The sequence below is a fragment of the Eubalaena glacialis genome, chromosome 14 (assembly GCF_028564815.1).
Source record: "Eubalaena glacialis isolate mEubGla1 chromosome 14, mEubGla1.1.hap2.+ XY, whole genome shotgun sequence".
NCBI classification, from domain to species: Eukaryota; Metazoa; Chordata; class Mammalia; order Artiodactyla; family Balaenidae; genus Eubalaena; species Eubalaena glacialis.
This window is the reverse complement of record NC_083729.1, coordinates 93,803,675-94,030,182: the sequence shown is the minus strand read 5'-3', so window position 1 is coordinate 94,030,182 and position 226,508 is coordinate 93,803,675. Positions and strand designations below refer to the sequence as shown.

General features: G+C 47.8%; 3 protein-coding genes across 10 annotated transcripts; 1 reads left to right on the top strand and 2 right to left on the bottom strand.

The window, feature by feature from the left end:
• The first annotated feature begins 57,929 nt into the window (after positions 1 to 57,929).
• Positions 57,930 to 93,612, top strand: EDAR (ectodysplasin A receptor). The gene is made up of 12 exons (XM_061211050.1): positions 57,930 to 57,947; positions 76,745 to 76,813; positions 77,311 to 77,433; positions 77,811 to 77,992; positions 82,966 to 83,051; positions 88,263 to 88,349; positions 89,589 to 89,714; positions 89,804 to 89,878; positions 89,997 to 90,069; positions 90,738 to 90,882; positions 91,709 to 91,769; positions 93,212 to 93,612. The coding sequence occupies exons 2-12, from the start codon at positions 76,763 to 76,765 to the stop codon at positions 93,532 to 93,534; spliced, it is 1,332 nt and encodes a 443-aa protein (XP_061067033.1). The 5' UTR covers positions 57,930 to 57,947; positions 76,745 to 76,762; the 3' UTR covers positions 93,535 to 93,612.
• A 7,005-nt stretch (positions 93,613 to 100,617) lies between these two features.
• On the bottom strand, positions 100,618 to 158,810 carry CCDC138 (coiled-coil domain containing 138). Of its 7 annotated transcripts, none has more exons than XM_061210594.1 (15): positions 158,718 to 158,810; positions 158,228 to 158,285; positions 157,617 to 157,742; positions 155,168 to 155,290; positions 153,293 to 153,480; positions 147,805 to 147,963; positions 144,611 to 144,730; positions 141,816 to 141,893; positions 141,596 to 141,703; positions 138,977 to 139,141; positions 128,145 to 128,261; positions 117,885 to 118,077; positions 110,716 to 110,892; positions 102,721 to 102,859; positions 100,618 to 101,070 (listed from the first exon to the last, which is right to left on the bottom strand). In XM_061210594.1, exons 1-15 carry the CDS (start codon positions 158,808 to 158,810, stop codon positions 100,905 to 100,907), a joined length of 2,010 nt encoding a protein of 669 aa, XP_061066577.1. In that variant the 3' UTR covers positions 100,618 to 100,904. The 7 variants fall into 7 exon arrangements, with proteins under 7 accessions (XP_061066577.1, XP_061066578.1, XP_061066579.1 ...); XM_061210595.1 differs by having other exon boundaries at positions 153,293 to 153,477; XM_061210596.1 differs by lacking the exon at positions 158,718 to 158,810 and adding an exon at positions 158,450 to 158,533.
• Positions 158,811 to 160,605: 1,795 nt separating this feature from the next.
• LOC133105179 (ranBP2-like and GRIP domain-containing protein 3) lies at positions 160,606 to 213,454 on the bottom strand. Of its 2 annotated transcripts, XM_061211126.1 has the most exons (29): positions 213,293 to 213,454; positions 208,464 to 208,531; positions 207,053 to 207,164; positions 206,386 to 206,538; positions 202,246 to 202,476; positions 201,764 to 201,909; positions 199,689 to 199,881; positions 195,715 to 195,802; positions 193,422 to 193,631; positions 192,217 to 192,398; positions 191,954 to 192,129; positions 191,672 to 191,795; positions 190,818 to 190,979; positions 190,412 to 190,549; positions 190,189 to 190,335; positions 189,145 to 189,324; positions 188,974 to 189,057; positions 186,180 to 186,315; positions 182,793 to 182,887; positions 177,152 to 181,940; positions 174,115 to 174,285; positions 173,409 to 173,501; positions 172,931 to 173,109; positions 166,953 to 167,157; positions 166,266 to 166,367; positions 162,827 to 162,972; positions 161,878 to 162,151; positions 161,426 to 161,751; positions 160,606 to 161,066 (listed from the first exon to the last, which is right to left on the bottom strand). In XM_061211126.1, exons 1-29 carry the CDS (start codon positions 213,362 to 213,364, stop codon positions 160,761 to 160,763), a joined length of 9,288 nt encoding a protein of 3,095 aa, XP_061067109.1. In that variant the 5' UTR covers positions 213,365 to 213,454; the 3' UTR covers positions 160,606 to 160,760. The 2 variants fall into 2 exon arrangements, with proteins under 2 accessions (XP_061067109.1, XP_061067110.1); XM_061211127.1 differs by lacking the exons at positions 160,606 to 161,066; positions 161,426 to 161,751; positions 161,878 to 162,151; ... (5 more) ...; positions 174,115 to 174,285; positions 182,793 to 182,887 and having other exon boundaries at positions 181,827 to 181,940.
• Positions 213,455 to 226,508: the final 13,054 nt, after the last annotated feature.

Here is a 226,508-nt window from a genome sequence, read left to right as displayed (position 1 = left end):
TTACAAGCACAGGTTTCTATCACTCAGTTAAACTTGCACGTGTTCAGTAAGCCGGTTATATCCGTCCATGATGGAGAAGCCTGGCTTAACAGCCGTTCATATGAGGAGACCTTGGGAACTCAGGCACCCACAGCACAATGAGCCAACATGAGTGTCAGCGTGGCCGCCTGGGGGGGGGGGTGATGGAATCTTAGGATGCGTGAGGGGATATGAGGGGGCAGGAATCATCTCACTGCACCTCGGGTTGTCGGACCCCATCGGCAGGATTGTTTCCAATTCTGGGGACTAGGTATTAATGACAGGATGGAAAAGGATCCAGAGGCCTTGTCCGTGAATTTAGGATGAAGGAATAGAGAGCATCTGTCCAAAGAGCAGACAGCTCGGAGGACACAGGACCCGGCTGCTCAAACTGATGGAGCCCGGGGACCATGGTCCAAGTGTGAGGGTGATTCCAGGAGGTGCCCCTTGGGCAGCCCCACTGGCTGAAGGTGGCCTGCAGGCGGTGACTGGCCCTGGAATGTCTGACAGCCGTCGCTGCTGCCCCAGGTATAAAAGAGGGTGAGCCCAGACCCCTGGCAGACTGGGTCCTCCCAGGGCAACTGCCTCTGTGGGATGCGGGGCCTTGGAAACAGAGCCTGCCCCTTGGGGTGGGGATTCGTGGGCGACACGGAGTGGAGTCCAAGACCAGTCTCCGGGCTTCCCTCAGTCCGATCAGGTGGGAGCTTGAGTGATTACCTGAATGTGAATTTGCTCAAACTGATGGAGCGGGCCATCCAGTTAAAGAAATAAGTCAGCGTTGCCTCAGCTCTGCAGGAAGGACCCTTGCACTAGGGCGAGGCGTTTCCTTGTTGCCCACTGCAGTTTCCATAGCGCTGTGACAGAAATATTGCAAATGCTTCCAGGTATTAAAAACAATCCTACCATTGTCTATGTTTTTGTTCACAGTCTTCAAAAGAATTATAATAGGGGCTTCCCTGGTGGCGCAGTGGTTGAGAATCTGCCTGCCAATGCAGGGGATGCGGGTTCGAGCCCTGGTCTGGGAAGATCCCACATGCCGCGGAGCAACTAGGCCCGTGAGCCACAACTACTGAGCCTGCACGTCTGGAGCCTGTGCCCCGCAACAAGAGAGGCCGCGACAGTGAGAGGCCCGCGCACCGCAATGAAGAGTGGCCCCCGCTTGCCACAACTACAGAAAGCCCTCGCACAGAAACAAAGACCCAACACAGCCAAAAATAAATAAACAAATAAATAAATTTATTAAAAAAAAAAAAAGAATTATAATAGATTCTCCTCCAGTCTGGAGACACAACACACTTTATTTTAGTTTGGCCCCAGATCTCAGAAGATGCTCAAAGCTGTGTGCTCTGCATAGCTATCGGCTAAAGCACTGGGACACGTTTAACCCAATAAAGAAAATCCCTTATTTAAATTACAGTCATGAGAAAAATGAATGAAAATTGAATGTAAAGAAAAGCTTCCAGAATAATCACAGCGTAATTGACATTGAATAATATTTAATATCTGGACTCATGTCTTTGGTAGGAGTACATCTTAAATCATCCAAGGAGAGGTTGTCAATTATAAATAATACTGATGCATTTTCTAGAAAAATGTGAAATACTTGTGAAAGATATAGAGCTAATGAAGAATCATCAATCTCGTGAAGAAGAATAACAGAGCCTTTTCTCAGATAAGATAACGTTCACCTCCTTCCGAGGAAAGGTTGGAATTTTGAATCTGCCAAGCGTTTCCACTCTGAGCTGTGGTGAAACACACAGACCTTCTGGGTAAAATGCGTGTTGAAAGCCTGCGTGCGCCTCAGCGGACAGGACACACTGCTCGCTCTTGGGGCCCCAGAAGAGGGACTGGGGACCCTCCTTGGAAAGCCGGGTCACAGCCTCCGTGTGCCTGGGATGAGGCTTCCCCGAAAAGCCCCATGAAGGCAGCAGAGGGGACTCAGATGGACTCACAGACTCCATATCGGGATGTGCACACCCCCCAGCCTCACACCCGGCCTCCTGCAGCCCGGAGGCTGCGGGCCCTGTGTGGACTGCGCTGGGTCGGGCCTCCGTTGGCTTTATCATCAGCCCCTCCCACTTCCCATAAATGGTACCTATTTCCTCTTCCCCAGGCGCCGGGGATGAATGTGGACCCTGCCCGCAGGACTACAAATACTTTAAACCCCGGTTTTTCTGGTTTATTTTCTGCTAGGAAACCACCTGGTGGGCCTGGTGTGGACTCACCAGGCCGTAGGCTGTCCTGGGTGTCACAGCGAGTGGTCCAGTGTCTTCTGCCACGTGAAAAACCGCCCGCAAACTTAGTGGCTTGAAACCAGGGCACTATTTATCTTGCTCACACATCTGTGTCTTGGGCTCAGTGGGGACAGCTGCTCTCCCCCGCCGCCCCCCGCTCGGCCGCGGAGCCCAGGTGCCTGGCCTGCAGTGAGGCCCATGGTGGCCGGAGCTGGTGGCCTCTCCCTGTGGCCGGGTCCCCGGGAGCGAGTGGTGGGAGGTGTCGCCCCTCAGAAGTCATGCAGGCACCTCTGCTCCCGCTCACCCAGCAGTGGGCACAGCAGCTTGTCGGGGCGAAGAGCTGCGGAAATGCAGGCCCCCTCTTGACGCGGGGGGACAGTTTCAGAACTTGTGATTGAAAATATCCATTTTCCTGGGAGAACACCATCTCCCAATACAGTGGGTTTTCAGCCTCCTTCTAGAGACGGGCTCTGAGCTGCTGGAGAAGGTGAAGGGCCCAGGGTGAACGTGGCGGGGTCAGAGCCAGCCCTGAGCCCTGCATTTCCTGTCCTGACGGTGAGGTTTCCCTTTGGGTCAGTCAGAGCCTGCTCTAGTCACATCCTCATATTCAAATATTCAGCGGTGTAATGGGTGTGTCATATCATTCCCAGCTGTTAAACTCCCACAACAAAGCTGCATTTCAGCTATCAGTAAACATAAACCTTTGAAAGTACAGATCAGTGTGTAGAAAATGGGACTTGGATCCGTGTATGCAGCAGAGCTGGGTCACCACGTGGCAGGTAGAGGGAGGGGAGATTTCGGTCACGATGAGCAACGGTGGTCTATTAACTCACAAACAGAGTGGACCGCCCGCAAAGCAGGAAGTTTCTCAGCATGAAAATATTCAAGCAGCAACGGAGTCACTGCCTGTGCATTTGTTAGGGTAACCGTGGCTCCGTAATAAACAAACGCCACAGTCTGTGCGTGGACACAGTGAAGGTCCACTTCTGACTCGTGTCTAGTGTGGCATCCCAGGTGATGGGGGTCATGATGTGGGACCACACCCTCCGTGGTGATGCCCGGCCTGCTCAGCGTCAGGGAGCCCCTTCCAGCTAGAGGACGGTGCCTGAGTGACACAGGTCACCTCTGCCCCCATCCTCCCGTGTGAACTGTACATGATCTCACCTGATGCCGGAAGGCATGGACAGCCGCCTCCCAGGACTGTCCCAGGCCTGACCTTCCAGTGACCGGCCATCTGGCGCTGACCGTCAGGTCACAGGTGGAGGGAACTCTGCACTGGCCGCTACGAGCCAGTTATCTTGAAGGTGCCCATGGCTCTGAGTCCATGATTCTCAAAATGTAAGTTTTAAGCGTTGCCAACACAGGGGTGGGAAGGGTATCTCTCAGTCCCAAGAGTGATTTTGTGGGTCGTGGCTCTGAGCACGGCTTGGGAGGGGGCCCTCGAGTACCCAAGCATCCCTAGGTGCCACGAGCGAGTGACTACAAGGCTAGGATGTGGACACCCAGGGACTCTACCACGTTCCAGCCATGGCAGATGCCACCTGCCCATGGCAGTGGTTCAGGGTCAGTCGGGCCTGTTGTAATTTCCAGCGTCCTGGGTCCACTGCCCCGGGAGTCACCCACTCGGAGCCGGTGCTACTTCCAGGAGGAAGCAGTGGGTCCTGCTTCCAGGCACCCCAGGAGGACAGACACTTATAACCCACCTTATGCCTGCTGTGCAGAAGTGCCCGTGTGTACCAGATTCCTTCATCCCTCTCCACCCTCCCACCCGTAGTCACATGCGAGACTGAGACATAGAAGAGGGAGCTAGTGAAAGGACCCCCTGGGACCCTCGGTCACTGAGAAGAGAGATTCTCTTTTCTAAGGAATATTTGTCACAGTGCCGGGAAAGGAGGGCTGTGGGACTCCTGTACTCAATTCCCCATATATGGGGTGGCAGAATTTAAGATCAGAAGTTCTTTTTATGATGATGAGAACAGAAAGACCACTGAAAAAATCTAAGAGTCATTCCAAGACTACTGTCTTCAGGAAAAGAAAATGGATTCGACATCCTTTTTTTTTTTTTTAAACATCTTTATTGGGGTATAATTGCTTTACAATGGTGTGTTAGTTTCTGCTTTATAACAAAGTGAATCAGCTATACATATACATATATCCCCATATCCCTTCCCTCTTGCGTCTCCCTCCCACCCTTCCTATCCCACCCTCTAGGTGGTCACAAGGCAGCGAGCTGATCTCCCTGTGCTATGTGGCTGCTTCCCAGTAGCTATCGATTTTACATTTGGTAGTGTATATATGTCCATGCCTCTCTCTCACTTCATCCCAGCTTACCCTTCCCCCTACCTGTGTCCTCAAGTCCATTCTCTACGTCTGCATCTTTATTCCTGTCCTGGCCCTAGGTTTTTCTCAACATCCTTTTAAATTCACCTACTTGCATCAGGATTAGCCAAGCTGAATCTCTAATCTATTGATACAAGTTAAACATAATTTGCACCCACATTTATGAAGTCTTATTTTGCCTGTGAAGTATAACGGGATGGTAAGTATCCACATCTCGTAAATAGAAAACATATTTTTATTAATCAGCCGTGAGCTGTGTTTGAAGGAACCAATGTAATTAAACTTGCAAAGCAATCCATAACAGGTCATGGGAAGCCCATCAGCGCTCCTGGGTTTCCTGTCTGCCTGTGTGTAGCGATTGCTTACCTGTACTTACTTGGTTCACCTGAAATTAAACCCAAAAGCCGTTTTAAGAAGCCACAAGGTGCTGAATTAAATCACATCCTCAGAGTTGGAGCCCCACATGGTGGCCCCTCCTCAGGCCTCTCTGCGTCTGAGTTTCGGGTGAGGGTCGTGAGGCACATGCCCTGCAGGGAACGTCCCACAGCCGTGTTCCCCAGAAAGCGCTCTGCTTCCCACTGTGTCCGTTCATTCATCCACTGTCCATCCGTCCAGCAGATACACTGCCCGCTGGGCACTTGCTAAGGACTCACTGCCAATGAGACAGGACCCTCCCCTCTGGCACAGAGTAGGCGCTGGATAAACATATATTGCACGTGCGTGACAGTGTGTGGTGAGAACAGGGCGGCAAGGGCCCCAGTATGAGGGCCAGGACCTGCCCCTGCCCCTCCCCAGCCTGGCCCTCTTCCCCCGCAGAGAAGCCTGGCTCTGCCTTCTGTACCCTCGCAGACAAGATTTTTGGGGCCAGTTCTTTGGGCTCCGTGATGCAGAGGAGATAGGAAGGAGGGGGGAAGGACCAGAGGCAGGTGGGCACAGGCTCAGACAAGGGCCGGGAGCTGTGATGGGCCCTTCGGGCCCCCACACCTCAGGTTTGCCAGACTCTGGACTTGTGTGTCGGCTTGGCCAACGGGGCCTCCGCTTCCAGAGTCCCTTTTCCAGCATGTGTCCAGGGGAAGGTGGGCACGAAACGAACATGTGCAAGGTTTAGGGCAGAGGCTTTCTCTCCGATGCTGTGAAGCCGGCGAGAGAGGAACCACGGCACAGCCGCGATTGTGGGACAGCAGCCTGGCACCGGGTCCCGGCCGGGGCAGACAGGGCTCAGCGGAGGACACGGCTTCCCCTGCGGGTGGCCCTGAGCTGAGCCTGCAGGTGACAGACAGGTGCCCCACAGTCCTTGCTCTCACTCATGTGACCTTCAACCTTCCTCCTGATGGCTGGTCCCGCCGACCTCAGGCCACAGCCTTGCCCTACAGTTACGGGTGCCTGGTTCCCTCTGTGTCACTCCTGGTGGCTCTGCATCCCCAGTGGAGCCCCAACCAACACAAGGGTTGTGACCTGTGCTCCCTCCTGGCTTAAGTGACAAACCATGTGTTCCGCTAAGTATAAACTGATGGGAGGGGAGGGGATTGTTAAAGAACCACTGTGTTTGCTGCGGATTAAATACCCTGTTGACAGAACTAAAGGCACAGTGACATTTCTTTTTTTTGGTTGTAATTCTTTTTTTTTAGTTAATTCATTTTTTTAAATTGAAGTATAGTTGATTTACAATGTTGTGTTAGTTTCAGGTGTACAGCAAAGTGATTCAGTTATACGTATATATATATTTATTCCTTTTCAGATTCTTCTCCCATATAGGTTATTACAAACTATTGAGTAGAGTTCCCTGTGCTATGCAGTAGGTCCTTGTTGTTTATCTATTTTATATATAGTAGTGTGTATATGTTAATCCCAAACTCCTAATTTCTCCCCCCACTTCCCCTTTGGTAACCATAAGTTTGTTTCCTATGTCTGTGGGTCGATTTCTTTTTTTTTTTTTTTTTTGTGGGTCTATTTCTGTCTGTAAACAGACTCACAGTGAAATTTCTTTTTGCTGCTGGGCTGTTTCTTCCATCATCTTCCTGAGACAGGCCCCTGGGTCACGGCTTTATAAGCCTAATGCATGCAGAGGTCCGAGCCTTATAGGTGGTCTGTGAGCAGAGGTGAGGACAGAGGTAACATTGACCGCTCCAGCAGAACACGACCTCGTGGCAGAGACGTGATGCGTCCAGGGACTGCGGACGTCACAGCTGGAGATGCCCCATGAGACGCCCGCAGCGCCCGGTGGGAAGGCCGGGGCTCCGCTGCGCCCGCCTGCATCAGGCACAGGGGCTGGGTCTGGTTTGACCCCTGGGGATGTGGGTCTGCCAGCCGTCCTTCCTTCGCCCTCTTCCCTGAGGGGTCACTGTGTCCTTCTGCCTCTATGAGCCTCTGCGGCCCCAGAAAACATGACTGTGAACAGAAGTCGTGCAGAGAGAAAACAAGAGGTTGGGATGATTTCTCCTGAAAAAGCGGGTAATTGTGGCAGTTGAGCTGACACATCGGGGAGCTGCTCCCCAAGGAGGTGGCTGTGAATTCCCAGGGCCGCTGTGTGAGTTCCTTTCATGGTAGCGGTGCACGAGAGGAGACCAGAGACAAAGGCAGGTGCGTGTCTGGACCCATGCTCAGTGGCCCCCTGACATGCAGCGCTGGTCCCTCACAGGTGAACCGGGATAATGAGTGCGCCCGCTCACCTCTGAGCGGGACGTGGCAGATGGTACGCCTGCAGTGCCCATCATGGAGGTTGTCACTTTGGGGCGGCACCGAGCCATTCAGCCCTCCAGCGGGAACGGGCAGGGTGCTCGGTAAAGGTCAGCCTCCTTCTCTCTTTAGCCGGGCGACGCCCTGCAGGGCTCTTTCCAGGACCGTTTCCTGCACCACGACTGCTCCTTCTGTGGATTTTACGGGACCTTCATTGCTTTGCGGTCGGCCCCCTGGCCAGTCAGCCTCCTTCCCGGGCTCCTTTTCTCAGACACAGCAGTTCACCAAGTACCTTGCTGGAACACGTGATCTCTCGCAGAGCTTAGCAGCCTGCATCACTTACTTACCAGGCCTCCCGAAACTAAGGCTCCTACGCAGCTCGGGGGCCCTCGGTCCTGCTGGCCCTTCCACCAGCCTCCACCGGGTACATTCTGACAGGTGAGGGGCTTTTAAGATAACAGCTCCAGATCTTAAAGATTATTATTCCTAACGACCCAAGAGTTGTCAGGGGAGAACAGTTTTCAAGAGCTGTTCTCTCCTCATTAAATTATCAGAGTATTTTGGGATTAAAAGTTTAGGGGAGGGCTTCCCTGGTGGCGCAGTGGTTGAGAATCTGCCTGCCAATGCAGGGGACACGGGTTCGAGCCCTGGTCTGGGAAGATCCCACATGCCGCGGAGCAACTGGGCCCGTGAGCCACAATTACTGAGCCTGCGCGTCTGGAGCCTGTGCTCCACAACAAGAGAGGCCACGATAGTGAGAGGCCCGCGCACCGCGATGAAGAGTGGCCCCCACTTGCCGCAACAAGAGAAAGCCCTCGCACAGAAACAAAGACCCAATGCAGTCATAAATAAATAAATAATTAAAAATTAAAAAAAAAAAAAAGTTTAGGGGAACTTGGCAGGGTTTAGCTTTTTAAGACACATTCTGAGATGCCTTTGTATTATATTAGTATGATGTTTTTCTTGTTTTTTCTTGTTTTTTTTTAAGGGGGATTCTTTTAGAAATATACACACTTGTACGTTGTGTACAAATACATTTTTTGCTGCTCTACACACACCGTAGACTTTGCAATCCTTAGAAGCTGAGCAGGCTTCTCCCTGGTCAGCCTGAGGGTCCAGGTGGAGGCTGCAGGGCCCCTAGGTGGGCGGCTCAGGCACCCAGTCTCTGAAGCCACCCCGTCAGTCACCTTTTGGGTACAGAACCCTGCATCTGCCGCCACCTCATTACCAGGCCCTGCCCCTCCCCGCTCCCCCCCCGCTCCCCGAGTCTTCAGGACCAGCCTCTACCCCTGCGGAGCCGTCCTTTCTCCTGTCATCTGGGCCCTGTTTTAGCAACAAATCTCTCCTCCCTCCTCCTTTGCTCACCATTTCTGCTTCTATGTCTTCATTCTTATCCTTTTAACATTGCCTTACGCATAGTAACTACATAAACACAATCACCCAGCGTGGGGTTGGTTCTTTTACCTTTTCATCAGTGATATTGTCCAGGTAATCGGCCGAGCTTGGGATGGGGAGCAGCCGCCTCCCCACCGCCCCCTTCATGCCTCTGCCCGTCTCCCCCCTCCCAGAGTCCACTCACACCTCACCCTTACTTCTCAGCTGCAAACCCTGGGCGGTCATCCCAAATGACAGCGAGGGTTTAGTCCTCATGCGTCTCAGCTGGAAAACGTCACTGATTGACTCCAGCCCTGCCCCCTGGGCCCCCAGCCCCGGGGCTTGTAAGCCGAAGCCACAGCCTTAGCCTTTTCTTGCGTTTTCTTTGAACTGTAAGTTTCTGTTTCAGCTCTTTTTGTGTTTCTTTTTTTCCCCTGAAATTCCTTATTGTCTCCCTTTTCCTTGCATTATTTGCCTTTATTATAACTTCAATTCTTTTTCAAACACTGTATCATAAAACTCACTCTTTTGAGTCTGTGCTTTTCCCTGGAGGCCTCCCCATCTAAGGCTGTGTCCACTGCCGTCACCCTTGGCTTGGCTTCTTAGCGCCTCCTGGGGTAGAGCCCCGCTTTGCTTGGTCATCCTTGGTCTATTCTCTCATTTGGTGAGAGCCCATCCTCAGGAATTCCTGAGAACGAATGCACCGGATGTAAACCTTCTAAACTCAAACTTTATAGACTGAACACCATTTTCTAGGATTTCCAGGCTCTGCAGTACAATCATCAATTTTTCTTAAAATTTTCCTCCTATAAATTCCTGGAAAATCTGCATACAGTATAATAAACACTCTCAGAGTCAAGAAATAAAACTGAAAACCAAAGTGGTTAGTACCTGCCCTGCCTGATAGCTACTGCAGGGAAGGACCTGGTATCTCGGAAACCCTGTGTGATCCCAGGAAGACAGTAGGTTATAGCCCGGGACGCTCTAGATACTAGAATGACAAACCGGAAGAGACACGAAGTAAGCGCGACTAAGGACAGAAACGCGGGAATTCAAACCCAAAGAGGGGGAAAAGTCCGTGCGAGAAGGACAGACTCCTGCTCCCAGTGGATTTGAGAGCCGGGACCAGCAGAGCTCCCGCTTCTACAGCAGCAGCGACAGAAATCGCCCGGCACCCGACAGCTTCACCCTTTTCCCGAGCCCGCCAGGGATCTGCGGATGAAGGCGGCCGGCTCCCCAGGGTCTCAGGAGACGCAGACTTAGGGCTTGCTTAGGCGCCCCGACACTGGTGAGGACACTCGGCTACCCTCTCACTGCATCTCTGAAGGCTGGGGGGCTGCCCGGGCCTCAGACGTGGAGGATTCAGACCCGCCTGTGGGCTCTTCTCCACCAGCATGGCAGGGAAGTCACAGGGCTGCAGGAGGCCTCGGGGGACCCCTGTGATGCCCGTGCGGCGCTCACAGAAATACCCCCACCCCGCCCCCTCCCCCTCCCCACGCCCCAGCCCCTGCAGAACAAAGCTTGGACGTGGAGGGGATCAGTGCTGGGAACCCCAAAGCATCTGCGACAAGGGCGCAGAAAAAAGCCCCCTCTCCTAGCGGAGGGCAGGAGTACGTGCTGGGCCCAGATCTATAGCCGAGACAGACCATGGAGAAGACCACGCCACTGCCCCAGTGATGCAGCGCGTGCCCACAGCTGAGTCCTAATCAGGACTGCAGAGCTGCTGCGAGGCCAGCGGGCAGGAGTGAGCACGGGGCCCGCAGAACGGTCGAGTGAGGAGAGAGGGAAGCAGAAGGAGGACGCTGGCTGCGGGGGGAGGGGAGTTAGTGTCTGATGGGGACAGAGTTTCAGCTGGGATAACGACCAAGTTCTGGGGATGACAGTGGGCATGTACTTACTGACCCCGGACTGTACACTGAAGGACGGTTTTTAATAAATATTATGTTATGCGTGTTTTACCGCAATAAAAATAAAATCAATCTGACGGCTGACGTGCCTCCCCCCCGGGGGGCGTGAAGCCTGAAGCACAGCAGCTCAGCCCTGGACCCGGACAGTGGCTCAGCTCCTGTCGGCTGGACCGGGACCACCTGAGCCAGCAAGGTTCCCCCGGCTGCAGATGCCCCGTCTCCCCAGCACACACTCTGCCCAGTTCCCTGAGGCTCAGGTGCTCCCGCGGGACCATCTCAGCAAGGAAGATGCTACCACGGTTTTGAGGAAGAGACAGAGCTTCTATCTGGTGGGAAACATGGGGAGATTCCCTGAACCTACCATTTCCCCTTGTTAATATTTGGGACATTTCCTTGCCTCAGCTTTGCAGATTCTCTTATTCTATGTCTTTACCTGACTGGCCATTTAACGAGACCCCAGGTGATTGTTTATGCCCCCAGGTGAGCACAGGGACGTCCAGCTCTGTTCCAGGTGTCACCACCACGAGCTCCCTCACGATGCTAGGCTGGGATTGCCACGGCCCGGAGGGGTACCCGGCCCTCAGCCACCGTCTCTGCTGCCCTGGGCCCCGATTCCCTCTTATCCGGGTCCCTTCCTCCTTCATCATTTGGAGACCTCGCTCCTGGATGGAGAAACCAAGCAAAATATGAGCAGAGCCCTTCTGGGTCGCACTGTCCTCTTCTGAGGACAAGCCATGGGCCCTTCTGCTGTCCTCGGGTCTTAGGAAAGCCCTCTTGGGTTTGTTTCACAGTTCTACAGCCTTCAGCTCATTCTAATCTTAAGCCTCCCTGGCAAGATTCTGACAAAATCTGGGTCACCCCACTACCTCTCCCCCCCGTGCAGGAGGCAGAGATGAGAGGCCACACGCCTTTTAGGATCCTCCAGGGACAGCAGTGTCACGGCCAGCCTCAGCTTGGTCTCTGGCCAACTTGTAGAAACGTCAGGAATTTGAGGGATGCGGAAGTCTGCTCCATCTGGCTTTTCGGACTGACGGCATCCTTGCCCACAGCGGGAACACGTGCCTCTTATTTTCCTGAAAAATTCACACAGCTTTCAGCAAACGCAATAAGCAGCCTTGTCCTTGCAGGTGCCTTTCTCCTTTGAAAATCTTAGTTCTTCAGTCTCCAAATTTCCCCTTCTCACCAAAGCAGAGACTTGCTGGATGTTTTTAATGTATGAGTTTGGTTGACATCAACCTAAAGGTAGAACTCCCGAGAAATAAAGACATGCTGGCACCTGGCTGGTTCATTTTCTCTTTGTGATCCTTTTGCTGTAGGTTTTTCCTCAGAAGGGAGAGAAGGAGGATCTTTGAGAGGCAACAGAAGAAGCCACCGTTGGAGCTTACCTGGGGAGCAAAGTGCCTTCCTGGGAGCTGTACCAGGAACCTGCCCCCAGAAGGTCCACAGAGATCTGCTTTGCAATCAGTTTGCGCTGGTTCTAAGACAGCCCAGAGCATAAGATCAGCACAAAAAAGGTAAACCTCAACATTGCTCAAAATCATGAGTGTGCCAGTGTTTTCACTGTGAGGCTGAACTATCTACTGCACCAGGGCCCTGACTTATTTCTCTTAGCATAACATCCTCTAGGGCCATCCAAGTTGTCACAAATGGCAAGACTTCCTTCTTTTCAGGGCTGAATAACACTCCATTTTATGTATATCTACCACAGTTTCTTTATCCATTCATCCCTTGATGGACACTTAGGTTGCTTCCACATCTTGGCTATTGTAAATAGTGCTGCAATGAACATGGGGGTACAAATATCTTTTTGAGTTAGTATTTTTTGGTTTTCTTCAGATAAATACCCAGAAGTAGAAATGCTGGATCATACAGTAGTTCTATTTTTAATTTTTTGAGGAGCTTGCATACTGCTCTCCTTCACGGCTGAACTAATTTACATTCCCACCAACAGTGCATGAGGATTCCCTTTTCTCCACATCCTCACCAACACTTGTTATTTCTTGTCTTTTTGATTACAGCTATACTGACGGGTGTGAGGTGATACGTCATCATGGTTTGGATTCGCACTTCCCTGATGATTAGGCCCTGTGATGTTGAACATCGTTTCAAGTGCCTGTTGGCTGCATGTCTTCTTTGGAAAAATGCCTGTCCAGATCCTCTGCCCTTTTATATATATTTTTTCTCCAATTAGGTAGGTTGCCTTTTCATTCTATTGGTAGTTTCCTTTGTTGTGCAGAAGCTTTTTAGGTGGATGTGTAGTTTTGTTTTTGTTGCCTGGTCGTTTGATGTCAAATCCGAAAAATCATCACCAAGACTGATGTCAAGGAGCTTACTGCCTGTGTTTTCTTCTAGGTGTCTTATGGTTTCATGTCTTATGTTCAAATCTTCAATCAGTTTTGAGTTAATTTTGTGTATGATAGTGGTCCAGTTTCATTCCTTTGCATGTAGCTATCTAGTTTTCCAACACCATTTATTGATGAGGCTGTCCTTTCCCCATTGTATATTCTTGCCTCCTTTGTCATAGATTATGTGACCATATATGTATGGGTTTATTTCCAGGCTCTCTATTCTGTTCCATTAATCTATGTGTCTGTTTTTATTGCAATACCATACTGTTTTGATTACAATAGCTTTGTAGTATAGTTTGAAATCATGGCATGTGATGCCTCCAGATTTGTTTTTCTTTCTCAAGATTGCTTTGGCTATGTGGGGTCTTTTGTGATTCCATACAAATTTTAGGGTTGCTTGTTCTATTTCTGTGAAATACGCCATTGGAATTTTGATAGGGATTGCGTTGAATCTGTAGACTGCTTTAGGCAGTAGGGACATTTAACAATATCAACACTATGACATTCTGAAGTTACACTGTTTACTCACTTGTTTATCAGTCCCTTGTCTGGTTTTCCACAAGATTCTGGGGACTTAGAACAGTGCCCGGCAGCAGTAAGGATCTAATAAATAATTGTTGGATGAATGAATGAAACGATGACTCAAGGAAAGAACAGCACCCCCAGAAGCAGAAGTAAAGGTGTGAACAGTGTTGCCAGGTGGATACTATTTACATTCACCAAGTTTCCAAGGCTCTTTCAGGTTTAATCCCCACTGAGCAGAGGGTGAGGCTGTGACCCCGGCTCTGGCACAAGCATGTTGCCCTCGCTTTGATGTTGCAGGTTCCATCACAGCCCTCGGGCCGCTGTCACGAGCATGGCGAGGGGGGAGCCACTCTCCTGGGCACGTGTTGGCAGATCATTGTGTGCTGGCACCTCAGCCACGTCCTTTGATGTTTCGTTCAGAAGAAATGCGATTTCTCCAAAAGACGCACGTCCAAATCAAATGCCCAGGGTCCTCGGCTCCAGGCAGCCTTAAGAACAGCTGGAGGTCCAGGTCCTGGACTCACAATCCCCACCTTGTATTTTTATAATCTGTTTTATTGTGTTTTTCTTTGATTGTTTTCCCTTGGTGTCTGTCTGAGAAAAATCACTTAAGACAAAATTTATTAGTACTATCTTGAGTGTATTGCCTGACTTTTAAACGCAAAAGCTGATGAGTGAGATACGTGAACTGTATGATGTGTCTTAAGGGCCGCCAGCTCCACCTCTCAAGCACCTGTGTGTGGGGGGCTGTGGGGTGGCTTGTGGGCAGAAAGGAAACCCTCTGAGTTGCAGTAAGTGGCCCCCACCACTGTGCAGTGTCGGCCGTGGTAACATCAGCAAGCTTTTCTATTTTGCGGAAGGCACCATGTAAAGGCAATAATTTAAAGGTATTCGATGCTGAAAGCACTTTGACACATGATCGTACCTGCTCATTCCATCAGTATGACAGATAAAAAGAAAAACAAATTTTATTCCACCCAGTGGACGAGGAAATGAAATCCCAGAGAGGTGAAGGGACTTGCCCAGAGACACACAGCTCCTATGGCTGAGCTGGGCCCAGATGGGCTCCTGGGCTCCAGGTCCACCACCTGCCCACTCGGCCGCACTGCCCAGGAGACAGGCAGCGGTCATTCGGAAAGCCTTAGGTTCAGAAGCTACACAAATCTGTCAGAAAGAATAATAATACCAAATATTTACCAAGTGCTGAGTATGTACAAGACTCTGCTCGTTCAACATTCACGGGGCGCCTCTTGTGTGGAATCCTGTTCTGGGCTCTGGAGACACAACAGTGACCACAGAGGGGAGCAACCTGCCCTCGTGGTGCTTCTGTGCTCCACGAGCGCACCTGTCTCTGCAGGTGACCCAGGGGCCCCTCCTGCGCACTTCTGCCCCCACCCGCCAGGTGCCAGCATCACCCACTCCCAGTTAGAATGACCCAGTGTCCCCAGACGTGGCCCAGGTCCTGAGGTCAACACTGGGTTCCAGACGGAAGAGCCGGGCTCCCCTTGTCATCTGCTGACCCTCCTTCCTTCAAGGCTCAGCCCCAAAGTCACCTCCTTATGCATCTTGGGGTCCTGGCCACAGCACCCAGCCCAGGCTCCCACCATGGCATCACGGGTGGTGGGGAGGGGGACAGGGGTAGGACACGCAGGACCCGGGCCTCCTCCCTGAGGAGCTGGGATGGATCTGTGGGCAGGAGGAACCAAGTGCATTTTTTCAGCAGGAAAGAGACACGATCAGATTTAGTTTTAGCGACTCAGCCGCCTCCACGCTGGGTGCAGAGGAGGGGCCTTTATAAAGAAGGATCCAAGGCAGTGGTGACAGAAGCCTAGACTGGAGGACGAGAATGATGGCGTCTCAGGATGGGCACCCTTGGCTGCCTCACCTTTGCTCTGCCTGCAGGATCCCTGGGCAACCTTTCCGACAGACGTCAGGCAGCTGCTCAGACACCTCCCCAGAGGCGAGTAGACCCTTCCCTTCTGCACAATGTCCCGGGTCTCTGCCACTTCCCAGCGGTTCCTTGTGCTTCTCTTTGGAACCACTCGGTGTCGGACCACCACAGTTTTTAGACAGCCACCACATCCCCACCAGACCGCCCCTTTCCAGGTCAAGGACCACCAGTGTCTGACCTTCACCAGCTCGCTCACGTCCAGCCGGTCCCCGACACTTGGGGCTGCAGTGACACAGCGCTGTGGGTTGGCCGGGGAGGGACGCGGGCTCACACCATCCCTCCAGCAACATGAAAAAAATGAGCAAAAACTCAGGATCAACCTTGTTGGAACTCTGGGAAATAGTCAAAGGTCTGCAGCAAGCAAGTGAATGTTCAATCCACAAAGGGTGACTTGGTGTGTGAGGAGCCCGTCGGACCAGGAGCCGGGGGACCAGACACATCCCAGAGCTCTCGGGACAGAGGACAGGCTCCGACCAGGACGCCGCCCAACTTTGCGACAGTGTCGTGTCGGACATCAGGGCATCAAAGGACATCAGCCTTTGCTCCCGTGGTCTGTGGTCGACTCCGCCCTCTGCATTTGGCCTCGCAATGAACCAGGACCCCCGAGCCCACGCATCTCAGCTCAGTCTTTGATCTAAGTTATAGGTGTTACATGAATCCTATCAGGTTCCGTTTTATTTATTTAAGCCCCCAGACACCTGTCTTTCAAGTGTTTTGAAATTTTACTTTGTATCCAGCTCATAAACTATCCCTCCTAGATTTGCGTTCTCTGTCATTTCTAAGGCACCCTGTCTACGTCTTCCCTGAAATTATTGATTAAAAAGTGTTACACAGAACTGGACAGTACGGAGCTTCCATGGGAGTACCCCTGGTTCCGTGGGTACATTCATCCATCAAACACACCCCCGTGGACGTCTTACACCCCAGACGGCTGTGCTCAGGAAAGAAAATTGGTTTATTTTGTCTCAGCTTAAATCTGTTTAAAAGTCTACTCCAGAATTTTGCTGAAAACTGACTCACTCCAGAGATCATAGCTTCCAAGATTTCTCTTTCCACATTTAGAAAACTGAGCCAGTGCTGACTCGCCAGCCCCGGCCGTCCCTCCCTCCGCCCGTGGTGTAAAGAGCTCCCGTCTCCAGGCTGCGGTGGGATGGACTCTGGGCTGTGAGGTTAATTGGCGGGCTCTTCCCCAGCAGCGAGGGATCACCGGGGCGGGGAGATGCCTTCCGGCTGGAGCCTCAAGGGCCGCTCAGTCACCGTCCTGGGCAGAAGAAGGAGGAGGAGGTGCAGGTGGAACAGCCGTCCTCCCTCCCCCGGGGGCCCCGGTCATGCCCGACCCTCGCTCACCAGCTCCCCGCTCCTTGCTCCAGCCAGAAGGGGCTTCCACTCTTTAAAGAGCTTCTGAAACACTTGCTCTGTGTTTCCATTGGAGCAAACTTAGCTCTACCGTGTGCTGAAGGAAAAGGCTGCATCGAGAGGACTGGGCCCCTGTCCACACTCTGCCACTTACCAGCCCTTATTCTCTTTCAGCTTCTGTTTCTTCATGTCTAAAATGGGAATAACAGTGACACCTACCTTATAGAATTACCATAGGATTAAATGAGATAATGCTTGTAAGCACAGTGCTTGGCACTTAGAACACTTTTCTCTTCTCTTAAGGAGCCCAGAGGGGCACAGCCAGAAACCAACACAACCACCTTGAATGGATGTGACAGCTGGAGCTGGGGCAGCTGTTCTGTAGCCATGCAGCAACAGGCATGAGTATGAGACCAAAAGAATCGCCCTTAACGGTTATCACTGAACCCCAGAAACAAAGCCTTAGCTTAGTATTTGGTGAGAAAAAAAAATTCCATTTGTTAAATGCACTAACAATTTTCCGGTTTCTCAGTTACTTGCAGTTACCCCTTTCAGCCAGCCTGCCTAAGTCAAGCCACTAATTAGATGTGATTTGTCATAAGTCAAGAAAGAAAATCATCTTCATTTAAGACAGCAAACCAGAGGTTTGTAGGGCATGTGTGGGGCAAACGTGCCCAGTGTGTGTACTCAGGTGCCGGCAGGAACACTCGAGCCCTTTGTTCCCCAGCCAGGTCTCCGCCTCCTTGCTGGGCAAGATGGCCAGGAAGCTCGCCCTGCACACGAGGAGGGGCAGGCGGCAGGTGCTCCTGGAGGGGAAGCTGTGCGGTCCCGCGTTCTGGCGTCACAAGGGCGCCTGGGCAGGGAAAGGAGGCCCAGCCTGTGATTGGAGGCAGGGTCAAAGCCGGCAAGTGGGTGGCTCGCTCTCCCCCCCGCCCTCCACCCCTGGCCCCCGGGGATGTACAAGTGCAGCTGGAAAACCTACAGGTCCCACAGGCGTGGCGAGGGGGTCTGTGGCAGCCCCGGGGCGCGGCAGGCCCTCTTGGGTCGGCGTGGGGGGCGCTGCACACCCGGCAGGTGGACGGAGCAGCGTGGGCGTGCGCTGGGGGGCTCTGCCCGCACAGGTGGTCGCCCTGAGGCCCCCGAGCACGAGAGGCTGCCAGCACTTGCCCGCAGCCCCCCAGCCCCATCGAGACGTGGCTGCGGGCCGCGGAGCCGCTCGTTCGAGCTGGTCACCCGAGAGAGGGCCGTGCCTCTAAGGGCGGGGGGCTGCCCAGGGCCAGGGCCTCCCTCCTCCAGCCGCGGTGGGCCCTCCGTACGTGGGCCGGAGCCGCCAGCTGAGCCGGGATGAGGGGCAGCGGTCGGGGTGCTCTGTGTTGACCGGGGGGCCATTACCTGGGCGCAAACACTCAGGAAGACTCACCAGCTGTGCGTCAAGACGGCGCCCCGCTCTGGGTGCCGACGAGGGCTGCCCGAGGCCCTGGCAGGGCAGCCGCCCCCGGTGGGTCTGGTTTAAGGGCCCGGACACGTCTTTGGTGCTGTTACCGAGGAGGAGTGGGGCTCAGGGCCGCGGAGGAAGGACTGGGACCCATCTTCCCGCATCACCTCTTTGCCCAAAGGGCCTGCGTGAGGGGCTTTGCTCTGTCCTCTGAGGCGGGGGGAGCAGGCCCAGCGTCAGGCCCCTGCCGGCCCTTCGTCCTGTGGGGTGACCATGGGCTGGGCTCCTGGGGCCCTGACGAGGGAGGGGCCGGCTCAGGGCAGCGGGCAAGGCCCCTGGGATGTGACTGCTCCCATCTCCCCTCCCCCGCCTCACTTGAATCAACCAGAGGGAGGCGGGCCAACTTCCCGGAACTTCAACCTGTGGGGTGCGGTGCAGGGGCGTTGGTCGCCCACATGTTGAGAATATGGATTAACCACTTTTCAGTGCCCCCCGTTGTATCCCCACACACACATAACAGGACTTGTATCCTTAGCAGAACGTTCATGATTTCCGAAGTCACTGTGAATTAAGGGATTTAAAAAATTACTTTGCATTTGTCAGCCATGACGATGTGCACCTGTGTTTGAAAGATCATTTGACAGGTGTCCAAGCCGAAGAGTTTCAGCCCACACCCAAGGCCGGTGCCTTCCCGCCGAGTCCAGGGGGCCGAGGCTGCGTGTGGACTCCCACCCAGGACAAACGCCAACCTGACAGAGGTGAGAACACGACCAGCAGTGACACGGGAGGTGAACCAGGCACGCAGCCTCCCTTCGCACATGACTCACCAGCATCCCTGGAATCCCAGCAATGCTGCTGCAAGGGGGACCTGGCCTCAGCTTGCGCACGTTCGTGTGTGTATGAGTACACACTCACACAGTCATTCACACGCTCACCCCCATCATTACACACTCACACGCACTCACACCCCAGCCCACGTGGCACCTCTCAGGATCCCCGCTGGGGAGGACAGAGTCTCCCACCTGAGTGATTTCCATCCTGCGTGGCTGGAATCAGGGAAATCACATGGGAATTCTGAGCCAAGGCTGCAGAAAAAGACAGGGGGACGGTTAGGAAAAGTCATAAAACGGAGGAAAGTATCAGCAACACACAGAACTGCCAGAGAACTGGCCTCACCTCAGGAACGAGAAAGTGAGCAACTGCACAGATAGTAACTGGACACTGGTTATCTTTCCCGAGTTCACAAATAGTGAATCATCGTGTGTGCACCCGAAACTAACCTAACATTATACATCAGTTACACCTCAATAAAACATGAAGCTCATCCTCTGAAAAATAAAATAATGTACAGTAAGCAACCCAGTTCTTAAAAATAGGCAAAAGACTCGAACAGACACTTCACAAAAGAAAATAAGCACGTGAAAACATGCTCAGTCTCACCCGTCATCATGGAAACGCAAATTAAAACCATCAGGAGACAAGGCTTCACACTCACTGCCATGGCTAATGTTAGGAAGACGGACACAGGGAGTGTTACACATTCCCAGGGAAAAAGGGAAATAATGACGCAGCACCTGGGAAAACAGCCCAGCACTGTCTTATTCAATCAATCATGCACCTGATCTATGAACCAGCCATTCTTCTCCCATTTGTCCAGTAGAAATGAAGACCTCTGTCCTCTCAAATCCTAATAAAGAAAGTTCATAGCAGCTCTATGCATAATTAGCAAAAAGCTGGAAATAACTCAGAGGTTATTTATAGACAAATTGAGGTACGTCCGTACAACAGAACACTACTTTGTGATAAAAAGAACTATTGAAACTCAAAACACCTACAGTGTACCCCACGAGTGTTACATTGCAGAATAAGTAAAACTGGGCCCTGGTGATAGAAACGGGAGGGGTAGGGGGCCTGCAAGGGCCGGGGGGTTCTGGGAGAGGGAGGGGGTCTTGACTGGAGCGGAGGCTACACAGGTGTATGTATTTGTCCAAATTCATTCAGCTGAACTCTTCAGATCTGTGTGTTTTACTTTATGCAAATTATACTTCAATCAAGGAAACAAAGGTATGAGGCAGGGACCGGGGAGTCTGCCCTGGTCCCCCGGGAGGGAGGGACTTCCCTGCCCTTTGAAGTTTGGTAACAGATCAGCTCAATTAAGAGCAGAGGCAGAAAAAGAGGCCAGGACCTCCAGGAGGTTTGGTGCTGAGGGGAGAGGGACCTGCCCTGGCGGTCCAGGCAGGACGCCAGACTTGGTGGCCGAGGAGCCCCCTCGGGACCGCCCGCACGCTTGACCCCGGGCACAAGAATAAAGGGGTCTGCCAGGCAGGGGTGCTGAGACCCCTGCTGGGTGGGACCCGGAACCCAGAGGAGAAGTGGTGTGCCTGGCCCACCTCACGGGCAGAGACTCCCAGACGCCCGTCTGAGGGCGGACCTGAAGTAGAACGGCGGGTTTGTGCAATCCAAGAGCCAAAAACAGCCCTGACCAATACGCCCGTGCTTTCCAAGTGGATTCTCCCATCAACACTTATTTAGTATTTATGTCACCGTGATTGAAGGGATTTAGCGTCTATCATGTGTCGCGCGCCAGGCTGGATGCGGAGCCCCAGCAGTAACCGGAACTGATCCATCCTCGTGCTCATGACGGGAGAGAAACACGCGGCTCAACTGTCAGGTGGAGAAAACAAAGCAAGAAGAGAAGACGATGCATTCCGGGGCTGGGAGGGTCCTCTGCATGAGGGAGGGGAGGGTCTGGACAGTGGGACAGGCACATCCTGGCCCGTTGAGGGGGCGGGAAAGGAGCGCAGCGGGCAGAGGGCGGCGGGCGAGGTGCAGATTGAAGATGGAGCTTCTGAGCTGAGGACTGACCAAGGCCGAGGCCAGGGCAGGTCTGTAAGGCCTGCCTGCCTGGCAGCCCAGCCCTTCCCCAGAGCCGAGACCCGGGAGGGCTGCTGTGTCCTCTTCGTGCGTGGGCCAGTCAGCGAGCCCGGCCGCGCTCAGTGTGACCACGACGGAGAAGAGCAGGAACCTGCCCCCCAGCATGGCCGGGGCCGGTCCTCACGGCCTCCTCGGAGGGCCAGCTCTCCGACCTGGCCTCCTGCAGACGGGCTCTGCCCCGGCGTTTCCACCGGCTCGTTGGAAGCTTGGATCGGCTCTGAACAGACAGCAGCTCCCGAGGGACTGGGACTTGGGATGGGCGTGAAGTGAGACGTGTCACCCTCTGCTTCTCGGTGAGAGCAATCTTGGCCGGACCAGGAGCTCCAGGGCCACCGGGGGCAGCACAGGGCGAGCCAGGGGTGGCTTTCCAGGGAGCCAGTCCCCTGGGCCAGGTGGCAGCCAGACCCCCACCTCCCCCTCCTGTTAGTGCAGCCAGAGGTCACACCTGGGAGAGGGGCTCAGCCCAGGGCACAAACCACGAGGCAGCTGGGTGAGCACGTTGAGATGCTGTTCCAATAAATTTGAGGAATTTTTGTGTTTTACCATTTTTGCCCCAGAGAACATTCAGAATTAAGAACTGGTTCATTTGCTGCTTCAGAAAATTAGACTATGTTCAGTCAAATCTTACTCCAAAAAAGAAAAATTGTGACCTCCCCAAAGTAAAAATAGTTTAATATGTTGAGCCCATGCTTAAAGCACTAATATAACCCCTCTCTCCATAAATTACGCCATCTGGGCTTATTTTTATTAAAAGGAATTAAACTTAAGTTTGAAGGACTTTCTGACATTTCTTAGGAAACTGGAGGATTCCTGGAGCATCAGAAAACCAATGTTAGTGATTCTGGTTCAATATTATGATTACTGTTAGTGATTAAATTTCACAGCTGAACCAACACGAGCGAATAAACACATCGCCTTTCCTTCAATTATTCACACAGTCAATCACCATTCGTTAAGCACTCATTGTTTGACGAGCACCGCAAACCTCTTTAAAAGATGGTCAGGACCCCACAACCAGCAGTGGGGTCCTGATCCGAGGACACACGCCTTGCACCCTCCAATGTGGGGAGTAACCATGAGTCAGCCCCGTCCGCTTCTCCCTGGAGTTTGTCTCCATTTGTCTCTCGAGCTGTCCAGAAGCAATCCAGAAATTTCAGTTGCCCCCGCCCCCTCCCCCAAAGAAAAAGAATTTAAAATATCACAAGCATGAAGTCTTCTTGAGCAATCGTAATGAGAGGAGACGGACCCTGGTGACCCAGCCACCTGCTTTTTTTCTTGTATTTGAAAAGCACATTCTTTCCTATAACTTACCCCTCTTCCTCTTGGGTTATTATTTCTGAGGGTCATATACCAAATATTGATTTGAGCCAAGAAATATTCAGAAAATATTCTAAAACAAACATTCCGCATACTTTCCTGCGCACTGTGGAGACTGGAGTGGGTCGGCGTAAGGAAGTGGAGAAATCCCCCTCTAGGGAGAGAACTGGGTTAGGGATAAACGTTTCGATCAACTGTTTGTGACCTCGATGGAGGAGGGGGAGATTTAACAGCGAAGCAGAAAAGCACGGCAGAGCCTGGTCTTTCTGGGGAAGCGGCCAGGATGGGGCCCGAGGCTCCTTGTGCGACAGCAGCTCAGGGCGGATGAGAGATGCAAACGGGGAGGAGAGCGGCTTCCTCTACGTCGTCCGGGTTGGGAGTGGAGGGGGTCCACCTCCACCGGCGTGGAGAAGCCCCCTGGGCTCAGAGAGCGGGGTGGGGCAGACTGAGCTGGGGAACTGCAGAACTGGGAAACTGAGGCGGCTGCAGACCCTTCTGTGTAAGGCGCCCACCAACGACACAGACGGAGGCTCCCTCTGCAGCCAGCGTCCGGACGTGGCGAGGGGAAACCAGGGTCCCAGACGGAAGGCGCAGGGCACAGAGACACACAGCAGAAACCCAGGGCGGGGAGAGCGCAGGGGGCCCTTCCCTGCTGCGGCCACGTGGCCTTCAGGGGGCGGGGGGCCTTTGTGGTCATCCTACGTCTGTGCAGGTCCTAAGTATGCAGCAAACTTATAGAGTCTCCTTCCACACTCTTTATAGTTAACACTTTGTTGTTTCTTAAAAAACAGTTAAGAACATCTAGCTAACACGTAATACGTAATATGTAAAAAAGACATATTGAGTCCGAAAGACTCATTGAACCCAAAATGATCACTGCAGTCAAGCATTAGTTGCCTGCAGAGGGAATGTCAGATACACAGCCCCTCAAAATCCTGGCTTTTAGGCCATGGGTTTACTACCCACACCAGTGCTGTCCAAGGGAAATAGAATGTGAGCCACAGATGTATGGTAGAAAGAAACAGGTAAATTAATTTTAATACTGTGTTTCATTTAACCCAATGTATCCAAAATATCAATATTATTATTGCAACATGTAATCAATTGTAAACAATTGAGATATTTTGCAATTTTTTCGTGCTTAGTCTTTGAAATCCAGCGGGTGATCTATGCCTACAGCACATCTCAACTTAGACCAGCCGTTTTCAAGAGCCAGAGAGCCACAGGGGCCAGTGGCTGAACAGACACCCAGGCCTATAGCGCACACTTACACACACACACACACCCTCCTAATTTTGTTGTTTATTCTGAGCAAATGAAGAATAGCTCCAAAGAGGGAAAAGCTGAAGTTCTGATGAGGTTTTCCTGGCAACATTTTTGCGCTAGCATGATCCACAGATTTTATGTAAAAGCTCCATAAATCTCCGTGTTCCATAAAAGCTCGGCAGAGAAGAGAGGCACTTTCTCAGAATCGAGGGCCCCCTTGAGTGCCTGCATAATGACAGTCCCATGGCATTGAGAGAAATAAACATGAAAACCAACTTAATCGGATCACATAGAGCTTCTTAAATCAAAGGAAGAGGGGCTCGGTTGCATCTCTGTTCTCAGATTCTAAGAGAAATGCCCCTAAAAGAAGCCTGGCCCGAGTGTCCCTCGGGTTTTCTCCAGGGGGCCAGGAGAGCGGCTCCAAACAGGACAAGCAGAGAAAAGCTTGCTGTTCCGTGAACCCGACTGAGACAGTCGGACAGTTGGCTGCTCTGAGGAAAGCACACCCTAAAAATACACCTAAGCGCCCCTCCCAGAGGCATGCTTGGCAGACCTCGGGGGGAAGGGGGCGGCGAGGAGAGGAAGACAGGCTGCCGAGGACGGCTGGACTCTGCCCTTGGCCTCCCTGCACTGCCCCAGCTCCCTGGTTCCAAACAGCCCATAATGAACCCATAGTCTCCTAGGATACCTTTACTTCAAAACACCTTTGTTTGAAATTCTTGCCTTCTGGGTCCTTCAGGAAAAACGGTTTTCTTTCTTCTCCATCTTATTCACAAAGGGCACATTTCACACTGTAAACAAAACGGTTCTTTTAAAAGGAGACAGAGGGGAAACGGTGGATGGTCCAAAAATGAGGAACATGACACTACCTGGTAATGAAATCTCTTCTAAAACATAGGAACTGCTCAGGTTCGTTAACTCCCTTCACTGTTCTCATGGTCCAGACACAGGACTATAGTGTGTGTGAGGTGGACCTCTCTCCTACTCTCCATCCACCCAGAGGTGAACCCACAGGAAAAGCTAAGGTGTGGGCACTTGCAGGACGCGGCTGTCAGGGGCCTCAGAGACACCCAGAGACTGGAGAACAGCAGCCTGTAGAGGTTCCTACTCCCCAAAAGATCGGTTCGCTTTTTACAAAAATTAAGAGAAAAATGGAAAAGGAATACGACCAGTCTCAAAAGAGCAGACCCTGGAGGCTGCCCATGAATGCCCTGCAGTTCCCTGGCCCTGAGGGCAGGACATGTGGTCCTGGGGCCGGAGGGTCAGTGGGCGGCATGGCAGGGCCTCAGCTGCAGCTTCACCGCAAATTAACGCAGAGGAAGACCTGACTCTGAGAGTTCACAGCTGCTCTGAGCTGATGCTCCAGAACAGCATCGGATAATTGCCCAAGGTGGTTAAATTTAATCTCCCCACCATGTTATGTTACCTCTTTGGGGAGAGAGTCTGAGCTTAATTTTTAACGCCAAAGATACGATTAAACCCTGAAAAGTTAATAAATTAATCATGCCTAGCAAGAGAGAGCAAAAATATTCTGCCGCAGCTATTATATTTATGGACAAAATTAATGGCCTGAATGCTTAGAAAAATTGGATTACACAGAATTTCTAAGTGTTTATCAAATTACTTTTTCTTCAGCTTATGCAGATATACTCAGAGACCTATAAAATCCTGTTGCACTTCAGTGGATAGAAACAGCTGGTTGGGACGGTAGCGTGTCCTCAGAAACAACGACAAGAGAGGGGCCATCACCCTCCCACCACCCAGGACCAGGGTCCAGCTGGGCTGAGGAGCTATTTGTTCATTGGTTGCTGTAACTGGAACACTGAGCTGTCCGGAGAGAGAACAGAGACCGTGGCAGGGCCCCCTCGGGGATGGGGGGCAGAGCAGGGCATCAGGTGCTCAAAGTGAGACTTTCCTTTTCCTCTCGGGTAGTCAGGAGCCCCGAAGACAGTGGGAAAAGGCCCCTCTGGCTCCGAGGAAAGTCGTGGAGGGGTTTGGGGTCACAGAGGGTGGCCGGCAGGGGAACCAGGGATAGCCGGAGGAGGGGCACCGGGTGGTGCCCAGCTGCTCCAGTGCCCGGCTCGGTCCAGGCAGGTCCCCGGCAGGTGCAGAGGGCCGGCGGGGAGGTGGGAGAGGTTGCCATGCCTCCGGCTCCCCTTGCCCTTCAACCTTGCAGACTCTGGCTGCTGCCCCCAGACCCCAGCTCATAGAAGCCTCTGGTCAAGACGGGTCTGGAGCGCAGCCAGAGCCCCTCCCACAGGGAGGACCAGGACAGGACAGGTGAAGCGGTGATGCTGTCTCTCTCCCATTTGTTTAAGTGGAAATAGCCTATGAGTTTGCTTTGCTTTGTTTTGTCTTGTTTTGGAAAATAAAAAGCTTTACATGCTCATAAAATGTTCACCTAATTCAAACACAAATTTTAAAAAAAGTAAAAACAAACACACAAAAATCACCCATGATCTCACCACCAAAACCAAAAACCAGTTTGGATATTTTGTATAAATGACTGTGCACAGACTCACAGACTGAGGCCTGAAGACGCTTAGACTTTTACTTCCTGTAACTGGGCTCCTCTTGTCTGGACCCCCAGTCCCGCTGATGTGGGGAGGTTTGGTGGGAGGAAGATGCTTAGATTTCCAATTCCAAACAACAGACTCGTTTTGGGTCGAAAACAGTGTCTTTCAGGTTAACGCAATCTCCTCGGAAGTAACTGTTTGGTCAGAGCTTCAGGGTTTCCAGGCCAAGAAAACTGGAAGTTAAAAGTAAACACAAACACACCTGCACGTGCTGTTTTCAGGCAGCCGGCCTGACCCCATCAAGGGTCACGCGTCAGGGAGGGCGTTCCCCCCCAGCGTCCTCCTGCTTCTGCCCCGTTGTCGAGAGGGACGTCCTACCCACCCTGACCTCGGCCCTCTCATCCACGTCCCACATCCTGGCCCACGTCCAGTCACCTCTGCTGGTGGGACAACTCTCTGTTCAGCCCCCAAACTTGGACGTGAAGGCCCTTCCTCCTGGGGGTGGCCGTCCTCCTGGCTCAGCCCTCACGGTGAAGGGGAACAACGAAAAGAAATTGATTCCGTGCTTTTGAAACACCGTTCCTGTTGGACATGAAGCGCAGTGCTGGTACCCTTTCTGTTTTAACTGCGTACTTTGAATATCACCGGCCCCCTGCCCCCTGCCCCTGGGGCCTGCCCCGCCGTCTCCGCCCCGTTAACCTCTCACACTTCCAGGCTGTTTATCAACACCCGCTCCCGGCCCCCCGCCTCTCAGGCATCCCTGCTCGAGACCCCCACGCACATCAGAGGTTCCCTCAGGGGGTCTTCCCGCTCCTGTCCTCACAGCTCACAGAGCCAGACATTTGGGATAAAACTCAGAGAGAGCGGCCCCCTGTTCACTCATTCCTAACACACTGGGTCCTGCTCAGATGAAGACTTCGGTAGAGTTACTGGTTTGCACAAAAGAAACCACCCTTTCATGTGACAGAAATACTCTGGGGTGCTTCCCATCAAAACATTACAGGCTTGCTTCCCAGACACAGACTGTGCCTTAATTGCACTCAGAATGCCCAAACGTGAGCTGAACAGACAGGAGTCAAATCCCCTTCTTTCCTCCAGCCCCCGAGCTCCCCCCTCCCCCCGACCTCACCCCACACAGACACTTCAAAGCAGGACTTCAGAGGGAAAAGAACTGAACAATCTAACCCTCATTTGTTTAGGTTCCACCACCTTATAGTTTAGTGATGCTGTAAAATTTTATTTTAACAGAATGAGTCAGATAAAGACAATTCCATGAATACTGTTTTTTCAATTAAAATTGGCAATTCATCTTATTAATTTTATTTTTTTAATTCTGTTCTAATTAAACTATAATGAGAGATAACCCCATGGTTTCTCTCCCCTTAATAACTTATTTGGGGATGAAATAATTCTGTTTTTCTGTTATATAAAGTTCCTTTAAGCACCGTCGCAAGTTTCCTTACTGGAGCGAGGCTGAAGGAAGGGCCTCTTCTGATTCCTCCTCTTCATCACCCTCCTGCTCATCAGGCAACAAGCTGTGTGGAGATTCTGCCCCTGAAGCCTGCCCCACCTCCACCCCAGCCTGCCCCCAACCCTGGTTGGGCCACACCACCACGGGACCCCAGGGCCACGTGGCCTCCTGGCAGCGGGAGCCCAGCTCCGGGCTGCCCCCATCCTTCCAATTACTCTAAAATAGCCCCAGCGTAAACCCAGGGAAGCAGTAACCATGTGATGAAACCCAACTACTTCAGTGTGTGGCTCAGTCTCCACCCTGAGCCTTCCACCTGGATCAAGGGCTCATTCATTTCGTCTTCTAATGTCTGTCTTCCAACACCTGGCCAGGTGACATTTGGATAACTGTGCCATGGGTGCTTATGAAATCCGTTCATGTCAGGAAATCATTGTTTCTACTAACATGCTCTTATGCAAACATGGGATTTTGCTGCAATTCAAAGGTAAACTGTAGTGAAGTTTACTCTTGTATTAACTATTCTTAAAAAATAAAAGTTAGGCACATGAACAATGTAAATAAAATTTCAAGAAATAGCCTCTTAAGTGAATAGATTTCATAAAGTAATTTGGAAAATGAAAGTGGCATACAAATGACTAATTAGAAGTCATTCTTGGCTATTTGTTAATTCAGGAAGCCTGTTACTCTACCTGCCTCTGGGTAGGCAACGTGTTTCCAGGCCTCCTGCAGATTCCGGGGACAAACTTCACCTTATTTACCTCTGCAGTGGCAGTTCCTAGCTAGGGCCACGGTTAGTCCTCACACATGTTGCACAAAGGTGCCTCGTCTGGGTGGAGAAAACCCCACTCATGAGGGTGGCCAGCTGTGCATGGACTGGACTGAAGTCCCCACCTACCCCCTCACCCAGGAGCCCGTGCGGTTGAACATCGGACATAGCTGGATGTAGGGGCTGTCTTCCTATCACGGGGCCTGGCCAAGCAGAAGTGCTTCATAAGTGTTGGCTGAATTATATAATAAAGTGAATTCCTTTACTCAGTAATATTTATTTAGTATGTGGACCAAAGAATTTAGGGCAGCTATTATGAGTAGTTCCTGATTCAAAAGGAATCATTACCAGGAAAAATTACCTCCTGGTCACGTGTGGGGCAACTGTTGGCTCCCCACGGGGGGCTCCCCTTCAAGCCCACGGAATCAGCAAGCTCGGCTGTGGCCCCCTGCAACCGGGGGAATTGATTTTCCATCCTGACCTGTGAGTCCCAATCAATGTTCATTTTAATCAAGGGCTTGGTGATCACAATCTAAGTTTCATGTGAAGCACCTGCCTGAGCGAGCGGTGACAGAGGCGCCTGAGTGTGGCCGCGCGGAGGCCTCTGGTCTCAGCTGGAGGGAAGGGCATCGCCTGGGGCAGGGCCTCGTTAGTGGGAAGCGATGGGGAAAGGCAAGTGCACTCGGTGTACACGTCACCGCAGGTAAGTTTCACAAGACTGAGCCTCGGGCCGAGGACTGGGTGGGGGGCCTGAGCTCTGACCCTTTCCTTCGCCCTGTTACACCTTCCTCGGACGGGGAAGCAGAACAATCGCTGTGCAGAAGCTCGCTCTGGAAAATACCTTGAAACAGAATCCAGGAGGTTGATGTGAAGGCCGACAGGTCGTAACTTTCGAAGTGAAAGAAATCTCGGAAGATCTGTGGCATGTTTAACACAAGGGTGGGAGGTGGGCAGCCCTCAGAAGGGAGCGGTGGTAATTACACCAGAGGAAGCCCTGAGGAGCCTGCAACAAAGCCCCAGAGAGAGAAGGGAGACAGTCCAGGCACTGTTTGCGTGACCCTGGGGGTTTGAACACGGAGGCCTCACCGTGCCCGACGCACTTCAGTCCGGGCACTGGCGGGCGGCCGCGCCTGGAGAAAGAGAGTTTTTGGCAGAAGGTCAAAGAGAGTGAATGGATGTGAGGAGAGGGGTGGCGAGGAAATGGGGGCGGGCACAGCTCTCAGGTGAAAGGAATCTAGAAAAGTAAAAGCTTGTTTGCTGAAGAAAACGCGCACCTAATCTGCTGACTGGGGGCCAAGATGGGTGTGACCCCCCCAGGGCGTCAGGGGCCACCAGTGGGGCTGAGTCTCCGGTGGGAAAGAGCAGAAACCCAGCGCGACCTGGGGCTGTGCACCCACCTCCGTGTTCGCTGAGTGGCAGTCGGGCCAGGCCGACGGGGGAGAGGCCAGGTGTGGCGGGGAGGACTGGACCCACGGCGACCGAGTGACCACAGGGGGGCCTGGGCGTGAGCGTCTTTGCAAAGGCCTTCCCCACGTCAGCTCTGGGCCCTCACGGTGACCCGGGAGACAAAAGGCACAGAGGCTGCTGATTCCAGGACCATCCCCACCATGTCAGTGGTCCCCCTCCCCAGGGCCCTCCCCGTCGGCAGGTGGAGCTGTTTCTCCATTCATTCATTCACTCATTCATTCATTCAGCAATCATTTACTGCTCACCTGCCTGCACCAGGCACTGTTACGTGCTGTGATGTCCATCACACGGTGGACGGGCTATGGCACCTCTTAACTTTAAACTAACCCTCCCGAGGATGTTAAAAGTCCTGCTTCGTTTATGTGAAATCCACTTAAAAGAGAAATTTAAGGGATTTTAAGTAGCATACCACGATTTGGTCCGAGAGGGGGTGGAGCTTTCTAGGGAAAGCGCTAAAACACAGGGTGAGCAGAGGACAGAGCCTGGTCCCCTGGCTGCGAGGCTGGGGGTTTAAGCCGAGGTCACCTTCAGGAGCCCTTGAATCCAGGCCGGTTGGAAACTGTTCGCACAGGCTGGGCATTGCAAGGTAGCAAGGGGCAGTTAGAGGTGGGCCCATTCTCTGTGGAGAAGCACATCGGGCAGTAAATCTGAGACCGTGGCACAGGCTCAAGTGGACACTGGATGGAGGTTCCCCAAGGGCGTGAAGGAAGGAACCGCGGTGACCGGGTACAGAGTCGGCACAGGGATCCCTGACCCGAGATGGCTAGTGTCACATTCATAGGGGCCTCCAGCCTGGGAGCAAACCACCAGGCCGCCCCGATGGCTGTGGGGTCACCCCCCGGGCGTCCCAGCTCCCACTGGGCGGTCACAGCCTCAGTGTAACCCTCAGCCCAGGCCATCAGGGATGGTGGCAGACACGCTGTGTGGGCCTCCTTGGCCACAGCTCCAGTGAGCACAGGAGAGACGCACAGAGAAGGGAGCCCGGAACACCCCCCCCCCGGGGGGTCTGAGGGGGGCGGGGGATTCGGCGGGCCTGCTTCCTGTCCCTGCAGGTCGCCCCCCCCTCAGCTTCTGGTCCCGTAAGTGAGATCCACAGGACAGACCCCCGTCCCCGTGGACTGGAAGGGCCGTTTTCCTTTGGAAACTGCTCTTTCCACGCATGTGGGAGGGTCCACTCTAATAACTTGCAGGCCAGGAGCGGCCTCACGTTGCCAAAGTATGTTACAGGGATGCTGTGGACTGAACTGTGCGTCCCCGGATTCCTATGCCGAAACCCTAATCCCCAGTGCGGGGGTGTTGGGGCCTTAGGGGCTGATGAGCTCACGGGGGTGGAGCCCTCCCGATGGCACTGGCGCCCTGATGAGAAGGGCTTGCTTCCTCTCTCTCTGCCATGTGAGGGCACACAGGAAGGTGGACGTCTGCACACCAGGAGGAGGGTCCTGAATCTGCAGCCCCCTGACCTCAGACGTCCAGCCTCCAGAGCTGTGAGAAATAAATTTTGTGGTTTAAGCCCCGCAGTCTATGGCATTCTTGTCATGGTGGCCCAAACAGACTGAGACACCTCAGCACCTTCTATTTTAGAATCTACCTTGAAGGTTTTGAGAGTCATTGTGAAAAGATTCAAAGAGATTAAGGACTATTTCCAATTTCACCAGCTTCTTATAGACACACCGGCAATATTATGTGTAAGATGCAGTTTATAAATTGCCCCAATTTCATATCTCTATTGAATACAGCCATAGAGAAATGCTTTCGTACATTCACGATGACATTGATCTCATCTTCTTGAAACCCCAGTGCCATTTTAACCAGAAATAGAAACAGCAGTCGCAAGGCACGTCACCTCGAAGTGACGATGAGGAGCCCAGGGTAGACACCGAGAGGGATTTCTAACAGGCGCAGCCGCAGGTGTCAGCCAAATGTGACAGGAATGGCCAGCAGCAAAGCACCATTTTACATCTCATTTCAGTGTTTTATTTTTCCTTCTGTTATTTTGTACATAACATTTTTCTGCAATGAACATGCATTACTGTTGTCATTAGGAGAAGAGCGATATTTTAAAACCGCCCAGTTGTCCTGTTTTCTAGACTTTTTTGAGGTTTGGGGTCGCTCGCTGTAGGGACAGCAGTTCCATGAGCCCGCAAGTCCTCGGGGCCCTGCCACCGGCTTAGGGTCACCAGCAGTCAGCGTTCACGATGCTGCTCCTGTGTCATCCCCAAAAGGCGAGTCCCGTGATGTTTCTGTTCAGAAAAGCACAGAAGCATCTGCACGGATTATGTGAGTTTTCCATCAAACAGCGTGACTCTCTCAGTTCTCACGCGGCGGAAGCCTGAGCCGTCGGTGAAGGACAAGCGCCTTTGTGAGGCCCGTCCGGGGCGCTGCCAGGCAGAGGGGCCACGCACACGTCTGCTCTGAACGGTCCACTCCGCGAAGACAGGCAAACAAGAGGCCGCTCAGGGAAGCAGCGTCGGGGAGGGCCTGCAGCTTACTAAGGTATTTAGTATTTGGCCGGAAGCTCACTTCCTGACCTTCGTGTTGTTTCCCCAGGGCAGCCGGTACCTGCAGACCTCCCCTCGGACTGGGGCCCTGCCCCCTGGAGGCTGGAGCTGGCGGGATGGCCGTGGTGGGGTCATCGTGTCAGGGTGGCCGGGGCAGGGTCGCCGTACGGTTCCTGGGTGCTGTCGCCCCAGGAGCACCCCAGAGCCCTGTCGGTGGGGATATAGACGATGTCTGTGCTGACTTCGATGGTCTCGGAGTTACATTAACTACAAAGACCCACTTGAATAACTTGAAGAGTTTGAATAGGGGCCAAACTCAGTAACAAAGCACAGAACCCCAGACTGGACTAATCCGTAAGGTTAGCTTCCTTTACTACAATGTGGGCAGGATAAGCCAGAGGCGTTTAGTTGACTTGCCAGATAATTAAGAGTGAGATGGTTGGATAGATAAATGAGTAGAGAGACTGATTATCTTTTTAAGGCTGTATGAAGCTGAACAGGGGTTGCATTTTGGCAAGAAACAGTGAGTGAAAAGATCAAGCCAGCACGTCTAAACCCAGTGGTATTTGAGTCTGACCACAAGACGTCTCCTCCAAGATGACCTGGATGTTATGTTCTTTCCTGAGGAAGGAGGCAGAGCAGCCCCCCCAAAAAAAGATTCCCCCCGGCAGCTGGGAGAATGGGGCAGCCAGGCCGAGCACCTGTCTAAGACCAATAATGCCGGAATGTTCCCAGACACTTTACTTATTTCAAGGTGTGAGCATAGGCCCTGGACAAACATGTCTCCCCAGACGTTTTCTCCAGCTGACCTAGTGCATTTGAAACCCAGTCCTGCCCCGGCAACAGCTCCCACCCTGGACACACACCGTGGACACAGGAGCAGACATGCCATAGACACAGGAGCAGGCAAGCCGTGGACACAGGAGCAGACATGCCGTGGACACAGCCGCAGGCGCGCAGGAGCTCAGCTTGGCCTGTTGTGATCACACACCCTGACTGGCACCATCTCCCTGCCCTCAGATAGAAGCCAAGGCCAGGAGCAGTTGTGTGATTTGCTGAGTGGCACAGAGGTTCGCCTTGACCCACGCTCCTTGCCAGGGCATTGCCAAGAGGTCTTCGACACAGCTCAGGGTCTTACATTGTTCCCTTCGGAATCCTTGCATCTCTCAGCCTACCTTTTCCTAAAGCAGTGGCTACTCGGGCAGCCAAAAGGAAAAGAAAGGCTGTGTTCTCATGGATAGGAGACGTTTCCTGTCTGGAAGGAGAGAATCTGGTTGATTCCATTGGCTTAATAAAAAAATAAATGTAGAGCTGAAGGGCTTACTGGTCCGTAAACAATGCACATCAAATTTTGTCTTCAAAACACTAGCTGGCCTGTCAAATTGTCTAGTAAACTCAACTGGAATATTTCCCCGTTGTTCAAAAGTGGGGAAAGAAATAACTGAAACTTACTTCTGAACTTCAAACTTTATCTAGTAACAAGCCAGGATGGGAGTAGGCAGAGCCATTAAGAATGATTGGAGAGAGATTAGCCTGCACTTTGCAATACAAACAGGTTTGAATAGACACCTGTGTGTGTCACAGGGCTGCTCGAGGGCACACATTCCTCCAGTTTTCAAATGACGTGTTTGTATATTATTAAATCGTCTGTAACCCTAGTGCACTGAGGCCTCTCATGAACTTCTCAAGGTGGGCAGGTGTGCCTCTAAAGTGAACTATCCATTTACTTATAAGAAAAGCACTTCCTTCAGAGAAGCAAATCAGTACACTGAGGGTGATGCGGACAACCTCAAGCTGTTACAATTACCCCTGTATCAAGAGTCCATTAAAGTTCTCTAAAAGGAAGCAAACAAAACTCTAAACCCCTTGATTTTTGAGAGAAATCAGTTGTAAAGTTTAAAACGAATCAGGCTATCACAGTGACAGCTGTTGGATGAAAAAAAAAATCCTAAAATACAAAGTAAATCACATGGAAAAAATTGCTTTTTGTGCTGATGATAAAAATGTATTTTTATAAAAATCTGCTGTGAATTTGGGCTCACTTTTCACCTATGAGCTGTATGACTCAGAAGATTCATCTCTGCAGAGGTTAATCCCTCGCTGGTTTCAAGTGGAGAAGGACCTGGGTGTGCATACTGAGTTGCTCCCCCAAGGAAGGGACCAGACATGAATGGAATTAGAGGTACAGGAATTCTGAGAACCAGTCTGTTCCGTCACTGGTGGGCCCCTGGCCGGAATCAGGCAAACTGGCCCAATGGGCTTCGGGCGGACACAGCAGCTCTTTTCACCCCAGCAGCTAGAGCTGCATCCTGAGTGGTTCCAGAGTAACCTTGGCCACAGGGACGTTTTGTGTGGGGTTTGGAGGGTGAACGTGGAGTAGCAGGTGTGTTCTCGGAGCTTAGAAGGTGGGTGCCGGGCGCCAGGAGCTGCCGCAGCCCACACGTCGTCACCCGTGTGCGGCTCCCCTGGGGCAGCCGGGCTGCTGCTTGGTCTCCTCCTCTGGCTTCTCTGAATCCCAGGGAAACAAAAAGACGTGCAGGGAGGGAGAAGGAATCGTAGCCTGCCACGTGCCTCAGCAGTGAACAGAGTGTACACGCACAGCATAACGTAATGTAGATGCTGAAGGTAATCTCGCCCAAGTTAGGAGCAGCTGCGCTGGGGAGGCCGCAGGGAAGGGAAGCACGTGTGTTGCGGGATGAGGTGTGTCGGAGAGCCCGTGGAGGTGGTAAATAAACGTTCGGCTTCCCAGGAGGAAGCCGGCGCTTGCGCCCAAAACTGGAAGTCCAAGACGGAGTGATGTAAGTGACTCGTTGGAAGATATGCAGGTGAATTCCAAAATAATCAGAAAAGAAAGTGTTTGCCTCAAAGGATCTAAAGGAAGAGGGCAGGGGATTGCTACCTTCATAGGAGCCACTCTTCTCTGTAACCATGTAAATGCACACATTAAAATTTTTGAGTGGAAGTATCCATTGCCAATGTCCAAACTTAGAAGAATTGTTAAATGTTCTATCCAGTGATAGAACATTAAGTAGCCGTTAAAATTATGTTTCCAGAGGATTAGGTAAAGTGAAATACTCAAAATGCAGATAAAGAGGACAGGACACGAAGTTGCACTTACAGCGTGATTGCAGTTATGGAACCAAAAAATGCTGAGAACAAGGTCGAAATAATTAACATCCAGATGTTAACTGGTGATCTTCGGTGGTGAGATTATGAACGTTTTAGGTTATTCTCTGTTGCCCAAATCACTTTCGACATGCCCAGACTGTTCTTACAGGAAAAAATAAGTGTAATTATTTTTAAGCTCTCATGTAACAAAAATCCCCCACTGAAATTTACCAGCCTGTCTTTTTACCTAAGTGTATAAAATGTAAATAGTATCAGATATAAGAGAGGTCATTGTACGTGGAGTTTTTCTCTTGTTCGCTTCCCAGCAGCTGCTCAGCCATTCACTGGCATCACAGTTAGACGTGGGTGGGAGCACTGAGCACCCAGGCCCCCCCCAGCGCCCAGTGCCCGGCAAGCATTACAGCAAAGGGCCGCAGTACTTCTGTTAAAATATTGCATTTGTTTTGGCAGGTCAGCGTTTGGTAGGTGCAATTTGGAGGTTGATTAGACTGTGGTCTCCTTCATCTGTGTGACTTCCTCACGCCCACCTTATTCACTCACTCGTTCATTCATTCACTCCACAGATGTGAGCTCACACACGCGTGACGCTCCGTGTGGGACGCCAGGATGCATCCTTCCTCACGGGCTTCCTCTTCAGCAGGACACGCACGAGCACACAGAGGACGGGGACACAGGACCCCACGTGGGAAGGGCCCTGAGGAAGGGTCTCCGAGGGAGTGGAGAGTGTGGGAAATATTAATTCTCAACTCTTGGCACTTCTGTATGGGGCCAGGCCTGTGAAATATTCTCCTGTTACCCATTCCCTGCATGATTCACCATTTCACAGAAGTGGGCTCTTTATAAAATCAGTGTTTAAACAAAGAAACAGTCAGCCCGGTGCAGTGGGAGCGGCGCACCCTGTGATGCTGGCTGGAGGGGGGCGGGGAGAAGGAAAGGAGGGAGGGGGAAGGAGAGAGGAGCCCCTGCCCCCAACCCCGCCCTTGGTCACCCAGGCTGCCCACCGGTGGGCGTTTCTCTCTTAGTCTCCTGATTTTCTGAGCCTGCGGGGCTTCTAACCTTTTGCAGTAGATAAGAGAGCTTATCTCCGTTTCCTAAGACAGCACATTTCTCCCCATTCCCACCCCAGGGAAATGTCAGTTACTAGTGGGGGCTGTCTTTCCACCACCAGTAAGTCTTACACTCACTCAGGATGCTGAGTCTAGTTTTAGATGTTTCAGATCCAAAGCTGTGGATCTGTGGAAATAACTGGGGGGAACAAAGGAGCTCAAGGAAGAAGTGAGGACAGAAATCAGAGGTGAGAGATGCTCTCCAAGGAGGTGAGAGGTGGAACCGAGTGTGGATTAACCCCAGGAGAGCGGAGAGAGAAGGGCCGGGAGAGACACTCCATCCCACCCTCTCCGCTCGGCCCCCTGCATCTTCCCCCAGGCGGAAGCCACCCCCTGGCCTCCAACTCTGTCCCAAAGAGGATGCCCTAAGGTTGGACCATGACAGAGCTTTCCAAGCTTGAGCGAGCAGGGAAGTCACTTGGAACGGGAAGGTCACCTGGAGTAGGGAGGTCAGTGGGATCCAGGGAATAGATTAGAAAAGCGTCCAGGAGGTCAAACTGAAGGTGGGACCACACGGAGCTGCGAGGGCGCCTCACCTGGAGGAGAGCTGAGACAGAGACTGGGCGCAGCTTGGCCAGCCAGGTGGGATCCCCATCAAAATTAACCCATTCGGGGTTTGCTGCCCACAGTTTCTGAGGAGTATGAGGGCATATCCCTGACAGGTGAAGAGGGAGGGCTGTAGAATCAAACGCCCCCAAGAACACATAAGCCTCGTAAACTGATGGTTCTTCTGCTTTCAGGTAAACTTCAAAACGTTCTCATAGGGACTTCCCTGGCAGTCCGGCGGTTAAGACTCCGTGCTTCCACTGCAGGGGGCACGGGTTCGATCCCTGGTCGGGGGAACTAAGATCCTGCATGGCGCATGGCCGAAAAAAAGAAAATGTTCTCATAAATAAAATCCCATTAATAAACTTTGTTAAATATGACACAATGAACTGACAATTTTACGTGTTTATACTATGGGCTCATATTCCCCATATGCTGAGAGTTTCCACTGATTACAGAGTGATTATTTCTTGGACCACTAACCCCATTTCCCCAAAGCCATGAATAATGGTAGAAATATGAATCTGTCTAATGGAAGAATGAATTTGTTGATTTTTAAATGAAGACATCAATATTCCACATTTCCGAGTTCAGTGTTTCTCCCCTCTGTTAATTTTTCTGATGCAGTGCAAATAGGTTTTATAAGACTCCTGTGGTTTCCTTTATTAAAAAAGCACACTGATCTGTGCTACAGAGCTGAATGACAATATTACAGGTCATGAAAAACATTTAGCATTTTGAACATTTGTGCTATTTAAGCTCCCAAGGTCATTCACAGGAGGATCAATTTCAATTACATTTCAATTTACCGCTGACATCATGGGGAGAGGGCGTCACATCGTGAGAAGGGGAACACAGGGAGCTAAGAGCACGGATGGACGCTCACCTTTGCCCCCTCCCAGCCCTGATCGGAGCCTCCTCTCCACCCAGGTCTGCGTCCCCCTCCCTGGAGAGGGTTCCTTTGTAAGAAGCAGCGTCCAGGGTACAAATCCTGGGCAAACAGGGAGTAAAGAGAAGCCAGACGTTTATTTCTTTATTAGCAGCACGTGTTGGCATGGCCAAGTTCAGTCAAATAAACGCAGAACCTCATTGTTGGGGATAAAATCAGGTGAAGCCCACCTCGTTCACTCTGCCTTTGACCTGGAGCAGCCCCTCCCGTTCTGCGCTGGGGTGGGGAGGGGGTGGGAGGAGGGGTCACACCACAGGCAGGCTTGCTGCTCACTTAGCATCTCCCCTCCTGCCTCCAGCTGGCGGGAGCCCCGGGCCCAGCACGGGCAGGTGCCCCTCGGACTCGGTCTCTCTGCTTCTCACCCTGCCAGAACAGAGGATGCTCCCGTCCTGAAATAAGCCCATCGTCTTTAATCAGGATAAACTCGGCATAAAATCCAACCCCTCCCCTGGCGCACGGTGCCCGCTCCCTCCGAGCCCGGCTCAGCCCTCTCGGGTTGGCTCCCCGCTTCTCCCCACGTCCCAGGCACGCCAGGGTCCTCTCCCCGTGGGGCTGTGGCACAGCCCTGCTCCACCCGAACACCTCTCTGCCTTGCCCTGCAAGACTCTGTCCTTCCCTCTCAGAACCATCCAACCCCCTGTATCGGCCAGAGGCCACCTCCTGGGCTCTCTTCCCCGTCTCGGCGGCCTGCCTGTCCCCTTCGTATCACCTAACTCCACTCTGATATTTCAGGCATCTGTTTGTAAGCCGGGGCCCTCGTCAGGATCTGCACTTTTAGGAAGACATGGTGAACGCTTAAATCATGAATATTTGTTTTCCTGCCTTTTCTGTCCATGGAGCCATGACAAGCGTGGGCGGCCGGGCTCTCAGGAGGACAGGTCTGGCACCCTGACCACTAACAGCTCCAGGTCAGAGCATCTCCAGGGAACGGGGAGGGGCTGGGCCAGGACGGGCCTGAGAAGCCAGCTGTCCGGTCCGCTCCATTTCTGCACAGACTCCGAGCTGCCAATTCCACACCACAGACGTAGCTTTGGTCATTTTACTCTGAATAACTTATCACTGCGCACCCACGTGGGCATAAAAACATTTTATCCAATACTCATAATTTGAGTAGTAACTCTAATTTATGCAGCATCATTTACTGGAAGGAACTTGGGGATAAACTCTGTTTGTAGGTAACCAGAAGGACACTTGCTGGGGAGTCGTTACAATAGATAAAGGCAGGTAATGTCGGGGGTCAGCTCCAGGAAAGGAGCTTCCTGGTTTGGCGTGTTTGGTCCGATGCCACCTTTTCAGACAGTAATTAGACAGCAGGAAACTGTCACCAGCAAACGATAACAATCCCACCCACACAGCCCAGGTGTCCGTCACCCCAGCCTGTTTATCACCTTCAGAAAGTATATTTCGGTTCCTTGGTACCTCGATGGCCCTGCCTCTCCCGAGTGTAGACACCTCCAGGTCGATTCCTCCTGGTGGTACCCAGCGCCTCTCATTGTGCCCGCTTCCTGGCGGTTCTCCGTAGGCATTCACTGAATGAGTGCGTGATACGTGAACACATCAACACAGAGGATGCCGTTTTGATGGAATGAGTGTGTATGCAGAGTCTCTCCCTGCTCACCCAGCAGGAGCTTGGTGTTGGGACACAGAGGCTGAGCACCAATGACCAGGATGTGGGCAGTTGCACTCACTGGAAAGTATCCAATCTGCTGGGAGAGGAGAGCATCCCTTCCAACCTGGGCATGTTTCCTACGGGCACGGGAGTCCCACCGAATCTCTACGATCATGTGCAGAGGTGGGGTTGCCCTCAGCCCCTCCGCTGGGTCCCAGCCGGGCATCTGTGAACACTCGACGGTCGGGTGGGCGGGGGGGGACAGGCAGGTCGGGGCTCAGGTGCGAGTGTCCAGCACATCTCCGTTCTGCACAGACCCCGAGACCCATTCCCCCAACCGTGCTCTGCAATCTTGATTTACGTTCTTTTTTTCTTTTTTTAATGCTATTTTTAACCTTTTGCTGTTGCTGCCTCAGTCTTTCAGGAAAGACAGAGAAACAGAAATCACGTATCTTCAGATCTCCAAAGCCTTAAACGATGAAGATAAGCAATAATCTCACTTGTTTCTTTCCTTCTCTTAATCAATGAAATTACTTTGTACCTTCATTTTCATTGGACATGGTGGCATAATGTTTTAGATTTTTCAAAGAGAGGAAAAAACCTCTTTGGCTTCTACTGCAGCATCCATATTCTGTGCCCATTCTAATATTTCTCCTTTTTACCTCTCTTGCAGTATCAGTGTCGTCTCCTTTTGGTAAATTTTAAGTCACCATTTAATTTCCAGTAGAAAAAAAAAGTTACACCGAAGATAATCTTCATCCTCAAACACACGTAACAAAACGAGCATGCCAAAAAGTCAAAATTATATGCAATAGAAATTCTAGATTAGCCCAGAATATGTAGTTCCCGTTCGTTTTCCTAGGTTCCTACATTAAAATTTTTAGTAATTGTAATTTATCACAAACCTTCAGTTTGGGCTCAGCATGGGATGTGTAAAAGGAGCAAATTTCAACATTCAGGGTAAATTCTCATTTAAACCTTGTCTGTCTGGATAATCGTTATGTTGGCAAATAAGTCGGATGAACTGGATTCTGTTCATCCTCAGAAAGGAGTAGATGCTGCACTCAGGACCCTCACCCAGTCCACACATTCCCTCTAAGCTGTTTCCTTTCTCACGTATGAAGTAAGATGCATGTATCTGGGCTGAGGAGACCAGGGGCTGGGCTGGAAGCTGAGCCGGGAGGGGTCACCCCCGTGTGCGAGTGGGCTGGGCGTGGGAGGACAGGAGGCACTGCCTCCTTCTTAAGGATCACAGAACTTTGGAAAGCATTGACCAACCCTGAAAGGCAGGTCTTTTCAAAATGTTTGTTTCAAATGTCTTCCTCATCCCTCCTTCCATGGGGTGTATATTTGTCTGGAGTTTCACGGGGTGTGTATGGTTATCTGGAGTTATATGGGGTGTGTGTTATTTGGAGTGCTTTGGCGTGTGTATGATGATCTGCAGTTGCATGGGGGTGTGTGTGGGGGAGTGGGCGACAGGAGTGCAGTCCTGGTGACTCTGCCTGCAGCGGCTGTGGGGAGAGGAGGGCAGGACCCGGCAGGACCAGTGAACGGGATTCAGAGCCGGATGGAGGCGGCCATCTCGGTGGGGGCCCTTGGGTGCACACACTTTGATGAATGTGGTTTTAATGCTAATTTAGCTTTCTGGTGTTCCCATGCCCAAAGGCTCCGGTTGTCCTGAGAGAAGCAAGAACCCCCCCTCCAAAGAAGGGAGTCAATGATTTTACAGATTCCACGGGTGTCTTTGGGCAGGAAGTCAGAGCCAGGCGCGAGGGGAGGTGGGGAGGCCCCTCCGCCCGCCGCCCCCTTCCCGGGCCCTGCGTCCAGTGCAGGGAGACGCCTCTAGATGGTGCAGGTGAGTCTGCGTGCGGAAGGCTCCAGGAGGTGCGTGAACAGTCAGGGAGGAGGCCCGGGAGCCCGAGAGCAGAGGGGAGTGGGCTGACAGCATGCAGGGCAGAGCCCGGGCAGCTCTGCCAGCCACCAGCCACTCCACACCTGCTCCCGGGACACGGCCGGCGGCCACCGGGGAACCCGGTGGCCCCGACAGGACGGAGCCTGGCTTTCTTCCCGGACCATCTTCTGCTGGGATTGGAAACGGATCCCCCAGTGGGGTCCAGGTAAGCCTTGTCCTTCCCTCTTGGTTTCCTGAGCTCTTGGGCTGTGGATGAGACAGAGATGTCACTGCCGGGAGACAGCCCGGGTGCATTTTTGAAATGCGTGTCATTTTTGGGTTGCGTTTGAACAAGCTTTCCCGGTTACTGTACGTCTGCGCTACTGGTTCTAAGACCTGAGATTGTTCTTTGTTTTCAGGAAAACAGCAGAAACCCCATTTTGCTCTTGGCTGTGCATCTGGTGAAGGAGCCATACTCTGTGTGCTCAGCGGGCTTGGGATCTCGGCTACTGAGATGCCAGGGTCTCCAGGAGCCTGAAAGTTTGCTTCCTGGGGAGGCAAGCAGCGGCTGGGGTCCCACCCCGGGTCCCCTGAGCCACCTTCCCTTCAAGACTGAGGCCGAGGTTATGGCCGCCGTGTTTTTGGGGTGCGGGGGACAGAGAGTGAGCGGGTGAGGATGCACGTCTGGTGGCTTCAGCTCTCACTTCAGTCAGGAGTTTCCACTTGATGCCCTGACAGATCAGGGGCGGCTTGGGTTCCGGCACCAGAGCGGCTGAGTCCCCATCTTCCCGCCGTAAATGCACCTGCTCCGTGGAGGCTGGAGGTGTTAGGGGAGCGGGGACAGCGGTGAGGGCCCAAGAGGGACGTTAAAGCCATAAGGGGTGGAGTGAGTTGATACAGCAGCAGAGAGGAAGCCCCGTCCGTCCATCAGGGGAGCTTGATGGAGTTGGAGGGACTTGGGATAGGAGGTGATGGCTGACAAACGGGGTGGGGAGGGGCTGAGGAAGCCCGGCCTCTCCTGCCCTGAGGTTCTGAAGTCTGAAGTCGCATAGTGAGACATTCTCTAACCGAGAGTGAAACTGCAGCTAATTCAAAGTATTTAAGAGGTAAAAATCCATCATGAGCTAAAGGAGAAAAGGGATCAATTCAAATAACAGAAATATTTCCCACCCAATTTAATGCGCTGAGATTTCTAAGCCTTAAAACCTTCCAAGTTACGTCTCAACAGGGTCCACCATAAAGAGAGCAACTCAGCAAAGCTGGGGAATGAGCATTAGTCCCGACGGCTGCCCCGTGTCCTTTGTCACTGGAGGAGAGGATGGGGGCCCTGACTGGGCTTGGTCAGCTGGGGTCTCTCTGTGCCTAACCCCCCCCCAACCCCGCCAAGTGAGCCAGGCTATGACAAGGGACAATTCTCTGACAGCACATTTGGAGGGTAATCCTGGAAGCACATGTCTTTGGGAGGAAAAAGTCAATAAAATTTCCCTGAAATGTTTGATTTTCACTCTCTGGCTACTATCCAGTTTCTGAAAGTAAACAGGGTTTTCATGTTGCGGCATGTTCGTATTTGTGAAGCTCAGACGTGGGGGGCTCGCCCTCCTCCTTGGGTGTCACTGTGTCCCGCGCCTCGTGCAGCCCCACCATGCTCAGACCTGGCCTGTCCCCCACGTCACAGGGTGCAAAGCCCACTGACTCTTTTAACTGGGGCGCATCCTCCCATCAAAGTTGCTGAGGTCCCAAAGGACCACAGATGAAAGCCAGGTCACCCGAGTCTTCTTTCTGACTTTTGTGGCTTCCAAAAAATGAAGTTCATTCTCAAGGAAATGCCCAGGAACCCAACTTCAAAGACTCCGGTAAACCTGAAATTCAAACACAGAAGCTGTAAACAGGATGGCGCTTTGGAAGCCAGCCCGGTGATGAAATGTTCACCCCGCGGTCTCCCTCCTGGCCCCCCGGGTGCTGCCTGCACACCTCCCTGCAGCTCTCCCCCTGGCCCTGGTTTCCTCAGTTATCCCCGCGGACACCTGCCTGCTCGTTGCTGTTCTCGGCTCTGCCTAGGTAATTCCGCCCACCAAGAGCATCGTTAATTAACTTGCATTAAGCTCACTTAGCACATTAGATCCACTAGGAAACGAAGGCCGAGCCTCCACCCTCTGAGAGCCTCCTCGTCATGGCCGAGGTTGCTGCCCACAGTGAGCTCACATGCACGGGTGGGACTTGTATTCAATCTCAGATTATTTCTCCCGGAATAAAGCAAGCGACGATGAGCTGACACCCGGGCCCTTAGCCTCTGCCCTTCGTTTCTCTGGCATTTTACATGTTCATGCTTGTCTTCCCTGCTTTTCAAATAAGGGGATCGGGCCCTAGAAAGGGGAAGGGACTTGCCCGTGGCCACAGCACAGGCGGTGATGCGACACCAGCCGTGGCTGACGAGCGTGGAGCACCGGGCGACCAGACTCAGGCTGTGTCCCTCGAGGGCAGGAAGGGGAGCTGACACCAGACGCTCAGTTGCTGCCTCTGTGGGGATGAGCAGAGAAAGTGCCAGGACCACCCCCCCAGGTACGACAGGTAGAGCCCAGGTCCGGGGGCGTGTCAGCCTAGATGCCACACATGTCTCTGGGAGCCTCCCCGACAAAGGTTTGGTGGCAGAGGAAAGCGAGGTGGAAAGGCGGCACTGCTGTTCGTCTACAGAGCAAATGGGTGACTGTGGGTGATTTCAGGCGGTTCAGTCTGATGCACTCGAGCAATGAAGAGAGATTTTCGCGGGGCCTTGGGGGTCAGGCCCGGCCTCTGTCAGCACAGACAGTGAGACTGCACTGCATTTCTCTCCACTGTCTGTCCCAAGGGCACCAGGCGTTGTCCAGGGTGGGCGCCCCACATGGTCGGAGCTCAGGAGAAGCGCGGCCAGGGTCTCGGGAGCAGGGTGGGCCTCACGCAACAGCGCTCGAGGGGTCCCACCCTCCAAGGCGGCTTTGGTGCCCCCCTCGAGCACGGAGGGCGCTCGGTGCACTTATGTCCGGGTGGTAGGTGGGATCCATCATGTCAGAGAAAGGTCGCCAGCCATTCTAATCACACCATGGGGTCAAGGGGCCCAGGAACGGCCAATAGGCAGCAGATCCAATTGGAGCCAGCCCTCCGGGTGCAGAGATGCGGTACTCCAAGCCTGGCGCTCAGGTCGCCCCAGGTGGCACAGGCACACGCCAGGACCCGCGGAAATGCCCAGAGCTCTGGCACATGGTTCTCGCAGAACTAACTACCGGGAGGTCTTCCTCCGTCTCCGGCAGACGGGTCACTGGGCGTGTCCAGTGGGGCGGTGGAGACCAGCCTTCCCCGGGGAGACGCACTTGCAGGGCGGCCGTGCCCCCCGGCCAGCTTGGTCCCTCAGACGCTCTCGGGCGGTGAGTCAGGCCGGGCCCCTCACTTGGCAGGGAGGCGCCCTGCTGGCGAGTCCCTCTCCCCACGGACTCAGCAGCCCCCGCCCTGCTGCCTTCACCGTGGCCGTGAGGGCCCCATACTTGGAAGCCCAGCTCAGCTGCGGTGTTTCCAGATCCCTCAGGGTCGACACCTTTCAGAGGCTGGATACAGCAGCTAAAAGGTGAGCCCAAACACTGAAATAAGATATTAGTCTCCCGAAAATAATAGGCAGAGAATTCTGCCAACAACACCTTAATCCTGGCATAAAGCACTTTCTCAGGATGTGAAGACAGACACGCGAATCCAGATTACAAATGCAAACCGAGAGGCCACCGTTTGACAGCTATCGGGCTAAATCTTTTCTACTAAAATGTCCATGTTGCCCTATTTCCAGTTCCATATTTCTTAAACTTTGTGCCCAGGAGAGAGAAGAAGGTAGGATTTCATGGTGGGTTTAATGTATGTTTAATGTTCACTCATTCATCCAAGCCTTTTCTGAGCATCTGCTCCATGGTAGGCACTGCCCTGGGACCCGCAGGCGGTGGGGAAATGCCCCTACTTTGGGGCACTTGCCTTCTAGTGAGGACAGAGGAGCCACAGTCCAGAGACATGAATGACACTCCCGTAAACCCAGTGCCAGGAAGAAATAAGCGGGTGAGCGGAGAAGTGCCTGGGTGAGAGTGAGGGGCCTCCTGAGAAGTGGAATCTGAGGGGTGGCCAAGGAAAGCCCAGGTGGGGTGGACCCGAGACGCCCCGCCCCAGCTGGAGGGCAGTGTGGCTACAGCAGAAGGAAGGTGGGGTGAACAGGAGGAGGTGAGAGAGGAGACCAGGGATGGAGTGAGCAGGGCTGGAGGCCATGGTGAGGAGTCTGGGTGTCATCGAGGACAGTGGGAAGGCAAACAAAACAGTGACTCAGGGCTGCCCGTGTTATTCTGGGACCGTCAGTGCCCACAGCAAGACCAGGTGGTATATTTTGAAATCCACCCGCCCCCCCCCCCCACCTCCCCACCGCCTTGAGTCAGTCTGTAGGAGCTTCTTTCTGAGAGCACTGTTGGGGCTGGAGGGGCAGGATGGCCGCTGGGGCTGGAGGGTGGGAGTCGGGCAGTAAGGGCAGTTGGGTTTTCAACTAGACGTCCGCTCTCTTTGCAATGAACAATGACAGAGGGACCCTTTCTGAGAAAACTTTTAAAGACTCCAACTTGAAACATGCTCACATTTTTTTTTTTTTCACGTAAACTGCTTGTTTATTAGCACTGGTAGCTTACATTTTTAAAAGGCTCAAACTGGAAAGGAAACACTTAAGGTTCTTGTAGAGTCAAACATGGCCCTCCACCCCTTTGCAGCCCTGCTAGATACTCCCACAGTCAGCCCAGAGGCCCTTGTCAGCTCCACTCCCCAGGTCTCACCTGGAGAGATGGAGACGTGCTTCCCAGCACTGGGAGAGAGATGGAGTTGGATGGACAGAACACTGCCCTGATGGTTCAATTCAGAAACCTCTTCTTCCAGGTGAGCTGTTAGGGAACTGAGTTAGGGATCGGTTTAGCACCCAGTTGGCAAGTCAGAGCTGCCAACCGCAGATAGGGTTTTACGGTTTAATGGTTTGATTGAGGCCTGTGTTCTTGCCTAACGAACAACACATCTGGCCCAGAAAAACCCTAAGTTTTAAAACTATGGAGACACGCTTTCTTAAATGCACTTCAGGACTCTCAAAGTCCATTTTCTTTAAGATTCAGTTCTTAATAATGACTCAAAATGGCTGTTCATAAAACTTCCTGCCCGTAATGAAGAAAATCAATCAGAATGTACACTTTGGGGCTACTTAGATGCTGCATCCTCTGCAGAAAGCCAGCATCTCCAAGAAGTGCAGCCCAGAGTGGGCAGCGGCTGCCGGGTGCAGGGCGGCATCTGTAAACGGCACATTTGCACAGGGTGGTTTTCTCAGATGGGTTCCTTTATGGGAGATAAAATGTCCAATAAGTGTCACTTAAGTTCAGCAGAACCTCTTTTAAAGTTTAGCTCATTCTTAGAGGGATTTGGAGAGAGAGACCTGTGTGAACACACAGCAGGCATCTGATCTACCCGGTGGCCTCCAGCAGGGCCAGCCCTGTCCCCACGACCCCTGAGGTCCGAGCAAATGCCTTGGTGCCCTGTTAGCTCTCATTTAAGTTATTTTGCTCCCCGTTTTACGGCCGGAGGAAACCAAGGCAGGGATGTCCCAGTGACTGGGGACACTCAGTTTTGAGTCAACTCTCAACACTAAGAAACCAAACTTTCCCCCAAATTGCTGCCTGTTGGTTTCCAGCCTGAGCTTTCCACGTGAAAATCATCGTCCAAAGAGACCACACGCAGCTCTCGGCCCTGACTTCTTCGACTGGCTGGGGCGTGGGGCGACAGTGCTTGAGACCATTACCCTGATGGCTTTCCCAGTTGTTGTTTTGAAGGCAAATATTTATTCTGTGAAGATTGCAAAAGTCAGAACAGTAGAATGTTGGCCTCTCCTTATGTTTACAGAATCAACAGAATCGAGACAACCACAAATGTGCGTCCTTGTTCCCTAAGGAACCGCCTGTTTGCCTCCTGTGGCATCAATTAAATAAAAGTGAGGCCTCTGGAGATGCAGGCCTCCGTCAGGCCAAGCATCCTTCTGCCTGCCTTCTGGTTCTCAACGGTGGCCTGGTCGGTGCATCTGGGGCTGTCCTTCCTGTTTACCTGAAGAACACTCCTCAGGGCTTCTCTGGAGGCTTTCTTTATGCTCTGAATCTTGCTCAAGGTTTTGTGAGAGGATCTAAAAGAAATAGAAGGCCTGACCTCTGCTCTCATGGCCCACAGAATGGAAAGGAAGAAGCAGGACAAACGGCCTCACAGTCACACAAACAAGAGGACAGAGTCCTCTGGGGACTGGACAGCAGTGCCCACCACCCGCCCTGCACTGTGTCTGTGCCCTCTCTGAGGACGGGGGACTCCCTCTGGTCTGTAGCAGGTGCCTGGCACACAGCAGGTGCCCAATAAATGTTTACATAAACGAGCCTTTGTGGACACTGATTGCCTTCCAATGTTTTCCTTTCATTTACTCTGCTTAACAATCCGTGAAATGGGTCACCATCACTCCTTGCAGACACGCAGGGGAGGCTCAGGGGTGAGTGAGGCCCAGGAGCTTGTCCTGCTAAGTGGAGGCACTCCCACGTGGGCCACTTGACCCTGGTGTCCTCTCTGGGCTCCTCCAGAGGTCAGGTCTGGGATGGGGGGGGGTGGCTGCTGCAGATTAGATCGAAGTTTAACTTTATATCATAACCATTTCAGGGGCGGGGAGATTTGGAGGGATTTCTAAAGCCCCAGCTGATGCTGAGTTCCAGGTCCCTTGGCAGCCGCTCCTGCCGGCCGGGCCCCAGAGCCCGAGCGCGTGTGGTTTGGGGTGGGAGGACACGGGGAGCTTGAGCAGAGGGCAGAACCTTCTCTTCCCAGAGCCAGGCAGCCTCCCCGTTCCCAGCGGCAGCGCCGGGACAGCAGGAGACCCAAGACCAGCCAGATCTACTCAACTCCAGAAGCCTCTCCTGTCCTCGGGGGTTGGGCTGGACGTGTCCCGCTGGGGTTGGATCAGAGTGGGCACGGCCGTGGGAGGCAGCAGGGCTTGGGAAATGATGCCGGCGGAGTGGAGAGGGAGGTGGGTGGGAGCACAGCCTGAGTGTCCGCTGGACGGGAGCCCACGTCCTGTTCCACATGCTGGGGCTGGTACCCTGGATGGTCGTCACTGTAACGACTCCCAGTTCCCTGAGAAAGGACAGTAGTGCTAACTCCTGGGATTATTGAGCGGATTCCAGTGCGACGAGGTCAGCAAAGGACCGAGAACGGGGCGGGGGCTCCGTTAGCCCTGTCCGTACTCGGCGTGCCCTCGTGGGCTGAAGTTACTACAGCAGCCGGACCTCTGTTTCTCAATCATAACTTTGGTTTCATTTACCCATGTCCATTTGAGATGTCTGTCTTTCCCCGGAAGAGCCTGTCAATCTGTCCCGGCTCCAGAAAGCCACTGGGACCCTGCAGTGACAGGGCCGGGTCTGCGAGCCCCATGGAGCACGGCGCCTGGCAGGCTAACCCCCGTCCACCCAGTGACACCCTGACCACACTCCAGCCATGCCGCCTCCGCTGCCCCTCCTCCCCCGCCCAACACACACAAGCCGCAGGCGCTGCATCCGCTCTTCCTCCTGCCCTGGGCTCTCACCCAGGACGTCTGTGCCGCCTTCACCCCTCAGGTCACCTTGTCACAGAAACCCTCCCTGGCCGCACTCTGTATAAACAGCAGCTCCGACCCCAAAACTCCTGCGTAAGGCCTTGCTCACACCATGTCGTGTAAATGTGCCCGTCTGTGTGTGAGCCCAGACTGGGCAGGCGATCAGTGAGTCTGTGTGGAGATGCGGATCGCAGCAGGGACCGGGGTGGGCACCCTGCCACCGCCAGAGAGGGGGCTTCCTCCTGGGTCCTCAGGGCCACCCGGGGAGGTTTCAGACGTTACTCTCCTGAGCCCCCAGGTCTGTCTGGAATCAGTGAAGCACGTCGGGGAGGGGACGGAACGAGCTGAAGTTAAAGAACAACCAGGAGACGGACCGGCTGGGTTTCAGGCGGAGGACAAGGGGCAGCGGGTGGCCTCCCAGGCCCGCGCCTCGGAGCCCCCAGCACCGGGCCCCATGTCGCAGGCGCCCGGGGCACACGCACTGGACACCGGGCCAGGGAGGAGGGTCGCCGCAGCCCCGTGCCCACGCCCGCCACCTGTCCGCCGTCGGGAAACGGGGTCAGAGTGAGGAAATGCCACTCAGGGACCAGTCGTTCTCAGGGCAAGAGCTGCACTTCTCCCCAAACAGTCCTCGCGCTGACCGTCACTGCCCGAGACCCTCGGGTCCTCTGGTTGTCCGCTCTCGCCTCGTAATTAATCTCACCCCGGTGGGAGGCAGGAGGGCTCTCCCTCCCCGCAGCCCTGCCGCTGGCTGACATCTCCCCGCCGCTGACATCTCCCCGCCCAGGCTCTCTCCCTCCGTCCCTCCCCTTGCTCCTCTCCTCACTCACGGCGTTTTGGACAAACAGCTTGTCTGAACTGTGCAACCCTGGCCTCAGAATTCTGGTGGGAGGGGTGTCTTACAGTCTCTGCTCCTGGGGTGCCATAGGTAGGGTGCATGTGTGTGAAATGCAAAAACAAACAGCTTGGGATGAGGCTGGGACCAGTCTGGGGAGGTGGGGGGGAATGAGGGCCCAGGGCAGCCTCCTGTGGCCCTAGCAAAGAGGGCAGAGGTTTGCCAAACTCAGGCAGCAAGTCTGGCTCTCAGCACCCCAAGCTGGATGGCACCTTAACCAAGAGCCAGAGATGTCTGTCCTGGGCATGAGTTTGATACTCAGGGAGGAGGATGAAGAAATGCTTTGGGGGTGGGGACAGGAGCCTTCGTATCCCTGGATGGCTCAGCATCTAGGAGTTTCAGGTGAATCTTGTTTTCTTCATCACTGAGCATTTTGGAGTGGGCACTTCTTAGCTGTGGAAAGCAGCAGACACCTGAACCCCCTGGAGATGTAATGTCTGCTCCTGGCACACCCCTGCGCCTGCAAGAACTCCTGAGGGTTAATGGTTTCCTCTTGGAAAGCTTTCAAATTGTATTCATTTGCGTTTACATGATCTGCTTCCTTCAGCTCTGTGTGTGGATTATTCTCCTGTTGGGTTTAATTTAACCAAGTTTGCAGCTGTGCTAACAAATTCACCGATGCCCCCCTGCTTTCAAATGGCTTTTTCTTCCTTTTTTCTGGCTTTACTTCAAGACCAACTCCACACTGAAACGCACCAGCATCGGGACTGTCTGCTTGGAGTACCTACTTCTTCAAAACCCATTTCCTGTGACTGAGCTTCACTGTGTCTCTGATTCTAACAAGTTAGTTTAATATTTTAATGGTCAAAATTAATGATTTCTAAAAATCACTGTTAAAAGCAAACCAAAAATGCACCTTCTCTAAAGCTGTCAGCTTCAGCCTCTAGCAGGAGGGTCTGCGTGTTTCCTAAACGTGAGGGTCCCTTGCAGGCCTGCTCGTCACAAACATACTGTGAAACTCTGAATCTTTAAGAAAATATCACAAACATGCAGATGTGCACAGACACCAGAACCTGCCAAGTTTAATCTTTTTGTGATTTTTTAAATGAGCTCGTTGTATTTAATTAGACTTAGGAGAGACCTGGCCACCTGGTAAGAAGGTGATTATTAGGAACCACAGAGATTTAAGGGGCATTTTGGGCCTGAGTGTCACGTGAGCCCTTAAAACACTCCTCCTAAACTCTGCCTGGATCCGTTTGTACTTCAAAGACCAGTAACCTGTTTTTAGAAGACACTCGGCTCTTCTCAGAGCAGACAGAGCCCAGCAGTCTTCCCCTGGAGGTGAGGTCAGGACCCACACAGCCGCCCTCCTGCCCGGGCAGACCCTACGAAGAGAGAGATGCCCGTCCCCGGGAGAGGGGACTGTGCACTGCAGCCCAAGCTACAACACGACGCTTGTTGGAGCTTGTCTGTTAAAAACAGGCTCCTTGAGACTGTGGGTCCAAATATGCCATAAACCCTGTTGGTATAAGAATTCACTCCTGGGTTCATCGACAGTGTGATGTCTTGCTGTCTTGCATCTAATAAGGGCTAAGAAAGTGATGAGTTTGTGTGAGTGAGAGACTGAGCAAGAGAAGATGGTTTCCCTCTCGGCGGGAGCTCGCTCGGCCCAGGACAGCCCTCCTGGCCTTTCACAAACACCGAAGGCCCCGCCGCTCTCGGCTCGGACGCCTCATGTTAACGAGGTGGTCTTCCCATGAAAAGGTAGTGTGTGTCTCAAAGTGGAGAAAGCACCAAGCCCGTCATAACACCTGGACTCATTTTCCTATTGAAAGAAGGATCAGAAAGGGCAAGTTCTTCAAGAGCCAGAGGTGAAAGGCCACCGGGCCTCTCAGGGAGGCTCCGGGCAGAGCTATGGGCCAGAGTCCAGGCCGCGTCTGTCCACCTTGGCTCGTCCACCTGGCAAACGCCAGGGCAGCCCCGCGAGCGACGGCGTCCACTTCCCGTCGAGGCACAGCTGCCCCCGCAGCGCGAGCTCCGTCCCCGGGGCAGCGACGGGCACGCCGGCCCCTTGGGCAGCCCCTCCCTGACCAGGTCCAGGTCCAGGTCCAGGTCCTGATGCCATCCTCGGATAAAGGAACAGGAACTCCCGGAGAAATGGCTCATCCCGGGGCGGAGCAGGGACCGCTCGGTGTAGTGAGATGTGCATGCATCCTGGGTGGGGTCCTGGGACAGAAAGGGGACATTAGGGAAAAGCCAAGGAAATCTGATCAAGTATAGACGTTAGTAATAACCACGATGCACCCGTATAGGCTCAGCGGTTGAGAAAACATATCCTACTCATGTAAGATCTTAACAAAAGGGGAATCTAGCTGTGAGGCACATCCCAACTCTGCGCTGTATTTGCAACTTTCCCAGAGATCTAAAACTGTTCTACGGTAAGAAGTTTGTTTTAGTAAAAACCCCTTGTTTAGACTCAGTTCCGTCCTCTGCTCCTGAGCCATCTTCCAGCATCGGGTCCTGGGCCGTGTCCAGCGGGAGGGCCTGGAAATTGGAACAGACCTGGAACCAGACCTCCTGCGTCCGGCCCTGCTCCTCGCTCTCAGTCCCTCGGTTTCCTCCTCTGTAAACGGGGGTAACAGCTGCCGGCGTGGGCGCCGCATGACACACGCGTGGCGAGTGTTGTGTGCGCCATGCGTGTCGCTGTAACCCCTCCTTATTACCTGCTGGCCCCCAGTCGTTGCTTGTCACCTTGTAGCTCAGGAAGAGGGTGGCTGTCCTGTCGCTTTGCACGCCTGCCCCCTGGCGTCACCTAAAACTCTGGGGCCGCTGGCCTCTGTGGGAGCAGATTGGGTGGGATGGAGGAGCCGGGGTCCTTCCCTGCAGGACAGTCAGACGGCCGCTGTCTCACCACAAACATTAAGGGCAGTCAAGCTTGTGGCTCCAAGGAGGACAGTTCCCAGTGTTGGGGGTCGGTGCGGGGCTGTGAACAGCGATACTTACGTGTGCAGCCGGGACTCCCGACAGGCCCTCCAGAAATGCACCCTCACTTTCCTCCCTGGGCAGGTGGGTTCAGGAGCCACTGGTTGAAGGCTGGACCGGCCAGCACCTACTCACTGCTGGGGCTCAGGCCCCGAAAACCCTGGAAGCTGAGCCCCGGCCAGCCTGGAGGACCATCCGGCATCTAGCAGCCTATTTGCACTAAAGGCAGGGAGGTGCATTATAAACACCTGGTGAAGCACCCTCGTGGGAAATACTTTAGATTTGGGGTGCAGGTTGCTGTGTTCTGGGCACGTCTCTGCAGAAAGATCTAGAAGAAAATTCAAGCAGGCCAAGGGGAGAATAGCCAGGTGGGGCGGGTAGAGCACAGATGCAGGAAGAGGCACAGAGATGGAGGAGCCCGCCATGCCCGAGGCCGCCCTCTGGGTCTCTGCGTCTCCGTTCTGGGCCAACGCCTGCTGATCATTAGCAAGTCAGCTGGGCGGCGCTATTTGTTTGTTTTCAATTTAGCCAAGTTCTCACTCTGGTGCCGCCACAGCCATAGCTACGAGGGCAGAGCAGGGAAAATCCACCCACCTCGTTCAGACTCTGGTTTGGCAACACTCGGCCTGTGGGCCAGACGCCCTGTTTCTGAACCAAGCCCACATCCTCTTTGGCTGGGCTGCTCCCGGGCCCGGCGGGCTGGGAAGGGCAGTGGCTGCAAGGCTGGCGCGCACACCAGCCAGGAGGGCTGGGCGGCCGCCTCTTCAGCCATCACACCCGTGAGCCGTACAAATAAATACAGCAAAAATAGGATGGGGGGAAATGGGTCATTTCAAATGAGGTCTTGGAGAAACAGAACCTGACTGTGTATCTAAAAAGGTGGGGTGGGGTTGGGACCGCAGCAGAGGCGCAAAGCAGAGGAGGGGAAACTTCACACTGACGTTGTCTTTGACTCAGCAACGCCAAGGGAGGGGGCTGAGTCCCGCGGGCTCATTTCTCCGAGGTGGTGCCTGGTCACCGGGATGAAGCAGATGCTGCCCTTCACTGGGCACGTGGGGTCCAGCTGTTGGGGTCTGAAACCACGGCTCCTGTAAACTGAGCGTAAACAGTGATTTCTTCAGCTCATGGATGAGGACCTGCAAGGCAGCAAAGCTGCTTCCAGGAGCATCTAAGGAACTGGAGACTTAGAGGCAGTTTTTCAAGAATGTTAGGATAATAAAACAGCTAAGGTCCTGCAGAGCCATGAACTTATCATCTTTGGGGTTATCTTTTCTACGAGGCCAAAATCCGCCCTTCAGATGCCTGGGCTTCCCTTTGGTGCAGCAAAGCCTGGGCCCCCTTCCCTCGGGCCCCCGGGGGGCTGTGCTGTCCTTCCAGGGCCCTCATTTCCCAGGTTGGGTAGTTTTCTGAGTCCGGGTCAAGCTTCAGCCCCGGGTGACAAGGGTGTGCACAGTAGCCAGAGGACAAGCCGGCCTTGGACCAGGAGGTGGAGGCTAGACCAGCGCCCACAGGGCTGCCGAGATGCCTACTCCCAGAATCCCGCCTGGGGGCAGCAAGGCTCAGGCGGGAATGGGAGGGGTCTTACTGGCCCTTCTGCTTCAACCCCCAACAAGCACAGGGGCTCCATGGGGCCCTGTCCCCTCACTGATCCTCCAGGCCATGGCCGAGGAGAAGAAACCTCCCCACTGCAAACACGAGATGCTACAACCTCGGTTTTCAAGGTTTAAACAACCGAAATGATTTTTGCACCATTAGGAAATAAATACTGCTTTTCCATCTTTGACATCCTGCTTTTTCCTCTCCACGTGTGTGAATGTGTGTAATGTACGTAATAGCATGATAGGTATAGCGGGACGTCACATATATATTAGTCTTTTTTTTTTTTTTTTTTTAAACCAAAGGCACATTTTGGCCAACACAATTTTTTTAAAAATTTAATTAATTAATTAATTTTTAAATTTATGGCTGTGTTGGGTCTTCGTTTCTGTGCGAGGGCTTTCTCTAGTTGTGGCAAGTGGGGGCCACTCTTCATCGCGGTGCGCGGGCCTCTCACTATCACGGCCTCTCTTGTTGTGGAGCACAGGCTCCAGACGCGCAGGCTCAGTAGTTGTGGCTCACAGACCCAGTTGCTCCGCGGCATGTGGGATCTTCCCAGACCAGGGCTCGAACCCGCGTCCCCTGCATTGGCAGGCAGATTCTCAACCACTGCGCCACCAGGGAAGCCCCATATTAGTCTTTTTACTGTCGGGGACATGCCCCCGAGCAGAGCTTGGAGCCCTGGGTGAGAATCCACCCGCCCCAGGTGTCTGTGTGTATCTGAGTCACCTGGAGACCTAATCAAACGGCAGATTCTGGTTCAGCGGTGAAGCCAGGGTCAGGGGTGAGGGAGCTCCGCCCTGCTGACAGGGGATGCTGGGGTGCTGGTCTGCGGACACGCGCCGAGCAGAGCACAGGCTCAGGCCCTAACCCGTAGGAAGCTGCTGGCCCAGAGGCCCACCTGGAGGCGGTGTGGCCCAAACACCGGCCGAGGAGGAGGCCAACCCCACTCCCCCACGGCTGGCGTAGGAACTGTTCGGGCACTTCAGGCTCTCCTGCATCTCGGGTTCAGTGCTCTTTAAAAAGCGGGTATTTAGATAATCACCCAGAACATCACGCTGCAGGGTCACCCACACCTGAGGAACCCAGATGGGGTCAAGTCCCCGACCCACCGCAGTTTAGTTACTACGACCTGGCTCCCCACGTGTGACTGAGACCGACTGCAGCTCCGCCCCTACGCTGGTCCCCGAGAACCAGGTGAGACGGTCCCTGGGGGGGGGGGGTGCTCGGCACGTTGCCCGGGGCCAGGCGGGGGCCTCTCCACCCGGACCCGGGACGGCCCCCCGCGCTGGGCTCAAGCCCGCATCCTCACACCCCGCCCTGCGTCCATCCCCACGTGGGCGCGAGCACGGCCCTGCTCTGTGTCCAGATGTCCTGCACGTGCCGTGCACTGGGCTGGGGCGGGGGCCCTGAGGGGTCTCCTTCTCGCTCATCCGCAGGGTTTCCGTCCTTTGTCTCTGGGAAGTTGCTGCTCTGCTCACATTGTTCCTTGGGGAGAATTTTATCCCGAGAGCTCTTACTTTCCTTCTAAAAAATCCGCATATGAAACCTTTAAACAAACAGAGATACACAGAGAATCCCCTGGTGGTCCAGTGGTTAGGACTCAGCGCTTTCGCTGCTGTGGCCTGGGTTCAGTCCCTGGTCGAGGAACTAAGATCCCGCAAGCCTCGCAGTGTGGAAGGAAAAGAGAAAGAGAAATCCACAGTCTAGTTTTACCCAGTGATTGTGTCCTCGGAAGCTTTGAGGGGAAGGGGGAAAGAAATTGGTCTGAAGTAAAATTGAGGCAATTAAAGGATCAAACTCACAACTTCTTCTGCAGATACTTTCACCTGTAGCCTCAGCACCTAATCCTTTTCAACTTTTATAACCACCTTGTTTGGCAGAAAGATCAGGAAGTCACTTGTTGCACACAGGATGGTTATAAGCCTCTTGGATAATAAAAAAGGATGAAAAGACAAGCAAGAAACCTGTAAACGCTAACTGTGAAGGCCAGAGAGGAGCAGGCACCCCCTCCTGCCCTCCCATCCTGCAGACCCTTGAGCCCTTGTCCCCAGCACATTCATCGCAGCCTCGGGCAGCACAAAGCACCGAGCAAAAGGAAATTCTACCTTTGATATTCTTAATTTGTTTTCCTGGTTTTCTCTGTGAAATATGAAGCCGCAACTGACTTGATCGCAGATGTACAGGATTGGCTGGTGTCCGCTCAGCCCCAGTGAAGGGGTTCTGCTTGGCGTCCCTCTGTGGCCCGATCCCGTTGGGGAGCTGCTGTCCTGCGTGGGATCGGGGCCCCTTTCCAGGGGCCCGGCCTCCCCCGGGCTCCTGCTTGCAACCCCACATGCAGCTCGGGGGGAGGATGGACCACCCAGCACCTGCCCACAGGCAGAGCCCACCGAGCTGAGGCCTTACGACAAAGCTCTGTGGCCAGGCCTCCTGGAGAGATGGGGTCCCTCTGTGGGACTGAACCAGAGACGGCAGAGCTGAACTCCACTGTCCCGAGGTCAAGGCTCTGGCCCCGCGGGGACCTGGTGAGATGCCAGGCAGTGGACTCCCTGCGCCCCACAGGGTGTCACCCCAGGGGCCCAGCGGGGACAGGCCTCCAATGCCCTGCTCGTCCTGACGTCTGGAAGCTTGTTGTACAGCTCAGCCAACAAAACATGTTGACAACAGAGATAACAAAGGCAGCCCTTGAGCAGCTAATAGAATGCGACGTGGAAACATCTTTGAGTTCTTGAAATTTAATACATGAGATGGAAGTGGGTGCAGAACAGACCAGGAGGAGAGGATTCTTCAAAGTCAGCCCGATCAGAACCCCTAGGCGTGCTAATGGCCCGACCGCCGTCCATCCAGGGCTTGGGTGATGATACATTTATTGTGCATGTTGGGTCCCAGTTGCAAATGGGGAGGTGTCCCTCACAGATAAGGGACCTGGGCCTGAATTTTATAGCCTAATTTCATTAGCACTGATCTGAGGCTGGTAGTACCTGGTTTTTCCAGTTTTCAGGAAATATACCTTTGCCTGGGGGTGGGTGGTGAGCGGGTACAGAAAACACGGGCTGGGGGAGGGCCAGTGCGGGGAGGGGCCAGGGAGGTGGGCTGTGAGACATGAAAGGCCCAATATTGAATTTCAGCTGTGATGTGATAAAACCCCAGGCCGGGCTCTCTTCACGTGCCAGCAAGCACCGGGAGCCGAAAGCCCGGGAAGGGCAGAGACTGCCCTCTGCAGCAGTGCCTGAGCGGAGGATGAAAGGGAGCACAGACAGCCCAAGGTAAGAGGGAAACCCAAGTCCCTCTGAGGCCTGCGGAGGTCGGGGAGACGGTCCGCAGGGCTGAAGCCCCCTAGGGTCGTCCTTGTTTGCAGTCTCTCTGGGACGTTTGTGGTCACTGAAGGACGTAACCATGACCTTGGGGACTCAGGGAAAACCACACCCCCAGACACAAATTTTAACTCTCTGGGGGAATATGAAATAAAGAGCAAGGTTTTAGGAAGTTAGTGTAAGATAAGCAGGTTGCGTAACTGAGGACAAAAAGCCTCAGATTGTTAAAAGATACATTTTAAAGTCTAAGCTGAACTTCGTAGGATTTAATTAGAATGAATGAAGTACCCCTACTCTAAGTGTGTTTTTGCGAGGCTGCGTGGTGTGTAGAGTTGACTGCAGTTTGGGGGCCTTGATGGAGAAGGACTGGGTCTCCCGGGAGAAGCCTCCCCCCACCAGGGCGGGGACGCTCCTGCATGGGCAGTGGGTTTACCTAACAAATGGCGTCGAAGCCAGCGTTTTGTGAGCTCTCGTCTGAATTTACTTCAGTGCTTTTGGCTTCCTAGAATTGGTTTGCTATTTGCTGTTCCTTTTGCTCATAGAAACTTGGTTCTTTAAATAGGGGTCTCTTAGTTGTCAAAAAACGATCCTCGTTTCCATCACCGGTTACCATGGGGTATTTTTCCCAAAAGTGTCTGCCTTGCTGTTTAGAATATGAACTTTTATTTCCCATATTTTGGGTTTCACACTCCATTTAGGGGAAGGATGAGAGAAATGTTGGTGGGTTGGTCATGTGACCCGGGCATGGAGGTCACGTGACCTGGGCGTGCAGCCAGCTGGGGCACAGACTCACTGAAGGCCCGCAGAAAAGTCCTGGACCACTCGGATCCTCAGTTTCCTCGGGACTGAGCCTCACTGCCCATCCCACAGGGAGGTAGATGGCCACCTAGACAAGCCTAGATACTTAGAACATCTGAGAGGTGAGAGATTGAAGGGCTGTCTCTGTCCTGCCCGGTGGGGTCTCCACTAGCCACAAAGGACTGTACATTTAAAGTGATTAAAACTAGTTAACATTCAAGACACAGTTCCCCAGTCACACCAGCCGTACTCAAGGGCTTAGCGGCTGTGTGGACAGTGGCCATCGTCCTGGATGAGGCCGGGCTCAGAAAGCAGTGGGGAGGTGAGTGTAGGACCGGCCGGGGCGGGAGCCGGGGCTGGGCTCTGCTGGAGCCCGGCCCACAGATAGTCCAGAGAGCGCGGGCATCCTTGCTTCCGCCTTCTGTCCACGTCTTTTCAGGTAGAACTGACAGAATGAAGGGCCCCCCGTTTGCAGGTGGCAGGTCGGGGCTAGGCACCCCCGTGAGACCCTCGGCCTGGGAATTGCCCTGCACTGGTCACAACACCCGAAGAGCCCAGGTTCATTCTTCTGCTGAAATGGCAGCTCACTCTTGCAGTTGACGGAGTGTTATAAAGAGTCTCTAGAAAGTTCTCTCGTAGCTGTTCTGTACCACAACTCTGGGAGACACCCGACTACAAAGTTGTGAGATGAGACCATTGGGGTCAAGGGGACATGGGTCTCTCCATTATTTCTCACAACTGCATGTGAATCTACAGTTACCTCAGAACGAAAGGGTTAATTGTTTTGAATGTTTCCCCCTTGTAGTTCCTACAATGCAAGTCTTTTTAAAGTTAAGAACGTCTGCTCTGGGCACCCGAGGAGCAGATTGTGAATGACCTTTAAAAGCACACTGAATTTTTTCTCACAGCTCCTACAAACGTCCCCTTGACTAAACCTGGACTTCGTGAAGATCTTTTTGCACTTTACATTTGCCCAAATTTCAAACAAGGACTCAGCGTAAAACTACTTGATGGCGTTTCCCAAACTCTGAAGCGTCTCTGTGTGTGGGCCCCCGCGATCTGAGTCAGGGCTGCAAGGGCCTGGAGCCCCTTCCGGGTTGGATGTGGGCCTGTGAGTGACCGGCGACCTTGACCGCCAGCAGAGCCACAGCATTTGGTTCCCTTTGATGGTTTGTTGCTGACGAAATCACTGCAGGAGCTAGGACACGGCGGTCCCTCCCCTTGGCGTCCCCATGAGGCGCCTTCCTTATCCTAGATCAATGCCAGGGGTGTTGGTAGGTCTTCATCATAACCATTACAGGCCGAGGGTCTTGGAATTTGAATTCAGTGTTTCTGCTCCGTCTCTTGGACGAGGTGGTGGCACGTGGCCTTGACGTGTGTGTGTGTGTGTGTGTGTGTGTGTGTGTGTGTGTGTGTGAGACATCATGCCGGCCGGGGGGGTGGGGCAGGGTGCTGGCCTTGGGCCGGGCGTCGGCCTTGGGTGGGAAGCCCTGGTTTGACTTCCTTCATCCCTTCCTGGTTGTGTGAATGTAGACAGTGACCTGACCTCTTTAATCCCCAGTTTATCAGTAAGATGCACACAATGAACCCACCTGTTTCATAAGATTTTCACGGGCAATAACTTGGGTTAGGATTGGGGAGTTAGTGGCTCGCAGCGGGCAGGGCGCTGGTGGCCTCAGGAAGCCCGGAGGAGAGGCAGGGGTGGTCTGAACGCGGCCCACGCGGCCCCTGGCAAGTTCACGTTCCCACCTGGTGTCTCCGTGGATTTCCCCTCTGCGCTTTGCGGATAGAGTCTGCACAGGGAGACCATCTCTCCAGGGGTTTACCAAACTGCAGGACGCGGGGAGAGCCAGGGGTGGGAGGAAGGACCCAGCTTCTGGCCGCATTGCCCCCACCCCGCCCCCAGTTTCCCGGAACACAGCAGGGGTCCTCCTTACAAACAGCAACTTGGAAACGTAAGCCACGGCCCGGACACACGACACGGGGCTCCTGCCTCTGTCCTTTGGCAGCACGAGGACGCCTCGCGCAAGGCAGTGGCCTCACGCTCAGGCCAGAGCGGTTAAGAGCCACCCTTGCCGTGAACCTCCCTGCAACCCACACCCACCTAAGCCTGAGCGGCCCAGGGCCCCTGCATGAGAACCGAGTCCATTCTGACCACAGGGCTTCGGGAAAGGAACAGTTATAACCCCTCTGCCAGTAACAGTCACTTGGTGCGTCTGTACTTCTCAGAATCGCTGTAATCAGAAAGGCAGTCCCACCTTGGACGTGCAAATCTGATGTTCGTCCCCAAGACCTTGGCTCGTCCCCCTCTGGGTCCCCCTGCTCCTTGCAGAGATTCCAGGTGAGGGCGGCCTGGGTGTAAGCTTGCACTCTGAGCGGGCCGGGTGGCTCCTTCCCCTGAGGTGAGGAGGGAAGGGCTGGGCGGAGCCTTTGCTTTTGCATCCTCTTCACTCTGTGTCTCCAGAGTCGAGTCGGGGCGGGCTGGGCCTGGCAGTGGTGGCTGCTCTGCAGACTTCGCCCCACTCCCCGCCCCCACCCCCCTGCATCTCTTGGTCTCGGACCCAACAGTCCTGGCGCCAGGAGTGTTTTCTAAGGAAGAATCAGAGTCCCTCACACTGTGTGATTTCTATACGTTGTCGTCAGTCACATTGATGACAACAGTGGAAGACACTGGGATAAACACGAATGTCCAGCCAGGGGTTGGGTTACCTGCTCCTGGACCTGTGAGGTGGGATCCACGTCCTCAGCCGTGCTCCTGCTGACCGTGTCGTGACAGACGGAGATGCTGGTTAAATTATTAGGCAAAAAGGATACAACGCGCTGTATACAACATGACTCTCAATTCTATATGTATATAAAATGGAAGGAAATATATCAAAATCTCAATAATGTTTCGAAGAGTAGGCCTCTAAGTGACTTTTAAGTTTCTTCTTCATACTTTTACATATTTGAAAACTTTGTACGAAGTTTTTACAGTCAGGAAATTATGAAAAAAACGGAACAAATGTCGGAGACCGAGGCCGGGTGATGAAGTCCCCATCCACCTTTCCTGAGGGGCCAATGGAGGCGGAAGTGAGTCCCCCATCTGGCACCTCAGGCCCCACGTCCCCAAAAGCTCCGGAAAATATCTGTCCTTGATGGTCTTGTCTTGAGAACTTCTGTTCTGCACCGTTTGGGAGGATAACGTTTGACCACCATCCCCAGCGCCTATGACCTCAACCCACCCTCATTAAACATTCTGAGGTTCCGATTGCCTGCTTTTGTTCAGTCTCAGGAAAGTGTCACATCAGGTCCGAAAACCACAGTTAGAACGTGGCGACCGTCAAACACAGGGCTGTCAGTTACCGCCGGAGAAACCGCCGCGGGAGACGTGGTGCGCGTGTGGGCGGGGCTGAGCCAGGACTGCCCCTCGGAGCCCGGCCTGCTCGCGTGTGGTCAGGAGCCCCTCCCCGGAGCTGCCGTCCTCCCCGGTTGCTGGTGGGAGTTCCGTGCCCGTCCCCCCTGGGGCAGTGTGTCCTCAGCTGCCAGCCCCTCCCTGAGGGCCTCGTGGAATCAGTTCGCTCGTGGGTCACGACTCGCACCCTGCCCAGGACCGGGATGCAGTGCGTGCGGTTCCACGTGGCGGAGAGAAGTGCAGGCCGCAGGTGCCGACCGTGGCTAAGTCTCTTATTTCACTTAGACGCGCGCGTGCCGGTGTTTTACGAGGGGCCCGAGCCCCGGGGTGAAGGCCTGCGGGAAAGCCCGCATCTCAGAGGGTGCGTCGTCCCCGTTTCCCTGCACCGTCTGTGCCAGGCTCTGCGTGACCACGCAGGACATGGTGGGGGAGAGCCTGGCCCAGGCATCAAGACAGCCCGGTGGCCCGGCCACTCCCTCCGCTTCCAGGGCCACGTTCGCAGGGGCCCCTCGGCCCGGCGACTTCCTTGGAACCAGGGTCCCTGGAAAGCTTACAACTTGAGTCGTTTCATCCCAGAAAAGCGAAGTGCGGAGGGACGCAGCGTCAGGTTGTGACAATCGGGAGGCCCCCTCACGGGCCACAGGGTGACCCCTCGTCCGGCTCCTCTTGTCCGGGCCGGACCCCTCCTCTGCACCTCCTCCGCGCCTCCTCCCTGGACTCCTTCCCCTACGCCACGGGCGGTCTGGTGTCCACTTTCCAGACTTGCCTCCAGGGGCCGCTGCTGTAGCCCCTGCGTCACCAAACTCGGAAAGTCCCTCTCCTCCCCAGCCCCTTCCTCTCTGGGAGAGCACGGCGCCCACCCCAGGGCGCAGCCCCAGGCCACCTCTGCTCCCGCCAGCCCCGTGGGTGCCCTGACCCCGGAGCAGACTCGGCCCCCAGAGGCCCTCGCTGGCCTCGCGGCAGCTGCTGCTCTGCCCCCATCACCTGCGACCAGCACACACTCCCGCCAGGCCTGATTGCAGCACGTTCTCAGCCGGGAACCCCTGGCAGCCACGGGGCTGGCCGCCGACTCCACTGCTTCCCTCCCTGGTCCCTGAGCTCCGTGTCTGCTCTCCAGCCATGGAGGCCGCTTCCTGGGGACGTGCCAGCGGGGAAGGCTCTATTTCATTAGCACTGCAGCTCCCAGATGCTCACGACCTGCGCCTTCGTCCTGCCCCAAACCCACCGCCTTCTCTCGTCCGGGAGCCTGCGGGACCCGCTCCCCCTGCCGGTCTTTCTGATGCACCTTAAGCTCACAGCATCCCGGTCCAAAGCCTTGCTCTGGGGCTTTACCCCGGGGGTGGGGGGTCCAGCAGAGGGCAGCCCGCAGGCCCGGGGTGGACTCCAGGAGCCCCTTAACTGGAGGGTGACGGGCGGAGAGGCAAGTGCCCGGCTTAGCTCCGCCACCGCCCAGCCGTGGTCCTGGAGCCACAGAGTGGCTGTGAGATGCCCGCCAGCTGCCCCTCTGCCCTCGGCCCCCTGCCGCCACAAGCCTCGGCCCATGGAGTGCATTCGCCTGTTTGGGTTTTGTACCTGCTGAAGGAAGGGATATTTCACGGTTATTAATGAAAGTGATAGCGATCCCGGGTGTTTATCTTGGATTATGCGATCGTTATAAGATGAAGCACCCAGCCCGTCGGCCTGTGGCTGATGCGAGAGCAGGCGAGTCTGGACGATGAGCGTGAGGGGAGGTGTTGGGTGTAAACCTGGTCTTCAAACAGCCAGGCTGCATTCCAGACTTCGGAGGCGCTGCTGTGTGCAGGGGCCTTCTCCCCCCTTCTTGTCCTCAGCCCCGGCCTGGAGGAGGATGAAAGTGCGGGCGGGCGTGCGTTTAGGCTGATAATGAGGGTGAGGCTCGCGGGCATGCTAATGTGGCAGCTCCAGTGCTTCCTGTAACAGTTTTAATTTTTTTTTTTTTTATCCAAAGCCTGCTTAAAGACAAACATTTTTTGTTAAACTGCTGGTAGTTCATTTTCTGCAGGAACCGTGCAATTAATCTTGTTTACATTAAAGAGACAGGTTGCCTTTGTCAGCTTTCCTGAGCTATAATTAATGAAGATCAAAAATGTTACAAAGACATAATACTTAGCTCAGTGCAGATGCGGCCGAGCTACAGCTGCACCCATTAAAGGAGCACAAGGAAAACCAGCATCCTTCCCTTCGGAATAACTCGGATCCATCAGAAAGCGAGGGTCCTGAGGTGTCTTCCCTCCACAGGCTCCCTGGTGGGCCTGGTGAGAGAGGCGGCTTGGGCGTCAAACGGTTTTTTATGCCCCGTCAATTATGCTTTAAATGCAGCTGGAGGCAAGAGCATCTTTCCTCACTCAGCTGAAGTGCATCCAGGTGTGGGGCTGTGGATCCGAGGCTCGGAGTCTGGGCACTTCGAGCAGAAGGTGGTGAGGCCACGGACCCTGGTAGAGTCATCGAGCCCATGGCGGGGGTTTGATTTAGAGCCCTCGTTTGACGACTATTGTTAGGAAACGAGAGATTAAATATGTAATTATCTTCCCAGTGACCCTTGGCTAAATAAAGTCACTGAGGGACAGTGTACAGGTAAGCAGGTAGAGAATTCTGAGGCTGGTAAAACACCAGATGAGATGCAGGTCTGCGCAGAAGAGGCGTTGAGTACGATGGAAGGGCAGGCATGCGTTTCACAATTTTTCCAAGAGGAGTGGGTGCGGAGTGTTTTTCCAAGCATAGTTTCAGGGCTGGTGGCCGCATGGATGCAGCAGGGGCCGCACCGGCCCAAAGGTAGCAGGGTCTCCCAACCTGGAAGAGGGCAAGTCGGCTTCAGAACATCTGGGAAATTCTGTTAATTAATGAACCATTCAAATGATAAAACATTAAGATGGGGAAATTGCAGCGCATATATCGCAGGTCTCATCAGAACCATCTGCCGAGGGCACCCCCATCCTCCTACTGGATCTGGAACAGGGTCCTTGTTCTGAAGAGCAAATGGTCCAGGACAAGAATTTATGCCATAGAAACGCCTCCTGTGCTACCCGGGCTGCCATAAGTGAAGGATTTTATAAAGTAGATTCTCTAAAGCACATCATTATAGTGTGCAGCATGCAATAAAACATTCCCAGACATATGAAGAAGACGGAAAATGTGACCCAATAATCCAGGAAAAAGCAGGACCCGGAGACAACCCAGATGTTGGAATTAACAGACAAGACTTAGGACGTCCAATATTAATAGTGTTGCCAAGAGCTTTCGCTGTGTAGCGTGCATGTAACCATGGGCTAGTAGAGGTGGAAGGACACAGAAATCGTCTAGCCTGAGACCCTCGTTTCCCAGGTGAAGGAACAAGCCTCTTAGTGGGGTTCTTACCCAAGGCCCCACCCTGGTCCAGCGCTCTTTCCTCTACAGCACATTACCTCCATCTCTATAGGGTTATACGAAGGATGTGACACAAAGGCCTCAGACATGCATGTAAATTCTGGTAAGACTAACCCCCTTCCATCAAGACTGCTTTATATCGAATTCCTTTCAATTTCCCTGAAGTTCACTACCTGTTGGAACGATCATCACAGAAGCCTCTGGTTGAATTCTTGTCTGACCTTGGACACAGCGTTGCCCAGAAAAGAGGAATAACAGGAAGCTCAGCTCTTTGCGATCATCCGCCAAGTTTAGAGGTTCTCTAGGACCAGCCCTGTGGTGTGGCCACTGGAATTGGGGCCCACTAGTCTGGATGTGCACGTGGGACAGATGCTGAGACAATTCAACGCCAGCTCCTGTTGGGGGACTGAACCAGCATAACCAGGAGGAAGGGAAAGAGGGCACCCCCAAGACAAGAGTCCCAAGCTGCACAGAATCCTCTCAGGATGCTGGGAACCCCCAGGATAGGTAGTTATCAGCCTGGGGAAGAAGCACAAGAAATGGGGGTGTAGTAGAGCCTGGGGTGTGCCTCCCAGATGCTGGGAGGATGGATGGCGGGTGGCTCGCAGCTGAGTCCCCCAACCTGGCCACTGCCCTTGGGTGGAGAAAGCCGCCTCGCCCGAGTCACAGCCCGTCCTGGTACCCTTGCTCCCATCCAGGGCAACTCTGTGGGCCCACCCCAGCCAATCTGAGGTCTCTGCTGGGACTGCATCACACCCCCACTTCTCAAGCCCACCTCCCGGTAAGCATCTTGCACGCAGATCTCCAGTTCAGGGAGTCTCTTGGGGAAGAAGAAAAGCAGATGACAGAGGAACTCAGAGCCGAGGGGGAACTCAGGCAGAGCTAAGGGGAGAGCATCCGGCAGGCGTCAGGCAGGGAGCCAGAGCCCAGGGGAGGTGAGGTCTCCCTGTCCCACCTGCAGGCACCTTATGTTGGAACGTGAAAGAATGAAGGTCCCTCGCACCCCCTGACTGACCAGCCCTGGCTGCCCACCTGCCGGTGACCGGCTTCAGCCCTTGTCAAGAAACTCGGTCTTAGAGGCTGTTGTCACCTCTGCTGCACCTGTGGCAGCAGCTCCCCAGCCAGGAGGCACCGTCCTGTGGTTGGAAGTCGCCAGGGCACCGTGGCCACTGCGGAGCCCGTGACCGTGAGCATCGATGATGGATTTGTCCCGCTCGCTGCACCCACAGTTCCAGAGGCAGGAGTTCCAGCTGCTCCCAGACACACCAGAGTCTTCAGAAACTTCAGGACGTGAGGGCACTGGCCTCAGTCAGCTCACAGGCCTTTAATGTGGAAGGGGCGTGTTATCCTGAGGTCATTTCCAGCCCCATCTGCCTCTAAGGCAGCATGAAGACCCAGCCCGTGAGAAATCACAGGCTGTGTCCGGCACTGTTTCAGCTGAGTCACTCCGGAGTTCGGGAAGAAATGAGAACATCTGTTTCCCGTGTGGCATTCAGGGCTGGCGGGAGTGGACGTCACTTATGTGGGCTCCCCAGCTGGCAAGATTATTTCCCGCAGCCCCGAACCAGTCCTCCAACCTCAAATGATTCTTGTTTATGGGCAAGAGTAGGGATCTCATCACAATTGTTAGGAAAAAAAGTTTTTATGGTCAAGTAAATCACAAGTCATGCACTGGTTCTGAGGCTGGTCCTGAGGAGCAACGGCAGGAGGATGGTGGTCACGGGGGCAACTGGATGCACCAGGCGACGTTCTGACGGATGGGACACAGGCCTCTACCAACACAACACTTCGTAGGCTGGGAAGACTGGCCTCACGGTAGCCCTGTTCTCCCATTAACTGAAAAGCAAAATCATCAAATATTTCATGTGTGTGTGAGTACCAATGCCATTGCTTTAGAGTATGCTTTAGAATAATTATTTTTTCAAGATAGCCTATGTCCGTAGGAAAAAAAAATATCAAGCAATATAAAAGTATGAAGAAGAAAGCAACAAAAAAAATTCTACTTTTGCCACCCAGAAACAGTCATTACTAACATTAAGTTGATGTTCGAAGCGCGTGCATATACGTGTGAATGTGTGAGTGTGCCTGTGCAAGTGTGTGCACATGTGTGTGTGTGTGTGCATGCACTTGTGTGTGCACGTGTGTGTACCTGTATGTGTGCACGTGTGTGTGTGCGTGCATGTGTGAAGTCCTTGGCACACCTCCAGTGATGAGTTTCTGTCGGCCTTTCTTGCATTGTTTCCACCATGCGGCCTGGGCCCCGTGGCACCCATGGCGGGGCCCCTCCCTCAGGCTGTGATGGCAGTTGTGGTCTGAGACCCTGGACATATGACAACCCTCCCTTGATATCTTCCATACATACATATTCACATCTTATTCCTCCCAGCCTTGGGTGCAAGTCAACTCAGGTTTAAGGAATAGAATGACTACTTACCAAAAAAGTTAAATTAGCCTATGTTCCTATGGAATCGATGGCACTTTTTATTGTGATAAAAAGTACATAAAAATATTTACCATTTTAACCCTTTTTAAGTGTACAGTTCAGTGACCTTAAGTGCATTTACATTAGTGCCAGGGCTGGCAGCTAACATCAATTCAATGGCAAAAAAACTGAAAACTTTTCCCGTAAGATCAGGAACAAGTCAAGGATGCTCACTCTCACCACTTTTGTTCAGCATAGTATTGGAAGTCCTAGCCACAGCAAACAGAGAAGATAAAAGGAATCCAAATTGGAAAATAAGTAAAACTGTCGCTATTTGTGGATGACATAATTTTATATATAGAAAACCCTAAGACCCCAAGTCAAAACTGTTAGAACTAATAAATGAATTCAGTAAAGTTGCAGCATAGAAGATCAATAGAGGGCTTCCCTGGTGGCTCAGTGGTTGGGAGTCTGCCTGCCAATGCAGGGGACGCGGGTTTGAGCCCTGGTCTGGGAAGATCACACATGCCACGGAGCAACTAGGCCCGTGCGCCACAACTGCTGAGCCTGCGCTCTAGAGCCTGCGAGCCACAACTACTGAGCCCGTGTGCCGCAACTACTGAAGCCTGGGCGCCTAGAGCCCGTGCTCCGCAACAAGAGAAGCCACCGCAATGAGAAGCCCGCGCACCGCAACAAAGAGTAGACCCCGCTTGCCGCAACTAGAGAAAGTCTGCGTGCAGCAACAAAGACCCAATGCAGCCAAAAATAAATTAAAAATAAATTAAAAAAAAAAAGATCAATAGACAAAAATCTCTTTTATTTTTATACACGAAGAGTGAACTACCAGAAAGAGAAATTAAGAAAACAATACTATTTACAAGTGTATCAAAAAGAATAAAATACCTAGGAATAAATTTAACCAAGAAAGTGAGAGACCTGTAAACAGAAAACTGTACGACATTGAAAGAAATTGAAGATGACACAAAGAAGTAGAATGATATACTGTGCTCATGGATTGGAAGAATTAATATTGTAAAAATGTTCATACTACCCAAAGCAATCTGTGGATTCAGTGCAATCCCTATCAAAATTCCAATGGCATTTTTCACAGAAATAGAACAAAAAATCTTAAAATGTGTATGGAACCATGAAAGATTCTGAACTGTGAAAGCGATCTTAAGAAAGAAGAACAAAGCTGGAGGCATCACACTTCCTGACCTCAGACTATACTACAAAGCTACAGTCATCAAAACAGTGTGGTACTGGCATGAAAACAGACACATAGATCGATAGAACAGAACAGAGAGCCCAGAAATAATCCCACACATATAGTCGGCCCTCCAAATACACAGGTTCTGCATATGAGATTTAACCAACCACAGATCAAAAATATCCACCACGACCACGCTCCCCCCCAAATTCCAGCAAGTTCCAAAAAGCAAAACTTGAATTTTCCTTGTGCTGGCAACTATTTGCATAGCTTTTATGTTGTATTAGGTATTATAAGTATTCTAGAGATGATTTAAAGTATACAGGAGGATGTACATAGGTTCTATGAAAATATTATGTCATTGTATATAAGGGACTTGAGCCTCTGTGGATTTTGGTACCTTCAGGGGGTCCTGGAACCAATCCTCGTGGATACCAAAGGACAACCATATGGCCAATTAATTTACGATAAAGAAGGCAAGAATATACAGTGAGGAAAGGACAGTCTCTTCAATAGATGGTGCTGGGAAAACTGGACAGACACATGAAAAAGAATGAAACCGGACCACTGTCTTACCACACACAAAAAACTAACTCAAAATGGACTGAAGACTTGAATGTAAGGCCTGAAACCATAAAACTCCTAGAGGAAAACATGGATCGTGAGCACCTTGACATTGTAATTGGTGATTATTTTTCTGAGTCTGATGCAAAGGCAACGGCAACTACAGCAGAAATAAACAAGTGGGACAATATCAAACTGAAAATCTTCAGCACAGCGAAGGGAACCACCAACAAAATGAGAAGGCAGCCTACTGAATGGGAGGAAGTGTTTGTTTGCAGATCACTTTCCAACAGGGGCTGGTGCTGGGAGCCACCGTTTCCGCGTGTGCGCGGGGGACCAGCAGGACCTCCCTTCCGGTGCAGCGTCTGGCCCAGCACCTGCAGTGGGTACAGCACCTCTTCACTGAGGGCCCCAGTCCTTCCCCGACAGGGAGAGTTTGCTTTGAAAGAGCCGCCACCTCACCCACAGCAGGAATAACAGCCACTTCAGGTTAAAGACAGCAGTGTGGGGACTTCCCTGGCGGTCCAGTGGTTAGGACTCCGTGCTTCCATTGCAGGGGGCGCGGGTTCGATCCCTGGTTGGGGAACTAAAATCCTGCATGCCGTGTGGCACGGCCAAAAAAAAAAAGGCAGCAGTGTGAGCCCCGTGGCCGTGATTCTTGTGGTCACGGTTAGACTGTTCAAACTTTTCGCAAAGAAAATACGCTCCTTCAGAGCAGAGGTGCGTTTGCTCCGTGTGGCTGGACAGTTACTGCCCGTGTGCCCCCGAGTAAGCTCAGCCCACACTGAGCCCCACGTGCAAAACCCTCCCACATAAATCCGTCTCGTGCAACATCCTGGGGAGTGGGCAGGCAGGGACCCCCCTGTGCCCCCAACTTAGAGGTAAGGGGATGATGCTCAGGCCAGGCCGCAGGTCTCGGCCGGGCTGCTCCGTGTGCAGCTGCAGAGGACACAGCGTCCACCCCGTCCCGCTCGCCCTGGACATGCTGGGAGCGCGGACTGTGCAGCCTCCAAGGAAGGCGGCCAGCTCTCGCGGGGCCGCAGAACGTAGATGAGACCGAGTCCACGTTGGGCCGACGTGGCCCTCCGACCCTCCCTGCTCCAGCCCCACCCAGCCCCTCCTGTGCCCCCAGGACGCTTGGCAGAAACAGGAGCAGGTCTGGGCCGGGGCCCCAGCTCTGCCACCTCGTATGCTGGGGCCTCAGGCAAGCTGCGCAACCTCTCTGAGCCTCCACGGGCTCAGCCAATCAGCAGGGGCCCCGTGAGTGCCCACCTCCTAGTCTCGCGGGAGTACCTGAAGCGTGTGCACGCGCGAGGCCGTGGCCGGGGCTGGGTCGCCCCGCACTCGCCCTCCACAAAGTCGGAGAGACGGGTGTCTGCCCGCAGCACTGCCTGAGGGCTCCGCTCCCGACAGACACTCGGGCGCCTGAGGAAACCCGCTGAGGTTCCTCTTGGGCCCCGTGGTTTCCGCCAGCGGAGGGCAGGCAGGGGCTGCGGCTTCCCCACCAACGGAACCTCTGAGGGCAGAGACCTCCCCGCAGCCCCCTCGCCAGCTGGGATCCCACGGTCCGGCCCGCTTCCCTGCCGGCCACGCGGTCATCCCCAGGCCGGGTGAGGGCCCGGGCCGCACTGGGAGCGCCTCCTCGGCGCCGAGTCTGCGTGAGCCCAGGACGTCTCAGGATGGAGGATGCTTTGCGCGGACGAGCGGGCTGCCGCTCTCAATACGCGCACGGTGTGTCCCAGGTGAGCTCTGGGGAGGCAGCCCCTGGACGGCGCTCCGGCAGACGCTGTCATCGTCTTCCCTTCCGCGTGCTCACGGCAGGTGCGGGGAGGCGCTGCGGGTTTCCTCGTGGAGCTGCAACCGGCAGACGTGTCCGCGGCGACCAACACGTCCGCGGGGCAGGGTGGCGAAGGGGCACAGGAAGGCTTCCTGTAGGCGGCAGGCGCCGGTCTGGTTGGGGGTGGCCACCTGGTGCAGACCGTCCATCCCACCACCTGCATGATGGAAATGAGTGGGTTTTATTGTGCGTTAACTGCACCCCAATGAAGCTGGTTGCTTTTTAAAGTACAGTCTCAGCAATAAGAACACAAGAGTCTGTGCCATGAACCAGAACGACAAGCTGTCGGTTCTGAGGGGATTCGAGACTCTGAGAGTTTCTAGCCCGTCTGCACGCAGGGCCGCCACGTGGTGCATGGTGGCCCCGACCCGTCCCCTCCAGCCTTTGGGAGGCCGGGGTCGGCCGAGAGCCCGAGGGCACAGCCCCGCCCGTCCCCGCACCGAGAGCCCCTCTTCCCCCTCTGGGCTCCAGGCCTCAAAGGGGGGCTCCAGGGCAGGAGCAGACTTGGGGGCAGGGGGCTGTCTCAGCCCCCCCTCGCCTCCCCCTCCCTTTCAGGCCACCATCTGGAGGCCCCCATGGCCTCTGCCACCCATGCGGGAGCCGTCTAATTACCCGCAGTCACGTCCCGGAGCGGGAGCCAGCTGAGGGCCTCTCGGGCAAATAATAATAGCAGTGGTTTCCAGGTCCTTCTTGCTTCATCGCTGCTTGGTACCGATTTAGAACCTATGGATCCCACTGCCAATGGAGTATTTCCTTCAACTTCCTTTACTTAAAGGGTATCTTCACTGTCAAGTTAGTGTCTCTTGTTTGCCTGAGGTGGTTGGGATTCCAGGGTGCGTCTTACCGAATCGCCTGTCACGTCCTTGTTTTGGTTGTGCTGTTGAGCAGAACCACTGTGGCCAAGCTCCACCCAGGCTCCAAGCCTCACGGCCCTGCCAGCTCCGACCTCCAGGGGTCCAGGTACAGGAAGAGCTGGACTGGGGGTGGCAGGGTGGGCTGGGAGGGTTGGCTTCCCAACATCTCTGAGCAAAGAAAGGAGATTGATGAGCTGGGGGAGACGTGCACAGCGGTCCCTGGGCAGAAAACGAGAGCGATGCTTGACTTCATGGAACGCGGAGTAGGCGATGACTCACTGTCTGCTGCTAAGACAAGAGGACAGAGCAGTGACCTGGAGCGAGTGTGCCCTCCCGGGTCCCAGCCTGCAGGCCCTCCTCCTGGCCCTCTGCCTTTCCAGGGCGATTCCTGGCTGACTCCCGGCCGTGCTTCCTTCTCTGGGCCTGGGGCAGCCTTCCTGACCTCCCCACACGTGACACCCCACGTGCTCCCATGGCACCCACGGCTCATTCCCCTTCTCAGTGTTTATCTCACGGTCCCACCAAACTGTGGGACATCACCTGGCAGGGATTGTGTCAATTTGTGGTTCAGCCTGGTCTGGAGTAGGTGTTCAATAAATATTGCATGGATGGATGGATGGACAGATGGTTGGATCATGGATGGGCAGATGGATGGATATGGTGTGGATGGATGGCCTGCATATTTAAGTGCTGGAGAGCCGCTGCTATTATGTTTCAACAAAATTTCATGTTTATGTTTATATAAGAGTCCTAGAAAAACTTCCCTTTTGTAATTTAAAGCAATGCATTTTAGTTAAAACAACCTTCCTGATTTCACCCTGGAAATGCTTTCCCTCGATTTTGATAAGGCAATAAAATAGGGACTTTTTTTTGAAGTTTCACCAGGCCCATCACTTCTACAAGGTCCTTTCAGCTGTGAGGCATTAAATGAAGTAGAAATGAATCTGTGAGCACAGATCTTATGGCAGGAGGTTTGGACACGGATAACTGCCCTCCCTCTGAACTTTCTGGATGAATAAATCTTGGCCACATTATTTTCACAAGCCCCCTCCTCGGGGTCCAGCCCCACTTCCATCGCTGAGCAAATGCACAAGCTCCTGCTGAATATGAAGTAGCTTCTGAGAAGCCCAAACGGGGGCTGACAGACAATAATAATACTGCTGGTGTTTAGGGAATCTTCTGAGGCCACGGCTGTGCACAGCACCTCAGAAAAAATTGCCATCGTCACTGGTCTATATGTAGGAAAATAAAAGCAAACAGGAAAGGCTGAGTGACATAGAAGATGTGAACAGAAATGTCCAAGATACCAGTTTCCTCGCTCTTTCCTGCCTTCCTGGATTCTGCTGCAGAAGAACAAATGCCCCAGATAAGATTCAAAATAGCTCGGCATGCTTATCTGTGTTAGCAGTGATCCTTCAAAAGAAAAGTCAGAAGTGGTCAAAGATTAATGCATGTTGCATGCATTATATTTATTCTATGTGTGCAAGAATATCTATTTTCTGAGTATTATTTCAATTGAAACTAACAAATGAAAATAGGGGATTCTCATTTTAAACTTTCAACTCAAATCACCAGATTCTTTGTCAACTTCTCCTGGGAAGGCCCCAACCAAGGGTTCAGGCCTGATGCGTTTGACCTTCTGTGGCCTCTTGGAGCCGGACAGCGTGGCGGCTGGGTTCACGGGGCAGTTTGCTGACCCTGAACTGGACCATCCCCACGGCCGAGTCCACCGGCTGACGGGAGGAGGTGTTTCCGTGCCCCCGACCGTTTCCCCACCACTGCCATGGTTACCGGGCTCAGAGTCGGTAACAGGTGGGGGGCAGGGCGCTGCCCTGCACAGGGTTGGGGACCCCCAAAGTGAAAACAACCGGGGGTCACGACGGGGAGCCACTCGGCTCCACCAGCTCCCAGGCGCCGCTGGAGCAGGGCCACCCTCTGTGACGGCTCAGACCTCGGGGCTGCACTCCTGACCGGGCACTGCCCTCGCCTCCCTTCCTGACCCCCTTCCTTCTTGGGCAGTTGGGGTTGATGATGGAAATGCAGCCAAAGCCACAGGCTCTGCTTCGCTTTCTGCGTCCGTCCGAGGGTTTGCTCATCCAGGAGCCTGGACGGCCCTGAGCTGCGGCCCGGCCCTTCTCGGGTTTACAGGGAAGCCCTCCCAGGTGCAGCTATATTTAGAAGTCAGTTAAGTTAGAAACCTTTGGCCTTGTCCTTGGAAGGGCCCCAGGGACAAGGGAAACCCACCGTCCCGACCCAGGCCGGCTGACCCAGGGGCCGGTTCCTAAGTTCCGGCCTTTGTTTGCACCTTCCCTCCCCACCTGGCGGGAGCAGACCCGGTCCCCTCGCCTCCCTACCGGCCCCAGCTTGCTCTTTGCTGGAAGGAAAACATCCAGGAGTTCACCACCAGGTGGCTGGTGCTTTAATCTAGCCTCGTCCACTTGGTGTTTTCAACCGTAAACGTAGTTCTGAGGGCAGGACTGTGTGTGGGAACGTGGGGAAGGCACTTTTTGTGTCTCTTCAATAGATTTCGGAAAACCAACCCCTCCCCAGAGCCACCTGATGTTACTGGGGTGAGAGGCCAACAGGGGAGCGATCCGGAAAGATCTCAGCCCCAGGCCCCTGCCGGCGTCCCTGTGTCTCTCCCTGGGGTCGGCAGGGCATCCTCCCCAAACCGTCCTGCCTCTCCTCCTGGTCACACAGCTCACAGGTCTGCCCCTAATTCGTGGAAAGGGGTCGCTCCCCATAACCTCCCTCAATCCGCGGTCACCCCTCCCTCCTCCCTCCCTGCCAAGAAGTCTTTGTTGAAAAGCCAGAGGCTGTTGCTGCAGAACTGCTTCCACCTGTGTGTGGGGAGCTTTACAAACCAGCCGGAGCCGCCTCTGGGGAGCCGAGCCTGCCCTGCACCCCCTGGGCCGGTGGCCCACGGGACGGCGTTTGTGAGAGTGATGAACAAGCACCGACACCCACGGCCCCGCCTGGACCTCACCGACCCCCTTCGCGTGGGGAGCATGGGGTCAGGAGGCCGACGGGGCCGCTCAGACGGCCCGCCAGGGTGAGAGGCGGGTGGACTCAGAGTTCCCGGGACAGGCCCCGCACCGGCCGCCGGCCACGTGTGTGTGTGTGGGGTGCTTCTCCCGAAAGTGTGTGTTCCCCAAAAGTCTCACTGAGCAGAGTCCTGGCGGTTTAGAGAAGAAGGCCCGTCTCGCATCGCCGGCTGCCCCCGCCCTTCCCCGACCCCCAACTTTCTCCAACAGTGATCTCGTGGCAGCTTTTCTCCCGGGGCCGTGAGGAACCTGATCTGTAGACACGAGGTCCTCGGAGCAGGAGTGGGTCCCTGCGTCAGGGCTATGGCTCGAGCCACCTGCTCCGTCTCTGCGTGGGTTTCCGTGACCAACGGTGGTCGCCAAGGGGACTAGGGGTGGGGGTGACCTTGGGGGCTTCCCTAGACAAGCTGACCGGAGTCTGAGTCGGTGGTTGATTCTGGAAGCTCCTCCCATAGGCCAGCGTCAGAACGGGGTGTGTTCTTTTGTCACGAATTCAAACCCCGTGTCCAGGTGAGACAGCAGTGGCCCGAATGTGGCTGCTGGGGAACGAGGAGCCCGGGTGAGCCCACCATCGCTCCGTGCACCAGGCTCCCAGGTAAAATCGCTGTGCTTCGGAAACACAGGCCTCTGATCCTGAAAAAGGAGAAGTGACAGTAACGGCAGGGCATTGGTTTGGTTGGTGAAGCGGGCTGCGGTCGCCCTGTCCGTGTGGCAGCTGTGTGGCCTTGGGCCAGCCCCTGACCTCTCTGGGCCTCAGCTGGCTCAACAGTAAAACTACAGGGTTGGACCCAAGTGTGCTCTGAATGGCTCCAACGGGTGCCAGGGAGGAAGCTCACATCGGGCAGGGGCGGCAGGAAGCGGGGGCGATGGGGGGTCTGGGTTCTGACCTCTCTCTCAGGGCTCCCCTGCGGCTGGAAGATCAGGACCTGCTTCTTCAGACCCTCCGAGCAGGAGGACAGTGGCCGTCACCCTGGGCTTTTGCATCGGCCCTCAGTGGGCTCTGGCCCTTCCTCTCTGGAGCCCTTTCCCCGGGAGGGCACGATGCTACGGGGGCCATGGGTGGAGGCCGTCCAAGGGGCCTGGGGCTCAGCTTAAAACCTGCCTTTTCTTTTAGGGCATATTCATTTCTGCTGCGCCTGCCGGGAAGCCCTCAGACCCGGGGACAGTGAAGGTGGGGCTGGGCGGGCCGGGGTCCCGGAGCAGCCCTCGCCTGCAGCCCCCGCATGGATGAAGTGTATCTTTCAGGTGACCCCTCGGGAGAGAATGGCCCACAGGGGAGGCGGCACACGGATGGCCTGGCTGCCCATCCTGGTGGTAAGTGGCCAGGGCACCTGGGTAGGTTCCAGTGGGAGCTCCCACCCGGCCGTGGCCTTCACCAGCCGTGTCCTTCTCGGCCTGTTTGTGTGGCAGCGACACGGGCGATCACACACCCCCTTCACTGCGCTCTCCAAGGCGCCAGCAAAGCCCGGACTGGCCCCGGGCCCGAGGTGGCCGCTGCTCGGAGCTCCCCTCGCCGGCTGCGTGCTCTGCGCTCCTGCAGCCACGGAGCTGGGGAAGCCAAGCCCCCGGGCTCCCCAGGAGTAGGGGGCCGTGGGGAGGGGAGTGGTGGGAGCTCCTGGGGTGGAGCGTTTGGGATGGAGCCTCCGACAGCAGGGCGGGGGCTGCCTGGTCATTACCGAAGGCGCCCAATCAGCGCCGGGGGCCGCAGGGCCCCGCCAGGTCCTTCCGCCACAACTTCCGGACGTAGAACCCGAGTCGGGGGGCGTCTCCCAGGGCGCGTGGAGGCCAAAGGAGCCCCTTACTCGAGGCAGGCGTCCCTGGCATGCTGGGCCGGAGCGGAGGACGCCACCTGCGGCGAGAACGAGTTCTACAACCAGACCGCGGGTCTGTGCCACGAGTGTCCCCCGTGCGGCCCGGGGGAGGAGCCCTACCTGGTAAGACCCCGCGCCGCGCCCGCCGGGGAGTGTAAGGAGCGCAGGCCTGGGGGCGGGGTGGTGGCCGGAGGCCGCGGCGTCCTGCCCCGCGTGGCTGGCGGCCTGGACGCGGCCTCTCCTCCTCCGGACGAGCTCCGCGCCGATGATCTCAGCTCCGGGAGCCCCAACGCGGCTGCGGTATTTGGGGTCCTCGCGCAGCCCCGAGAGTCGGGCGCCCAGGCCTGCAGCTCCACCGGCTTGGCCGGTTGAGTTTATCCGGGACCGGCGGGAGCGGCAGCGTGGGGCCGGGCGCCGCGGGGCAGGAGGGCTCAGAGGGATCGCCATCGGGTCGTGGCGGGCACGGCCGCTGACTCATCTGTGTCCCCGTCCCCGGCCAGTCCTGCGGCTACGGCACTAGAGACGAGGACTACGGCTGCGTCCCCTGCCCCGCGGAGAAGTTCTCCAAGGGCGGCTACCAGATCTGCCGGCGCCACAAGGACTGCGAGGGCTTCTTCCGGGCCACGGTGCTGACGCCGGGGGACACGGAGCACGACGCCGAGTGTGGGCCCTGCCTGCCCGGGTGAGCTCAGGGCCGCCCCACCCCACCTCCTCTGCCGCCCCGGGCCCCACGGCAGGCAGCCAGGCCTGCGGATCAGTGGGGCGCACATGTCCAGGGTCGGGGTCCCTCCCTCCACCTTCCCCGGGATGGGCTGCCCACCCAGGCTCCGCGTGTGTGTCCCTAAGTGGACACAGTCATCATAGCACCTCTGAGTACTCAAATCAAGGAGATCTGTTGAATACTTTCAATGAGACAACACATGTGGAATGCTCTGGAGGAAAGAAAACCAAGATTCCATACCAATGTATTATTTTTGGTATTTTTAGTATTCTGGGAAAAACTTAGCGTAAAAAGCTACTAATAGAAATATTTGAGACATATGGTGCCTGTAATTCCACCACAATTCTGTTATGTGTCAAAAGTCTTCCCAAAAAACCAAAGTGAAAGTACAATTAGCCTAAAAGACAGAAAGAGTCTTCCTTCTTACAGACAAGACAGTAGCAAGTTCCCCTTGGGAGAAGGAAAGTACAGCCCTGACACCCAGTGACTACCTCCCTCTGGTGGCCACCCAACCTGTGCTCACAAGGGCTGCAGATAGAGACTGAGAGCAGTGGTGAAGGCCACTGGTGGTGGTGACAATGGTAGAGGTGATGGAGGCGGTGGAGCTGGTGGTGACGGAGGTGATGATGCAGGTGGTAGTGATGCAGGTGATGATGCAGGTGGTGGTGATGCAGGTGATGAAGGAGGTGATAGAAGTGATGGAGGTCATGGTGGTGATGCAGGTGATGACGGAGGTGGTGGTGATGGAGGTGGAGTTGACGGACACAGTGATGATGGCGGTGGTCATGGTAATGACGAAGGTGATAGAAGTGATGATGGAGGTGATGGCAGTGGTCATGGTGGTGATGCAGGTGGTTGTGGTGGGGATGCAGGTGATGTTGATGGACATGGTGTTGATGGCAGTGGTCATGGTGATGATGGAGGTGATGATGGCGGTGGTCATAGCAGCAGTAGTGTGAACAATGCACCATATTTCGCAGCCGGCTTGTCGCTTGTTATCTGCCCGCCCCTCCCACCTGGAATCACTGTATTGAATTAAGAGGAGATAGAAAATAAGAAGACTACATGCAAACAAGAGCAGTGGACGTTAGTCTATAAAAAAAGGGAAGTGCACAAAGACCCTCCAAGTTAGAGAAAGATTGAAAGTGAAAGACTCTTTAAGATGAGGGAGATATTTTAAGCTTGCAGAAATTAACCTTAGTTCAAATTTATGCTGGGAAGCATCCATTTCCTCCGCCATCCCCCTGCTGGTGACCATTCCCACCCCGAGTCTCTGCAGCTTTCGGCCTTCGGTTCAGACCCGCCTCCTGAGCTGCAGACCTGCATGGCCATGAATCTGCCTGATAAGCCCACATCCCCATCCCTGACACAGAGTACGATCCAAACATACTTGTCAAACGGGTAAAGAAAGCAGGGGAACATTATTTCTCAGTATGCAAAAAAACAGGTAGCTACACCCAGGGAGGATATTAGGCTGTTCTTTTAGAAAGTTTGATAAGAATAAAAGTTCTATAACTGCCAGCCTTTAATTTAGTTGTGGAGGTTATTGTGTCGCCGTGTGCCCACCAAAACGAACATATTGGAAGAAGCAGAATTGAGGTTTTCCCACCAGTGACACAAGCATTGCTGAGGACTTTGTGCAGACACTGCCTGAACAAGAGAACTTCAGTAGGACCTTGACCTTAGGTGGCTGGAATCAGTCTCTCGTAACATACACTTCCTAGGTCTTTGCCTTGACTGGTTTTTATTGGTGCAGATACATAATTCACGAGAGAAATGCAGTTTCGAGGATTAACTACAGCTGTGTCGAGGAAAAGCTTGCACACCTGGCCTTGCTCACCTTGGGAAGAAAATAATGCTCTTTGCAAAACCTCAACTTACTTTGAGAGCTTCCGGGTGTGAGAATCGGATCTGACAGTCACAACCTAGCGTAGCAGCTCCCGCACTTACTTTCGTAAACCTCTGACTTGAGAGCCCACCAGGTGGGTAGTAGTGAGGCAAAGAGGAGAACTTCTTTCCTCTCTTTGCAGTGGAAAATCGGTGACTGCAGCCCAGTGGGGCAGGCATGCCCAGTCGTCTAGGGGTCCAGGAAGGACCCTCCTTGGTGGCTGGGGACGGGGGCCAGGAAGAGGACAGGGCTGTCTGAGGCAGATGCTCAAGACAAAGTACAAGGGGCCGTGGGGCTGTGGTCCCTGTGGCCAAGCGGAAGGTGCACGCAAGGCTGTGGGGATGGGCAGGGGGCAGGGATGGAGGGAAGACGGTGCTGATGAGGCAAGTCTCCACTTGGTGCCGCTGCAGGTCCCGTGCAGACTTCGCGGCCGCGTAGGGCGCTGTCAGGCTGCGTCCAGAACAAGGAACCGGGCCGCTTGGGGAAGAGACAGAGCCGGGACCAGGGCAGGGAAGTTGTGGGAGCGGGGGGAGCAGAGGCAGAGGAAGCCTTTAGAGCGGCTGGAAGATTCTGGTGACGGAGCTGCAGACCGGGTCGTGTGGGATGCCTGCCCAGCCAGCCGTGAGGGTGGTGACGCCTCTTGCTGGGACGTGGGTGCAGGAGGTGGAGGGGAGATGGAGGAGGGGTGTGTGGAATTCGAGGCGGTCGTAGTGTCCAGACCAGGACACCTAACACATGGATGGAGGCAGGTGTGGAGCTCAGGTCCGACCTGGGAGTCACCTGCACATTCGTGGTCTGGATGGGCTCCTCCCATGATTCCACGTCGTAGGGCAGGAAGCGGGTGGGTGAGGCTCGCCCGGGCCGCTCCGACCCAGCTCAGCCCTGCGAGTGCATCCTGGGATCTGCGTGGCCGTGTCCCTGCCTGTGGTTTGGCAGGCGCTGTGTGTCGGCGGGCGGCCGGGCCCCGGCTGCACAAGGAGCCGTCCACGGGCTTTCCTGTGAGAAAGGCTGTGCAGGAGGCTGGGGAACAAAGCACGCAGAGAGGCTGGATTTCACTGCCTCCCCACGACAAACTCCCGCTGGCTGCGGCCACTCCCTGCCGGGCCTCCTAGGACAGAGGGAGGACGGGGTGAAGTTCATGGTGGCTTCTGCCGGCCAGCACGGGGGGAGGGCAAGGGAGCGTCTGCTAGCCTAGGAGCCCCGAGGGGAGGAAGTCCTTGGGGAGAAGCTACACCCCGTCGACTCGGAGGAAGATTCCAGAGGCCCCGTATGAACCGAGTCTTGTCTTGGGCCCCTCACCTTAATCAACCCTTGAAGAACAGGAGCAAAAAGAAAAAAGAACTAGGGGAAAGTCACAGTGTAGACCAAAGTGTAGGCAATCTGACCTTTGCATAAAGGCAAAGGGCCACAGGGCCCGAAGGGAGCAGCCAGCTTCGGGTGGAGGGGAATGAAGCAGCTGAGCCGCAGCCTCACCCCCGTCCCGCCCAGGACAGGCCGAATGACCCCAAGGAGAAAAACCTAACATTTCTGAACATTTCTGTGCGCAGCAGGTGCTAGAGACCAGCGAGGGGTTGAATGCAGGCCCAGTTAGGAGGAGGCCCCTGACAGCTCCTGGAGGAACATGCCAGAAACCCTGAGAACCTGCTTCTCGCCGGGCCTTCAGCTCATCGCACCGCTTGGCCCAGGAGCCTCGTCAGGCAGGGGCAGAGCTCAGAGAGCCTCCCCGGGAGGGGCCTGTGTGCCAGGAAGACGGAGGAGGGCCAGGGTGGGGGAGGGTCTCACCTAGGCAGAGCCCACGCCCAGGGCCAGTGGCCGGGCCCGGAGGGGAGGAAGGCCCATGAGACACCCTGGGGCCCCATCAGCTTCTGTGCCGGAGCTCCGGCCCCACCCATCCCTGCCCGCGCCTCCCCCGCAGCACCCAGCACAGGGCACCGGGGACCAGGACGACTGGGCTGGAGGGGAGGGGTCACCCCGGGGCCCTGGCCCGGCCGGCCCGGAGCAGATGCGCCGGCAGGTGGCCCTGGAGACGGCAGACGTGCATCTGAGAGCTTAACTGTGAGCCTGCCTGATGCGGCTTCTCTGGCGGGTGTGTTGCGATCGGTTAATTCACGTTTACAGGATGCACGGGGACCTGGGGATGAAGGGCCCTAAGGAAGGGCAGGCGGTTACGATCATCACGGTGCTGGTAACCGTCCAGCTCTCGGAGGCTGGAGTCCAGACCCCTCTGGCCTCACCGCTGCCGTCACGGGCCGGGGTGGGCACGGCTAATAAAAAAGAGATTGAAAAACAACCGCAGGCAGGTCCAGTGGTGGGGAGGAGTTTTCATCGCTTGAACTGAACTAGGGAAGACATTGGCAGCAGCTCACTTGTTCAGTGACTTCTCACCATGTGGCAAATGGCTCCGCGTGTGTTTACGGGAAACGGGCCCAGAGAGGGGCTGAAGCCTGCGGTGGGGGGGTGAGGTGAGGGGGCCTGGGCGGGCCCGGGGTGCGGCCTGCAGGGAACTCGGCCCTCGTGGAGGGCCCCGCGGGCTGCAGGGTCCTGGCTGGCACGCCGACATCAGTGGGGCATCGCTGGGCGTGAAGGCCTGCGGACAGCCGTACCTGAAGGCCTTGACGTTTTCCTTAAGTGGGTGCAGCCGCAGCGTGGGCTCACCAGGCGTCCTTATCTGAGGAGAAAGCGGGGGACTCTAGGTCGCGACCTGGCTGCGTTTCAGGCCGTCTGCCCTGACCGCTCTAGACGTGGCCACGGTCTCTGCTGCTGCCACGCCCTCCGGCCAGCCCCGCTCGGTCTCGGTCAGCAAGCGTCCGTGTGGTCCAGGAGGTCCCAGAGTCCCAGGGGCTCCTGGACACCCCTGCCCGTAATGCCGCCAGGCTGCAGGCTGTGCCCGTGCTGCAGGGGCACTCCTCCTCCGAGGGGCCTGCCCGCCCTCCCCCGTGTCCGGCTTTGGGGGCGGGCATGCCGAGTGGTCAGCACGCGCCGTGCTCACGCCTGCTCACCTGTCTGCTTTGTCTTCTCTCCGCCCCTCCCCCCCCCCCCCCCGCAGCTACTACATGTTGGAGAACAGGCCTCGGAACATCTACGGCATGGTCTGCTACTCCTGCCTGCTGGCGCCCCCCAACACCAAGCAATGTGAGTGTGTACGCTCTGGCAGCGGTCCTGGCTCAGCTCCGATACCTGGCGTTACGCGGGAGCCGCCCACCCTGGCTCATGACCGTGAGGGCACAGAGGTGATGTGCGCGCTGGCCGGCGGGCGGCAGGTCCGTGGGGCGGGGCAGGGTTGCAGCGGCAGAACCACGAGTCAGCTGCTGGTCAGCAGCCGTCGCGGGGCCTCGTGAGCCTCAGTTTCCTCATCCGTAACGTGGACCATCCATCTCTCGCCATCTTTGCAAATACCCACAATGCCAAGGTGTTGTGTTGAGTGCTGCAAAGGGCTCAGCAATTGTGAGTTCTCACATGTGTTTTATAAGCCAGACGAGGCCCAGGGTATATGAGGAGTGATCACAAAGCACGTGCGGTAACCGTGAGTCTCTCAAGTTTAGAATCTCACCTCGGGCTGCTTCTTTCCTGCTCTAATTTTGGTTTGACGTTCTTGGGCGTCCATTTATGAGGAAGGGCCAGGAATCTCTGCTTCAGAGAAGGCGGTGTGTGGCCTCTCAGGTCTGTGGTAGGGAGACACGAACGAGGTGGGACAGGTGGACGGATGGACGACGGGACGGCTGGGAGGGAGGTGGGAGTCTGGTCCTGGGCTGCGGCCCCGCTCCCATTCCAGAGAGCTTGAGGGTCTGCACTGGGGCCCTGCCCTCCTGCTTCTCCATAAGGCCCTGCCCACCTCGCTTTCTCACAATATCTTGTCAGGGAGACTAGAACAAGGGCCTGCCTCCTGAAAGCACCAGGAGGAAGGGGAGGAGGGCAAGAGGAGAGAGTGGCACCGCTCCTGCCCTTGGGATCGGCTGGAGGAGATGCCTTGGGCAGTGGGAGGGCGTTCCCTCCCTTCCAAAGTCCTTAAGTAGATGAACCTGGCAAGGACAGTTTGCATGTCTTTAAAGCTGAGCTTTCCCACCCGGCCAGATGCTAATTAATTCACAAATTAGAGGAGGTCCAGAGGCCTGGGCTGCCACTTCTGTGGCTTCTGCTGGGGAATCTAAACAGTTCAATCCCAGGGGGCTTTGGGATGAAGTCCTATCTGGGAAGACGGCAGACACTCCCCCACCTACTGAGAAAAAGCTCTTTGCTGTGGAACCTGGGATTCATGCAGCTCTTCCCCATGGGCCTTCATCTGAAAGCTCACGGGGCCTGTGTCCTCGTCCGGGGGGACCCCACTAGCCACCCCGAAGCCGGAGAGCTCTCAGCCCGGGAAGCAGCCCCTCCTCTCCTCCAACACGTGGCCCATCACATGGGGAAAGACAGCAGAGTCCCCGAATCCAGCAGACTTCGACAATGAGCGCGTAACCCCCGGCCCCCAGCCCGTAATTAACTGCTTATCTCAAGAGCAGCCCCCAGCCGGGCCCCCAGTGGGTTCGCAGGATCCAGCCCTGAAGGAGGCCAGCAAGGAAGGGAAGCTGAGAGTCAGGGGACCCGGAGTCCTGCTGTGCGACCTTGAAAGTCACCTGACCTCTGTTTGTCCCTGTGGGAAATGGGGAGATGCAGCCAAGAGAGGCTTTGTGGGCTTACGTGGGGAGTGGAGCCTGCTGGCTAGGGGGTCTCCAGGGTGGGCTCCACCTCTGGGGTCGGCACCTTCCTCTGCACTGACCTTTTATCTGGGGCTCCTGCTCAGGGGTCAACAGACAGGGCCAGAAAGGCTGATTGTGACCAACTCACAGGGCTGCCAGCAGCCCCATCCCGGGAAAGCCAGGAGTTGGTCAGGTCCCCGGAGTCGCCGGCTGGATGCCTGGGTCCCACCGGTCAGGGGCCCAGAGCCCCTTTGCTTCCAGCCTTTGGTTGGATGTGATCGCCTGGGCTGGACCCCCGTGAAGCCAGCCCCTTGACACCCCAGGTTGCTGGACAGTGGATCCTACAGACCACATCAAAGAGAGCATGGCACGGACCCCAGGGCGGCATGTGACACAGACCCCACGTCTCAGTGCTGGAGCAGCCCAGCCAGGCCAGGCCGCGGGAAGCCGTCCTGCAGGCCGAGCCCTGGGTGTGCCCCCTCCCTGCGCGCAGTGCCCGCCCTTGAAGAAGGAGGCCTCTCTGCACGGAGGAGCAGTGCAGGGCGGGGCCTCGCGATGAGTTTCCACTCCTGGGAAGGTCATTGACTTTGTGCCCAGTTTCCTCGTCCGTCAGGGGGACACCCCGACCCCCGTCCAGCATTGTGGGGACAAAGGTGCCCGAGGCACCTGGTCCAGGGCCAGCTCTCTGCCCAGCAGGGGTGCCGCTCGAAGGTGAAGCCTTGGCCCCAGCGGCGGGATTCCAGCTGTTTCTTAAGGCAGAGCTTCTCAGCCGGGAGGGTGCACACCCGTTGCCTGCTCCTGCCGTAGCTCCCGTGGCCTCCAAGCTGCGTCCCCCGAGAGCAGCCAGGCCCTGATGCTCCGCCGCTGCCCCAGCCTCTGCACCGGGGCCACCCCGTGAAGCCGTACGAATCCATAAATCGTCCCTAAAAATCCAAACTGTGCCCTACATGGAGGATCCCAGCCGGACGCTGATAAAAACCGGCGTATCCACAGCTTGTGGATTAACAGACCAAGGGCTCCAGAAACTCCGGTCGCCCGCGCCCCCAACCCCGGCGTGGAGGTGCGGCCGCATTAAGCCACGCGCTTGGGGCTCAGAGTCCCCAGAGGACGACCCCCACTCAGCGGAGGGCCGAGCAGACCCGGACCCAGATGCAGACCCACCTGCTCTCCTCTGGGGTCTCCTGCCTCGCCTCACCCCGGTTACAGACGCCTCCTCTTCGCTCCCTTGTGGATGGAGGGACGGAGCGCCGACCACCCAACCCCGAGGAACATTCTTATCTCAGGAGCCAACCCGGGAGGCACGCGCTGGATGGACAGAAGCCTCTCGACACCAAATACTGGTGCTGGTGCCGAGTCGGTCCTCGTGGGACCAGAGTGGAGCCTGGGACGGGAACTCGGAGACTCGGCTGTGCAGGGTCCCGGTGGCGCTGTCCCGAGGGCGCCCGCCCACAGAGATGCCCACCCCTCGATGTGCCCAGAACAGTCTGATCCACTGGAGATCAGCCAGGAGCCCAGGGCTGTGCAGGCGACACCAGCTGGAGGCCCAGCTGCCACCCGGCGGGGGCAGGGCACCTGCGGGGCAGGGGATGTGGTCACTGTGTGCCAGCCCCTCCCGTCGGGGGGCAGAGGCATTTCCTAAGTCCAGCCGCTGGCAGCTCTGGCTGTCTGTCTCTAGACCACAGGCCTGGGCGCGTCTGTGTCCCCAAGCCTGTCACCAGCCGCACGGGCAAGCCCAGCGGAGAGGGACAGGAACAGACAGAGACGACAAACACCCACACGCAGAGCCCACGGGGATTTGTCTTCCTGAGACGCGGCTTCAGCTGCCTCAAGCCCCTTAGATGGCCTGGTTCCCAGCACCCTATTTGCTTTTGAAAGGAAATCGGGTGGTGCTTCAAGCTGCCCCCCGCCCCAGGAGAGATGGCAAAATCAATGCCGTTTAAATCTCGCTTCAGTCACGAGATGTGTCGGACATTGGTGGGTGGGGGAAAGGCCGAGGGACGTCCCTCTAGGCCCTGGACGCACTCAGGAGCCCACCCGGGAGAGGATGCGAAGACCCACCGCGGCCGCCCGCGCCCCTCGGCCCCGCCCTCTCAGCGGGAGAGCTAGGACTCACCTGAGGGCCAGTAGTCGGCAGTGGTGGGGACTGCAGGCGCGAGCCTGGCGTGGGGAAGGGGCTGCCCCGCCGTGTGCAGAGGGTAAAGGGCAAAGGCTGGGAGCTCAAAGGGGTGAAGGCCCTGGGCTGCAGAAACCAAAATCTCCAGCGGAGGTGCCTCTGGTACTGGGACATCTGAGCAGCTGGCGGTGTTTTACGGACGAGGGAGGCCGCCCAGGGGGACAGCGGCCCGGCCAGGCTGCGGGTCCTCCTCCTTCCCCCACCGCGGGGGTCTCCAGGCACAGTTCAGTTTCTAACAAACAGAAGTGCGGTCACTCGGGGCCAGTCCCCCACTGCCTGTCCCTTCCAGCCTCCACCCTCTCCACCCGCCCGCCTCCAGAGCTCACCAGGTCCTGCAGGGGCGGGACAGCCGGCTGTGGACATGGGGGCCCCGCGCACCTGTCCTCACTCAGGAAAACCCGAGGCGCGAATGACCCCGGAGAGACAGAAGCCAGACAGGAGGAAACTTTTTTTTTTTTTTAATTTATTAATTATTTTTTTTGGCTGTGTTGGGTCTTCGTTTCTGTGCGAGGGCTTTCTCTAGTTGCGGCAAGCGGGGGCCGCTCTTCATCGCGGTGCGCGGGCCTCTCACCATCGCGGCCTCTCTTGTTGCGGAGCACAGGCTCCAAACGCGCAGGCTCAGTAGTTGTGGCTCACGGGCTTAGTTGCTCCGCGTCATGTGGGATCTTCCCAGACCAGGGCCCGAACCCATGTCCCCTGCATTGGCAGGCAGACTTTCAACCACTGCGCCACCAGGGAAGCCCAGGAGGAAACGTACTAAAACATGATCCTCTTTACGAATCACAAAGCTCAAGTCTGACCTAAGGAAGGTCTACCATCCGGGCGATTTAACAGGACAAACCCCTGCTGACTGAACCGACCCCAGAATCAGACTCTGCGACACCGTTTACGAAGGAACCAAGTTTGTGAATCACCGTTTTGAGGGAAGGAAACCTCATCTCTGTTCTTAAACCGTTTGGTCACAACTATTTTCAAAACGTATCAGAGGAAAATTCTAGAGGAAAATACATCAAAATGTCAACTTTAGACCGTGAGGCTATGGGTGATCCTTTCCCTTCTTTCTTGGGTTCTGATATTTTCCAGATGTTTAATCACGAGCATGTATTCGTTTTATAGCTAGAAAAAGTATTACAAGTACGTCCCTGTTCGATGCAATGGAAGGAATCCCTCAGGTGTTTCCCCCCAAACACACGCGCGCACACACCTGCTCCCCTCCTCCCCACGGGTGCTCGTGGAGACCGAGTCTGAATCCCTCGGATTGAGCAGCTGTGAACCCGTGTAGCCCATGTAAGGAGCAACAACGCCGGCGAGGTCAGGGCACTCTGTAGGGTCGTCATGAGCTCTAAGAGGTGAAGGGGCCCCCCGGCCCAGCCCCTTCCCCACGAGAATTCTGGATCCCTGGGGCCGGGGGCGCTCAGCCCGCGGCCTGTGCTCCGTCTCCAAGGCTGGGGCGTCCGGGTCCTTTCGAGGGACCCATGGTCACTGCCGTCCCCACAGGTGTGGGAGCCGTCTCGGGAGTCTCTGCCAGCTTCCTGCGCACGCCCGGCAGTAGCACCCTGTCCCCGTCCCAGCTCGCCCACAAAGGTAAGGCGGCGAGGGTGCCGGCCCCAAGGGGTGGCCGAGAGTGAGGGGGGGGCAGGAGGGTCATCAGGACAGGACCTTCCCCACCTGGGATCACTCCCCTCGCGTGACAGCCGCGCTCGGGCCCCGGCTGCTGGAAGTTAGCAACTTTCTCTGCAAGGAGGGGAGCCGATCCCTCCACGGGTGCTGGGGCCCCTTGGACCACGCTGGTGATCCGGGCGTGCGCGGCAGGGAGCCGGAGGGGAGGCCAGCCCCCTGGGCTTTGGGCCTGACTCGGGGAGCCTTGCTGGCTTTCAAATGAACCTGCCCACCTGACACTTTAATACTTGTTTCCAGTAACTGTGCTTCACCCCCAAGCCCTCAAGGCTGGGGGGGGTGGGCTGCAGGGCCCTGGCCTTGGTGTCTCTTGGAGCAAGACTGGGCACTGTTCCCGTGCTGCCGGTTGGGAAGCACGTTCAGGGCCCAGGTCTCAGAATCCCAGGGCGCGCGGCCCACCAGCCTGACCCCTGCGTTCACACAGAGCACCAAGGCAGGAACTTAGCTGAAGTTCTGGACCTCACTTCCTCCAGGACGGAGGTGGCACCAGCACAGAGGAAAGGAAAACACGAGGACCACCCAGACGCACCCCACCCGGAGGGGCAGCGCCTGGCTACCGGCTGTAGTGCCTTTTAACAAAGAGGGGCCGGCCTCCCTCCGGGGTCCGGGGGCCTGGGTACCCGGATCCTGCTTCGGGAGAGCGGGCCCTGCTTGGTTCCCTCAGAGAATTAGGACGGGTCTCCCCTTTTTGGGAAGACGTGCAGAGGAGGTGTGTGCCAGCCCGGGCACACCTCTGCCTGGGCCCTGGGCACACGGAGCCCGAGGCTGCAGGAGAGGCTGGAGCCACACCGGGGATCAAGGCTCGGCCCTCGGAGGCGACGCTTCCACCCTGGCTCTTGCTGGGAAATATCTTGGGTTGAACTGTTTTCAGGACAGTTTAGCGCGTGGGCCCCCTTCTCTCCACACCCACCTGCCGGGTCCCCAAAGAAGTAGAACCGAGAGCAAACACCCGGGAGCAACCTGGGCATCTGCCGCCGCTGGCCGGCAAGGGGGCCGGACGGGCGGTCCCGACGTGACGGCCGGAGTGGACTTTTAGGACTCGGTTCTCAGACGAAGCCAGCGTTTTGGATCCCGAGGGTCCCCTGGAGGGTCAGCGGCAGGGGCGCCCGAGCCCGGAGTCACGGCCTTCTCTCCCGACCGCAGCAGAGCTCTCGGGCCAAGGACACCTGGCCACGGCCCTGGTCATCGCTATGTCTACCATCTTCACCATGGCCGTCGCCCTCGTCCTCATCATCATGTTCTACATCCTGAAGGCCAGGCCTCCCGCCCCAGGTGCCGCCCCCGCGCCCCTGCGCCCGCCCCCCATCGCTCCCCCCACCCCCCGACGCGAGCCGGCCGCCCACGCCCTCTGTCCCCCGCAGCCTGCTGCCCCAGCGCCCCCGTGAAGAGCCCGGAAGCCCCCGTGAGCGAGGAGGAGGAGAAGAAAGAGGCCCCAGGTGGGGGGCAGCCCCTGGGCCGGGCGTCCGGGAGGGCGTGGGCTGAGGGCCGGGCGCGCGCGGCCCCTCCGGGGAGGCCGGACGCTGACGCCTCCCCGACCCTCTCCCGTCCCCACAGACAGCGTGGTGATGTTCTCCGAGCAGGACGAATTTGAGAAGCTGACGGCAGCTCCGGCGAAGTCGGCCAAGAGGTGAGTCGGGTGCGGCGGGCAGCCCCCAGCGCGGGCTAAGGCGGGCCCTCGGGGGTGCGAGCGGGAAGGGGCGCCAGGCCGCACGCGCCGCCCCCGCCTGCTGTCCGCGTCGGGCTCTGTGTCCTGCACCTCCAGGTGGCGCTGCGGCGGGGCTTCGCTTCTGTGACCCACTTGCCAGGACACAGGGCTCTGTGTTTTTAAATCCATCTTCAGCCAAACCACAGGAGGCGAGCAGGGTGCCCATACGGAAGAATGTTGTTCTTCGTCCGCGTGGAGTGATTTTGAGAGCGTGACTAGGGCCGCGGGCTGGGTGGGGGCAGGGGGGTGACGTGAGCCCCTCCGCCCCCCGTGGGGGGTCCCGAAGGGCCCCGCCCCGCCCCCGTCGGAGGGGGTCCCCGGGCGCAGGCTGTGTTCAGCTTTGTTTCCAGTAACTCCAGGCGTCTGCGGGGTGCGGCGCCGGCCCGGGACCCTGTCTGCTCGGTGGAGACTCGGGTGTGGACGGCCGGGAGGTGGGGAGGCCCCAGAGCTGTGTCTCTCCGTCTCGAGTCCCGTGCCCAGAGCCGCTCGGTAAAGCGGGGACAGCTGTCGGCGCCCACAGTCCCCACTGCTGCGGCAGCGGGTGAGGCCAGCCAGCCCGGGCGCCCTTAACCCTAACCCTGTCTCCGTAGTGAGAACGACGCCTCGTCGGAGAAGGAGCAGCTGCTGAACCGGAGCCTGGACAGCGACGACGGGCAGGGCCCCCCGGAGCTGTGCCTGCTGTCGCTGGTGCACCTGGCCAGGGAGAAGGCGGCCACCGCCACCAAGGCGGCCGGGGTGAGGCCCCCGCCCGGCCCCCAGACACACCGCCCTCCGCTGAACGGGCGCTGCTGAGTCCGGGGTTCCTCCCACGAGCCCCGCCAGGAGACAGGTTCAGAAGGAGGCATTAAGGACAGAAAAGTTAGTTCCCTTATTATGCAGCTTTACAGAAGAAAAGGAGAAATAACAAAGCAAGAGGAGAAAGTTTAAATGGCTTGGAAAGCACAGGACAGCAACATCCTTTGTAAACATACTGGAATATACCCACCCAGACAAGACGCACGCGCACACATGCGCCCACACGCGCACGCGCGGCTGCCGCCCAGAGAACGGCCGGGCGCCGCGGGGGCCGAGGTGCAGCCTCGGGGTCACTCCCGACAAGGATGCGCCCTGGCTGCCCAGCTCAGCGACCCCTGGAGGGGGCCTGTGGGGTCATCCCAAGAGATGGTGGCTCCGAGGGCCACGTGTGCATCCCGAGCCGCCCGCTCTGGAGAGGAGAGAGCCACACGGCTCCGCGCCTGCAGGAACCCGCCCGCAGGCTGAGGCCCCCAGGTCCGTCCTGCCACACAGACCGAGGCCAGACGTGGCCTCTGGTCGTCTTTGAGTCTGAATGTCCAGTGGAGCCCAAGAAGTCCCTGTGAGCAATGAGGGCGCCGGAGCCGGGTGACCCAGGGGAGAGGCTTCCTTCTGCGAATCTGACAGCCGTTCCTGCCAGGACGCGCGGTTCAGCGTTTCTGATGGGAAATCGGGGAAGGCGGCTGCCCGGGAACACTGAGGTGGAGGATTAGGTCCTTTGCTGCCGTTTTCCCGCTTTCTGAAACTTAATACTCACCTTTTTCCGTAGATTCAGAGTCGAAGGAAGAAAATACTGGACGTGTATGCCAACGTGTGTGGCGTCGTGGAAGGTAAGCGGAGGGCCAGGGGGGCACTTACTTTCCGGGGACCCTCTCCAGCCGTCTGGCTGGGTTTGGCTCTTGTGACTTTAAGTTTCTCTCTCTTGTTCAGGTAGGTAATTTCTGTTCTGCTATTCAGTTCGCTAATTCTTTCCTCTTTATTCTGCTATATCTACTAAGTTTTTAATCTTGATTATTTAATCTTGATTATTATTATTGTAATAATAATCTTTCAGTTCTAACATTTCCATTTGGTTCTTTATACTTTCTTTTGTTAACCTTTCTATTTTTTCTTATCTGTTTCAAGTGTCAATATGTTTGTAATTACTTGTTGAAGCACTTTTATCGCGGCTTCTCTAACATCTTTGTCAGATATCCCAACATCTCTTGTTATCTCAGTGTCGGCATTTACTGATTGTCTTTTTTCACTCATTGAGATCTTCCTGGTTCTAGGTCATGATGAGTTGAGTTTCTATGGAAACCTGAACAATTTTACGTGATGTTCTGAGACTCAGGGTCTTACTTGAAGCTTCTGTGCAGCTGGCTTCCTCTGACACACCTGGGCGGGGGAGGGGCACCCCTTGTCACCGCCAGGTGGCCGTGGATGCGCGGGTTCCCACTTGGCCTTCGCTGACACCCATGGGGGTGTGGGTGGGCATCTGCTCCTCTGAGTGGCCTCCACCAACACCATGGGGGTGGGGAGGCTTGTTACCAGCTGATGAGGAGGAAGCCCATGTTCCCACCTGGCCCTCCCGACACACCTGGTGCTACGGCCTCCTGGGGGTGGACGCCCAGGCTCCCGCTCAGCTTTGCTGGCCTCGGAGGGAGTGGGAGCAGGGCTGTTCTGGGTGTCTGGCTGTAAGAAGGCAATTACCGTCCGAGTGTTTTCTTCTTGCTGAGAGAGCAGACTTCTGATGGGCGTTTTGTCTGTGCTTGTGGGTGTGTCCTGGGTCTTCAGCTGTGCTACCAGGAGGAAGAGGGAAGAGCATGTCTACTGCATCTTCCAGAAATGGAAACACGTTCTTTTCTAAGTGCCCCTGGCCGAGTCTAACGTACAGCGGGGTCTGAGGAACGCTAGGCCCCTGACTTGGCAGTGACTTCGCTCAGATGACACCCACGCCAGGCTGTCCTTGGAGCACCTTTCGTGAAGGTGACCGTGGTCCCCATAAAGGGACCTGATACCAGCAGGGGCACCTAAGGGTGGCCCGTATCAAAGGCGTTGGTGATGGCTCACCGCGTCCTAGAGGGCGTCCGACAGGGCTGCTTGGATCAGGGGAATGGAAGGGCTTCGCGTGTGGCTGGCAGTGTCCCGGGAGTTGTTCGCCTTCAGCATATATTCTGTGTGGTTTTCTGCATTTGTGTTTTATTTTACAGTTTTAAAAAGAGAGTCTAGAAAGCCTTTTCGAAGGTGTCGCGCTTCTGCCGATCTCTGACCGTGGCCCTTTGTCGCACAGGCCTCAGCCCCACGGAGCTGCCGTTCGACTGCCTGGAGAAGACCAGCCGGATGCTCAGCGCCACGTACAACTCGGAGAAGGCCGTGGTGAAGACGTGGCGCCACCTGGCCGAGAGCTTCGGGCTCAAGCGGGACGAGATCGGGGGCATGACGGACGGCCTGCAGCTCTTCGACCGCATCAGCACGGCCGGCTACAGCATCCCGGAGCTGCTCACCAAGCTGGTGCAGATCGAGCGGCTGGACGCCGTGGAGTCCCTGTGCGCAGACATCCTGGAGTGGGCGGGCATCCCGCCCCCCGCTGCCCCGCCGCCCCCCGCGTCCTGAGCGGGGCCCGCGGACCCCGTGGCTGGGCTGTCTCCTGCGCACCAGGGACGCCTCGCTGGTCTGAGGAACGGGAGGAAACAGGCCCGTCTCCCGGTCTAACCAAAGACAGAAATCCACGTGGACACGCCGGCCCGCCGGCCCGCCGGCCTCGCCAGCCCCAGCGAGTCTGCGCATCCGTGCGGCCTGCCCGCCACTCCCTCCTCCGCGGACACGGTCAGCGCCACCCATGTGCACCAGCAGTGCCGGGAGGACAGACGTGAAGCCTCTGGTCCCTGGCTGCGGGGAGTTCACAGCCCGGGAGAGACAGACGTTCGCCTGGAAGACGGCATACAACCCGAGGGGGGAGCGCTTCCTCTGGGAGATGAAGCAGGTGGGAGGGTGTCCCCACGAGGAACACAGCTCCAAGGCTGGGAAAGCTGCAAGAGGCAGGCCCCGCGCCATGCCCTCCTGCTCCAGGCTCAGCGTGGGTCTGAATCACCCACGTGGCCCTGGGGTCACCGTCTCCCTGCGGCCCTTCCAGTCACACGGAAGCCCCTGCCACCTGCCCCACACGCTGGTCCGCAGGGCGTCTGGTCAAGGGCCACCACAGCCGACCTCGCCGCTGCGCGAGTCCAGCCTGGGGGCCAGGGGTCCCTGCACCGCTTCCCGCTCTCATCTGCACTCGGATGGCACCCTCTGCGGGCCGCAGTGCTCAGGGACACAGGCCACTGGCTTCACACAGAAACAAGTGGTCGGCTCTGCTTGGAAAAGGAAATCATGACTTCCTGAGAGGCCAGCCGCGTAACCCCAGGTTTCCTCGTGGCGCCTTCCAAGCCCATCACGGAACGTGGGCCTGCAGCCACGGAGCGCCTGGGCTCGGGGTCCGGGGACCTGGTCTGCTCGTGCCAATGTGGGCCATTTTCTTCCCCTCCCAAGCCTCAGTTTCTGTTCTGCAAATAAGAGGTTAGTCTGTGATTCTGCATCAGGGAAAATAAAGTTCGTGAGCAAAAATGAAATGGAGCTGGAGGAGATGCCAGGCCTTCCATGGATGTGAGCACAGCGTGAATCACCGAGTGAAATGCGGATACAAACTCTCAGAACAAGTGTTCTCCCAGTAACTACAGTGTTTGGCAGACGCTGGGAGAGCAAGTTAGTAGACAGGCCTTCTTGGCAGATTCTCTCACTACACCTGCTGTCGCCAGGAACCGGGCAGAGACCACACCAGGGGGTTAATTTTGAGTTCACTGCTCAGCCCCCAGGGACAGGTCTGATCGTGGTGGTTCCTAAATTAAAACCAGTCTCGGGTTTATGTTTATAAAATTACAAGTCACATGACTGAGCAAATGCTTTTGGGGAGGAAGTCAGTCGTATGCTTAAAGCAACCAGCGAGTTCCCACCAGTGAACGTAGAACACACTGTGACAGGATCAGTTAGGTCCTGAATGTTTAGTACCGTCACGTGCTGCGTCTGTTTGCTGCTGTTCTGCAGAACCTACTTGGTGTATCCTGCAGGCTGCGTTCTCCACAGCACAACCTAAGTATCCTTCTCATTCCTCCGTGGACCCTTGGTGCCCCTTTCCCTGCTCTGTGATGACGGTGATGAGGCCTCCCCTCGGCGAGGCTGCAAACGTCAGGGGAGGAGCAGGGGCGGCCTTGGTTCACTTGGTTCTCGGTTCTCGCTGGGCCAGAGGTCCAGCGGCACCGGGCCTGTTTCGTTGGCTCAACCTGCCATTTCTAGGGCGTTCATCCTCTCAGAGTGACACGATCCCCCGTCATTTGCTTATCTGGAAACAAATCCAAGAACAGGTTACTCTGGTGAGCTTTAGCCTACGTGGTGGGATTCAGATCAATGAGACCCCAAGAATGATCACTGAGCAAGGCTGGGGCTCCACTGCCAGTCTGTACGGAGATGGCCACCACTTCTACTGGAATAAAAACACTTAGAGCACACCCAGGCCGAAGCAGTGGCCCTTGGCCAGTGAAGTCTTAGTCATCAGTATTTGCGTCTAACTCTGTACATGTCGCTTATTTTACAAGTTCAGTAAACAAACCAATACAAAGGAGGCTCTGGACTGCTCCAGGGAGCCCTCTCGGGGGTGGAGTCGGGTCTGGCCCCTCTGCTCCTGGCTGGCGCCTGTGAGATGAGCAGCCCCGTCAGAGGCCGCGCGGGGGTCCCAGCCGGCCCTGTCCCCTCCAGGGGCACGCACCCTCCTCCCTCCTCGGCAAGGGCCACCTCCCTGTCAGCGGGAGCTGAGGGGCTGGAGCAGAAGCCCGGGCGGCGGGGGAGTGTCGGGGAGGCAGGCAGGACGGGAAGAGGAGGCCCAAGGAGGAGAACAGTGAAGGGGCCCGTGGACACCAGACGGCCGGGGGACCACATGAGGAGGAAAGGGGCTCGGGGACTTGGCGACGACACAGCGGAAGGTCCACGGCGGGTCGGCAGTTAGAACAGGTAAAGACCAGAGAGAGAAACACAGCTCCTGGAGAACTCCCAACCCTGAAAACCTCCGCTGGCACGAGACATAACCCGCACCTCGGTGCCGCCACGGGAAGGCGGCCAGCCCTGTCCTGGCCGGCACCCTGGTGTCCTGCAGTCGCGGGGCACCTGAGCACAGCAATCACAGGTGACAGGGACAGCCACCTGCGTGGCCTTGTTTTCTACCGCCCAGGGCTCTCCTGCCCGTAATCTCCACAACAGTCCCGTGCAGGATCATCCTGCCTCCAGTCTCCTCATTCCAACAAAACCTTTTGTGAGAGGGCCACACACAGGCACGGTGCCTGACACACCCCTCCCTCCGTGTCCAGCCCAGCTTCCAGATGCATAACCTGCGACTCAGAAATGCCGCTGCTCAGGGTCACACCACCTGGGCCGGCACTTCCCAGCCCACCTGCCGAATCTACAGCCAAGAACCTGGGCGGGGCTTCCACACACACCAGCTTCACACCTGGACGAGCCCCTCGCCCAGAGCCCTGGTGGGGACGATGTCACACTTAGAAGGACCTCAGGCGCTTCCACACCCTCCAGGACACCCCAGGATGGTGAACTCAGACGTCAGGGGTGGGGCAGGACACTTTAAAGCCCACCCAGGCGACTGTAATGTGCATCCAAGATTGACAGTCACTGTGTGAGACAAATGACTGCTAATTGCTGGAAAATAGGACTAAAAGGGTCAGCTGTGGAGTCATGGAGAATGAGACCAGCGGCTGGAACATACGTCCACTATGTGCAGCTGTGTGCTTACATATATGTAAACTTTTAAACTGCACACATGTACAAAAACACCTTCAAACAGCAGCAAAGCATTAAAAATGGGAATAGGAGTTCTGTTTTCTTTCTGCATCCCAGACTGTGCTCCCTGTACCTGGAGACCCCTTAGACCTGCACCCTCACAGGTTTTAGTTCTTTTTAGCCATATTAAATATGGCTGTTCACAGAGTTTAGTTTTACTCGCATATTTACCACTTTCTTCGCTATTTCATCTTGCCTCTTCAACCTTCTGAAACCATTCTGCTTTTTCCTAAAGTACACCCTTTAGAGGTTTAAGTGGAATTTATTGGTAGTGAATATTTGGTTTCTCTGAAATGTCCTCCTCTTGCCCGTCTTGGGAAGGGTGTTGATGAGAAACCCCAGGCTGACGGCAGGCCCTTTGAATCAACCCGTCTTCTCTCTTGGGCCACGTGTAAGCATCTGCTGGTCTTCGGTGTTCTTTCATTTCTTCCTATACGATGTTTCTAGGTAGCGATTTCTTTGTACCTCTCTCGCTTCTAATTCATTTGGCTTCTTGAACTGGAGATTCATATTTTCCATCCTTCTCAGTAATTTATCCTTAGCCATTACTTTTTCAGATCTCTCTGCTGCAGTTCTTCTTTCTGGAGCTCGTTTATACGTATGTTAGCTCTTTTTATGCTTTATCGTTTATGTAAGAGAGTCTTTTAGGTTTTTCTTGTTTCCCTATGGGCATTCTGCATAATCGCTATGACCAATTTTCCTTTTAATCTTATCCGTTGAGTGTCTAATTTCATTGGTTATATTTTCACTTCTAGAAGTTATTTTTCAAAACTTCGCAGTCAATGTTGTTAGTCCCTTGTTTCTTCATTGTATCTGTAATCACCTCGTTTCTTTAAACCTAGGCGACAGGACTCATACCGTACTTCAGCATCTCCACTGCTCAGGCAGGCACCCCCCACTCACCCTCCACAGACCAGGGTTTCCCCAATTTCATCACACGTGTTGCCTTCAGGGGTCCCAACTCTGCAGGGTTCACGGTTCAACCCACCCCACTGATGGCCCCTCGTCTCTGCCTTCCTGGCTCAGGGCCCCTGGGCCCCAAGCCTCCATTACCCACCTGATTCTTCTGCGTCGCCCTCAGTTCTGGTTCCCAGGGATCCTCTACTTTGCCACCAGCTCGGGGCGGGGGGGCAGTGTCCCCGACATTCTTAGCTGCACCACAACCTGGGGGATGGAGTCCACCACCTGCTGGAATCAGGCTCTCTACTTGACTGCTTCTCACTCCAGCAGGCACGGGGGCTGGAGGAGAGGTCGTGAGCCCCACCCAGAGCCGGGTGAAACCCAGCACCGCGAGCGCTCGCCTTCCCCTTCCCCCTCGCGGCAGGTCTCCCCAGCCCCTGTCTCTTCCAACCTGTGTGAGGGCGACAATGACAAGACCCAGTGCAAGGCTCTGACGAGGATTAAACAACAAAGGTAAGAACTCAGCTCAGTGTTGACAAGTACCAAAAACTTCTTTCTCTAATCCTGCCTGTTAATTTTTCCAGATGAGTTACGATGATTTTCCCAAGTTCTAAAAAGAATTCTTTTGGAATTCTGATTGGGATTAGTTTTAGTTGAAATGTAGAGCAACTCGGAGAGACGTGGCCTCCCACCCAGAACACGGAGTCCGTCCCCATCAAAACCTCCCCGATGTCTGGCAGCCAAGCTTGGACAGTTGCTCATTAGGTTCTGAACCTTCCTTGTTAACGTTTGATTCCTGTTTTATAAAAGTTTATTATGTAAACTATTCACTACTAACACTGAAGTGAAACAGTAATTTCTAATTAGTGATTGCTGGAGTATTTTAAAGCTCTGCAATTGTACGTTTATCTTGTAACCGGACATCCTGCTGAGGTTCCGTAAGCTCCCCAGGTGGGCACCTCACCTGCACCTCCTTCCCCAAAGTTACGCTTCCTTAAACATCCACCATGTGTCACAGGACTTTAACAGGCATGTGTCCAGTGTTTCACAGTAACTTTGCTGATTTCATGGTCCTTTAAACATACTGTAGTGAGTTTTATCAGGAATCTAAGTTGAATTATAATATTTTTAGGCATTTATTGAGTGTATGGCTTTCTACCTTTGCTCAGCAAATACAGGAAACTATATATTTTTTTATTACCAGAAAGCCAACCTGGTATTTCTAGAATGCATGCTACCCTAGTTGGTCGTGGATTAATGTTCCTGTAACATACGGTTGGTGTTGATTTGTTCATATTTCTTTGAAACTTTTGAACCTTTTATTCTTTCTTACTTTCTTTGACAATTTTTGGTACTGGGTTCATGCTATCTGTATAAAATGAATGTTTTTTCCTACATTCTGGGCCAGTTTAAATAGCTTTAAATATTTCCTCTTTGAAACGTTAAAACAATTCACCTGCAAAACATCTGGAATTAATGTCATTTTAAAAATTAATTTTCACGCTTTTATAAGACTTTAATGATTTTCCATTTGCAGATTTCTTGAGGCAATTCTGATAGTTTGTCTTTTTCTAGAAAACAGTCCATTCCATCCAGATTTTCAAATTTATCAACATAGGGCAATACAGAATTTATTCATAATTTTAAAAACCTCCCTTACTTATCCTAAATATATATTTTTATTCTTCCCATGTTCCTGGCTTTCTATGGTTTGCCATGTCTGTATACGTATTTTAGTTTTCAGTTAAAAGCAATCTCTTCTGCTTTTAATAGTGGTTACTCTGACATTTTCCAAAAGCATTCCTTATCCTTCACTTTTCTGTCAAAGTCAGTACTGAAATGGAACGGTGAAAATGTAGAAAACTGCTCCTAACTAGCTCCCCCTCTCCACCTAGATCCCAGGGCCCCCGTTAATTCTGTTTTTGACATCGATTAATAGAGTCTCATCCAAATACTCTTAACTACTGCTTTCCCCATTATTTACCCTTTTGAGGAATTTAACATTTCATTCCATTTTATGCACAAATTACAACAAATCTTTAAACCTATTTATGTTTCAGTGGTTTCAGAGCCCACTACAGTCTTTTGGTACGAGGTTGAGTTAATAAACTCAATTTTAAGTTGGTTAGAATAATCTGTGCAGTTTCTTTCCTCAGGAATAGTACGTAAGCGGATAACTTCTGAACACCTGCAAATCTGAAAACACCGACGACAGGCATGCTCACTAGGTATAAGTCCTCCCGATCGACCTCTGGCATCGCAGGAGCTGGCTTGCTTTTCTTCTCCTGCAGGTAGCGGCCCATCATCCCTGGCATGTGCTCACAGGCCTTCAGTCCCCACTCGACTCCGGCTCTCAGCTCGGCTCCTGCTCGGCCTGCGCCCTGTGGCCCCTTCGGAAGGAAGCGCCAGCCCCGACGCTGTGCACCCGCCGCCCTCTCCCGGCACCTCCCCTGCTCCCCAGCACTGGCTCCACCTCCTGAAGCACTGATGGTGGGTTTGTTTCTCACGTTCACTGTCGCTTCTGCATTTTTAAGTGCCTGTAAGCCTCACCATCACATTAGCCAGCTCTTTCTTTATGGATTTCTGTTTCTGCTTCACAAACAGCACAGTTTCTTACCTTCTTTTGAAGAGGCCCAAATTTCCTGAGACTTTCTTCCAGATTCTGAAAATGAGATTAAATGCTGATAGAGAATAATCTCTGTGAGTCTTCAGGATGATTTCTTCTGTGTATCAGTTTTCTGTCCTACGCCCCGAGCTCTACCCAGACCTCTGGCTACGTCACTCACCTCTGATGGCAAGAGAACTCTCCAGGTGCGGGAACTATGGCAGCTAAAGTGTGTGTACATACGCTTCTAGAAGGGGGACTTTTAACATATTAAGAAAACAGAACGATGACATGCTCTAACCTTGTTCCCACATGAATGCCAATTTATTCCAAAGAATTTTCCTAAAACATTTTTACAAAACGTAACCCCAGGGTCATTAACCCTGAAAATTCCATCGTGTACATTAGTACCACCTTAGCTGAATGGAAAAAATCCACATTCCACAGCTTCTACAGGTTTCATTTTAAAGGTTAAAAAAATTTTCCATTTTTCATGATAAATGATGCTACTCATAACTTTACTTGGTAGTTACTTTGGTGATTTTTACAATCTTACAAGTAGCAACACATAGGTAATACCTATAAATAATAATGAGCCAGCCTAAGGGTTTGCAATGGCGGCCAGGGAGTTGCATTTTGTTAAACCCAAATTGAACAGAGTTGAATTCAGGTTAATACAGAGAAATGCATGCTCTGGATGTGTCGTCCTTTGTATTTCTTGAAGCATCAGATGAACTGTAAAGAGTTCAAAGAGCTTCTTATTACTCCTGTAAGAGAATGAGCACATTAATTGAATTACACGCACTTAGGGACAGTGAGAGACACGTTATGTGTAAATGTGGGCAAATGGGTAACTAAAGGATTAACATGCCAGACAAACAAAACAGCTTGTATGAAATAGGCCTAAAGTGGAAAAGTATTCAAGGAGAAAAGAGAATGCTTTATCATCCTGAAACCTGCACCCTATTCACTACTAGAGCGGACTTTTCCCTCACAGCCGGAAAGAGTGAAATACTTGACCACCTTATTTTAAGTAGGCTGGGCTTCCTAATGTAGCAGAATACCACTTGGCCTCTTGACTTGGCTCCAAAATACCTTTGCAACCATCCTCTGTATAGTAACCAGTCAGTAACTTCACTTTCGATCAGTGAGAATGACAGCTGGTAGCATATTTCCTATTTCCTTGTGTACATCTATCTGTTTGCCTCTCCAGTAACCCACGTGACCACCACCCGATACAGAAGGGTTTACAGATTTACGCTCAGACTTGCTTGGGCGTCAACTACTCCCAACTCCTCATTCAAGCTTCGTTCTAGTTCTTTATCTACGTCTGAAATGAACACAAACTACAAAACGCATCGCCAGCCGTACAGCACTCTGGCCGAGGACACAGCTGCACTGGGCACTACTCCAACAGAGCCCAGGGATTAAGAGCTGAGAAGGAATTAAACCTAAGTGACGCCACTGCAGCCTTGTGCCACCACAGAGGGTAAATGGCAACAGGCCTCCTCGAGAATTCACTGATTACAAATCAAGACAATCACAGCCAGTCACCCTGCAGGAAAAGGAAGACAATGAACTGACAAGTTTAGCTGATACCAGAGCTAAACTAATAATTTGGTGAGTTGCGTATGAGGTTACAATTTGACAATTAATAATTCCCTACAGTGTGGTACAGTGTGCGACACCAAACAGAACAGACAGACCTGCGGTCACGCAACCACAAGTAATTTCAGGATGCGTTGTATTCACGATCCCTGCACGCTGAGGCCTGGCAAGATAGCCCGTTTCACTGCCATGGAGGTCACAGGCGAGGGGACGGGGGCGGGGTGGGCAGAGGAGCTGAACCGGCCCAACAATGCACTGTCATAAAAACGCAATGGACAGAAGGTGCTCAGAGGTGCCTCAAGAGAAACACTAGCGTATACAAGATTCCAGGAAAACACAGCTTAAAGTCTGTGTCCGTTTTTTATAATTTAAAAACTGGTTATACCAACGTGTGCATTGGGGAAAGAAGAAATATGAAAAGAAAGCCCTCAGTTCTTGCAATAAAACCAAACTAGTGGCAGTGGCATGCCCATGACAGTTTGTTACCAGCATCGTTTAAAATCTTTTCTGCCTGATTCATTCTCTTCCCTAAACTCACTGCAGCCAATAATAATGATCTACAAAATATATTTTTTTATCCTCTCCCTGATTTTCACCTGTTGCATCACAGAACACCAGTGTGCAGGAAGCTGTTCGAGGGTTCACTCTGTCACTAAGCGCGTGGTCTTGGATCAGTGTTAATATTCTACACATTTCTTGGAAACTTTGATTTAGTCATCACAGTTGAGCCACTACAGGATTCGGAAACATCTAAATGATCACAGTAAGATACGTTCTAATAAAAAATGTTAGAAATACGAAATTCTTACTTGATTTTGGACAGTTTCTGTAGGATGATGCTGAGCTTCTCTAGGATGTGGAGATCAAGCTTCGGGCCCCGGAGCAGCACCGAGCAGGTTCGGAAGAAGAGGGAGCAGCTACACACCTCCAGGAAGGGCTGCAGGAACCCTGCAAGACAGGCAGGTCCGTGGTGAGGGGCCAGCGCACCTGGGGACGGGGCTTACCAACACTGAATTGGGTTTTCATTCTTTCCCCTCTTAAACTATGGGGAAAAGTGCCATCATTTGAAGAATTAAAATACTACTGGCTCTTGCTGAACGATGCAAACCGAAGGTAAGACCATTTCCCCTGGTGTCAAACTTCCATTAAGCGGAATCTAGAAGAAAGTCCGTAAGAGGACGCTGTTTAAATACTTAGCGGTAAGAAATCCTGTTGGGGTAGTAATTTTTTAAAAACCCTAAATTTAAGAATTGCATTTACGTGCTAATGACAACTTACATAATCGCTGAATAGGAAAAAAACTTTTTAAAGCATAAAAGCAAAAGTGGGAAAGATTCATAAAAGAAAAGATTGAAAAATTTTATAAAGTAAAAAACTTAAATGTCTATGTAAAAGAAATTAGAACAAATTAAAAGGCGAATGCTCTAAAAAACAAAACAAAAGGGAAATGCCAAACTTGGTGGGGCGGGAATGGGGGGCAGAAATCTCCTCGTAATATATTTGCCAGAAGAATTGATACTTTACTATAAAAAGAGCTCTTATAAATCATTAAGAAAAAGATGGACCTAATATTTTTAGAAATGAGCAAAGGGTACAAGCAAGCAACTCACAACAGAACAAAAGCAGTAAAAATATTCAGCTCAGTATTGATGTAATGAAGTATCTGGAATTTGCCAAATTCGTATGAAAAGACTTAAGTGTGTATATCCTTTGACTCTGACAGAGACGTATACAAAGGTGTATGAAAAAGAGTCCCTGTAAAGTCTGTAACCGTGAAAACTGAAAGCTCCACTGAACAAAAAACAATGTGTAAAAATGCTTTCCAAGGTGTAAATCACTTATATTTGTAATTAGGGAAGCTTGGACAGAAACAAAAATCATACAATAACATTAAACTGTGGCCTTTAAAATAGTTAAATTCCCCTGTAAAACTCAGGGGCTCCCACAATGGAGACAGAACTTTATTTCAAGCACAAACCAGTGACTAAAGGACATAAGAATAAGAGAAATTTGCACTCATCATTCTTTTTGAGCACATAAGCACAGCCGGAAAGACTCTATGTCAGTATTTTGATGGTGTACTGAGTAAAATAAACTATTAAGTAGTGAAATTGGCAAAAGCCAAAATAACAGTCGGAGGAATGTTTTGGTAACAGGAAGTGAAAGCTGGTGCATGGAGACAAGGTCGGTGTGCCCTTTGCACGGGACCCCGAGGTGAGAAGCAGGAGGGGAAATGCACACCTCCCCACAGGAGTCCACCAAGTGTCTACATGTGTTTCGATCTCAGACACACAGACTCTTTCTGAAGAATGAACTTCAGGTTACGAGTATGGGGCACATAATCTGCAAATAGATTAAAAATACACCGAGAGTTGAAGCAGCTTCGTTAAGCAACGGTACACCTTCCTCGGTTCAGATCCTGAGACCCGTGGTGCAAGTCACTCTCAACCGGAAGGCTGACCACTGCACGGCTGACGAGTGAGGTCTGGGGAGAGGGACCAGTCCCCAGTCACTGCCGGAGCCACCTCTGGGGGTTCTCAACACTGCTACAGGCCACAGTATCAATGCTTTCCATTTAAAAGCCCCCAAAACACCTAAGAAAGTTATGATAGTTGTTTGTAAATTGCAAAAGTGTAAGAGAGTGCATCTCCCTTTATTTTGCTTTACTTTATGTGTAAATCAGGTCCTGGCATGAATAAAACACAGACATTTACAAGTAAGCACTTCCAAATAAAAGTGAACTTCCTTGTATGACCTCTGTAATGGAAAAAGGCCAAGACCATCCAAAGAGTTTAATATACCCGCATATTTTAAAAGTAAAGCTTATAGAGGTCTTTTAGAAGCAAAAGAGGTTCACTGGCTTGATTTCCAATCTCTCTTCTGACCTGTGAGGCAGACATTAAATAAGAGAAAGGAAATTCTAAGATTCATATATGCCTTAGGTTAGGTTTACCTATAAGGGTGAAACATTGTAGTCTTAACATTTTTTTCAGTACTACAGTGTTTAAATTAATTATATATTTTTTAAGCTTAGAAGAATTTCAATTTGAATACACGTGGCCAGTACGAGAGAGGAAAAGAAGAACCGAAGGCCCAAAAGGCCGGGTGATTCCTCTTCTAAACTTCACTGATGTCTTCACTGATTAAAATGGGAAGATAAAAGTGCTTGAGAGAATTTCTCTCCCCAACACCTAGTCATATGGATCAAAAATTGTAAAACAAATGAAACAAAAAACAAAAAACCTCATTTACAAAAACCAAACCCACACACAGACACAGGAAGGGGAGAAGTCCTCGTCACGACCTTAAAACTGGCAGCAGGCGGCCCAGGACAGAAGCACGAAGTTCCAGAGCAGGGCCTGAGCCCACCTCGACGCCCCTCTTCCGCAAGACACGGGGGAGGGGACACAACCTCGGGAATTCTCACCAACCCCCCCCCCCCAAAAACCCTCAGGGGAGCCACTGCCTCCTCTTCACTCTTCTGACAGGGAATCAACTGAAAACAAAGTCCCAGAGCGAACTGTACTGGGAACCAGCTGAAGCCAAGAGAATTTCTCTATGGGAACAGGACAACCATGCCTCCCACTAACTAGGTTAAATGAACCCAAACGAGATATTTTAGCAAAATCTGAGAAGTGAGAACACAGCCCTGAGAATCTGGCAAAGAGCATGTCACCACCAGAGCCACCGGCTACAGGAAAGAATGGATACATTAGGGAAAAGGGCCTTCAAACTGTGACACGGAAGGGAGAGAAAACCTGGGCTGGGACGAATGGTAGGCAGAGCGTAGAAGGCCCGTCCCGTCCACGAGGACAGGGAACCAGTCATCAGAGACAGATGAACCGGTTTGCAAGACAGAAATAGAGACACAGATGTAGAGAACAAACGTATGGACACCAAGCAGGAGGCAGGGTGGGGGGATGAACTGGGAGACTGGGATTGACAATATATACACTAATATGTGTAAAATAGATTTAAAAAAGAGAGAGAGAGACAGCACGTCAACTCGGTGAGCATGTTATAGCAATCAATCAACCAATCAATCAATCAATCGGAAAGGGATATAGCACACACAAGGCAGAGTCAAACCTAAAAGAAAACACAAAGAACAGAACAGTTTTCCACAAGAGTTCTGAAGTCTCAGTTAACCTAATAAGAACAAGGCTAGTCAATAAAATAAGAAAGAAAAGATGATAAACAACAGGATTTAAGAGATAGAGAATCAAAACACCACCATTAAAGAAGTAATAAATTAAAACATCAAGAAACCGAAAGGACAGAGCTGAAAATTAGATTACTATCATAACAATCCGATCATCACAAAGAGTGAAAACCAAAATGAAAGGACCAGAAAGAAGCCAAGATATGGAAAACCATCAAAAAAGATCCATGAGGACAACTAGTGTTCCTAACAATATAAAGTTAATAAAAGAAAAATATTACATGTTATGTTATATGTGAAATGCTAAGTGGACACAGAACTGAACCTGCAGATCCAACGAGCACAACAGCAACCCAGACAACATCCAAGGGCTACACCCTGGGCTTGAGGGAGGAAGCAGCCATCAACCACCCACGAGAGCAGCAGGGCACCACTGCTGGGAAGGCCGGGCTGCCCTCTGGCCTCTCGAGACAGCCGCGAAGCACCAAGTGCGACCCAGCATGAGCACTCAGATGGGACCTCCTTGAGTGTAGGCGCCCCAGCAGCGCTTCCCACACAACACGAAGCAGCCTCCACAGCACCTCCTAAACTGGGGAGTGCACACAGGCGAGGCAGCAAGACTAAGAGATCGTTCGGGGGCTTCCCTGGTGGCGCAGTGGCTAAGAATCCGCCTGCTAGTGCAGGGGACACGGGTTCGAGCCCCGGTCCGGGAAGATCACACATGCTGCGGAGCAACTAAGCCCGTGCGCCACAACTACTGAGCCCGTGTGCCACAACTACAGAAGCCTGCGCACCTAGAGCCTGTGCTCCGCAACAAGAAGCCACCGCAGTGAGAAGCCCGCGCACCACAACAAAGAGTAGCCCTGCTCGCCGCAACTAGAGAAAGCCCACGCTCAGCAATGAAGACCCAATGCAGCCAAAAATAAATAAATAAAACAAATTAATTAATTTAAAAAAAAGAGATCATTGAGAATTAAGAACAGAAATGCAGAGGCTGAAGTCAAAGGATTAATCCTGAGCCCTGAATGTGATTAAATGTAAAACTAACAAAAAGCAAAGAAGAAACTAGCATGAAGCAAATGTGCAGATTCTGCGGTCACAGGAAAGATACAAACTAAAGGGCCGGGAAGTGGAGGTGGGGAGAAGGAGAGAGCGGTGGTGCCAGTGCCCCTCCCTCCATGGCTGGGTGTCAGCACTGCCTAAACTGAGTGGTGCAACCAACAGGGCACACTTAAAAATGGTTAAAATGGGAGATTTTATGTTGTATATATTTTACAATAAAAAAGGTAAAATAGAGAGACTCGATGTCTTTCACCTTATTTCTTAACAGAAGGAACTTGTGATTATTTTTGACTCAACTCCGCTTCATTTTTCCTGTTAGATTAAGCACGTCTCATTAAATAACGTGTGTAACAAGCCCCCTGTGTTACAGTGTCTCCACCTGCCACCCACCCACCCGCCCCCCTCCTCCAAGGACACACGCACAGGACGGTGTCCGCAATCACATCCACCGAACGCTGATGATGGGTATTTCCAAATGACAAGGTTTCTGGGGATTTTTTTGGAAAAAACACTGAATGCTCTCTACAGTTCTTCCTTGCTTGAATTTTTTTTTTTTTTTGAGTACTGAAAGTTCATTTATATTTAATTTTCAAATTGTGGTTAAACATGCATAACATAAAATTTACCATTTTAACCATTTATAAAAGTGTAGTCTTTGTTAGTGTGAAGTGCATTCACGCCGTTGGGCAAACATCCCCCCGATCCCCGCCCCCCCCCCGAGCTGTTCATCTTCCCCAGCTGACTCTGTCCCCGTGAAACACTAGCCACCCCTCCAGCCTCTGCCCCCACCATCCTACTTCCTGTCTCTATACATCTGATGATTCTAGGGCTCTCACATGAGTGGAATCATACAGGATTTAGCCTTCTGTATCTGCTTTATTGCACTGAGCATAATGTCCTCAAGGCTCATCCAAGGTGTAGCAGGTGCCAGAATTTCCTTCCTTTTTAAGGCTGAATAATATTCCATTGTGTGCAGACCACACTTTCTCTTGCTGCCTTCAAGATTCTCTGTCTTTGACTTTTGACAGTTTAATATCATGTGTCTCCGTGTGGGTCTCTTTGGGTTTATCCTGAACTTCACTGAGCTTTGGAATTTGGTTAGCTTCTTAGATTTGTAAAACCATGTCTTTCCTCAAATTGGTAAGCTTTCAGCCATATTGTTTCATAGCGCCTGCATGAATTCTCTTAGCTGGATCTTCTGGGTAACTTGCTGCAGCTTCTCCATCGCACTTGCTGCTTCCTCGCGTACTTTTATGTTATGGAGGCGGCTTCTTTCCTGAAACCTCATGAACCAACCTCGGCTGGCTTCAGACTTTTCTCCTGCAGCTTCCTCACCTCTCAGCCTTCACAGAATTGAAGAGAGTCAGGGCCTTGCTCTGGATTAGGCTTTGCCTTAAGGGAATGTGGTGGCTGGTTTGATCTTCTATGCAGACACCGAGACTTTCTGCAATCAGCAAGAAGGCTATTTTGCTTTCTTATCATCTGTGTGTTCGCTGGAGGAGCACTTTTAATTTCCTTCGAGAACTTTTCCTTTGCACTCACAGCTCGGCTAAGTGTTTGTTGCAAGAAGCCTGCCTTGAGGCCTATCTTGGCTTTCGACATGCCTTCCTCACTAAGCTTCATCATTTCTAGCTTTTGATTTAAAGTGAGAGACGTTTGAGTCTTCCTTTCACTTGAACACTTAGAGGCCATTGTAGGGTATCAATTGGCCTAACTTCAATACTGTCGTGTGGCAGGGAAGCGTGGCCGGCAGAGCAGTCAGAACACACACATTAGTAAGTTCACCATCTTCTAAGGGTGCAGTTCATGGCCCCCCCAAACCATTACAAGAGTAACATCAAAGACCACTGATCACAGATCACCGTAACAAATATAATAATAATGAAAAAGTTTGAAACACTGTGAGAATTACCAAAATGTGACACAGAGACAGGAAGTGAGCAAATGCTGGGGGAAAAATGGTGCCAACAGACCTGCTCAAGGCAGGGTTGCCACAAACCTTCAGTATGTTTAAAAATAAATAAATAAATAAAAGAGTGCTTGCAAAAAGCACAATAGAGAAGGGTGTGCTTGCAAATGTACGTATTTTTGGATACTAAGACTTCCTGGCTTTTTGCCAGTTTCCGAATTTCTATTACTTTTATAATAAAAGTAAATTATACTTAAAAAAAACAAGGTGTGCAAAACGTACTCAAATACATCGCTGCCATTCAGGTGTGTCACCTTGGACAAGGTGGATTCTGGGGCACGCAAGAGAATAAACTAACAATACAAACACAAACTTAAATGTTCTATTTAAACTACGTCTGACAAGAACAGGAAAGTGTTCTTTAAAATAAAGTAAGACTCATGTTCTTACACAGCTAAACCCAGAGAAGTAACAGCTTTCACCACTGACAGGAAGGAAAAAAAGAAACCGCAGAGTAGTTTTCTAAAAGCACATTGCTCAGTTATTGTATGATTTACATTCACGCCCCAAACAGATGATCAGAAGCCCTCAATCTAAAAGTGACAGTGTGCTCACAATACGTATGTTCAGGTAAATCAACGCAGACCTCAACTTACACTCACGGAAACGCGCCACAGCAGCTTCCAAAGAACTCTGCCTGCACAGCGAAGGGCACCCCTCATGCTCGGGGAGCAGCGGGGGTGGGCGGAGAAGGGACCCTGCAGCAGCAGGGGCCCAGGACGGGCGGAGCTCCTACCGCTTCTCCACCTCCGCACCAAGGAACAGTCTTCTTGAGCTTCCCACCCAGCGCCGGGAACCCAGCACACTTTCCCCAAACACTGTCACGACAGTCAGTAAACAAGGCGGCCACCCGACTAGGTGGCTCCAGTCCCCCCAGGTCACAGCCCACCAGACAGAGCAGAACCCAACCAGAATCTGAGAAACCGAACTCAAGAACGATCCTAACAGCCAAATGAGGCAAACGTTATATTAGAGACAAATACACAGCTGCTTCGCTTTCCTTCTGTGTCTTGCCTACAAACCCTCTGCCCGAGGCCGGCCACCGGGCACCCGCCCTCGCGCGCTCACTCCCTGGCGGAGCTCGGGCTTCCCGTCTGCGGTCTCTGCTTCCTGAAAGGCATAATCAGAAATGCAACACAGGGAAGAGGAGCAGCTCCACGTGAAAAAGAATGGCCGAAGCTAAATGGCTGCTTCGTACAAGTCAAGAGCTTACCTGGGGTCCAAACAACAAGGCAGCCAAAGCGAATCAGAGCACCCGGGCTGGGTGAGGAGCCACCACCCGCAAGTCGGAAGAGCGCGTTACACCAGCACTACCACCGGAGGGAACCGGGTCCCCACCCCCCTGCCGGTGGGGGCGTGTCTGAGGGCCCCGCTCCCCCCCAGCCTCAGGGACGACACGGGACACAGAGCGCAGAGAGAGGCTCGAGGACGGGGGTGACGCTGCAGAGCGAATCCGCGCAGCCGGGGCCCCTGGAAACCGTGCCGAGTTAGTGGCGATGTGGACGAAGGGTCGGGGTGGGACTAAAGACTCTACCGCACAGCATGTAGGGTGTAAGAGGCCCCAGGGCCTGACCCGCAGAGCCACACTTTCAGGACGGATGTGACACTCACTGGATTCCACTGTCATCTGCAGCAGGCTGTCGATGGCGCTGGACAGGAGCCCTTTGCTGGAGACCTTCAGGTGGCTCAGTACCACCGGGACAGCCTGGCACTCCAAGAACAGGTTCTTCCCTTCATCCGCCTTCAAGTCCAGACACAGGGAGTCAAACGCCTGCGCCAGGTGGTCGGCTGAAAGACAGGGCGCCAAACAGCGCTGCGTCAGTGGTCCAGCTGGTAACAGACGCGGACGGCAGGAAGGGAACACCGCCACTCCACGGATCCAAGAGGAAAGGAAAAACTGCACGACCAGAGGCGACAGGCTGAAGGCAAACGGGGAGAGGCATTCCATTATGACAGGGCAAATGTCGTTCAGAATTTCCCTACTGTAACGCTGAAGTCACAATAAACACCATTCCTTTTTTATATCAAGAAAGAAAACAATGGATGTGTAATAGTAAATACCACAAGTAATGTTCGTTCCCATATCTGATTGTAACTACCACATGCTTCCACAAATCTCAACAGCATTAGTACCGTGATCTTGACAAGGCTCCTGAGATGACGTTTTCTTGCTACTGCTGCCACACGGTCACCTGTTTCAAAATGTAAGTTTATACAAACGTGCTCAATGGGTTTTAAACGAGGGTTTCTGCCTTCTGATCCAGACCAAACAGGAGCCCCTCAAAGAGCCTCAGGAGACTGACCTGCCCGGGGTCTCTTGTGATGCCTCCACCGTGACGAATGGCTGGAGGTCCGACCATGGCCGACGCAGGGATGGCACCTGCGGTCAGGAGCCCTGGAACGTTCTCCAAGATGTTCCACGGGTGACCGGGAAGCACTGATGTGGCCGGGATCAACGCAGGTGAGTTAAGATGCTTCGATGGCTACAACAATTCACACCGCGCTTTCAAGTGTGCAAGAACATTCCAGTTTTCTAAAACTCCTTCAACACACTATTCGGAGCAACAGAAACTGTTCATGCTGTTCACGCACTAGTGAGTTAATTTTTCTGCTGAAAGTTCTGTTTAAAGAAGGCTCAGAAGTGTTCTGAAACACACTGAAAATATGATAGGATCACCACTAAAATTCCTGTCCTCTGGCCTCAGGTTTTGTCTCTTCTTTGCTGTCCATGCTACGTAAACTAAAGAAATAATTAGAACCCTAATTACTAAGAATGAGAAGCTGCTGGGACTTCCCTGGTGGCGCAGCGGTTAGGAATCCGCCTGCCAATGCAGGGGACACGGGTTCGAGCCCTGATCCGGGATGATCCCACATGCTGCGGAGCAGCTAAGCCCGTGTGCCACAACTACTGAGCCCGCGTGCCACAACTACTGAAGCCTGTGCACCTAGAGCCCGTGCTCCGCAACAAGAGAAGCCACCGCAATGAGAAGCCCGCGCACCGCAACGAAAAGTGGTCCCCGCTCACCGCAGCTAGAGAAAGCCTGCGCGCAGCAACGAAGACCCAACACAGCCAAAAATAAATAAATAAATAAATTTATTTAAAAAAAGAATGAGAAGCTGGGAATAACCTGTGTGAAATTAAAACACATGTGAAAGAATTTTTAGAACTTAAGATCTGTGCCTCTGCGTCAATTTATAACACACTTCATCTTTACTTCTAGTAGCATCTAGCCCAAGGCACACTACTGCACTTAACTTCTGAGCTTCACAGAGCACTGCAAAGCGACCGTGTATCTAGGTCGGCAAAGCTGCAGCTGCTCTCCGGAGCTGCCTTGCTGAGGCAGGAGAGCGCAGACGGCCCCTCCCGGGGACAAGCACCTCTATCGGTGCCGCCCCGCTGCATCTGACACTAAGTCCTCTCCCTTCTCATTCGGCATTGCCTCAGATTAAACAGGCCGACGGCTGCACGATACAGCAGGTTTGCAAACTTAAAAAGTAGTAGTCCTTTATTAATTTGGAGGGGGTAGAAAGAGGGTATTCGGTTATTTTTTTAAAGTGGTCTAATCTTTCGGGGGAAATTAAAAGTTACCTCCTTACTTTAATTTCCCTAATAATGAAGATTTCCTAAAAACCAATTTAACCTCTAAGAGTGTTCTAAAAAAGTTTAGTTACCACCTGTGCCAAACCTGGTTTCTTTCTATACACATGCCGTACTACGGAATGTCTAAGAAACGTCCCGACGTTCAACGAGACCACCTTTTAGTCCTGATCAGAGGCCATCGGTGGGCGACGGCTGGCTCGAGAGGATCGCATCGAGTCTGGGCAGCGACTCCGCCTCTGCGGCCGGGCCCACCTGGGACTGGGACCGCAGAAGGCGGCAGAGACGGCCTGGGGCTCCCTCGCTCCAGCCGGGCAGCCCCTGGTGCGGTGTAGACAGGAGCAGGCGAGGGGCCGCGTGGGGGAGGAGCCCAGCCCAGCCCCGCCCAGCCTCCCAGCGGAGCTGAGCCCAAAGAACCAAGGGTTTGCATGGTCCGTATGAGCAGCGACAGAAACCCAACGGCATCCAACAGATCGAGTCTGTCTCAGGTGAAACCAGCCCTGAGCGGTTTAGTAACAGCAGATAGTAATGACGGCCACGACGAGAGTGGCGAGCGTACTGCTTGGGGGCCTGCTGGACGCCAGACTCTTTGCTAAACCTTCTCATTCCATCTTCAGAACACAACGTCGTCGCGGTGGAAACACAGAAAAGGGAGGGGCCGATGCTGCACACCACTGACGGGGCTGAGCCTGCGGCTGCAGAGCTGGGCTCTCACCTGCCGGTCACGCTGCCGCCTCCCCAGGCCAAGCCTTCCTGCCCCTGAGCAGGGCAGTCACCCCGCACCCCTCTAAGCCTGAGGGGTGAGGGCATAATCACAGGCACACAAACCCACGCAGGTCGAGGGCCGAGATGGGTAGGGCAGGACCACAGAACAAGCCCTGACGCACGCGTTAAGTCAGACAGGAGAGGCTGTCCCCAAGACAGGTAATCCCAGCAGGTAAGATTCTTATCACTTCTTCTAATCCTCGTATCCTTACACGGATCAAGCGAGTGTGCATGCAAGGAGAGTTGTATTAAAATGTTTCACGCTGATTCCCACACCTATGCATTATCATTGTTGATGACACAGGACATTTCTCTGTCCTCGAGAAAGATCTGGCTCCCTTACAGTTTGTTCTTCTGTAAAAATGACAACCCCACGTCCCTCCTCAGATACCCGTGGGGAGTAACCCTGAAACCACCGTGTGTGGCTAGAAAAAGACCGGCAACAGCGTGAGAACCCACCCACTTTCTCCACCATCGCAGACAGCACACCAGCAACCTGGGACTTCCTTCCCTTTTGAACTGTTTCCTGACAATAAGTCTTATTAAAGGTGATGATACATCTTGGTGGCTCCTGAAACCAGAATGCACTTCAAAAGTGATCATAAATTACAGTGCAATCAAAGCTGTACATGTCCCCTCCGGTGGCACATCCCCCGATCACTTAGCTTTGTGTGACGGGTCTGAGGTCGCAGCTCACAGTGAATGTCGGAGAGCCGCACAGCAGTGACGGAGGGCACAGGCTTAGCCTCCACGTATCACCTGCAGGACGGAGGTGAGAGAACGCTGACCCCTCGCCACCCTGCTGGAAGGGTCAGAGCAGCCAGTATGCAGCGCTTAGCCCAGGACAGCAGGCGCTGTGGAGGCGTTTGCTATTATTACCTCTTTGATGGTCTCGGGAAGTCACACTGGAGGGTCACGAGGTGGGCTTTAGAAACGGACAGAGCTGAGCTGAACCACGCTGTCAAACACTGCTGTGTGGCCCTGGCACAAAGGTCTAGGCTCTGTGGCCTAATAACCACTCAAATGGGGATAACCATATTCAGACAACATACAAGGGGCTTGACATGACAGTGTCAAATCCACACCAAGGATCACTACCTGCGTCGATTCTCAGGAACAATCTACCCACACTGTCCAGTCAATGGAACAGGAAATCACCTTACAGACCCACATATGTTTGGGTTATTAAGCATTTAATATTATGTGTATTATCCAACACATCTATGCTCCACTGTTTCTACTAAATTTACCGATCTTGTAACAGACACTTCTATTTTATAAGTAGGAAATGTCCTCTCACCAAGTCTACTGTTTAATTTAAGAGCTTTTCTTACGTTTACTTCTTTCCTCCTCCCGGAACTTGCTGCAGTGCGCGGCAAGACAGCGTGCCTCAATCCCCTTTCCCCACACTTGCACCACCGCCCCTAACGGCGCTTCCCAGATGCCCTCCTGCTCTCCTGGCTCTTCCTCGGCTTTCTGGCTGAGACCCAACAGCCCCCTTCTAGCCCTCAGGACCTCTCTGGGGCACCTGACAAATGAAGGCTGACAGGGAACCAGGGGACCAGCTCCACAGGGACTGGCTTATGATTCTATGTTCTTGAAAAACTGACTTGGGGGCTTCCCTGGTGGCGCAGCGGTTGAGAATCTGCCTGCTAATGCAGGGGACACGGGTTCGAGCCCTGGTCCGGGAAGATCCCACATGCCGCGGAGCAACTGGGCCCGTGAGCCACAACTACTGAGCCTGTGCATCTGGAGCTTGTGCTCCGCAACAAGAGAGGCCGTGATAGTGAGAGGCCCGCGCACCGCGATGAAGAGTGGCCCCCGCTTGCCGCAACTACAGAAAGCCCTCGCACAGAAACGAAGACCCAGCACAGCCAAAAATAAATATAAATAAATAAAAATTTAAAAAAAAAGAATGGTAGCAAAACAAATTATTAATATAGATTCCAGATTTAAAAAAAAAAAAAACTGACTTGGACCAGGAAGCAATCAAATTCATTAATTCAGTAAGTCCACATGAAGTGCCAGTTGTGTGTCAATTCTGAACTATTTTCCTATTATCATGTTTTATATCAATATTACTCATTTTTTATTACACATCACAATTGTTTTAAAATCTGCTAAGGCAAGCCTCTGCCCCAGTGCTGCTATTTCACTTGTTTCCTTTAAATTATCACACTCACTGCAAATATTTTTTCAAATAAACTTTTCTACTACTCTCTCAACTTACACAAACCATATTGGAATTTTAATTGGTATCATTAGATGCAGCCACCTGGGGTGTCTTACAGATTTTAATACTCTTGGTCTTCCCGGGTAAGAAGAATAAAAGTCCTTTATTTCTGCCCTTTAACTTCGGCGATAATCTTTATCAACCTGTTCATTCACCCATTATTTACCAAATCTTTACTTATGTCCTGTTATATTTCACAACTTATGTCCTGTTATATTTCACAACAGATGAGATTTTACAGACACCATGTTAGATTAATATCCACATTTTTTACATTATTTTGTTTCGCTTACATGAACAAGATCTTTTTTCACACATTACAGCTGCTTGTTACTGATGGTCACGGTAGTTACGCTCTGGTCACGATAGTAGTCAAAATCAACAGATTTTTGTGAATTTCCTCTGGAGCCCATTTTCTGAAACCCAGATTAGGCCTTAGTCCACTCGGGCTGCTGTAACAAAATGCCAGAGACTGGACGGCTGGGAAAGGACAGAAGCGTCCTGCTCGCGGCTCTGGGAGTCTGAGGTCGAGGTGCTGGCCGGTTTGGTGTTTGGCGAGGGCCCTCCTCCCCCTTCACGGTCTTCTTGCTGTGTCCTCGCGTGGTGGAGGCCCGAGGGAGCTCTGTGGGGTCTTGTTCATCAGGGCACCACCCTCACAACCTGAGCGCCTCCCAAAGGCCCATCTCCTGACACCACCTCCCTGGGGATTAGGGTCTCCTCATGTGAACTTTGAGGGCGACACACATTCAGACCACAGCACACTGATCTCTCAGCCAGTTTCTCTGTCTGACTTACACAGAGTACCCATGAGTTACCAGTTTTCTCTATTCCTTTCCAATGTTCATCCCCGTTTAAGGTCACCGCAGGTGGTCAGCACGTCCAATACTGTGCTGCACAGAAGGGGGACAGGAGGCACCGAGTCCCTTCCTGCTTATTTCTCCTTTCCATTCGTTTCATCGGTAATGAGTATCACCTTGTATCAAATGACGCTATCATGTATGTTGACACGTGGTGAACTCTGGCTTGGGCTAATACCCCTTCTCACAAGCAACCTTTCAGACCGTCACCACCCGATCTGTTAGAACTCTGGGAACCGTAACCACAAGGAAGAAAATAACTAACACAGACGCACAGTTTGGTTCTTCCCTTAAATTCCTTACAATCAGGAGAATACACTTCAGAGGAAGTAGTCAAAATAATTTACCACCACTGCGCACTTAAAAAAACAACCCCCTAGACTGAGTTATATAATTTAATAGGGACGATAGAAAGATGGTCTATTTATTGTTTGACTACATTGGTATCACTCACCTTAACACAAATTCTCACATTTAATAATCCAAAAAAGATAACTACTTAGAGCTGTATTTCAAAACTGTACTAAAAATGGCCAACTTTGATGGAAACATTTTTTTTTTTGGCCGTGCGGCATGCAGGACCTTAGTTCCTCAACCAGGGATTGAACCCGCGCCCCCTTGCAGTGGAAGCGCGGGGCCTTAACCACTGGACCGCCAGGGAAGTCCCTGAAGGAAACATTTTTAATGCATTCATTTCCTCGTTCCCTCGTATACATCAAGCACCAGGCTGGGTGCGGGGTGTGCAGTGGGCAACAAGGCGGTAAACTTACACACGAGTGTGGGGGCTGAGAAACTTTTTCTGTGAAGGGCCACATAATAACTTTATAGGCTCTGGAGGGCAGGCTGTCTCTGTTGCCAACTACTCAGCTCTGTTGTTATACGGCAAAAACAGAGACAACAGGAAACAAATGAATATATAACTGTGTTCAAATAAAACTTTATTGACAAAACAGGTGGTGGGCCACATTTGGCCCATGGGCTCTAGTCTGCCAAGCGCTGCTCTAGTGGGAATCAGTAAACTATTAATCGCAATCTCAATACCATGTGGGAAACGCAAGGGCGGTGGCAGCAAAGGTTGCTATGGGCACGTGATCTAAGAGCATCAACAAGGGCCTCTGGGAGGGGCAACAAAGCCAACCCGCCACTCATTTTTCTCAAATTCAGCAATTAAAGTAGTTTTTCACAATGGGTCACCAGTATAAAACAACTTCAAAGCTCATTCTGAAAATGTAAAATATATTTAACTACGTAAGAACTGCTCCACTCCAGAGGGTTCTCTTCTGGTTACTGACAAGAAATTATAACACAAGCACATCCGAAAGCTTACCTTGTGTGACTGTTTTGAGAACAATTAAAGTTGATAAAAATCTCAGTGGTAAACTGGAGCTCTTAAAGAAAGCAGCTGTCTTCGGTTTACTCTCCACAGAATGCTCGAAAGAATTATCCTGAAGGCCCTTAGTCACTACTCCTTTGAATATGTCTTCACCCAATCTCCTCAATGTTGACGTCATAGTCGAATGCTGTTAAAAACATGTACTATCTTAGTACACTTACTCATGTTCAGAAAATATGTATTTTAAATACTACAATCCAATATATGAACTAAAAATAAGCCAATCTTTTGCTAACTAAAAACAGATTAAATGGAGATGAAAATATGCAAGACTGGAAAGCAGTAATTTTATAATCAACTTTAAAAAATTATTTATACTACATATTTCTCTAAAAGAAATGGGTACAACTAAGAAATTAGAAACAGTAATTTCCAAAGAATTAAATTAGGAGAAGCACTATGACAAGATTCCATTTCAAAACATTTTAGAGCAGATCATGAGAGATCTCTGGCACAGAGCAGCCAAAGGAACAGGGGGAGGTCCGTGGTCTGTGCTGCCCACCTTCACCACTGCTGGTGAAGAGCCCAGCATCCCACAGTGCTGGCTCACACGCGATCATCTAGCGCCTCGCTGCTTTATAGCCCAGTCAGACTGTAAATGTCACCATGATTGCGATACATTTTATCAATTTCAGAAGAATAAAATGCTGGGTTAGAATCATGGACAATTCTCTGGGCGAATCAACTCAAACAAGAAAATGAGCAAAACAGAAATGATGGCATATTAACTACCTCTAAAACAACACAGGCTCTGACGGTTTTCCACAAATACGGTAAGAAGCCAACACAGGAAAAGCATTCAAACTGCTGCAGATGGGAGTGCTGAAGCCACACTCAGAAATAACTTAAAATTCCCTTTGTTATAAACCCATTCTCCAAACCCATATCACTGACTTTTGTAACAGCTTCCCCCATCTTCTGGGGATTTCTGACCCATCTGTGCCCAAATCAGCACTGATCTTGCAATGTGGATAAAAAGTATCAGCTCTAGAATTTCTGCACATAAAATCAGAGACAGATATACTGAGATTTTATGAGTGTCAGAGGCCAAATGATTTGGTGGTGAGTCGCACAAGCAGTGCCATCTAATTCTCATATATTATCAATAAGCTTTTGATATCATTAGGAAGAGATAATACATTTGTGCTTTAAAGCCTCAGTGTAAAAAGGTAATAGAAGAAAATATTTCAAAATCCTACTCAGAATAATGCATTAGAAAGACAGGATTAAGGGAATTTTGCTTATGTTTAAAAATAAGCTTTTTGTTTTCTTAAACGTATGTTGATACTACTTCCCTCTAAGTGGAAACAGAAGAGAAACCAAAGTCTTTGCTGAAGAACAACATGAGGTCTCATGCATCTGTGCTCAGTGTGGCCCAGGACCTGCCTCTGGGGCTCGCTTGTCCCAGGACTTCAACCATATTTTGTAGGACAGGTTGCCTTCTCTACTATAAGGCAAAAAACATGTCAAAAACAACTTTGACCCCCCCAGGTTCACAAATTTTTTAAAATAGAAAATAAGATTTCTGGCCACAAGACTGAGTAGGTATTACCTCCCCCTAGTCTTCCTGCTCTGAGGACAACTAAACCTCCTGGACACTGTACAGAAAACCACCACCAGATGACTAAAAGGCGGACAGAAGAAAGCAGGCTGGCTGGGGCCCCAAACACCCAATACGGCTTCAGACTTCCCAGATCTGGAGCCGAAAAAGCGGCCACCAAAGGACAGAGTATGCCCACCCTAACGCCAAGCGCTGCTCTCTGGCCACAGGGGGGAAAGGGCAGGCCTGCGAGACAAAAAACGTGCAGACAAAACTGCGCTCCAGCCAAACACCACAGAACAGCCTGTGGCCCAGGCCCCCAAAGCCAGCAAGGTCGTCAGGAAGGCGGGGACTCCCACCCCCGCCAGGCGGAACGGCAGCGTCAGCGGAGGCCACGCGGGAGCAGTGAGGCGCCCCCAGCCCCGCCCCGGGTAGGGAGGGGCCCAGACCCCCCCCCACAGCCTCCCATGGCCACACAGGCTGGCGGGGAACCGGGGCTTTGACTGAGGAGGCCCCTCGTCTGCAGAGCAGTGCCAGCCAGGCGAGACAAAATGTTTACTAACATCCGGAGTCTCATGACACAATGCCGGAATGTCCAGTTTCCAACAGAGAATCACTAATCACACCAGGAGGACCTCAAACTGAATGAAAAAGGAAGACCAATACCTGCCGACACCAACATGACAAACACGCTAGAGGAGCTGTGACGAAATGAGAAATTACAGACATTTTTGAAACAAATGAAGAAAAAAACAGAAAATCTCATCAAAGAAAAAGAAAGTCGTACCAAAGAAAACGTAAAGAAGAACCAAATAGAAATTTCATAACTGAAAACACAACAACCAAAACAAAACACTCATTGAACAGCCTGAACAGCAGAACAGAGAGAACAGAGGGAAGAATCAGTTAAGTGGACAATACAATAACAGAAACTGCCCAATCTGAACAGAAAGAAGAAAAAAAAACTGAGGGAAAAAAATAGAGACTCAAGAAACTGAGGGACTGTCACAAAAGCTGTGACAGCGACGACAATCAGAACCCTGAAAGCAGCAGAAAGCCAAGCGGGGCCAAAGGAACAGCTGAAGGACGGCGGCTGGAAACTCGGCAGATTCAGCAGAAAACCATCTACAGAGGTTGAGGGAGCTGAGCAAGCCCCAAAGAGGACAGACCCAGAGATCAATGAGACACAGCACAGCCAAACTCATGAAAACTGAAGAAAGAGAACAAAACTGAAGAAAGAGAACAAAACTGAAAGCGGTGTCAGAGAAATGAACATATATGGGAAAGCAATTCAAATGGCAGCAGACTTATTAACAGAAACCACAGAAACTGACTAAAAGGAATTGGCACATTTTTCAAATGCTGCAAGAAAAGAAATGTCATCCCCAAATCTGATATCCAGTGAAAATATGCTTTAGAAATAAATGATGGGGAAATCAGAGCATTCTAAGATGAAGGAAAAGCTTCTGCACAGCAAAGGAAACCGTAAACAAGATGAAAAGACAACCCTCAGAATGTGAGAAAATATTTGCAAACGAAGCAACCGACAAGACATTAACCTCCAAAATATACAAACAGCTCAGCAACTCAATAGCAAAAAAACAAACAACCCAATCAAAAAATGGACAGAAGATCTAAATAGACATTTCACCAAGGAAGACAGACAGATGGCCAAAAGGCACATGAAAAGATGGTCAACATCACTAATTATTGGAGAAATGCAAATCAAAACTACAATGAAGTATCATGTCACACCGGTCAGAATGGCCATCATCAAAAAATCTACAAACAATAAATGCTGGAGAGGGTGTGGAGAAAAGGGAACCCTCTTACACTGTTGGTGGGAATGTAAATTGGTACAGTCACTATGGAGAACAGTATGGAGGTTCCTTAAAAAACTAAAAATAGAGCTACCATATGACCCAACAATCCCACTACTGGGCATATATCCCGAGAAAACCACAATTCAAAAAGACACATGCGCCCCAGTGTTCACTGCAGCACTATTTACAATAGCCAGGACATGGAAACAACCTAAATGTCCACTGACAGAAGAATGGATAAAGAAGATGTGGTATATATATATATACAGTGGAATACTGCTCAGCCATAAAAAGGGATGAAATAATGCCATTTGTAGCAACACGGGTGGACCTGGAGATTATCACACTAAGTGAAGTTAAGTCAGACAAAGAAAAACAAATATATGATATTGCTTATATGTGGAATCTAAAAAGAAAAAAAAAATGATACAAATGAACTTATTTACAAAACAGAAACAGACTCACTGACTTAGAAAACAAACTTATGGTTACCAAAGGGGAAAGGTTGGGGCAATAAATTGGGAGTTTGGGATTAGCATATACCTACTACTACATATAAAATAAATAAACAATAAGGACCTACTGTATAGCATAGGGAACTCTGCTCAATATTCTGTAATAACCTAAATGGGAAAAGAATTTTAAAAGGAATAGATACATGTATATGTAGAACTGAATCACTATGCTGTAGATGTGACAATAACACAACACTGTTAATCAACTATACTCCAACATAAAATAAAAATTAAATTAAAGAAAAAAAAAAAGAAAAGCAAGACAGCTTGTCACCAGACTGCCTAAGGGAAGTTATCCAAACAGGAGAGATGGAAGAAGGAGCCTCGGAACATCGGCAAGGAAGAGCACGGTGGGCTCAAACACGGGTGAGCAGACAGACTTCCCTGCTCATCTTGAAGTCGTGTGTGACAGCTGAAGCAAAAATGGTAACACTGTCCAGTGTTAGATTTGTCCTCAAGAAAACCTACTTTACCAGAGCCTAACCTACTGGAGTTTTATCGGAGTCTAATCAGACTAGGGGAAGGGAAATGACACCCAACTCCAGTGAACTCTACGCTCCTGCCCCACCTCAGGGGCAGAAGACCCGAGAGGCACCTGTGAAATTCACAGGCCAGGGACACGCGCGCCCTGGAAGACTGAGACTTGATCACACAGCCACAGAGCACTCCCCTCCACACACCTGCCACCACAGCACTAAAGGCCTGTTTGCAGCAGCTCCGGTGCACAGTACGGCATGTCCAGGTAGCAAGAAAGAATGACAAGGCACACCAAAAGGCAAAACACAGTTTGAAAAGCCAGAGCAAGCAACAGAATCAGACCCAAATACAGTAGGAATGTTGGAATAATCAGACTGGGAATTTAAAACAACTATGATTAACATGCCAAGAGCTCTAATAGAGAAAGGAGACAACATAAAAGAATAGATGGGGGGCTTCCCTGGTAGCGCAGTGGTTGAGGATCTGCCTGCCAATGCAGGGGACACGGGTTCGAGCCCTGGTCTGGGAGGATCCCACATGCCGCGGAGCAACTGGGCCTGTGAGCCACAACTACTGAGCTCGCGCGTCTGGAGCCTGTGCTCCGCAACAAGAGAGGCCGCGATAGTGAGAGGCCCGCGCACCGCGATGAAGAGTGGCCCCCGCTCGCCGCAGCTGGGGGAAGCCCTCGCACAGAAACGAGGACCCAACACAGCCAAAAATAAATAAATAAATAAAATAGGTTGCAGTTTCTTTAAAAAAAAAAAAAAGAAAAGAAAAAAAGAATAGATGGATAAAATAGGCAGAGAGATGAAATTCTGAGAAAGAACCAAAAGGAACACTAGAGATGAAAACCACTGCGAATGGAGAACAGCTTTGCTGGGCTCATTAGTGGAATCTACGTGGCTCCAGAAACAACCTCTGAGCTTGATGATACCTTCTACAGAAACTTCAGAAACTAAAAAGCAAAGAGAGGGACTTCCCTGGTGGCGCAGTGGTTAAGAATCCGCCTGCCAATGCAGGTGACACAGGTTCGAGCCCTGGTCCAGCAAGATCCCACGTGCCACAGAGCAACTAAGCCCGTGCGCCACGACTACTGAGCCTGCGCTCTAGAGCCCGCGAGCCACAACTACTGAGCCCGTGTGCCACAACTACAGAAGCCCACGCGCCCAGAGCCTGTGCTCCGCAATGAGAGAAGCCATGGCAATGAGAAGCACTCACACCGCAACGAAGAGTAGACACCGCTCGCTGCAATTAGAGAAAGCCCGCACACAGCAATGAAGACCACCTGCCAAAAAAAAAAAAAAAAAAAAGCCACCAGCCACCCCTGCCAAAAAAAAAAAAAAAAAAAGCAAAGAGAAAAAAAAAAAAACACTGAAAAAATGGAACAGAATATACAAAACTTATGGGACAACTACAAAAGGTGTGACATATGGGTAATGGGAATACCAGAAGGAAAAGAGAAAAACAAACAGAAGAAATACGTGAAGCAATAATGACTGAGAATCTCCCTCAAATTAATGTCAGAAACAAAAACACAGAACAGGAAGCTCAGAGAACACCAAGTCGGATAAGTACCAAAAGAAAAAAGAAAACAAAACACTACACCAAAGTGTATCATAAACTACAGAAAATAAAAGCTAGGGACTTCCCTGATGGTGCAGTGGTTAAGACTCTGCACTTCCACCACAGGGGGCACAGGTTCAATCCCTGGTGGGGGAAGTAAGATCCCACATGTCGCACAGCTGGAAAAAAGAAAGAAAAGAAAAGCTAACGAAAAGAATCCTAATAGAAGCCAGAGGAAAAAACAGCTCACCTATAGCAGAGCAAAGATAAGAATTACATCCAGGTTCTCTTCAAAACCCACATAGGGCTTCCCTGGTGGCGCAGTGGTTGAGAATCTGCCTGCCAATGCAGGGGACGCGGGTTCGAGCCCTGGTCTGGGAAGATCCCACATGCCACGGAGCAACTGGGCCCGTGAGCCACAACTACTGAGCCTGCGCGTCTGGAGCCTGTGCTCCGCAACAAGAGAGGCCGCGATGGTGAGAGGCCCGCGCACCGCGATGAAGAGTGGCGCCCACTCGCCGCAACTGGAGAAAGCCCTCGCACAGAAACGAAGACCCAACACAGCCAAAAATAAATAAATAAATAAATAGAGTAGCTATTAACTTAAAAAAAAAAAAAAACACATACGTACAAAGAGAGCAGAAGGAAATATTTGAAGTGTTGAGGGGAAAACCCGCCAGCTTGGAACTCTAGACACTGCACAATTGTCCACCAGAAATGAAGTGGAAATAAAGATTTTCTCAGGTCAACAAAAAGTGAAGGAATCTGTTACCAGTAGACCCGTCTTGCAAGAGAGAAGGAAATTATATATCTTGGGAAACTTGGATGTACACAAAGTAAGAGCATTAGGGAAGGAAGAAGTGCAAGTAAAATAAAAACACTTATTTTTCTTATTCTTAATTGGTCTAACAGATAACAGTTTGCTGAAAATAATAGCAACAATGTATTCGATTATGTATGCATGTGTGTTTATATGTGCATGTGTGTATAACATATATACACACGTGTGTGTGCTTATGTATAGGGGTAATGAATGACAGCAATGATACAAAGGAATAAAACACAGAAGAAAAGAATTAGGAATATTTTGTTCTAATAAGGTACTCAACCACTAAAAAAAGTTAAAAAAGTAGTACAATTGACATGCTAAGAAAGGATGGAGAGTAGACTATCATATGTCCAGTTAAAGCCACAAAAGAAAGGAAAAGAGTAGAAGAACAAAACAAAGAACAATGTCAACAAATAGAAAACTGACAACTAGGGTAAATATTAACCAAACAGTATCAATAATCACTCTAAATAACAACAGTCAAAACACACCAATTACAAGAGACTGTAATAGAAGACCCCTATACACTGTCTACAAGAAACCCACTTTAAATCTAAAGACACATACAGATTAAAAGTATTCAATAAATGGACAAAGAAAGATATACCATGCTGACAGTAATCACAAGAAAGCTGGAACAGCTTTGAAATCTTAATTTCAGACAAAACAGGCTTCAGAGCAGGGAAAGTTACCAGGGAAAGGAGGGGCACCACATAGTGATGAATGGGTCAATTCTCCAAGAGGGTATAACAACACCTTGGGTACAGTGATCACTTTTTAGATACACCACCAAAGGGCACGATCTGTGAAAAATAATTGATAAGCTGGACTTCATTAAAGTTAAAAACTCTTGCTCTGTGAAAGGCACTGTCAAGAGAATGCGAAGACAAGCCACAGAGAAACACCTAGGCTAGGAGGTATACCCTAGGAGAAAATACCTGCAAAAGACACATCTGATACAAGACTGTTATCCAAATATACAAAGAATTCTAAAAACTCAGCAATAAGAGAACACACAACCCAATTAAAAAGTGCACAAAGGACCTGGACACCTCACCAAAGAAGACATACAGACGTCAGGCAAACAGAAGACGCTCCACATCATACGTCATCAGGGAGACGCAAATTAAAACCACCGTGAGATACTGCTACACACTATTAGAAGGGCCCAAACCCACAACACAAACAACACTGAATGCTGGCGAGATGTGGAGCAACAGGAACCCTCATCACTGCTGGTGAGAACGCAGAATGGCACAGCCACTTTGGAGGACAGTTTGTAGTTTCTTAAAAAAAAAAAAAAAAAAAAAAAAGCACATTCTTACCATACTATCCAATAATCATGCTCCTTGATATTTACCCAAAGGAGGTGAAAACTTATATCCACACAAAAACCTGCACATGGATGTGATAGCAACTTTATTCATAATTGCCAAAACTTGGAAGCAACCAACATATCTGTCAGTAGGTGATGGATAGACAAACTGTGGTCTATCCAGGCGATGGAATATTATTCAGGGCTAAAAAGAAAAGGGTTATCAAACCATGAAAAGACAGGGAGGAACCTTAAATACATATGACTAGGTGAAAGAAGCCAATGTGAAAAGGGTACATACTGTATGATTCCAGCTCTATGACATTCTGGAAAAGGCAAAACTCTGCAGACAGTAAATGGACCGGTGGTTTCCAGGAGTCAGGGGTTGGGGGAGGGCAAGAATAGGCACAACACAGAGGATTTTTAGGGCAAACGATTTTTTGTATCTAATTATTCTGTATGATACTACAATGACGGTTACATGCCCTTATACACCTGTCAAAACCCACAGAACGTACAACACCGAGAGTGACCCTGATGTGAACCTCACACTGTGGGTGATGATGACGTGCACGTGCAGGTCCATCGACTGTGACAAAGGTCCCATCTGGTGGGACGCTGGTAGTGGGGAGGCTGTGCACGTGTGGGGCAGGGGTTTACGGGAACTCTCTGTGCTCCATTTCGCTGTGAACCTACATTCGCTCTAAAAAATAAAGTCTATATATTAAAAAAGTAACATAAGAAACCTTCATGGTGATGAAACTGTTCCGTTACCTTGACTACAGCCATGTCGGTATCATGGTTGTGGCACTGCACTAGTTTTGGAGTATGTCACCTTTGGGGGAATGGAAACAAGTGATCGCTCTATTATTTCTTATGACTACAAGTGAATCTACAACTATCTCAAAATAAAAAGCTTAATTTTAAAAAAAGTACTTGCAATTAGACAATTGTTAAAACTAAAATGTTAAAAACCCATCAGTAAATGCTGAGCAAACGAATGGGAGAGTGGCAAGAATGGAGAGTGGCTACTTTTCACTAGAAAGTGGGTGCGTGCTGGCAGTGCACACAGAGTGGTGCTGAGTGGAGATCTGAAGACAAGAACAGGGTACAAATTATCTGAAGAAAAATGAGAAGACTCTTCTGGAGGGAAGATAAAACAAAGTTTCACTCAATTCTGTGAGTCTAGCCTTTTGCCGCTGAAAGCAAGCATTCGGCCAACCTTTCTCAGAAACCATCACACGAACAGCAAAGTCAACAGTGACATTAACAGACCAGATAATTTATATAGCTTTGGTGAGACACACAGTTAAGGTCAACTGTGTGTATGTGCGTGCACGTGTACGCACACACACATGCTCACGTACTCGCTCGTGTGCGCCATGAAGGCAAAATATTTAGGATATCCTCAGGAAAGACATTTTCCCTAAACCTCAACCACCCCACTACTTAACCACCAGCCCTGCACTTAGCAGTTGAGCCGTGCGCTTCCTGAGCTCCACAGGACCAAGAGTAAGCTACGCGAGCACTAATTTGTTTTTCTCCATGTTTAACCAAATGAAAGCTGTAACAGCATTTATCAATACTAACTGGGGAAGTAACATTTTACAAACCTACTACAACTCATAGCACAACTGGTTATATACGCACGTCATATTTGGATTAAATAACCCTTACATGAGCTGGTAACACCTACCCTTCATTTTATAAGATGCTGGAATAATTTTCCCTCTTTGATTAGGTTATCCTAATCATCACTGTTCCATTTAGCTAGTGTGTGTTTACTGGCATAAACACAAAAAACCAATTTCTGTTACCTTCAGAACAATATGAAAAACTATAAAATAAATAATGAGGCGGGGGGGGCAGCTGGTTTCAACAATAACCTAACACAGTGAAACTCCTTATTACACAATTCTGAAACTCAAAAACAATGTTACACCCTGAATCCGATCTACAGCATTGAGAAATAGGACAGTAAAAGGGGAAAGAAGAGAAAGTGGTGAACAAAGAAAGCAAGGGAGGCGAGGAAAAGTCCCGAAACAGAACAGGACATGTGGGGAAAGTTGTGAAAGAGTAAGATCAAGAGCAACAGGGTTTTACTTGCAGATAGACTCCCATTCACCAATTACCTGTGTTCCAGCATCGAGCTGCCTTAGAGACCAATATATAAACTTTACAAAAGGCTCATGAAGCTTGGCATTCACAAAAGGCATCCACTGTAGCTGCTCTGTCATCACAGGCAAAAGCTAAAGATAAAATGATGGAAAATACAAACACACACTATTTTTAGATGTCTGAAATCAATTATCACAATTTTCCAAAAATTATCTTTTTCCAAAAGAAAAAAAAGAGTTCTCTAACAAAAAATCTTCACTTTAAAACCATATGTAATACAATAAGGAAGTATGTATTTGAAACATTACATACGTAGTCCCTTGACCTAGCAATGGCACATCTAGGATTTTAAGATTAACCTATAAAAACACACTCTGAATCTTAAATGGTTAAATAAACTTATGGTGCATATATAACCATTAAAAATGATAATGGCATCTATATTTATTGCCATGGCATATCCTGAGGTTATAAAAGCAGGTTACAAAAAGTGTAATAAGATTCCACTTACATAAAATATGTCTGTATGAATTTATATTGAAAAAGAGATAAGATGTTTTTAAAAAATACTAACAGTGAGATTTCAGTAACTGGAGTGATATTTACTTTCCTCTTTAATATGTCTGTCTTTCATAAATATCTTAATTAATGTCAACTTATAAAGATAATGCAAATTTTTTAAAAAGGTATTTATGAATGCTACTTCAACAGTATGTCATTTTGCTGAAAGATTAAGACCATAGTGATACACTCTAAACCTTTGATAAAATAATCCCACTTCTGTTATACTAGCCTAAGAAAATCACCTAAAATAAACCCTTTCAAAAGCACATGCACAAAGACATTTATTATTACATTGTTTCTAAAACATGGAAGTAACTTAATTGCCTAGCAAAGGCTAGGTCAAGTAGATAGCTAGCTACTCAGTAGACTAAAGATTATGAACAGAAAAATATTAATGATAAAAATTAAGTAAAAATAATAAAAGCTAGGATATAAAACCATATGCAATTGGACCCCAGATGTGATAAATAAGGTATAAAGATAAACCTCTGAGTCTGGAAGGACATATATGACCTACGCTCTCCTCTGGAAACAGCCGCCCTGACTTCTCTGTCACCAACTTCTCCCGCGACACCCAGCTCTCCTCTACTTCTTGGGCCACTACCATTCTCTCCTGCTGGTTGGTCCTCATTCACCTAACCATTAAATACCGGAGTTCCTCGACTCGGCGCTAGCCAGTCCGGACTCACAACTCCCACATCCACACGCCAGCTCTGGCCTCTCCGCAGAGCCCCAGCCCCCGGAGCCACACCTACACCCACACCCACACACGCACACGCACTCCGGTGTCTGCAACTCAACTCGTCTAAAACTAACTCACCAACAGTGGAGGCTCGAACCCAGATCTCGTGTAGTATTTCCTACTCGCAGTGAACGCGACCAGCGTTCATCCCGGTGCAAAGTCAGGAGCCTGGGCGCCAACCCTGCGAGCCCACCTTTTGTACGGGATCCATCACCAAGTCTCGTCCATCTTCCCCCCTAAACATTCTCTAGACGGCCCATTTCCAGCTCACAGCCACACTGTCCTTCCCCTGAACCACCTGCGTTTCCTAACTGTCCTCCAGACCTGCTCTTGCATCTCTTCGACCCTCTTGCTGCGTCACAGCAGACACGACCCTTTCAAAGCATAAACCTGACGCTATTTTCTCCTGAAAGCTCTTCATTAATTTCCTCCTAGTCTTAGTTATTTTCTAGAATGAAATTTCAAGCAAAACTGAAAACTTACAGACACCCAAAACTGAGTACTTTTGTGGATGAACAGAATTTGATAACCACCTACTCTGTTAAGGTCATAATCACAGGAACATTTTGTATTCTTAATCCCCCCACCCTTAAATTACAGTATTTAAAACTGGTAAGGAAGGAAAGTGTTTCGTTGCAGAGAGAAATCTTTCAGCTGGGACCACACACAGGCATACAAGATAAGGTACACAGAACTACGTATAAAGTGCTTCTGTCACAAACAAGGTACATAACACAAGGAAGCACGCAGGAAAACTACAAGTGTGAGATATTCAGTAAGTTCACTACGTTACCAGCATGAAGCTGGGGAGGGGAGGCGAGGGGAGCGGGGAGGAAGCCGAATGTCCCAGGCCTAAGGACCCAGGGAACGCCAAGACCAAGAGCACCTCCTGTCGGCCTGGTGTCTTTCCTGTCTTTCACGGTGGTGGTGGTGAATTTTCTGGTAATCGTTTTAGTGAGATATAATTCACACACCATACGAGTCACCCATGTAAAGTGTACAATTCAGTGATTTTTAGTATATTCAGCGAGTTGTGAAACCATCGTGAGAATCCGTTTGAGAACATTTCCATCACCCTCCCCCCCAAGACCCTAACCATTAGCAGGCACCTCAGCATCTAGTCCTCACAACCACTCGGCTACTTTCTCTACACTGATTTACACGGTTCCAGGATTTTCCTATAAATGGAATCACACAATATGTGGTCTTTTGTGACTTCTTTCACTTATAGTATTTTCAAAATTCACTCATGTTGTAGTATGCATGGATACAGCATCCCCTTTTACCACCAAATAATATTCCACAGTCTACATACACCATTTTATTGAGCCATCTGTCAGCTGATGGGCATCTGGGTTGTCTCCACGTGTTGGCTATCGTGTGTCATGTTGCCATGAACATTCACATATGAATCTATGTGCACACACGCCTGCATTTCTCTTGAGTACACACCTCAGAGTGGAACTGCTGACTCGTTTGGTAAATCCACGTTTAATCTTCTCAGGAACTGCCAGGCTATTTTCCAAAGTTCCTACTACACCTTTCTACATTTTCACCAGCAGCGCATGAGAGTTCCGATTTCTTCACATCTTGGTCAATGCTTAAGATTATCTGGCTTTTTGATTTTAGCCATCCCAGGGGGTATGAAGTGACAAAACAAAGTGACTCTGATTTGCATTCCCCAAATTACTAACGTTGCTGAGCATCGTTTGACGTGCTTATCGACCATTTGGGTGAGTGTTAGAGAACCGTCTATTCAGATGCACTGAGCATTTTCAATTAGGCTGTCTTTAATTACTAAGTTGTAAGGTCTTTTTGTTTAAATACTCGAGATGGAAGTCCCTTATCAGACCTGATTTGAAAAATATTTTTTCCATTCACTGGGTTGCCTTTGACTCTCACGATAGTATACTTTGAAGCACAAAAGTTTAAAAAAATGTTTTGACTCAAACTTCACTTTTTAATTAGTTAGAATTTTCTCTATAGTGAAGGTCTGTCTGTCTTCTGTTTTGGTCTCAATATCTGCTTTTATCAAGGCACTGCCAGGTGAGCAAAGGATGGAAAGTAGGCATTTTGAGTAGGCAGAGCACTCTATTCTCCCTAACAAAGGAAAGTGTTTAACCAAGCAGGATACAAGCCAAAAAACCCTACACCTAGGAATATCACATTCAAATTTCAGAAAATCAAAGAGAAAGAAAAATCTTGGGAAAATACCAGATCATACAGAGGTGCAAGAATAAGCATTACACTGGACGACTCCTCAGAAACCACATGAGGAAGAGAAGGGAGTGAGACATTCCAAGTGATGAGAGAAAAACCACCAACACAGAATTCTGTATTCAGTAAAGTCATCCTTCAAAAGGAGAAATAAAGACTTTTTCACCAAACGATAATTCAGGGAATTTCTCACCATTAAACCCACCATTCAAGAATGTTGAGAAGTTTCCTGGTGGCCTATGGGTTAGGATTCCAGGCTCCCACTGCCGTGGCCCGGGTTCAACCCCTGGTTGGGGAACTAAGATCCCGCAAGCCGTACAGCGCCACCAAAAAATATACACACACACACAAAATCAAAAAAAAAAAAAAAAAAAAAAGAATGTTGAAACAAGTTCTTCAGAGCAAAGTAAAACGATACAGGTCAGAAACTGGGATTTACATAAAGAGCATTAGAGAAGAAATAAATGAAAGTAAAATCAAATCTTTTATTTTTCTTAGTCTTAACTGATCTAACAGACAACAGTTTGTTCAAAATAATAAGGGCAATGAGGTGTTCAGTGATTATATACCTTATGGCTCAGTGACGTGAATGACAACAAAGTGCAGGAATTGGGAATGCAGCTGACCCTTGACCTGTGCAGGGCCACTTAACACATGGACTTTTATCAACGAATATACAGTTGGCCCTCTGTATTCGTGGGTTTCACATCCATGGGTTCAAGTTTCCATCTGTGGCTGGTTGAATCCAAGGATTAGAAACCTGAAGATACACAGGGCCATTTTATAGAAGGAGCCTGAGCACCTGCAGATTCTGGCGTACCCGGGCTCCCAGACCCAACTCCCCCGACACGGGTGCTACAAGGTGTCACAAGGTGTCTGCACTGCCCTTGAAGTTACAGTCAAGGGTTATTTGATAGTGGACTTGGATTAGTTGTAAACACATATCGCAAACTCAAGAGCAATTGCTAAAAAAAAGGAAAAAAAAGAAGTATAATTGATGTGCTAAAAGGGGAGAAAAAAATGGTGAACAAAATTAAAACCAGAAAAGGCAGAAAGAGTGGAAAACAAAGAGAAACAAGGACAATGACTAGAAAACAGTAACACACAGGGTACATACTAATCCAACTGTATCAATAATCACTTTAATGTCAAATGTTCTAAATATACCAGTTAAAAGACAGGGACTGCCAGAATGAATACTAAAATGATACTACTTCCCCTTATTCTTTCTAGTTCTATTTCTTCTATATTCATTTCTTTATCCTGTATTTCTACGTCCCCTATTCCTGGTTTGTTGAGTGTTTTTATCATGAGAAGGAGCTGAATCTTGTCAAACGCTGAACGTGTGGTTTTTGTTCTTCATCCTGTTAATGTGGTGAATTACAATGACTTTTTCCATATGTTGAAACATCCTTGTATTCCAGGAATAAATCCCACTTGATCATGATGTATAACCTTTTCAATGTGCTGTTGAATTTGGTTTGATAGTGCTTCATTGAGGATTTTTACATAAATCTTCATGAGAAATACTGGCCTGCAATTCTATTTTCTTGTATCTGTGTCTGGCTGTGGTATCAGGGTAATGATGGCCATACAGAATGAGTTTGGAAGTGTTCTTCAACTTTCTGCAAGAGTCTGAGGACGACAGGGGTGAGAACTTCTTTAAATGTTTGGTAGAATACTCCAGTGAAGCCATTTGGTAGAATACTCCAGTGAAGCCATTTGGTCCCAGGCTTTTGTTTGTTGGCAAGCTTTTCGACTACTGATTCAATCTCCTTACTACTTGTAAGTCTGTTGAAATTTTCTATTTCTTCATGATTCAGCCTTGGTAGGTTGTGTGTTTCTAAGAATTTATCCTTTTCTTCTAGGTTATCTAACTTGTTGGCATACAATTTTTCATAATATTCTCTTATAATCCTTTTCATTTCTGTGGCACCTGTTGTAATGTTTCTTTCATTTCTTTCTCTTTTTTTTTTTGGCCACGCTGCGCAGATTTCGGGATCTTAGTTCCCCAACTAGGGATCGAACCCAGGCCCCCTGCAGTGGAAGTGCAGAGTCCTAAACCCTGGACCACCAGGGAAGTCCTACCTCCTTCATTTCTGATTTTAGTTGTGTCTCTGAGTCTTCTCTCTTTTTTTCCTTAATTTAGCTAGAGGTTTGTACATTTTTAAAAACTTCAAAGAACCAACTCTTAGTTTCATTAATTTTTTTCTATTGTTTTTCTATGGTCTGTTTTATTTACCTTTAATCTTTATTATTTCCTTCCCCCTGCTAACGCTGGGTTTAGTTTATTCTTTTTCTAGTTCTTGGGGTATGATATTAGGTTGCTTTCTTCTTTCTAATGTAAGCAATAGATAACAAATTTCCCTCTTAGCATTCATTGCTTTGGCTGCATCCCTTAAGTTTTGGTACATGTTCTTATTTTCATGTCTCAGGCATTTTCTAATTTCCCTTTTTAATTTATTCTTTGACCTCCTGGTTCTTCAAGAGTATGTGGTTTATCTTTCATATATTTGTAGATTTTCCCATTTTCCTTCTGCTACTGATTTCTAGCTTCATCCCACTGGGATCAGAAAAGATATATAAGGTCAGTCTTTTTAAATTTGCTAAGAGTTGTTTTGTGGCCTAATGTATAGTCTATCCCAAAGAATATTCCATGTGCCCTTGAGAAAAACGTATATTCTGCCCCTGCTGGGTGAAATGTTCTGTATATGTCTGTTAGGTCTAACTAGTCTACAATGTTATTCAAGTCCTCTGCTTCATTTATGATCTTCTGTCAGATGTTCTATCCATTATGGGGTACTGAAGTCTCCTAATACCAACCCCATGTGTTGCTATTTATTTCTCCCTCTAAGTCTGTCAATGTTTGCTTTATATATTCAGGAACACTAATGTTTTAGGCATAAATATCATTGTTATACTTTCTTGGTGAATTGATTCTTTTATCATACTGAAATGTCCTTGTCTCTTGTAAGTTTTTGATTTAAGGTTTGTCTATTTTGTCTGAACCACTCTGCTCTCTTTTGGTTACTGTTTGCATTGATTATCTTTTTCTACACTTTTCACTTTCAGCCTATGTGTGTCCTTAGATCTACACTGAGCCTCTTATAGACGGCAAATAGTTCAATGCTGGGTTTTTCCCATCTATTCAGCCAGTCTTATGCCTTTTGACCTGGAAGTTTAATCTGTTTACATTTAAAGTGATTACTAGTAGGGAACGACTTGCTATTGCCGTTTTGTTAACCCTGTTCTGTTTGCCTTATGGCTTTTTGTTCCTTTCTTCTTGTACTGCCTTCCTTCCTTTGTTTCACTGATTTTTTTGTAGTGATATGCTCTCATTTGCTTCTCATTTCCTTTTGTGTAAAGTTAAAACAATTTTTTAAAGTGATAAAAACTAAACTTCAGTTATATACCAAAACACTACTTTTCTACAGCTCCTCCACCCCACTTATATTATTGATGTGACAAATTACATCTTTATATGATGCATAACCCATTAACATAGATTTACAGGGTTTTTTTTATACTTTTGTCTTTTAAACTCCATGCAAGAATTAAAAGTGGATTTATGCACCAAACTTACAAGTTACTATATGTGTCCATGTATTTCCCTTTACTGTAAACTCTATAATATAGCTTCATGTGGCTGTTTAGTGTGCTTTCATTTCAAATGGAAGGACTCCCTTTAGCATTTCTTACAGGGCAGGTCTATTACTAATGAACTCCCTGAACTTTTGTTTATCTGAAAAGTCTTAATTTCTCCATCATATCTGAAGGACAATTTTGCCAGATAATTGTATTCTTGGTTGATGGGTTTTTTCTTTCAGTACCTTGTATATACCACCCACTGCCTTCAGGCCTGCAAAGTTTCTCCTAAGAAATCTGCTGACAGAGCCATATCTCATTTTATTGTGCTTCGCTATATTGCACTTTGCAGATATTGCAGTTTTTACAAATTGAAGGTTTGTGACAACCCTGCATTGAGCACGTCTATTGGCACCATTTTTCCAGCAGCATTTGTTCACTTCCTCTGTGTCACATTTTGGAATTTTCACAATATTTCAAACCCTCCACCAGCAAAAAGATTACAACTTGCAAGCATTTTGAAAGGTATGTACAATTTTTTTCTAGACATAAAGCTACTTACTGCACACTTAACAGACTACATTACAGTGTAAACATAACTTTTATATGCACTGGGAAACCAAAAAATTCATCTGACTTGCTTTATTGCAATGGTCTGGAACCAAACCCACAGTTATCTCCCAGGTGTGCTGTATTTTTACAAAAGCTCACTTGAATATGAAAAGTCACTTTTCTCTTGCTGATTACAAGAGTCTGTCTTTGACTTTCAACAGTTTAATTATAATGTGTCCTAGAGTGGGTTTTTCGGAGTTTATCCTAGTTGGAGTTTGTTAAGCTTCTGGAATTGTATATCCATTTATTTCCTCAGACTTGGGAAGTTTTGGGCCATGTTTTATTCAAATAATCTTCAAAACAAATCTCTGCCCCTTCCTCTCTCTTCTCTTTCTGCGTCTCCCACGGTGTACATGTTGATCCACTTCGTCCACCTGCTGGGCTTCTGCAAGTCCGTCAGGTTTTCTTCAGTTTTCCCCATTCTCTCTCTCTTTTTTTGCTCCTCTGACTTAATGACTTCAAATAACCTGTCTTCATCTTTGCTGATTCTTTCTTCTGCCTGATCAAGTCTGCTGTTGAGCCTCTCTAATGAATTTTTTCAGTTCAAATTATTATATTCTTCAGCTCCCAAATTCATTTGGTTCCTTCTTATAATTTCTACTTTTTGATATTTTCAGTTTGCTCACACTTCATTTTCCTAATTTTGCTTAGTCGTCTATTTGTGTTCTCTTTTAGCTCACAGAACATCTTTAAGAGAATTTTAAAGGTTTTTTTTGTCTGGAAGTTCAGAGAGCTGTGTTTCCTTATAGTCGGTTTCTGGAGCTCTGTTTCATTCCTTTGATAGAGCCATACGTCCCTTTTTCCTTGAATGCCTTGTGACTTTTTTTTGTTTTAATTTTGGCATCTGGAAAAAACCACAACCCCTCCCAGTCTTAACGAGTGGCTTCATGGAGGGGAAGACCTTCACCAACCAGCCCACCAATCAGCTTGTGGTTCTGGGACCTCTCAAAACTTTTCTAGGGATGTGTCTTCTCTGGGCTTGTGTGTGTGCTTTAACTACAACTTGAAGCTGCGGATTACACTCCAGGTTGTACTGAATTACTCCTTTTGCAATTTCTTTGAAAATATTCCACCTACCTATTTCTGAGTCCCACAAGAAAAGCAGTCTTATTAAGGCATACCATACTCAGTTTGATCATCTACTTAAATGTACCATACTTAGTCCCCAATGGCTTTTTGTGTTTTAAAATATTAAATCGATCTTCAAATGATAATGGGTCATGACTGTGATAAAATATACAACAAAGTATGTCAGAAGTTCCCAGAGGCAACTGGTAGAGCCATTATTCTGCAGAAGTATTTTCACAGCTATACTAGTATTCTTAAAATAAATATAGGGATCATCAAAGTTTTTCAATACATGCTGTCAGAAAAAAGGCTTCATTATTTTAAAATCACAAATTGTACATACTCTTAAAAAGATCTGAATAGTTGCTTCTCTGTTGGCCACAAGTATATTCAGTTAAGTAATTCATTAGTTTGGTACTATTTATCCTTCTCTTATTCTATTAAGAAGGCTATTAATAAGTTTTAACATTATTCTACCTTTACTAATATACCAGAGACCATATATTAAAAATATTTTAGTTAAAGATCTAGGCTCAACAAAAACTGTAAACCCAGAATAAGTTAATAAATAACGATCCTCACTTAAGGATGATGACAAGAATCCCATGCCAAATATGTGCTCAACATTCTCCTCTTATGCCATTAACCTGATGTAAAAACAGAATATTACATGACCCATATTCCATTTGCTAAAATTATCGATTGTTAGCCTTAATATCCTACGACTGCCCTATTGCCTCTAGCTCTAACAAATGATATTTCTATACAGAACTTTAATACTGGAAGCCTTCCTCATTAGCAGCTACTTCTAAAACGTGGTTAGATATAGACAGAATAGTTGATGCAGATGCTAAAAGAGACAAATTCTAAACGAAGATGTATTTGTTTCCCATTCCTGCCATAACAAATTACCACAATCTTACTGGTTTAAAGAACACAAATCTATTATCTCACAATTCTGTAGGTCAGAAGTCTGACTGAGTCTCAACCAGGTAAAATCAAGGTGTGAGCAGAGCTGAGTTCCTCCCTGGAGGCTGGGAAGGATCCCTGTTTTGCTCCCTTGGGTTGTGGTTGTAGGATGGAGGGCCTCGTTTCCTTGCTGGCTGTCGGCAGAAGGTAACTCCTAGCTTCTAGAAGCAGCTTGCATTCCTTGGTTAATGACCCTCTTCCTCATCTTCAAAGCCAGCGAGGATGCGAGGATGCGCTGAGTGTCTCACCTACTCTTCTGCCTCTTTTGTCTGGGCTGAAGTGCTCACGTGATTACTAGACCCACCCAGATCATCCTGATTAATCTCTACTTGAGGGTCAGCTGATTAGTAACCTTAATTTACTTTTGCCATGTAAATGTGACACATTGACAGGTTCCAGGGATTAGGTTATGAACATCTCTGGGGCCATTATCCTGCCTAGCACAAAAAGCACTTAGAAGAAACTTTTTAGGTAAGGATGAAAACTGGAAATAATTTCCTCAAATGAAACCCTGGCCTGTATTTAATAATTCGTTAAACCAAACAAACAACTTCAGATATCCACTCTTCACAGTTTTAATGTATTTCTTGTAGAATGCAACCGTCAATCTCTAATGACAATTTATACTCACTGGAAATCCTGAGTATCAATATCCAAATTAATGTCTGTAATTTAAGAAAATGGTCATTTCTCTTTGTTAACGAGAAGTCCCTTGAAAATACTATTTAACCCTTCATGACAAAAGGCAAAATAAAATTATTTTAGTGGGATCTGAATCCTAAAACGATGTGTATCAGGAATTGTTCCTATCACTGATTATCTGCCTAACTCTAATACACAATTATTTTACCATTTTTGGAGTAGGTTTTCAATTTCTGGTCTGCCTTTAAAAAGAAACTCCCATCATGTTACAAAAAATATAAGTATGAATTAATTTGAATTAAGTCTGAAATGAATCTTTTTAGAACTGACTATTGGTATAATCAACTTTCTATCAAAAATACTTTCAATATTTTTTCTCTTGTAAAATGTACCACTTTTTCAATCTTCGTGTCTACTGAGTCATATATTTCAAATTAAAAAACAAACCTTCACACACTTCTGCTGAATATCATTTCTCTGAGAAGCAAATGTGGGCAGTGCCTTTTCACCATCCATTCCAGATTCTTCATGTTTCAATTTGCTAAGGTGATGATCCGAAATCCAGTCCATGAAGACAGTTAGAAGTTCATAAACTTGTCCATTAAGTGGTACCTATAAGGCAAAAAACTAAATCAAGCACTTCTTTCAATTCACAGCCTCCTAAAACTTCAAAGGCAAGTTTTAAATTTGGTAAGTGATTATGGAATAATTTATCTAAAACACTAAAACATGTATTGGATGACAAAGCTTCTCCAAATGAAAGAAATTCCAAATCAAGTATCTCTAATTAATATTAGAAACATGTTAAATGCTGGCTGACAGAAGGGGAGAAACCCACCATAACAAGGAAATTGAAAGAACTGCACCTTATAACCAAAAGAGAGAATTTTCATTAAAATTCTTTACCCAAGTTTGATAACGGAGAAGAGTAAAATTGGCCTTAACTCAAGAGCATGAACCACCATAACTAATACATTTTAGCAAATTTAAAGGTCTCAAAAGCTAAACGATTTCCACCATGAAACTTCAAATCTTCTTTTTCCCAAAAAAGTTGTCTTCCTTTACACCATAACATTCTATAAATAGGGTATGAAAAATTTTTCCTGGAAATCCTGTTCTCTGAGAGTCTACCAAAATGGGAGGAAAATAAGAACAAAGTGCCATAAAAAAATTATAAATTCAACTAAACTGATTTCCGTGTTCCTTCAAATCACTTTTAGTCAGTTTAATTCAACATTTATCACACATGTTCCTTAAACAGGAACTATACTAGATTTAATTTTAGACAGAGAAATACAAAAGCAAATTAATAAAAAGGCAAAATTAAGCAGACAGCAATCCACAAAAACAGAATCAGATGAATGAAAACAAAGTTATACTACTCTGACCAAGAGTCACTTTTAACTTTCTCAATTTTCTTCACATAGGCACTTTTGATGAAAACTGCAATCATCTTGACTAACCTGAGTATAAATCTCCACTTTTTCCAATTTACTTTATTTTTTTTTTTAATTAAAAAAATTTTTTCACGGGACTTCCCTGGTGGCGTAGTGGTTGGGAATCTGCCTGCCAGTGCAGGGGACACAGGTTCGAGCCCTGGTCCGGGAAGATCCCACATGCCGCGGAGCAACTAAGTCCGTGCGCCACAACTACTGAGCCTGCGCTCTAGAGCTCGTGAGCCACAGCTACTGAGCCCGAGTGCTGCAACTACTGAAGCCTGGGTGCCGAAAGCCCGTGCTCTGCAACAAGAGAAGCCACCGCAATGAGAAGCCTGCGCTCCGCAACGAAGAATAGCCCCCGCTCACTGCAACTAGAGAAAGCCCACGCGCAGCAACGAAGACCCAATGCAGCCAAAAATAAAATTAATTTTAAAAAAATTATTTTTTTTCACAGCCAGCATCCATGACAGGAAAAAGGGGGGGGTGAGTTAAATACGACCTTTTCCAACCACTAAACCGTCTGCACACAGCCGGGGCCTGATAGAGGCGAGGGCAGGCGGAGCGGCCACAGGCTGGGGCAGCCCCGTTGGGAGTGCAACGTGGGGCCCAGGAGGGGTCCTTGCAGGTCAGAAGGGGGCCCTAGGCCTGGAGCCCCCGGGAGGGCCATGCGGCCGGTGCTGCCGCCCTTGCTGTGGCCGCCGTGCTCCTCCTGGACGAGACGCGGAGGCCGGGCCAGCGATGCTGTGGGCTTGGCTCCCTCCCCGCCCCACGTCAACAGCCCGCCCCGGGCTGACCTCCCACTGCAGGTGCCGGAGGGGACGCAGGCCGGGTCCTCTGTGCTCTCGGCAGCACGGCCCAGAGCCGCGGCACCTCCCTGCTGACACCCCGCAGCACCGCCAAGCGGGGGGCCCGAGAGCTCGGCACAAGCAGCTCCCCCAGGCCTGGCCCTGCGGATGGACGAGGTCCCCGGCCTTCCGTCGAGGAGGTGCTGTGCGTGGACCCGTGCGCAGGACTGGGAGCGCAGCGGCTCCTGCTGGATCCAGCCCTGCCGCACCGCGCCGGCCCGTCACAGGCCAGACGGTGCCCGTCCCGCCTCTGCTGCTGGGGCTCCCCAACGTTGCCTTCCTCAAACAGGGCCATCCCCCCAGTTCACTCTATGAAAAACTAGAGCATTTATCAAAATCACTGAAGCCCAGCGAGGTATCACTACCCACCCACTGCAAAGGTCAAAATGAAAAAGACTGCAAACACCAAATGTTGGCAAAGTTGTCATACACACGTTGCTAGCAGGAGTATGAATGGTACAACCACTTTGGAAAACTGGCAGTTGCCCCAAAAGTTAAACATACCTCTACTTTATGACCCAGAAATTCCAGTCTTGGCTATATTTCCAAGAGGAATGAAAACACATGTCCCCAAAAAGCCTTATACACGAATATTCTTAGCAGCTGAATGTTTTGTTTTGTTTTTGCAAACAAAAGCATATTTGAAATACTATAGCGATACTTTTCTACAAAGAAATTATCACAGTGAATCTTTTCACACCAAGAAGAATGTTTGCTAAAGGGAAAAAAAAATAAGGAAGAGAAAAATGTCCTGGCTTTCCAATGGAGAAATCATATCATACCTTATAAGGTTTTGAAACTGGTACTTTTTCCTGTTTTAAACTTTTTGCTTCATGAGCGGCGTGGGGATTTCCTTTCAATCTCTGTATTGTCATAAACTCATACTTCCTCTGTGACAGTACATATCCATGAATTAAAAAAAAATTATATTAAAAGTGAGAAAGTTCAAAGGCAGTCATTTTAAATTTCACTTGTGTCTCAAGAGAAGAGCAGGTACCTTACCTGTAAATTATCTAAACGAGCTTGAACTCTTTTAGCCTGAACCTCCAACTTCCTGTTTTCTTCACTTACTTCATTTAACTAAAGTAGGAAAACATTAGATATTTCAATAGAAACCTCAAGCCGATTTCCTACTAAAGTTTTCCCAGTGTACTATCTTATCTAGTCTGTGTTACCAAGCAACATAACATAACAGACAGAGGTAGCATCCATGATTAAATATCACAGCTAAAACCACCATTTGGTCCTAAAACATTAAGAGTTTCTAAGAAAGTTTACTTCATTCTATGAAAAATGTGCAAGTCTCCTAACATCTTACACATATACATTTTAATAGGAAACGTCTTTTAGTAGAACTTTTTATTTAATTATAATGTATGTACAGAAAAGTATACAAATCATTAAATATCACCATAATAAATTACTGGGATTGGAGTAAATGTATCTGTTAATTTAGGAAAACTGACATCTTTACCATATTGAGTCTTCTCATCCCTGAACATAACATAGCCTTCAACTTATTTCGGTCCTCTTTAGCTGCTTTTAATAACATTTTGCACTCTTCACTATGCATGTTCTATACATGTATAATCTTTCTTTAGATTTATTCCTGGATAGCCACTGCTTTTTGATGCTACTACCCATAGTATCTTTCAATAAACATTCACTACTTGATTATTGTTGATATACAGAAATACACTTGATATTTTATATACTGAACTTATACCCAAAGATTCTCCTAAATTTGTTTAATTCTAATAACTTGTCTGTATGCTCACTTGGATACTTACTACATCTGTGCATAATCATGTCATCGGAGGATAATTCTTATTTCTTCCTTCCCGACCCTGACTTTCCTCTCCTCACTGCACTGACCGGGACTTCAGCACAAAGTTCAACAAAACAGTAACAGTGAACACCTTTATCTTGTTCTGATCTCAAGGGAGAAGATTTCAATAACTTACACTAAGTGTGATTCAGAAGTTGGTTTTTGTTTTTTTTTTTGTAGATACTCTATGAGAATTAAGTTCTCTTCTATTACTAGTTATCATCTTTGAGTTGGTGCTGAATTTTAAATCAAGGAATTATATGATTTTTCTCCTTTTATTAGATGATGTGTTAATTTTCAAATGATAAACGACCCTTGTATTCCTGGACTAAGTCCACTGAGTTGTATTATACTTTTTGTGTACCTCTGGATTCAATTTGCTGATATTAAAAATTTTTGCATCTGTACTCATGGGAGACTGGCTTGCATTTTTTTTTTTCTTGTAATGTTCTTGACAGGTTTAGTTTCAAGGTTATGCTGGCCCCATACAACAAGAAAGGGAGCATTTCTCTTTTCCTGTTTATGTAAATAAGGTACATGATATTTCCTCCTTAAAAGTTAGCCATTAGTCTTACTGCTCCTTCTTTGAAGGTAAGGTGTCTTATTTTTCTCTGATTTTATCTTTACCTAAAGTCTTCGTGTCTTAAAATAGCGTGCTTATGTGGTTTTCCTCAGTATTTACCCTGCTTAGGGTTAACAGAATTTCTTAGAATCTACAGGTTGGCATCTTTCACCAGCTTTGGATATCACCTCTTCACATATTACATTTTTGCCGTATTAACTACTTTTGGAACTCCCATGTTAAACTTCTTCATTATGTCCCACATGCCTCTCTTGTGAATTTTCCAACCTTTCCCCACTCCTATCAATAGGTTCAAACTCGTAATAATGCACACTTCCTGTCACCACACACTCATCAAACACACGCAAGATTATCAAGGATCATATCCACCTAAGAGACAGGTATGGGCAACAATGCACCTATACTAGCAGTTAAAGAAACCCTTCTCAAAAAAGAGTGCTCGCCTGAGACTGTGATGGGAAAAAGCAGTCTCTCCAGGATAAGGAGGCTTCCAGACAACAGTGAGTCAAGGTCACACTCTAATTGCGGGAGGTTAGACCTGACTCAGAGAAGCCAGAGCGTCAGATCAAGTGAGAAATGGGGGACCTAGTTATCACTGCCAAGGGGAAAGGTTGTAACAAGTAGTGAAGAACACACAGCTAGCCAAGGGATTCCAGGAGCCCAGTTCTCTCTCAGAGTATGAGCTCACCAACAATGGAATCCACGAAGCTCCCCAGCCCAAGGCCTTAACCACTGAAGTGACGAGCTTTACCCGCTTCTGCTCATCTACGCTTCCCTCCCCACGAACACACACGATCACGCTCCTGTCCCTCTTCCACAGAGCCCTTCACTTTCACATCTTTCAGGCAAAAACTGGCAAAGGGAAGTGAAAGAAAAAAATACAACTCATAAGAATTTGGTGCAACTTGAGTATTATTAAGCACTGAGCTAAACCACAGCACTTAATACATAAGGGCAGTGCAAGGTGACACGGTGGGCATGAGCTCACGCTCCCCAGCACAGGATCAACACATCACAGACACTCCAAACATAAAGGGTGGTGTGTAACAGCAGGTGCAAGAACAGCGCAAAGCTACAAATCAGCGCCTAAAGTACCCAGGTTAGCAGGTTTTCTTCTGCTTGTTTTTAATCTAGTCATTGCTATTAATAGTTGAAAAAATTTCAAGTTGTCAAACATCTCAGCTGGTTGTCAGAACAGACGATGAGAAACCAAGAGCTTAAGAATACTTTATTTCTATTTGGAAGTATTTTATAATAAAGGTAACAAATAAAGATAATCAAGGTTTTCTCTAGCCAGAATATGTTCTAAGATTTTGACTTACAATTTGTTCATCTATATAGTTCTAAGAATGTCTTATAATCTAATATAGATAAAATAGGTCTTACCTGTTTTTTTAAGCTATCATTCAATTCTTTCAGTGCATCAAAAGAGGACCTTAGCCTCCTGCTTTCTTTATTTCTTTCCTTAAGAACTTCAGTTAAGTGCTCCACTTCTGCATCATGTTGCTAGGAGGGGAAAAATACAGATTCTATGTCACTAATGCCACTGAACATAAATTAATTAAAAATTAAAACTCCTTGAATCACACGGACTTTAATCAGCGTATTTAAGCATAACGACTAATACTGCAAATGATTTATAAAAACTGTATAATCAACCAAACTAATAACAAAGCATTAAAAGCATATGTTAAACACCTATGAAAACATAGGACACAAATTAATTAGCAATAAGGCTACTTTCTGCTTCTGCTCAGAAAAATCCACAACAGAAACACGCTGAAATAATTTCTATCTGACATCATGGAATGATAACACAATGAAGGATTTCTGATCCTTTTCAAGAGACTAGATAATTATTCATAGCTTTGTGAATTAAAATTTAAGGTTTAAATTACCTTTGTGGAGTAGAAGAAATATTCCATAGACAGAACAAACTAATTTCTTGTTCTCATAAATGAGCTAAAATTGTACATCTCAGAAAACTTAAATACATAATAAAATTTCCTGAGCCCCAAACTATTCGACTTTCCTTAACCAGTTTTATAAATGATTAAAATCAATTTCCCCTCTAATTCCATTTAAATGAGAGCACTTTTAGATTTAAATTGTGAATACTTATATAGTTTCTTTCACCTTTTACTCTCAAATTTATGCGTAATGTATTAAAACAAGCAAGTTTCCACAGGAAATCAAGAAACTGAGTTAATTTCCTTCTTTCAAGTAATCATCTAGGTTCCATTAAAATAAAGCAGTTAGCTTTATACTTATTACAAGTAGCAAACAGACAAATCCAAAGAGAAAAAAATCAAGGCTAAAACTGGGATGGAGAGCGCTGAGAATCCAAGCATTCATCCTTTTGCCCTGTTTAAAAATCCAAGCTTGTGATGGGGGAAGGGGAAGCTGGGACAAAGTGAGAGAGTGGCATGGACATATATACACTACCAAAGGTAAAACAGATAGCTAGTGGGAAGCAGCCGCATAGCACAGGGAGATCAGCTCGGTGCTTTGTGACCACCTAGATGGGTGGGATAGGGAGGGTGGGAGGGAGGGAAATGCAAGAGGGAAGAGATATGGGAACATATGTATATGTATAACTGATTCACTTTGTTATAAAGCAGAAACTAACACACCACTGTAAAGCAATTATACTCCAATAAAGATGTTTAAAAAAAAAAATTAGCTTTATGCAACTTTATTATTACATTAAATGGCTCCTGAAATAACTTAGGATATGGTCACAAATACTATACGTATTTTAAAAATTAGATGAACATTCTCACTGTACAAATCTTCCACCTCCAGAAGAGATTAAACATGTATGACATGGGTTCCGTTTCCAGAGGGATACGCCCACTGCTCTCTGCCTCTCTTACGATTACAACTAATTACAACTAAAAACCGTACGCAAAACACAAAAAGCAACTACCTAAGGAATGTCAAAGGGAAACAAAACCAGGGAACAGTAGAAAGGAGGGAAAACCTGGAGAAGAAACCATCAAGGGGCTGAAGTTTCCTGGGTTTCGTTTTCCCTTGCAGTCTTGCCCCAGGGCAGGCCCCAGACACTGCCAATCGGAGAGAAACTGCTTTTCAGGGCTGGGAAACCAGGAAGAGGGGACCCCACGAGCCAAGGAATGTGCTCAAATCTGGATCAGCCCTGAGCCGGCGAAAGCAGCAGAGCAAAGGGGCAGAGACAGGAATTCAGTTTAAAAACAGCCCCACTGCGCGTAGGCACCTTAAAGACCCAGAGCATCACAGCAAAGGCTGAGAACCCCCAGCGGTGCCTGCGTGACAGGCTCCAGAGCAACAGCACAGGCTTTGGAAACCGAGCGAGGGGGGCACAGCCCACACAGTGAGAAAACACTCAGCCTCAACCCACTGGGCTCACTGCTTAAGAAATGAATACATACAACCAACATTCTCCAGAGTGTTATGAAAGGATCCAGAATCTATACAAAATTAATAATATCCAAAAGGTCCCGAAGACAATCCCAAACTCACTGCACGTACAAAGAACCAAAAAATGTGACTAGGTTTCAAGAAAAATGCCAACCCTTAGGTGATCTACAGTGGGATTTTTAACTGAATTCCAAATGCCAATGAATGCAAATGGAAAGACAGAAATTCTCATGAGAAAAATTGAAAATAATTGGAAAATTTAGAACTTTAAAATGCCAGAAATAAAAAAGTTCTCTAGACGAGCTCAATTGCAACATGGAAATGAAAGAAGAAACTGTGATCCCGTGATCAAATCTGAAGGACGCACAAGAAAAGGACTGGAGAGAGGAACAGCCTCAGAAACCTGCGGGGTGACAGCAAAGTGGGAGGGGTGGGAGGGTGCTTGCTGGGGGGTGCAGGGAGGTGGGGGAGACGGGCAACTACGAGGAGCGCGTGGGAACTCTGGGGGCCGGGATACTCTTCTTCTTGATCACGGCGCCCATCACGAGACTGCACGCGCTTTCAAAACAAATAGTAAATTCTCCTCTATGTAAGTTACAGGTATAGTAACCCATCTCTTGATATGAAACAAAGAACAATACCGTACCAACTACCTGACAGTCTCGATAAAAATATTTAATCTGAATATAAACATTAGGAAACAATCAGGCAAATACAGAATAAGACACACTCTTTAAGACTACAGGCCAAAAGTCTTCAAAGAAAAGCCTCAGAAAAAGCAAAACTGGTGACGTGGATTGCTCTAGATCCAGAGAAACCAATGAGATTTGCCTGCATTTTGTCTAGTTCCTTGATCAGAGAACAAAACAAAAAGCAACAAAAGACAATTTGGGGACCCACTGGGAAAGTGAACGTGGACTGTGTACGTATTTTAAGTTAAATTATACAAGTAGCATGCATTTCCTGTTCAATAGTGGCGCGGAGAACACCCTCATTCTGAGGCGATTCATAGCACAGAAGAAGGACTTAGGGTGCTGGGTCTTGATTTTTGCAACCCACCTTCAACTGGTCCAGGAGAAAATGTGAGGGCGGGGAGGCTGAGCAAACGTGCAAATGCGAACGAGCAGCGAGCCCAAACCGGAGAAGGGCCCTGCGCGCTGAAGTCAGCGCCATGCGCTTACCTCCTTCAAGATCTGGAACCTTGTAAGAACCTCTTCTCTGACACCTTTAATTTTATTCAAGGCACTTTCATGTCTGAAAAGCAGCTCTTCTCTCTCAGCCAGAAAATGTTCTCGCTTTTGAAGCTCTTCAGCAAATTCCTGTTGTGCTGCAGTTTCACACTGTATGGAAAGGGCAGAGTTTAGTGTTTTTCAGAAGCACACGCACCAGCGGTACAAGTGAGAGCCTCATTCACTGAGATGGCAGCTCAATCGAACGGCGTTTCGGACGCACGGGAACCAAGTGAGCACAGACGCAGCAACAGCCAGACCGGCATGCAGGTGACCCTGTACTTTGCAGGATCCACCAGTGAGATTCCACCGTGAGGACTCGAGAGAATTTGGGATGCAAGCGAGGTGAGCATCGCGGAGCTCCCCGCGCCCGCCGGGATGCCCTCCACCCCTCCCCTTCCCATCGCCTGGGCTGCCCTCCACCCCTCCCCTCCCCTTCCCATCGCCTGGGCTGCCCTCCAGCCACCTTCCCTGCCAGACGCCACCAGCTGAGCTCGCCTGGCGAAGAAAGCCTCACACCTGAAGAGGCGCTCCTGTGCGGCCCAGAAATCCTCTCCCACCTCCCCGCATTCCCCACGGCGCCTATGCAAACCTTCTCCACCCTCCACCCTGAATCCATCACCTCCTCCAGCCTCTGTGCAGGCAGCCTGGTCTCTGCCTTCACGGGGGCACAGAAGACAGCGCGAGGACGCAGCCTTACAAAGGGAGGCCGGCCTCCCACTGCCTCTGCCTCCTGGGGAGACTGCTGCCACGCAGTGCTCTATTATTTCCAACACTCCCGTCGCATCAGAAATGAAATCTCTCTGGACCCCGCCCACTGGCCTCCCCTGCTCACAAACTTCTTTAAAATGTTGTCTACGTTTGCTGAGCCCTCTTGACATCCCAGTCACTCCTCGACGTACTGATACTTTCATCTGGCCTCACCCACGTCCCCTACTGAACCAGCTGCCCAATCACTGAACCCGCAGGTCCCGCTGCAGCCCTGGTTTCACGCATCGCACACTCTGGTCCCCTCCTTCCTCGCCTCCCTGACACCACCTCCTCCGGGTCTCCTTTCCCCTCCGCAGGCTCTACTCCCTCCCCTGCCCTTCAATTACTGTGCTCCTCAAGATTGGGGATTAAGATGCTTTCTTTCTCCATACTTCCTCTGCTTGGTTCCATCCACCCAGGGGCTAAAAGCACTACGCACGCAACTCACTGTTTCCAAACTGCAGTGCTCAGCTCTTTCCCCCAAGCTCCAGACTCAAGTCCAAGCTGCCTATTAACATCTCCACCTGTGTGCTTTCAGGTAGCACAAAATACTCATGTCCAAAATTGAAATCAATTCGCCATCAGGGGAATGCAAATCAAAACCCCGAGACAGCACTTCACATCCACTAGGATGGCTAGAATCACAAAGACAGCGAGAAACTGGAACCCTTGCGCAGCACTGGTGGCACGTGGGACAGTGCAGTTGTTTTGGGAAACAGTTTGACGGGTCCTCAAAAAGAGAAACACACAGGGCTGCCGTACGACCCAGCAACTACACACCCAGGTACACACCCAGGAGAGGTGAAAGCACATGCCCACACAAACCTTAAACACGAGTGTTCACAGCCGCGTTAGTCGTAATAGCCAAAAGAGTGGAAACAACCCGAATGTCCACCAGTTGATGAATGGATAAAGAAAATATGGAACATCCTTATAATGGAATACTATTCAACAATAAAAAGGAACAAAGTACTGATACATGCTGCCACATGGATAAACCTTGAAAATACCATGCTAAGTGAAAGAAGCCAGTTACCTCGTGCTTATGTGAAACATACTTACTACATATTTATATGAAAAATCCAAAACAGGCAAATCCATTGAGACAGAAAGTAGATTAGTGGTTACCTAAGGCTGAGGCGAGTATGCGGAGACATGAGGAGAGATATGCAATGGGTAAGGGAGTTTCATTACTGGGATAATGAAAATATTCTAAAATTGGCTGGGATGATGGCCAGTGTAACTCTTTTTGAGTATACTAAAAATAAATGAATTGCACACTTTAAAAAAAAATAAAGAGGCCCTTCCACCATGTGACAACACAGCAAGAAGATGCTGTCTATGAACCCGGAAGCGGGCTCTCATCAGACCCTGACCTGCTGCTTCCTGCAGTGCCTGGCAAGCCCTGTGAAGGTACACCTCCCTCCTCCCTTTCCTGGGATGGCTCACGGTCAGGCTCTCCTCTGACCACCAGTTCTGGACGCGGAAGCTTTCTGCACAGGACCCAGCCTCCCCTCTGAACACCCGGCAAGGCCTCAGTCCCAGCAGTTCCTGAGGCAGATGGATGAAGCCCTCAGAGGGATGGGTTCTACTACAATCACTGGAAGATTCCCCATCATCAGTCAACCACTGGCAGAAACGTGCTGGAACCTTTTCATCTTAGCAGATGATGAAAGCCAAAAAATTCTGATATGGTGCTTATGTTGTCTGATTAACAAAGAACCACAGAATTCTGGAGAACTGAAACTGAACTCCTGGACACAGTCTTGTTACCTCGTGTACTCTCAAGGTCTTTAGGTTTGCACCGTAGGTTACTATCCTGGTTGGCTTAAAAATATGGTTTTATCGTTAGTGTCTGAACTCAGAGAGAATCACGTTAATGGACTCAACACTCAAAGGCAGAAAATACAAACTACAACATCACTGAGACACCCATCAGATCACGGGGAAAAGAGAACACCAGGATGCTGCCGACAGGAACGTAAGTGAACGGGCACTACCCCCCCCGGAGGACCACGTGGTGCTCCCGCTGCCTTTCCTCACGCGTTAGGGAGCAAACAGAGCTGCCTGCTGGGCGCACTCCATCTTGCTGTGCATCTACACAGAAATCAAGTCCTGCTGGTTTATTTACAGGCCGGAATACAAAATGGCAGTTAAAACGAACGAACTACATCTACATTTTCCACCTATGTAAATCTCAAAAATGTAATAATAATGAAGCAAGGGAAGTTGTGAAAACATATCCACAATGTGTCATCACATAAAATTTTAAAACACTCAAAAACAACGCATACATACGAATACATAAAGGGTTTAGTTAAAACATAACAGAAATGATCCACACTAGCTTTAGGCGAGAGCTTTATCCTGGGAAGAGAGGAAATGGGATGGGAGACGGGTGCTTCATCTGTAATTGAAACGCTTGACTTCTTTAAAAATATCAAATAGAAATATTAATAAAATGTTAATATACTAAAATACTGGCAACAGGCACACTGCTGATGTTTTTCTACATGTCGTATTTTTTTAAAAACTAAAATACAGGGAATTCCATGGTGGTCCAGTGGTTAAGACTCTGTGCTTCCACTGCAGGGGGCACGGGTTCGATCCCTGGTCAGGGATAATAGGATCCTGCATGCCACATGGTGCAGCCAAAAAATACAACATTAAAACTTAAGAAAACAAATAAAAAAATGAAAATACAGTGTTACCTAGTAAAATAAAGAAAATAAAGAAATTATTTCCTGCACAAAAAGTTAGAATATTTTAAAAAATGGAATTAATCCTCTCCTTCTCTAGTTTTGTTCCCTATCTCAGCAAAAAGCAGCCCATTTCCAATACCCAAAAAACTGACCTGCATTTCCCCCTGAACTACAAGCCTATTGCACATCTCCCAAATTGAAACAACCTCCAAGACCTTCTGATCACACCTCTTAATGATGCTTAGAGTGCCCCTGGCTCCCCTCCACCCCCAGGGCCCTCACCCTAGCCCAGGGCACTGCTCCTACCTCTTCACACTGCACCCGCTCCAGACCTCACCTACTGACCGCTTGAGACCTATATCTGCATTTAACTCTCGAAACCTGATCCATTCCAGATGAAAATCTCGATCTTTCTCCCTAAATCCATTCTTCCTCCAAGCGGTACAAACCAGAAACGCGGGAATCATCCTCAACACCTGATTCTCTCTGCACCATATCCAACACATCACCCCAAGTCCAAAACAAATCTCCAATCTCCTCACTTCTGTTTCTCTGCCGCCATCCCAGTCCAAGTGACCAGTATCCCTCACCGGGACCACTGCAGTAGAATACCCTATCTAGGCTATCAAGTTCCACACCCGTCCCCTCCAATCCATTTATTTAAGCAACTCTGCAGAGTCACCTGCTACATTTCCCTTGAATGAGTATTACCAGGACTCAGGGGCTTCTCATACCAGAACGTCTGTCTACAACGGACCTCTTTCACTGGGCTAAACGCTACCCAACCTTCAGCGTCTGACTTCAATGTTATTTTCTTAGAAATACCTTGCCTAGTCTCTCAGTCCACTCCAATCAGATGTTCATATTATAACTATATCATTCACTAAAATTTGTACAACTGTAACTACATGGGTACTTACGCATCACTTCTAATAAGCTATGCATGGCAAGGACCATATACTCTATTTACTTCTATATACTCAGCACCTAGCATCAAAAAGCATATTAAGAGGTGTTCAAATATTTGTTGAATGAATGATATCACACAGCATACCAAAAATGTATGTTTAATGACAACACAATAAAAGACCACTAAGTAGTTTTTTAAATCAGATTAAACTACAGATTAATTAAACCAGATTAACCCACTGTACTTCATTTTTTAAATTAAATATTTATATCTTTATTGTGTTTGCTATACATGATAGCTATGTCCTTAGAATCCTTACTCTTTTTTACCCTGTAAAGTACGGTCGAAGGCATCTTCCTAACACACTGGCTTCACCCTGGCACTCCTCGGCCTGAGCTGTCAGCATCTTCTCTCCCGACAGGCTGGTGACCTCACAACCTGATAAAGCCCTCCTTCCAAAGTGTCTCACCTCCAACTCCTTGTACCAAGAATGTCCTCCCCGCTCCTCTCCTCTTGAACTTCTGCCTCTCTGTCAAGTTACCACACTAAGCCTCTCCCTGAGCTTTCCCCCAGCGATTTTAGGCCAAAATAATCTTCTGAAATGCTACAGTAATTATAATCTGAATTATTTAGACAAACTGATACTGGCTTTTAAAAAACGTTTATTTCATGTGTATAAAAATATAACGTATTTCCAACTAGAAGAATTTCAAACAGAAATTGTTATTACATATACTTCTGCTTCCTTCTGTACTCCCACTTAGTGGATGCTTGAGAAAGACATGAATTACATCCTTTAGAGACAAAGAAGATAAAGGCCACTGTTCTGAACTGCATCCTGGTGAGAGCTGACAGGAGAACTTTTTACATATAGGTATTTAAAACAATGAATCTAGAACACCTACTTCAAAAAGCATACTTTACCAGCAAATTATGTTTTATTTCTTCAGTAAGGATGGGATGGAAATAAACACTTAACTAACACAATTAAAACGAAACACCTGTGTTCGTGTTTCCTCAATGTTCGGCGCTGACAACATCAACATTTCCGGACCCTCGGTTCAGCCTGCGGGCTCACCTGCAGTTTCTGGTATATCTGGAGTAACTCATCGTAGATCTGGATGACCTGACGTGGAAGCACACCCTGCTTGTTTGAGGCTCTGGACGCTGGGGAGCTGACACGTTTCGAAGGAGAGTCACTGGCGTCACTGCAACAGTCAGTCCAGTTCCTTGAATCTGAGGCCAAATTAGTCGGCCCGGCAACTGCTAAGAAAATTAAACTTAAATTAAAAACTTAATTTATAGTTTTAAATATAGCCTCATAGTATTGTTAAAAAGTTTCAAGGACTATATGCAGAGAGAAAGAATGATATAGCAAACGGTTAACATTTAGAAAATTTGGATGAAGGCCACACGGGAATTCTTTGTGGTCTTTTTGCAACTTCTCTGTAAATCTGAGATTACTTCAAAAATGAGTGCGCGAAAGCACTTACGGATTAACTGCCTAGGCCAAGAAATGGAAAGTTACCTCAGAAACCCTGGAGCACATTCCCTTCTCTCCCTTACACCAAATTAACCACTAACCCAAATACAGTGTTCATCACTCTTTCACTTGTTCTTAATTTTTACTACTTATGTTTAAAAAATTATTTGTTTTGCCTGTCTTTAAACTTTATATAACGTCTGTAGTTAAATAATCACATGACATAACCTCTATAACCTCCCCCGTTAAATAACACGTTCCTGTATTAACAACGGCGGCAGGTTCACCACCCTCCACTGCTTCACCTGTGCTGTGTTTTTCGCGCACGGACACCTGAGCGGGGCGGCCTCGCACCTGGCTCCTGGCGCCCACGGGGAGCGCTCCCCTAGGGCACACGATTAGCAGCAACGCTGCAGGGGGGCAGGGTACGCGTGCAGAGTCCACTGCCCGGGGCCCAGAGCTAACCAACTCCCCTGACAGCAGCGGAGGGCGAGGCCCTCCTGCTTCGCTTCTCGCCAGCACTGAGCGATCAGAACTCACGCTCTGCGAATACCGAGCACAGTGGTCTTCCCTTGCGTTGGCCTCCAGCTGGGGCAGCGGCCCCGGCTTTGAGAAGGGCTCTCCCACAGTACTCCCCGTCTTGGACAGACTGGGGAGCCAAGACAAAAAGTAGGAATGTTTAAAAAGGAAAATGTCTCCCTTCCCTCACTCAGCAGACGCCCTTCAAGGGGAGACACCCTCTCCAGGCTCCCGTCCCCCCAGCACCGGCCTGAAGACTCCTTAGTTCTGTCAGCCTTTACACACACTCAGCATTTGTTCAATGGTCATACGTGGGAAAATCCACCGCACGGCAGGAAACACAAGCCGGCAGAAGTATTCCTCATGGTCCTCGTACACTGAGCTGAATGGCGAAGAGGACGGAGCCGCGAGTGTCCTGTGTGTGTGGGAGATGCAGAGGCTCCCGGGGGCAGCCGGGTCCTGCAGCCAAGAGGGGAGGGCACCACCCCGGCTGCCTCTTTTCCCGAAATCCTGGCAAAACTAGGATAGGCAGCCAGGTACACAGAGAGCAACTACTGGCTCAGGGCCAAAGGAAGCCAGACCTCAAGTGATCTGGACTATTTTCCTAAAATGTTTAAGGAAGAGCCACCTACTACCATAATTTTACTCACTTCCTAACAAACACTGACATGAAAAAGAACTGAAGAAATTATAAAAATATTCAGTTGATTATTAAGCACTTTTGATAAACTTTGAGAGTGTAGAAATTCTACTGGAAAATCATGACATTTATTTTTTCTTCTCCTTTAGCTTCATGACAAGCACAGTAGCCAGCTCATGGCTTACAAAGCTCCAGGACACAGAAATACACACCCCTGAGAACCAGCGTTATTACTATGGGGTAAGCTTTACGTGCCCTACTGGACAGAGTTACTGTTTAAATGACTGTTCTAAAATGAGTATTTCTCTTACCTTTGTTTATCTCTTTAAAAGACTGCTTGTTTATTTCAGAGGTACTAACTCTATGATCATTCCCAATGAACTCTTCTTCTGTTTCCCGTTGTTTTAAATCTTGAAAAGAATCCAGTTCATCATCTAGGCTTTAAAAGAAATTCTATCACAGCATTCTGGAAGATTTCTATAGCACTTAAAGCAGGTGAGACTGCTTTTCAAATATTAACAGTGTAACAACTGAGAAAAATGTAACAAGTAAACATGTTTAAAAAAGCAAAAGGAAAAATTATAAAGTACCAGTCACTGGTGCTGAAAACTCACTACAAAGATCCTTCTACACATTCAAACAGGCTCAACTGCAAACTGCACACCCTGCAGACGCTCCACACTCCTCCTTCTGACCCCGGATACTGCTGTGAGGCAGATCTGACAGGCACTGCTTTCTCTAATTGTAACTAAGAGAACTAGTGTTTAAGGTGAGAAAACGGAACCCTAAAGTTCAATTAACTGACAGGTGACATAACCAGCAAAAGGTGAAGCAGAACTAGAATCCCAGGTGTTCTCTCCAAAAAGATCATCTGAACGTCGACATTTCCAGACCAGTGCTCTTCAAAAGGAATATACTGCAAGTCACAAAAGATAATTTAAAATTTCTGGGAACTCCCTGGCAGTCCAGTGGTTAAGACTCTGTGCTCTCACTGCCGACGGCCCGGGGTTCAATCCCCAGTCGGGGAACTAAGATCCCGCAAGCCTCTCGGTGCCGCAAGAAGAAAAAACAAAATTCTAACAGCCATACTGAAAACATAAAAAGACATGAAATTTTAACAATATACTATATTTAACCCAGTATATCTAAAAGACTGTTATTTTAACATACAATCAATATTTTAAAATAAGACATTTTACAGTCTTTTATCCATCTTTAAAATCAGCTGTGTATTTTATACTCACAGCACATCTCAACTCAGACCAGCCCCATCTCAAGAACTCAACAGACACCTGTGGCCTGTGCTGGGCAGCTCTACGACTCCACACTAGATCACAACTAGGGACTGTGGAAAAACTGTCCAACGTTAGAAACTTTCACACTCCACAAGCTTCGACTTGTAACTTGAAATTACACCCAGACCGCTTACCTTAAAGATGATAAAACTATCAGTTAAATATATGAAAATAATTTCCATGAATTCATAATTAACTTCCAGCAATTTTCTCTTTCCTTCCTCTATATTCGATCAACCCCATGTCCAAATCTTGACTCCAGATCAACTAGGTGACTTTGTGAGCGCCAAAGGAAACGGCAGTAACAGTAATGATGATAAACAGAGGTGCATCTGAGTGCTTCTCTACGTACTGAACACTGTTCTAAGTCCTCTACATGGATTAATTCGTTTAATCAGAGAATGAAGCAATTCAAGCTCCAAAATATCAATCACGTTAACAACAGATACCTTAGGCACAATTTTCTGTTTTTCTCTCCACAATTACCCCGTTTCATTTTGTATACGTACACATTTTTATGGTTTAACGTTATTTCAAAATGTCTGCTCCCTCTCGATACCTAAGCACTTCCTTCTGCCACATATTTTTAGCATTAATAATATTCAACTTAGAACTTTATTTCACCTCAGCTTCCATTGTTTTTACAGTGGTTTTACCCAGAGTAAAATCTCTTCTACAAACCTGCTGACCCCTCACAGCCCAGCACCACATCATACGTATGCTGTAGGCATTGATACCAACCCCCTGGGCTGACTTCTTCCATCTCTCTGCTACCTGGCACACAGTGCTCACCACACCAGGAGACACACGACACAGACTGAGTTAATACCGCCGCCTAACAAACTTGTACTCGTTTTTACCCTAATTCCTTAATTAAAAAAAAAGGGGGGGGGGGAGCTTCCCTGGTGGCACAGTGGTTGAGAATCTGCCTGCCAATGCAGGGGACACGGGTTCGAGCCCTGGTCTGGGACGATCCCACGTGCCGCGGAGCAGCTGGGCCCGTGAGCCACAACTACTGAACCTGCGTGTCTGGAGCCTGTGCTCCGCAACAAGAGAGGCCGCGATAGTGAGAGGCCCGCGCACCGCGATGAAGAGTGGCCCCCGCTTGCCACAACTGGAGAAAGCCCTCGCACAGAAACGAAGACCCAACACAGCCATAAATAAATAAATAAACAAATACTTTAAAATTAGAATTAAAATATCACCATTAAAAAAAAAAGGGGGGGGGAGCAAGGTCTTCATTTGGGTCCTGGATGAAGAGCCATCTATCACACAGTGTAAGTAACTTTGCATTATGCCAGCAAACACGATGCTAGGTTCGTGCTTTTATCAAATTCTCAGTAGCACTCAGTTTCTCCAACCACTCAGCAGGCTCCTCTCAGAGAAAAGCAAACACACAGGCAGCCCCTGACCCTCCTTAGTTTCCCGAGATGCCCAGGGGAGGCCCGAGCAGGACTCGGGGTACCTTGCCAACTGACGGTCCCGCGCTTGAGGGCACCACGGGGGGATGCGGGGCCGCGCCTCCTTTCATCAGAGTAACATCTCAGCGACGGACCAGCTTCATCTCCACGTGAGTAGAAACCGAAGTCCTCTGTGAACAGGAAAGAAGACGGCAGAGGCTGCTCACTAAGGTCAGATATCAACGACCTCATTCTCGACCCCGAAACGTAGGAGAACAAAGCTACGTATCGATTTCCTGTCTGTGTGTCTCCCTAATGCAGACTTCCAGAAAACAGGCATCAAGTCTGCTCTTCAAACAGCAGTAACGTTCATCCCCGCCCCCCCGCACGTGACGCCGGCAACGACGCGGGGAAGCAAGCAGAGCAGGTGCCTCTAACGCTGTTCTATGGGTCGGAACCTAAGGACCGCAGGCGGTAGGCGAACTCCCCGAACGTTCAGAATCCGCCCTCCTTCCACCTCGTCACGACATTCCGCCTGTGCCCAAACGTTCAACACTTTATTTCTCCCCTTTATGCACTTCAAGCATTAAACGCTGCGCAATAAACTACATCTGCTGCGGTGAAAAAAAGAGCGAGCGCCTCCCCAGCCGCGCGGACACCCGGCCCGCCGCCCTACCTGGGGTGGGGGGAGGCCGCCGCCGCCGCTCCGCCACGTCCGGCCGCCGGCGCCCGGGCTGAAAGAGAACGACGGAGCGGTGACCGGGGCGGGCCGGGCCGCCCGGCGCCCCCGCCCCGCACAACCGGCCTCATCCCGGTCCCCTCCCTGCCGCCCCGACACGCGCGCCGGGTCTGCGCACAGAGGCGGCCACCGCGGATCCACCGGGCCGCGCGCCCGCACCTTTAGGCGTGAAACCGGCTCGGACTCGCCGCTCTGGGGCGGGACCGAGGCGGTTCCGACCCGCATGCAAGTCACAGCCGGGAACGCCTGCCACGCATCTGCGCGCTAACGCGCACGGCCCCTCCCGCTCCCGATGCCCGCCGAGAGCACCCTCCCCGCAAGCGCACGCACGCCGCCGCCAGGGGCCCTGCCTCGCGCCCACGCTCCGACCCACAGATCCGGCGACCCGCGGACTTGGCATGGGCCGACAGGCAGGGCGGGACCTCACCTCGGCGGGGCAGCCGACCCCCACGCCATAGCGGCTTTTGAGGCGCTCCACCATCAGGTCCTGCCCGGGCGGCTTCACCACTCTCCGCTCCATGGCCGCGGCCGCCGTCGTCTCCCTGGTAACGGCGCGCGGCCGGGCGGGGCGGGCGCAGCGGGTTTGCGCCGTGACGCACGGCGCGCCGCGGCCGCCTACGTCTCCCCGGCAAAAGCGCTCTGATCTGCGGTTGGGCGGGCGCCTCGGACGTGCGTCACGACGCGCGCACGCCCCGCCCCCGGCGTTTCGTCGGCGCGGACGTGGCTGGACCCGGCCGTGGCGCAGGTCCGTGCTCGCGGGCCGGCGCGCGGGGCTCTCCTGTTTTCCTTTCCTTCCCGAGGGTCGCGCCGAGGCGCAGTCCGCGCGGGTCCGTCTCATAAGCGCTCGAACCCATCGGAAGCAGCTGTGAGACACTAATCCTGGAGAAGTCGGTTTCGGCCAAAGCATTCGTTACCAAGCTTGTGAGTCCACAGTTGGGATGCTTTAGGGCGCCTCCGAGTGCCTCCCGCAGCCTGGAATCCCTCGGGAGGCACCCCGAAACGTGACAGGCACCCGTGTCCCCGCCGGGCAGCCGCGCGCGGGGACCCGCATCCACCCACCCAACCCGCATCCACCCACCCAACCCGCATCCACACACACACACACCCACACCCGCATCCACACACCCCCACTCGGAGGGTCAGGGCCGTCCACCGCGCCCGGCACACGCACCCCACGTGACCCCCGCACTACGGGCGGTCAGCAGGTGTTGTCCCAGGACAGCCTGTTTCCAAACCCCAAACGGCGCGACAGCCCCACTGCCTCACTACCCAAAATGAGGCGGCTCCGCTGGAAAGAACCCCGGAGGGCGGAAGGCACCGCCGGCAGTGGTTGGAATACGCAAAATGTGCTCTCCCGGGGTGCTCTGTGGTGCCACACGAGTAGGCTGATGAGAACGTCCCTCTTTTTCTGTCGAACTTCTGACACTAGCCATTTCCAAGTAAGTTTTCAGTGTATACCCAACTGGAAAACAGTCCTCTCCTTGGGAGCTCTGGAAATTAGGTGGCAGTTTCAGTTTACAGATCTTTAATTATCTCCTTACTTTGGTTCCAGAATGAAAAAACAACTAGATGCACAAGTAATGAATATTTTAAATGTCATGGCTGTTAACAATTGTCACTTTATTTTTGCTACAAAATTCACCAGAAAAAGGTACTGCAACAATCTAGTATAAACCAAATCTTTAACCAAAGAACATGGTATAGACCTTTTTAAAATACTCATACTTTATCACAATAACTGCAAGAAAAATTCAAGTTCTATCAGAACCAAATGCAGTTTGAGGTAGTAGAAACAGATGACAGGTTTTTTAAAAAGTCTAAATACTCAACTTACTTAAAATGTAAAAATTAATTTAATACCTTGGGAAGAGCACAGGAAGCTACATAACATTTTAAGGAAAGAAGGTACTCTGTTAGCTATACAGGAGGTGCAAGAATTGATAGAAGAGCACTTTGGTTAAGTCTCTACCCTCTGGCTCTACCCACTCACAAGTGAATCTTTATTCATAAATGAGCACACCAATAGTGAAAATTACCAAATATATTCCAAATCTGAAATAAAAACTCCAAGTCATGGTCCCTTTATCCAAACAGTAAGTATATCCATGCAGGAAGTCTAATATCTCAGAAGAAACTAAAATTAAATTGCATATATCATATTCCTTCAATAGTTTGAGAAGGTCTATTGCTTTTAACAAGATTAGTATTACTCCATTTTAAATACAAATATGTCAGGAGTACATAAACACAAGTACACCTGAAATACACCAGTGTTTAAACTTTTATTTCACACCATGCAAGGTCAATTATAACACATTAAAAAGTGACAACAGCTATAAGCTGCAATTGTACATTTATACATTGGAAATGTCCATTTTCAAAAGCTGAACATAATTACCATGTTGTCATAACAGCTAGGCTTCAATTCAACTGTTTATACAGGTAAAATCTACTATGAAAAACAATGATTTTATATCTGTCCACATTCTGTGATAATAATTCTTCGACTAACAGACCCTTTAGGAGAACCAAATGATTCAATCTTTTTCACAGTATCCATGCCATCTTTAACAAACCCAAATACTACATGCTTAAAGTCCAAATGCTCTGCTTTTTTCAGTGTTATGAAAAATTGAGAATTATTGGTATCCTTGCCTCGATTGGCCATGGATAGTAAGCCAGGACTGCTATGTTTCACATCAAAATTTTCATCTTCAAATTTATCTCCATAAATGGACCGTCCTCCTGTTCCATCGTGTTTGGTGATATCTCCCCCCTGAAAAAAGATTTCAATTAACAGGAATCTCAAATAAAATGTTAAAATACATACAGAACTAACCACTAAAGGGTAGGTCCTAAACACCCAGCTTCTTTGAGAATGTAGTCTGAAAACTAAGAAATACCCAGTTGTGAAAGAAGACAAAAAATGAAACGATCTTTTTCCCACCCTTGATTTCTAGCAGGTTCAAGGCATTAAAAATATGAACCGTTTTAGGCTGAAAGTTCTTGTGGGGACAGAAGCTGGGGGTGTGGAAATGCTAAAGAAAATTATAAGCAAGGAGAAACACCCAAATTTCCCAAGTTGGTGTGCTGCACATTTCTAGACACCCATTGTGATGTACAGTTAAGACTTACTTGGCAAACAAAATCTGGAATCACTCTGTGAAAAATGGAGTTCTTGAAACCAAAGCCCTTCTCTCCAGTGCACAGTGCTCTGAAGTTCTCAGCAGTTTGAGGAACAATGTTTGAAAATAATTCCATGGTTATACGTCCCAGAGGCTCATCATCTGCGCAAACATCAAAAAACACCACAGGATTTGTCTCCTTTGCTCTCGGTGATACGTGTTCTTCCTGGAGTTTCAATAAATTCTGTTGACATTCTTCAAATTTTTTCTTAAAACAATCAGCCATTTCTTTAGTTTTAAATCTCACTGCAAGCTGTTCCACTTTGGCTTCTCCATCTATTAAACAACAAACAACACAGTGACCTTTGTGTTATAATAACTGTTATAAATTGTTTTATGTATTTGTTATCAATTTTAGAAAAATCCCCAAACCGGAAAGAAGCATTTGCGTGTAGAGCTCACCAGCATAATCTGAGGCAGTCCAAACTAAAGCATTGTTGGAAACATTCAAGGGTTTCAGTTCCATTGTTCTGGTGATGACGTGGTTTGCACACACTTTGAGCACCTGGTCTCTTCTCATGAGGACCCGGTAGTAATTCTTCATCGTGTGCCAGAGGATCTTCATGTCTCCAACCCCACGCTCCTTCCACTGACTGGCCTCTCGATCCCACCTGTAAAGTTTGGCTCTCTCTTTAAATAAAATTTCTTCATCTTCTTCTCCAGATTTTACTTCTACCTGTGACAAGAGATGAAATTATCTATAAGCTGCTGCTTATAAAATATTCCATAACAAATTCCAAGATCCAAATTCCTTAAGACACTGGCATGAACAGAATTTGAAACCTGTTAACATCATAGGGTTACAAATACATCTGATTTGGATGAGGCAGGAAAAATTTGTCATTACACATTTTCCTCTTATGTAACATTCTTCCTCATTTTGGAAGCTAAATACATTCTTTTACAGGAGAGGTTTCAAAAAAATGCTTGTTCTTAAATATTATCTGCTGATTGAGGTTGAAACTGATAAGAGTAATTTGCCTAAAACAACATTCTCGTCCAGAAAAAGTACAATTTACTTTTTATTGAAAGGACTGTGGCAAATATGAGATTAGATGTTGGTTGGGGTTTTTTTTTTGCCCCTAGAATTATGTTACTGAAAACAAACATGAAAAAATTAAGTTCTTCCCAAGGATTTCATACAGAATTTACCAAATAACATTTGTATATAAATTTTTTTTAAAAGACTATTTGAACTTAAAGGCTGAACTTCTAATAAAGAGCTTCCATTTGAAATGGTCAATGTTCTGAAAGAAATGCAAATAAGGCCAGCCCTACAAATCAAGCCAATGTCAAGTTTTAAACTTAAAATGTGAAGTTATTAGTAAGGTTTTCATTCTTTAATATTTACCTCTGGTAATGACACTATTGGTTCAAAATGGATATCTTCATTATGAACTACCTCTTCATCACTACCATCTTCATCTTCGCCAACTTTACTGGTTGACTGTGCTCCGAACACAGCTGCTCCAGTATTTGCCCACTGGAAATTTTTATCTGATGAATAAATTAGGATACTTAAACAGTGGTATCTATTTTAATAAGCTCTTAATCCCAGTTAGATTACTTTATGAATGAATCTAATTTCCAATGATGTAACATACTTCTAATAAAAATGTTTAAACTTGTACTCTTCTGGCATGTTAAACTCATGTGGTGAGTACACAGGACTTTTAGTAATGTTTATGCCCGGATATACAGATAGGGTCTAGGATCGTCTGAGCCTTAGGTCTTCATGATACTAAACTACACAAGAACTTTCAGTAATGAAGCAGGTTCTTAATTAAAAGTACATACTTTGAAACTCTGAAAACCCAGCTCAGCTCCAAAGGTAGTTCATTTCATAAAACATTCTATCACATGAAAAATATAACTTTTGAACCTAAAAATGTTCTCAAAGAAGCCAAATCTGCTACTTCCATATTAGCCAAAGCAGACTAAACACATGTTTATAACTTCTCTACCTCAAGTTCCTCCTAAGGTAACTAGAGCTGGAGCTAAAACTTCTTGGCCAGGTGGCACTGGCAGCCTTGGAGAAGCTGACCCCCACTGTCCTCAAGCAATACTAGGCTTAACTTAGTTAAGGGGTAAAAAGGCTCCCCACTCCCATGCAGAGGAACAAAGACTTTTACTCTCCCTCACAGGGAGAAGGTGAAAACTAAAAGCTGCTTCATCCACATCTCAAATTAAGGACCTAGCCTGCTAATACATTCCCCGCTATCTTAGAGGAAAGAAACCTCTCAACTCTTCATCTCTTGCTGACAAATCACTGCTCTCTAATCCTACATCTGATGCAAAAACTCAGGAGAAGGCAAAAATGTCACAGATCAGTTAAAAACTCAGCACCCTGAAGAAAGAACAAAATGAGTGTCTAAAGCAGTAACTCCTAAGCCAGGTTTAATGCGGAGAAAAAAACAAGAAAAAAATTCTTAAGATACAGCAAAAGAATGCTCTGAAACAAGAAGAGCACAATCTCAGGTTGTGTGGGGGGCTTCCTGAGAACAGTAACCACAGATCTACATGATACACAGGCGTAGGGCTCAAAAACAACTGGCTCAGGAACTCCCAAGCAGAAAAAATTTTTAAATTACCCCAATACCCTGAGAGGTATGGCAGAAAGTCTCAAAATTCCTCTGAAGCAATGGTTCTTAACACTGGGTGCATATTAAAATCACACCAACAGCTTCTGTAAAATACCAATGCCTGGGCCGCACACCCAGAGAGCCCAACATATCAGGTGTTTTTTTCTTTAAAAAGCTCCCAAGAAATTCTAATATGAAGCCAAGAGTTGAAAACCACTGTTCTAAAGGGACAGGAGAAAGAACTTACACAGTAAGAGTATAAAGATGTGCACGTCAATAATACCAAGTTAACAACAACTGTGTTCTAGATAATAGTACCTAGGGAGCTTCTACTCTGTGTCCGGGTTTAATGAAAACATTACAGAATCTCAAGGAAATACGATAAAATGTCAAATCACGGACAAAGGGGAGCAGCAGATAAACAGGTGTTCCTTGTGTTCTCTTAGTTTCCATATGAAATATTACACAAAAGACAGGGAGTGACCGACAGACCTGCCTGTGAAGAGGACTTTCAGGAGAAGACAGGAAAAAAAAGGAACAAAAGAAAACGTGAAACAAAAATAAAATGAACATAACAGAAGACGAGGAAAGGATTTAAAAAAAAAAAAAAGACTCCTGGTAGCTTAAAACCAACCAAAACAAAAAGTTTAAGATCAAAAAGGTCCACACAATGCCAGAAATAAGTTTAAAAAACAAAAAACCATTCTGGTGAAATTGATTACCTTAAAAAGAAAAAAAAAAATTAAATCCCACAAGCTCTTAATCAAAGAAGGCAAGATGAAATTCTAAAATATTAAAAAAACTTACAGTAGTGTGAAAATTCCCCATGAAAAGCTATGAAATTGATTCCAAGGGAATTTAGTTTCAAAATGCTATTCTGTGCTTATTAGCACAACCTAAATTAAATAAAGCAGGCATTCAACACGCAAGAAAACTAATGATAATTTAAAGGAAAGTAATGACCAAATCTGAAGATAAATAAAAAACATAAACAAAAGAACTGATAAAACCAAAAGCTACTTCTTTGAAAAGACAAAGCACAAATTCCTGTCAGATCTAAGAACAAAACAAGAAATGTAGTTTAAAAAAGAGCTTGGTAAATAATCTCACGGAAAAAGGAGTGAACATCAGCAAATAATACTCAGGGCGAGCCTCCCACATGGCATTTGAGTCTTGCCTACCTCACACTTTATTGTACAGTACTGATGGAGTACTTTGAAAAAGGTATACCAAGTATCAAGCAACCTAACACATCAATTTTTATTTGGCTTTTTATTTGTGGATAATTACACCCACTATATACTGTTGTATCTGTTGACCTATGACCCTGTGACTTCAGGCTACTTATTAATAAATTAAAAATAAAGCAACCTGACATCAGTGAAGCTATGAATTCCAACATAACGTAGCATCTGAAGGTAATTTCTAAAAGTTTTATATGTGTTTCCATAATGACAGGAACTTTGTTTTGTTTTGTTTTTGCTGATTGGCTAAACCCAGTGTTAGTGAAACAAGTAAAAATATGTGAGAGGGAAGAACACTATTCTGAATTAGATTAATCATGTAAGTATGTATCTTCAATAAAATTTATTCGACAAATCAAGCATCTTGTTCAATTTAGGTGGTGCTATAATCAGATACATGAAAGCTATCTTAAGAATGAGAAAATATGCTAATTGTTTCCAGCTTTTGAAACAATCAAGGAAAAGGATTATTTCCTACAAATGATACCCAAATGGACCAAAAATAGAAAAAATCACTGGAAAAGATGGGAAAGCTCACCAGTTATAAATGATCACAACCCTTTTATTAAAAAGCACAATCAAGGATACTGCAAAAATAAAAAACTGCAAAATCTCCTTAAAAATTACTGATGCACAAATCTTGAAATATTAGTAAATCAGAAGTGTTAACTAAAAGAACAATGTGCCAATCCCAAGGTTATTCCAAAACTGGAGTGATGGTTCTGCATTTCAGGATGGGGAAGACTAGCACCATGAGTTACAATGAATTAAGAGAAAATTCTTATGGTTATATTAATAATAGTAAAAATAACAATAAAACAGAAGCCCTTCCTTTATTACAACACTAGACAGCTGGAGGGTAGGGCTGGGGAAACAAATGGCCAGGTGAGTAACAAAGGGCTTGCTCCTCCAGGTGTGCATATTTCTGTAATACAATCATTAAAACCGCTCCTCCTGATCTTACCTTTGGACCCAAAAGCAAAATCCCCAGAATTACTGGAAGCCAAGTCTGCAAATGACAGCCCTGTGCTACTTCCAAATCCAAATGAAACTGTTTTGCTTTCCACTGGCAAAAGGAAAAGAGCAATTTAATATTTCATTTAATACACGTTGAACATCAAAGCTTTACTCAGGACCCAAAGAGAATGGGGGTAGGACCTGCTGTACTACTGAGAGGGATGGGGTGGGATGGGGTGTGGAACGTTTATAATCTGGTTATCTCTCTGAAGAAAACTTATAAAAGACATCCAAGTTCTGAGCTTCTTCATTGTTATTAAGTTTTCAGGTACTGTTCTCAATGAATAATATACCAAAAGCATACCCAAAATCATTTTTTAAAAATGAGATGTAGATCTATACTAAGTCAGATAGAGAGCTATACAGTTTCTGCTTTACACAATCTAATATAATCTAAAACATTCATTCAAAGGCAGGATTTCAGGAAATATCTAAAGATTTTTTGTATTCTCAATTGTAAAAAATAAGCTCATAAAAGCGAAATATTTCATGCCCCTTTATACATCTCAAATTTTGTTTTAAGAAAGGGAGTTTCTGGATCTGCATTTAAAAGTCTATCGTCTCAAAATCACAGGTGTACCTTATGTAGTAATGCATGCCTAGAAGGTTTTTATAAACATATATCAAATTGTACCTTGACTTGTAGAATCTGCATCATTTTCCTTTCTAGTAGATAAATCCACAGGTTTATCGACAGTTTCAGAAGAAATAGGTGGTGAACTAATAGATTTGGTAGTAAACTCTGGTTCTTCAGATTTACACAAAAATGCTACAGTCACTTTACTGCCATCTGTACACACACGGTCAGCCATGCTAGTTATGTCCTCATTCTGGGATTTCTGCAAAGAGGAAGTAACAAATAACTATGCTATTAAGTACTGATTGACAAAAAGAATCATATACCCTATTTTAAAACAAATTGAGGACTTGGAGTTCTGGACAAAATGGAGTAAGCACACTTTTCTCTCTCCCATTCCACCCTCCATCCTACCTCTCCCAGCACCTACAGCTGAATTGGACTGAAACAGATAAAGCAACTAGAAGAAGCCTCTGAAAAGTGAATGAAAGCAGAAGGATTAAAAATCTCAAGACATGGGACTTCCCTGGTGGCGCAGTGGTTAAGAATCCGCCTGCCAATGCAGGGGACACGGGTTTGAGCCCTGGTCCTGGAAGATCCCACATGCCACGGAGCAACTAAGCCCGCGCACCACAACTACTGAGCCTGTGCTCTGGAGCCCGTGAGCCACAACTGCTGAGCCCACATGCCACAACTACTGAAGCCCTAGCGCCTAGAGCCTGTGCTCCACAACGGGAGAGGCCACCGCAATGAGAAGCCCGCGCACCACAACGAAGAGTAGCCCTTGCTCGCTGCAACTAGAGAAAGCCTGCGCACAGCAACAAAGACCCAACACAGCCAAAAAAGAAAAAAAAAAAAAAAAAAATATATATATATATATGGCCCACTGGTGAGGAGCACTGGCTGAGATGCAGGTGGCAGCTAGGCCTAGTGATGAGACCACGGATAACTTGGCCTCCACAGGCCAGCCCGTCGGGGTCCCCGCACCACAGCCGGAACCCGAGGAGGTACTGGCCTGAGCCACGTGCCCCCATGCACACTGCTGGGGCGTGAGGGCACCTCCAGGCCACGTGGCCCATCATCCACAGGTGCCTGCCCCCAGCCAATGAGGCCAGTCCCTGCCTCCCGGACACAACCTCCTCCCAAACCCCCGCAGCAACCATGGGTTCTGGAAATGGACTGGGCTGAGCCGAGGAGGAGAAAAGCGAGGTCATGCCTGAGCCCCTTTGCTGACCCGCTTCCTACCTGCCTACAGCGGGTGTCACAACAAGAAAGTACTGAACCTGGAGGAAGAGGGTTTCTGGCCAGAGCTGCTGGATGGTGGCAAGAGATTTGAGATTTTCTCTGCCTGTCCCCCAGTTTTACAGAAAAAAGAAAGCCCCTCACTATGGTGGATGGTCCCCAGGTGTAAAGACTACTGGAGAGACAGGCAAAGTGACCATCTGAAATTCTGGCCTTACCAAATTCACTTTCAATCAAGACACCACAAACTTCCCCCCTCCTAAGAGCCATCTCATTAGAAGATGTATTTATAGTAAACTTCTGTTTTTAACTTAGGAAAAAGAGAAAGAAGAAAAAAAAAAAAGACTCTCAAGACCTGAGGGATAATCTTGGTGAGAACCCTGTGGGAAATTTTTCCTGCCCCCACCCACTAACCCACATCCCAGGCAGGGTACCAGAGCTGTCCAAAACTGCAGCTGCCGACGGCACAGACGGAAAAGGGTCCAAGAAAAGTCAACTCTCCTTGGCCGAGGGTGGGGAATGTCATGAAATGATCTGTGTGCTGAATGATCAGAAAAACTCTGAAAAGCTGTTCTAACAATGTTCCAAGTAAGGACAAATACTCTTAAGACAAATAAAAAGATAGGTGTCAGGCAAAAAAATATAAAGCACAAAAGAAAATCAAATGGGACTTCACGGGCTTCCCTGGTGGCGCAGTGGTTAAGAATCCGCCTGCCAATGCAGGGGGACACGGGTTCAAGCCCTGGTCCAGGAAGATCCCACATGCCGCGGAGCAGCTAAGCCCGTGCGCCACTACTACTGAAGCTGACACGCCTAGAGCCCATGCTCCGCAACAAGAGAAGCCACGGCAATGAGAAGCCCGCACACCGCAACGAAGAGTAGCCCCCGCTTGCAAAAGCCCGCCCGCAGCAACGAAGATCCAGCGCAGCCAAGAATAAATAAATTAATTAATTAAATTAAAAAAAAAAATTTTAAAAAAAAAAATGGGACTTCACAATTGAAAAATACAATAACAGAAATAAAAAAATTTACAGAATGCTCCATCCGACTGCAGCAGTATACACGTTCCTCTCAAGCACGCATGGAACATTTATGAAGAAAGACCACGTTCTAGACCATAAAACAAACTTTAGCAAGTTCAAGAGAACAGAAACCATACAAAGTATACTCTCAGTCCATAACGGAATTAAACTAGAAATCACTAACAGAAATATAGCTGAAAAAAAATCTCCAAATATCTGGAGATTAAACAACACATTTTTAATACACATGTCAAAGTCTCTGGACAAATTAAAAATACTTTGAACTAAATAGAAATGAAACTACAGCTTACCAAAATTTGTGGTATGCCAACAAAAGCAAGGAGGGGAACTCTGTACCATTAAATGCATATATTAAAAAGAAGATCTAAAATCGGTAAACTTTCACCTTAAAAAACTAGAGAAAGAAGAGCAGTATAAACGGAAAGCACAAAGAACTAAAGAAATAATGAAAAGCAGAGCAGAAATCAATAAAACAGGAAACAGAAAAATTAACAAAATAAAAAACGGATTCTTTGAAAAGGTCAATAAAATTTGATAAACCTCTAGTCAAGCTCACCAAGGAAACAAAATAGATGCCATAAATTACTAATATCAGAAATGAAACAAGAGCTATCAACACTGATCCATGGACATTAAACAGGTAATAAATTTCAATGAACTTCATACACTTCACAAACACTGTTATGCCCCCAAATTTGATAATGTAGAGGAAAAGGACCAACCAATTCCTCAAAAGACACAACTTACCAAAACTGACATAAGAAATAGATAATATGAATAGGCCTATATTTATTAAAGAAAATGTTACCATCAATTAATATCCTTCCAAAAAAAAATAATCATAATAAGTACCAGGGGGCTTCCCTGGTGGCGCAGTGGTTGAGAATCTGCCTGCTAATGCAGGGGACGCGGGTTCGAGCCCTGGTCTGGGAAGATCCCACATGCCGCGGAGCAGCAGGGCCCATGAGCCACAATTACTGAGCCTGCGCGTCTGGAGCCTGTGCTCCGCAACAAGAGAGGCCGCGATGGTGAGAGGCCCGCGCACCGCGATGAAGAGTGGCCCCCGCTTGCCACAACTAGAGAAAGCCCTTGCACAGAAACGAAGACCCAACACAGCCGTAAAGCAGTATTATTCATAATAGCCAAAAAGAAGAAACAACCCAAATGACCATTAACAGATGAACAGGTAAACAAAATGTGGTATGTTCATACACTGGAATATTATTCGGCCATAAAAAGGAACAAAATACAGATAAATGCTACAATGTGGATATACCTCAAAAACTTACTAAGTAAAAGAAGACACACACAAAGGACCACACATTATTATTTGTTTATATGAAATGTCAGAATAGGCAAATCTACAGAGACAAAGTACATCATCAGTGGTTATTCAGGCCAAGAGAAGATGGGTGGAAATGGGGAAGGGTGGCGACTGCTAGAGGTTAACAGGGCTTCTTTTTGGGATGATGAAAATGTTCTAAAACTGACTGTGGTAAATATACGAAAAACCACTGAGTTGTACATGTTAAAATGGGTGAATTATATCACAATTAATGTTACCCCAAAAACGCAGGGTAGATTACTTGGGGGAGGGGAGTGCGTAATCCAGCTCCTAATACATTCGCCACTTAAGAGTCCATGAATGAACAACTCTAGTAGACAAAGCAAATACTGTATCTCCAATCCTCAGCACAGTGCCAGCTCATAGCAAGCACTTACAAATACAGTACACTGAGGTGTTTTATGCAAGGGATGCCTATCTGAAGATCTCGCATAGTCCAAGATGAATCAGACTGAGTGTAAAATAGGAAGGGTGCATCCTAAGAGGATGTATATCTACACCTATTACACAGCACGTCTCAGCTTTAATGGTTGTTAGTTCTCTGTTTTGTCTCTGTGTATCAAAGGGTGCTCTCCTCCAAAATTACAATTCATCTTGGCAATTTCTTTTCAACCCTTACAGTGACTTATCACGTTTAATTTCTGTACCAAAGGTATTTCTGAACAGCCCCTAGGACCGCTATTTAATGAACATTATGAGAGTGTTACAGGATATTTTACAAAAAAGATTTTAAGTTATAACAATGATAACACAATAGTCACTCAAATAAGCCATTTCAACGCCTATAAACAGCACAGTTCACAAAACACTGACAAAAGATACCAAGTCCTGTGTGCACCACAGCTGGGAAAAGAATAAACAATGTACAATTCAGTCGGTGCATCAGCAAAGAGATTATTTGTCAGTGTTGTAAGTTTTGAAAAACATAAACTTTAAATAAATAATTATTTTTAAGTTTTGCACACAAAAGAGTGAGGCCAAATTTAAAATGCATTGTTTCAATCTGCATAACCCAACTTTATATTATGACTGTACTGTATCTGCTGAATGAAAACCTGGATGCTAAAGCCTCCAGCAGGGAATTCCCTGGTGGCACAGTGGTTAAGAATCCGCCTGCCAATGCAGGGGACAAGGGTTCGAGCCCTGGTCCGGGAAGATCCCACATGCCGTGGAGCAACTAAGCCCGTGCGCCACAACTACGGAGCCTGCGCGCCCAGAGCCCAGGCTCCACAACGAGAAGCCACCACAATGAGAAGCCTGCGCAGCGCAATGAAGAGTAGACCCCGCTCGCCGCAACTAGAGAAAGCCCGTGCACAGCAACGAAGACCCAATGCAGCCAAAAAAAATTTTTTTAATAAATAAATGTTTAAATAAATAAATAAAGCCTCCAGCAGCAGCAATTAGAGAAGATGATTAACAGAAATCGCATATTGTGTACTTCCACCGAGTCCAGGGAAACTGCTGAGGGATTTAAAATATACTTCAGATTTAGCATAGCAAGGCCGCTGATGGAAAAACTTCAGATAGGGCTTCCACAAATCTATTTGGTTATAAACAAGGAAGTAATGTCTTTACATCAGCTGATGGCCATTAGCTATACGTGCACTGATGAATAAGCTGAAGCCTATGGAACAGGCGGCATATCCTAGGTGGATAGCTAAAAAAGCAGGCCAGCTAGACTCCTCAGAGTCAGACAGACGGTGAAGGGTAGGAAGTCTCCTACAGACTCAGGCCATGTGTTGGGCCACGTCTCTCTCTACCCACATATCCTTTAAATGAAACACTGCATTCATAACTAACTCCAGGACTCTATTTCATTTTAACCATCTTTCCAACAATTTTTTAAAAAGTATTTCTTGAGAGGCAAGGAACCTTTCTGAATATGTCAAAATTAGATTGTAAACAACTACAAGACAGGGACCTTGTCTTCTAGTTTCTGTGGAATACAAATTAAGACACCAAGGTGTTGACAGCTACTAAAATGGCTACACCTAAGCTAAGAAAGTAACCAAATCACGAAGTTACTGGCCAAGCAAGGTATACAGGTCAGGGGAGCTAGGTTTCAGATGCTGCTATTTCCTATCCACTCTGCCCACTCCACCATCAATTAACTTGCACAGAAAATGAACTACTGAACACCGTTCTTTGCAGGGCGTAGACCTTCTTAGGGACATCTGCACCGCCATGCTGCCGCCCTGACTCCCCAAGCCCAGCACACACACCGGTCGCAGGGGGGCCTCTGGTCCTCCGGGCAGAACACGAGTCCTCCTCCTCTGGCCAGAGCTGCCCGAGGTGTCCGACCGTTTACCAGACGCACCCCATTATTACCACGCGGTGAGGACCCTCTAGCTTATCGCGTCAACAGAGGCAACTGGGCCAGAAGGAACACACAGAGACGGTCTTACTTGAGCTTCCTGAACTTTGTGAAGCTCCGACTGAAAGTCTTCCCCACTTCCATTGTCCTCGTCAGTGTCACTGCAGACTCCGCAAAAAAATGTAGGTGGAAGCTTTAACGTATCTGCTTTTGCCTTTTCTTCAACTGTTGGTTTCTTTTCCCAAACAATAATACATTCTTTCTCGTTATCTGAAAATCGCATACAACACAAGAAAAGAAAGTTAAGATGAAAGTAGATGAAGTCCAACTACTCCACCATGGCCCTCAGTGTCATCGACAGATTCCAGACCCAAATAACAAGACCCTGGATGCTGATGGAGAACAAGCACTGCCAGGAGCACCATGTTTTTCACTTCACGTTATTTTTAAATATTTTAAATCACCAAAAAGGCAAAACCAGTAATTACAGAGGTGACCAGATTGCGAGATTCCTTTTAAACAGAAGATTTTTAAAAAACATTGTAACTAGTAATTTTAATGTTACATACCTGTTAGATTTTCTTCTAACGGTCTACATTCTTCTGAGTCATCCAAATATAGCTTTCCATTAAGCTTCTTGACAGCTGTGTCGAAATCTTCATCTTAAAGTATAATTTGGTTTATTAAATAAAAGAACTTGCAGTAAATTTCAGGAGATTTTCCAGCCAGGAATCTAGGAAAATTATCTCCAACTTCACACTTTCCCTTACTCCCCACATCCAAATAGCAACCAACTTTGCCTATTCTACACCCCGAATGCCTCGTCTGAGCTGCTCTGGCATTTTAGCTCCCCTTCCCATCTCCACTTCCCACAACCCAGTCCTCCACACCACTGCCCAACTGCCCTGCTGAAATTATTCTGAGCACATAACTCCCCTGCTTGAAAGCTTGGACAGGGCCCACAGAGCTTTCCCCAATCAGACCCTGTCTCTGCCTCACAGTTCGCCCACCCCTCTGAGACGCCAGGGCAATGAGAATTGCTTTCAGTCCCCTCAACATGCCTGCCCTGTTCACGGCAGCCACCCAGGGAATGCTAATAAGTGAATGCAGCTCTTTCAGTCATGACATCCACTGACTGTCCACACACACGTTTAGGATCAGCATCGACCTGCAGGGCGGCAGGGGTGGGCTCCAGGAAGCAGGCTGAAAACAGTCCCATCACCCATTCGCTACGATGAGCACGAGCAGAGTGCTTTAAAGCAACAGGAGACCTACCGTCCGCCTCCTCTTCGCTGACGTAGTCTGGCCTGTTCTTGTAACAGAAGAAAGTGGGAGGAAGCTGAAGTTCGCTTGCAAGAGCTTTTTGCTCAGGGGTCGGGGTTAGCTCATACACAATGAGAACATCGTCATCTGAGGGAAGATCTTCAGGCTTTTTCTTCTCCTCCACTGTAAGACAAGTCAAAAAAATTGATGAAGACACGGTGTTAAGTAATTAATTAATGTCAATATTCTAACTGAAAATAAAAATCATGGAATTTAATCTTTAGGTTAAAACAGCATGCTGATAAAAACACACATACTTTGATTTGGACACAGCTCATAATAACCATGAATTAGAATTAGAAACCCGAGGTAATGTTCTATCAAAAACCCTTAGTGGACACAGAATCTACTTAATAACCAAAAAAAAAAAAAAATCCTGCTTTTACTTACTGATCATTGAAAACAATACTATTAATGGCTATAAATTAAAAAGGTATTTAAAAAGTGCAGCCACAACCATACTTGGAATACTAAATGGTTTAGCAAAATATCCATACATTTGCGACAGCTGAAACATTAAAGAAATCATAAGCGAAGATTAGTATACATACAAAACTAAAGCAAAGCCAACCTCGATGAGACCCTACAAGGAAAGTTAACAATCGCCAAGGATGGCGGGTGATTAGAATTACATCCAATTTTCTGTATTTCCAAGCATGATAATAGATAAAATTAAATTAAACCTGTTATCCTCTGGGTAAATAATCCTGTAGGAACCTAAGACAATTTCTATTAGCTGAAAAACCAAAAACAACAAAAAGGCAAAAGATGGAGAGAAAAGGAACTCTTCGTACAAGATGCTCTGGTCTATAAAGAAGGACTTCTGGCTAAAGGAACTGGCAAGAGTAAGCAAACCATGAAGCATGCTCTGTACCGACTGGCGCTGTCCAACATGGCCGCCTGGCCACACTTGGCTATGAAGCACCCGCAGTGCAACCAGTCCAAACTGAGATGTGCTGCAAGTGTAAAAATACACACTGGGTTTTGAAGATTGGTAACAACAAAAAACAAAACAAAAAACCCACCAAAAACAAGGGGGAAAACATCTCATTATTAATTTTTTATACTGATTAGAAGTTGAAATGGTATTTTGGACATAATGGGTTAAGCTGAATAGACTAATAAAATTAATTTCATCTGTTTCTCTTTTTAGTTTTAAATGTGACTACTAGAAGCTTTTTAGTTACACACACAGGTCATATTTTATTTCTATTGGATGATGCTGATCCAGAGGACAGCCCTTTTGCAATGTTGAACTTGCCTTTCACCCTCCTTTGTTATAAAAACGTAGCATTAATTCCTAGCCAAGGACCACAAAAAGACACGGTGAGATAGAGATTCTTGTTTATCAGACAGCCTCAAGTCTTCTTCATCTCTACGGTCCTTTGAAACCATGACATTCTCAGACTTGAAACAGAACAGGACTCTTTGTCCTGCAGCAGTATTTTGGTACATTTGCTCTCAGACCAGGGACTTTTCACCTAGGGCCCACAGAGCCTGTGTACAAGTATGTACCCTTTACAGAAAAAAGTCCACACTATTCACATAATTTTTTAAAGAATGCATCCTTAAGAATAAAGGCTAAGAGCTGCTGTCGCAAGTAGTACGACTGGTGCACTTTAAAACTGAGGGTCCCAGAACTCACAGGTTGTCATGTGATCACTGTAGTTGTTTGACAACTTGTAACACAGCTGTGTTGCTCAAGATATATTATTGAACCGTAACAGTGAGTTTTCATCTCCACAACCTGCTCCTGACCGTCTCTAACAGAGCCAGCTGCCAAGTACTCCATTCCAGCACCACCGCTCTCTCCCAGAAGTGGTCTGTACTACACGGGGAACGCACCAGGATATAATGGTAGCTCTTATACATGGGGCCTACTTTCAGACACAGCATCTTCCATGTCCAAAAAGAAAGCGCTAAAAGAAACACTCGGTTCCCTGTGGTACACACGCTGCTGCCATCACGTTTGGACACTGGCAGACCATCAAGGTTAGGTAACATACAGGTCTTCATTAAACACAGTGGAAACAGCATCTGATGTGCAAAACAGAGAAAGGGACAGACCACACGGATCTACCTCAAAACAACGCTGTACAACATGTGAGAAAACATGACATCCAAGTACACGAGAGCAGCGTTAAGGGGTCGCGCCGGCATTCTGTCACGTGCATGCTGCAGTGTTAAGCCCTCAGCTGCGCACAGCCAGTTACGCTGCTGAGGACGAGCAGCTGCTGGAAATCGGATGTCCTCTCACACTGCCAGTGCCAGCTCTGTACCTTTGTTCTCAGGCTGGGAGGAAGGAGGAGTGCTGCTCCAAAATGCCATTGGATTAGATTTAAAAAGGCTAAAATTAAACCCTAGAAAATAAAGAGTATTTCATTTTTGAACATTTGGAGAATCAAAATGAGTATAATTTTAAAATATAAAAGCCAGCGTCCATCCATTTACACCAATGTGGCCGTCTCACGTACCCACTTACCCCGAGGGCTTCGTTCTTTGCTCATTTAACACGCGGTGGCAAGACTGCCTTACATAAAACGTGAACGCCTCAGTACCATGCTCTGAGTGACAAGAGTAACCTGAAGAGCGCCCCTGCTCGTGAGTTGCGCTCAAGGCCCTAAGCTGGACCCAGCGCTGAGCCAAGTGCTCGTGCTCTGCTCGGACAGACGCGTCTCCCAGGAACCGACATCTGAACAACTTACACACAAGCTCTCTGCTGCTGTTTGAACATCTGAACACTCACCAGTAAACTGCTTTAGGGAGGAAAAAAATCCGCACAAATATTTTTTGGCTGTTCACAGAGCACTGTGTTTATGAGCCGACTTTTACTAAAACATTAGCCTGCTACAAAGAGTCCACACCAAGATAAACGTTAAAAAAAAAAAAAGAGGGCGGGAGAGAGGGCGAGAAAGAAAGAAAGAAAAAGGAAGGAAGGAAGGAAGGAAAGAAAGACAAATTCTGCTTAATCTAAAGGCTAAGTGCTTACCCTTTTCTGGTGTTTTAAACATGTGACTGGTTGAGGACTGCTCCTTTGGAAAAGCAGGAGAGGAGTTTTTGACTTTGCTGTCGGAAGACGGTGTGAGATCAGAGCTCTGCGGCTCTTGGTGACCACCAGGCTCCGCTCTTTTTTCAGATCCACTCTGGGCTGCTGAACTGGCCTCACTACTGTTATTTTTCAAAGGTGCATTAAAACTAAATCCAAACAAAGACCCGGTAGCTGAACTGTTGCCAAATGCAAATGGTTTTGACTTTTCACTGCTAAAAATGCTTTTAACAGACTCAGAACCAAATACAAACTTTGGAGGTGAAACCACTGCTTTTGTTGTTGTTGCTTCAGGTGTGCCAGACACCCCGCCAACTTCTGAGGTTGCACCTGCCGCGTCATCACCCTGTGCCGAATCCGTCCGTTCTCTGGTGGTTTCCTCTAGCACAGCTACGGCGACTTTGCCGCATGGTGACTCTCTGGGAGTGGTCGAACGAGAAACATGAGGTGTTATCAAAAAATCTTTTTCTTGGGCTATTTTTGCTTCATCAAATATTTTCTTAAACGAGTCTGCAACATCCTGTAGTTTAAAACGCACAGCTAAATGCTCTACTTTTCTTTCTCCGTCTGCAAAATCACATGCGGTCCACACCCACACTCTTTCTGTCCCTTTCATATTTTGCAAGGTCATGTCTGGAGTTATTCTGTGGTTGGCACAAAGCTTTAATACCTGGTCCCTTCTCATCACTATGCGAACTTGCTTATTATCATAATTCTGTAAAATCTTTATGTCGCCAATGCCTCTTTCTTTCCACTGCCCAGCATCTTTATCATACCTATAGAGTTTGGCTCTGTGACTAAAAACAACTTGTTCATTTTCCTCACCACTGGACACCTCGACTAGATCAGGCAACGGTACGACGGGTTCAAAGTGCTGTCCATCTCTCTCCTCCTCCTGAGTGACATCAGAGTCTTCATCTGTGCCCACTGAGGCCCCACTCTGATTCAACTTGGCAGGAGACTTAGACGGGCTCAAAGCAGATTTAAAACTGAAGTTAAACCCGGTGGTTGACTCACCGAAGCGGAAGAGATTTTTCCTCACGGGGCTGCTGGCCAGCGGGGAGGCGTGCACTGAGCTGCTACTCACACTGTCGTCCAGAGCATCTTCCCTTAGGTCGTAGCTGTCCCACTCTAGGGTGGGCCCAGTGGTCTCAGGATTTGGCATGCCGCACGCGTCTGCAGCACTGGCAGCTCCCGCTCCTGAACTCTTACTCTCTTCGTCAGTGACTTTTGTTTGATCGTTCGTCAAAAACGTCTTGAAATCTTTTAGTCCACTCTTCATCTCTTCCGCCCTCTGGATTAACTTGGCAGCTCTGCCAGTATCCACAAGCTTATGGGGAGTCTGCAGTGGAATATCTAACAGAAGTCGCTGGCATTCCTCAAATTTCTGTTTGAATTCTTCAGCCAGCTCGGGTGTTTTGAATTTTGCTGCCAGCTGCTCTAGTTTGGCATCGCCATCAGAAAAATCACTAGCCAACCACATCCAGGCCCTGTCCGACCCGGAGAGGGGCTTCAGGTGCATGGTGGTGGTGATCCAGTGGTTGGCACACACCTTCAGCACCTGCTCTCTCCGCATCAGCATTCTCAGTTTGCCATTAACTTCATTTTTGAGAATTTTTAAGTTCCCCAAACCCCTTTCTTTCCACTGACTTATCTCAGCATCAAACCTAAACAATTTTACCCGCTGTGAGTAAAGAACTTTCTCATCTTCTTCTCCTGTGACAAGCTCCACTTTCTCAGGCATCTGGACGACTGGTTCAAAATGGATATCGTCACTGTCCTCAGTCTTATAGGCGTCATCATCTTTCTCAAGGTCAGCACAAGTGTCGGCTTTATCAGCCATTTTACTACTTTGTGATGAGAATAACTTCTCTCCAGCACCCGAAAAGCCCTTGAAATTGGGGTCTTTTTTGCCAAACTGAAACCCTTCTCCTGAATTTGATTTTGCAAGATCTGCAAACGTAAAAGTGCTGCCAGTTTGACCAAGAACCACAGCACTCCCGTCTTTCTGACCACCAGCATCCTGAGCCTGACAACCAGCGTCATTTCCAAAGGGCTTTTCACTCTTCCTCCCCTGACTTCCCGGCTCCTGAATGCCAAATTTAAACCCGTCAGCAGACACAGGGACAGAAAAACTAAATCCTTCTTTTGTTGACTTAGAGTCTGTATCAGAAGAACTCTGAAATGTAAATGAAGGTGTATTTTCTTGATCCACACGCCCAAATTTAAATCCTTGTTCTGCATTGCCAAACTTAAAGGCTTTTTCTGAAAAGTTACTTTTAAATCCTGTTCCCACCTGACTTCCAGAAGAGTCATTTGCCTTAGTTGTTGAGCCCAAAGTGAAAGCTGAAGGTTCTTCTGCAACAGGTTTATGGGCTGGTTTAGAACCATCACAAGCCACACATTTTAAGGAAGAACTCTCATTTCGCACAAAGCAAACGCTGCAATCCCACTGTCCTTCCTTCTTGGTGAACATCCCTTCAAGTCCACTGTTTGGAGCCTTGCTTGTCTCTGAAGCGCCAAACTTGAAAGAGGCAGGTGCTGGGACAGCAGAAGCAGGTAAACTCTGTTTTCTTGGATTCTGACAAGCCACACATTTTGTAGAACTTCCTTCATTTCGTACCAAACAAACGCTGCAATCCCACTGTCCTTCCTTCTTGGTGAACATCCCTTCAAGTCCACTGTTTGGAGCCTTGCTTGTCTCTGAAGACGCAGGTGCTGGGACAGCAGAAGCAGGTGGAGTCTGACAAGCCACACACACGGCCGCACTTGCCTCATTCTGCACTAAGCACAAACTGCAATCCCACTGTCCTTCCTTCTTGGTGAAAACTCCTTCAAATCCACTCTTTGGAGCCTTGCTTGTCTCTGAAGCACCAAACTTAAAAGAGGCAGGTGCTGGGACAGCAGAAGCAGGAAAACTCTGTTTTCTTGGATTCTGACAAGCCATACATTTTGCAGAACCTCCTTCATTTTGTACCGAGCAAACGCTGCAATCCCACTGTCCTTCCTTTATTGAAAAAACAGATCTGAAATCACTGCTGGCAGACTTAGGAAGATCTCCCTGGCCAAATTTAAAGGAAGGCTGCTGAACAAATGAAGATCCACTTTTGTTAGCAGACCTTGTATTCTGACATGCAATGCATCTAGATACAGTGGGTTCATTTCTTACTAAACAAATACTACAATCCCAGTGACCTTCTTTCTTTGGAGTCATCAATGCAAATCTATCTGGAGTATTTTCTGAGCCAGGTTTAGGAGTGGAAACAGTTTCAACTAATGGTGAGCCAAGGAGCTCTTTACTGCTTGGGTTTAGATTTTGGCAGGATACACACTTCTCAGCAGTTGCGGCGTTCTTTAATGAGCAGCTGTTACAATGCCACCAAGACCCTTCTTTCTTTGCAACCTGAAATTCAAAGTTCATGTTTCCGGCAGCAGATTTGCCAATATCCTTATTGTCAGGACCTGTGGGTTCTTTTACAGTTCTCGTAGCCTGACTGGAGGTTGTGGCTCTGTTTGCTCCTGAGGCTTTTAACATGCTCTGGGCCTCTTCAAACTTGCACTTAAAAAGTGCTGCCTCCTCCGGTGTCTTGAATCTAATAGCAAGCTGTTCTGGTTTGGGCGACTCGTCTGCATAGTCCAGAGCGTACCACACAAAGGACCTGTCTGAGCCGGCGTTGGGCGCCAGGGCCATGTCTGGGCTGATGTAGTGATTTGCACAGATTTTCAACACTTGCTCGCGTCTCATCAGTAGGCGGATTTTACCGGAGGTTTTGTGCCTTAGTATCTTTACGTTGCCAATTCCACGCTCCTTCCATTCTCTTGATCCCGCATCAAAACGATACAACTTGGCACGATTGCAGAAGAACTCTTCCTCATCCTCCTCACCAGTTCTCACTTCAATCTTATCGGGAAGAGGCACCACCGGCTCAAAGTGAGGGCCGTCGTCGTCCTCGTCCCCATGCGCACTACCCCCATCAGTGTCATGACTCTTGTTGGCCGGCTCTGCGGCAGGCGTTCCAAACACTGACTTCCCTGGACCGTAGAAAGTAAACATATCATCACTGCGTCGAAAACCAGAATTCTTTTGCTGATTTGGGCCCATGTTTTCAGTAAGTGAAATTCCAGGCACATTTTTGCTTCCAAAATTGAATGTATTTCGAGGTCCAATGGTCTGAGCAGCTTTTGGTCCACTGTAGCTATCTCCTTGCAAAGGTCTGTCTGAAGTCAGGAGACCTAAAAGGCTTTCACTATTAGTGTAAGTCGTAGAAGGGGGCTGTGCCACAACCTGCGGTGAGGAAAACGTGAAGTCGCCATCATTTGATTTGAAATTTGAATTAAATTTAAAAGGAGTTGGCTGTGATGTACGCACAGGTGCTGCCAAAGATGGCCCCATGCCTTCACCTGGCACGGGCTGGACAAAATTGGTTTTTCCAAATTCCATAACCTTAGATTCTGCAGATCTTGAAGCATGAGCTGCAACTGGAGGTTTTGTAAAATAACCTGGTTCTGGCAAAGGTGGATTTGTGCTTGTCTGAACATTGTAATTAAAGTAATCATCACCCCTAGGTGATAGAATTCCTGTTGCAGGAGACTCAAAACGCAATGGGGGACCATACATCTCTTGAGAGAACATACAAGCAGACGAACTCTGCACTGGTGGTGTGTGCATCTGCTGTGGGTAGGTGTAGATCTGCTGCTGAGGTGGAAGCCTATTCATGCCATAAACTGGTCCCTAGAAAAAAAAAAAAATAAAGCGCACATTTTTGTAGGTTGTCTATAAAACTACAGCTTAACTAGATACCACCCAATTCTCATAAACCTCAAGCCTGAGTACAGGGTAAATACATCACTAGGGCATATAGTGCATCCGTAAGAGAAGAGACTTCTACATTACTACAAAGATACTTACAGCTCTAGTCCCTGCTTGGCATATAATGAAAATTGCCTTAACTAATGACAGCACCTTAAAGACCTAATTCTCCTACAATAGATCCATAGAATAAGTACCTTCCTCACTCCTGAACAAGGTATCCAATGATGTTAACAATGATGATGATGACAATGAGGACTAACATTTGTTAACGTGCCAACTGGGCACAGTTCTAAGCACTGTACATATATTATCTCATTTCAATATCCTCGAACACTCTATGAATTAAGGCATTATTATCCTCATTTTACATATGAGGCAACTAATGCATAGAGAAGTTAAGAACTGAAGAGCCAGGGTCTTTGCCCGGCTCTGCTGGATGCCGGTCTCCGTGGACACTTGGTCACAGCGCCCCAGGCCTGCAAGTTACACACAGCGCTCCAGTGAGGACATCACAGTCCTGCTTCTGTCACGACCGAATGACGAAGGACCCACCACCACCCCAATTTAAAAATATTCTAGATGTTCACACTTATTGTAACACAGAAATTAACTAACTGAGAAACATACTTCCATATCTGGAGAGAAATTTAAAATATCTGTTATCTGGTGGGACATTTAAGTTTTAATGCTGAACTACTTGAATTTCTCTGTAGGAAGCCTGGACAATTAAAAAGGAGATACTTATAAATGTATAAATTATTCCTTTGTTACCTTTGTGGGAGTAACATTAGCTGCTGGTCTGAGTAGAGACTGGGAATTATATGCTGGTGACTGACTATAATACATTGAATGGCCAGTAGTTGCAACTAAAAAAAAAAAAAAAAAGAAAAGAAAAAAAAAGAAAGAAAACACTGTTAAAAAAAGTCTATGCTGCAGTTAGGACTATCTAGGCAAGAACTATAAATACAAAAGCAGTAGAAATCAAAGAGAGATTTAACTACATAGATTTTTTTTTTTTTAATTTCTAAACATCAAAACACATCATCATAAAGATTATCAAATGACAAACTAGGAGTAACTGCTAGGAGTGACACAGGAGGAGCGAGAGCAGCAGCAGGGCGGTCACCAAGAGCAGTCCCCACAAGCAGCACCACAGGAGCCAAGAGGAGCGGCGGGGCCGCTCCCTGAGAAAGAGGGGCACGACGCGAAGGCACAGTCGTGCCGTGCCAGAAACACGGGGGGTACACTAGCCACAGGAAGGACTTAAGGAACCAAAACGCACGTGAGGGTCTCAGGGCCACATTTTTGAAGTGAGCCTTGAAAATGTGCAGAATGACAAGGCTGCACTTTTTAAACTCAAGCTGAGAACGTTCAGGTCAAAAATCACCTAACAAATTCATGCAAAGGATGTCACAAGTAACACAAAATGTGTTCCCTGGCTTAATAAAAAGGGCACAGCATGACTGACACTCATGCTGGTGTCCAAACTACCTGCTCCATCTGTTCTGTGTGTGTGCTATCAGGAAACCAGCAACCAGAAGACACTCATGTTGATGGTGAAAACAACCAACAATCATTTGCTTGATCTGTTTTAAGAAAGTTTTACCAGAAAACAAAACAACTTGAAGATCATTTATACCTTTACACAGAAGAGGAAGCAGAAATTGTGCCCCAAGAGGTAGTGGGCAGCTGATTGTGGAAAGCCCTGAAAAAGACCCAATAAAGGCGAGCCAGGCTGTCTGTCCTCTCTGCAGTTACCAGAGACACAGAGCCACTGCAGAGGCCCAAGCCTGAGCGTGGAAAACTAATGGGCTGCCTGAGGATGGCTACCATGACCTATTCTGGGGAGAAAACAGGCAAAGAACACAGAACAAGATGATGGATATAAGCCAAGAATCATAAAGTCTGAAACTTAACTGGTGACTTTATCAGGGATAGTGAAAACAAGTACTAAAAACATCCTATAGAAAAAAGGCACCCAATGAACAGATAACTCATGAAATATAAAGGATTATAAAGTGTTGAGCATGCCTAGTACTAAAAAAACAAAAACTTAAAAGCTGGTATTATTTTTGTTTTTAAAAATAGGCAAGGTTTTTATAAACTGGTAATAGCAAACACTTGGCAAGAGTGCAAAGAGATAGGCACTACCAGATACTGGTGGTAAGAGTGTAAAACCGGCACAGCTTCTCAGGAAAGCAATTTCCCAACACAAGAAATTTTACAAAACCCTAAAATCCTAGGACTGTGTTCACAGCATTATTTACAATAGCAACAACTGGAAATTTAAAAATAAGGGAATAAAGTCTGCAGAGCTTCCACATGATGGATACCTTGTATTCATTAACAGTACTGTCAAAAAAAAACGTTGAGTAGAAAACTGCTCAGAACTTAAGTATTTAAAAACAGGCTACTCGTCTCCATACAACGTGATAAAGTTCTCTAATATACAAAGAGAGAGGACCAGAAAGAAATGCTCCAAAATGTTAGCAGAACTCAGTGTGATATGGTTACTGTTTAGTTTTCTTTACACTGGTCAGTACTTCTGATTATTTCTTTATTATAAGCTTATTAATTGTTTTTTAATCATCTTCTTTTAAAAAGACAAGGACCATCTTGGCACATCTGCACTTTCATTAAGAAAAACAGTCTGTGAACACAGGAATGGGAATCTGGAGACCTGAGCTCTCCTCTCAGGGCCACAAAGCTGCCTGTGACTTTGCCACTTGGGGTCTCCATTTTTCTCACTTGTAAAATGAGGATGTGCTGCTTCTACCCATTTCATAGAGTAACTGCAAGAATAAAATGAGACAATGTGAATGTTATGCTTATATGTGTGTTTAACAACCAGAAGACCTGTTATGCCTGTACAAAGAAGAAGAAAACAGAACTTGTGACCCACAGGTGCCAAATGATGACTCCACACAGCACTCGGAGAGCCCAGGAGAAAGCCAGCCAGCTTGCCTATCTTCTGTAGTCAAGGCTCTACGCAGTGCACAGGGTTTAGGTAAACAATACTTAAACCCTGACTTCTCATATATTTATCTATGACTTACATATGACATTCAGTGAGTCTGACTTCACAAAGCGTTTTCTATTACTTTGCGTGCACTTGGAGGACACTGTTACGAGAGGACCGTGAGTCTGCCTTAAGTCTGGCCCTATGGACCATCACACAAATGTATGAAACTAGGCCACACCATTCTGAATCTGTTTTTGAATTTAAACCAATTAATCTAATTACCAACATTTCAGGAATCTGTCTCATGTGAAAGAAACCTATTTTCCCCATCACTCTGGCTGCCTGGGGACAAGTGGCTTTAAAGTTATAGCACCAGAGTTTGAACCCCGGCTCTACCAATAACTATCTGTACAATAATGGGTAAGTTACCTAACCCTTCCAAACCCATTTCCTCATCTAAAAAATGTGGATTCATAATGGTACCCACCACTCTGGGTCACTGTCATTAAATAAAATTACATACACAAGCACCTTGGCACACAGACAACCACAGGAGACACAGTCCGTACCCTTTGGTTCATCAGGTGTTTAATGCGTATTCTAAGTAAATGCCTAACGCACACCACCCACACACAAATGCTCACAATAATCATGTGATGCAAAGTATTAGCTCCAGGTTTCAAACAAACTGGCTCAGAGGTAAGTTAAGAGAGCACAACCTAAAAATCCAGTATGCTCTAGCTCCACACTCTTTCCTTCTATATATGACCACAGTATTTCAAAATAAAAGGTTTCCCATGACTGTCATACCTCTCAGTATGTCATCAAAATAATTCCCAAGACGTTTAAAGTTCTTAATTAGGCATCTCTTAATGAATAACGCTGTCAGTTAACATTTTTTCAATCATAAGGCATGGTTCCAACTCAGTCTCAGCTCCTCTGAGATGTGCATTAAAAGGTTCTTTAAGCCTTTAGCCTTTATATAACCAGGATCAGATAAAGCTTGTTTTGTTTCTGCTTAGAGTTATAGAAATCTTGGTAATACCAAATACAGCTGAAGTAACATACAGGCAGACATAGACAGACATGTATATAGATAAATGTATACAGACAAGGTGATTTCACAAGTTACCTATTCAAAGGAGGAGAAAGTACAGACTTCACTAATACCTGGGAGTATCCAGTTAACAACTCACCTGTTAGTGGGGCCCCATGAAAATTCTGTGACCCCTGATATCCATCAGGCACTGAATCTGGTCCATAATTCTCTGTAGGCCAACGATGAGGGGACCCTGAGTTACTGCTATTTAGTTTCAACTCCTGCATTTCTTTCTGTTGGAAGAGGAAACAATTTTAAGCAATTACATCACGGCAGATACAGTGCTAGAGCAAACTTAACACTTGATGATGCCTTTTAAGAGATTCTATACTCCAGTAGGATCTGAGTACCAGGTGCTGATTTAAAACATGATCCTTAATTTGTCAAAGCTTGTTATTTGCTCCCATTCTTTCACTCCTTAGTACCATTACCTAATTCATTCATTCTAGAGTCAGCTCTAACCTAAACAATGCCCTCATCTCCCTTTCCATTCTTCATTGGCTTAAATTAATCTTTCTAAAGTTCAGCTCTAGCCAAGACACTTACCTGCTCAAAAAAACAAGTACCCACGAAATGGACTTCTTTCTCTGACACTGCCGGTGCTCAGCAGCATCGCCCCAAAGGCCCTTCCAGCGCCTCACTGCACCTGCTCTGCTCTTCAGTCCACCTGGACTGCTCTATACCCCACATTCCCTCCCAGACTAGCTTCCCACTCAGCCGCATACGCGGTGCCAAACACTGCCAACCTCTCAAGGTAAAGCTCAAATGCTCTACTGGGAAAGGGAAAACCGCTAACATTTGTTCGGAATATATTACCTATAGTATACTGTATATATTATGTATATACGTTGTATACAGTGATATATTCCAGACAATTTACTTACGCTCTTAGCTCTTAATTCTTACAAAGTTCCAAACCGGCAGACATAATGCCTTCCAATGACAGCTAGTGGTCAGCAATCAGATCCATCACTTTGTAGACAACCAAATGACAACGCCCTCCCCAACCCCAGAACCTACAAAGCAGGCACTTTTCAGGAATAGTAAAATTAACAAATGAGGTCAGAGACAAATCCAGAATGTCTGCTCTCTTCTTCTAGAAGTGTTCTAGAGGGAATTCCCTGGCAGTCCAGTGGTTAAGACTCAGTGCCTTCACTGCTGTGGCCCCGGGGTTCAATCCCTGGTCGGAGAACTAAGATCCCACAAGCCCCACAGTGCGGCCAAAAAAAAAAAAAAAAAAAAGTGTTTTAGGCAAAGAAATTTCCTGAAAACCGTAACTCTTGAGGTGAAAAATATCTTGAATTTTCAAAATAAAATCTTCCCCGTTCATCCATCTACTGTGTCTAGTCCAGATGCTACATCCAAAAATAAGAAACTGATGGAATCAACTGGAAAACTTTACTGGTCACTACTGGTATTTGGACCATAGATTTAAATATGCAATTAAAGCTATAAACACAATTTTAAAAATTCAAAAAACTAGAACACATGATGAAAACCGGTTTCAACAATTCTCACTCACTTTACAGATGAGAAGCCAAACAGACAGAAAGATAAGGAACTCCCTGACCCGAGATCATTCATCAATGGCAGTTAGTACCGGAACTCAGCTTTCTAGGCACACGGACTACTCCTCCACTACTAGTGCTGCCAAGAATACAACGTTGGGTGCCAGAAACCTACATGGTAAGTATGTAATATCATAACAGGCCACGATTATAGAAAATTAACATACAACATCTTTGTGCAGGGACTTCCCTGGTGGCACAGTGGTTAAAAATCCGCCTGCCGATGCAGGGGACATGGGTTCGATCCCTGGTCCGGGGAGATCCCACATGCCGTGGAGCAGCTAGGCCCATGTGCCACAACTACTGAGTCTGTGCTCTAGAGCCCTTGAGCCACAATTATTGAAGCCCATGCGCCCTAGAGCCCGCGCGCTGCAACTACTGAGCCCATGAGCCGCAACTACTGAAGCCCGCGCGCTCCGGGGCCTGCGTGCTGCAACTACTGAGACCGAGTGCTGCAACTACTGAAGCTGACACACCTAGAGTCCGTGCTCCGCAACAAAAGAAGCCACTGCAATCAGAAGCCCGCGCACCACAACGAAGACTAGCCCCTGCTCGCCACAACTAGAGAAAGCCCGTGCGCAACAACGAAGACCCAACACAGCCAAAAATAAGTTTAAAAATTAAAACAAAAAAACTGCAAATTCACAAGTGCAAAAAATACAAATAGTATTAAGTCTCACAAATTGCTGACAGCATTGCAATAGTCATACACGTACCAATACTTCCTTGCTGTAATTTTAGAAGTAGGAATGATTTAGTTCTTGTCAATGAGCGTGAAACAACTTACCTGTACTTCCAATTTCAAAGAAGTAAAGCTCCTTTGAGTGTTATAGTTAAGGTCACTTCCATAAAGTTAAAATAAAATCATGTTCACATAACTATTTCTTTACATAATTAAGTTCATATGAAATATTAAAAAGATAAAGAGACCTTTTGAAGTTTAGACCACTTGTGAAGTCCTAGCTATAAATTTAACATACACAACCACAGTCAGTCTGAGACAAACTCACAGACCAAGGTATGAGTAGTATATTTCACTAGTTCAATTCAATCACCTGGGAACCTCCTCTATGCCAGAAACAAGGCTATGTTTTGGATATAGGAGTCTCTACCTTGGAAAGATTCATATCTAGTGGAGGACGCAGACACTTAAGTAATTTCAAAAATATGCTAAGTGTCAAGACAAAAGCACGTAAAACACAGTATGATTCTACAGTCACATGGCAAAGGAACATTTTGAAGTTTTAGAAATAAGTGAGAAAGTGGGCAAGGAAGGAATCTAGGAATAAGAGAGGCACAGTTTAGAGAAATCAAGTGATTTACCTTAATGGCCTCTACTTGTTGGCAGATCATTTTCAATAAAGAATTTTGATCTTCTGCCCATGGAGGTGGTGTTTTGGGAGAATACTGAAAAAATAACAACAAAAAAGTACTTAAAACATTTAGAACAGAAACATATTCCACAGTGGAGTGACTCATTTCTTCCCCACTTACCTTGTAACTTTTATTTGGTGATAGAGAGTATTTGGTGGGAGACGGTGTAGAATGTTTTATTTCTGCATCTGCATTTCGCAAAGAACCATTTCTATAAAGAGGCCCTCCTTCACTGAAGTCATCGAGCTCCTGCATGACTAAATTAAGCATCTCTTTTACAGATTCCAGGGGCACGGGCAACTAAAAACAAAAGGCATGAATCAATGGCTTTAGCCTGCAAAATTACCAAAGTAAGAACTCTCTCTAAAATAAACAGATTTTTTTTTCTTACTAATTTACATTTTTCACTTTTGTGTAACAAGCATATTATACTTTATGTAACAACAAACATGAAACTGCTGTGTAATCAAAGGCTTCCAACCCTCAAGTCCATGTTGTTTCTATCCCTCCTGTTAGCCACAGTAATGGCAGAGCAATGTTAACTGGGGAAGCTTTTCCAAGTGAACAAAATAAGTCACTGACGTTTACCAACTGATTTTGAATATGAGGAGAAACACAGATGTTGGAATGCATCAAACATAAATCCTAATCCAAGAGCAGCAACACAAACTAATCAACAAAACAGGTGGAAGGCTGAATGTGGTTGAGGTTAATACCATCACTACAGCCTCAAACTGCTGACAGCTGGGAAAAGGTAGTCACATCAGATGGTCATGATGAGAGAAACGCTCTCAAGTAGTCAGCAACCACCTTTGATTTCAGTGACATGTTTAACTGCGAAGTCCATGCAGAACTAGTCCTTAGGTGGCAATATTTGTTGATTTCATTGCCAAGATAACAAAAATAAATGCGTGCCTTGGAAACCTTTTCTAATTCCCTAACAAGCATTTTTTTAAGAGTATAAACTTAAATGCCCAAGTTTAAAAAAAACACACACCCCCCACCCCCCCAAACCTAAGGCAAAGCAATGCTAATTAAATATTTAAACACCCTCCCTTTTGCGCATTAAGGCATCACTAAGCATTTTTGAAATTACCAAAATAGAAAACCAAGGCAAAAGTACGTATCAAAATAATAAGAAAGTACAAACAACCTGCAACTTACCTTCTTAACCACTGAGAGATCTGAATCACTGTCATCTAAAATCTTTATCAGGTAGTCTCTGGTCTTTCTCAGGTAATTTTTGCATTCTTCCTGTTCTTCAGAAGAAAGTGCATCATTTTCAATATCTTCTGCTTTTCTGTGAAAAATCTATACACAGAGTGCTTTTATGAAACAATTATGTTTTAAAACAAAAACCATTTAATTCAAGTACCACACTACTTACCAGTGCAAGATTCCAATAAGAAACGACATTATGAATAGATTCAAAAGCAGCCACAGCATCGTCTATATTCCCATTAACTGCATCCAATATAGCACATGTTACGTGTGCTTCCTCTTCATAGTCACCCATTTCAGATGCCTAAACATATTGGATAACTTTCAGTCAAATTGCCTCTACCCAGAATATCAAACCCAAATGATTTCCCAAAGATTTTATACCATCTAGTGAGATTAGCATCTCAGTACTCTTTTCTGTCATACTGTATTTGTGACAGCTAGTGGACTTAGAAAACAAGACTTCCATGAAATAGCCAAGCAACAAATTTAAGCAGTTTATACTTCCATTTCTTTGTTTATAAACTGGAAATCCACATTTCCAGTTAGTTCACAAAGGGATCCTCCATTACCTGAATGTCTGCACTATGAAAATGTTTAAACAGAGGGTCAACAGGTTCAGGGATACTGCTCTTCTTTTTGAGTATCTTCAACAATGGCAAAACCTTCTTCCAGTAATGAACACTTCTGCCTATGTATTCTCGTTGATCATAAAAAGAATTAAGACCACTGCCCTAAAAAAATACAAAGTTAGAAGAGACACAAACGATCAGATCCAAAAATTCATTTATAGATGGTCTGAACAACTGGTTAAAATTTCAAATCAAGGCAAAATAGAATCTCAAAAGTCATATGCTCACCTTTCCAAATACTGGAATAACTAACCACTTTAATACTGGTATACTTTAATACCAGTGATTATTCTAGAACCAACTTTTACACACTTTCAATGACACTAACTAATCAGGCAGCCCACTTTTCAGAAGTTGCTATTTTTAGATAGCCGAAATCTGCCACTCTTATAGGTGCCACAGTTTGGTCAAAGGGCTAAACTAATCTAATCTTGCCACAGAACAGACCTCAACTACTTAGCAAGAGATCTATAATGCCCTTACCTACAGAGCCTTGTGCCACCAAACACATAAAAAATCTTCAGGCTGGACAATATTTATCGTAAGGTAATTATAAGTAATAATAACAATGGCTAATACTTATGTAACATTTACTGTGCCAGGCACTGTTCTAAGCACTTATATATTAACTAGACTAACTACTTTGTGGCAAGATTAAGAAAATACATTTCACCCGACATAATATGAATAAGCTGCTACTGTTTTTAAAACTGAAAGGCTTTCAATGTAAAGTCTGTGATTTTAAAACATGACGGTAATGTTCTTAAAAACTGCTTCCACTTCAGTGAACTCACCGTTTTCTGAAGGCACTTTGCCCAGTGCACAAGTAGAGCAGGCTGAAGGCCATGTTTTTCCTGGCCCCTTAGAGTGTTTATGTCATGCTGAACTAGAAGTCGCAATTTTGCTGAGGTTCCAGGTCTAAAAAAAGTTTTATTTAATAAAATTGATTTATAAACATGCAGTTCAACACTTACACGTATGTTAATCATCACATGATAATTAAAAATTAAAACTTCACATGAGAATTAAAGTCCCTAGGCAATAAGTCAAAGGAGTATCTTTATTTGACTACTTACATTGCTCTTCTGTGGATTAGATTACAAACTGCATCCCACCAAGATTTCTGTCTTTCTGTGCAAAGCTGTTTACACACAGGAAGTGGCAAGCACAGAGGCTGATAGAAGCTGTAGTGAGAATTACATTTCTCCTTTAATTGTAAGTGGCTGGTATATACTACTCCAAGTAGAAATACCTGTTTTATTTAAAGAAAAATCAATTTAAGTAGAAAAAAAAATCAAACAATACTCATAATATTTAAGTTGTTAAAATCTCTGCTTACTTCAAGATCTAAAATACATATTGATTCAGGTGCATTTGTTTCAAGTCTTGAGGTTTCCTGGGGCAAATGATGAAAAAGCTGTTTTAGCCATTTTCGAATTGCAGGTAAGGCAGGCAATGAATTCCATTGTAAGCCAAGCCAGGTGAGGTGCTGAAGACTACCATTATGTGCTCGAATGGCACCTGAAATACAAAAAAAAAAAAAAAAAATTGGCTTGAGGTTTTGGAAATCTTTGTGTCCCATCAGCTTTGCCAACATAAACAACTGACTCATATTAAATGTACCTTAATTTTATAACTGCTTTTCTATATCAGAGCACAGGGGAAATCTATGATAAGCAAAGTCTTATGTTCTTATTAAAAGTATTCAAACTCCATCTAGGAACTTTAATAAAGACAGTTATGATGGAAAACGTTCTTTTGAAGTCCATCTAAGAAGAAAAAAGAGCCTCACTAGAACTCAATAAAACCAAATCTACTGACAGAGGTAAAATAAAGAATAGCCACCCAGTAAGAAATCTTCAAACAATAGACTTTCCTTTCAGTAAAGAAATATTAAAACAATGGGATACCACTACATTAGTCCATTAGGATAATAAATAGATCTTTTCCTCTACAAGAAATTCAATACTAAAAAAGTTATGGGCAAAAAAAAAAAAAAGTTATGGGCTTCAGAAAGCATAAAGAGGTACAAGTTTTCTTGTAATATGGCAATTTGCAAGAGACTTAAACATGTTCATCAACTTTATCCCAGTAATTCTGTTTTTAGGAATCTCTACGGAAAAAATTGAAATGGAGGCACTTCAAAGTTTTCATCAGTATTTTAATATAAGTGAAAAAACTGGAAACATCTTCGATACCCAACAATAAAAAGTGGCAAACAAATTATGGCTACTTCACTAAAAAGATCATATTGCCGCTAAAAGTGATATTTAGAGAGACAGGATGAGAAAGAATTCATGAGACTAATCATGTGTACAGTATAAACAACTATTTACAAGAAAAACATATGCCACCACTACGGCTACACCAACCCCTCATACTACCCCAACCCTTCAAAAAACCTGCAAGGAATACGGGAAAATATTAAGTCATTATTTCTGGGTAATGAGATTATGGGCAATTTATTCCCCTTGTTGCTATTATTTGTCTCCTAGTATAAAAGGATTAAAATGCAAAATGTTTCCTTAGAAAGACACAACTTACCAACATCATATCGAGCCAAATCCTCAGGATCTGGTGCTTGTACATCAAGGTTTCCAATATCATCGCTACCAAGGAAAGATCTATCCTTAGGTGACTGACTAGAAAACAGAGCATCATACAAAGCAGACTGCCCACTTTCATTGGCAAAGGATTCTACAACCTCTTTTAAAAAGTCTTGCTTGTCACGACTTAAGTTTAGCAGCATATGCCCTGAAAAACAAATTATTTCCATCATTTAAAAAATACAGATTGTTTTTATTCATCTCTCTCAATAGTTTCATTCACATACCCTAAGGGGAAATAACATGACTATCTCAGACCCAGCCCTCCAGCCCAACAACCACAGCTGGATCCAAAAGGGTGCTGATGCGAAAAATGAATAGACTACAGGTGTAACAGTATCTGTATCTACATGCTAGAATAAAAGGAAAGAAAAAAATGTGTGCGAAAAATACCAAAAGGATTTCCATTTTAGATGGAAAAGTGTGGGATTCAAGTGGCCACAGGAGAACAGGACCAAGCTCAAATGTTCTGACCTGATAAACCTAACTTCTAAACCTGGCTGGTCAGAATCATCCTTTAAAAAGCTTAAAAATTTTCTTTTTTTATTTCTAGGCCCCACTCCCAGAGATTCTGATTCCACAGATTTGGGGTGAAGAATCTATTTTAAAAACGCTCCTTGGATAAAGTTCTAGGTCACATTACAATATGGATGCACGATGAAAACACTACGCTAAGTGAAAGAAGACAGTCACCCAAAGACCACATTTTGTATGATTCAATTTATATGAACTGTCCAGAACAGAGAGATATAAAGACACAGAAAATTAGTGGTTGCCTAGGACGAGGGGGTCTGGAGGGAAATGGGGAGTGGCTGCTAATGGGTACGAGGTTTCTTTATGAGGTGATGAAAATATCCTAAAATTGTGGTGATGACTGCACAACTCAACATACCAAAAAACCACTAAACTGTACACTTAAAATGGATGAATAATATCATATGTGAATTTTACACAATCAAGCTGTTTTTAAAAAAAAAAACGTGGAGTAATTCTGCTGGTCAGTCAGGTTTGGTTACCACCAGACCATTATCTCCCTGAAAATTTGCAAAGACAAGCCCAGTAAGGCCCAGATCAAAGATAGTAAAACAAGTTCATTTTACAAACTGTGCAAACGTAGAAGGGACACCTAAGAAAAAAACAGAAGGTCACTTCTTCAAGGACTCAAAGTCTGTCTCTCACAAAAAAGTAAGCTGTGGGACAGAGGGGCCTTGATCAACAGTCTACCCATAGACAACAGCTTATAGCTACTCTGACTTAAGACCACTTCTTAACTCTTAACAAAGTCCTTTCAACTTTATATGAAAACTGCTTCTTATAGAAACATTTTCCAATAGAGTCTTCAGTTCACTGCTTGATTCACTGCCTACATGAACACCTGCAAGTTTCTGCCTTAGCAAAGCCAGATGGTCTGTAACAGACCTTTAGAATCCATCCCAAATAGTCAAAACTGGGAATAAATCTAAAAATTCCAGGAGCCTAACAGAATGTGAATATATGCCTTCTATCTCTGTTACTATGATGTCAGTTCCTTAAGAAAGAGATCCATAACTTTTTCATCTTTATATCCCCCATAGTAATGTCTTATAAGCAACCGATGAGTAACTTATTCTTAGTTCAGGAAGTGCTTTAAAATATTCTAGATGGAGGGACTTCCCTGGTGGCGCAGCGGTTGAGAATCCGCCTGCCAACGCAGGGGACAAGGGTTCGATCCCAGGTCTGGGAAGATCCCACATGCCGCGGAGCAACTAAGCCTGTGCGCCACAACTACTAAGCCCTCACGCCACAACTACTGAAGCCCACGCGCCTAGAGCCTGTGCTCCGCAACAAGAGAAGCCACCGCAATGAGAAGCCCACGCACCACAACGAAGAGTAGCCCCCGCTCGCCGCAACTAGAGAAAGCAAAAAATAAAATAAACATTAAAAAAAATTTTTTTTTTTAAAAAGGAAAAAAAATATTCTGGATGGAAGCTCTAGCAGCTAGATTAAGGGCGGGGGGGCGGGTGCAGTAAGGAGTTTCTCTACCCGGGAGCAAACAATATTTGTTCCTTTTAAAGAATATACAATTTCTTATCATTCTTTCTATATCTCTCTCCCTAATCCAATATGGCAAAGAGAAACAAATGATTATGACAAATTATCTCCTGGACAGAGAGAAGATACTATCATAAGATGTGCTCAAACAGAAATTTTCTTTTCTTTTTAAAATAAAATCAGTTAAACATTACTATTACCTGATTGGCTCAGACGATCACAGGCCATCATTTCCAGTAGATTTTGTCCAGCTTCTCCTTTTATAAATTTAATCTTTGGTCTTGGAACCTGATCATTTTAGAATCAAAAATCTTAATTTAGTGATACATTTCTAATAGTAAGATATTCCCTTCTATTACACTGTACTTTTTCGATAAAGAATAAACAGTTAGCCAATGTTAAACAGAGTTGGAAATCTAACTGCAAAACACTCGGAACCAAGGAATTTAGATAATCTATAAAAGATGCCTACAAAGAGCACTTCTGAGAAATTACTTTCTACTAAAAGCACATTCAAGTTACAGTTGGGGAAATGGGAGTACTTGGTTAGAGACCTTTTCTACCCTGCATAAACAGAATGAGAGCAGTGGAAGAGATGACAGCTCTCCATGACCTGGCACTGGTGGACCCATACTTGGAAATGCCACACTGTGGACAGCACATTTCCAGAGAATAATCTGAGATACCACTGGGATAACTGGGACAACCAAGAGAGTAAAAGGGCTCCAAGCCATATCCTATGAAGAAGAGCTGGAACAATTATGAATAAACAGAATGGTGAAAAAAAGACAGCTGCCTTCAGATATTAGGAAAATTATCTTGTAAAAGAAGGGCTAGACTTTTTAATAGCACCAAAAGAAAAAACCACCACCAATGGGTAGCAGCTTGAGAAATATTTTTACTCCATATAAGGAAGCACCAAGAACCAAATTATCCTAAAACGCAACAGGCTATCTTGAAAAGCAGCAAATGTCCATCACTGAAAATGTTCAGTTCCAGACAATGAACACTTACTGGAGATATCCTAAAACTTAACTATATGGATGGTGGGTGTAACTGCTGTTAAACCTCTAATGACTTTCTTAAATTGGTAGTGGGAGTATAATTTGGTACAACCTCTGTGAGGCTAGAAATTTGGCAATAGCTCTAAAACTTGTAAATGCATAGATACACTTTGATCCTGCCATTCTTCTCTCAAGAATTTATTCCACCCGCAAATTTTCACATGTGAAATGGCATAAATTAGTCATTGCAGAATTATTTTGAAGTAGCATAGCAAAAAAGTAAAACCTGGTATCGTGGTTTTAGGGCACTGGTTTAAAGAAACCCAATCTATGGTACATCCATAGAATGAAATAACATGCAGACGTCAGAACAAATGAGGGTGCTGTACTCACGCTATGTTTTCTGGGCTGATACGGAAATATCACCAAGATATATTTCATGGAAATAAAGTAAAATAAATAGAATGTACAGAATTTCTTCTTTCTGTATTTTCTAAGAAGAGTGTGCGTGCATAAAACATTTCTTGAAGAACTCATAAGAAACTAATGACATTAGTTCCTCCAGGGAAGAGAAGTAAATGACTAAGGAACAGACACAGGAAGGAGTTTTCACTGTGTATTCTTACATGCCACTACAATAAGACACCATGTGAATATAACCACCTTTCCAAAGATAATTTTTCAAAATAAATATATTACTTATAAACCTAAAAACTTCTGATTTTGAATTTTAGAAACATTAGTTTGACCTATGCTTTTACCCAGAAGTTTTTTAAGCATGAAGCCAAACTTAGTCATCTATGGATAGATGTTGAAGACCACAGAAAATAAGAAACAAAATGTGACATAACTCTTTTTGCTTTCAAACTGACCTCAATTCATAAAACTGGCACCTTTTCCAGAACTACTCAACCGCTATCATTTGGGACCAGTAAATTAGTTATGAATGTACTCAGTCACATCATCTCAAATCAACACTTCCTCATCTTAATTAAAAGGTTTCAGAAGAGGGAATTCCCTGGCAGTCCAGTGGTTAGGACTTGGCGCTTTCACTGCCGAGGGCCCCGGTTCAATCCCTGGTCAGGGAACCAAGATCCCGCAAGCTGCACAGTGCGGCCAAAAAAAAAGGTTTCAAAAGGGAATTTGCTTAAAGCCTAGCTGAAACACAGACACGCAGCTCTTCCTCAACTTAGGAAGGGGTTATGCCCCAATAAACCCGTTAAGTTGAAAATATCCTAAGTTGAAATGCATTTAATACACCTGACCTACCAAACATCACAGCTTAGCCTCACCAACCTTCAACATGCTCACTTACATTAGCCTACAGTCGGGCAAACTCATCTAACGCAAAAAGCCCATTTATTATAAAGTGTTGAATATCTCATGTGATTGACTGAATACTGTACTAAAAATGAAAAGCAGGACTGTTGTTGTCTGGGTAGAGATGGCTGTAAGTCCTCATGGTTGTGTGACAGATGGGGGGTGCAGCCTGCTGCCACTGCCCAGCATCACAGGAGAGTGTGTACCACGTATCGCCAGCCCAGGAAAAGATCAACATTCAAAGTACAGTTTCTACGGGATGCGTAGCACTTTCACACCGTTGTAAAGGTGAAAATCTGTGAGTCGGACAGTCACAAGCGGGGGACTACCTGGGCTCACTAGAACTACAGCAGCCCCCTGAGCAAGGCTCTGAAAACCCTACCATTACAAAAGTTAGCCTCACGCCATCAATTAAGAGGGAGATTTAGTTTTTACTATTTAAAAAGGTCAAAGTTTAATACAATAAACTAATGAATACAAGAAAAAAGAAACAGACTCACAGATATATAGAACAAACTAGTGGTTACCAGTGGGGAGAGGGAAGGAGGGAGGGGCAAGGTATTGGTGGGGGGTTAAGAGGTGCAAACTGTTGTGTATAAAATGAGCTACAAGGATATACTGTACAACACAGGGAATACAGCCAATATTTCACAATAACTATAAAGGGAGTATAACCTTTAAAAATGGTGACTCACTATATTATATACCTGTAACTTATTCAATACTGTACATCAACTATGCTGCAATTTTAAAAAGGCCAATGTTTAGAATGGTTGACTGTGTGTTAACTGTGTGTTAACTTAAATGGTTGACTGTGTGTTAGTTTCCATTAAAAATAAGAAAACTGTCAGCTACTTGAGAATTCTGTAAAAATATTAATCGTAAGTACCTTTTAGTGCTTATATAAATTAGCAAACTTCATTAACTTCACTCATTTTCACTAAAACATATTCCTTATGAACCAAAATGCTTCCACTGAGCACACCGTAGCACTGTGGACCACATATCAACAGGTTTTTAAAAGATCTAGGTAATATGAACTGGAAGGAGGAACATTCTCTAAAAGTAAATCTGTAGTGAACCCCTTTTTCTTTCTCTCAGGCAAAAGATTATTCTCCAAAGCTAACAGTAATTTTTACAAGCTGGGCTTAATTCATTTTTTGGAAGACTGCTCATCTCTTTTCACTTCAGAATTACTACAAGCTCACTAAAGAAAACATTAAAACTACAAAAATTAATTAGGGAAGGGATAAGAGCCAGCATCTCATCATCTAAAAATAATGGTTAATATTTTGGCGTATTTTCTTCATGTCACGTTCTATGTATAAAGAAGTTTCATGTTTCCAAAGATGAGTAAGTATACTGCTATACATTAAATGTACTATTAATGTTGTATACATATTACATATGTATGTTTCCAATTAACATGTTGAAATGCGTGTGGTAAACACGTTCTTCTATCATAGCTTACGCAACCATACCCCAAAATTTACTTAGTTTTTCGTCCAAGTTATGCGTATCTTTTTGAATCAAGTTTTATCCATACTTGAGACTATTTCCATACTACAGGTTCCCAGAAATGGCAGAGTAAAAAGATCAAATTCTTCAAACTGATCTTCCAAAAAGCCATAGCAATGCCAACTGCCACCAGCAATGCATCAATGTACCTGTTTCACCAGCCTCACCAGTACTGTATAAATCTTGTTATTCTTCACCCATCAAAGTAACTATTTCATTTTAATTTTACATATTTACCCATATTTTCATTATGTACCAGGACACACCTCCATGTGAAATACAACAAAGTCTCACTGAAATGTCAATTGCATGCAAAACTGGGAGTGGATTACCTGAAAGGCTATGAGATAGCACAACACAGCCAGCTCAGAGAGCGCTCGCCACTGCACGTCACTATGCTGACCCATCTTCAAAAGCAGAGAACCAGCATGCATGTAGAAATGTCCTCTCACTTCGAAGAAAGTAGCTGAGAGTTCATCATTTCCACCCACACAAGGTTTCACAGACTGAAGAGCACTATCAAAACTGTAATATTAAAGTAATAAACATGCATTAAACTACTGCATTGTGAATAATCAGTTTCATTATTTAATTCAAAATAAAATTAATAAAACAATTTATTTCAAGCTTCATCTTCCACATTCTAATTCTCAATAATCCATATTCTGTTTTATGAATTATAAATCATCTAGTGCTTATTGTTATTCCACACACTTCCTATACTTCAAGCTTAACCTCTAGAATCTTATTCCAAAACATCTTCTCCATATGGTTTTATTTAATTCAAAGTTGAAATTTCTCAAATTAAACATGCCATTTTCAAATTATAAGTAAATAACTAAAATATGTGCATTATCAATACCATAACTGCTCTTCTTACTATATACATAACTACAGAGTTAAATAAATTATATTTCTCACTATTATTTGTAATCTATGTACTAATTAATGCTTTTGAATCCTAATGGTTCTCAGAATCTTCGTTTTGTAAGAAAATCAAAAGCAAGCACAATAGAAATGTGAAGGATGATTTTAGAGTAGATTACAAGAAATCTGAACAACAGATATTTCTTCTAGCAGGTGAGTTCCTGGAACCCCTAGAGCAGGGGTCCCCAAACCCAGGCCTCGGGCCGATACCTGTCTGCAGCCTGTTAGGAACCGGGCCGCATGGCAGGAGGGGAGCGAAGCTGCATCTGCGGCTCCCTATCGCTCACATCACTGCCTGAACCACCCCCCAACCCCACCCCTGCCCCACCCCCAGTCCCTGGAAAAAACTGTCTTCCACGAAACCAGTCCCTGGCGCCAAAAGGGTTGGGGACCGCTGCCCTAGAGGGTCTTAACACCCCTCCTAGGGATCCATGAAGTTAAAATTTTTTTTTAGTACTACTAAAAAATTGTCTCTTTCTCCTTCATTTCCTCATGTAACCAAGTCTTTAAGTATATAACCACACCAAAATAAAAAAAACAAAAAAACCTAAATATTTTCTAAAATGATCTAAAAGTTCAATTTAGTTTTTTTTTGGATACTCCCTTACCCTACCCATGTTAAGACACTAAGTACTTCCTCAAGAAAACTACCTCTACACTTCAGTGAAAAGAATTACTTTTCAGACAAATGGAGAGCGTAAACCAGGGAATGTCAAACTTTTCCTATAAAGGGCCACATACTAATGTGGCTTTGCAGGCACACCACCTCTGTCACAAGTGCTCAGTTCTACCACTGCAGTGTGTGAGCAGCCATAGATAACACACAACAATGAGCATGGCTGTGTCCAGGAGAACTCTATTCATACAATCAGGCTGTAAGCCTTGTTTAGCCCACAAGCTCTAGTCAACCCCTGCTCTAAACTAACACACAAATCCAAGTGATGTTTGTGTTCAGTGGAATTTATTTTAATCAAGTGGAGATACTGGTCCTCAAAATTAAAACGTGGAAAACAGAAAAATCATGTATTATATTTTAGTTATCTTGTTTCTAAGCTAAAACAGTTTTCTGAAATTTCAGTCACGTTAACAGCTTATACTAGAATATCTGACAAATGAAGTTTATTCTCTGATTTTCAATCAAGATTGTATCATTTTTTTTGAAACAAAATATGGAACAGCGGTTAGAACATTCATTTTCAGGCTCAACTCTTTACTAAGTATGCGAAAACTAAATATTTAACTATAACTTAATAAAGCCTAAGCAGTAATACAGTTCTCTAGAAATCAAAGTCACACAAAACCAATTACAATATCCCCACAAAAGAAGATTCCTACTAAGTAGTTCATTATGTTAACTATTACCTCTGGATATATTACAGAAAAAATAATGCCATTAAGATGTTTAGACCAATGAACGGAATTACCACAAACAGAAAATCTGTAGTTGACACCGAAGTACTCTTTCCGTAGGTCAACATACCTCTCCAGTAATTCCCTGCTCTCGTGCACATCTCTCGTGGACAGCGTGAGAAGCATAAGGTTAGCATAGGCTAGAAGTAAGTCCTGATTGGTTGCTCGCCAGTTACTTTTATCAGACTCCAAACACTGTGAAGATTCCAGGTATTCCTATTTTGCAAAAAGAACTCCAAGTTACAAAACTTTATCATGTGTTACAAAACTGAGTGCTTTATGCCTACAAATTCCTTTGCCCATTCCTATGCTGTAAAACCATGTCGATTTTAAATCAGCCTATAAAAACACCAAAAAATATATAAACATATTTCTCATATTTATTTCTCCAATCCACCCATTATAAATTGAAATCATGCTAGTAAATATCTCATTTCGCAGTTGCTATACATAAATGAAAGAAATTTAGGTCTTGGAAAGCAGCGCTTAAATACAAAGGGATATATGGTAACTGTCCATAAAGAAGTGTGAGACCCAACAGTTTTTACCTACCTTAAGGGTCTGTACAACACAGGAATTCCACTCTAAACTTGAACGCAAGGCTGTGTTTCTCTCTGCCTGGTGGCAGTGGGCCACAGCATCCTTCAGTCTATTGTTTGAGCGATACAGCTCTACTAGTCGGATGTTCATGTGGACATCATCAGGTCTTGCATAAAGTTCTGACTGAATCAAGTCGAAAAGTTTATTCCATCCATCTTCACCTTTACAATCTAAAAGCTGTTCCTATTTTTAAAGAACCGTTAATTAGAGAAACATCTGTGCAACTTTAAACACATCATGGCTCCTATGAGCATCATCCCACTGTGTCTGGCTTTAGTAAATTCCCACTCTACATACCTCATTAGCCCCTCAGAGTCACTTCCAGCCCAGAAGCTAAACCTCAAGAAATGTACGTGGGGAGAAACACCTGGGATGGCACAGCAGCAGTGGCTGCCCATGCTCACCGCGGAGTGTGCCAGGACGACCGGCCCGCGTCCCTGCGCACTCCAGGCACTACCAGAAGCCCAGCCTCCCGGGAGCCCTTGCGTCAGGGTCCTCACCCTCAGCATGCTCTGCATCTCCCCGAGGCTGGCCCACCCCTGCCCCCTCTGCCCCCACCGTGGGGCTCCCACTGCTCTGCTATCTGCTCAAAGTCTTCACCTTCTGGCCCTTCTGAATGGGGTCCCATTCCAAGACAGCTGCCATCACTTCTCTGCTAGCCTACGCACAAGTAGAGGAGGTGGGGGTCTCCCGGCGTCACCACCAGACCACGTCCCCGCCCCACCCCACATCCCTGCTCCTAACTCCGTTTTCTAAAGGACTTGCTATCCGGCTACTCCTCCCGGTCCCCCCTCATCAGCAACTGGAATACAACCGTCTTCCTTTATCCCTAACAACTGCCACTGTCAGTGGCAACTGAGAAGTGCACAAGACACACAATAGCCTGGCCATTCTGCTCTTTAACGACCTCATCTCCACTGCTCCACACTCCAGCCTCAGCCATCCATTTGGCAAAATCTGTATTTTGGTCAAAGCGTTCAGACCACCACACCCTCTCATTTTCCCACCTCACTGGGGCTCACATACTCTCACTGCCACACCTCTTTGCCTCTACCACATGAAAAGCTTTCAGTACACTGACGTCACCAAGTTTTAATTTTCCATGAAATACACACATACACTTTCCTTCCATGTCAAGCTGAAATGCCACAGTCCCAATATCCACAATTACTCCTTACTTACAGATGCCTTCAATTAACTCCCTCCACCTTTCCTGGAGACCCTGCCCCCTGCTTTCTCTGCGCCCATACACTAACAGATGAACAAGTGAGTGTAGGGCATTCGGGAATTTGGGAAATCACAAGCAAGCTAACTGATTTACTTTCACAATCTCAAACTGCCAAACTGGTAATGCCTAGAGAAAATAAAGCCCTACTTTACTTCTAATAAACGCACTTTCTCCATTCCCTGAAGAGTTCACTTCATACTCCTCTTTCCTCCAACCCTCACTTTCAACTTATGATCACACCTCATCTCCCGCGGAGAAAATGGAAGCCATCACCTCTAAGCTCCACTCTACCTTCCTGCACTCACCTTCCCACCCCGCCACCTCGCAGACCATGCTCGCCATTAGTGCCCTTTCTCCCTCACCAATCTCTCTCCTCCTGGATCAGTTCCGTAACTTACACTTGGTGTGTCTATAACTGCAAAAAAGCCCTAGACTTCAATTATATGTTTAAAAATAAGTAAGTAAAAGATCAACACCATTATGGATGCTTTTCAAAAATTCTACTCTCGGGACTTCCCTGGTGGCGCAGTAGTTAAGACTCTGCGCTCCCAATGCAGGGGGCCCAGGTTTGATCCCTGGTCAGGGAACTAGATCCCACATGCATGCTGCAACTAAGAGTTCGCATGCCACAACTAAGGAGCCGGCGAGCTGCAACTAAAGGAGCCTGCCAGCCACAACTAAGGAGCCCATGAGCCGCAACTAAGACCCGGTGCAACCGAATAATAAATAAATATTAAAAAAAAAAATTCTGCTCCCATACCCAAGAGAAAAAGCCCTCTCATTAATAATACTGAGTAGTTTTGTTCATTAAAGAAATGCCAAAAAACTATTTACTGTAAGTAAACCTCAAATTTTAGGAGAAACAGAATTACTTTGCTAAATAGTTACAAATCTCATGGATTTCTATTCCAAAAGATGGGGGGGGGAAATCTGACATAAGATTTAGTTTTAGACAACACTGTCTTTAAAGAGTCATTAAAGAAAATCAGGATGCTTCAGAAACATTTAACTTTTGGTTATACTGCAAGAAAAATAATCCCCTCCCATTTATACATGGTCCATAATGTCACAATGGAATGGATTGTCATGGCCAATAAGGAAATTATGTTTGCGGCATAAAACAAAGATAATAAGGTAAAGAAATCTACACAGTGAAACCTAACATTTTAGATTAATATTTAAAATCCAGGTGCTTATCACAGGGAGAAAAACTTAATGTTACTAGTATTTATCTCTAGGGGCTTTTAAAACACTTCTGATTTAAAAATCTGTGCACAATTGCTCATACCAGATTTGTAATAGCTAAAAATTGGAAACAACCGAAATTTCCCTCAAAAGTAAATGGTTAAACTGTGGAACACACCCATATGACGAACTACTACTCAGCAATAAAAAGAAGGAACCAACTACTGACTGATACACACAACCTGAATGGGTCTCAAAGGCACTGTACAGAATGAAAAAAGCCAACCTCAAAAGGTCACCTGATGCCTGATTCTATTTATACAACATTTTTAAATTACAAAATTATAAAGACAGAGAACAAATTCACAGTTGGCAGAAGTTAAGGACGATGGGAAGGAGAGGTGGATGTGACCACAGAAGGGCAAGCATGAAAGACGCCCTGTGGTAATGGGGCAGTTCTGTCTCTTGACTGCAGTGCTGGTTATGCAAATCTACACACGTGATGAGATGAACAAGAACTGAACACATGCTGCACCAATGCCAAAATCCTGGTGTGATATTGTATTATAGTTACGTTAAGAGGTAACCACTGGGGAGAGCTGGATGAAGTAAACTCAGGACCTCTCTGTACAATCTTTGCAACTTCCTGAGAAAAATCTGTAATTATTTCAAAATAAAGTTTTAAAAATTCTATCGGAAACATGTATAAGTCGGGATGGAGGGGGTCCTGTTAAAAACAATGTACACTGGGACTTCCCTGGCGGTCCAGTGGTTAGTACTCAGCACTCTCACTGCCGGGGCCTGGGGTTTGATCCCTGGTCAGGGAACTAAGATCCTACAAGCCACCCAATATATTGGTTACGACCCAACATACACTTAAAATTGTTTGCCTAGTATATTTGGAAAGACTTTCTCCAGAAGAATCACTTAGTAAACTATATTTCACTCAGTAAAGAATAACAAGCAGAATGAGTTAATATATTAGCAACAAGTTTCTATCATTTTTAGAAATTACCTATAACATGCTAGAGAAACTGTCTTTTAACTTTTGCTTGAAAACCTCACTATCCCATAACACAGTCTTTTCCAAATTTAGATAACAGTTCTTTAAAAACTTTATAACTCTAAACTGTCACCCTATGGGTAATTTTCACCCAATGAAGCAAAAATTTCGTATCAGATAGAAGTCAGTTTAATCTTAGCTCCACCATCTAGCTAACAAACCGTAAAATCCCTAAAATATTAATCATTCCAAAGGGTAAATGAGATGCCATGTGTGAAGCAAACTCGTGCCTAATGAAACAGCATATTGTGATAACGTACGTACCGTGAAATGGCCTCCACAATAAGTTAACGTCCATCACCTCACCCAGCTACAATTACTTTTTCTTGTGATGAAAACTTTTAAGATCCACTCTTAGCAACTTTCAAATGCACAGTGCTGTACGGTTCCCTGTAGTCACAAGCTGTACTTCACATCCCCAGAACTTATTTATCTTGTAACTGAAGGTATGTACCCCTGTGACCCCCTTCACCCATTTCCCACACTCCCCATCCCCACATACACCGGTTTAAAGGCTACTACTGAAATCATTTAAACTCCAAATATTAGAAATAGCTGTGTCTTAAGTTCTCCCCAACTGCTTTTATTATATGCTTTCTTTGGCTTAATTTTTTACCTTTAGTTTATAAATTGCAGGACTTCCTGGAAAAAGTTTAGCTGCTCTTTCAACCCAGTATTTAGCTCTTCCATCACTAACATCATTTTTACAGAGCAATTCTGCAATCTTCAACACAAGATCTTTTTGTGTTGGGTTTAATTCCACTGAACGCTGATATCAAAAAAGAATTAAGAAATTAGTAAGATTCCTAAAGTCCACACACTCATACACAAAAATTAAAAATGTATCAAGTGACTCCATTAAAACTCTATTTCTAAATGACAGCATGTTATTTCAAGGCTGTTAAAGTGTCTGCAAGTTTTCTGAAGATGAATTAAAAAAAAATTATCTTTTTATTTGGTAAACGCAAAACAGAAAAGGAAGGGAGGGAGGGAGGGAGGGAACCACACACATAAGAACAGCATTTCTGATCATGGTAAACTTGAAATTTATAGGTGTTAATCTTCTTTTACAATCGCTAATCTCTTAATGATAAAATACAGCATTCTTTGGGCTAACTACGTTAAAATCTGTTTCAAGCTGTTTCACTTACTAGTACGATGATACCAGTGCTTGTTTTCAAGACATCCATAAAATATATTTGAATTATTTATTACATAAATTAATCTGGGCATTATGTGTGTTTGGCTGTGCGAACGCTATGTTTTCATCTTATATAGTTTACCTTATAACATTCAACCGCTTTCTCTATGTTTTCCTCCACTTCGTAAAGAAGGCCGAGAAATCTGTGAGCTTTGGGATCCCTTTCTTGCACATTAATGTATGTAGATATATATCTGTTTAAAAATAATAATAATATAAAAACAATCTTTAAATTATCACATTTAGAACTGCATTTAACTGAGAGAATATGCTGAGAGAATATCTTAAGCCAAGCAACCACTAAACTAACTTATATTGTTATTCTAATTGTTGACTACCACTATTTAAAGTAGAATATGCAGATAACTGAAAAGCATCCACAGAAAGAGATAATACTTAAACACAAACACACGTACAAAGTTGACAACATACTCATTTTACCATTAAATGGTACATTTACCAAATTTTTTTTTCTAGTGCTACCCATTCTTAAGACATGAACACATAAATTACTTTTTTTCTATTATTACATTTTGGTAATAGCACTAAGTTTTGCACAGAAATTAGAAAGTGATTACAATAAATCTTTGAACTATCATAACGCAAAACACTAAAGAGCAACAATTTCCAAATAACAACTAAGGGAATGTATTCACCTTTTAAACAAGAAAATAACATCTAACGGGACTGTACCCAGCTAAAACAGCACAGAAGAAAAATCACTCACTACACCACCAAATGCCGGTTACTTCCATTCCTTAACTCAAGTGACAACTAAAAATAAGCAAATTCTAGGCCCAGTGAATGTTATCACAGGAGATATTAGACCAAAGATCAACACTGGAGGAAAAAGTGTCATATTAATAAGGAACAGGGTTAACAGCCCCAATGCTGCTAGTTAAATAAAGGCGCTAACACTTTCCTTATCAAAATTTTCATCTTCCCATCAATGCCTTTAATAGCCTGCCTCCTTCAGAATTTCCAACTTTAAGCCACTATAAATCAGGAAATCAGACCACCAAGCTTCTTGGCTCTATGGTGAGACAAAGCCTCACAAGTTCACCTATTCAGTCAATTAAAGATCTTTTACACAAGCTATTCTCCTGCTCAGGAATTAGTTTAATTTTGTATTCATTGCCATTTTTTTTCCAGCTGATAAAAGTAGCAGATATCTAACCAGGAAGAAATTAAGATATAGGCATGGTTCTCTTTTATTCTAACCCAGGACAATCTTTAGAGAAAGTTTAATGCCAAACGATTTCTTGCCCTAGGTGTAAACAAGCAGCAGGCATGCAGAAATTATCATTCTAGACTCAACCTGCATATGGAATCCAGACTAGTTCTTATCACCAATCTGAGTGATGAATCCCTTACTTCCAGGACATACTTAGGAAGAACTGCTAAAAAACGTGTATTTATCCATTTCAAAGAAGAACATGAGGTTAAAGCACCGGTTTTAGAAAATTAAGGCATGTTTACAGTTTGGTACTTACTTTTTAGCAAGATCATATTCTTTAACTTCATAATACAGCTTTGCAAAATAGAATCCTTTCATTGACTTCTAAAAAAAATTAAGAATTCTTTTATTTATCATATTTTGAATTCTGCATATTTTTCACAAGAGCTAAAATCTGTCCTAGCAAGGTTAATATTAATATATTTGATTTCTGTTCACTTAAAAGATTAAGAAAAATTGCCTGTAGAAATGCACACATTCTAAAAGTCCTGAGTCCATGTTTTCTAATTTTCATGAAACAAAAAAATAAATTTAAGAACATCAAGACAGGATGACATCAGAAATTAAGAATTTATATCAGCAAGAAACCTTAGAAACCGTGTGGCGCCCCTCTCTCACTTTACAGATAAGTAAACAGACAGAAGTCCACTTTTCTAGGGGAGGAGAGGTACACGAGAGACTTCACTTCTCCTGCCATGTGTAAGCCTTTATGGGGAGAGTACCAAAGTACTTCAGACCCATTAAGGCACTGGGGATTCCCTGGTCCAGTTACTGACCACTCCACAGATCATTATTCTACACTCAAGGAGCTAAAGAGGCAGAAATAAAAATTGAACTCTTCTGGTAATAATCCAAGTCCACACCCTGGCTCTTTTATTTCTATAAGCTCCAAAGTCCAGCCTGCTGGGACACACCAGATGATGTTACACACATGTGATAACAATACACAGCCATCAAGCATCTTATTTTTGAAAGCTATATAAGGACACAGAAAAAAAAAATCAACATACTAAGTGAAAAAGCAGCCTACAAAGCAATGTTTTCATTTACTGATTTTATTCCTAAAAATACAAGTGTTAGATTTGTTCGCTGTGCCTGCTATTCACCAGGCACCATTCTGGGCACTGGAGCATGGGCAGGAAATTAAGTCTCTGTCTTCATGCACGAAGCCTGCAGTTCAGGAAGGGTGACAAGCACAGAAGCAGGAGAGAGTGCTAGTTTACCGTATTTCACCAATTACGTATAGTGCCCTGCATTTTCACAAGGCCACAATCACATTCAGCTCGCGAAGCGCAGGCACCCTAAGGCCGTGCCTGTCCAACTGGCAGAGCCCCAGGAGTAGGTCCCAAGTCCTCTTCCCTCTCAGAGCATCTCATCTGGGATACATAATCCATCTCACCCAGGACTATGCTGACTCTCAAATGTGTATCTCTGGCTCTCAGCTCTCCTGAGCTCCAAACTTGCGTGTAAAATATTAAGACCTGTCAGTTCTACCTTCTGTGTTACCTCAATCCATCCATTTCTCTACATCTCTACTGCTACTACCAAAGTACAAGCCTGCTATGATCTCTCTCTGGGACTACCAAAACGACTAATTCCTTCCTGTTTCCTTCCCAAAATTAATTCGCCAAAACATAAGACAAACCACATCGTGCCTGTCTTTAAAATTTTAAATCCCTTTATGGCTTTCATTACACTTTGAAAATACCCACATTTCTCACCAAAGACTAGCATGACAATGGCACCTGCCCAGCTCTACAACTTTACTTCATCTGCCCCTTGCATACTATGGTCTAGCCTGTGACTAACACCAGAATGTACCTCTCCAACTGGGGCAGCCCTGAGGAGTCTCACTGCTTAATTTAAACAGAGGCAACTGTAGGTGCTGATGTGATGTGATTTCTGCGCAGTACATCCAATGTCAGAGTAAAGAAATTCAATGAAGGTAATAAATGGCAGAGTAACTATGACTCTCTTAAGGTAGTCAAATGCCTTATCATCTAATTAGAGACGTACGAATTAACGACCAAGATCCTCACTAACCTAGTCAAACAACAGCCAAGGGGCAATGAGTTTGAGAGGATCAGCTGACAAGGAGGACCATGTTAAGCATGACTCACGTCTGGCACATAAACGGATATGAAAAGTAGAGTGAGTGGAAAGCCCTCAGTGCCACTCACCTCCCTCCCCTCTACACCTTGGGGAGGCAGAGCTGGGTCCAGTACACCTGCCAAAAGCATAACGCAAGTATATCCATCACATTAAAAGAGCAAAAGAAATAAACCACAAGATCATCTCAAATGCCACCAAAAGAAAAAAAGCATGTGACAAAATCCAACACCCGGGCTTCCCTGGTGGCGCACTGGATAAGAAACCGCCTGCCAACGCAGGGGACACGGGTTCGAGCCCTGGTCTGGGAAGATTCCACATGCCGTGGAGCAAATAGGCCCGTGCGCCACAACTGCTGAGCCTGCGTTCTAGAGCCCGCGAGGCACAACTACTGCAGCCCGCACGCCTAGAGCCCGCGCTCCTCAACAAGAGAAGCCACCACACCGCAACAAAGAGTAGCCCCTGCTCGCTGCAACTAGAGAAAGCCCACACGCAGCAACAAAGACCCAATGCAGCCAAAAATAAATAAATTAATTTAAAAGAAAAAAAAGGAATACATCATAGGAAACTAAACCAACCAAAAAAAGAGCAATTATTATTTACTCTAGGAAAAATAAAACTACACAATAAAGGTGACTTGAATGCAAAAATATTTACCTTACCATAATTATATAAACATTAGATATTCATTTAACTAAAATTTACAAGAACAGAACTGAAAAAAGGAGGGGAAAACTAAATACATCCGTGGACAGGTCTGGAGAAAAGGTAAAAGCCAGTAGAAAGTGTCTAAAATGAGGAAAAGGAGATAAAGAAATAAAAGTACAGTTGACCCTTGAACAAAGCAAGGGTTAGGGGCACTGACCCTCTGCCCAGTTCAAAATCCACATATACTTACAGTCGGCCCTCTGTATACACACTCGGTTCCTCCAGAACCTTGGCTCCTCCATATCCAAGTTTCCACATCCTCAGATTCAACCAACCGTGGATCGCACAGTACTCTAGTACACATTTATTGAAAATAAACCCACATATAAGTGGACCTGTGCTGTTCAAACCTGTCTTGTTCAAGGGTCAACTGTACATATGTATGTTATTCAGAAGTATGAAGTACAAATGGTAACGGTAGAACAAACACCTAAGAGCTGTCAAGTTGCCTCTAAGGAGCAGGAAATCAGGGGTGCGGAATAAAAAGCCAACTAGACAGAAAACTAGGAAAACTAAATAGAAGCCATCTGGAAAAAAAAAATTGAAGAAACATAAGTGACATTTTCAACAAGAACAAAAGCAGATGTAAAGGAGTAGAAAATGGCAGAACAAAAGATGAGGTGAACAAATGAAAGCACAGTGGAAGCCTGGGAAGACAGGAGACTATGGACCCACCACGGCACCTAGAACTTGGACATCCTAGAAAGCCTGGTCTGTTCACATATGGCCAGTCTCTGCCAAACTGGCTACCAAGTAGATACTAATCTCTTCCTACTCTTCACAGCTGCTGTCTCTGCTCACTCCACCATCTCCCTCCCAACCTGTCCACAGCGCCCTGTTTTGTCATTTCACTGAGACCCAAGTTTATAGAATTACTGTCACATGTTCCAAAGTTATGCACTTGCTAATCAATATTCCACTGAAGGCCCCAGGTTCTAAAATCAATGATTTCTCCTTGTCTGAAGAAAAACATCTGATTAAAATACTCTTTATAAATGTAAAAGAGGTGACAATAATAACCAATCCTTAAAGTTTTGTCCCCTTATTTACTTGACGGAAAAGTTCCTTAGTTCGAAGAACATTCTAACTCCTGTCTAGACAGTGGTTCTTACTCTTTTGAGAGTCAGGGTCCCCACTTAGAATTTCATAAAAGCTCTCAACTTGCTTCAGAAAAAAAAGTTATACCGGTTTCAGGGGTACAGGAACGTTCAGTGAGGTCCTGGTACCACATGTGTATTCATGACTACGCCAGCAGTTGGGAATTACAATCTGTATGTAGGCACCTGGTCCCCTCCTCCGGAGGGATGGGCTGTCCGCCACTCCACTGGTTCTAAAAGAAACTAAACCACACCCACTGCCAAGATCCTGCCAAAATCCTGCCGAGCCACCTGTCTCCCCCCGACAAGTATCTTTCATCTCTCCAGGTCTCAATATCCAAAGGGTCGTCGGCAGTAACACAACACACGCCTAATATGTGGCTAAAGACACAATTACGGTGCCATTATATTCATGACTGTCACTCGGTTTTCGGTTTTTAACTTCCTCATGCATCTTTATTCGCATAGGCCCCTGCCCAGAACACCCTGAACGACCATGCCTTTAACAGCCACATCTGAGTGCTCACCAAACGCGCCAAGCACTACCCTCAATGTCTAACAAAGACCCGCCTAAAACTCCTGTCAATACCCTAACTCCACTCTACTAATGAAGTAAGCTACACTGGCCTCAAACCCCACAGCGTGTGCATGGCAGAGCTGCGATTCGACCCCGGGCAGCGACCAGGGATCCGACCAGCGACTGTCGGATCCACGGTGCACCCAACTCGCTATCTGCCCCCAAGGAGGGAAAGTACCCCGAGAGGTGTCGCCGGCAGGCCACAAAGTCTGCCCCAGACACAAGGCCCGGGAAGAAATTCAGACCCCCCCAGGGATCCGCTGAAAAACAAAATGCCGGTAAAAGGAGCTGTGAGGGGCGGCGGGGTGTGAGGGGCGGCGGGGTGTGAGGGGCGGCGGGGCGGCCGGGCCTCGGCGCGGAGCCCGGGCCGTGGGCGCAGCGGGGCCGCCTCCCTGGCCGCCCGGGCGCCGGGGACGAAGAGGAGAGGAAGTAGAGCAGAAAAAAAAGGAGAAGGAAGAGAAAGCGCCAACGCCCGCCGCCCACCGCCCGCCCCGCCGCCTCCCCGCCCCCCCGGCCGCCGGCCGCGCCTCAACGCGAGCCATGGCGCCGCCGCCCGCGGGCCCGCCCGGAGGCCGCGCGTCCCGGCCCGCTCACCTCCCGGGGAGACGGGGCGGAGCCCTGTACCGAGGCGATATACCGCTCCACGTCGGCCTTACTGCGCCTCATCCCGCCGCCAACCAGGGTTCGGGCGCGGAACGCCAGCGCCTAGGCCGCAGCGGCCGCAGTCTCGGGAGCGCGGCGCCCAAAGGTCCGTGACGCAGCGCCGTCGCCGGCGAGAGACCGACGCGCCTGCGAGTGTGCGTGCGTGCGTGCGTGCGTGCGTGTCGCGTCAGCCCTGTGCGCCGCGCAGGCCCGCGGGCGCCGGCGCGCGGAGGTGACTGCGCTTGCGCGGCGCGGGAATGAGAAGCTCGCGGGCTGTGTGACGCGGTAGAAGATGCGTAACGCCGACGCGGGCCGCGAGTAGCTGCGTCCGTGAATAGCCCGCCCCGCAGGCGCTGGAGGTGGACGGGGGTGTACCCGGTGCCGACGTCACTCTTCGGCGCCAGTCGTGTGCGTCAAAGCGCTCGTTTTTGGAATTTGAATTTTTAGGTCTTAGCTCTAAACAAGTTTCATAAAATGTTTTCAGTAGGTTTTAGGGTTAAAAAGATCACATCCGTGTGTACAGGGAGTTTAGGATTTATGGTTATGGATAATTTTGATCCTTTTTTTTTAATAGACTTAATACAGTTTTATCCAACACATGGAACTAACCTGGCCTCTTACAGTCTATCCTTTTTGATTTTTCAATTTTTCCAAATTTTCCACAATGAGCAATTATTGCCTTTATAAAGAGGGAAAATAAAACAGAACATTCTGGTTCTGTTTTATTTCAATCGTATTGGATGTGAATAGGGTGGCTGGTTTGGGAGGGAAGAGCCTACCTTGGGTAGTTGATCTTCCTAGTATTGGGTGGGCCAAAAAGTGCCTTCCGTTTTTTAAGTAAAAGTAAACGACACATTTTTCGTTTTCGCCAAGAACTACATTGAACAACGTATTCACCCTTTTGTTCCACTACCTTCTGCCATTTTTCAGGCAACTTCGTAATCCCATCTTCCCAAAACTTTTTATCTTTTTGAGCAAAGAACTGTTCCAGGTGCCTTTTACAGTCTTTCAGTGAACTGAATTTTTTTCCATTAAGAGAATTTTCTGAAGACCGAAATCAATGGAAATCCCCAGGCGCAATGTCTGGTGAATACTGCAGATTAATCAGAACTTCCCAGCCAAGCTGTAACAGTTTTTTTTTCTTTGCCTGGTCATCAAAGAAACACGCAGTCTTGCGTTTTCCTGATGGAAGATTATGCGTTTTCTGTTGACTAATTCCGGATGCTTTTCGTCGAGTACTGTTTTCAGTTGGTCTAGTTGGGAGCAGTACTTGTTGGAATTAATTGTTTGGTTTTCCGGAAGAAGCTCATAATAGAGGACTCCCTTCCAATCCCACTATAGACACAACACCGCCTTCTTTGAATGAAAACTGGCCTTTGGTGTGGTTGGTGGTGGTTCATTTCGCTTGCCCCGCAATCTCTTCCATTCCACGTTGTTGTACAGTATCCACTTTTAATCGCCCATCGCAATTCGTTTTAAAAATGGAACGTTTTTATTATGTTTCAGTAGAGAATCACATGTGAAAATATGGTCAAGGTTTTTTTCACTTAACTTATGTGGAACCCAAACATCAAAGTGATGAACATACCAATCTGGTGCAAATGATTTTCAATGCTTGATTTGGATATTTTGAGTATGTCGGCTATATCCCGCGTGGTATAACAATGATTGTTCTTAATTATTGTTTCAATTTGATCGCCATCAACTTCAACTGGTCTACCTGACCGTGGAGCATCGTCCAGCGAGAAATCTCCAACACGAACCTTCACAAACCACTTTTGACACGTTCGATCAGTCACAGCACCTTCTCCATACACTGTACAAATCCTTTTTTGCAATTCGGTTGTGTTTTTACCTTTCCTGAAATAATAGAGCATAATATAATGAAAATGTTGCTTTTTTCCTTCCATCTTCAATATTAAAATGGCTACACAAAAATTCACCAATTTTGATAAGTCTTTTTTTAAATGCACGCTGATATGACAGCTGTCAAATACAGTCTAACAAAATTGTTTCGAATGAAGTTAAAGACCACTAAGTGCTGCTAGAGGCATCTTATGGAAAAAAACCAAACGAACCTTTGGCCCACCTAGTACTTGCCCCAGGTCCCAGCTAATGATAGCTTATCAAGGGAGTGGTGAGGGGCCTGCCCCTCTACTGGTTTCCCTGGTAACTAATGAGCCCACCTGACTTCAGTTCCCCTGTAACTGGTAATCTCTCTTTCCCGAGGAAGTGAAGACGCCCCTCTGTCCTGCCCTCGGTCTGCTGGACACAGTGGGGTGTTGCTCCAGGATCTTGCTTCAGACGCGTAAGCTCCCCCATCCATTAAACCATCGATGTCTCTGTTGCTGACTCCGGGCTCTTCCGTCCTGAAGCTGGGCAAGCACAGGGCTTGTAGGCCTGCGGGGTGCAGCCCAACAGCTTCACATGTATTGACTCATTTGATGCTTCCAACAACTTCGTGAAAGTAATGTTGTTTGTTATTATGCTCAAGTCGACAGATAAGGAAACCAAAGGAGTGGATAGGAAAGCAACTTTGCCAAGCACACCTGGTAAAATTACTACCTTTAATCTGTTTGACTAGAATATACTGAAAAGGAGTAAGCCAAAGAGAAAACCTTGAGGCACTCAAGAGGCTTTTCTTACATACATTTATTAAGCTTTGAAACTTCAGTTTTCACCAAGTGGGAGGATGAATCTGTCCTGCTGGGCTTTAAAAATAGACATTCTTCTCCAGGAAGATGTCCATCCTAGCCCACATCTTTTCCCAGCATGGACCAGATCCATCCCAACTTGTTCTCACAAGTAATTATCCTTCCCCCAAATCACACAGCTAACTGTAATGTTCTCTACGAGGACCACCTTACCAGTGGGATGGATTCCACTCTAATGGCTGCATCACTCGTGTTGATGCATTGCAAATTTAATTCAAATGAGAGTTGAATCCATAGAAATATCTGACTTATGACGTCTTTCATCAGACACAGTTTTACCTGATTAATCTGAGTCCTCAACTTCTGAATTAATTGAACTGACAGGCATCCAGCATTGATGCTGATCAAAATCAAGAGTTTTTTCATCTCCTCAAGTCCCCCTGTCCTCTGTTGCTGATTATCATCCCTGGCAGACACCTTGTCTTTCATGTAATCACATGACTCTTTCTTTCTTCAGAATCACTCATACTGTCAGTTCATCCCATCATTTTCTCAGCGCTCTTATTTTGTATGATTCTACAGTAATCCTAAACTACTTGTAGGTAGCACTGTGAATATTCTCATGAGTTTTGAACTTAGTAGACATGACGAGGTTAAAATGTTCATAAAGAACCTCAGAAACAGGAGGAACCAACAGGACTGCTCGTTGCCACCGATGCTATCTTTTCTTCTTGGACATAATTAAGTTTTCATTTTAAAACTTTTGCTTTCATCACATCTGTGAAAATAGAGGCTTTTGTACATGCTACTCTCAATGTCTGTACAACCTAAACTGCCTTAGAGGTGCAGAAATGGATCTTTCACCCATGAGCTGAGGAAGGATTTAGAACTATCACATGATAGCACAACCCTGCCTGGGATCATGGAGGCAGAGCTTGCACAAATCATAAATTAAGAAATGTGTATACACACACGTATGTATATGCATTTGTATGTGTACATCTATATGTGTATACATATATATGTATATATGTGCACGCACATGTGTGTTTGTATGTATGTGTCTCTGGAAATTGAAGTCCCTAAATCAGTGCTGTCTAATATAAATAAAATGTGACCCAACATGGATTTAAAATTTTTCTAGAAGCCACACTTTAAAAAGTAAGAAGGAACAGGAGAAATTAATTTGAATAACCTTTTATTCAACCCAGTATATTTAAAACATTATAATTTCAACATACAATTAATATGAGCAAGTTGTTAATAAGCTATCTTACATTCTTTTTTTTGTACCAAGTGTTCAAAATCTGGTCTATGGAAATTGAATCTGTGTTTAGATTTCATAAAATTTAGGGTTGAAAAAATAGATGCATATACCCAAGTTGTTCCAAACATACTTAGAAGTTCTCAATAATTGAATAGCAAATTTTAAATTTTAAATTAATTAAATTAAAAATCCAGTTCCTCAGGAGCACCAGCTACATTTCAAGTGCTCAATTGCCGTGTATGTCTGGTGTGTTGGATGGCAAAGCTCTCATAATTCTATTGACGTCGAACTTAAAAAGGAACAAGTTGTGTTGGAAAATAGATACTACCTGTAGCAGTCAGTGTGGCTGACAGAAAACCCTTAAACTACAGCGTCCCAGAAGCTAAAAAACAGAGCTTTAAGGAGAGAATAATCAACAGTGTAAAATGCTGCAAAAAGATCAGGAATGATGACTGAGGAAAACTCTTTAGACTTGTTTCCTATAAGTTGATTTTTGAAAGAAATGGTGCAGGCAAAAAGCAGCCTGCAAACGGTGGAGGGATTAGGTGGTGAAGAAATGAATGCACAAAGTGATAATTACTGTCTTTTTAATAGGGAAAACTGACGTTGGTATTTTTGGTAAATAATCACATAGAAAAATTGCCCATTTGGGGGGTGTATAGTTTCATGAATTTTAAGGCATGCATAGGTTCATGTACTCACTACCACAGTCGGGATACAGAACAAGTCCATCATTCCCCAAACTGATTCACACGACTGCTTTAGAGTCACACCCTCCCAGCACTGATCAGTCCCCCCACTATAGTTTTGTCTTCTCAAGAATGTCTTATGGATGGAATCATACAGTGTGTTTTCATACTGGCTTTGTTCACTCAGCATAATGCCTTTGAAATTCATCCAAGTTTTTGCATCCTCAATAGTTCATTCTTTTTCATTGCTGAGTAACATTCCACAGGTGAACGGACCACAGGGTTATCCACTGACCAGTTGTAGGGCATTTGGGTTGTTGCCAGTTTCTGGTGGTCATGAAGAGAGCTGCTGTAAACATTTTTTTACCAGTTTTTTCTTCAATGAACACAAGTTGTCATTTCTCTAGGGCAAGGGTTTGCAAACTATGGCCTGTGTGTGGACTGGCTGCCTTTTTTTTTTTTTAAATAAATTTATTTATCTATTTGTTTTTGGCTGCGTTGGGTCTTCGTTGCTGCGTGCGGGCTTTCTCTCGTTGCGGTGAGCGGGGGCTAGTCTTCGTTGCGGTGCGCGGGCTTCTCATTGCGATAGCTTCTCTTGTTGCGGAGCACGGGCTCTAGGCGCGCGGGCTTCAGTAGTTGTGACACGCGGGCTCTAGAGCACAGGCTCAGCAGTTGGGGCACACGGGCTTAGTTGCTCCGCGGCATGTGGGATCTTCCCAGACCAGGGCTCGAACCCGTGTCCCCTGCATTGGCAGGCAGATTCTTAACCACTGTACCACCAGGGGAATTCCCTGGCTGCCTGTTTTTGCAAATAAAATTTTTCTGCAACACGACCATGCCCATTCGTTTATGTGGTGTCTTATGGCTGTTTTGCGCTGTGACAGAGTTGAGTAGTTGGTTGTGACTGAGACCTACCTATGTCCTATAAGCCTAAAATATTTACTCTCTGGCCCTTTAAGGAAAACTTTGCTTATAAGTCCTCTAAAGAAAGACTCAGGCCTCCAAGCCAGAGTCTCACCCACGCCTCTCACCTCATTCGTGCCACCTCCCTGCCTTTCCAGCATCCTCCTCTCCCACGCCCTCCTCTCTGTGTGCCTCAGTCTCCTGCCGGAAGAAATGGGTTGAGTCCCCAATCCCTACCCCCCAGGTCTGTGTTACTTGGTTTTTAAACGACTGGTTGGGATAAAATCCTAAAGAAATAAAACTTCCAGTGGATTAAAAAAAAAAAAAAAGACTCAGGAGTGGGATTGTTAGATCCTATAGTGGGTGTTACGTATAGCTTTACAAGAAACTGCCAAGCTGATAGAGTGGCCATCTCAATTTTGCATTCCCATCAGAAGTATGTGAAAGATCTGGTTACTCGGCATCCTTGTCGTCACTTGGTATTGTCAGCATTTTTTAATTTAAGCCATTCTAAAAAGTGTGTAGCAGAATTTGTCATGGTTCTGTTTTAGCCCCTCACAGGTAATATTGCTGGACATTTTTTCATAGGCATATTTGCCATCCATATATCTTGTTTGGTAAACTCTGTGTTTTACTTGTTGCCCGTATTTTAATCAGGTTGTTTGTTGTGATGAAATAAAATCTACATTTTAAGGCAGGACAAGAAAATTTAAACATCATGTTCTCTCTCTCTGTGTCCCCTGGGCTTTCCCCCTCCCTCCCTAATGAGCAGTGTGCATCTGCATTACACATTAACCAGACCTCCTCAGACATGGGAGTGCCTGCTCTAAGGTAAAGAGCTTTCCTTTTTCCTTTCTTCTGAGTTAGCAATGTGACTTCTTAAAAGAATCATGCGCTTTCCCAGCTCTGCAGGGGGTCATGGTGACTTGCTCACCTGGGCTATGTATCCTTGGTGAACTTTATGCAAAATATCAGCAAGTCATTTTGATTTACGATCCTTTGTCTTGAAAACTGTTTATGACTGTGCCTTCGACATCTAACAGGTGGAACAGTTCTCAGAGCTTCTGAGAGTCGGCTTCCCAGCTTATAATCCTCAGTTTGGCTCGAATAAAATTCCTTTTTTTTCTTCTTACCTTGATTGTTAATTGAATTTTCATCAACAGTTGTCTCACTGTTGAGTTTTGAGTGGGCTTTAGGTATTCTGACTGCAAGTTCTCTGTCAGACATGTAACTGGGAAACATTTTCTCCTAGTCTATAGTTTGTTATTTCATTCTCTCAACAGTGTCTTCCACAAGGCAGACATTTTTGATTTTGATAAAGTGCAGCTTATCAATTCTTTTGTTTTCTGAATCATGCTTTTGCTGTCACATCTAAGGACTTATGACCCCTGGTCACGAAGGTTTTCTTCTGTCTTACACTTTAGATGTATGACCCACTTTGAGTTAATTTTTTCATTAAGTGGAAGGTTTTTGTCAAGAGCCTTTTTGCTTATGGATGTCTAATTGCTATAGCAGCATCCTTTTCCATTAAACTGCTATGGCCCCTTTATAGAAATCAAATGACCATGTTAGCATCTGTATCTGGGCTCTCCCTTTTGTTTCATTGATTCATGCATCTAACTTTTTACAGATACCTCACTGTCTTGATTGCTGCAGCTTTATATATGTCTTAAAATCGAGTAGTGTGATTCTTCCAACTTTACACTTCTTTGTCAGAATTGTTATATTCTAGTTCCTTTGCCTTTCCACATCCATTCTACAATCACATTTTCTGTATCTATAAAATATTCTGCAGGAACTTGATTGTAGACGTGTTTAATCTGTAGATTAGGGCAGAGAGAATCACCATCTCTACCATGTCTTCCAATCCACTGCATGGACCAGTTATTCAAGGTCTTCAGTTTCATCAGTGTTTTGTGGTTTTAAGTATATACATCCTGACATGTTTTGTTAGGTTATAGCTATTTCATTTTTCATAGAGCTGATGTAAATGTTATTTTTTAGATATTAGCTTACAACTGTACATTGCTCATATAGAGAAATACAGTTGATTTTTGTCTGTTGACCTTGTATCCTGTGACCTTGTTAAAACTCACCTATTAATTCAAGGAGTTTTTTAAAATTTTTTTTGTAGGTTACTTGGGATTTTACACAGAGACAATCATGTTATCCAATCTGTATGCCTTTTATTTCTTTCTCTCACCTTACATCATGGTCTAGGAATTTTAGTACAATTTTGAATGAGACAGGTGAGAGAGGACATTTTTCCTTGTTTCCAATCTTAAGGAGAAAGACTTTCACCAATAAGTACAATGTTAACTATAGGTTTTTTGTAGATGCCTTTATCAAGTTAAGGAAATTTCCTTTTATTCCTGGTTTGCTGACAGTTTTTATCATGAATGGACATTGAAATATGTCAAATGCTTTTTCTGTATTAGTTGATACGATCATGTAATTTTTTTAAGATGTTAATATGATTACATTGGATTTTAGAATGTTAGGCCTTCCTTGAATTCCCAGGATATACCCCACACGGTGGTGTTGTGTTCTGCTTGTTTCTTTTTTTTAAAGATAGAGAGGGACTTCCCTGGTGGCGCAGTGGTTAAGAGTCCGCCTGCCAATGCAGGAGATGCAGGTTTGGTCCCTGGTCCGGGAGGATCCCACATGCCGCGGAGCAACTAAGCCCATGCGCCACAACTACTGAGCCTGTGCTCTAGACCCTGCGTGCCCCAACTACTGAGCCCGCGTGTCCCAGCTACTGAAGCCTGCCCGCCTAGAGCCCGTGCTCCGCAACAAGAGAAGCCACCGCAGTGAGAAGCCCACACACCGCAACGAAGAGTAGCCCCAGCTCGCCGCAACTAGAGAAAGCCCGCGTGCAGCAACGAAGACCCAACACAGCCAAAAATAAATTAATTAATTAAAAAATAAAAAGGTAGAGAGAGAGAAAACATTTTATTCTTTCTATAATGAGCAGCATCAGTCAGTTAAGCTTCACATTCTGGGTAGGACTTTTAAGTATGATTTTTTTTCATAATGTATTTTATTTTTTAAAAAGGAAGCACAGGTGTATTTTGAGAGAGAAGTAAAATATAGAAAATGCAAAATTTGTCTTAACAATTGGCATACCATATTTTGAAACAGTATAATTATTTAAAAATACAGCATAGCCAACAGCCTATAAAATTTCTTTTGGCATTTCATTTGGTAGAGTTAAGTAGGAAATCTTTCTTAAATAAAAATTAGCTATCAACACAGTCCATAAGTTAGATTGTATGTTTTTTGGGTTTTTTTAAATTTTTATTTTATATTGGAGTGTAGTTGATCTACAATGTTGAGCCAGCTTCTGGTGTGCAGCAAAGTGATTCAATCATACATATACACGTATCTATTCTTTTTCAAATTCTTTTCCCATTTAGGTTATTACAGAATATTGAGCAGTATTTCCTGTGCTATACAGTAGGTCCTTGCTGGTTATCTATTTTATAGTTTTTTATTTTTTTTGATATTGCTTCTTTTTTTTAAGTTATTTATCTTATATTTTGGCTGCATTGGGTCTTCATTGCTGAGCGTGGGCTTTCTCTAGTTGCGGCGAGTGGGGGCTACTCTTCGTTGCGGTGCGTGGGCTTCTCATTGCGGTGGCTTCTCTTGTTGCGGAGCATGGGCTCTAGGCGTGCGGACTTCAGTAGTTGTGGCGCACGGGCTCAGTAGTTGTGGCACACGGGCTCTAGAGCACAGGCTCAGTAGTTGTGGCGCACAGGCTGAGTTGCTCCGTGGCTTGTTTCTTTATCGTGGTAAAATACACATAACATTAAATTTACCATTTTAACGATTTTTTAGTGTATAATTCAATGGCATTAAATACATTCACAGTGTTGTACAGCCATCAGCACTATCCATCTCCTAAAGTTTTTTAATCATTCCAAACAGAAACGCTGTACCCATTAAACAGTAACTCCCCATCCCCCCATCCCCATCCCCTGGTACCCTCTACTCTATGTCTCTAATGAATTTGCCTATTCTAGGAACCTCATATAATGGGAATCATACATTATTTGTCCTTTTGTGCCTGGCTTATTTGACTTAGCCTTATGTTTTCAAGTTTCATCTATGGTACAGCATTTTTCAGAATTTCATGACTTTTTATGGATGAGTTTGTATTAACCTTTTATATACTACTCAATTCAATTTGCTAATTTTTCTTGAGGATTTTGCATTCAAGTTCATGAGGGATATGGACATTTTCTAATTTCCCTTGACTTTCTCTCTTTGATCCATCGATTATTCAGAAGCCTGTTGTTTAACCTCCAAGTGTTTAGAGATTCTCTTGTTATGTTTGTCTTATGGACTCCTGGTCTACTTGCATTAAGGTCAGAGGACTAACTTCACATGATTTTAGTTACTATTTTAAAATGGATATGGTTTGTTTTATGACCCAAGATAGTCTACCTTGGTGAATCTACCATGTGCACTTTAAAAGGATGTGTATTCTGCTGTTGCTGGGTGGAGTGTTCCACAAATGTCGATTAGATCCACTGGGTTGATGGTCTGTTCAGTTCTGTGTCACTATTGATTTTCTGTCTCCTAGTTATGTCAATTACTGAGGGAGGAGTATTGAAGTCTTCAGCTATAATTTTGGATTTGTCTATCCCTCCCTTTAGTTCTGTCAGTTTTTGCTTCATGAATTTTGAAGCTCTGGTGTTAGATGCAAACACATTTAGGATAGTTGTGTCTTCTTGGTGAATTGACCCTTTATTATTGTGTGATGTCCTTCTTTATCCCCGATGATCTTCTTTGCTCTGAAATCTACTTTGTCTGATACTAATATGGCCACTCTAGCTCTTTTGATTAAAATTTCTATATTTCTTTTTCATCCCTTTACTTTTAATGTACGTATGTCATTATAAAATGACAAGAAAAGCTAAAGCTAGTTTCTTGTTCAACATATAGTTAGGTATTGTTTTATCCACTCTGGCAATGTCTTTTAATTGTTACGTTTAGTCCATTTATATTTAACGTAAGTATTGATGTTTAGATCTATGTCTCTTATTTTATTATTTGGATTCTGTTTATTCCATTTTTAATTCCTCTGTTTACTCTTTTCTGCCTTCTTTTTGGTTATTTGAGTATTTCGTATAATAATATTCTCATTCTGTTTTGATTTATCTATTGTTTTTGAATATATCTCTTTGTATAGTTGTTTTTTAAATGGTGGCTCTAGGGCTTCCAATATAGATAATTATTCACAGAGTACTCAGAACGAATACTTCACCATTTCAAGTAGAATGTAGAAACTTTATGGCCATATAGATATCTTTACCTTCCCCCCTTTATGTTGTAGATGTCTTATATTACATGTACATGAATTGTAAACACCACTGAACAGTGTTATAATTTTTTCTTTGTCATCAAATATATTTTAAAAATAGAGGACAGATCCACTAGACAGAGATCACCAAGGAAAGAGAAGACTTTAACAATACCCTAAACAAACTAGACCTAAATGACATCTATTGACAACTCCACCCAACAACAGCAGAATACACGTGCCTCTCAAGTGCACATGGAACATTCTCCAGCATAGACCATATGCTAAGGTATAAGAGAAACCTCAATAAGTGCAAAAGAATTGAAATTATACATATGAAGTATGTTTTCCCACAGCAATGGAATGAAATTAGAAATCAACTACAGAGCGGAATTTGAGAAATTTACAGATATGTGCAAATTAACAGCATACGTCTAAATAACCAGTGAGTCAAGACATCACAAGGGAAATTAGAAAATACCTTGAGATGAATGAAAATGAGGAGGCAACATGGTCTGTCGTAGCACGTGTGTGTCCCAGGGCCAGTTGGGGGCCGTGGGCGCTGCTGCTTCTGAGCTCTAGAAGTCCTGATAGCTTTGTGGAATGCTGGAAACTGCTCAGGGTGGAATGCACTTTGCCACGTATCCAGGATTGGATCCAAGTATCCAATCGCCGAGCTCCTCCTGTGAGTGGCAAGGGTACAAGGACAAAACGAGTCCTTCCGTTGGGAGCCGCCCTTCTGGTAGGAACACAAACCAATACATACAAGTGCTCAAAACAACTACTGAATCAGAGGTGTGAGCAGAGGATTTGGGGAGCAAAGGAGAGTGACTAGTTTTGCTTGAGGAAGTCGGGAAAGGTTTAAAAAATGGGGTGAATTTGATGTGAGTCTCAAAAGTGAGGAGGGTACATGGATCTCAGGAGGGCAGGTGAAGGTCCGGGAAAGATAGTCCTGCATGATGGGCATGGCCATTGGGAGAAAACAGACTCAGCAATAGGTTGGAACCTGCTTGTTCGGTGAGCCTAATGAGGCTGGTAAACAAGGGGAGTCGAGCGATGGCTGCTTGGAGGTCAGAGCAGAGTGAGGACAGCGTGGAGCCAGCCAGGGCGCCAGCTGGGAGGAAGAAGGGCTCTGGGACCTCCTGCAGCTGAAGGGCTGGACTTTGGAGTCCTTAGCTGTGGGGATGGGAGGGGTGGGGGAGGGGAGAACAGACGGCAACTCAACCTTAGCCTGGGAGCCTGGAGAGATGGTGATGCCACTAAGGGCAGTGGGAAAATGGAGGAAATGGGAACTGGAAGAGGGCCAGGGCCCCTGCTCCCAGGCCGGGCTAGTGGGTATTTATTCTCCTTTCAAGATCCAGCTCCAGGAGACCCTCCCCCGCCACCTGCAGGGTGCTGCCCCTGTGATCCTGCAAAACCTTATGCTTCCTCCCATGCTGTGCTGTAATCGCCCGTCTCTCTTTTTTGGGCAGGAGGAAGCCAAGGCCTGCACCTGCCCAGGGGAGGACAAGGCGTGCAGGACTCAGGTCGGACATTTGAGGAGGGAGAGGAGGAGCCCGGGAACGATGGAGCCCCAAGAGCACGGGGCAGCTGAAGGGTGTGAAGATAAAGAACTGAAGCAGGTCAGAATTCACAGTGAACGGTGGGAAGACTCCACCACCAGCCTACATGGTTCTAAGATTTGCCTTATAACAGCAATCAGGCCATTTGCTTTTATTCGTATACATGAATGTTTCTGTGATATACTCAAGAAGACTTGAATTTTTCACACACACAGACATCCACCAAGTAACAGGGTAGAAATGTGCACAAGCTCAGAAGCACAGGAACCACCTGGGTTCAGGTTCTGGACACACCACGTCTTGCCGTGCAAGCTCAAAGGGCCTCCTTGACTTCACAGCCCTGGGTGATTGTCAGGATTAAATAACACCGTGTTACCTACAAGGAAGCTGCCCTGTGAATGCACAGAGGCTGTTTGACATTTTTACATGGTTTTAGATATAGTACCACTTAAACTGTGTTCCAGAAAAAAAGTACATACAAGTAAAAGTTTAAAATGGCTTTAAAAAAAAAATGTGGAACTCTTTTTAAAATTGAAGTGTAACTGACCTATAACATCAAGTTAGTTTCAGGTGTACAACATAATGATTCCATATTTGTACACATTGCAAAATGATCACAATGTCTAGTTAACATCTCTCACCATGCAGTTTTTTTTTCCCGGAATTTTTAAAAAATTAATTTATTTTATTTATTTTTGGCTGCATTGGGTCTTCATTGCTGTGTGCAGGTTTTCTCTAGTTGCGGCGAGCGGGCCTCTCATTGCGGTGGCTTCTCTGGTTGCGGAGCA

What these genes read in the sequence shown, in the direction of transcription:
- EDAR (XM_061211050.1), top strand. Translation starts at nt 76,763, where the DNA reads ATGGCCCACAGGGGAGGCGGCACACGGATGGCCTGGCTGCCCATCCTG. An exon ending in TGTGGGCCCTGCCTGCCCGG is followed by an intron (nt 77,993 to 82,965) that starts GTGAGCTCAGGG and finishes CCCCCCCCGCAG; the next exon opens with CTACTACATGTTGGAGAACA. An exon ending in GTCCCAGCTCGCCCACAAAG is followed by an intron (nt 88,350 to 89,588) that starts GTAAGGCGGCGA and finishes CGACCGCAGCAG; the next exon opens with AGCTCTCGGGCCAAGGACAC.
- CCDC138 (XM_061210594.1), bottom strand. Translation starts at nt 158,810, where the DNA reads ATGGAGCGGAGAGTGGTGAAGCCGCCCGGGCAGGACCTGATGGTGGAG. An exon ending in ATGATAGCTTAAAAAAACAG is followed by an intron (nt 141,894 to 144,610) that starts GTAAGACCTATT and finishes TTCCTACTTTAG; the next exon opens with TTAAATGAAGTAAGTGAAGA. An exon ending in CAGAAACTGTCCAAAATCAA is followed by an intron (nt 101,071 to 102,720) that starts GTAAGAATTTCG and finishes ATTCTCTTACAG; the next exon opens with GAGTAATAAGAAGCTCTTTG.
- LOC133105179 (XM_061211126.1), bottom strand. Translation starts at nt 213,364, where the DNA reads ATGAGGCGCAGTAAGGCCGACGTGGAGCGGTATATCGCCTCGGTACAG. An exon ending in GTGTTGTACAGACCCTTAAG is followed by an intron (nt 201,910 to 202,245) that starts GTAGGTAAAAAC and finishes TTTGCAAAATAG; the next exon opens with GAATACCTGGAATCTTCACA. An exon ending in TGATCGTCTGAGCCAATCAG is followed by an intron (nt 193,632 to 195,714) that starts GTAATAGTAATG and finishes TTTGTTTTTCAG; the next exon opens with GGCATATGCTGCTAAACTTA.